This window comes from Leptodactylus fuscus, chromosome 2, assembly GCF_031893055.1.
Source record: "Leptodactylus fuscus isolate aLepFus1 chromosome 2, aLepFus1.hap2, whole genome shotgun sequence".
Taxonomy (NCBI): domain Eukaryota; kingdom Metazoa; phylum Chordata; class Amphibia; order Anura; family Leptodactylidae; genus Leptodactylus; species Leptodactylus fuscus.
In genome coordinates this window covers 62844954-63133311 of record NC_134266.1, presented here as the reverse complement: position 1 = coordinate 63133311, position 288358 = coordinate 62844954, and the positions used below count along the sequence as shown (strand labels likewise).

The 288358-nt window shown below is 40.5% G+C and overlaps 1 protein-coding gene across 2 annotated transcripts; it reads right to left on the bottom strand.

Annotated features, from left to right (window-relative positions):
* Positions 1 to 72866: 72866 nt before the first annotated feature.
* On the bottom strand, positions 72867 to 242675 carry WSCD1 (WSC domain containing 1). Of its 2 annotated transcripts, none has more exons than XM_075263845.1 (9): positions 242420 to 242675; positions 186237 to 186933; positions 168478 to 168592; positions 157883 to 158085; positions 139424 to 139539; positions 86085 to 86262; positions 76301 to 76465; positions 75720 to 75920; positions 72867 to 73573 (listed from the first exon to the last, which is right to left on the bottom strand). In XM_075263845.1, the coding sequence occupies exons 2-9, from the start codon at positions 186664 to 186666 to the stop codon at positions 73221 to 73223; spliced, it is 1761 nt and encodes a 586-aa protein (XP_075119946.1). In that variant the 5' UTR covers positions 186667 to 186933; positions 242420 to 242675; the 3' UTR covers positions 72867 to 73220. The 2 variants fall into 2 exon arrangements, with proteins under 2 accessions (XP_075119946.1, XP_075119947.1); XM_075263846.1 differs by having other exon boundaries at positions 186237 to 186930.
* Between the last annotated feature and the right edge of the window lie 45683 nt (positions 242676 to 288358).

Genomic DNA, 288358 nt, shown 5'->3' with positions numbered 1-288358 from the left:
ACGTACATCAACAAAAAGCAAGATAGGAGACCAAGGCACGTCCAAACTTCTATAAAATGTAACTTTTAATCCATAGTCATTAAAATGCAAAGAACACGAAGTGAAAAAAGTCAGAAAAACACACACATAGTGTATAAAAATTTATACACTATGTGTGTGTTTTTCTGACTTTTTTCTATCTTGCTTTTTGTTGATGGGGAATTTATGTTGTTTTGATCACCCTTTATTTCATTGTTTTAGGGAGGTAATTTGGTGAAAAAACTCCAAATCAGCCATTTTGATTCTTTTTCCTGCTACGCTGTTTACAGTATGGGATATATGTTTCTATATTTTAATGATTTGGGTGTTTTCGGTCTTGGGATGCCTAATGTGTTAATGTTTACTTTTTATTTAAAATTATATGTGATCTAGGGAAAGGGAGTGATTTAAACTTTTTAAAAAAATATTTTTAAAATCTTTTTTCTTTTTTAAAAATTTTGTGACCCCTTAGGGGGCTTGAACATGTGATCTTTAGATCACCTGTGCCATAGACTGCGATAGTACTGTATCACAATCTATGGCAGATTTGCTATGTAACTATTGCAACTTGCTACACACAGGCTTCAGTAGATACAATATTATGGCAGTGCTGAGAGCCTTCAGAGGGCTCCAGGCTGTCATAGTAAGAGGGCACCTACTGCTATCGCGCTGCGGGGGGCCGTCCCATTACATACAAGTGGTTAAATGTATCTCTGATCACGAGCAATGCTGCAGGGTCCCCGATCTATGAAACCTAGCAGACACGGCAGCTAGTGAGGACGCTCTGTTTCAGAGCGGCCGCCATGTTTTTTCAGATGTAACTGTACGTCCTGGTATGCATAAGGGTTAAAGAGGGAGAGAAGGGGTAGATATGAAGACAGGTAATGCTGGGAATGCCTTGTATAACAAATCGATGGACTATTATTGCTTAGTAATTTAGGTGTTGTATGGTGGCTAAAAACTGTGCCAAAATGTGGTTATTCTATTCATTGTTAATGGTTGCAGTTTGGGTTTTGGCCACATCAAATTCACCTGTCGGACATTGACATGCAGCCAGATCGTAATTCATCATGATGTTTACTGTAGTTGAAAAATTTGACAAAGTCAAGTTTCTTTGCAATTTTTAGATGAGTCCCCCTTCCTTTAGTAGTTAGAACTGATCATTGAAACTTTGACTGCTCAATAACAAAATCAGACATTTTCCTTATAGGGACAGAAAGTCCATAGAAGAAAACTCTACAAAAAGGCAATGAAAAATTGTGCTGATGCATTTCTGCCTTGGTATTTTCTGCAGCATTTTGCTGCATTTCCCTACATGGGACCTTGTGCAGATTTCTGCAGTTCTTTCTTACATCTTACTGAAGTTAGTAAAAATCCTTGCACACACTGCAGAAACAATCCTATACACTTACATGGAATGGATTTTCAGTAACACAAATCTGCCATATGTGACCATAACCCAGACTTCACAAACTAATGGGTTTGAGCCATTCAATATGTTCTCAGCCCTTATATTGACGGCTTCGCATCATGCTGAGATAACTGCATTAGAAATTGTAGTACATTTAGCCCAGTGTTATACACCATCTACCAATAAGTATTTGGACACCTGAATAGAAAAACAACATTTCTTCATATTGAATAGTTGGTAGACCCCAGCAGATGCTTCCTTACGGATGGTATTGATGACACAATACTCCCGGATGTCTGGTGAAGCTCCTGGTGTATGTGAGCCATCGGTTGGGTGCGGTTTCTCTGGCCAGCACTCGTCAGTCTCTATCTCCCAGTTTCGGGGGTCTGCCGACTCGGGGCACATTCCGACAATCACCGTTCCCCTTCCACTTCATAATCACATAGGCCACTGTCGATTTTGGGTAATTCAGTTTGCTTTCTATGTCACTTAAGGATCGACCATTTCTGTGGTACCCGTTTCTCGAAATTGGACAACTTTGCACTTTGTAGCATCTTGCATGCGACTTATGCCAATGCACTAATGCCAATGCTGTTTCCTATATAACGGCAGAAGGTGTGACGTACATCACGACCGCAGATATCTTCATTTGCATGGGTGTCCAAATACTTATTAGTAGACAGTGTAGAGCAGTATCAGAATACTATGAAGGTTGGGACTTGTCTGTGTATTGAGATTTGGCGTACATAAAAGGTTTTCCTCTGGAGGAAAAAACTATTTTTGAAGGGCCACTTTATGGTAAAAAAAAGATTGGGGCACACTGGCAGAAATAAAAGATATGTGAAAATATAATTTTTCCATTTTTATTTAGCATGTAGACTTTATACTCTTGTATAATCCATTTTCCAATATCGCCAGCGCTGTTTAACAGATGACAACCGTCCAAAAGTGGAAAGTGTTCATTCAATCCCATTAATGTTCCAAATCATTTCAGATTTTAAAAGACTTGAGAAGCTTCCGGACCCATCCCTATGTTGTTCAATAATAGAACATGGTGTTAATATTAGAGGTTTTTGCTCTTTATTTGAAGGCTGCCATTTATATTGCATATATTCAAGTAATGAACAATTACAGACATGTAAGGTTTTATAACAGCTCAATTGCATTTCCTTTATGCTTCACTGACCTTGCTATGGAAATGCCACAGTAACTTAATCTCTGTTCTGCTGAAGTCCAATTTCATTCTAGTATAACCGTAATCAACAATTCTTGGTTTCCTCAGCAGTGCTTGGAAGATTCCCACTTGAACATTTCTGTTTTTATACAATAACATTCAATAGACTGCCTATTGTCCTTCAGGGGACACCATAAAGAAGCTATGTAAAAAGAAATGCTCATCTTTATTTATTACGAGAGGCTTCATTCTTAATGAAACAAAAATAGGAAGTGTATTTGTCTATTTCGCTGCCTGCAAAGAAAATGTATCTTACATGTTACCATATTCTCATGACATAATGGAAGCTGCCATGCCAGGATAAGGACTGGGTTGTAAATCACAGCCATTGTCTAACCTAAGTATTCACAGTATAAAATATTGGATACAGCATACAGTGATAAAGTTATTGGAGATAAAAAGCCACAGGTCAACAGAATAACAGTGCATGTAGTACAAGACAATAGCAGTACAAGTAGCATGGGTAGATAAACGTACAGTATATGTGCTCAGGTAGATAAACATACATTATATGTTACACGGATAAAGTACAGTACATAGAGCACAGATAAAGAAAAGTTCAGTACCTATAGATGTAACAGTAGCCAAAAGAACATTTGCTTGATTTGTGTTTTCTTTGTTACTCATTTTGACACAATGTGCAGTCGGAGTAGGTGCAAAATGAATGTGAACAGGCAAATAAAAGTATAGTAGATGTAGCACAGGAAGAGAATAAGTAGTATATGTGTAATATAGGCATATAACTCTAGTACAGTACAGCAATACAGTACTGCACATATAGTATAGGTATATAAAACTACAGCACATGTAGCACAGAGAAAGAAAAATGTCGTGCAGACATATTAACTAGAGATAAGCGAGTAGTACTCGATCGAGTAGGTATTTGATCGAATACTACGGTATTTGAAATACTCGTACTCGATCGAGTACTACTAGCTGTTTGAAGTTAAGATTCGATGCAGAACCAGCGTTGATTGGCAGCATGCTATACATTGCCAATCAACGCTGGTTCTTCTCTTACCTTTAGAAGTCTTCTCCCTGCGCAGCGTTCCCGCGGCGTCTTCCGGCTCTGAATTCACTCTGCCAGGCATCGGGCCTGGGCAGAGCCGACTGCGCATGTCTGCTTGTAGTGCAGGCATGTGCAGTCGGCTCTTCCCAGGCCCGATGTCTAGCAGAGTGAATTCAAGGCTGGAAGAGGACGCGGGGACGCTGCGCAGGGAGAAGAATCCAGCCCGACCCTCACTCATGGACTTGGTAAGTAGAATTTGATCGAATGTTGCCTACCCCTGAAACGAGCATTTCCCCCATAGACTATAATGGGGTTCGAAACCCGTTCGAACAGTCGAACAGTGTGCGGCTGTTCGAATCGGATTTCGAACCCCGAACATTTTAGTGTTCGCTCATCTCTAATATTAACCCTTTCATGCACCAACCAAGTTTCGCTTTTGCACTTCCGTTTTTTCCTCTCCCCATTCTAAGAGCCATGATTTTTTTCACTTTTCAGTTCACAGAGACACATGATATCATATTGCTTGCAAAACAAACTGTACTTTGCAATGGCGCCATCCAATACCCTGTACAATGTACAGGGAAATGGGGAAAAAATTCAGAATGAGGTGGAATTGGGGGAAAAAAACGTATTCTTATGGGTTTCATTTTTACAGCATTCACTATGTGTTAAAAATGACATGTTATTTGTATTCTGTGAGTCAGTACTATCACCAAAATTATATAGTATTTGTAATGTTTTGATACCATTAAAAGAATGTAAAACTTTGCAAAATAGAAACAATTTTATGCGGAACAAGATGGTGTTTTTATTGATACCATTTGGGGAAAGTTCTGATGATTTCATCTCTTTTTATTCCATTTTTTTAGGAGGCAAAGTGTTGAAAAAATAGCCATTTGGCCATCCATATGGGCTAAATATTTTTATACTTTATATTTTCCCAAATTACATTTAGTACAAGAATAGAAACAGTATGAAACATATATAACTGATAGATAACATACAGTATATCTTACATGTTAGAGAGCAGTACTGTACCTGTATAATATACATCAGCTTTTCCAACAGTGGATGTCTAATAAACAATTGTCTCTGAACTCTTCTCAACATTGAAATTGCATCTGTAAGCAGGAAATGTCTTGAAATTATGGAAACCACTGGAGCAATAGACATGTTAATGATATGTAAATGATAACAAATGGAAATAAAATATTCAAAACATTTCCATTTTTTCAGTATCGAGTATGAAATATTTGCATGCTATCAGTGAGGCTATTAATGGTTGTCTAGGAAATGTTACGCCACTTTTAATGCCCTTGGGCAAGTGAATCATCAAGACTGACTGCTGGCGGAATCCCTTGCCATTGCCAACAAATACCTATGGCACCCAAATGAGCTCAGTAAGTCTGGAGATGGTCCAGGCAATGGTAGTACATTCAGACTTTGCAGACGGCTTATTGTAGCATGAGAAATATGCAGTCTAGTACTGTCCCGTTGAAAATTGGCTCCTGGGACACTTTGGAGAAATGGTTGAACCACTGGTTCCATGATCAAATCAATCCAATGTTAAGTGTACCTGAAATGAAGACTAGAGGGGTACAACTGACACTCCACAACATAATCCTAGATGTAGGACCAGTGTGATGTTCCCTTGTAGAGTCCTCTTCATGGCATCACATATATAAAATTCAAACCATCTTCTGGTTATCATTGTATCTCAAACAAAAGTGGGACACATTACTTAAGACAGACCTCCATTCCTCCATTACTAAAGATAGACTTCCATTCCAGTCTCCATTGTGTCTTGTGTTTTAAAAGTCCTTGAGAGTGGTGGCGTGAGATCAATGGAACACTTGTACCTGGATGTTTAGTTTTTAGCCCACTGTCATGCATATGCCTTCTAATGGCTTGTGTTAACACTCTTAGCCACAATCATAGCCCATCACTTAATCTGATGTTTGAGGTTTCACGTTGCTAAAAATGATTTTTTTTTTGCTTTTGGTCTGCCACAGACTGAAGTTAGGGGCTTGAAAATGTGATCATTTGCAGATCTTAGCAAAACCTGCTACTTCCCAGATTTGTATAACCTTACACCTTGTCCTTCTCAGGGGTACAAGACAGATGAGAGAGATAGATAGATAGATAGATAGATAGATAGATAGATAGATAGATAGATAGATAGATAGATACTGCAGATAGATGATAAATAGATAGATAGATAGATAGATAGATAGATAGATAGATAGATAGATAGATAGATAGATAGGAGATAGATAGATAGATAGATAGATAGATAGGAGATAGATAGATAGATAGATAGATAGATAGATAGATAGAAGATAGATAGATAGATAGATAGATAGATAGATAGATAGATAGATAGATAGTCAGAAGTCTCTAGTTCACCTGAGCAGAAAGCTACAAAAGAATAGCACAGATTTATGAAATCATCCAAAATACAAACTGTCTTTCTTGCCCATAGCAACAAATTATAGTATAGATTTTATTTCTGAAGTGTGCTATTAGAAGTGAAAGGTGTGCTGTCATTGTTTTCTAAGTCATTTCTTTATATTTTCTCTCCTGTTGAAGCTAATCTTACGTTTGGCTCAAACAAACAGCAAAATATGCAAAAAAAGCAGCTTTTCCGTTACATGTGGCCTCAGCCTTATACAGTTTCATAAATCTTCCCCAAGTGTGTCACTCTCTAGAGGATCCAGCATGTTTAATGCTCTACATGGACAGTTCAGATGATTTAGTTTGATATTCTGTATTCTCTGTAGTAAGGTCACAAGGAGGTTAACCATTTCATGATGGGAAGTATTTTGGACCTTGATGTTCAGAGCAGAATTTTAGCTTTTGAATTGCAACATTTGAAACAAAATCTGCAAAAATGTTTTTGCAGTGTACGGCCTAAGCCTGAAAGACAAATTTGTTTCTGCATTTTTTTTTTTTACATATGGGGCTTTATCTGCAATTGCAGCTGATATTGTTTGATTTTTTTATTTCTTCCATATGAAAAATGGTCAAAATATATATATTTTGCAAGACACTCTGACTCCGGCGTTTGAACCACTTGGATGCAGTGATCAATAGCGATCACAGTCTCCACAGGGTATGGGGGCAAGACTGCCCCCCTTAGGGTCCATGGGGTTGACATAACGGCTAGGAGGCCAAGCAATAGCCAGGGGCCTTACCATTAGAGAAATACTCTAGGATGTCCTTGAGCTCCTTGTGTGGGATTGGGGCATTAAAGGAGTCAAGTGCCAAAGATAGGAGTTTGGGGGGGGGGGGGGTTAAACGTATCCAGGTCGGCTTGCAGATCCCGAGTTGCTGAGTTAAGACTGGGCCATTCTTGCAAGGGGAGATTATATAGTTTAGTGTAGTAGTTCTGAAACACAGCAGCCGAAGGGTTAGGGTGGTGTTAAAGGGTACCATTAGGGTCCCAGACTGTATGAAGGGGTAGAAGAGGTCTGATAAGTCCGCAAAGTTTTAGAAAGGAGAGTGTGAGCTTTATTGCACTTTTCATAATAGCATTGTCAGCTATAGAGAAGGAGGCATCAAGTGGCTTGTATAGCGAGTTTGTGCAGGTCAGCACGAGTTGCAATTAATTGAAATGGTAGTGAGGGATGAGCCACCAAATGGTCTTTGAGGATTCATATTTTAGCAGTGAGAGTAACCTCTCTTTCTTTTCTTCCTTTTTTAAGCTATGTAGCCTGGGCAATACAATGACCTCGGTGGACTGCTTTATGAGTGTCCCATAGGACCAGTGGCGGATCCAGGGTTTGCGGGGCCCTGGGCAATTGAGTTTGGCGGGGCCCTACGCGCAGCGTGCCGCAGCAAATTAGGCCCCGCCCACTTTTATGTTGACTCCGCCCATTCTCATTCATTTTTCATGTGATTCCACACAGTATAATCCTCCTACAGTCACCCGTAAATTATATGTCCCCCCTCCATCTCTCCCCATTTTCATATACACCCTTCATCTACCCCTAGTTTCATGTCCCCCCCTCTATCTCTGTCCCCAGTTTCATGCCATTCTCCCCCTTTATCTGCCCACAGTTTCATGTCCCTCCCCCGTCTCTGCCCCAGTGTCATGCCGTTCTCCCCCTTCATCTGCCCCAATGTCATGCCATTCTCCCCCTTCATCTGCCTCAGTGTCATGCCATTCTCTCCCCCTTCATTTGCCCCAGTGTCATGCCGTTCTCGCCCCTTCATCTGCCCCAGTGTCATGCTGTTCTCCCCCCTCCATCCACCCCAGTGTCATGCTATTCTCCCCCCTTCATCTGCCTCAGTGTCATGCCGTTCTCCCCCCCTTCATTTGCCTCAGTGTCATGCTGTTCTCCCCCCTTCATTTGCCACAGTGTCATGCCGTTCTCCCCCCTTCATCTGCCCCAGTGTCATGCTGTTCTCCCCCTCCATCTGCCCCAGTGTCATGCCGTTCTCCCCCCTCCATCTGCCCCAGTGTCATATTGTCCCCCCCTTCATCTGCCTCAGTGTCATGCCGTTCTCCCCCCTTCATTTGCCACAGTGTCATGCTATTCTCCCCCCTTCATCTGCCTCAGTGTCATGCCGTTCTCCCCCCTTCATCTGCCCCAGTGTCATGCTGTTCTCCCCCCTCCATCTGTCCCAGTGTCGTGCTGTTCTCCCCCCCTCCATCTGCCCCAGTGTCATGCCGTTCTCCCCCCTCCATCTGCCCCAGTGCCATGCTGTTCTCCCCCCTCCATCTGCCCCAGTGTCATGCCATTCCCCCCCTCCATCTGCCCCAGTGTCATGCCGTTCTCCCCCCTCCATCTGCCCCAGTGTCATGCCGTTCTCCCCCCCTCCATCTGCCCCAGTGTCATGCCATTCTCCCCCCTCCATCTGCCCCAGTGTCATGCCGTTCCCCCCTCCCCTTCATTTGCCCCCCAGTTTCTTTGGGCCCCCTCCATCTTTGGCCCCAGTTTCATGCCGTGCTCTCCCCACCCCCTTCATCTTCCCCAGTGTCATGCCGTTCTCCCCCCTCCATCTGCCCCAGTGTCATGCCGTTCTCCCCCCTCCATCTGCCCCAGTGTCATGCCGTTCCCCCCCTCCCCTTCATTTTCCCCCCAGTTTCTTTGGGCCCCCTCCATTTTTGTCCCCAGTTTCATGCCGTTCTCTCCCCACCCCCTTCATCTTCCCCAGTGTCATGCCGTTCCCCCCCCTCCCCTTCATTTGCCCCCCAGTTTCATGGGCCCCCTTCATTATGTTCCACCTTAATATTTAATAAAAAACAAACACTTACACTCACCTTCCATCACTCACCTTCCATCGTTCCCCCGACGCTCCTCTCTCCTCTCTCCCACTCCAGTCACATACGCGATGCAGGAGCTGTGACCTCAGCTCCTGCTTAGCTGCGGCCCGGCTTGCGTGTGTAAACGTGATGTAATGACGTCATCGTGCCTACACACGCAAGCCGGGCTGGAGATTTAAAGCAGGAGCTGATCTCACGAATGTATTCAGCTCATCGGCGGATGGACGCCGATGAGCTGAAATCGTGACAGGCAAGTGCCGGGGGGCCCCCAGAGGCTCTGTGGGCCCCAGCACTTGCCCGACTATGCCAAGGCTGACCGGAACAATTTTATTAGGGCCGGGCTCGCCCGGCCCTGGATCCGCCCCTGCATAGGACAGAACTAGAGCAAAACAGGTTTTCATTATTTCTAACATATTCAAATAAATGAGTACGTAGGGTATCACACGTGGTCTGGAAGTGTAGGAGAGATTCATTGAGAGGCCAATGACAGCGTCTAGTTAGGATTGGAGAAGAGGACTGGGAAACCATTATGGGGGCATGATCTGACCATGCGATAGGCCCAATATCTGCATCAGCAAGAAAGTGGAGGGCAAGGGTATTACCAAAGAAATAATTATTTATTTTATTTATAAATATAATTGATCTTAAACTGTGTATTGTGGGGATGGGAAAAAAATTGTATAGATACGGGCACTACAGGGTTCACCATATTTTTATAATCTTGTAGTTTATATTTGAGGACCCTTCTCACAAATAGGGATTACTAAAAGTAGACATCCACTTTAATGAATAAGTTGTAAAATGTATTAGGTTCAGATTTCATTATGATATACATTACCTACTTTTATAAATCAAATATGTTAACTCTTCTTCAGCCTTGGTTCTTCTTCAATAGCACTTGTATCTGATCCTGTCAAGCCGACAAGTGATGACAACCTTCACAAACTGGAAAAACAGTTTGCAATTTAAAACTAAAATGTTCCTTTTATTATACAGCTTGAACAGGCAGAATCAACAATTTGTTCACATTATGCCTGGAGGTGCAGCGCAGAGCAAGCCTGGCATTCTATTAACACGGACAGCTTTTTTCCATTCAACAAAGAGAATGTTGAGACATAAAATTGAATCATCAATATCATCGCTGGAACACTGCGGATCTCCATTACATAAATTCACTATAGAAAATATAGAACATGGGAAGTTTACTGATAAACCTTTAACTCTGCAATATACTGTTATAGTGTGATTTTATTTCTTATTCTATACAATATATTTTGGATATCACTTCTAAATCCCATCAAATCATGCACCAGTTCTAACTGTGAACGTCTTTCAATACCAATACATTCGACATGTTTGTTAATAAAAATTCTGAAAGTCACCTGATGTGTTTCTTATGTACATAGTGGAACGGATTGGGAAAAAAGTAGATTGCAGATTTACACTTTAATCTAATGCCAAATACTGGGTTCTGCACAATTTAAATACCCTCACCCAAAATTGTTCTCTCAGAGAGTATTAGTGAATTGTAATGCCAATACATTAAAATATATGTATTGTAGAATGTGTAATGATATAGGGAGGGGGGTATAAGAATATTTTGGCTCCTTGTTCTGCAGAGATGTAATAGGACTTACATTACAATGAATGAATCGGAAAAGATATGGATAAAGGGAAATATTAGGGGTAAAGTTTAGTACTTTGTTTTCCCATAATGAGGCAAAATATCAAGTCACTTCCAGTATTTGCCCCATACTTCAGAAATTATTAATTGCATAATGAAGACAACTGAAAACAGAATTCTGCTTCTGGTCTACTGAGACTTATAAGGCTTCTAGCAAGAAGAAGATATATTCATCATGCATAGGGGTCTCACTAGACAAGAAGCTCACCATAATAATAAGAGGCTCACATCCTTTTTAATACAATAATAAATTTTGTTTTTAATCATCTTTAATTAAGCAACATATTGACTCTTAATGATCTAAATGAAGGATAAAAAAACCCAAAACCTAGGAATGACTAAGCCAAGCTATCTTAAAGTGGATTTTTTTTTCCTAATTCCAAGTGGCGATCAAAATTGATGAAGATTCTAAGAATTCTATACATAGGCATTGATACGGATTTAAGCCTTTTTTTATCCATCCACTGTTACAGCATCTGAGGTGACTTTTGTATAGATTTACAGCTCTTATCACCTCTGGACATTAAAGGATTAGTGACAGCCTAGTGTTGTGACTATATGGTCTCACTGACATGAATGGAGCAGTGCCTGATGTCCATCCAGACTCTTCATTCAAAACTTGATTCAAAGTACTTGTGATCAGTAAGAATCCTAGTGGCAAGACCCAATTCCAGATAGAAAATTACCCCCTATACACTTGCTGTGACTAGAATACCCTTTTAAAACCTAGTTTTCTTCAGAAAGAGTGAGCGCCCCTTTATCTTGGATTTTAAATGGAATGACTTTCCACCATCATTTTTTGGACAATCCATTTATATGGTTTGTTTACCCACCTATATCATGCCCTATTCCATTGTTTTCATGTATACTTTCCTACTGTTTTAGATATGGTAATAGGGGGAAATAATGCAGATTATCTGCTCTATTGGAGCCAATAATTTGACTTGGAAAATCCACAAAAATCTCTGACTGCCTCAATGTAGGAGATATGCGAAAAGATCAATAGGACATATAGTTTTGGGGGTGACAGGAATATTCCCAGATACAGGGTCGTGGTCAACCAGTGTCCAACAGATTAGGAAAATAATAATATTAATTAGGAAACAATTCCGGGATTCACGCTCCTCACAGAAACACTGGGTATACTGCAATATGGAGTAAAAACTGTATCTTGAATTAAGCTGTTTTTACTCCATATTGCGGTATACCCAGTTTTTCTGTGAAGAGCGCAGGTCCTGGTCTGGTTTCTTAAAACTCGCAGTAGTTTCATTTATCCTTACTACTGTTTGGTATCACTTTCTGGTTTTGGCTAAATACAATGAAGTATTTCAAAATCTACAATATGCCACCTATCAGTCTACCAAGTCTACCAGTCTATAACCAAGTTTACAGTATACAATGCCAAAACAGCACTATACTGTACAAGTCATGTTCAGAGTTAAAATACAAAAGGGAAACTTTAACCAAGGCCCAAGAAATGCTGATATAATTTGGAATGATACAAAACTGTGGAAATCAGAATGAGATCGGATTGCAATTAGGGTTGAGCCAATCTCGAAATTTCAGGATTGTTTTTAAAATCCGATTTCTGATAATGTTCCATTAGAACCCGATCCCGATCCCAATTCCGATCCCAATGCAAGTCAATGGGATTTTTTTTAATAATCGAAGATCAGATTTTAAAAACGATCCTATTCACTACACAGCATGTAGTCCAAAAATTGTTTACATTTTTGGACTCCACGCTGTGTGGTGATTAAAAAAAAAAATCCCCCGGATACTTAGCCCCCCTGGTGTCCACTTACCTGCACAGATCTGCTGCCGCTGTCGCTCCAAGTTCTTCTCGGTCTGGTCCTCTCTGATTGACATGCCTTAAGAGTGCCGTGCATGCACTCAAAGTGGGACTTTGAGTATACAGTTGAGTATATGGTAAAACAGGGATGAAGCATAAGAGTGGCAGGCTGTGGTAAATCCATAGGAATAAATGGATGAGGCGGCATGCAGGGAGTTAAGCGGCTGGACGCCGGCAAACTCTGTATGTCGGCCACTTCCATTCATTCCTATAGGTGCATGCTATTCAAAACGGGAGTTTCAAATAGTACTCACTCATCTGATACTATAGCTTTTCCCACAATGATTGGCCAGTAGCCAAGCATTGTGAGAAATAACCTCCGACCTCGATCCCGCTGTGAAAGATCGGGATCGGAATTCCAATGGCGATCGTGAAATTTACTCGATCGCCAATCGGAATCCGAGCATTTCCGATTCTGATCGCTGAACCTTAATTACAATTGTTCGGTGGTCCTATAGCAATTGCATGGTCTAGCTCCATGATCTATTTGTTCTCTATGATCTGTATAACAAATAAGATACTCTATGAGTGTTGTCATTATGGCATTACAGGTGGCATTTTGTTAGGACCCCAAACTCACTGATGGGCTGCTAACCACTAGTTGCCATAGAGAAACTATAAAGTTTCATAGATGGTACTAGTTCTCAACAAGGTGTCCTTCATTCCACATAAATACAATGTTAATTCATATACTTTTAGAATTTCTTCCCCTCTAACAGACCAATAAATACGAGGACTGGACTGTGGACCTGAAAGGTTCATACTAGTCCTCCTGGTTTTAAAATTATTAGCACACTGTGCTAGAGAAGTACATCTGTCAGTACATGTGTAAGGCCCTTGGGATATGCACAAAGGAGTTCAAGATGGAGGTTGTTGAATCTAATAAATTAAAAGAGCCACAATTATTTGCCCGTATTGGTACCCAGATATTTTTATGGATGCCCTGGTATGCTAAGTACCATTTTTTATATATTTCAATAAATAAATATATAAAGCAAGCAAAGAATACTGCAAGAAAGAAGCATGTGAACATAGCCTAACAGAATGTATTATTTACATGATTTTCATATTCAGCTAAATATTTATGGACACTAAATTTGTAATTTAGAAAATGTACAGATTTGTAGATTTGCAATATACTTTAGACATACTGAAATGAAAGCTTTGGATGCTGGTTGTTAATTCTTGTATGGTTAATTATTCTTAGGGCTCAAAATCAATATTTCATTCTAAAGGAAGAAAGCAGTTACAGAAGCCATCATTGCGTATTTTCTGCTCTATTTGATGCCTATGACAAGTAACAAATTAACCTGTGTATTTAGCGTCATGCCACTTCGTTTGTCACAAGACTGTGTTCTTCAGTAATAGGGCAGTACGACAATATAAGTAAACATTTTAATTAGTGTACAATTTTTGTCTACAGAATGATAATTAAATGGTCTTACACTTCTAGATATCTTTTACTGTGCCCTGAGCATCTCACTTGGGGAAATTTATTAAAGCGCGGTGTTCTATATGTCAGTCTCAATCAAGTCTCCAACTGCCGCGGGATGGACCTCAATTATTAAATGGCTCCTGCCTCTTACTAATTCAGATGCAGTCCCATGTGCCAAAGTTTAAGTCTATGCAAGTTAGCAACTTACATAGTGTTCAGGTATAACTCACTCCAGCTTTCTAGAGTGAGTTACAATACCTTTGTTGGGCCAATCCTAGTCATCCTTGGACTGTGTCCCGCACCATCCACTTTCGTAAAAAGTAGGGTGCAGAAGAAACATTGTGGAACATCTTTGGCACAAGAAAAGGCCATGCACCAAAGATGTGCTACATTTATACCCATCTATGCCAAAAAACTAGATAGGGTAGTAAATTCCTCCCGATGTATTTAGTTTTCAAATGCTGTTCAACTACTTACAAGGTTAGTAGTACTAAAGGTGGGGATAGGACACATGGATAACAGTAACTTCATATTAGAGAGTTGTTCTGAGATATGTTCTCCGAGTTATGATTGACAGTTAAAGGGTTATGTCTATCTTGCCAAGTGATGGGAAATTACTAGGATTTGGTGTGTTGAAAAATAGTCTGAAAACTGGATACAGACTCCAGAACCTTGCTTTCGAAGGGACTCTTCCAATCCAATAGGCTGTAATAGAAGCAGAAACATTCCTTTGCAGTCACAAGTCAATGAAGCACAGGAGAGATAAATCCTCTTTTGTAAACATATGCAGAAATATCAAACTGCAAGTACTGCAGGGGCAGGCCTTATTCATGACGTTTTCCTATAGACAGCCTTAAGTGTTCCAGCTTTGCTATGGGACTGCCTAACACTGCTCCTTTATACATGATTGACTTTTTCTTTTTTTTTACCTTTCTTCTGCCTCACGGTTGTCTGTAGGTATATCTGGTAAGTACAGCTAAGTTATCTGTAACCAGTGGAGTTTTACTAATTTCTAAAAGTTATAGATACAGTAAGTATAGATTTGAATCTGAATAAAAATTGTCCTGCACCATGAAGCCTAATGTCAACTGCAATGTCAATGTAGAGATCTGTAAAGAATGTTCTCCACTTCTCCCTATCGTCTCCAATGATTTCTTATTTCGTATCTGTTGAATCTTACATTTCTGAATTACTTCTCATTCGATACCAGCTTAAAAACTTAACATATAATAGTTTTTTTTGCAGTCCTACTCTAAATCAGAGTTTTGCCCATTATAGGTCTCATCATGAATCACTTCTAGGCCAATTCTTCTGGGACTATCCTGACATTCACCACTATTTCAGTTCATCTGGAAATATTGTTTCTCAGTGGACTTCGATGGAATACCAGAGCTTTAGATATACTTAATTTCCATTTTTCAAGCAATTTTTTTGGTTATAGCCTAGTATTCTAGTAAAAATGTTGTTTGACCACTACTCTCTCATTGTAATATTGAATTTAGCGTGAGGATTACATCAAAAAGAAATGTGAGACATTAGATTACAGCATGTGCTTGGGTGTTAGACTGCACATAGCCAGCAAAGGAGTATGGAATATGTCCTTCTTGTTGGAAAAAAGACAACTTGCTCTAGCACCACCTTTTTGGAGTGTAGCTTCCTATGGACCAATACCTGGTATCCTGAAATCCAGCAGCATGATCTGGAACTTAAAGCTGAACCAAAATATCTCCTAAAGATGAAAACCACTTCCACAGACATCTCTTTCAGGGTACAGGCTGGATGACTGAGAGGTCATAGACATTGGTCGCAAGGGATACTATGTCTCCTTAAGGATACTGCCTTTTCAGTACAACTTTTTGTGTGAAGCATTTCATAAACTGCATATGCCATGCTTAGGATTCTGTGAAAGAAATATACAAATACTGTATGTCCTCAATGTTAGAAAAACGAGAACTTTTTATAGAGCCACTTTTTGGAAAGTGTTCCTGAAACCTAGTTCCATGATCTGGGATTAAACCAGAATATATCCTCCAAACACTAGAGCAAATTTATCTTTTTCTAACAAGGAGGACATATTTGCATATGGAAGGTGTTATGCATTGTATTTGACTATATTGCACTGTATGATATTATTTAATCCACAGAAATTTGGCATTGCCCAGTATATGAAGTTGTTGGTGAACCATTTTATCAATGGTATGAGCATAACCATTAAGCTGTGTGACTATAATTGACAGTAACCACTAAGCTTGAAGTGACTCTCTGTTACATCCTCTCTATTTGCATCATTTGTTCTTGCACTTAGAGTGTGCAACATTTCAGATAGGAGCAGTATAAGATAACCCTTCCTACTAGTCTGCTGCCTAGATCTTGGCTTAGATTTGGGTCTCTTTAGCTCTGTGAGTTAAATAATTGGTGATCAGAACCCCACAGTGACAGTAGGCGGATGGGGCCCAGGATAGTGGATGACCTTCATCTGTGCCAAGATATTACCTCAGCCGCCTAATGCATCTATATATAATTAACTCGGTAGTTTGTTAAATCTTCTACTTATTATTATATATTATTATACGGTCTCACATGACATGCTGTACCACTGTATATACTGCAATGAGTGTAGGGGCCCAGTTGTGGATTCAACCTCTCCCTCATGGTTAGTCTGAGTTTAGGATACAGGGCAGTAGTAGTGAGCAAATAATGGCTAGTGGTGAAATATCTTGGGATATTTGTGAGAGGTCACATCCTTTTTCACAGACTATTTGGTCTTCTTTCTTTTCTCCATGCTCAATGTGGTACACACAAGGAAACAGGACAGAGCTTGAGTCAACTTTAATCCATTTCAACTGGCTGCAAGTGTGATTTAGTTATTGCCACCACCTGTTAGGTGCCTCAGGTAAGTAACAGGTGCTGTTAATTACACAAATTAGAGAAGCATCACATGATTTTTCAAACAGATTTACAGTAGAAGCTCCATCCAAAAAAGTTCTCCCTCATGGAAAAAGTAAAAGTTTTCTCAGAAACCATGCAACATAGTTTGAGATTAAAAACAAACCAGAACATCTCTTTATAAAGGAAAAGAAAGTCATCTGCAGACGGCTGGCTTAGGGTTATTGCCTGTCATCAGTGCGAAGCAGACTATGGGCTTTCCTGGCTGAGAGGTCATTGATGTGGGTCAGAAGGGGAACTATATCCCATAAATGCTCTATTAGAAGCTTCAGTGTAACATTCTTCCCCATTCAGGCTTCGACACCAACTTCTGGCTGCATACTACGACACAGGAACCATGTCCAGCTATGATTCCTTGTTTTAGGTTCTTCTTGTACTGTCTGAACACTGTCCTATTCCCTCATCTCTGTAACTGATTTTTCATCACACCTATCTCTTTCACCTTGGATTGTCTCTGCTCCTCTGATTGTTAATCTTTGTCTTACCTGTGTGATTGACAGACTATCTTCCTATCAAGTCTGGGGTGGGTTTTTCCTTCCTATTGTTTCCTCACATTCACCTTAGCGCTTGCCTTTTTTACATGGTGGTTTTCTCTATACATACTGTATGTCTTACCTTTGGCTTTTCTTGTGACTATTCTCTCGGATTTTGATTTTGTACTGTGCTGCTCGACTGGTCTGACCTGGCTATCTGACCCCCTTTTTGTTGTTGTTTGCCTTGTGTGCGTTCTGTTTCATCACTTATATCTTAAGAAGGGACTATCACCCAGTTGTCTTCTCTTGCCTAGGGCAGTAGTGAGGCAAGTAGGTAGGGACAGGGGAGGGTTCAGCTTAGGACTCACTGTTTTGTCGTGCCCCTCCTACCAAAAGCTACTGGGGAATTGATCATCTAGCAATTCCCTTATATACATATAGAATTTTGGTACCTTTATAATTACGATTGCAACTACTGTAAAGCATGATTCTTCAACTCAAGTTCTTTATCTTGTCACAGTTGCATAAACATAAAAGATAGCTATAATCTTTACTTTAGTCTCTTTTTATGGACTAAATAAAAAGTCACCAGATAGAATTCAGATTAAAAACACATGGAGAGGTTTGTAAAAATGCACATGCTGCAAAAACACCAAAATTTACATATATAAGACAGAAGCTCCATGGGAAAGTGTCTTTACAGAACATCATTCAGGGATAACCGATACTCACCCAATTTCTTCCAAAATAATGGTTTCGGTTCAACTAGAAGTGACCTTGGCAACTGATTCGGAATTATCTTGAATATCTGAGAGCACTATTACAAGTCACTGTCAAATGCCACTTCCATTAACTAGTTCATGATCTTTCTCTACCAGTAGTTTACATAGAACAAAGTTTTAATGAGAAATGTTATGCGCAGCAGCCTGGGGGTTGGCTGCTAGTTTCTATCACATCAGGCACAAGCGTTGCCTGGCTTTGCTCACAATCCTACTCCTATAGAGAACTGTATGCAGCTGACATTTGAAGCTAACAAAAATTGATAGAAACAAAAAAAAATGTCTTTAAAAATCAGGCTTATCTTCAATTCTGTCTTCCTGATTTGGGAGTCGAATATGCTTTATAATAATGTATTTCTCCTACTAACATTCATAGTTAAAAGGTCACTGATATTAAAGTACAGTTCAAAAATTATCTGCAACTATTTTAAATATATAAATCCACAAAATTAGGGCACAACATTTTCTACAGGTCGGACACCCATCTATCAAGCTAAGTGTTGGCTTTTAATCTTGCTCTAATATTCTAAAAAATAATAAAAATCACAAATACAGCATGAGATTTTGCTTTTCATTAAATGGACTGTTCTGGAATTTAACCCCTTCGTGCCACTAAAATTTTTTCAATTTTTGTTTTGACTTCCTGCCTTCCAAAAGCCATATTTTTTTATTTTCCTTTTATATTTTCCAGTTGTAGGTGGCTTAATTTTCTTTGTAGGACAAATTTTTTGTCATAGTGGTACCATTTAATATTCTGTACAATGTACTGGGAAGCTGGAAAAAATTTCAGAAAGGGGTGGAATTAGAGAAAAGCTTTATTTGCTGAACTTTTTATGGGTTTTGTTTTTACAGCGTTCACTGGGCAGCCAAAAATTACATGTCACCTGCATTCTATACATCAGTACGATTAGAGGGATATCCAATTTAAAAACGTGTACAAAAAAAATATAATAAATCATGGAATTGCCACATTCTGACCCTTGTAACTTCGTTTTACAGATCCAGATGTACTTTGATTTATAGCAATTTGGGGAATATCTATTGCTTTGATCTATTTTTATCCAAATTTTAATGAAAGGCAAAACAGTAAAATAAAAAAAGGAATATCTAATGTGTAGGTGTTTCAGTTTACTTATTTACTTGTACTTCATACTTTATTTACTTTATTTACTATATGTATTCTAGGAAAACAGGGGGGTGATTAGAATTTTTTTAAAAAAATTTTTTTTAGACCCCCCCTCCCCCTGGAAGTCTTGAACCCCAGAGGTTTGCATTACTAATACAATACATTGTAAAATCATGGCACTTCTATTGCAGACTGTATGAAGCAACTTGAAATAGAAATGTATGACAGACAAACCTGGATGCTTTTAATAGGCTCCCAGAGACCAAAATTCTTCATCAAAATGATGGCATCCAACAAGAGTGCATGAGTGTTCAAAACGAATAGGGATCAATACAGCAGAAGCATTTGTGATAAAGATTCTATGAAGTCTCAGGGAGGAAGGGCATTCTAAGATGAAGGAGGTAAATAGACAGTAAGTCTGTAGGGAACTCAGAGACTCCAGTTCTTGTCAAAATGAACATTCAAAAACTCCATGGGAGAGTGTCTTCTCATAATGGAATGTTTGGTACACATGTCCATTAGCGTGGAGAGTGGTGGTATGTTAGGAAATTTCCATAGATGGAGAAGAGCCAGAGTGGCTGACTGCAGCGTGTGACAAATGAGGGCCCTAAAGACCAAAGGGTAAATACAAATTTTCAAGAAGAGTAGCATCAATTCCAGAGATGGTAGGATCGTGAAACCAATGGCAGCCGAAAGCCATGAGAAAACATCTCTCCACCACTCGCAACAGCTAGTGCAGGATCTGGATGTTGCATTCCACCTAACAGAAAGGACAATTAAAGGCTGGACAACCCCTTTAATCAGACCCTGATAACTAGATCTGTCAATGACTCTTCTCAGTATGTTGCTCAGATGTTTCTGTTCACTGGCAGCAAACAATCTAGAAAATGGTGAGAAGTTGAACACAAAGTACAGTATGCTAGGAAGTTGCTGGACTTTTCATTATTGAATTATTTCGCAATAAGTGGCAATAACGGTAAAAAAAAACAATTGTACAGCATGATATGCTGTTCTATAAAAGGCAATGGAAGTGTGAACAGTGTCTAATGAAGACCGATGCATTAATGTACTTTGGCATCAATTTGAGTCTCATAGAATTGAATAAGATCCATCTACAAACCCATCATGATCTTTTCAACAAAGAGTCTGAAAAATAATTATAGTAAATAAAGAAATATTTTTAATTGCTTTCACAAAATATTCATGTACAGTAATTTTATGAAATATTTATTAAAACGTGTTTCTATTAATTATGTCTAAGAAAACATGGGTTGCATTACATCTGATATCTGGCACTTTGCAATAAATGACCTTGGGCTTGTCCGGCAACATCCTTATTAAAACAGGATCGCTTTGTGGATTCTGCCAGTACGTATTATAAATGTGTCTTATTTTTGAGGCTTCATTATTAAGCTGAATAATGAATAGAATAATTTCCTTTTACTCTTACATCCCTTCCTGAAAATTAAATTGTAATACACCAACCTGTTAACTTTTGCAAGAGCATTTTTCCACTACATGTATTTCACACATTTAACTGTCTACGGAGTCAAAAAGGCTCTCTATATGCAACCAGAAATGTGACTTGTGATAAAATATATTAGAAAATTGAAAGTGTGATTTTCAGAATCTATGAATTAATGCAAAGTGATTTTTTTTTTTTTTTTTACAAAAATGTGTCTGTAGCCATCAGTAATAATCTTCACATTCCACCAAGTGGAAAAAGGGAAAGAACAGTCTGTGAAAAAATATAGAGATAGTTAGATAGATAGTTAGATAGATAGTTAGATAGTTAGATAGATAGTTAGATAGATAGATAGATAGATAGATAGATAGATACGATATAGATAGATAGATAGATAGATAGATAGATAGATAGTAGAGATGAGCGAGTAGTATTCGATCGAGTAGGTATTTGATCGAATATTACGGTATTCAAAATACTCGTACTCGATCGAGTACCACTTGCTATTCGAATGGAAAAGAATGCTATACAGTCGGCCAATCAACGCTGGTTCTTCTCCTACCTTTAGAAGTCTTCTCCGTGCAGCTTCCCTGCGGCGTCTTCTGGCTCTGAATTCACTCTGCCAGGCATGCGCATGCCCGCACTACATTTTCTTGTAGTGCGGGCATGCGCAGTCGGCTCTGCCCAGGCCCGATGCCTGGCAGAGTGAATTCAGAGCCGGAAGATGCTGTGGGGACGCAGCACGGAGAAGACTTCTCGGAGGATCCAGCCCGACCCTCACTCGTGGACTTGGTAAGTGTAATTTGATCGAATGTTGCCTACCCCTGAAACGAGCATTTTCCCCCCATAGACTATAATAGGGTTCGATATTCGATTTGAGTAGTCGAATATTGAGCGGCTACTCTAAATGAATATCGAATATCGAACATTTTACTGTTCGCTCATCTCTAATAGATAGATAGATAGAACAGTCTGTGAAAAATATAGAGATAGATGGATGGATAGATGGATGGATAGATGGATGGATGGATAGATGGATGGATAGATGGATGGATAGATAGATAGATAGATAGATAGATAGATAGATAGATAGATAGATAGATAGATAGATAGATAGATAGATAGATAGATGCATATACAGTATCAAGTATAATACAGATAGACACAATCTAAAAGAATTACATATATACAGTTGTAATGTTCATGTCTTGAGAACTTTAAGGACACTTACAAATCTTTTCTTTTGAACTTTCAGAAGACCTCAGAAGACTTGTTATAGAATGATGTTTCCTAACCTTTTCAGACTTATGGCTCCCCTGGAAAAAAATTCTTCAGAGAACTCCTACCGAATAATTTCAGTGTCAAAAGTATGAACTTTATTTCAAGTAGAAAACAAGTCGCATTGTACAAGCTAAAATATCACATAATTTTCAGAAACACAGTTAAGATTTTAGAATGAGGTATATAGAAAGTCTCTGGGCAGGGTAAAATGAAATCCTTTAGGAGCAAATAATGCATATAAAAAAAGCAAAGAATAAGACATTACTATAATGCAATATAGAATCCAGAATCTGGGGAACAGGAGGAGGATATCCATGGCTGCCAGACCCAATGGAAATGGTTCTATGTTGTCTGTACTAAGCACAGAAGAGTTGATTTTATAGAGAACCATAGAAAGAAGGAAAACTTTCACCACCTTGGTGCTAGGAGAATATGTTGTGCCAATCTAAATTAACTATTCAGCATGCACCTCAATTTATCTCTGAGTAGGCAAATAGTTGGTGTTTTAGAACAGTGCTGACCTTATATCTGTGCATAATACTGTTGATTTGAGTCTATAGTAGGACACCTCAGGACAGGCTACGATTCATATCAAAAGACAGATTGTAAAAAAATATCTGTGTGCTGCCCACCTTATAACGATAACAAAACCAGCAATGGTCAAAGGAGGTGAGATTGACATTACCCAACAAAATGACTACTAATGACATTTGCAAAACTGTAAGAACACCATTAGTCTAAGGGCCCACGTTGTGGAAAAGCAGCTTTTTTTGTTGCAGATTTTGCTGCAGTTTTTTGAACCAAGGCCAAAAATGCCATAAAGGAATGACAAATATATAGGACGTTCTTATACCTCTACCTTCTGCTTAGTCCACTCTTTGCTTTGGCTCAAAAAACTGCAGCAAAATCTGCAACAAAAAAATATGTGCTTCCGCAACGTTGGGCCTTAGCCTAATAGTGTATACTGAAGAACACCACAAGGAAAGATAAAAGTGGAGCCTATTAACACAAATGTGCAACACTATGTTTGACAAAAAAAGAACATAGCACATCAAGAAGGCTAAATGAGAGACACAACTGGTTGTTAATATCCAGGGTTAAAATCTATTTAAAACAGTGTGAATAGAAGGTGTTTTTCAATATGTACGTAATTGTCTTAAAGTAAGTATTAAAGATAGTGTGTTATATGAACCAAGTAAGGCAGCAGAGTCAGTATGGGTGTTTCTTCAGATGGGAATAGACAACAGATGAGTTGTCTAAGGATGCATTGCACAGGAAAATGGAACAAGCTTCATAAAAGTGAAGGATAATCAAATTAGGGGATTTTTAGAGTACTTGAGTTTCATGAAAAGTTCAAATATGTACTTAGTCTAGCTGGCAAGTCTGTTATTTGGCTGCATAAGCCTTCATACATTGCATCCTATCACTTTTTCTACTGCTAATAAACACATTATAGCTGCAGCATGTATTACGTTTGTCTCTTAGGTTGGGGCATGTACAATAAGGAGCAATCTGCCCGCAATTGTATCCATTTTTACTACTAATGTATTTACATCTAATGCTCACAGTAGTAAGGTAACCATAGCCCAAGTGACCATAATATAGGATGTCTAGAGACTTTGGAATGCAAATACAGATCACAATGCTGCTAAAAAGAGCCCCGACAAAGGAAAAAGAGAAATTGATGAGCATAGTCAAGAAAGCTGCTTACTGTCTACAGGATCAGCATGAAAAAGATCAGAAACTGGATTTTGAAATCTCAAGATCAGCTCAACCCTAAAAGTGACTTTTCCCATAGAGAAGCATTGACTAGGGTTGACTAGGGATCGGAAAAGATCGGATTCCGATTGGCGATCGAGCAAATTTCACAATCGGGATCAGCTAGAAAATGATCGGAAATCGGATTTTAAAATTGATCCTGAAATCTCAAGATAGGCTCAACCCTAATTTGAAGTATTTGGTAGAGGATCTAGTTAGAAATGGGATTTTGTTAGCTGTTATATTAACTAACATTGCAGATTATATTTCTTATGTGGAGAACAGATTGGGACTATACATTCATCACTTTTGATGTCAGATGCCAGAAGGAACAACTTATAGGTAAAATGAAATAATTTCATTTTAAAGAGGAAACTTTTCCTAAGCTTAGAGCAATTCCCCCGTCTTTAGACTAGGACTTTGTGTTCTTAAACACAGACATGGAGGAAAAATGTGAGCTGTTGAATGGTTCAATGGGATAAACTCTTTGTGGCTTTCAAGTAAGGTATAAAGAGAAACATAAAAAGGATTTTAAAATATAAGTCCTAAGGTACAGAATGTGCTCTAATGGACTATAAGCTAGCCAATAAAAGCCCCAGGAAGGTAATCAGACTACAGTAGTTAAAGTAGAAAAATGAGCAGCAAATTGTTGAGGAAAGTAAAACAAATAGCCAAAAAAATTCTCAAATAAATTAATAGCAAAAAAAAAGAAGAAAAAGCTACTAATGAAAATATTGGTCCCATTACTAATGGAGTAATGTTGTCACTGGTGCCGTTGTAAAGGCATATATATTAAATGCAACCTACCTAGGGCATGTTCCGTTACATTGCTGATGACATCATTACTAATAACTTGCTCTGGTTGATTGAAGTAATGATAAGGGTTGTTAAAAATGTCCTAGGTAATAAAAGGAGGCGTACACCCAAAATCCACTCCGCCAAAGTATGAAACTTGTACCAGAAAAGTTGGAGAAGGGAATAAGACCAGAAAAAAATGGAAAATATAGGTTGGATGGGAACCGCAACACCAGTAATTACCCGGTAAATTCAGGTCAAAGGAGTGGAGAAAAGCTGGTAATACCAGTGAATCAACATTTTGTAAAAGTTCTCTCAATGTATGACACGTCTAGAGGTCTTAGGCACCCATCCCCAAATAAGCAACCAGTCGGTACTCAAGATGCACAAAACCAAAGAAAAATATGCAGGTCTCCAAAGGACATACAGCCCAAATAGTGAAAAAAAAGTAAATCTTTATTGAGCATGTATTTGAAAAATGTAAAAACATTTTAAAACAAGTAAAGGAGCACATGTTAGGGTACTCAAGATAGCTACACCCAGGTAGCCTTCCCAATTAGACATATAACCATGTGTAGGCAAAACATATGTGGTGTGGTCTGAGAGGAGCTGATATATAGCAGAAATAAGACCAGCATTAGTAACACTGAATTTAAAATATCCTTTCAAAGAATGTGGGCATTGGGGCCTTAGGTCCATGGAAAATAGAGCATGCTAAAGAGGAGATTTGGATATATGAGAACTCACTAGACTGGGGAAGACCAAACTTGGATTGGAGGACAGTGAATGGAAGGAGAGTGCATATCCTATAATCCTTAACATCAGCAAACATGTTAGCACATAACCAAGGGTCAGCTACTGATATAGCGAGTCTCAGGGGTTAATTATGGTGGAGGAGAAATGCTGTCATGCAGGGGTGTTTAGAGGATAATGGAAAGCAAGCCATTTGGGTGCACCAGACATTGCTTGTAAATGCCATAGGGCCCAGGAGATCATTCCCAGGTGGAGAATGAAGACTGGACCAGAGCAGGGAATTAGGATGTTGGGAATCAAGCCACAGCTTCTCTATCTACATCCATTTTGAGTAGGCTTGGAGAATAGACTAAGCTGGTAAACTGGTATCTGGCATAGCTGAGCCGCCCAATAATCTAAGATAAGATAAGAGAAGAAAGAGCCATCATGAGTTGACTGGAAAGTTTGTGTCTCCCTTAGGCTCAGACAAACTACAAGATTGAGCCCTGAATTGCACAAAGATCCTAAAGGGGACTCACTATTGGTAGGGTCTCAAAGAGGTAAAGTAGCTTAGACAAGATAGTCATCTTTACCACGCTTAACCCGGCCAAAGATGGAAGGAGGGAATACTAGCCATTTGATAAGCAGGGCTAGAATGTGCCTGAAAGGGGAGGGAAATTTGAGGGCTGCCACTAATACTGAAAAAAATCCAGATGGCCAGCCAAACTAGAGAGGGGGAATTTGGATAGGTAGGGCTTCTATTTTGGATGTATTAACCTTGAAGCCTGAGAGTCGGCCAAAATGAGATAGGATAGCATGAAGCTTGGAAATGAAGAGGTGGAGATTGGTAAGGGTCAGAAGAATATCATCAGCAAAAAAGGGTAAGCTTAAATTCATGACTACATATCTTAAAGCCAGACATATCAGGGTTCAAGCAAATTTCCACGGCTCAAGGTTCAATGCAGAGAACAAAGAGAAGAGTGAAGAACAGTGACAGCCACAGTAATGTGCCCCTATAGTGTGAGAAGCGAGGCTGTGGAAGCCCACCAGGTGGAAAAAAAAGAACCAAGTAGGACATGAAAGAACCAAGTAGGACTGAAAGACTGTGATTTTCGGATACAATTAATTATTCCACATATTGTCACTAGTCAACACAGTCTAACAATTACATTCAATAATATCAGTGAGCTAGAACATAAATTGAAAACATAACAAAGGTTAACTTTACCATTAATATATAGTACAGGATACAGTACAGATACATACAGTTTTCTCAGAGCATTACCATCATTATAAAGATTGTTACTTGCCTTCTTCTGGATCAACATGGGATTGTAAATAGGAACCTTGAATTTAATCGACCTAGGTTTACCCACCATGCAACTATGTAGCACCAAAGCGTCATCTCTAAATGTGTGGGAGGGGATGAGTAACAATTCTATGGCGTATCACAATAACATACAGGAGATGACGATCTATGATAAATTCAGTGATGTAACAAAATAAATATCAAATATACACTGACATATTGAATAAAGAATAGCTGAACAATAAAATGTGTTTTGTAATGACCGATCACATTTTATTAGTAATCAATGCAGAAATTCAGGTAATTCCAAAGAGTTCACTTACTTTTTCCAATAACTAATAGCTAAACAGATCCATTCTTTACTATTCACCTCCAAATTGATAGTTTGTTATAGCATATTGTATTATTTCATATATCTGCCACGGTGTTATCCCACTGTACACTTTGCAATAACCATTTGCAGTGATCGCAGTTTTGCAGCCATCGGTCTTTGAAAATATTCATGGGAGACCTCAAATAACAATTTCTGATGTCCTTCACAGAGGGGAGAAGAGTCCCTGGGGATTTTTTCCCTTTCCTTGCAGTGAAGCTTATCCCACAAGGGCTTAGTATGATGCATGAAATGACCTTTACTTCCTAGAACAGCGATACACTGACCTGTTCCTTGAGAAAAGATCTTTATTTTTTTCTCAACCAATTATCATTTTTCCATTGCTGTGGCATCAGAAATGCACTGCAGCCCCATACATTACCCGAATGTAACCCATAGAGGGAATGAGTTTGATTTTAGACTAATTGTTATTTATGTAAATGGCCGCTGCCTATTGTGGCTTATTTTAATGGTCACCGCCGTTTCGACTAAATCACTTTATTTAAAATGATGCATTTGTGCAGAAAATTGCTCCAAAGTGTCTGACACTATGTTTCTCCCTTCCTTCTATCTTGCTGTCCGCTGTAAAATCTATTCCTAACATCAAAGACACTGAAACAGATTACAGAAAGTAGGATGAGGCTTTGCTTTCATGGTCACAAGGACTGCGCTCCTCTCCTCTCATCAGTATTGCCTCAAATATTATATTCACTCCCTCTCGTCTCCCATTTGAAGCCAGACACACCTATCCTATGTTCCCTAGACATGCAAATCACATTTTAACTTTTTACTATTACTACTACTTATTATTATTAATAATAATAATCTTATATAGTGCCAACATATTCTGCAGCACTTTACAAATCAGAGGATAGATGAACAGACAATATTAGACATTACAGTGTGCCAAAGGAATTAAAATATCAAGCAATAGTATTAAGGGCTCTGATCACAAGAGTTTACGATTAAGGTTGAGCGATCGTGTTCGGAAAAGATTGGATTCCGATCGGCGATCGAGAAAATTTCACGATCGCCATTGGAATTCCGAACACGATCTTTTTATGTGTGATCGAGATTGGTGATTTTTCCCACAATGCATTGCTTAGCCTTCACACTGAGTATACGATGTATATTCAGTGTGAAGGCTCCGCTGCAGTTCCATAGGAATGAATGGAAGCAGCCGACACACAGCCTTAACCCCCTGCGCGCCGGCTGCCTCCATTCATTTGAATGGAAGGCTAAACTAAATCTCTAGCAGCTATTTACCTCTAGAGATGGCTGCTCCAGTGCCCTCCTTCTTTTTGCCTCGCTGCCCCGCCTCCCAGGTTAGTGTTTAAAGCGCTAGGTAGGCGGGGCCTGTGGCTTAGAGTGTGGGCGGGTACAGGGCGGGGAGTTCCAGCGTGTGGGGACGTTGCACAACAGCCAGTGTTCAGGCAGATGTAGGCATTGCTGGAGTTGTTTTAGGCTAGCAGCGGCTACTGTAGACTTGCGAAAGTGGCCGCACAATCGCCGTACTTTCATCAGTAGCTCATGCACATTTGGGTATGTCTTTAAAAAACGTTGCACCACTAGCTTAAAGATGTGAGCCAGGCATGGAACACGTTGGAGGCTGGCAAGCTCCAGAGCTGCTACCAGGTTCCTGCCGTTATCAGACACGACCATGCCTGGGCCCAGGTGCAGCAACTCAAACCATATTGCTGTCTCATCGAGGAGGGCATCCCTCACCTCGGAGACAGTGTGCTGTCTGTCCCCCAAGCTGATAAGCTTCAGCACGGCCTGCCGACGTCTACCCACGCCAGTGCTGCAATGTTTCCAGCTCATAGCTGGAGTCAATTTAACAGCGGCGGAGGAGGAGCAGGAGGAGGAGGGTGGTGATGTTTCAGATCCCCTGCCAGGAATGTTAGGCGGGGAGACGAGGTACACCGGTCAGTTTGTGACCCAATCCCAGCCTCAACTACATTCACCCAGTGTGGCATCAGTGAAATGTAGCATCCCTGTCCGCATGCACTTGTCCACGCATCTGTGGTCAAGTGGACCTTTGTGCAAAGCGTGGAACTTAGGGCCTGCCTGATGTTGAGTGACACATGCTGGTGCAAGGCGGAGACGGCACACCGGGAGAAGTAGTGATGGCTAGGGACGGCATAGCGAGGTGCCACAGTTGCCATCAGGTCCAGGAAGGCAGGAGTTTCAACAAGCTGGAACACCAACATCTCCTGGGCCAGCAGTTTAGCAATGTTGGCGTTCAAGGCTTGCGCGTGTGGGTGGTTAGCGGTGTATTTCTGCCGCCGCTCCAATGTCTGAGAGATGGTGGGTTGTTGTAAAGAAGCGCCTGATGGTGCCTTTGATGGTGCAGGAGAAGGAGATAAGACAGGAACAGGGGAGGATGAGGAAGAAGTCAACAAAGTCCTTATGATTAAGATTAATAGGGGTGCCCAAACTTTTTCATAGGACTGTATAGCCTGAGAATTAGAATGTACTGTTACTTGATTAGATATTTTTGTCAATATTTGATACATGTATCCTTATGAGGATTATTTGTTTGTATAGATATATTCTCCATCAACTGTAGTGCCGATACAGAACTGTCACCATCTATATTTCAGCGCCCCATGCGTTTAACTATAATATGGCTTATTACTTACCTATTCACGATACATTTTTTTCATCTCTGTGTCTCTTTGATATAACTTTATTGAACTGGGTGGAAGCGGTGACGTCATCGCATTACGTATGTGCGATGGCGTCGCTGGTGAGTCACATTATGTTCTGAGTGCTGCCGGCACATTTACGCATGCGCACCGTGCAGCTTCTCATTCAACTTTATTTAGATATGGACACAGTCTGGTGACGTCATCGCGTTACGCGTGCACGATGACGTCACCAGGAAGTAAGCTGCCGTTGATTTGTGTGGGTTTGGGGCGCTGTTAGGCACCAGGTGCAGGTAGTTTTTGTAATTTTTTTGTACTTTACCAGTCCATATATATCGCGCCATTACAGGCGTTTCATTCTTAGTCTCACCTTTGGTGGGCAGAATTATCCCCTGACTGGTGACCATTTATGTCCTGAACATGTCTTTGGGTATGTGCTATTGATGTATTATTCATTTCATTCATGAAACATGTATTTTTTATATATACATATTATATTATAGCATTTCCCCTAGAGGGATTCTTGTTTTGTCCATTTCATCTGTGAGAGGATTCTGGCATTTGTTCACCACTGCGTGGTGAACTGTCTTTTCCTTTTCCCCTTGTCATATATATGTGTTTTATGGTTATTTAATAAATATTTATATTTTTAGTAGTACATTTTGTAGTGTATCTATGTTTTTTGGAGTGTTGAAGTGTATATAGCTTGAGAATTAAAATGTATATCCCACTGATTTTTTGGGGAGTACACACCGTGACAACCTGGATGAAGCGTATATAGTGTATATGGGCAGAGAATTTAAGTGTATACCCCTTAGCTTAATCCCCACCGCGGAAAGCTGGGTTGCGCAGATACAGCCTGGCTTAATTGCTGTGAATCCCACTTTAGCATTTGTGGGTAGACACTGTGCCAAGCTTGTTTTAGCTGCTCCCTTTAGTGTTGCTATTAAAATAGCTGTTGTGGTTCTTCTTCTTTGATATTCCTGCCTAGCAGAATCTAAAACCTAACTAGCCTTCAGCAGATGTCTCTCTCTAACTAAGTGCAAGCACAGAATGAATTGGAGCTGATGCCACCTGTTCGTTTGAATCTGAGGTCACATGTCCTCGGCAGCCAATGGCTTTTTGCTAGTTTTTTCAATGCCTCCGTTGTCATAGTTCCTGTCCCACCTCCCGTGCGCTGTTATTGGTGCAGAAAAAGCGCCAGGGAAGGTGGGAGGGGAATCGAACTGTAAGTGCATTTTCAACGCAGTGTTCGTATGGAATAGAACATGGCGAACAGCGTGATGTCTGATCGAACATGTACTCGATCGAACGCTGTTCACTCATCTCTAATGTTAACTAGTGATATCTCCATTTTTATAGCCAGAACAGAATCTCAGCTTTCATATACAGTAACAGCAGAACTCTTTTTCTAGGTCATATAGAAATAAAGATATAGATATTTGAAGTGAATAATCCGGCAATACAAACATGTTACTAATACAACTTAAAGTGCTGATAATGAGAATGTTAGATCATGTTTTCTATTAAAAGGAAGTAACCTAGGTTAATAAAGTATATTGCAAAATGGTCCCCAAACAGCCCCCTACATTATATTAGAAAAAAAATAAAATAAAATGGCACTTAAACTTGGAATGTCAGTAATATTTCATAAATGATTCTCAACTGCAATATCTTCTTGTGGCACGGTCTCCTGTAGGTCACTTTAAATACATAGTTTCCTCTTTCTTCCTTCTGGATCAATATATAAGCAAATTTTTACAAAATGCTCCTCTGCCACTTAAAATAAGACCTTTCGCAAGGCAAGCCATTAAGAAATTAAACTGGTAGAGAATCAATAAACGTAAGTAGTGTGTATAAAATTCTTCTAGACACTAACATGCAGACACATACACGGCTTGATACATGGCTGCATTGAATGCATTGTAAGTACCTGTTTACAGTCATATTCTTAATATATTTTACATTTAGAATGGATATGGCTGTGTTATAGCATATAGTAGGGTCAATAAAGAACGGCTTTTAATTTAACCTGCGCACAGATATAACAGGGTTGAGTATGTTTACAGAAAAGCTAAACTAATCATAGTACAGTACCAAATGGCTAACCATCTCCATAGTTACATATTTCATTATCATATATATATATATATATATATATATATATATATATATATATATATTGGTTTCTGTCTGTCTATCTGTCCTCTATGCACGACCAAACCACTGGACTGATCTTCACTAGAGATGAGCGAACACTAAAATGTTCGAGGTTCGAAATTCGATTCGAACAGCCGCTCACTGTTCGAGTGTTCGAATGGGTTTCGAACCCCATTATAGTCTATGGGGAACATAAACTCGTTAAGGGGGAAACCCAAATTCGTGTCTGGAGGGTCACCAAGTCCACTATGACACCCCAGGAAATGATACCAACACCCTGGAATGACACTGGGACAGCAGGGGAAGCATGTCTGGGGGCATAAAAGTCACTTTATTTCATGGAAATCCCTGTCAGTTTGCGATTTTCGCAAGCTAACTTTTCCCCATAGAAATGCATTGGCCAGTGCTGATTGGCCAGAGTACGGAACTCGACCAATCAGCGCTGGCTCTGCTGGAGGAGGCGGAGTCTAAGATCGCTCCACACCAGTCTTCATTCAGGTCCGACCTTAGACTCCGCCTCCTCCGGCAGAGCCAGCGCTGATTGGCCGAAGGCTGGCCAATGCATTCCTATGCGAATGCAGAGACTTAGCAGTGCTGAGTCAGTTTTGCTCAACTACACATCTGATGCACACTCGGCACTGCTACATCAGATGTAGCAATCTGATGTAGCAGAGCCGAGGGTGCACTAGAACCCCTGTGCAAACTCAGTTCACGCTAATAGAATGCATTGGCCAGCGCTGATTGGCCAATGCATTCTATTAGCCCGATGAAGTAGAGCTGAATGTGTGTGCTAAGCACACTCATTCAGCACTGCTTCATCACGCCAATACAATGCATTAGCCAGTGCTGATTGGCCAGAGTACGGAATTCGGCCAATCAGCGCTGGCCAATGCATTCTATTAGCCCGATGAAGTAGAGCTGAATGTGTGTGCTAAGCACACACATTCAGCACTGCTTCATCACGCCAATAGAATGCATTAGCCAGTGCTGATTGGCCAGAGTACGGAATTCGGCCAATCAGCGCTGGCCAATGCATTCTATTAGCCCGATGAAGTAGAGCTGAATGTGTGTGCTAAGCACACACATTCAGCACTGCTTCATCACGCCAATACAATGCATTAGCCAGTGCTGATTGGCCAGAGTACGGAATTCGGCCAATCAGCGCTGGCTCTGCTGGAGGAGGCGGAGTCTAAGATCGCTCCACACCAGTCTCCATTCAGGTCCGACCTTAGACTCCGCCTCCTCCAGCAGAGCCAGCGCTGATTGGCCGAATTCCGTACTCTGGCCAATCAGCACTGGCTAATGCATTGTATTGGCGTGATGAAGCAGTGCTGAATGTGTGTGCTTAGCACACACATTCAGCTCTACTTCATCGGGCTAATAGAATGCATTGGCCAATCAGCGCTGGCCAATGCATTCTATTAGCGTGAACTGAGTTTGCACAGGGGTTCTAGTGCACCCTCGGCTCTGCTACATCAGATTGCTACATCTGATGTAGCAGTGCCGAGTGTGCATCAGATGTGTAGTTGAGCAAAACTGACTCAGCACTGCTAAGTCTCTGCATTCACATAGGAATGCATTGGCCAGCCTTCGGCCAATCAGCGCTGGCTCTGCCGGAGGAGGCGGAGTCTAAGGTCGGACCTGAATGGAGACTGGTGTGGAGCGATCTTAGACTCCGCCTCCTCCAGCAGAGCCAGCGCTGATTGGTCGAGTTCCGTACTCTGGCCAATCAGCGCTGGCCAATGCATTCTATTAGCCCGATGAAGTAGAGCTGAATGTGTGTGCTTAGCACACACATTCAGCTCTACTTCATCAGGCTAATAGAATACATTGGCCAATCAGCGCTGGCCAATGCATTCTATTAGCTTGATGAAGCAGAGTGTGCACAAGGGTTCAAGCGCACCCTCGGCTCTGATGTAGCAGAGCTGAGGGTGCACAAGGGTTCAAGCGCACCCTCGGCTCTCCTACATCAGAGCCGAGGGTGCGCTTGAACCCTTGTGCAGCCTCGGCTCTGCTACATCAGAGCCGAGGGTGCGCTTGAACCCTTGTGCACACTCTGCTTCATCAAGCTAATAGAATGCATTGGCCAGCACTGATTGGCCAGAGTACGGAATTCGGCCAATCAGCGCTGGCCAATGCATCCCTATGGGAAAAAGTTTATCTCACAAAAATCACAATTACACACCCGATAGAGCCCCAAAAAGTTATTTTTAATAACATTCCCCCCTAAATAAAGGTTATCCCTAGCTATCCCTGCCTGTACAGCTATCCCTGTCTCATAGTCACAAAGTTCACATTCTCATATGACCCGGATTTGAAATCCACTTTTCGTCTAAAATGGAGGTCACCTGATTTCGGCAGCCAATGACTTTTTACAATTTTTTTCAATGCCCCCGGTGTTGTAGTTCCTGTCCCACCTCCCCTGCGCTGTTATTGGTGCAAAAAAGGCGCCAGGGAAGGTGGGAGGGGAATCGAATTTTGGCGCACTTTACCACGCGGTGTTCGATTCAATTCGAACATGGCGAACACCCTGATATCCGATCGAACATGTGTTCGATAGAACACTGTTCGCTCATCTCTAATCTTCACCAAATTTGACAACAGATACATTAGCTGTCCAGGAAGCTTTGAGGTCTCAACTCTCTCGGACGTTCAGTATTCTCAAAACAGTATTCCCAAAACAATGACCTGCAGTTGAAAATAAAAACCTGTAAGTCTTTTACTAATGTTCCAACTGCCATACAGTCACCCCACATGTACACAGTATTACTCTATGTGTATCCAACAGATACACAGCTCAGCACACACCAACACACAACATAGGATTAGATACGCAACTCATCACAGTATCACACATCAGAAAATTAGTTACACCGTTCAGCATACACTATCACACATCAGAGGATTAGATACATAGGACGGCACACATCACAGGATTAGATACACAGCTCAGCACACAGTATCACACATCAGAGGATTACATACACAAGTTTGCATTCACACATCTTTACACCAGGTATCCATAACAACCGATCGCAGGTTTTTCACTGATATCCAAACTGAGATAACACATAATCACATGACACACACACAAATGTCATACAAAATACACCAGTGCAAAACTGGGCAATTTTTATGGGGCCACTACACAAATAAAAAATTAAATATACCTGTGCAAATCCGGGTCCTCCTGCTAGTATACTATATATAGTGGAGGGGGGACCTAAGGTGGGTCAGGTGCGATGTTGCTGCACTTTATTCATCTATCCCACATGAGATAGCGGTCAGTGCACTATCCTACTATCTATATACATATTCCAGCTATGAAACTGATTTCAATGAATACATCATAGAAGTTGTTGAGTTATTACACCACAACTTTTTTATGTTTAAAAACCAATACTTCTTGCAAATAAAAGGGGAACCACTGGGTGCATGCTTCTCTTCCCTTCGCTAGCTAATATCGTAATGGCGTAGAGGGAGGAGAAGCATCTGTATGATGCCATCACCCCTATAGAAGCAAGATTTATTGGTATGGTCTTATATTGACGATTGTTTATTAATATGCAAAGGAGAGGAAGAAGACATACAGAAGTTTGTGGAGTACATTAATGACAACCCATACAACCTGACGTTTACACACTGTGTTGGCACCAATGTTATAAATTTCCTGGATATCACCTTGATAGGAGATACGAACAGTGGTAAAGTTTTGACTGAGAACTACCGCAAGAAAGAGAGCAGCAATACTTTATTGCACGCATCAAGCTTTCATCCAAGCATACAAAAAAATCCTTATTGGTAGGAGAATTTTTAAGAGTGAGGAGAAACAGTACTACTAGGGAAGCTTTTAATAAGGAGGCAAAAATTACAGTTAATAGACTTAAAGAGGACCTTTCATCAGATCGGGCACAGGCAGTTTTACAGTCCTATGAAAAAGTTTGGGCACCCCTATTAATCTTAATCATTTTTTGTTCTAAATATTTTGGTGTTTGCAACAGCCATTTCAGTTTGATATATCTAATAACTGATGGACACAGTAATATTTCAGGATTGAAATGAGGTTTATTGTACTAACAGAAAATGTGCAATATGCATTAAACCAAAATTTGACCGGTGCAAAAGTATGGGCACCCTTATCATTTTATTGATTTGAATTCCCCTAACTACTTTTTACTGACTTACTGAAGCACAAAATTGGTTTTGTAACCTCAGTGAGCTTTGAACTTCATAGCCAGATGTATCCAATCATAAGAAAAGGTATTTAAGGTGGCCAATTGCAAGTTGATCTCCTATTTGAATCTCCTCTGAAGAGTGGCATCATGGGATACTCAAAACAACTCTCAAATGATCTGAAAACAAAGATTGTTCAACATAGTTGTTCAGGGGAAGGATACAAAAAGTTGTCTCAGAGATTTAACCTGTCAGTTTCCACTGTGAGGAACATAGTAAGGAAATGGAAGACCACAGGGACAGTTCTTGTTAAGCCCAGAAGTGGCAGGCCAAGAAAAATATCAGAAAGGCAGAGAAGAAGAATGGTGAGAACAGTCAAGGACAATCCACAGACCACCTCCAAAGAGCTGCAGCATCATCTTGCTGCAGATGGTGTCACTGTGCATCGGTCAACTATACAGCGCACTTTGCACAAATAGAAGCTGTATGGGAGAGTGATGAGAAAGAAGCCGTTTCTGCACGTACGCCACAAATAGAGTTGCCTGAGGTATGAAAAAGCACATTTGGACAAGGCAGCTTCATTTTGGAAACAAAAATTGAGTTGTTTGGTTATAAAAAAAGGCGTTATGCATGGCGTCCAAAAAGAAACAGCATTCCAAGAAAAACACATGCTACCCACTGTAAAATTTGGTGGAGGTTCCATCATGCTTTGGGGCTGTGTGGCCAATGCCGGCATCGGGAATCTTGTTAAAGTTGAGAGTCGCATGGATTCCACTCAGTATCAGCAGATTCTTGAGAATAATGTTCAAGAATCAGTGACGAAGTTGAAGTTACGCCGGGGATGGATATTTCAGCAAGACAATGATCCAAAACACCGCTCCAAATCCTCAGGCATTCATGCAGAGGAACAATTACAATGTTCTGGAATGGCCATCCCAGTCCCCAGGCCTGAATATCATTGAACATCTGTGGGATGATTTGAAGCGGGCTGTCCATGCTCGGCGACCATCTAACTTAACTGAACTTGAATTGTTTGTCCAAAATACCTTTATCCAGGATCCAGGAACTGATTAAAAGCTACAGGAAGCGACTAGAGGCTGTTATCTTTGCAAAAGGAGGATCTACTAAATATTAATGTCACTTTTCTGTTGAGGTGCCCATACTTTTGCACCGGTCATATTTTGGTTTAATGCATATTGCACATTTTCTGTTAGTACAATAAACCTCATTTCAATCCTGAAATATTACTGTGTCCATCAGTTATTAGATATATCAAACTGAAATGGCTGCTGCAAACACCAAAATATTTAGCACTAAAAATTATTAAGATTAATAGGGGTGCCCAAACTTTTTCATAGGACTGTATATACTGCTGGAAAGCTGACAGTGCGCTGAATTCACTATCGGCTTTCCCAATCTGTGCCCGGTGTAAAGCGCTATCGGTCCCGGTACCGTAGGGCTTTAGTGTCAGAAGGGCGATTCTGACACTTATTCAGGGACGCCCTTCTGCCTAGCAGCACCTATCGCGCTGTACTGTGGAGCGGGGAGGAACGCCCCCTCCCTCTACTCACACAGCTTGTCCATAGACGAGTATTATCAGAAGCGGGAGGGGGGAGTTCCTCCCCGCTCCACAGTACAGCGCGATAGGCGTTGCTGGGCAGAAGGGCGTCCCTGGCTAAGTGTCAGAAACGCCCTTCTGACACTAAAGCCCTACGGTCCCGGGACCGATAGCGCTTTACACCGGGCACAGATCGGGAAAGCTGGTAGTGCGCTGAATTCAGTGCACTGTCAGCTTTCCAGCAGTATATAAAACTGCCTGTGCCCAATCTGATGAAAGGTCCTCTTTAAACAAAGAGGTTACCCAAAATGGGCTATTAACAGAGCACGTGAACTAGCCTCTAATACAGACAGACAGGATTTGCTATACAAGTCACAGACGGGCAAACAGGACAATAGAAAAATCGGAAGTACATTTCACCACCAGATTTAGTCTTGAGTATAGGGATATACTTAGAATTATAAATAACAATCTGCCTATCCTTAATCAGGATCCGGTACTGGAAAACATCATTGCGCAGGGATGTAATTTTTCATCAAAGAGAGGAAAAACCCTGGGAAACTATATATCCCCCAGCTTGTTTTGTGATGGTGAAAATATTAAATCTGAAACATGGTTAAACACATTTGGTTTTTTCAAATGTGGATACAATCAATGCGGGGTATGCAAACTGGCCACAACAACCAATAATTTCAATAGTACTGACATGAAACAAAAATATACAATCAAGATGCACTATATTGGAAGTACGACAAGATCCCTAAAGATCTCTAAAGACTTATATCTGAGAACATATACAGAGCATTGGCAAAAAGGATAGTCCTAAAAGTACAGGGGTGTCTAAACATTTTGATTATAAGCATGCTGGAGATGCCACACACTTTAGATTCAAGGGGATAGAGAGAGTTAAACTCCCTATTAGAGGAGGGAACTGGGAGCAAAAGCTCCAAAGCCGAGAAGTATTTTGAATTTTGAAACTTAGGACTAGGTTCCCGGAATGAATGAACTATAGAAATGACGTTTCATATATCTATCACACATAGGATTCTTTTTCAATAATAGATATTTTTGTAGATGGGGGTGCCATATGTATATTATGCAACAACATCAATGTCATTTGTGTAGTGGGTAATAACAATAATGTCATCATGTCATGTTACTTGCAGTAAGTATATATATATATATATATATATATATATATATACAGTCCTATGAAAAAGTTTGGGCACCCCTATTAATCTTAATCATTTTTAGTTCTAAATATTTTGGTGTTTGCAACAGCCATTTCAGTTTGATATATCTAATAACTGATGGACACAGTAATATTTCAGGATTGAAATGAGGTTTATTGTACTAACAGAAAATTTGACCGGTGCAAAAGTATGGGCACCTCAACAGAAAAGTGACATTAATATTTAGTAGATCCTCCTTTTGCAAAGATAACAGCCTCTAGTCGCTTCCTGTAGCTTTTAATCAGTTCCTGGATCCTGGATAAAGGTATTTTGGACAAACAATTCAAGTTCAGTTAAGTTAGATGGTCGCCGAGCATGGACAGCCCGCTTCAAATCATCCCACAGATGTTCAATGATATTCAGGTCTGGGGACTGGGATGGCCATTCCAGAACATTGTAATTGTTCCTCTGCATGAATGCCTGAGGATTTGGAGCGGTGTTTTGGATCATTGTCTTGCTGAAATATCCATCCCCGACGTAACTTCAACTTCGTCACTGATTCTTGAACATTATTCTCAAGAATCTGCTGATACTGAGTGGAATCCATGCGACCCTCAACTTTAACAAGATTCCCGGTGCCGGCATTGGCCACACAGCCCCAAAGCATGATGGAACCTCCACCAAATTTTACAGTGGGTAGCAAGTGTTTTTCTTGGAATGCTGTTTCTTTTTGGACACCATGCATAACGCCTTTTTTTATAACCAAACAACTCAATCTTTGTTTCCAAAATGAAGTTGGCTTCTCCAAATGTGCTTTTGCATACCTCAGGCAACTCTATTTGTGGCGTACGTGCAGAAACGGCTTCTTTCTCATCACTCTCCCTGACAGCTTCTCCTTGTGCAAAGTGCGCTGTATTGTTACCGATGCACAGTGACATCATCTGCAGCAAGATGATGCTGCAGCTCTTTGGAGGTGGTCTGTGGATTGTCCTTGACTGTTCTCACCGTTCTTCTTCTCTGCCTTTATGATATTTTTCTTGGCCTGCCACTTCTGGGCTTAACAAGAACTGTCCCTGTGGTCTTCCATTTCCTTACTATGTTCCTCACAGTGGAAACTGACAGGTTAAATCTCTGAGACAACTTTTTGTATCCTTCCCCTGAACAACTATGTTGAACAATCTTTGTTTTCAGATCATTTGAGAGCGGGCTGTCCATGTTCGGCGACCATCAAACTTACCTGAACTTGAATTGTTTTGTAGAAAGAAATGGTCCAAAATACCTTCATCCAGGATCCAGGAACTGATTAAAAGCTACAGGAAGCAACTAGAGGCTGTTATCTCTGCAAAAGGAGGATCTACTAAATATTAATGTCACTTTTCTGTTGAGGTGCCCATACTTTTGCACCGGTCAAATTTTGGTTTAATGCATATTGCGCATTTTCTGTTAGTACAATAAACCTCATTTCAATCCTGAAATATTACTGTGTCCATCAGTTATTAGATATATCAAACTGAAATGGCTGCTGCAAACACCAAAATATTTAGAACTAAAAATGATTAAGATTAATAGGGGTGCCCAAACTTTTTCATAGGACTGTATATATATATTTGTTAATACAAAACAATTTGGACATAGTCCATTTTTTGATAAACAGCTGAAGTGAATGCCTTTCTCTGCCATTATTAAGTGTTTTTTGCACTTTTTATTCCTTGCTTGACAAGGGGAAGTGATTTAGATGGGAAGGATGTGTGGCCTATGGCAAAACAATGTGTGACTAAATTCTAGCGTAAGTCAACTAACACATACCTCCCAACCGTCCCGATTTCCGCGGGACAGTCACGATTTGGGTGACATGTCCCGCGGTCCCGGTTGGAGGGAGGTATGTCCCGATTTCAACTCAGATCTGCGTCCAGAGGACGCAGATCTGAGTTGAACACATATGCGGCTGAAGCAAGGAGCTGACACAGGTCAGCTCCTCGCTTCGCCACTGCCCACCTCTCTCCCTGACACATGCGGCTGAAGCTGCTCGCGTGCTCGCTTCGCCGCTGCGTCTCTCTCTCGCTGACACATGCGGCTGAAGCGAGGAGCTGACCTGTGTCAGCTCCTCGCTTCAACGCTGCCGCCGGCTCCTGGCTTGTAGACGCGATGTACAAGACAGGAGCCGGCGGCAGCGTTGAAGCGAGGAGCTGACACAGGTCAGCTCCTCGCTTCAGCCGCATGTGTCAGCGAGAGAGAGACGCAGCGGCGAAGCGAGCACGCGAGCAGCTTCAGCCGCATGTGTCAGAGAGAGAGGCGGGCAGCGGCGAAGCGAGGAACTGACCTGTGTCAGCTCCTTCCTTCAGCCGCATGTGCCAGCGAGAGAGGCGGGCAGAGAGCGGTGAGGGAGCGGAGGAGAAGGTAAGTTTAATGTGGAATTGGAACGTGAATCTGGGGGCAGATGAAGGAGAGGACGGCATGACACTGGGGGCAGAGATGGAGAGGACGACATGACACTGGGGGCGGAGATGGAGAGGACATGAATCTGGGGGCAGAGATGTGGGACATGAATCTGGGGGCAGAGATGTGGGGACATGAATCTGGGGGCAGAGATGTGGGGACATGAATCTGGGGGCAGAGATGTGGGGACATGAATCTGGGGGCAGAGATGTGGGGACATGAATCTGGGGGCAGAGATATGGGGACATGAATCTGGGGGCAGATATGGAGGGACATGAATCTGGGGGCAGAGATGGAGTGGACATGAAACTGGGGGCAGAGATGTGGGGACATGAATCTGGGGGCAGAGATGGAGAGGACATGAAACTGAGGGCAGAGATGGGGGACATGAATCTGGGGGCAGAGATGGAGGGACATGAATCTGGGGGCAGAGATGGAGTGGACATGAAACTGGGGCAGAGATGGAGGACATGAATCTGGGGGCAGAGATGGAGAGGACATGAATCTGGGGGCAGAGATGGAGGGACATGAATCTGGGGGCAGAGATGGAGGGACATGAATCTGGGGGCAGAGATGTGGGACATGAATCTGGGGGCAGAGATGTGGGACATGAATCTGGGGGCAGAGATGTGGGACATGAATCTGGGGGCAGAGATGTGGGGACATGAATCTGGGGGCAGAGATGGAGAGGACATGAATCTGGGGGCAGAGATGGAAGAGGGACATGAAACTGGGGGCAGATGAAGGGTGTATATGAAACTGGGGGAGAGATAGAGGGGGGACATATAATTTACGGGTGACTGTAGGAGGATTATACTGTGTGTGGGCACATGAAAAATTAACGAGTGGGCGGAGTCAACACAAAAGTGGGCGGGGCTAAACTTACCGCGGCGCGCATAGCTCGCCGCACATTTTGTCCCTCTTTCGGTTCTTCAAAAGTTGGGAGGTATGCTAACAGGTGGTACAAATTTAGATCAACTGTTTTAGTGTCATAAGGATACAAATAGAGCTGAATACAACAGTAATGAAGGGAGTCTTCAGCATCCTGCTGCACATTTCATTCTGTAACTAATACTGACTGTGGGTCAGCACAGGTCCAACGCAGTGAGGAGAGGTAGAAATATCTCTGTGGCTAAGGGGCATGGCAAGTATTTTTTATTTCTGTTACACTGCATGGGGGCAACTATGGGTGCCACAAGGGAACATTATACTGTGTGGGGACCAATGGGGAGTATTTTCCTGTACGGTACAACTATCGGCTCGTTCACATCAGCGTTCTCCTCTCCGTAGTTCAGGTTTCCGTTTCCTGCCTAAAACAGAGGCAGGAGACGGAAACCTGCAGGAGACTTTCTCACCCATTCATTTGAATGGGTGAGAAAGCTGTCCAGCTGTGAACGGCGGTGAGCGTTTTGCGCTCTCCGCCGCGAAACCGAGTTTTTTAATCCGGACACAGAGTCAGACATGCAGTAGCCTGTGTCCAGATTAAAAAATCCGTTTTCGCGGCGGAGAGCATAAAACGCTCACCGCCGCTCACGGCCGGACCCAGTCTGAGCTTTCCGACTTCTGGCATGCAGAAGACGGAAACCACAGAATGGACAGGTGAACGCTAGTGTGAACCTAGCATATGTGTGCGTTATACTGATTGGGGCCACTGGGAAGCACTATAGTGTCTGGTGCCATTATAGAGGTATTGTACTGTGTTAGTACCACAAAGGAGGCATTATACTGTGTGGGGGAAATTAAAGGAGCATAATACTGTTTGGGGGACACAAAGGGTCATTATACTTTGTTGCGACCAATGAGGGGGATACTAAGAGAACATTATACTTTATCAGGGACACTACATGAGCATTATTCAACATTTGGGACTAATGAGAGGGCATTATTCTGTATGAGGAATACTAAGGGTGAATAGTCATGTGAATTGTCCAGTGGCTGGGTGAAAGAAAATTTACTGTGTATGTTGGGTGAAATGGAATGGAAGCCTATGGGTCTTTTTAAAGTATCCACCTGAAGCTTTCTCACTGCATGGTCAACCTACTCTACAGATGCAGTGAGGAAAGACCCTGTCATGGTCTGGCAGCTGATCTCATGGGTCGAGGGCAGGACTCACATATCATTGTGACAGATATATCGATCACAGTGTGATAATCAGCCTTCTCTTGGGACTGACACTGATCATAAAGGGTTTATATACAGCACTTGGGGGAAAAAATAGCTTTTTTATAGCATTGACTATACATGATTTCTTGTCCAAAATCGCTGCTCCATAGTCTTAGAAAGCTCAGGACTAGACATTTATATATACATTTGTTCAGTTTTTGATCTATTGCAAATGAGAGGTAATGATGAAGGCGATCCATAAGCAATTATATACTGAGCATAGACAAATCTGACATTCTTATTGACTGTAGAAAGAGAAATTCCCTTGCAGCAGCCTTTCCCCATTGTACTTACATTTTACCCACTCTAACATTGTAGGCAATATGTGCGTATTTAAAGGGATTGTCCATACCAATATTGAGAGACAAATGTTTATATTATGAAAAGTTGTACAATTTTCCAATATTCTTTCTCTACCAATTCCTCGCAGTTTTCTAGATCTCAGCTTGTTGTCATTCAGTCTGTCTCTTCTAGTGGATACAATTATGACCATGGTCATGTGATATATAGTCCATGGTCATGTGATGAGCACACAGGTGTACAGCTCATTATTGTCACAGCACAGTAATCAGACATCTGCCTGGTAATGAGCTGTGCACCTCATGTGTGTGTACATCACATGACCATGGACCGTAAATCACATGACCATGGTCAGAATTTTATCTACTAGAAGTAACAAAATGAATGACACAGATCTAGAAACCCATGAGGAATTGATACAGAAAGTATATTGGAAAATTGTATAACTTTTCATTATACAAGCAACAACATTTGTCTTTCAGTATTGGTCTGAAACTGGACAACTCCTTTAAAAGGGTTGGCCATTTTCTGACCAATATTAACAAACAAATGTACTATAAAAAGATATAAAATTTTCCAATATACTTTCTGTATCAATTTCTTACAGTTTTCTAGATCTCTGCTTGCTGTCATTCATTCTGTTACTTCTAGAGGATAAAACTCTGACCATGGTCATGTGATTTACGGTCCATGGTCATGTGATGTACACAGATGCACAGCTGATTACCAGGCAGCTGTCTGAATATTGTGCGACTCTAACAAGTGGCACCTGTGTGCTCATCACATGACCATAGACCATAAATCACATTTGGTCAGAGTTTTATCCTCTAGAAGTAACAGAATGAACGACAACAAGTCGAAATCTAGAAAACCGTGAGGAATTGATACAGAAAGTATATTGGAGAATTTTATATCTTTTTATTGTACATTTGTCTTTCAGTATTGGTCTGAAACTGGACAACTCCTTTAAGGATTGCCAAAAAGAATCATTCATGAGCCTTTTGGACTTCACAAAAGGAACGACACAATGCACTTTAGCAGTTTTAGCAAAGTGTTTCTGTAATTTTATAGATTTAGGTTTCATGAACTTTTTAGCCTTTTATCATTCTGTATGTACTGTATATGTCCCTATGTATTGGTAGTTATATCGTTATTGATGATAAATTGGAAAAAGTGAACCTTGTGGGATTCATTTTGAGAAAACAACAACATTTTGATACACCACCATTCCGTAGGAATCCCGTTTTTCGTCGGTATGCAAATGAGTTCTCTAGCAGCACTGGGGGTGGGCCCCAGCACTCAAACAGCACTGGGGGCATCCCCAATGCCGCGAGAGGACTCTCTCCGGCGCCTCCTCCATCTTTGTCAGCAACAGCCTCTTCATCCTCTTCTTCCGACGCAGGTTTCAGATTTCTAGGCCTTGGGCACAGCAGACTGCGCATGCCCACAGGCCACGAGAAAATGGCCGCTTACAATACTGTGTAATCCATGGAAAGTTACCTAAACAAGGTCTAGCATATGCTGGTGAAAGGTAGCATGTCCATGACAGTGGTGATCTAGCAGACACTGATCTAGTTAAAAGTTAAGCAGGTATTAATGGAAGTTCTGTGGTGGGCCCCACTGAGTCAGTGGGCTCAGGGCAGCCACCCCTTCTGTCCCACCCGGTAGCTATGCCACTGCACCTAGTAACTAATACATTCCCATCCATTACTGCGCATCTGCTTGCTGTGGCAAAGTATTACAGAAGATGAACCCTAACAGGCAGCACACAGATCCAATATAGTGAATAGAGTCAATCACTCCATGCACTGAAAAAATGGACAGCACGCATATTATACGTGTAGTTTCCATGTTTAATTTTGTTCCCCCAGATTCATTGTAATGTGATGCCGAAAAAGAGACAGCATCCTTTTTATTTTCACATCCACAAAAAAGAAACAAATCAATGACAATCAGATTGGACATGAATCAAAAAAGCTAATTCACTAGAATGTACCATGTTCCTTGTGTTTTATAGTCCTTAACATGGATCTTTCATGTGAAAGCGGCCTAAGTGTAATCTGATGCTTATTTTTCCTTCTTGAACAAAGCAACCTTGTATTACTGAGCCTCAGAGCTAATGAATGGACAGCAGCGCATTTCAGCAGGTTCAATATTAAGTTAGGAGGTATATTGGTAATCTGCCTGCATCTGGTACACATTTTTATCTTCAGCTCATTTGCATTAGCTGGCACTCTCCGTGTGTTGATAAAGTGTTATTTAGTAAGCTACAATAACCATTAGCCAATGTTCAATTGCTTATTCATCACGTAAATGTCTGTAAGCTACGGCGGATGCTATTGCATTGAAATTTTAGTGAAGAACCATTGTGCACAATATCAATATATGACTTTCCCTGAGCTTCTCTCTCCTAATGTATTTCCATAAAGGACAAGAGAAACACAGCTAAAATTGACACAAAAGCCAATAAGAAAACATTCATGTTTCAATGTTGCCTTGCACGGCTCAATAAATTGCAATGTTACAATTGATCTATTGCAGCATTATCATGGATTAGAACAGGAGCTTGTTCTAGATATATGGCTTAATACAGAAATCCATGGAAAGTTACCTAAACAAGGTCTAGCATATGCTGGTCAAAGGTAGCGTGCCCATGACAGTGGTGATCTAGCAGTCTCAAACTGATAAGGACGAGGGCCAAATTGAAAGGCAGATTGCACTAACACCATGATTGTCACACTGTGATCTCGCTACCTCTAGAGGCAAAGATCCCAAGTGCTGGAATATGTATTCTAACACCTGTTTTACTCCAACTTGTCTGATCGCATTAGTGTCTATCTGATGAAGCGTGATGAACCGCTGCAGTGGAAAAGTGTTACCTGCTGAAAATAAAATTACCTCTCAGCTGTTTTACTTGTTAACACTTTGCTGGTCACACCTCTGGAATGACACAGTAAACATGTTTATATAGATATTCTTATATCAAGTAAGGATGCATACATCAAACTGATAATTTATTACACCTATAAAGAGCAACTATATCACAATTTATGTATAAAAATAAAGTAATTACTGGCATGGATGTAGAGTATACTTGATTCCTTCCCTGCCAAAAATGAGCACAGGGATCTTTTCATTCAGAACACTTATGGAGATTCAGGTGACAAAGCACTAGCCATGTGAACTGTTGATTGTTAGGGAAGTGCAGACAGCAGTTCCCCAGTGCGTAGGTGACAGTTCCCCAGTAGCTTCTGGAGAACCCTGGGGGAAGGGGCACAAGAGACAGTGAGCCCTAAGCTGAAGCTCTCCACTGTCCCTTCCTCTTGCCAGGCCCTATCCTATGTAATAGGCGGCAACTAGAAGGCGATCCCTTCCTATATATGTGACACACAAAACGCAGACAAGACAAACAACAACAAAGGGAGGTCAGCTAGCCGGGGTTCGGTAACAGTAGAGCAATGCAGTGCCAAATCAGAGTCCAAAGGAATAGTCAATAGGGAAAGCCAGAGGTCAAGGATGAGAATACAAGTAATGATAGCAAGAGAAAAATGCCAGCAAGCGTGAGGCAATAGCAAGCAACAATGTGAATGCGAACCAAGAATAAATAGGGAGGAAGAACCCGCCCTGAACCTGATAGGAAGGCAGGCTGTCAATCACAGGGCAAAACAAAACTTAACTCTTAGAGGAGCAGAGGGTTTGAAGGTGAAGGAGACGGGTGTGGTGGAAAATTAATTAACAAGGTGAAGGAATAGGACAGTGTTCAGACAATGCAACCAAAAACTCTAAGCAAGTTGCGAACCTCAGAAGATTTATGGCAATGAATATTCTTGAGGTTTGGCCCACATCTAGGATGAATAAGTGCTATTATAATACATTGTGGTCTCCTCACAACCCTAAGGATAATAAGTGGAGGCCCAAGGGAAATAAGTAAAAATACCAGACAGTTATACTCACCTTGCCTTATGTCTCCTGACTTTGCTCTATAGGGGCCTTACATACAAGTGCCTTTAATTTTAATGTGTGCCTACTGTTAAATAAAAAACCCCAAACTTAAAATGTCTTATAGGCACCTTAGATGTAGTGCAGTCGGATATGTGTTTAAGTAGCATTTGTTTTTGTTCTTCCTTCTGTAACTTTCTGCAAATCTACAATTCCCCTCTATATGCATGCTGTGTAAGTAAGCTCTTCCCGTAGTGATGTAAGATTTGTGCTGTGTAGTCTGACCAATAAGATGTCTCTCCATACTTCTTCCCCTGCTACGTCTCTCTCATGCTTGAATAAATTGCAGCTGTATACATGCAGCTTATACTGAATGTTTTACGAGATGGATTTTTTATTCACCAATTATGTTTCTGAACAATTATGAAGAGTCTGCAAACAAACTAAAGAGTAAGAAAATAACCCATAACCCACATACTGTATACAATGTTTCATTTTCTTATTATAACTTCATAGAGTATGCTGAATATATTGTTAAGCTGTTTCACAGTAACATGTTCACGCTTAACTTATCTCCAATCTGGTTATCCATTCCAAGATAGTTGGTTTATTTCATTGTGAAACTTGTCACAAAACTATGTTGTGTTCAGAAAAGCTGCTCGACTTGTGGTACAAATATCAGATTTTTTCATCCAACAGGACTAGTAAAGGGACAGTACACTTACAGTACTTGGCATCCCATACCACCACTACAGTGACAATATAAACCACCCCTTTCTAGTATTCCTTTATCACTATGTCCCTTTATTTTATGGAAAAACATGGGGGAAAAAATCACTAATCCTGCTTTAAAAAAGCATAAGCTGACAAGACAATCTAAAGACACACCAAATTTAGTGGGTTTTCCCGGATTATAAATTTGGTGCGTGCTAGACTCTTTTGACATGGGGACCTTTTTTAATATAACTTTAGTTTTTTGATACCAACCCTGTGGCACCAACAGTGTGGTATAGTGGATTGTGATGGATCAAGCCATAGGACACGTCTGGCTGAATGGTAGTAGTGGTAACATTAGTGGCAGTACGGCAGGTGACAATATGATGGACCAGGCTACAGGACATATCTGTGTGGGTGTGCAGCATGCCGCTCACAGAAAAAAGCAGCCGGGTGGTCTCCATAGACCACCATTGTGCAGGGGCGGACTATGATGTGGATTACAGGTCATAATCCGCCCCCTCTGTGCCTGTGTGAACGGGCCCTTAGGCTGAGTTCTCATGGAGTTTTTTGGTCAGGAATTTGGTCAGGAATCCGCCTCAAAATCAGCCTCCAAAAAAAGCCTCTATTGGGACCAAATTCCTGACCAAAAAACTCCATATGAACTTAGACTAAGGTCTCCACACTTATTACTGACTTAGAGGCTGTCCGGTGATGCTAGAAAGAAAGCCAATTTCACACATACAGTACGTGACTCCTCTGTGATTTTACCACCCAATGCATATGGCAGTGGCCAGTTTACTTTTCTCAAAGAATTTGGTTTTGTTAAAAACATGTTGTAATTATTTGAAATATTCTTATTCATGCTACAAATGGTTCTATTCATCGGAGCACCCCTTTAAATATCAGCAATATTTGTTGAGATTCTCTTCAGGGTTCTCTCTACTATACTTTCACCAGGGAATATAACATTTCCAAACTTTACAACTAGCCAAGCTAATACCCTTTAGAGATTCTATCCCATTTACAGATATCAAAAGCATTTATCACATTTTCGAGAACTGTTTATGAACTTGGATGCATCACACCGTAGCTGACAGTCGGCTGGAACACTTTACTTCACACCATTCTTCCAATTTTACTTTAATATTGCGTGAAGCATTACGGTTTTAAGCCATATAGACATGATCACAAGTCTTGCAGCTACTAATAGTCTTAATAGTATTCAGGTCATCTGGATTACAGCCTCATCATGGATTCAAGAGACAAGTGCAAACAGGGCGATCTGAATCTTTTATATCACACAGAGCACACTTCAAGACATTCCATTAGCATGGGAGTTAATCATCCACCAGTGACAGTCTCATTTCCAGGCTTGACATCAGATTTTACAGTCCTTTTACCTTGTGGCGGAGAACGAGTTAAACTTTATTCCTAGCTACAGTACACTTGAATATTATTACAAAAAAAAAAAAAAAAGGAAGACAAAAATTTTCTCCACTGGGAAAGGTGTTTCGCATTAACCTTCTGTAAACTATATTTACATGTTTTAGTATAATGAATAATGGATCAGGCCGAGACTATAAGGTTATTTGGAAAGTTTCGCTGGGAGAGGAGTTGCAGTAAACTCTAAATTTATGCTTCCCCTGAGTGCCTGTAATGTGTAGCATTAATCTTTTGAGAGATGGATGGGGACAAGAGCACTTGGAATAGTCTGAAACTTGAAATTGGTATGAAATTGCACAGTCCTTAATTCAACACAGTGTCCTCCTACATGCGGAAAAGGAGTAGCAAAGCGTGTGACAATATTAATGCCCATTAAAACAGTTGTGGCTTAACAGTGTCACTCTTAAGCATATGTGAATTACAAGGGTTATCATTACTTCTGCATTTAATGTATCAGATGGCAGAATTTTATAAATGTGTATTAATATTACATTCCAGACAATGAATGCCGCTCACTCCCTTCCACTATAGCAACCATTAGACAAGTTATTTGGCCTTCACTCCGCATTCTTCTTTGGTATGTGTATGATTTGATACGTGGCAGGATTTCATGTCTCACTGCTGTGTTGTGTTTTCTTTCTAATAGATCTAAGGCAAAAACAAACCCCTTCCTTTTCCCAAATTTTAAAAAGGACTACAATTTCTAGAAATACAAATTTAATACAATCTTGAGACATGCTAGCATAACTTTCCATATATTAGGCGGTCACACATAGACACATATGAAATAAATAGAGATGACCGGACACTAAAATGTTCGAGGTTCGAAATCTGATTCGAACAGCCGCACACTGTTCGACTGTTCGACGGGTTTCGAACCCCATTATAGTCTATGGGGGGAAATGCTTGTTTCAGGGGTATGCAACATTCGATCAAATTCTACTTACCAAGTCCATGAGTGGGGGTCGGGCTGGATTCTTCTCTCTGCACAGCAACCCCGTGTCCTCTTCCGGCCTTGGATTCACTCTGCTAGGCATCGGGCCTAGGCAGAGCAGACTGCGCAGTCGGCTCTGCCCAGGCCCGATGCCTAAGCAGAGTGAATTCAGAGCCGGAAGAGGATGCGGGAATGCTGCGCAGGGAGAAGACTTCTAAAGGTAAGAGAAGAACCAGCGTTGATTGGCAATGTATAGCATTCTGAAAATCAACGCTGGTTCTGCATCGAATCCTAACTTCGAACAGCTAGTAGTGTTCGATCGAGTACGAGTATTTCCTACTTGATCGAATACTACTCATCTCTAGAAATAAACAGTGAGATTTGCAAAATCATGTTATTGTTTAAAGTTGGTCAACTTAGGCCACTTATCTTGGGAAGTGTCAAGTCAAGAGGAAGTGAGAGATACGGAAGATCATAGCTGTGCATTGGCTGGCAGAATATATTTAATATATTTATGTCTGAATATTATGTTTCAAGGCACACAGAAAGTAACTACAACACAGTAGTTATCAGTTATCTTAGGTAGTAACCATTCAAAAGAATGGAACAGTAGTACACATTTCCAATTTGATACTCGATTCACACAGGGGTGCAAAACACCCCAGTTAACATGGTTGGTGGGGGTCTCAGTGGTTGGGCCTCCAGCTATCAGCAAGTTATTCCATATAATGTGGACAGATTAAATTATGACCAAAATACCTAGGTAAGGAATTTTATTGGGTGCCAAAGGTGGGGATCAGGAGAGACGTAGATCAGGGCTTGAGACAAACATTTGGAACAAGAAAGGGCCTGGCACCAAATGGGTCCCTTAATGATAAAGTTTCACCATAACCTTCTACAACTGAATCCCCCACACAAACTTATTATTATACTAGTGCTTCCATTTCTGAGATATCACCCCTTTTTCCAATATGCAAATTATTTTTTTTTTAGAACAACAGAGGTGTTGCCTTGCTCCCAAGAGCTCATTCTTGTTTTGACCAAAAAATCCATATTTCAGCAATGCAGGCAGTGACTGACAAAGGCAAACATGATTCATGTGACCCTAACATATCTGTCTGAGGGGCTGGGTTGATATGCTGGGTTCTGGTGGAAGACTCCTTATAACCCTTTCCCGACATCTGCCATAATAGTATTGCGGATGTCAGGTATTTTAATGCAGGTGCTATGAAGCTCATATGGTACCCGCACTGATAATGGGCATTAACTCCTGGTGCCTTAGTCAAAACTGACCAAGAACTCATTTTGGGGTGGATCGCTGGCCCCCAGAATTAGCTCTGAGGGCAGTGATCCATTGCTATGACAGTCAGGAGCCTATTGAAGGCTCTCCAGCTTGTCTGGCATACACCTCTATTACAGGCTGCTCTATGTAAAGTTTTAGGGATTTTTTTTAAAGATTTAGGTTGCGCAGTAAATGTCATAGTAACAAAGCCTGTAAGAAAGCCGTGCAGACAGTTTTTCTCAAATTCCACCCCATTCTGAATTTTTTTTTACAGCTTCTTACTACATTGCTCAGAATATTTGATGGTACTACTAAGAAATACATTTGTCCGGCAAAAATTAAGCCCTTATACAGCTCTTTGAATCGAAAATTTTTAAAAAGTTATGAGTTTTGGAAGGCAGCGAGTCGAAAACGAAAATCTAAAATTGAAAAATGTCTGTGACAGGGAGGGGTTAAACTACTAAACAAATTTCCATCTCAGTGACTACTGACAATTAGTGAGAAATGACTGCATACATTGCTATGTATAGCATATTTTGCTCATATTATTTCTTACGCCTTCATATTACTGTAGGTTAAAGATTAACTAAATAAAACCAGTTTGAAATATCTTTAATAATGCTAAATAAGTGGGAAGATATCAATAAAATGGCATTGTATTTGTGCATTATATACACACACACAAAGATTTACGACATATATGACATCCTAATTGCTTGAGGATATTGATTGCTGTGTTCAACATAATCAAGTGCCGAGGATTGTAAACCAGGCCTAAGCATTACATGTGAACCACTGAGATTAAAAGCAACTGGAATCCAGTCATTATTTTTACTGGGAAATCTTTGCACAGTATGGGTGTAGAAGTATCTGGTTGCACAATGTACAGTTTATTTTATCCATAACACTTTTTTAAAGCAGCATAACAGCAACTAACAAGACTGCAACATAATTGTTTAGTAAAAAAAATAATATAATTTTTTTTTTCTTGGCTGAATTTAAAGGGATTCTACCACTAAACTAACATTTTTTCTAACGACCATGTCGGAATAGCCTTAAGAAACAGCTGGAAACAGCTCTCGGGCAGCAATGGGGACGCGCTCACCAGAGTTTCAGCGCTGGGGCCCGCCCTCATTGCTGTGGAGAGCTCATTTGCATACCGGTTAAAACTGGTATTTCTACGGAACGACGCGGCAGAGACCACATCTGAAGGTAGGAGACGAATAGCCTTTCTTAAGGCTATTCCGACGTGGTCATTAGAAAAAATGTTAGTTTAGTGGTAGAATCCCTTTAAGTGAAACTGGTAAAGGTCATGTTATACAAGGAGTTTTGCCAGAAATAGTAGAATGACATCAAATGTGAAAAAAAAAATGAATTTTGCTTCTTTTACCTAAAACAAAATTTTATATACAGTCCTATGAAAAAGTTTGGGCACCCCTATTAATCTTAATCATTTTTAGTTCTAAATATTTTGGTATTTGCAACAGCCATTTCAGTTTGATATATCTAATAACTGATGGACACAGTAATATTTCAGGATTGAAATGAGGTTTATTGTACTAACAGAAAATGTGCAATATGCATTAAACCAAAATTTGACCGGTGCAAAAGTATGGGCACCTCAACAGAAAAGTGACATTAATATTTAGTAGATCCTCCTTTTGCAAAGATAACAGCCTCTAGTCGCTTCCTGTAGCTTTTAATCAGTTCCTGGATCCTGGATAAAGGTATTTTGGACAAACAATTCAAGTTCAGTTAAGTTAGATGGTCGCCGAGCATGGACAGCCCGCTTCAAATCATCCCACAGATGTTCAATGATATTCAGGTCTGGGGACTGGGATGGCCATTCCAGAACATTGTAATTGTTCCTCTGCATGAATGCCTGAGTTGATTTGGAGCAGTGTTTTGGATCATTGTCTTGCTGAAATATCCATCCCCGGCGTAACTTCAACTTCGTCACTGATTCTTGAACATTATTCTCAAGAATCTGCTGATACTGAGTGGAATCCATGCGACCCTCAACTTTAACAAGATTCCCGGTGCCGGCATTGGCCACACAGCCCCAAAGCATGATGGAACCTCCACCAAATTTTACAGTGGGTAGCAAGTGTTTTTCTTGGAATGCTGTTTCTTTTTGGACGCCATGCATAACGCCTTTTTTTTATAACCAAACAACTCAATCTTTGTTTCCAAAATGAAGTTGGCTTCTCCAAATGTGCTTTTGCATACCTCAGGTGACTCTGTTTGTGGCGTACGTGCAGAAACGGCTTCTTTCTCATCACTCTCCCATACAGCTTCTCCTTGTGCAAAGTGCGCTGTATTGCTGACTGATGCACAGTGACACCATCTGCAGCAAGATGATGCTGAAGCTCTTTGGAGGTGGTCTGTGGATTGTCCTTGACTGTTCTCACCATTCTTCTTCTCTGCCTTTCTGATATTTTTCTTGGCCTGCCACTTCTGGGCTTAACAAGAACTGTCCCTGTGGTCTTCCATTTCCTTACTATGTTCCTCACAGTGGAAACTGACAGGTTAAATCTCTGAGACAACGTTTTGTATCCTTCCCCTGAACAACTATGTTGAACAATCTTTGTTTTCAGATCATTTGAGAGCGGGCTGTCCATGTTCGGCGACCATCAAACTTACCTGAACTTGAATTGTTTTGTAGAAAGAAATGGTCCAAAATACCGTCATCCAGGATCCAGGAACTGATTAAAAGCTACAGGAAGCAACTAGAGGCTGTTATCTTTGCAAAAGGAGGACGTACTAAATATTAATGTCACTTTTCTGTTGAGGTTCCCATATTTTTGCACCGGTCAAATTTTGGTTTAATGCATATTGCGCATTTTCTGTTAGTACAATAAACCTCATTTCAATCCTGAAATATTACTGTGTCCATCAGTTATTAGATATATCAAACTGAAATGGCTGTTGCAAACACCAAAATATTTAGAACTAAAAATGATTAAGATTAATAGGGGTGCCCAAACTTTTTCATAGGACTGTATACTATTGCACATAAACAAATTAAAATTTGCTTTTCTAGTTCTTCTGATCACAAGGGCTACACATTTATATAGTTTTTCAACAAAAAAAAAATAGGTTTTATATGGTTTTACATTCAGCATGGCTAATTTTCTGCACCCCTGGTCCATGTGTAAATTACCCAGTAGTTTCGTATAGTAGAGGGCTGTAAACTGCTGGTGTTATCTCTAACTAGACTTCCTGCAGACTACCTGCAGAGAGAAAGAAAACATCCAGGAAGTAGGTGATGGTGGGGGCTGGCCGAGGAGCGAGTTCTTCTAGCACAAGGTAAATGAGAAGCAGTTTCACTTTACTATCATTACTATAAAGAATAAAATTTTGTTAAAAGTGATGATAAAAGTCCTAAAAGCTTCCTTTATCACAGTGTATATCCCAAACAGTAACTTCAGTATGGAGATGCTGGCACTTATTCTACAGGAACAGTTATAAATCACAGGTATTTGATGTTAATTAACGTGACTTCAGTACTGGGCATCAGAAAGAGTGCAATTAATAGCCAGATTATCGACATCTAGGGGTTAATAGAAAGTTTTTATAAGAAGATTTTTAAATATTCACTTAAAACTAGATTTGATAGTATTTAAAGAGGTCCACCTCCACCAACTCCAACTCTTTGTATCCTTCAATAGAAGCTCCTCCACTGTTTCCAGAACAGTTGGAATTTTTTCTCTAGCCCTTACTACTCCTGAGCAATCAGTGAAGTTAGTTTTGGTTCCTGATAACCTAATTGGCCTCCTTAGTGTAAAACGGATGGTCCTTGTCCCAGTTCTGGACCACACACCTGATAATAGAGATCTTAATTAGCATATTGAGTGATTAATCTAGCAGCACTGATTGCTCAGGAACTGTAGGGGCTAGAGAGAAAAATCCAACTGTGCTGAAATAAGTGATATCTTTTCAATGATGCAAAGGGCTGAAGTTGGCAGAGGTTGTGAAACATCCTCTTTAAGTAATTTTCTTATGCACTTCCAAGGGGGTAATAAAAGTGAGATATTATTTTGTTTAAGTGATTGCATTCGTTGTCTTTGTTTAGGAAATTATTTATATACTGAAAAATGTTGCACTATGTTTATATACATATTAACTCACTTTATTGGGCAACAGATGAACATATGGAAAGGCTAGGCAGAGACAAACAATATGACATATTTTTGAAAACACCATTCGCCTTGCAACAACTAGACCTCTCTTTCAGGCCTTTCTCATGTATATTTAAGGACATCTGTTGTAACACATTTTGGATCTGGAATGCACATTATTTAATGTCACAGACACCACAAGTTCCTTTAAGATCATCTGCACTATACAAACAACACTACTGATAAAATAAGATACTGATGAATACCGATATTGTTACAGGATATTCTGTGGAATTGGTGGCAAAACACCAATGTTATCGTGTGTGTCATCTGAAAAGTTGGCATTGTGCATTTTGATGATGTGTTCTGTTGGTATAACGGATAGCACCGATTCATCAGAACTAGAAATGAGTGAACAGTAAAATGTTCGAGGTTCGATATTCGTTTCGAGTAGCCCCTCAATATTCGACTACTCGAATCGAATATCGAACCCTATTATAGTCTATGGGGGGAAAATGCTCGTTTCAGGGGTAGGCAACGTTTGATCAAATTATACTTACCAAGTCCACAAGTGAGGGTCGGGCTGGATCCTCCGTGCAGTCTTCTCCGTGCAGCTTCCCCGCGGCATCTTCCGGCTCTGAATTAACTCTGCCAGGCATCGGGCCTGGGCAGAGCTGACTGCGCATGCCCGCACTACAAGCGGACATGTGCAGTCGGCTCTGCCCAGGCCCGATGCCTGGCAGAGTGAATGAAGAGCCAGAAGACGCAGCGGGGAAGCTGCACGGAGAAGACTTCTAAAGGTAGAAGAAGAACCAGCATTGATTGGCCGACTGTATAGCATTCGGCCAATCAATGCTGGTTCTGCATCAAACTTTTACATTCAAACAGCGAGTGGTACTCGATCGAGTACGATTATTTCGAATACCGTAGTATTTGATCGAATACCTACTCGATCGAGTACTACTCGCTCATCTCTAATCAGAACCACTATTATTGGAAAGATCTGTAGCTAATTCTGATATACTTGTTCACTTTGCTAGTTATTGGCTTGTAGTTTTATCCTGTTTAATAATTTAACAAAGACCAAAGAAAGAATTACAGTATTTTCCACATATAACACTTTGGCAGAAGTGGCCATACCATTACCAATCTAGCATAAACTCTGCTTAATTCCTATTGTCTTCTGTAAATAGCAGAAAATAGCTTAGATTCTCGCAATTCTTTGCACAGCTCCTCCCTCCACCTTTTCAAATCCCAAAAGAGTTTAGATTATTTGTCCATAAGTAGCAATACATAATTCTGTACAGTACATTTCTTTAGACTCACGCATTTCCATGTCTAATTTGGGCTAGCTAGGGACTTCATTAGGAACTAGATATAATTATGGAGCTTTTCAACACCATTGTTTTTGTATCTCATTTATACACTGCTAAATGCTGCTCCCCCAATCTAATTACACAGGATGAATTCTGCAAATTGATCCGCGTATGTTTTTCAGGAGATTCTGTCATAATTATAATTATGCGGAAACTTTGTTTTGTTCAGCTGCTCTGCGGGGGTATCTCATATGCATTGTACAGCCGTAGTCTATGCATATGATAATATCATTAAATGTTTACTTTTTTATTAGTACAACAAAGTAAACCAATAGAAAATCATTACTTAGAACTTCTCTTCAGTCTCGGGATAGTTTGCCTGTTGTCATATAATCTGGTGTTTCCAATGTAGCATTCTCACTTCTACACTAAGATCATGTTTTAAAGAAACAAAACTGTGGTACCGGACCATTATATGTAGAGATGAGCCAACCAGTTCATAATGAGCCAGGTTCATAAAAATTTTCCAAATATTATGGGTTCTGCCAAACCTGAAATTTTTGGGGTTTGTCCAAAGTTCTCCTGGGCCTTCTCTTATGGTAGTTTGGAGATGTTTTTGGTGATAATGTACTGGGCCCCATTTTCAAGAATCAAACACAATGTATCAGTACAAATATTTGTGCTTGGTTTGCAGTCACAGGATCTAAGCACCTTGAAATCATTGAACTGACCAGGAACTCGGTATAGCAAAGTAAACTAGAGCCAAATGTGAGACCATCCAAAGGTTTAGCACAACGTTGGTCAAACACACCCAAGTAGGCAGCAAACCTAAGAATACCAATATTACCATTATACAGGGAACATATAGTGGTGGATACCAGCTCTATACAGGGCTCTACAGACAGACCATTTATGTGAATACAGTGTAGGAAAAATATAGTTACTTATAGGTGATTATTCACATTCCCATCTTTTCCAACTGGACCACGATAACCACTTTACCCAACTGTGCTTTCTTTGGCTCCTCACTTTTCCAAGAACCCATCTCACAGTGTCCTCTCCTACACAAAGTCTCCTTCCGCTACTCCAAATATAAAATATCTAATATAAATACCCTCTTATCAAAGTTTTCTCTGGTGCTCCAGGCACCTGCATTGTCCTTCAGTGAAACTAGAGATGTACGTCCGACTTCATTGCGCATGTATCCGAGGTGTGGCACCTGGCACATGACTATAAAAATGGCCTAGTAGAGCCATGTGGCTAACCCCCAACCTACCTTACCTCTAACTACCCCATTAAAGACACAGGGACCAGAGGTTGGAAGAGAGAGGCCACAGCGGCATTTTACTAAATTACACCTTAAATAACCATAAATTATCATATCCAATAATTAACATAAATAACATATCAACATAATGACATTTACATATCATTTACATACCCTTTAAATTATCCATTTCAATAACTCTCCAATCCCAGCTAATATGAGTACAGGAATTGCTTTCCCTCCTAAAAGGAGGGGCCTCTGAAGGCATCAACCCCAAGAGACAGCCACAACCTCCGATTATTACCCCTGGCTGTAATCCACCTAGCCCAGGGGCAAAACCATCGGAGGGCAATTCCATCCTGGATACCCTGATCACAGGACTTGTTAACCAAATTAGTTCCCCAACCAGTATCCATCCTATCGAGTGGGTGGAGATGACCCCTTAATCCTCCACTCCGGTTGTGCCTCCAAAGACCCCTCCTGTGCATACCGCCATGTCAAGAACCACTAACCATCTTAAGAGAGGGTGGGCGGGACAAACTACTGCTTCAGCCTCCTGTGGCAAACTGCCTGAACCGTCCCTGCACTTTTATTTATTAAACTAAGGTGAAAACCCCTCTTACTGCCCCTTCCCTGACCCTCACTGAACTCTAGACAACCTGTCTGCTCCTACATCCCATTTTAAGTCATGGGCCCCTTCCACTACCACGTTGGGTTCACTATGTGGGGCTATCTTGTGCTCTACAGCTAAGGTGTACTACTTTGGATACATTGAAGAACTGCCGGGCACGGGCAGTCCGTAATTGCTGTGGATTGTTTAGTGTCTCAAACTACACTGATAGGTTCCCTTTTAATTAGTACTACCACCTGTGTACCTGCCTAAAGAAGATCTTTACCATCTCCACCAATTCTAGTTCTTAGTATCTGTTAGTACATACCACACAACTGATTCCTGTTCAGATGGATTTTTTTCTTTAGCCCTCATTGTTCCTGAACAATAAATAAAGCCCAGGTGTACCTCCTAAAAAATGTTTTAACTAATAAAGTCCTTGTGGGCTCCCTCAATTAATAATGCCTCCAATGTGGCCTCTAAAATGACTAGTGACTTTAAATTGAATATACTCCATTTGCCCACTAATAATGTCCATTTATCACCTTAAATTAATACTGCCTAACTCCACAGAGGTAACTACGCCCTAATGCCTCTTATGTATTTATACTTACTTGCAATCTTCTTTCCATTCCTGCACTGGCTGTCTCTTCTGCTGATATGTATGTATATAAGGCAGCTGCAGCTCTGACATCACCTTGAAGGGAACACCTTAGTCTTTCACTGTTCTGATTGGCTGTAGCAATACTGCCGATGTTACGTCACTGTTGCCCTCACAGAGCAGTGGAGGAGAGAGGCAGCCCAGACCAGAAATAGAGGGAAGGATGCCTGCATACATTTTTTTTTTAAAATCACAATTCCTCCCAATGCCCCCATTATAAAAGATTCCACTTTAAATGTCCCTTTATATCAATTAGGCCCCCTAAATCAATATTGTCCACTTTATAAATGGGAACTTCTTAAATTAATACTGCCCTTGCAAAATATGTCGATGAAGGTAGGGAAATTTTTATTTATTTTTTATTTTACTTTTTGTCTTTTTATTTATTTATTATACATTCTGCCCCTTTCACCATCAGTTTATAATAGACCTTTTTAGGATTTTCACTTTATTTTATTACTTATTTATTTTTTGCTGATTTCTCGTGTAACTGTTGCCGATGTATGTATTCATAGTCTATCAGATATCCAATCCCTGCTCTCTTATTTTCTCTCTACCACCGGTTTTTAATGAGTACTGAGAAGCACAGATTGCACATTCTTGTTATTATTGGGGGATCAAGTGGTCAGACTATTTTATGACGGAAATACTTTTTCACGTATCTCTTCATACTTAATGTATCAGCTCAATACTATATAAATAGGCTGTTCACGGAGAAACCAAAATAATTAAATTGTAAATCCACAAACCAATGTGAGTCCTCAAACCTTGTTAAATACAGCATGAAGAATTTACCACTAATGAGGGGAAGTATTTTAATTTTTTTTTTTTTTTTTAGACATTACAAATGTTTACCATGACACAAGAATAGATTCCGAACATTCAATGTCACAGGGAAAGTGCATTAGACATGCAGAGTTATCCTGTCAATGGAAAGTTACCTGGAGATTGAATGATTATAAAATGTTCTCATATCTTGTAGATCACTCAAGGACACGAATACAATTTTTCAAAAGCCTACAGTGATTCAACCGAGGATAAAGCTTTGACATCAGAATTACTTTGCTCTTGTTACAAGGAAATAATCCATAGTACAAAGGAGACTGTAGCCTGAACTTTAGTGACCCATAATCACAAGTATGTGTCATACTGACAGAATGATGTCACAAACCAGGGCAGAGGCTCTTTTGCAGGATATTATGTCCATTAGGTCTTGGGAGAATACCATACACCTGTATAAAACGTATTGTAAATTGAATGTGGATTATTAAAGGTGCATTACATTAGGACAATCCATTCCAGACCTTCCAGACCATAACAATTAGAAAACTTTAACTATTAGAAACCAAGGATAAGGTTATTTATGGTGCATATCTCAATATCTGGCACAGACAGGACTAAACCATCAGTGAGGCAAGGACTGCAGGGGTTGGAGTTAAGCTCTGCACTCTAGTACAGCCCTGTACACATACGTGCATGTAGGGAAAACTATATGTAAGTGTAATGTGTGCAGGAGCCGCCTGGCTGTGGTCATCTGTCTACTGTGACTATAGGTCCTTCGCAAACACATTATGTGATGACCTCACAAGAACAAAAGGTCCTAGATTCAAAGGAACAACAAGACTGCAGACATGAAGAGAAGAAGGGTAAGTGTAAATGTGCCTAAAACTGAACATATACATTAGATCATAAACTCACCGGCCACTTTATTAGGTACACCATGCTAGTAACGGGTTGGACCCCCTTTTGCCTTCAGAACTGCCTCAATTCTTCATGGCATAGATTCAACAAGGTGCTGGAAGCATTCCTCAGAGATTTTGGTCCATATTGACATGATGGCATCACACAGTTGCCGCAGATTTGTCGGCTGCACATCCATGATGCGAATCTCCCGTTCCACCACATCCCAAAGATGCTCTATTGGATTGAGATCTGGTGACTGTGGAGGCCATTGGAGTACAGTGAACTCATTATCATGTTCAAGAAACCAGTCTGAGATGATTCCAGCTTTATGACATGGCGCATTATCCTGCTGAAAGTAGCCATCAGATGTTGGGTACATTGTGGTCATAAAGAGATGGACATGGTCAGCAACAATACTCAGGTAGGCTTTGGCGTTGCAACGATGCTCAATTGGTACCAAGGGGCCCAAAGAGTGCCAAGAAAATATTCCCCACACCATGACACCACCACCACCAGCCTGAACCGTTGATACAAGGCAGGATGGATCCATGCTTTCATGTTTTTGACGCCAAATTCTGACCCTACCATCCGAATGTCGCAGCAGAAATCGAGACTCATCAGACCAGGCAACGTTTTTCCAATCTTCAATTGTCCAATTTCGATGAGCTTGTGCAAATTGTAGCCTCAGTTTCCTGTTCTTAGCTGAAAGGAGTGGCACCCGGTGTGGTCTTCTGCTGCTGTAGCCCATCTGCCTCAAAGTTCGATGTACTGTGCGTTCAGAGATGCTCTTCTGGCTACCTTGGTTGTAACGGGTGGCTATTTGAGTTACTGTTGCCTTTCTATCAGCTCGAACCAGTCTGGCCATTCTCCTCTGACCTCTGGCATCAACAACGCATTTTCGCCCACAGAACTGCCGCTCACTGGATGTTTTTTCTTTTTCGGACCATTCTCTGTAAACCCTAGAGATGGTTGTGCGTGAAAATCCCAGTAGATCAGCAGTTTCTGAAATACTCAGACCGGCCCTTCTGGCACCAACAACCATGAAACGTTCAAAGGCACTCAAATCACCTTTCTTCCCCATACTGATGCTCGGTTTTAACTGCAGGAGATTGTCTTGACCATGTCTACATGCCTAAATGCACTGAGTTGCCGCCATGTGATTGGCTGATTAGAAATTAAGTGTTAACGAGCAGTTGGACAGGTGTACCTAATAAAGTGGCCGGTGAGTGTAGATCATACAAGATGGCGCCACAATGTGTGGCTGCCTGTGTTACAGCTGCTACAAACTAAGCTGATCTTTCTCTCTCCTGTCCTTTCTTACACTTCTTTTCTATCACTATAGGGAACATTAGTGTGAAAACTCACCGTGGACTAGAATTGATGCAGAAACACTTTCAAAGAAATCCGTTTTGAGCCTTTTGTCCGAAGTATGCCTCCACACATACAAGGAAGACTTGTGTACACAAAGGAGACACTGTTACAGCTTATGTCTGCAGGAAGCATGCTATAGGACAAGCATGCTCTCACCATCCCCCACGAACTAATAAGAAAACTTTAAAAACTTAGAAAACGTGGAAAAAGAGCCGGTATACTGAAACGTGAAGGAAAAAAAAATGCAAAAAGCACGTGATGTTGGCCATCATTATGGGGAATATGAGATCAATTGTGAATAAGATGGATGAACTGACAGCACTGACTAGGCATCAACAGGAGTTTTGTGAGTGCAGTATGATGCTGTTTACAGAGACTTGGCTTACTGAAATCACTCCGGACACACTTGCCTCCGTGGAGGGCTTCAAACTTCTTCGTGTCGACAGGCCACTGGAGAGCGGTAAGCGCAAAGGAGGAGGGCTTGCAATATTTGTGAATGAGAGATGGTGTAATCCAGGACATATTGTAGTTAAGAAACAATCGTGTGGAAAGGATATTGAACTGCTAGCCATGAGCATGAGACCTTATTACCTGCCAAGGGAACTATCACATGTTATCGTACTAGCTGCATATGTCCCCCCTCTGCTAAAGCTGATGCTGCCTGTGAAGTCCTCCATGCTGCTGTGAGCGAGCTGCAATCATCTCACCCCCATGCCCTGCTCCTAGTGTTGGGAGATTTCAACTATGTCTCTCCAGCATCCACTCTACCAGGCCTTACTCAGTACGTAACCTGCCATACAAGAGACAACAAAACACTGGATTTGCTCTTTTCAAATGTAAGGGATGCATATAACGCATCTGCCCTACCGCCCCTAGACAGATCAGATCACAACCTGGTACATCTGCGACCCACTTACATTCCACTGGTGCGCAGAGAACCGGCGGTTACCCATACAGTGAAAATTTGGTCAGAGGAAAGTGTCGAGTCTCTAAGGGTATGTTTAAATATAACATTATGGGAAGTATTTCAAGAATCATTTCCAGACGACATTGAGGGACTCACACACTGCATAACAGACTACATACATTTCTGCGTGGACAGCACGGTACCAACTAGAAAGGTGAGGTGTTTCTCCAATAACAAACCATGGATCAACTTTGAGATTAAAACTCTTCTCAAGAAGAAAAAGCTAATTTTTAGGTCTGGGGACAAAAATAGCCTGGGGGCGGTGCAGAAAGAGCTGAGACGACTGATCAGAGAGGGGAAAGCCAACTACAGGCGGAAGATGGAACTACAGATGGGGGAGGGTAGAATCTCGAAGGTGTGGGATAGTCTTAAGGCTATATCTGGGCACAAACAAAAGGCAGCTCACCAGATAGAAGGAGACAGGAAGTGGCTTAACAAGCTTAATCTATTCTTCAATAGATTTGACTCAAAGCCAATGCTCCCTTCACCAGCATGTCAGACAACCCCCCTCTCCTCACACACCAAGACCCAACCCCCACTGACCTGCAGTCAACTGTAATCTGACTATCTGATCCTCCAGGAGCATCAGGTGTGTAGGGAAATCAAAAAGATTAAACCAGACAAGGCCGGAGGACCTGATGGAATAAGCGCAAGAGTTCTTAAAATGTGCAGTGACCAGCTATGTGGTATTATTACGCACATGTACAATATGAGTCTAAAGCTGGGAGTGGTACCTCAACTGTGGAAAACATCTTGCGTGGTACCAGTTCCAAAGAAACCCAACCCGTTGGGCTACAATGACTACCGACCTGTAGCACTGACATCACACCTGATGAAGGTCCTAGAGAGACTGGTCCTGACACACCTACGCCCCCTAGTGAGCTCCACTCTGGACCCCCTCCAGTTTGCCTATCGGCCGGGCATTGGGGTAGATGACACCATCATCCACCTTCTTCATAGAGCTCTCTCTCACCTAGAGAAACCCGGGAACACTGTGAGAATAATGTTCTTTGACTTCTCCAGTGCGTTCAACACCATTCAGCCAGGGCTACTAAGGGAAAAGCTGAACCTTGATGGTGTGGACCATCACCTGTCCAACTGGATCCTAGACTACCTGACAAACCGCCCTCAGTATGTGAGAGCCCAGGACTGTGTGTCTGACACTGTAATCTGTAGTAAGGGGGCACCACAAGGTACAGTTCTTGCCCCATTTCTCTTCACACTGTACACTGCTGACTTTAGGCACAACTCCTCCAGCTGTTACTTACAGAAGTACTCCGATGACTCTGCTATAGTAGGCCTTATCACTGATGGCGAGGATAGGGAATACAGAGACTTAAACCGGGATTTCATTAAATGGTGCCAGCGGAACCAGCTCAGGATTAATGCTGGGAAGACCAAGGAGATGGTAGTGGACTTTAGTAAACGGAGAGGTGCTCCGACCCCGGTGGAGATCCAAGGAACATGTATTGAGATAGTCAGGACCTATAAGTACCTGGGTGTGCTCCTCAATAATAAACTAGACTGGGCTGATCACCTGGAGGCGCTTCACAGAAAGGGCCATAGCAGACTCTACCTGCTCAGGAGGCTGAGGGCCTTTGGAGTCCAGGGGACACTTCTTAGGGCCTTCTTCAACTCTGTGGTTGCTTCAGACATCTTTTTTGGTGTGGCCTGCTGGGGGAGCAGTATATCAACCAGGGACAGAAATAGACTTGACAGGCTGATCAGGAGGGCCAGCTCTGCCCTGGGGAGCCCCCTGGACCCAGTACAGGTGGTGGGTGACAGAAGGATACTGTCTGTGGTGACCTCCATGCGGGAGAACAAATCCCACCCCATGTATGGGACCTTGATGGGACTTGGCAGCACTGTAAGTGACCATCTGCTTCACCCCAAGTGTGAGAAGGAGCGCTATTGCAGGTCCTTCCTTCCTTCCAACCAACTGCAACCAGGCTGTATAATCTACATCAAACCAAGCGAAGATCACTCCACACAGAGAACTAATGATTATGACCATGACTATGAAGTCTTCCTTCTTTCTCTTCCGTTCCTTAACTGCTATGGACTCCTAGTATATCTTCTCTTCTCAGCATATGTGTGTCTACGTCTGTATTATATTACTGTGTATTATCCTGTACCTATATTACTATGCTGCTGTAACATGCTGAAATTTCCCCACTGTGGGACTATTAAAGGATTATCTTATCTTATCTTAGATTAAAATGGTGAAGTGGAAGATTTTGGACTGTCTGTTGTTGGTTGGTCGTACATAAACCTATGACAGTCTGTCCCATACAGCCAACCAATAACTAAAGTTGGTGAGAACCAAAATCTGTTGTGCCATTTGTTTGTGATATGTTGTGTATGGGCTAGATGGACAGTCCTCTGGGAAATGTTTCCATAGTGGGCATGTGTTTGTACTAACCCACCCACAAAGTGTCTATCATTTCCTCTTTCTAACACTTCATTAGCACTGAATGACTTTCATCTTTTATTTTCCAGGTATTTGGGATAGTCAAACACTTATTAAAAGGGTTGTGGCCGTTCATGTGTTTGGGACAATTGGCTATATGACCGAATAACTACAGTTCTTTTCAGACAAGCAATGGCATGTCCAATGTATGTCCAATGAGTGTATGTGATCTGTATATATGTGTGCTGTGTGCCTGAGGACAGGTTCACACCTGCACCCGGTCTCCGCTTTGTGGGTTTCCGTCTTCTATCAACAGAAGATGGAAACCCGGCAGTCAGTGTCCGCCCGTGATCGCACGTGAGAGTCTTCTGGTCTCCGTGGCAAAAACTTTTTTTTTTTTTTTAACTGGACACAAAGTCTTGCATATCCGACTTTGTGTCTGGTTAAAAAAAAAAACAGTTTCGCCGCGGAGAGGCAGAAGATGCTCACGGGCGCTCACTGGTGGACACTTTGCAAACCCATTCAAATGAATGGGTTTGAAAACTGACTACCAGTTTCCATCTCCTGTTCAGTTTCTCAGACAGAAGACGGAAACCTGAAAGCAGAGACTGTGCGCAACTGTGAATCCACCCTTAAGTGTATATATGCGTTGTGAGTGTTCACAGTTGGTTCACTCTCCACCATTTAAACACTGCACAGTATCACTTCTCTTGTCCAGTATTCTCGGTTTAATTCTCAATATCTGTTCTTATTCAAGAGGGGTTTAATATTGGGATGTTATTTCACTTTTCACCTCAGATAGAAGAAAAGGTAGGTACAGCCCAGAGCACAGACATAAGGTGCAAATGGTTGTTATTGTATAATGAAAAGTTATATCTGTATCACTTCCTCTTGGTTTTCTAGATCCTCTTCCTCGTCCTCTGTCATACACTGTTTATTTCCAGTGGATCAAAATCAGTCCAATGGTCATGTGATGTACACAGGTGCACAGCTTGTTACAGTCACAGCACAGTAATCAGACATCTGCCTGGTAACGAGCTGTGCACCCGTGTGCTCATCACATGACCATGGACTGTATATCACATGACCATGGACAGATGTTGATCCACTGGAAATAAACAATGTATGACTGCAAGAAGAGGATCTAGGGGCTGTTACCCACCAAACAACTCAAGAAATTGCCTGGGGTTGCAGAGATCAAGGGGGGCCCCACTGACCATATACTTACTGGCAATCACACTGAAAAGGCTGTATACTGTGTATGGAGCACCAAGAGACAGTAATCGGGGGCCCTAAGAAATGCCAAATCCATTGCTGCATGTAGCATCTTCTTTCCTGCTGTCTACCCTTAGATACAGCATCACTCATTGCATCTATCAAGCTCCTTGTACACTGCAGCAATGCATGGTCACCTTCTATACATTATAGGCGTGTACTGTATGAAACCAACTATGAAACCATCGTCTTCAGAAGAGAAAATGAACAATGAGAAAAGCATCACAGAACCCAGCAGTGAAAACCATGAATGCAAACTGCAAACTAAAGAATTTTGCAAGTTTGCTATGGAGTAGGATATATTTAAGGTGGATATACTAAAAGGCAATCTCATTTTCATCTTTATGCAGTATCTTCGCCTTTAAGAATCTTCTTTGTGTAGAATATATCAATGTAATCCGTCTTTGCAGACGCACAGAACATAATATCCTTTATTAAGTCTGCAGCAATATCTAATAAAATGAACTGGAACAATAACAGAAAGCAATTAGACATCAGAAACGATACAATCAGTTTTCACAGTATTTTGCATGAATTACGTATTATGTTCTTGTATTGTGGTGTATGTTATGGAGTGCCTATAGAGTAACACCCAGGTGGATTTCTATAGAGCAACATGGTTATCTGTAATTTGATTGTCACAGGCACTTAGATTGTATACAACACTTCTCAGCGATCATTAAGTATTGTGGGATAGTTCAGAGTGGAATGGTATACAGCAGCACGGTATACTCATATACACTACATACATCTCAAGCACATGCTGTCAAATAAAGATAAGTGAGCTTTTAGAAGCTAGGAATTGTGAAAAATTGCACATCTATTGCATTAACCTCATAACCTGTTGTGATGTTTTATGTTTCATTAATGAATAAATCTGCACACATTTAAATAGATTATACTGTGATTAAACAACTGTATACAGCATTACTCTTGAGGAGAAATTATACTTACATGACGCACAATGTATAATGCATTATTTATGTAGTGCCAACATATTGTACAGAGCTCTGCAGAGAATGATCCAAGATATAGCATGCCCTGCTCCAGATGAATCTTAGTCTTGCCAAATTCATTCAAAAATACCAGGCAAGAGCATTGCCAACTTTTGTTAAATACTAGGGAAGGTCCAAAATGAATGTCTATAGAGACAATTCATTTTCCTGGCTGTGTATTTAACATATCTCCAACTGTGCATTTTTCATTTAAATTTTCAGTCCATTTTGCAGTTTTTGCTATAGTTAGAACTGCAATCTTCATAGAATATGACGGCTCTCCATAATGTAGCACCTTCCTACATTTCCTCCTTCATTTTTGTCTATCGCCCAACCCGTGCTCTCCATTCACTCAATGACCTAAGACTTACATCCTCTATAAGACTTCTCTTGAGTTGCACTACTTCTCTGGAATGCTCCATTCCGGACAATCAGATTAACTCCCAATTTCTAAAGCTTCAAACCTAAACTAAAGACACAGCTTTTCAGACAGACTAATCACAATTCCTAATGTAAACCCTTACGTACCATCATTAGAATATCTAAAACAAACCCTCCTCTGTTCATGCTATCACATTACCCCACACGATGTAATGCCATTTTAGACTAACTTTATATGTCCAGGCAAAATTTGCAGGTTAAAGGATATGACTGGTGATAGCTCATGCAGTTTTGTTTGTGTAATGACAGTAACCTCTATTACAAAATTGTCTGACCATTGTATAAGCAATGCTACCTGAGATGCCACCCCTGCTACCTCTTGTGTCATCCCCACTACCTCATAGATTGTAAGCTCCTACGAGCAGGGCTCTCAGTCACATTGTGTGAAGTGACTAATTCTTTGTAATGTTTCTTTATGTCTGTACTTAAACCTGACATTGTACAGTGCTGCGGAATATGTTGGCGCTATATACAGTGTTGGCCAAAAGTATTGGCAGCCCTGCAATTCTGTCAGATAATGCTCATTTTCTTCCAGAAAATGATTGCAATCACAAATTCTTTGGTATTATTAGCTTCATTTAATTTGTCTTCAATGGAAAACCACAAAAAGCCAAATTGGATATAATTCCACACCAAACATAAAAAAGGGGGGTTGACAAAAGTATTGGCACTGTTTGAAAAATCATGTGATGCTTCTCTAATTTGTGTAATTAACAGCACCTGTTACTTACCTGAGGCACCTAACAGATGGTGGCAATAACTAAATCACACTTGCAGTCAGTTGAAATGGATTAAAGTTGACTCAACCTCTGTCCTGTGTCCTTGTGTGTACCATATTGAGCACAGAGAAAAGAAAGAAGACCAAACTGTCTAAGGACTTTAGAAGCAAAATTGTGAGGAAGCATGAGCAATCGCAAGGCTACAAGTCCATCTCTAAAGACCTGATTGTTCCTTTTTTTTTTAATGTAAATTGTGAGCCCCACATAGAGCTCACAATGTACATTATTCCCTATCAGTATGTCTTTTTTTGGAATATGGGATGGAAATCCATGTGAACACACAAACTCCTTGCAGATGTTTTTTTGCCCATGGCGAGACTTGAACACCAGGACTCCAGTGCTGCAAGGCTGCAGTGCTAACCACTGAGCCACCGCGTGGCCCCCTAAAAGACCTGAATGTTCCTGTGTCTACTGTGCGTAGTGTCATCAAGAAGTTTAAAGCCCATGGCACTGTGGCTAACCTTACTAGATGTGGATGGAAAGGAAAAATTGACGAGAGATTTCAATGCAAGATTGTGCGGATGGTGGATAAAGAACCTCGACTAACATCCAAACAAGTTCAATCTGCCCTGCAGTCCGAGGGTACAACAGTGTCAACCCATACTATCCGTCGGCGTCTGAATGAAAAGGGACTGTATGGTAGGATACCCAGGAAGATCCCACTTCTTACCCAGAGACATAAAAAAGCCAGGTTGGAGTTTGCCAAAGCTTACCTAAGAAAGCCAAAAAACGTTTTGGAAGAATGTTCTCTGGTCAGATGAGACAAAAGTAGAGCTTTTTGGGAAAAGGCATCAACATAGAGTTTACAGGAGAAAAAAAAAGAGGCCTTCAAAGAAAAGAACACGGTCCCTACAGTCAAACATGGCAGAGGTTCCCTGATGTTTTGGGGTTGCTTTGCTGCCTCTGGCACTGGACTGCTTGACCATGTGCATGGCATAATGAAGTCTGAAGACTACCAACAAATTTTGCAGCATAATGTAGGGCCCAGTGTGAGAAAGCTGGGTCTCCCTCAGAGGTCATGGGTCTTCCAGCAGGACAATGACCCAAAACACACTTCAAAAAGCACTAGATAATGGTTTGAGAGAAAGCACTGGAGACTTCTAAAGTGGCCAGCAATGAGTCCAGACCTGAATCCCATAGAACACCTGTGGAGAGATCTCTTGATGGCAGTTTGGAGAAGGCCCCCTTCAAATCTCAGGGACCTGGAGCAATTTGCCAAAGAGGAATGGTCTAAAATTCCAGCAGAGCATTGTAAGAAACTCATTGGCTCTTGTTCTATATTTTACAGCCATACAGGGTTTCTTTATGCACATGGGCCCTTAAAAGGATTCTACCATTAAAAACATTTTTTTCTAGTTGACACATCGGAATAGCCTTAAGAAAGGCTAATCAACTCCTGCCTTTAGATGTCTTCTTCGCCCCGCCATTTGGTTAAAATTATGTTTTTTGTTGGTATGCAAATTTTCTCCTGCAGCACTGGGGGCGAGCCACAGCACTCAAACAGCTGAACTGGAGAACTCTCCAGCGACGCCTCCATCTTCATCAGCAACGGCCTCTTCATGCATCTTCTTCCGGCGCAGGTGGTGAAACTTGTAGGCCTTGGGCAGAGCCGACTGTGCATGCCCACAGCCACAAGAAAATTGGCTGCTTACTTACTGTGTAAGCAGCCATTTTTCTTGTGGCCACAGGCATGTACAGTCGGCTTTGCCTGAGGCTCAAGGCCTACAAGTTTCACCGCCTATGCCGGGAAGAAGACACCTGAAGAGGACGTTCCAGATGAAGATGGAGGCGGTGCTGGAGAGAGTTCTCTCACAACATTGGGGACTCCCCCAGTGCTGTTTGAGCGCTGGGGCCTGCCCCCAGAGCTGTGAGTGAACTCATTTGCATACCGACGGAAAACGTAATTTTAGCCGAATGGCGGGGCGAAGAAGACATCTAAAGGTAAGAGAATTATAGCCTTTCATAAGGCTATTCTTATGTGTCAACCAGAAAAAAAATGTTTTTAATGGTAGAATCTAGAGATGAGCGAACACTAAAATGTTCAAGGTTCGAAATCCGACTCAAACAGCCGCTCACTGTTCGACTGTTCGAACAGGTTTCGAACCCCATTATAGTGTATGGAGGGAAATGCTTGTTTCAGGGGTATGCAACATTCGATCAAATTCTACATACCAAGTCCATGAGTGAGGGTCGGGCTGGATTCTTCTCCCTACGCAGCGTCCCCGCGTCTTCTTCCAGCCTTGAATTCATTCTGCTAGGCATCAGGCCTAGGCAGAGTGAATGCAGAGTCGGAAGAGGACGCGGGACGCTGCGCAGGGAGAAGACTTCTAAAGGTAAGAGAAGAACCAGCGTTGATTGGCAATGTATAGCATTCTGCCAATCAACGCTGGTTCTGCATTGAATCTTAACTTCGAACAGCTAGTAGTACTCGATCGAGTACGAGTATTTCGAATACCGTAGTATTTGATCGAACACCTACTCGATCGAGTACTACTCGCTCATCTCTAGTAGAATCCCTTTAAGCTGTCCGTCCCTTTTATTTAGCAGGTCGCTTATATTGAGCTTTTTAGCTAAAGTAAGTACTGAAAGAACAGAATAGAACAGAAGATGTTCGGTTATTAATCGACAACAACCATTTTATTAAATCAGCATCATCGAAGAAAACCAATGTCCTCTGCTTTATCCCATCTTTTCTATGCATCATCCTACCAAGATGTTTAATTCATATTACCATCTTTCCTCCATCTGCTTCTTATCACCTAAGTTTTTTTTTTAAACACTTGTTCTGCGGTCGACAACATTGCTTTCTTAGTTCCTGCATGCAATCTATCTCTATGTATGCCCTTTTATTTGGGGCTTGTATAAATAATTTATAGTTATAGTTCTTGTTTTCCAGTTTTTTCAGGCTCTGTATTATTTGTCGGTTTCTTTTGCCTTACACCGCTGCAAAACATATATCAGCTTAACTCTCTGCTGATCGGGAATATATAGAATGTTGCTCAACCTCTCAACTGTGACCCCAACTCAATTTTCTGTGCCTTAGAAAAAAAACACATAAGCCATGTTTTAATGAAAATATGCCCTTTTCTGCTCCCAACCTTTATTTCTATTTTTTTTTTCGTACAGAAGGAAATTCTGACACATTGCAGGTTTTGGCTCTGCAACATTTGAAACTACTCCTGAAAGGTATTGCTAAAAGGCAGCACACATCAACAAAGGAACTGGGTCCAGAAAACACAGTGTACATCTCCCAGCCATCAGTACAGTGGAGGAACATACATAGAAAGATGCTAATAGCTTCAGCCTTGGTGTACAGCCGGCTCTCTACTATTCTGTACTCTTTTTCTATTTCATCACTGGGTTTCTCAGAAGCGCATAGAACAGTGGAGAGGTTTCGCAGCTGTCAGTAGTGTATAAAGTCTTAAACTCGAAAGACTGCTTGTTTTCCAGATATCATCTTGGCATATATTCCTCTGGTAAGCCTGTAAAGTTTCTGGCCTTAAGTACTTTATCTACCGTCCTGATATAGCCATCTATTGTATTCTTCATGTCTTGAGTGAATGGATCCATGACTGTCTGGCTGGAGCCTACTCTCTTAAAATTCCCATCTTTGTTGTTCTCCATACAAAGGAGACGATCTTCATTTACCGGTATGTTGAGAAAGGACACCATTTCTTTAAGCTTTGCAATAAGGTCGTTCTTTAAGTCTTCATAGTGAACAACGAGTAATTTCTTGCCGTACTGGAGCCAATCCAGGGCATGTGAAGCCCACCATGATGCATAGCTATTAACAAATTCTGGCCATTCTGAAAAGAAAGAGATTAGGATTAGATGATTAGCTGATCACAGCTTTTTGTACATTACTATAGAAATTACTATATGCAGAAGACGGAAACCATAGAACGGAGACCCCAAACGCAGGTGTGAACCCAGCGTCATTTTGTTTTCTAGATGCTGCCGACAAGCAACTGATTGTTCTGTGGCCATTGCAACAAATGTAACATGGGTTCTCTAGAACAGAACTTGCTCCAGCAGAGCAGCCCCCTTTTCTGGCTCATAGAGGGAGTCTCTAATAGGGCATATGGATAAAGAATCTCTCCATTAGACAACCACTTTAAGTTCATCTTGTTAATTTAAGTCAACAGTAAATTATACGCTAAAGTACACCGGCTTCGCTGTAGATGTACAAAGTACCAGATGGGAAAATGCTCATAAATATTGTGGTTAAGCTGAAAAGGAGTGGTAATATTCATCATCCGCTATATATAGTGGCACATTTAACCTGACAAGCTTTTACGGGCTACAACTGTTAGAAGATTGATTTCTTATAATGTATGAAACAAGGAAAGATATTTTAGACAACTTCCTTGATGGAAAACAAGGTATGAGCCCTTGCTTCTACATGTAATTTGTGACTACTTTGTGGTGTCTACGTGAATTCTTCTGCATGCAACAATTTGCATAAAGTCACGTGATTCAAGTATGTTACTAATTTCTAAGTATTATACATATTACTTTATCCACGCAGTACTTGGGCACATTTCTGATAAAATTCTCTTATTTGCTGTAATTAGTTAAATGGGCACACAATGCAGCACCCTACTTAGTAAATCTAAGATATATATATTTTATCTAAAATTCATATCCACTAATGTGCACATTGATATGCAGTAGCTACATACAGTAGTATATTGGTAAGTTGTTTTTATTATTGTCACTACTCCCATAACAATCCATAGAATAACATAACTAAAATATTGTATGACTAAATTAAATTCAATGTGTATTATACCCCTTCAAACATTTATAATTGCTAAAATAAAAAAAGAGGAATTTCTGCTTCTTGTTTTGTTTCTACAGTTGAAATGAAGTCCTATGGACCCCAAATGTATATTCAGTAGTCTTAGCAAAATCTAGGGGATGAATAGTAGGGAAACAAAAACATCAGACTACCGTATATACTCAAGTATAAGCCGACTTTTTCAGCACATTTTTCATGCTGAAAAAGCTCTCCTCGGCTTATACACGAGTCAGGGTCCACGGAGCACAGAGAACTGGAAGAACCTGTAAGGGGGAGGTCCTTTAGTTCTACTGCTCTGTGATTGGCTTGTCATGTAAGGTCATGTGTGATGTCATCAAAGGTCCTGTAGCCACTGGTATGTAACATCTGCAGATAAGGTTGAGTCTAAATCCTAGTAGCTCCGCCCACACCAGAGTCTGATCACATGGTCATGACATCATCAGAGGTCCTTTAGCACACTAGGATTTAGCATCTACCCTGCAGATGAGTGGCCAGGATTCATTGTGTCTTATGGAAGATGTCTGTTGTATGGAGGAGAGGAAGCTGCAGTAACGTGACACACACAGGTCCCTTCCTTTAGTTACTCTGCCTATTAATGTCAGGCATTTGGGGTTATTAATTTAGTTTCAGTAACTTCATGTGCCTCACATTAATAACAGTTAACCCCATCATGTCCCTCATATTAACCCCTGTGTGCCCCATATAAGGGTTACTAATATGTGAGACACATGAGGGTACTAATGAAGGACTTAATTATGAAGATACCTAATTATTACCTCCATATGTCCCACATATCAGTAACTATTATGTAAGGCACATGAAGGGGTTAACTGCTATTATTCTGATCCCCATGCAGTTACTAAACTGCAATGCACATGACCAGACTTTTTATCTGCAATGGTGGATTTCCCCCCCCTCGTCTTATACTTGAGTCAATAAGTTTTCCCAGTTTTTTTGTGGTAAAATTAGGGGCCTCGGCTTATATTCAGGTTGGCTTATACTCAAGTATATACGGTACACAAAGTTAGCTAGTAGTCTGTTACCATGGAGACGCAGAAATAAATACAAACTATGGAGATACAATTTTATGAATTTTGTTATTGAAACATTTTGCCAATGTATCCTGTGTCCAAACTGGTTATGTATCTCACCTTTACTTTTCCAGTGCCTCTCTGTTGCATATCCTAGGTGTCCCGCACACTTCCTGTTAAACTCTGCCATCAAGGCTTTGTAAGGGTTACGAATCAGTAGAATAGCAGAATCATACATTTCAATCTCTCTCTTGCCACTTTCATGAGTCTTCACACATATTGTTCGACCGCTCCTCCAGTGATCTTTTTCACCTTTAAAGCCTGGGAAAATGAACAGAATTTGAAATTGCAGCCATTTATTGGTGACTGCCACATTTATAGTGGATTTACATGCAGCATACAGTAAAAGTTGCATAGATTTCTCAAACTCTTCCATGCATGTGAATGTGACTGTCTCTGTAAACGCATTTTCTAACCCAAATTAAATTTTCATTCTCATGAGCTATCTACAGGTCAGCAGTATGTGATCTCTCAGGTTCAACACCCAAACACAGAGATCTGCTATAACAAAGGATCTGTGTGGAGTCCAGGTGTGAGACCCCAACAAATCACATATTGATGACCTATCCTTCAGAAATTTGATTTGGGACTAGAAAAGTCCTTCAGTAGCTTAGCCACTTAGGTCTATATGTAGCACATACCTTTATTGTACAAGGTTCCATCAAAGTAGTAGCTTCCAGTGTAGTATCCTGTGGCGTGCTCTATGAGATGCCTTACCCAAGTATTTCCTGCTCCAGGAAAGCTCGACAAAGCGATAAACACTTTGGACTTTGTAGGTAGGAATCTTCTTGTTGTACAGCGGGTATCTTAAAAGAAATAACAATAATGATAAAGATGCAAAACACCAGATAGGGAAAAGCCATAAATAATGAGTAAAGTGTAAAGAAATCATAACATTCATAATCTGCTATATACAGCATAGCGGGACATTTAACTTGACAAGCTTTTATGGGTTACAAACTGTTACAAAGCGAGGAAACATATTTTAGTCTACTTCCTAGATGGCAACCAAAATGTTAGACCTTGATTCTGTATTACATATGTGACTACATGAATTTATTCTGCATGCAATAAACTGCATAAAGTCATGGTTTCAGGTAATTTATTAATTTTCAGGTGCCATATATTACTATATAAACTTAGCATTTAAGGTAATTTTGGCACAATACAAAGGGGTACCCAAAAGTTTCCAGAAAAGTTGTTTTTGAAGCGTGTATTTTTTTGTACAACATTCCTTCAATCTCCTTCAAAAGTACTCTCTTTTAGCGACAATACGCTTGTCAAATCTCATCTACCATTGTTCAAAACATTTTTTAAACTCATCTACTTTGATGTGTGCAAGTGCCTCAATCGTTTTCCTCTTCACCTCCTCCACGTTGGGGAAACTCTTCCCCTTGAGGTTCCTCTTCATTCGTGGGAATAAAAAAAAGTCACCGGGAGCCATATTGGGTGAATAGGGTGGGTGGGGCAAGACAGCCATGCCATTTCTTTCTATGAAAGTGGTCACCGAGATGGCAGTGTGGGCTGGGGCATTGTTGTGGTGGAAAAACCAATCACCATATTTCGGGCTTTTTTTGCCGCACACTGTTGCGCAACCTCTTGAGAACCCCCAAGTAGAAAACCTGGTTGATGGTCTGATCTGTTGGAATTCTGAGTGCACAATCCCTTTTGCATCGAAAAAACAATTGACCATAGATGAGCCTTTTTGGCGTGGGGGGGGGTGGCGTCTTCCAGTGGCTTGATTGTTGTTTGGTTTCCGGGTTGTAAGCATAGCACCAAGACTCATCTCCAGTAAAACCTTTAGAAAAAAATTCTGAGTTGGTTTTGGCATGTTTTTTCATGGCACGACATGTTTCGATGCAACACTCTTTCTGTTGATCAGTCAAGAGCCACGGCACAAACTTTTTAGCGACCCATGACATGCCCAAATCGAGCTCCAACTCACTTCAGACAACTCTTCGAGTTCCTCAATGGTTCGTTGTTGATCTTTACGCACGAGCTCGTTGATTTTTTTGGACATTCGTCCGTTCGGGAAGTTGACGGATGTCCAGAACGTAGTTGATCATCAATTGACATTTCACCATTTTTAAAGCGGGTGAACCACGAGTAAACTTGAGCTTGACACATAGCGTCATCCTTGTAAGCGGTCTTCAACATTTGAACTATTTCCAATGCTTTTTTCCCGAGCAGAAAGCAAAAATTCACAGCCGTGTGCTGCTCATAAAACTTCTCCATGAAGAAAAACGACAACTGGACAAAACAGCTCTTGCAAGAAAATTCACTGCGGGTAGATGAAACCTTCCGCATCAACGCCGCTTGGCACACTGACTGAGAAGGCGTGGTTGAACAAATAACTAGCTGCAGCATCGTGTACTACGAAAACTTTGCGCGCAGCAGCCTCATTCTGGAAACTTTTGGGTCCCCCCTGGTATATTTGATATGTACATTCCCAACAACAGAGTTGTAGTGTATATTATACAGGTCTGCTTTCTGGATACATCTCAAGATTGCTCTTATCACGTTATACAAGTGGTTTTAGCATTAAGTATTCTTTAAAATTACTTAACCGTAAAGAAGGGTACTATTATTATATAAAATAAATTTAGGACTGCACTGTTCACATATGAAGACTGGTTTAGGTAGAGGTCACAAGTTGCATCTTATGTTGCAGATTTTGATAGGGTTTTTTGTAGCCAAAGACAACAGTGACGTCAAAAGAAATGGGAACTATAAAGAAAACTTACACTTTTCCATCCGAAATCCACTCTTCCTTAGGCTCAACCCCCCCCCCCCCAAGAAAAAAAAAAAAAAAGCAAAATTTACAACAATAAATGCGGATTTTATGAGTGTGTGGCCTTAGTTTTAAGGTGCTCAAATACATTAGATCAACATCAACAGAACCAACCAATGTCAGTGGGACAGGCTGACAACAGGATGTGTATTTGGGTGCTCCAACTCTACAACATGGATGAATAAATAAATTATTGGACACCTTGAAATGCATGTTTAGCTGCCGAACGATTCTCAGTGCATATAAGCCGCCACCACCAGGCTTTGGGATGTCATGAAAGGGAAATCATCCACTTGGAACCATAATCTGTACTTGATTTTTATATTCACTGTCTAATACAGGATATATTTTTTCTTAATCATAGTGGAGAAAAACTAAGCAAGATTATCTTCAAGTTTAGTGAACCTGCTCCTATTATTTATTCACATGAATGACCACCATATAATTCTATTTTACATTTAATGGCTTCCATTGGCAACAACAGCTTATTTCTCAATGTCTCGGAAATGGACATGTAGCATGCAGTGGATCTCCTGCCATGATCACAAAAACGTGACTGTCACCATGGGACGATTCTGTGAAATTGTGCTACTGCCAAGCATAATACTACAGTGCTATCTGTAGTGTCAAGAGCCAGTATATCAGTCAAGCCCTGGAAATATGGATTTAAGACTCCGGTCAGCTAATGAGATGGTTCTCATTCTGGCTATAAGATCATCATGACATCCCCAGTGCCCATAATACTTTGATGAATTGTAGCCTGGTTCTAAGTGTACAGTACTGCTATGGTAACCCTGATAACAATGTATATCAGACGACAGTAACTTCATTAAATGTAGAAAACCTAAATAATTGATCTTTTGCATTCCAACTTTTCCAACTCAAGAATTGGATAAGAAATTAGATAGAACAGGTGGAGGAAAAAAAATCAATCCTGGATTCTTGAGTCTGGTCTTTTACTTAAAAAGCTAATGAATGAGTCATTTCCAATGTATGTTGCAGGCTTTAGATTTACGAGAAGCAAGAACTTCACATTTTACACACAGCTGACTTCTTCTTTCAAGCTACTATAAATAACAAGCAGCATCAGACTCGTGTTTGTGTGGTCTGATACAGTCTTATATCTTAGAGTAAGGCAGTAATATACCAAGCATTGATTCTTAAGAGATGCAGCCTATCCCTGGTAAGTAATCGTGTCTGAAAATACAAGGAGCCTTTGATCTGCATGTGACTTACAAGCCACTGGTTAGGGAACATGGCTCTAAATGTGTCCTAATTTCTGTTAGGTCCACAAGTCCTAAACTAAGGCACATCTGGAAGTGATACCTTAAGATTCTATTTCTTACTTTTACAATTTCAAAGCTTATTTAGTCATATAAACAATAATCTTATCTCTTATATACAAGTTTCTTCCTTCCATAGACTTCTCTAAGCTGTTTATTCACAACCAGTAGTTTCTTTCTGGTTAAAAAATAGGTCACAAAACAAACACACAATGGTGGAGACACCCAGCGTGCAAGAGATTTACGAAAAGGTCAGAAAGAGAAGTAACGGAACAACTCGATAATAGACACGCACATAGGTCAGTGACGCAGAAGTTTCACAAATAAGTGTTTGACCTGAATGCCATATTTTTCACGGTATTCACAGCAGAAAAATACTATAAATACATTAATAAATATCACTGTTATATTCAAAGATACAGAATACCAGAGAAAGAGAAATAAGATGTAACATGTATTGGGAGGTGCTAAGACTGTAATAACCTATAGGTGGCACTATAGAGGCAATTTCCCTCCTTTTGGAGGAGAGCTACATATTTTATAGCTAGCACAAGTCTAACTTTGAAGGGAATATGTCAAAATAATTTGATGCAGGGGAACTACAGGCAACACCCATTAGTCAATATGAAAGGAGAGGAACTATTGATGAAAAGGCCTGGTTTGGCTACACCCAAGCACAGAACACAGAATTCATTTTCTTTGTTATAGTACAACATAAATGGTCATAAAGGAATGTTTATCCTATCAGGTTTATTTAGGACACTAAACCACCCACAGGTTCTTATGGACCAGGAGGTTTAGTGTCCCAAATGTCCTTGTTTTAAAGCCATGAAAAAAACTTTATACTTACCTAGAGATGGTTCTTATCTATAGTGTTCCTGGATCCTTTTCAGTTCTTAAGTTAAAACGGTAATGTAAATCTGGCTTTACTGCGCATGCACACTGAAGTCGAGGTGTATTCTTCTAGCTTCAATGAAGAACTGCAACATCTTGGTGAGTATAGTGGCAGGTGAGTATAAAGTTTTTTTTTTATTTTTAGTGAGGGCACGTATGACTGTACAACAGGCCGATTTAGGTCATTAGACTCCTGCTCCATAAAGACCTCAGGGAAGTTTGGTGTAACAGTGTTAGTGACTTGTGCATTTAAAGGGACAGCCTGTTTTGAGCAGTTCATGGAGATTATGAGATTACCTGTTGTCAAACTCAAGCTCTTTAGATATCTATTGATTTCAATAGACCCTGGTAGTCTTCTTTAATAAGGAAATGCAATAGACAGATTCGGCTGGAAAGAAGTGGGACTATTTTAAATGCTTAGACACTATAAAGAAGCCACAACATTAATGCTAATAGAAAAATATTAATGTGCAAATGTACAAACAACTTCTTTAGATATTTTCCAATAAATCAAATCACATCCATTAAATGATATGATGTCTTATATCTTATGTCAGACATATCAATTTTACTTTAATACACTTAGACAAGTTTTACAGAAAAATCATGTACATACTGACAATGAAAGAAAACTGGAAAACGGATTAAAGAAGATGCCAGAAAACCTAATACTGTTTTTATTTCATTTGTCTTTCTAGTTTCTTTCTGCACTTTCCCTGGAGCAAGACAGCAATTATATAACATGTTAAACTTGACGGACCTGTGCTTTTCCTTTAACCTTGTTAAAATATAAATTTAATTTATATATTTAATAGCAAGGTAGCAGATAGACTGTGTGGTAGACTCAACATCTTAGCCATGAAGTATCTGCTGGATCCTATACATGCTTCTTCTTCAGGTAGATTTCAATAGGGACTTGCATTGGGTCCCATTTAAATCAGTGACAACTGGCTGTCTCAGATTGAAGGGATTAGATTATTTGGACAACAGAGACACCCTAGCATCTAGCTTATCATAAAGATGAAACTTGAGTTGGGTGCCTCCTATATTCATAAGCTCTATTAACACATATGGACATTAGTTATGTAAGGGAATTGCTAGAGGAACAATTCCCCAGTAGCTGTTGGTGAACCCTGGGGGGAGGTGCACAACAAGACAGTGAGCCCTAAGATGACCCCCCCCCCCCCTCATGTCCCTGCCTACTTGCCTGAACTGTCCTAGGTGACAAATGACAACTGGGCGGCAGTCCTTTCTTAGATATAACTGAAGACACAGAATGCAGACAAGACAAAAAAATAAAAAAGGGAGGTCAGATAGCCAAGGGTTGGTAACAGTCGAGCAACACAGTACAGAATTAAAATCCGAGAAAATAGTCAAAGGTAGGCCAGAGGGCAGGAATATGAATACAGGCAACAAAACAGCAAGAGTAAACAGCCAGCATGCATAGGATGTCAATCACATAGGTAAGGCTAAAATTAACTATTAGAACTAGTTTGAACGGGTGCAGACGTAACAAGTTATCCTGATAGTACAAGCACTCTAAAGTAGGTTTCCCACAAACAACACTCGGCCACTTGGACCCCTGCAACATAATGATGGGGGGGTCACTAAGTCAACAATTATGCATCTATGACCACTGCCTCATTTACTTCTATGGGACTGATGGAGGTACAAATCTCTATCAGTCCTACAAAAGTAAATGTATTGATTGTCAAGCATAGACACTATTTCCCATTTTAGTTATCAGTGTGGGGTCCAGGTAGTGTGACCTCTGGTAAATAGGAGGTAATTGTTCATACAAAAACTGCTTTCAGTGACATCACTCCAACTGTTAGCTGTTGTCACCTTGAATGTTCAGTTGAATAGCCATCAGATAGACATACATAGATAGAAGATAGGTAGAAAGATAGGCAGAGACTCAAGTTACAAACTTGACCCTTGATATTCCAAATATGATCCGGCATGGAAATTCCAAATAACATTATCTTAAAAACCGTCAGGCACTTTATTGGCCTTGCACATGGAGGACTAGCAGCCCTTTTATAGTAAGATAAATGAAGAGCCAAGTAAATGCCGTCAGAATTCCTCCAGTTATTTCCCTGCATAATGATAAATCACACTATTGATCAAACCATGAGCGTGCATCTCCAATTGCATTGTCTGTTCAGACTTTAATATTTGTTCATTGATATTTTTGGGCACATGTAGTTTTTTCATCCTGAAATGGAAAGCAAATTAAATATTTGCTTTCAATTATGACTTTAATCTAGTTAGCCCTTCGCTTGAGACAAATGTTCAGCCTGAGCTGAAATTAACGGCAGGCACCTGTTACACGTGCGCTGTCCACACCACTTACTCCTCGGTATTTTGTAGTCTGTGGAGAGGTTTATATTCAGAGGATTGACTGCTTCATTAGGGTCATCAACACATCATTTCTACACACCAAGCACATTTTTATGTTTCGATGTGTTAGAATAACAAGAGACCTGGTGACCCATTCCGATTGTTTATTAGCAAATTCATTCTTTTTCCCAGCAGGACCAGAAATCCAGCTCAGGCTCAGCTGAACTCATATGATAATTCAGAGAACAAGCAGCTATGCCTAAGGATGCATGAATTATTAAATACTGGAGCTTCACTGGGGACGCTCTGACTTGTGTCAGTGCATGAGTATTTCATCTGCAGAAAACATGGAGGTGATAATGTGTCATCTAGCCATTAGTTAACAAATCAATACTTTTGATGTGAGGACGAAAGCCAAGCTGTTTTCCCAATACTGTGGAGTACTCTCGTATGGACGAACCACCATAGTCTGCGTTATCTAACTATAACAAAGGTCATAGTAGCATGGTGTACTCCACTTACCACAACTTCTAGGATAAATTCTATTAACCTATTGATACAGTGGATTTCTCATAGCCCCAACATACGTTTTATAACAAAAATGACATCCTTCATTAGCCAACACATTCAACCTTCAATTTAATCTTTTGCACCAGCAAAAGGCCAATAATAATCATTACTATAGTACAAAATAAAATTTATATTTTTATATTTTCAGTATTATGCAGTATTGCAATGCCTGACCCCTTCTATTTTTTTTTTTTCAAGCCATGATATTATGAATTATTTTGCTAATTTATCTAGCTGTATGAGGACTTATTTTTTGCAGGACAAGTTGTGTTCACAATCTAAATCTGACACTTCCCTGATGTCCCTTACACTAGTATAACTTATATTCCTATGCAGGGACCTCAATGCAGATCTCAAAATTTACTAACAAAGGAAGTCTTTTCTGTCGATCTTTACAAATTCCTATTCTGAGTAATGCAAAGTATACAGCAGACACCTGGCAACAATGACTTCCGCATGGTGAGATTGCAGGTGCCATTTAATGCTATGGCAGCCAGACCTGCTATTGCAAAATGGCAGGCTTCAGTAGTTATGCAGAGATTTTACCATAATCAATAGCATTGTAGTCTATAATACTGACTGCAATTTCAAGCCCTCTAGAAAAAAAAGTAAAAATAAACAAAAACACACTGGGCATCCCTGCATCACAAATGCCCAGACTATAAATACTGATGAACGCCATATCAGAAAGAAAAAAAATCGTGAAAAATTGTGAATTTATTGCTCTTTCACCTTTCAGAAAGATTAGTCTAAAAAGTGATCTAAAAACATTATAAATGCCCCCAAAATAATATCCAAATATAAACTGGTTCTTGCCATTCAAAAAACACACCTTACACAGATCCATACAGAGAAATATAAAAGGTATTAAAATATGAAAAAATTTGAAATAAATCCCCATGATTGTAGTAATTTGCCGAATATAAGAAATACATCATTTTTACATTTTTTATTTATCTCCAATTCCATTGTATTCTGATTTTTTCCAGCTTCCCAGTACATTGCACAAGGTATCTAATGGCTTTATGATAAAGTACAAGTTGTGTCACAAAAAATAAGCCTAAGGGTGAATTCACACTGAGTAAACGCTAGCTTATTCTGAACGTAAAACACGTTCAGAATAAGCGGCGTCTAAAGCAGCTCCATTCATTTCTATGGGAGCGGGGATACGAGCGCTCCCCATAGAAATGAATGGGCTGCTTCTTTCACTCCGTGCAGTCCCATTGAAGTGAATGGGGAGTGCCGGCGTATACGGCAAGCTCTGCTCATGCCGGAGCGTACACGCCGGCACTCCCCATTCACTTCAATGGGACTGCACGGAGTGAAAGAAGCAGCCCATTCATTTCTATGGGGAGCGCTCGTATCCCTGCTCCCATAGAAATGAATGGAGCTGCTTTAGACGCCGCTTATTCTGAACGTGTTTTACGTTCAGAATAAGCTAGCGTTTACTCAGTGTGAATTCACCCTAAGGGTAAGTTCACACGTGAGTTTTTAGGACCGGAACTTGATGGAATCCGCGTCAGAGTCTGGCTTAAAAAACCTCCTCCGATTGAAATCAATTGGAGTCGGTCATTTCCGCTTACGGAAAAAAGAAGCGACCTGCCCTTTCTTCATGCGGATTCCGTGGCTGATTCACAACACCTCCCTCCCGACTAGGCCCATTCCGGAGCGGAGAAGAACGCAGTGACTGGATGCACTGCACTGCCGTTTTTTGGACTGGAATCTGACGCAGCCTCCGTGTCAAATTCTGGTCTAAACAACTCACGTGTGAACTTACCCTAATATGGCTCTTGTGGAGAGAAAAAACGAAAGTAAAAAAAATTTAAAATTCCAGCTGGTGAAGGATTTAATTTCTTAGTTCTCTTAATATAACAAGTCTACAGCATCCTGTCTTATTGCTCTGTGTTGTGTTGTTCCTCCTTTATTACCATTCTCCATCTCATGTATTGATTGGAAACTCTAGGAGCGTGCAGGGACCTACCATCCTCCAATAAGGACTAGTGGACATTTTATGCATACAATACCTTTCTAAGAAAAAAAATACCAGGAGAATAAACTATAAGACAAGTTTCCGGAATACAATTATTTACTAAATCAAACAGGTCAGGAGAGGTGAAAGGTTGTCTGTAATAGTAACTCAATGGAATGTGTCGAAAGGCTTTGTTTTTGTAATTGCAAAATATAAAAATGGACATCAATTCCTTCTGTCACTGAACACATTTTTATTCCTAATGAGGCCATTGGGACATGAAATTTTCCTATGCAAGGTCGGAAGGAGATACTAAATTTAGTTACAAGAGACTAGTGAAAATAAATCAAATGTTCAATTACTATCCTTCAGCTGTGTCATCTTTATTACTAGATTTTATGGCAAAGTTGAAGTTTTATGATCAAGTTAATGTTTGCATTAACCTTTTGGCCAGAATTTCTAAACATTTCATAGCCCGAGCACACAAAAGCTGATTTAATAAAATAAGTAACCTTATGTTATTCCAATGTTTGCTTCTTGTTACACTGATCATCACTACAATTTTGTATCCTTACCTTGCATGGGGGTTTGGTAAACTGAATAATAATTCTCATCCCTTAGGACTTCTGATCCACTACTGTCATTCAGGGACCCAGAACAAAGAGAGTCATCCAGGCGTTCATAGAGGTTAAACTGAACTGTAGGAAATCCACAGAAGCATTCCGGCCATTGGGTAATGACTAACGGGTATTCCTATGAGGAGACAGAACAATTGTACATGGTTAGACAAGAAAATGTCAGCTTAAAATTAGCAGGTGGAATTTTACAATGGCTACATGACTAAAGGATTGGAAGATCTAAGACTGTTTATATTGATGCATTGATATTTAAGGAATATAAACACACACAAAATCCCAGCGCTTTCTCCCTGCATCGCTTCCTTTCCCTCTTATTTTGTTACATTACAATTACACCTGTGAAATATATAAAAAAAATCTCTGACTCAGGAGCTCAACCATGCTCCTTCCTCCTTCTTACTATCCTATGGAAGGCTGCAAGACAACTAGCTGACGTAAGAGACTACCTGCTGTGCCCTGTCTGCAGTACCATAAAAATATTGTTTAGGCTGAGGCCACACGTTGAGGAAATGCAGCACTTTTTGTTGCTGCGGTTTTTTGAGCCAAAGCCAGAAGTGGATTTAGCAGAATGTAGAAGTGTACAAACTTTCCATTTCTTTTGTAGCCAATCTTTGTTTTGGTTCTAAAAACCACAGCAAAATCTGCAACAAAAAGAGCTGCGTTTCTGCAACATGAGGCCCCAGCCTAAAGGTTTTTGCAGAATTAGGAAAACATGTTTGCATTCTTCCAGAAACAGTTGCAAACATGTTTATGGGTACCTGGTATAATAGGTCAGCTCCTACTAAACAATGAGGCTGAGATGATATACTGCACACAACCTCTAGACAGGCGTGGTGTTTCTGGTAGAAAGCAGCCATGTGTTGCTAACTCTAGATGACACCCATGCCCTGGCTAAGGACTGGTTCACATCTGCGTTTGGTATTCCATTCAGGGAGTCCGCTTAGGGACCCCCAAATGGAAACCTATATGCATTAAAAAGTGGTTAGCAAATAAACCACACAGACCCCTTAGACTATAGTGGTTTCCCCAGCAGCACTTTTCTCTCCGCATATTTTGGGCAGACACCGAGCAGAAACATGGAAAATGGTGAGGAATTTGGTGTGGAATTTCAGTGCTGAAAAAAAAAAGCCTCCCATTGACTTCAATGGGTTCCTTTTTCTGCTAGCGGAACCCATTGAAGTCAATGGGAGGCTTTTTTTTCAGGGCTGAAATTCCACACCAAATTCCTTACCATTTATCTCCTTGTGAATGGACCCTAAGAGTCTGTGGGGTCTGTGTGGTTTCTTTTCTAACTGCTTTTTAATGCGTATAGGTATCTGTTTGTGAGGTCCCCAAGCGGACTCCCCGAACAGCATACCAAACGCAGATGTGAACCATGCCTTACTCTCAGCTTCTCCGCAGGCTCCCAACTAAAGATGGTACTGATAAGCAGAAGATTAACACTTTAACACTATTCATCATGGCTTGTATATTGTTTTATTGGCATACTTTACAATTTCTATTACATGGCCATATTCACACCAAAAAATTGTGATTTTTTTTTTCCCCCCACAGTTGCTACATGCACATTTGCTGGAGTGTGAATCCCCCTCTTCACTCACTTTTAAAATCATTTGCTCCTGAAAACTGGGGCAAATAATAGCTAAAGCCAGCTCGTACCTGGTGTAGCTTTCTATCTGTGGTGCACAAACCACAGTCATTCATTAAGACTGTCTTAATATTCACCAGCCTTAATAAATCAGCCCTTAGTCCTATGCAGGATTTCTACAAGACTGTGTTTCATGAACATGCAGAAAAGGCTGCTGACTGACAGACCATGGGGGCAACAATATTTCCAGCTTATTTGGGAGGAATATGCAAATCTGTCTCCCAAGATGTAAATGGGTGCTGCCCTCTATGGGAAGCACCCTGAACATCATAGCCGACTTTCCCAGAAGTCTTTACTGCATAAAGTAGGGTTATAACCAAATCACTTTCTCAGCTATGGATGGCACCGTTTCTGTATGGTTGGACTTTATCAGCGCAAGCCTAGAGAGAATTGATTTGGTAGAAGTGAGAGGCTGAGAGACCAGATTATGGGGATAACGTTCATCCTTAAGGAGAGACCACCTTTTCAGGTGTGTGAAGACTTATACAGCCATAGTTGATCCACTGCAAGGGAACATGGGGGGAATATGCAAATCTGTCTCCCAAGATGTAAACAGGGAGACACCTGAAAAGGTGGTCTCTCCCTAAGGTTGGACATTATCCCCATAATCTGGTCTCTCAGCCTCTTACTTCTACCAAATCAATTCTCTCTAGACTGCGCTGAAGAAGTCCAGCCAGACAGAAACCGTGCCGTCCGTAGCTGAGAAATTGATTTGGTTATAACCCCACATTATGCAGTAAAGACTTCTGGGAAAGTAGGGCATAATGTTCAGGGTGCTTACCATAGAGGGCAGCATAACAGAGGCACTGTCTCCCTGTTTACATCTTGGAAGACAGATTTGCATATTCCTCCCATGTTCCCTTGCAGTGGAGCAACTATGGCTGTATAAGTCTCCACACACCTGAAAAGGTGGTCTCTCCCTAAGGATGGACGTTATCCCCATAATCTGCTTGCTTGGAGCATTTAAGGCATTTCTAGGTTTAGTGTTCCTTTAAGCAAAACACATTGCTTATTTTAAACCTTACTGTAAGATCAGATGAGCCGTTTGCATACATACATGTTTTATTTATGACACCAGCAAGAGGTAAGACAAATGATGGACTGTGAAGACGCAGGATATTGAGAATATGTTTGTAAGACTACAGAAAGCTGCGCAAAGAATTGGTGAGAGATCCTGCAGAGTGAGATGATGGATCTCCGTGACTTGTACATTTTTCATACACTCACACAGAGCTGTTAATAGGCAGAATATTGTTTGCTGCACATTAATATGCAGAAATTTCTTCCACTATCTCTCCATGGTATCCTCTTCTAATCGTGTGACCTTCTCTTCCTTAAACTTCACAGTAAGAAAGTAGAGGTGTGTAAATGATTCTTCGGAGACTAAGATCTGAGCAAGTTCAGACCCGTTTCCGACTAAAATGAAATTAGACGTTTTACTTCAATTACCCTTCAAATGGAATCTGACAAGAAGAAGAAGAAGAAATTCATCCTTATGCAGTAGAGGCTCATTTTCACCCAAACTTATGAAGGCATTTATCATTTCGTGTCGATTTTTTCATATGTCCACATACATAATTGATATGAACATCGATCAAATTTCTAATTTCATTCTTCTTAATTCTTAACCTTATCTTTCATTATTATTTTCTAATCTTACAGTACTGTGCCAATGTTGTAGTCAGGTGTAGAAAAATGCTACAAAGTAGCAAAAATAGAAGTGTTAATAGTTTATTTTTTGTCAATTAAAATTAAATGAATGAAGAAAAGAGAACTCTAAATCCCATCAATATTTGATGTGATCTCTCTTTGCTTAAAGGGGCTCTATCATTAGATTTTCTCGTTTTTAGATAAACATATGCCTGAATAGCCTTTAACCCCTTCCCGCCGATGGCATTTTTTGATTTTCGTTTTTCATTTTTGACTCCCCTCCTTCTAAACCCCATAACTTTTTTATTTCTCCGCTCCCAGAGCCATATGAGGTCTTAATTTTTGCGGGACAAATTTTTCTTGATGATGCTACCATTAATTATTCTATATAATGTACTGGGAAGCAGGAAAAAAATTCAGAATGGGGTGGATTTGAAGAAAAAATGCATTTCGGGCTTTGGTTTGACGGCGTTCACTGTGCAGCCAAAATGACATGTCCCCTATATTCTGTGTTTCGGTACAGTTCCAGGGATACCAAATTTATATGGTTTTATTTACATTTTGACCCCTAAAAAAAATTCCAAAACTGTGTTGAAATTTTTTTTTTCTAAAAGTCGCCATATTCCGACGGCCGTAACTTTTTTATACGTAGGTGTACGGGGATGCGTAGGGCGTCTTTTTTTGCGGGGCCGGGTGTACTTTTTAGTTCTACAATTTTCGGGAAATGTTATTGCTTTGATCACTTTTTATTCAAATTTTTATCAGAATCAAAACAGTGAAAAAACGGCGGTTTGGCACTTTTGACTATTTTTCCCGCTACGGCGTTTACCGAACAGGAAAAATATTTTTATAGATTTGTAGAGCGGGCGATTTCGGACGCGAGGATACCTAACATGTATATGTTTCACAGTTTTTAACTACTTTTATATGTGTTCTAGGGAAAGGGGGGTGATTTGAACTTTTAATTCTTTTTATATTTTTTTATATTTTTTTTAACTGTTTTTTTTTTTTTTTGCATTTATTAGACCCCCTAGGGGTGTTGATCACAGACCAGGGGGTCTGATCACTAATGCAATGCATTACAATGCTAATGCATTGCAATGCATTGCAAAAAATCATCATCTCTTTTGCAGGCTGCATAGACCAGCCTGCAAAAGAGAGAATTTGCAGACCGGCTGGGAGCCTTTAACAAGGCTCCCGGCTGTCATGGTAACATGACGTCGGCTCTGTAGCATGCTCCAGGAGCCGGCAATCCCTGACAAAATGGCGGCGCCCATGCGCCGCCGGGAAAATGGCGCCTCCGGCGCCTTTGACCGCAGCGCCGGAGGGGTTAATGCCTCCGATCGGTCCGGGGACTGATCGGAGGCATTAGAGCCGGTTGTCTACTGCTTAAAGCAGTAGACACCCGGCGGCTATGGCGGCCGCCCGGCTCCCGGGCGGTCGCCATAGTTACAGACCCGACATGCGCCGTACTATTACGGCGCATTTCGGGAAGGGGTTAAAAAGGCTATTCAGGTGTTGCTAATCGTTTTTTAACCCCCCATTTTTCTGAATTACCGTTAAAAAGTATATGTCAATTAGTCCTACCATGCACAGTGGGAGTTCTGTGCACCACCTCCCACGCATAGCTTATTCACGCCTGGGCACGCTCCAGCACCATTTTCCTCTAGAGAACATTGTGACCGTACTGCGCATGTGCAGCATGCTCGCATAGTTCTCAGGGGAACTGAGCAGTTCTTGTCACAAAAATGGTGCGGGAGCAAGCTATGATGCGGGGGTGGGAGGGGTACACAACGCCCTAATACGACTAATTTACATATACTTTTTAACGGTAATTCAGAAAAACAGGGCGGGGGTTAAAAACAAATATCAGCACCTGAATAGCCTTTAAATGGTTTTTTGAAGTGGTTTTTTGAGTGGTTTTTGAGGCTTTTTTAGTTTTTGGTTGTTTTTTTTTCCACCAGCACAATGTATGGACCTTGAAAACAAGTGTTCCCACACAGCTTTTGCCAAATCCGTGACGTGAATTTTCAGCCTCCCATTGACTTCGTTGGTTTTTGCAGGCGGAATCCACCTGAAGGAAGCTTTTTCTCCCACTAGCGGAAAATTCCGCGAGTGGAAAAATAAAGTGAGCAGAACCCATAGAACTCTATGAGGAGATGTTTTTTCCATGTGGATTCTGACGCGGATTCAACGTCAAAATCAGCGCCCAAAAACTCAGTGTGAATGGACCCTAAGACAACTAAACACAGATCATATTTAGAGGTAGGCCTGCTCAAATCCTTCTATCTCTTCATGTAATCCCAGACAGACTGGATGGTGTTGAGATTAGTGTTCTGTGGATGTGATAATATGGCTCACACAGGGCACTAATCTCATCACATCCAGTCTGTCTGGGATTATATAGAGAGACAGAAAGATTTGAGGAAGCCTATATCCACAGAAGATCTGTGCTTAGTTCTCCAACCTGTCTACTGAGTTCCTTCAAAAACTGTCTGCAAGTGTACCTAGAAGAATTGATGCTGTTTTGAGGACAAAGAATGGTGACACCAAATATTGTATTAATTAATGGAAAAAATGGATATATATATATATATATATATATATATATATATATATATATATAGTTTAAAGTGTAGCATTCCTGCCTAATGCAACAATAAAGTAGCGTCTGAGATTAGCCTGATGCTGTTCACGATAATCATTATCTGTCAAACATACCAGTTCAGAAAAGCACTTTCAGAACTTTAATGGCAAGCAGTATATATTCATTAAGTGCCTGTAATTTATACTCCTAATTGTCCAATAAAGGTACAATAGATAAAAAGACTGCAAGCTCAATTACCAAAAATCCCACAAGAGAAACATAACAATGTTTCAAATCACCTAGTTTCACATTGATAACTTCTTTTCATTGAAGTAGGCATTAGAGACTTTCTGCCGGTACAGTGCAGAGAGAAAGACAACATTGCTTAATTTGATTTTAACAAGGTATCAATGCAATGCGGAATACACAAAAGAAGGTCGGTGACCACTATCCTTCCAGTCATTTTGAAAAATTATTTTAATAACATTTTTGATCCGTGATGCTTTTGTTGGCCAAGACAGAGATTATGTTTGTGCTTGTAGTTTCTAGGGAAATGTTGAAAGCGAAAAGCCATGCAGTTGTTGTCTGATAACTAATAAAGATTGCCCTAATTCTTTCACTACAGAATGAATCAGGTTTTACTATAATTTAGTAATTGCATACGCAAAATTACTACATGAAGATGATAGCCAACGATGAGAAAAATGTGATTTTAATTTTTTTAAATTCTCTCCCAGGCGTTTTTTATGCTACATGTATATGTATGGAGGAAGAAAAGTCTAACTGGACAATGAGGCATGGTAAATTATGACATATGGGCCCAATCTGTAAAGGACACAATTAGAATACTACTCCAATGTGTATGTAAAGGAATTGCTAATTATTCAATTGCTTAGTGCCACTGCTGAAACCAGGAAGAAGGGAAGACAGAGACAATGAGTCCTAAACTTGTCCCAGCCCCTATCCCTACCCACTTGTCACACTGTCCTAATGACGGAAGCAACTTGGCGACGGTCCCTTCTCTAAAAAGGTGACACATTGAACAAGAGAGGACAAAACAACACAGAAGCGAAGTCAGCAAGCCAAGGGTCAAAGTCAGAGAAGCAAAGCAGTACAAAATCGCAATCCAAAGAGTAGTCACAAGGGAATCCAAAGTCAGAGGTCAGTAATACAATAGAATGAGAAGTTGGAAGCTAGCGAGGACAAAGTCACAGGACAGAGTCACAATAGCCAGCAAACCTGTGTGGGCTGATGACCTGTATATAGGAAGAGCATGACCTGCTCCAGACTTGATTGGTAGAAAGGCTGTCAATCACACAGGAAAGGCTAAGTTTAACTATTAGATAGACAGAGGGAAACCAAGGTGCGGGAGATGGGTGTGGTGGAAATTCAATTACAGAGGGGAGGAAATAGAGCAATATTCACACAGAGCAACTAAAAACTCTAAGCAAAGAATCAAACTGAACACGCCTTCATATGCTGTAGCGTGTGAGCGGTGGATGGCACAGAGACCCAAACAGGTGGAGACGTTACAGTGTATCTGAATGTAGATATAGCCTCATTCAATGTTGGAGCCAATGGTGCTTTCATCTCTAAGTATGCAAAACACTGAATTCTATCTCATTAGTGGCCACTCAGTAATAATGTAACCGCAGAAGCTTATACATCGCCGAACAATATCATTTCCAGTGCTCAAGGCTTAGGAGGAACAGGGAACAGTATGTATAATTGTCTAGTCTTTCTATATGAGCCATTATATCTGTATACAATGAAGTAGAAATAAGATAATACTACCCAGCTGAATATCCTTATTAGATTTATCGCTGATGGTATGAACCTGTAGCAAATTTCTGAAATCCTAGAATGAATTACACACTAAGGATATTGATGCTTTTCTTTTTTCCAAATAAGATTGGTGATTGTCCTGGGGAGGACATCTCTAAACCAGCGTGACTATTTACCCTGCTCCTAATAAGTGTATCATTATTCAACGGCATCTGCACCAGGTAATCTGACTTTCATGTTCCAAAGTGCTGTGATCAAATGTGCACCACAGAAATCCCACTGACACACGAATCAGGCTGATCCGCTGAGGATAAACTGGATAATTCTCACATCTCCGGTGACAACCTTGAGATTTCAATTAGACTTTCGAGATTTGCTGGTCTATCTTAAAAAAGAGAGAGGCACACTGTCTGAAACCTCGGTGCAAAAGGTCTAGCAAATTTATGTCTTTCATAATGTTCCATTAAAAGGAATAGCAAATTTATGAGTGACAGTCACTATGTTTAGATACCGTTCACATTACTTCTGTAAGAGTCATTTTCCTAAATTCTGTGTAGTATGACTTAGTATGCCAGTAGTATACGGAAGATTAATATGTTTTTTATGTGCAATACTTGTACGTGAAATTAATATAGGTTATTTTTAGTGAGGTGAGAACATTTTTCCTACAAGCAAGGATGTTATTTAACAGCATTCTGAGAAGTAATAAATTGTATCCTGTAGTTATGTTCCTGATCACATGGTATATAAAGGAAAACTTATACCTGTAAGGTCACTTTTATTATGGTGTACGTTACAGGGGTTGTACAGTTTCAGCAAATACATGTTATTTGTGTGAATGAAAAGTTCTACCATTTTTTTAGATACTTTCTGTATCAACTCCTCAATAGAGATGAGTGAGTAGTACTCGATCGAGTAGGTATTCGAAATACTCATACTCGATTGAGTACCACTCGCTATTTGAATGGAAAAGTTTGATGCAGAACCAGCATTGATTAGCCGAATGCTATACAGTCGGCCAATCAACGCTGGTTCTTCTCCTACCTTTGAAGTGTTCTCTGTGCAGCTTCCCCGCGGCGTCTTCCGGCTCTGAATTCACTCTGCCAGGCATCGGGCCTGGGCAGAGCCGACTGCGCATGTCCGCTTGTAGTGCGGGCGTGCGCAGACGGCTCTGCCCAGGGCCGATGCTTGGCAGAGTGAATTCATAGCCGGAAGATGCCGCGGGGACGCTGCACGGAGAAGACTGCACGGAGGATCCAGTATGACCCTCACTCGTGGACTTGGTAAGTATAATTTGATCGAATGTTGCCTACCCCTGAAACGAGCATTTCCCCCCATAGACTATAATAGGGTTCGATATTCGATTCGAGCAGTTGCATATTGAGGGGCTACTCGAAAAAAATATCGAACCTCGAACATTTTACTGTTCGCTCAGCTCTACTCCTCTAAGCTTTCTAGATTTCTGCTTGCTGTCATTCATAAAAATCAGTCCATAGTCATGTGATGGACAGTCCATGGTCATGTGATGGACAGTCCATGGTCATGTGATGTGCAGTCCATGGTCATGTGATATACACTCCATGGTCATGTGATGGACAGTCCATGGTCATGTGATGGACAGTCCATGGTCATGTGATGGACACACAGGTGCATGGTTCTCTACAGTCACAACTCAGTAGTTAGAGATCTGTCATGTAATGACTCGCGCATCTGCGTGTCCATCACATGGACATGGACTGATTTTTATCTACTGGATGTAAACAATGAATCAACACAGACAGAGATCTGGAAAACCATTAGGAATTGATCCAAAAATTATATTCTAAAATTGTATAACTTTTCATTATACAAACGTTAACATTTATATGCTGAAACTGGAACATTAAGAACATTTTCCTTGGAGTACCTATGGAGTATTACCAGGGCTCTTCCCATCTTCTACATGTATGGTATATCCACATGATTAATGATTGAATGTTACAGGTTCCATTACTTAGACTGGAATGTATCTCAATAATGAAAGTCCAACAACTTTGTCTCTTACTCTTTGTAAGAAGTGAGGTGTAAGAAGTGTGTATGGAGTTCCAAAAATTGACAAACAACTTGCATAGCCTTTTCAGATATGCCAATAGGAGTAAATGGAGAGACTTATGAATGTATGACCACTTGTCCAAACCTATAGATATACCATAAATGATTAAATGTTGTCCATGTTATTGGGGTGCCCGGGTGGACTCTGATGCTTTTTTTTTTTTTAATAGGCTGTTACGTGCTGGAGTAACCTCAGCAGGTAATGGGCCCTATTTACTTAACAATCCCCACTCCTGCTCATGGCATCCTTTGCCTCCCCTTCTGCCCTCCAGGGAGCCCAAGCGACATAATATGGGGCCTATTAAAAGTCTATTAAAAGGGGCTATTGTAGTCTCCTCAGGGTCCAGGGCCTGGTAGTGAGTGCCACCTCTACCCCCTATGGCTCCTGTTGAAATGAATGAACTCTCTGATCAGTTTGGGTCTGCAAGATATCCCCTATGCTACAGATAGCGAGTAATGTTCTAAGATGGGAAATCTCCTTTAAGCAGCAACATCCTCTTTACTCCAAAGACATATACTGTACATGTAAATGCAATATATTGCTACCGATTAATAAAGGGAAAGTGTTGTTTGACTCAAGTGAGTCTAACTTATCTATCTGCGGGGCTGGGTTATTATGCTGGTGACAGACTCCCCTTAAGGTACTGGCTTACCTTTGTGATAGAAGAGTAAGGGTAAGTTCATACAGCGGAAACCTTTTCTACCGTGTGACTTTTCCACGTGGCTAGCAGTGCATTGGCATCCCGTTGCGGCATCCAGCTCCTGTTTAGTCCCATGTGAATGAGCCTAATCAGGAGGGAGTTTCGAGCCGTGGTCCCGATGGCTGACTCAGCCACGGAATCCAAGGAAAAATAAGGCATGCTACTTCTTTTTCCCACTAGTTGAAAAAAATTGCTAAAAAAAGTGAGGGGCTCCTATTGATATGAATGGGAAACGTTTCTGCAGGCAGATTTTGAGGAGTATTCCGCCTGCAAAATACTTTGTGTGAACATACCCTAATAAGACTTCAGTAGCATACAGATACAATCTCTTAAAGGGAGTGATCTCATAATAACATTATTCTGATTCACATCCTGGTGTAAACAGCAAACATAGGCAGTTTGTACTCTGCTGACGGATTCTCGACCATGAGAGGTTTCATTGTACCCCAGCTGTTTTATTACTGGATTACTCTCACTCATAAATGGAGTCATTCACATAAGGCCGCAAAATAGCGCCACGTATACGGTACCAGCTCCCATTGAAAACAATGGAAGCGTATACGGCCCGCAAAAGCTCCCGCGGCGTCTACGTACCAAATCAAGAGCCAAAATACTCCGTGTGAACAGAACAATATTGCATTTGCTGTTAGTTTTCGGCATATATCACATCTATTTCACAGTCAATCTTTATTATTTGATATTAGAGCAAACTGCCTAGGTGACGTACTGCACCATAGACCATCCTTTCAGAGACAGGTTGTTCAACCATCACTTTGACTAGCTCCAAAGAAGAAATAAGTCACACCAACTCGCTGCATGATTTTTCCTATGAAACTTTCATGTTATTTTCTATGGAAGATCCCTAATACTGAATACCGAGACATATTACCATTCCGACACAACAACTTCAGCCGCCATAAAACAGTGCGGGAGTCATGTTGCTCTAACCTTACACAGAATGCATTAAAACATAGACCCTGCATGCATAAAATATAGAATAGCTCTGCCTATAGGACTTTGTGTGCAGATGCATCTATGACAACAGAATCGTCAATCATATCCTTAATTCGGGGGTAATAAACGCCTGTTTCCAGACATCTGACGTTCAGTACTTAAGAAACATCCTGGCATTTTGCAGTTTGTTTTTAGGAACTGGAAAAAAAAAAAAAAAAAAAACCTGTCAGTTTAGATGAGGAACACTTCCTTGGTTCAGGTTCCTGAATCATCTATCAAAAGCCGCTCCTCTCCTTCCCTTACTGCAGACGTTCCGTTATAAAAAACAAGAGCTGCAAAGAGTTAAGGTTTTTTCCTCCCCATCTGTTTTTAGAAGCTTGACAGCCACGTACAGTTGCCAGCGAGGCCTGTAAACAAGTAAAAAACTGTCAAGGCAGTCAATTACCATATATCAAAAACGACTCCCCCCAACAACAAAAGCTGTCAGCCTCCTTACTGACATTGAGGACTTGTTTTAGTTCTTAATTTAGAAGCATGGCATGTTGCATTTATTATTCCAAGTATCATTTCGCCGCACCTTTAGCAAAGGTGAATATCTGGAGCGAGACTTCTAACAAGATTTTTTTTTTGCTTTTTTTTTACTTTGTCTGGAGCATTACTGCCACTACCTGATAATGTAGCAAATGTCTAATAAGATGTTTCTTTCACAAAAGGACAAGGTTATTATTAAAGCTTTGGGAATATGGTCTGATACCGTAGTTGCCATCTCTCACCCCCGACTCCTATGACGTTTATGGCTGTGAGGATTTTTGTTTCTTTAATAAAATAGGCATTATAATAGCTTTTCATGTACTCAGCATTGAGCACTTGAAAGCAATTGTCAGAGCGACTTCATTTTAATGCACAACAAAATACCGCATTTAACGGCAAATATATTTATTATGCTTTCAATAACGGCCTAAAAATGTCATATCAGAGAAATAGTTGAGGTTTTCATCATATAATCTTTGTTTATCTCTGAGGATCTTGTGATTGAAAGCATGCTTTATGTTACTTTTCCAATCTATTTCTTCTTTACGGTGTCTACAGTATGCGTAGTTGGAAGAAAATGATGTAGAGAAAATGCATAGGATTCTGTCCTGGGTCAAGACACATTCATATATTGGAGAAGGAATGGAGCCCTGATTTTTCTGTCATCCTTTCACGTTCACATAAATCAAATATAGTGTAAGGTAATCCTAAAACGCTCTACATTTCTATGTTTAGGGGTTTCCAGGGTTATTAGTGGATGACCCTATGTTTTGAAGAGGTGGCAGAATTCAGATGAGCACTGGCTCTTCACTACATACCAACCACAGTATCCTGCATTTGTATAGAGTGTGTATAGCAGTTCACATGAATGGGACTGAACTGTGAACAAAAATACGGCGCCATACACATGTGAAATGAAATGTGTGGTTGAGGCTACATTGCATAATTATAGCATCATTAGAAGAGATGAGCGAGTAGTACTCGATCGAGTAGGTATTCGATCGAATACTACGGTATTCGAAATACTCGTACTCGATCGAGTACCACTCGCTATTCGAATGGAAAAGTTTGATGCAGAACCAGCAATGAGTGGACGAATGCTATACAGTCAGCCAATCAACGGGCATGCGCAGTCGGCTCTGCCCAGGCCCAATGCCTGGCAGAGTGAATTCAGAGCCGGAAGACACTGCAGGAACGCTACATGGAGAAGACTTCTCGGAGGATCCAGCCCAACCCTCAGTCGTGGACTTGGTAAGTGTAATTTGATTGAACGTTGCCGCCTACCCCTGAAATGAGCATTTTCCCCCCATAGACTATAATAGGATTTGATATTCGATTCGAGTAGTCGAATATTGAGGGGCTACTTGAAACGAATATCGAATATCGAATATCGAACATTTTACTGTTCGCTCATCTCTAATCATTAGTACTGAGTATATCTCAAGTCTTTCCTGGTTGCCATCTTTGACTGGGTGAAAGAAAACTCCATCATGGTTGTCTTATAACCAAGGATCGTAGAAGAAATGTCTTTGAATTTATTAAACTTATTTAAACTTTACGTATAAATGTAAAATGATAATACCTTGCAGAATATTTTCAAAACCCATACTAAAGTAGACTTAAAGCTCCTAAGCCTCAAGGCACTTAATATGCACTATCTATAATAAATAATGTCTTCTTATGTTGTAGAGCAGTGGTCCCCAACCTTTTTTCCACCAGGGACCAGTTTCAGCAAGACAATTTTTCTTTGGCCCGGTGGGAGCGGGAAGGGGTGTGGTTAAGGGAGGGGTTAGGCATGGGGGTGTAGATTAGAATCATGTACATATGAAAACGGAAGAGAAAGTGCAAACTGACGGACACTGCAGGTTATGAAAATGGCTACTGATTACAGACACTGTTATGAAGATGGATACTGATGATGGATACCACTCCTAATGCTGCTATTAACTTCACTACAGCCTCACTACAGCTACATTACATGTCACAGGGACAAGTGGCGTGTAATGCAGTTGCCCAAAGTTTGGTAGGCGAGTGCAGGGTGGAGCCAAGACCCGCTGCATATCCTGCATAGTACTAGAATCCCGGACATACAACAGGTCCCGGCTCAACCTCGCACTTTGCTCACCTTATCCCGATGAGCAACAACCAAGCGTCAGTGTTGTGGAGCCGGCGAGTGCCCGGAGTTGAGCCAGGACCCGAGATAAGGTGAGCAAAGTGTGGGGTTGAGCCAGGACCCGGAGGCTCGTCTGTGAGGAGGTGGAGTCTATGGTCGGACCCCAGCAGTGGGGTCCGACCTTAGACTCTGCCTCCTCACAGACGAGCCTCTGGCAGAACCAGCATTGATTGGCCGAATGCTGTACACTGGCCAATCAACGCTGGTCAGTTAATTCCTATGAGAAACAGTAAGCTCACTCGTAACAGCAAGCTGCCAGCTCTCCTAACTAGCAAGGACAAGCCTGCTGCAGAACCAGAATTGATTTGCCACAGGCTCATCCTTGCTAGTCAGGAGAGCTGGCAGCTTGCTGTTACAAGGGAACTGACTGCTCCTAGCAAGGACGAGCCTGCTGTAGAACCAACGTTGATTTGCCGAATGCTATAAATGTATAAATGTATAGCATTTGGCCAATCAACGCTGGTTCTGAATCGAATATTTACTGCGAATAGCTAGTAGTATTCGATCAAGTATGAATATTTTGAATACCGTAGTATTCGATTGAATACCTACTCGATCGAATACTACTTGCTCATCTCTAGTTACTTGTGATAAACTACATGATCTAAACCAGATATTGACATATGTCACTCCCTGGCTTAGAGGTTAGTCTTCGTCAATGACCAAAAGTTCAAAGATGGATGGCTATAGTAATTTACTAGTTAAATAGCTATTTATATTTATTTATTATTACTTTTGTCAGAGTCACGTTATTTCTGTGTTTATTGTGGGTTTTTCTTTCATTAAACGAAGGCGACCAACAATTTTGTCCACATTTGTACATCTGTTTAGGGACAATTGTTTTTTCCTCCACAGGGCGAGTTGGTATTTGATCATGTATTTCTTCTATAAATTAAATGATAATTTAAGAATTTTACTTCTATTTTAATTGAGTTTATCAATATCTTACATGTCATCTATCCATTTATGCTATATTTTGTGCAAACATCGAAAACCAATGCACAAAAAGAGATGAAATTGGAATGGAGGACAATTTTTTTTTCTCTGCAATGTATATAGCACCTATGAGTATAGAGAGGCTGGATACATGTATCAGAGTTCTTGTACACCATGCATTAGTCTGCAGGAGTCTATTTTCATGCTGAACCACATTCAGTATTCAGCTGGGTTTTCCATAAGTGTGAGTGACCTTCCTACTAGTTCAATGTCTATAGAGTAGATGTTCTGCAGACGCACATACTAGAAGGTACAGTCTATTTACTGCAGGATTTATAGGAATTATACTAAAGTGTTGGTGACTGTAAAATACCGATACCCTACAGACCGATGCACCCTGCTCCAATTATTTCTTAAAAAGGCTACAAAACATTGAAGATCTACAGACTTTTCAGCTATGTCAAAAAGGGCAAACCATAGTCTAGTAATGTAAACAGCTTATTCTACTCGAACTTACAACTATTTTTATTCTGAAATGTTCTCAATATGGATTTAACTGTTTGTAAAGACCCCGCTGCTGTATAGTAGGTTGGAAACACTTGTCCTCACAAAACCTTCTATTACCGCTACCCATGAAGCCTTGGCTAACAGGTAAAATAAAATACTCTAAGAGGTGACACAACCTTCAAGTACTTCAGATAATACCTCTTTATTGTATTTCATATGTATTCAACTAGTACTGTGTGCTCCGAAAGCTGACCTAAAATTAGTCTCTGTATAAGTCATGGCCAGCTATATAAAGAGCATTGTAGTATTGGCCCCTCCTGTCCTCACAGGTATTAATATAATAGTAGATTATATAACAGAGCTAGAAATATCTCAATGACTGTGCTGGTGGAAGACATTAGACATGTTTGGCCTTTCAGTTTTAGTACATAGTGTATTGTAATGGTGCTATATTCGGTACAATAACAAAGCGTGGAAATATAATAAATCAGTAAATTAACTGAGATCTATAACTAGGTAAAATAATAACTGAAACAACAATATAGTGAAAATTATTTTTTTCTTTTTTTTTTTCAATATTTTTTAACCGAGTTCAAGTTGCCTTAAAGGAGGGGTGTAGCATTGTAGAGGATACGTAAGTCTCTCTGTACACAGTTACCCAGAGACATTGCTCACATGATAATCAAATGCTATACACCATCATCCCTATTAGATCCAAATGGGGCAATTACAATGTGGAATGGACCAGCATATACTCATAAATGATGGTCCGCGGACAAATCAGTGTAGTCCGGACCCTAACATATACTGTATATCTACTCCAAAAAGTAATTGCTGCTACAAAAAATGTGAGGGAGTGTCTACAAATATAGATACACTGTCACAATAATAGGGAGAGTGCTTCAGAAATAACTAACTCCCATTAATTGTTTCCACTATGACTTACTCCATCTCATTATAACTCTCTTAACTTGGGGAGATAAATAATGAAGGTTTCACAGGGATCAATCCCCTTAGTACGGTAAATACTAGAGCTATAAGCCCACTGCTACTTTCTCCCCTACTCAAATAGTCTCTCTCAATGAGTTTCCCTAATCACAGTTCATCAGGAGAGTGATAAATATGTTAGAATAATGATAGATGTGATGCAGCAAAGAAATTTGCGGTTAAAATCATAGTTCCTGGTGGTGGATGCCAGTACTCAGGATTTTAAAGAGGACCTTTTATCAGATTGGGCACAGGCAGTTCTATATACTGCTGGAAAGCTGACAGTGCGCTGAATTCAGCACACTGTCTGCTTTCCTGATCTGTTCCCCAGGTAAAGCGTTATCGGTCCTGGTACCGTAGCTCTTTACAGTCAGAAGGGCGTTTCTGACAGTTAGCCAGAGACGCCCTTCTGCCCATCAGCGCCTATCGCGTTGTACTGTGGAGCGGGGAGGAACTCCCCCCTCCCTCTCCTGATAACACTCGTCTATGGGCGAGTTGTGTGAGCAGAGGGGGGGGGGCGTTCCTCCTCGCTGACACACTCTACAGCGCGATAGGCGCTGCTGGGCAGAAGGACATTCCTTGCTAACTGTCAGAAACGCCCTTCTGACTGTAAAGAGCTACGGTACCGGGACCGATAGCGCTTTACCCGGGGCACAGATCAGGAAAGCAGACAGTGCACTGAATTCAGCGCACTGTCAGCTTTCCAGCAGTATATAGAACTGCCTGTGCCCAATCTGATGAAAGGTCCGCTTTAAGGCCAAATAATGTACACAGAGATGTCACAGTACCAGGATAATGTACACAGTGATGTCATAGTACCGGGATAGTGTACACAGTGATGTCACAGTACAGGAATAATGTACACAGTGATGTTACAGTACAGGGATAATACACACAGTGATGTCACAGTACCAGAATAATGTACACAGTGATGTCACAGTACAGGGATAATGTACACAATGACGTCACAGTACCAGGATAATATACACAGTGATGTCACAGTACAGGGATAATATACACAGTGATGTCACACTACAGGGATAATGTACACAGTGATGTCACAGTACAGGGATAATATACACAGTGATGTCACACTACAGGGATAATGTACACAGTGATGTCACAGAACAGGGATAATGTACACAGTGATGTCACAGTACAGGGATAATGTACACAGTGATGTCACAGTACAGGGATAATGTACACAGTGATGTCACACTACAGGGATAATGTACACAGTGATGTCACAGTACCAGGATAATATACACAGTGATGTCACAGTACAGGGATAATGTACACAGTGATGTCACATTACAGAGATAATACACACAGTGATGTCACAGTATAGGGATAATGTACACAGTGATGTCACAGTATAGGGATAATAAACACACAAATTATAATGATGTAACATGCATGCATTGTCCCAATAAAGTAAGGGAGGAGCATTTGGTTCTTTCCATTCTCCTCCATCATCCATAGTAATTGTAGCCTAGGAATCAATGGGAAAGTGTTGTCATAGTTGTTGAGCCCATTAGCAGTTGCTAAGACTTATAGCACCAAGCTGTTTATTGAAACATGAAAAATCTTTTTTAAGTTCCCAGTAATAAAGTTGATTTTGGAGAGCTCCAAATAATGTTCTGCCCTAGGCATAGGTTACTGACTGGGACATCCATATCTATAAGGTTGGCATGTGAAATTCCTAGGGGCTAATAATGGCTGTTCACTTTATCAGAGCTATCTTGATGACACACACTATCAAACTGACTCAATGTACAACCAAAATGGAAAACTAATTATGTTACTCCAGCAATCACTGCACTCAATCACGTATAATGATAGCACCGAGGATAGAAATCTGCATAAATCAAACACACACAAAAGCCATTTACAAGAGCAATGTAAATGCACTATGCTATAGCCCGCTCTTAACACATACATAGTGCTGCTGTGTGGCAAGTCATTACAAAACACATTTCCTCACTTGGTAGGAAAACAATTTGTTTACAACATCTCAAAATATCTATTGCTGCCATTTTTCAGTATGGTTTGTTTTATGATATATTCCAGTATCAAAAAAATGCTGCTTGTATAGTCAAACTGAGTAACCATGTGTAGCAATGTCTAGATGACTCAATGTATCATAGAATAGTAGCCAGAATTGTATTCTTATTGAAGTTGGGAATAACAGGATTGTTTTATTGCTAGTGGTAAAAATAACAACAACAGCAAATAATAAAAATATTAGTAATAATAATAATAATAATAATAATAATAAATAAATAAATAATAATAAATGTATCTTAAATGGTATAAGCATAAACATTAATAATAATAAAAACATATTTTATATATATATATATATATATATATATACTGTATATATATATATATATATATATATATATATATATGTATGTTATACATAATAATAATAATAATATTAACAACAACAACAACATATTTATCATACATGTTATAAACATAAATAATAATAATAATTATAATAATAATAGTGACTCCATGGTTTATGTGGAATTTCACGCGGAGGTTCCTAATTCCAATCTTTATCAGTACTTTTCCTCTATGTGTACTGGTAAAGGAAGGCAAAAAGGTCATACCCATGAAATTCCTATTTGTAGAAAGCTCCTTCGACCAGATATCTCTCCTCAGCTAAGCTGAGCGAGATTATGTTCTGAATGGGGAGGGGAGAGAAAGCTGCTGCCAAATTCAACTGGCAGTGGCTCGTCTCTCGAAGAATAAAAATATTGGGCTATTTCATTCTTCTCTCTCACAACATCTGCCCTTGGGATAAATTCAGGAAGCCCAATACAATGTAGATGGTCATCTTGTCCTACTCAAATAGGTCTGATCGATTAACATTATATCTAATGTTTATGGTCAGCTTAAGCAAGTCAAGAAAGGGCTTGTCCAACTTACTTTTTATGATGTAATAGGGCTGCTAATGAGGCCAATAACATAAAACATGGCTGGCCTCTCTCTAGTTCTGAATTCCAGCAGTAGTAGGTCCAGTCTGGAGATACTTTGGAAAGGTCACCACTGATGACTGTGACTGGCTGCAGTGGTCACCTAGCACATACAGGGTGTCTCTACTGATGACCAGACCACATCACTGGAACAGAGTACTGGGGAGGACAAGGTAAGTCATTGGCTTATGTTATTGGCCACATTAACAGCTGTATAACAACATAAACAAAGTCAGAAGACCTCTTTAAATACACAGCTATGTATGTCTTTTCACACACAATTGTCAGACATAGAGACAAAGAGCAAAAGGAAGAAGGATCAATAGATAGCAGGGAAATGTCTGTGTATGAGCAGATAGCACCCCGTTCATTTGTTGGTGGCATGATGTCCATGGCTAATGAACTTTTTTTTTTGCCAGATTTGAGATGTATGTCTCTGAGTGAAAAACCGATGAAACAAGGATGCATCAGCAATTATGAAAAAAGACTTGCTTCCACAGTTTTTTTATGTGAACCTGATTAGAAAAAAGTCAACGACAACTGAACACATTGACATGGATGGTTATGTATGGTATCCATGAAAAATAGGGACGCCATATACATGTGAAATGCAAAATGTGGATGAGACTTTATTGCATTTAACACGTCTTTCCAAGTCAAATATATAAAACAGGGCTTTGCTTTCCAAGCAAAATATATAACAGGTATAACAGGGCCCCACTTAATGTGGACTATCTATAATAAATTATGCCTTCTTATGTTATAGAGAGACCCTGAGCCCCCTGAAACTCCAGGGCTGGTAACTAATGCTACCTCTGTACCCCATTTAGCTATGACCAGGCACCCCCTGTGAACATATGATTTACATTTCAGCTTAATGTTATTATACCCATTATTTCATGATTAAATGATGTAATATGATTGAATAAAAACAATAAAAATTGTTCCCAGTATCAAGTGATTGAATGCAATGGGCCCTGAGTGGGGTTGTCTTCTGCTGGACCATTGGGGCCTGTTATTGTTTCGACCACTGGAGGATCTTTTGATGAAATGGCGGGCAAGTCTTACCCAGATCAATGTATGGACTCACCGAAAAATCATCTGACAAAATGCTTGGCCAAGCCCTATCTATACAGAGAAATAGTAATAGCATACCAGTAGTAGAGTTATAGCGTATAACATAGACATTATTTAGTGAATCACATAGAATCCATATGGTACCTCCAATAATTGACGATGCATTCATTTGTATAATGTTTCAGGGTAAAGAGATCAGGGCAGGACTCTGTTAGGCTCGATATTGCAGGGGGGTCTGCGGCTGATCCCACAGCTAAAAGTTATGGTGGAATGTAGCGATTCAACTTCATTTTGTGAAATCTGAATGTGTCCTAAGTAGGGTCGAGTGATCGGAATCAGAGAAGATCAGATCCCGATCGAGTAAATTTCACAATCGCGATCGGGTTCCGATCCTGGAACGAATTCTGATCCCAATCACTTAACCCTAGTTACCTGCACAGAATCGCTGCTGCCCTATACCTGCCCACATTCTCCTAAGCCAAAACAAGCCCCGCCTACTCTGCCAGCATCTGAATGAGAGAAGATAGGACAGAGAACTACGGACCGGAGCTCCAGGGAGCGGCAACGGTTCTGTGCAGGTAACCGGACAGCAGGGGGGACTAAGTAGCTGGCAGATTTTTTAATCACTACACAGCGTGGAGTCCAAAAGTTGAAGCCTTCAATTTTTGGACTTCACGCTGTATAGTGAATAGGATCGTTTTTAAAATCTGATTTTCGATCATTAAAAAATCCCATTGACTTGCATTAGGATCGGAATTGGGATCAGGATTGGGTTCGGATGGGAAATGATCGGAAATCAGATTTTAAAAACGATTCTAAAATCTCAAGATCAGCTCAACCCTAGTCCTAAGTATTGTCTGATCTCCAGTTTATAACCTGTCTGTAGATCACATATACAGAGATGTAGCCAAGGTTAAAATGATTTTAAAGACGGTAAGTAAACAGTTGCTAACCACGATAACTTAACCTTTTTTACTTTTTAATAGCTATTGTAATGTGTTATCTGTGCGTTAGTCTAGGTAGACATTCTTATCACTATAGTGCGGTCTGTGCATATAATGACTAGTATTCCAATGTCACCGATGACCACCATACACTCTATGTATGGCAGATGAGAGGCACATCAACACTGAAACATTTCTTATCATACCCAGAAGACAAAAACTGCACACCATGAAACCACATTCTACTTCATTACTACTCAAAAACAAAAATGAAATGTGACCCATTGCTGGTTGTTTATAATGAACAGAATTAGACGAGATGATTCCAGACCCAGCAAATAGATTGGAGTACAAGGGGAGTTACTTTGTTTAGAAATGTATTCAAGGACATCCTAATCAATGCTCCGCAGGGTCACCTTGGACTAATTTGCTGGGACTAATTAATAAAACGGGCAAGAAATATAGAAATGCTCATTAAATATTGGGCTGTGTAGAGATAATAATTAAGCATTCTAACACATTGGTATGAAGGCATAGGGGTCTGGTAATAAATGTCAGTGCTTAGAAGCCACGGCTGCTGGTGGAGTTACCGAGCTCATTAAAAGTTAGACGGTAGTTGATGTCACCTCGCTGGGCACCCTAATGAGCCACGTGTGGCAATGTGTGTGAAAGGTAAGGAACACAAGCGAATCTGCAATTACTGCCTCTTACTCGTACCTTTTGAGTAAAATAAACACACACACAACTATAAATTTTGATCCATATTTCAAAAAATATCCAATTTGTCTTTGGTAGGTTATGTATTGTGATATGTTTTTTAAACTGCAAACTTTATTTTTGTAAAAAAATAATAAAGTAACAAAGAGTAAGAGGAAAAAGCTATGAGAAAAGGTAAACATTAAAGAGGTATTCCAAAATCACAATGATCTATCCTTAAAGGGTTTGTCCAGACAAAAATAGACAACCCCTTTAATTTTTAAATTAGCCAGGGGCACTGAAAAAAAAAAATCATACTCACCTTTACACCATGCTCCAGTACGGTGCTCCGGTGCCTTCCATCATGGTCTGGTCTTCTCGGTCCAGTGTTGACATGTGGTGGAAGTGCCAGCCACACGTGACCACTGAGGTCAATCAGCGGTCTCAGAAAAGGTCATGACATGGCACTAGCTGTTACATAACAGGTCTCTTAGGGGGCGTTCACACTACTGTTGGAGTCTGCTCAGCAGTGTCCGTGGCTATTGTCTGTAAAATATTTTAGCAATGGACACTAGCTGGTTCGTTTGCAATTTCCATTCACTTCAATTGGATTTTATCTTGTGTCAGTTTGTGTCCTTTAGTGTCCATTTGTGTCCTTTAGTGTCCGTTTACAACCATGTATGTTTTTTCAAGCGGACAAAAAAAAAACCTACATGCAGGACTTTTACTGTCCTTATGAAAAAATGGACAGTCAAGAGGCCGTTATTTTTTTAATCTTGAGGTCTATGTGCAATGGACATATAACGGACAGTAAGTGATAGCCATCAGTTACTGTCCATTTGTGTCTGTTATGAAAGGTTTTTTTAAACGGACTCCTTCTGAGCGGACACCAATGGTAGTGTGATCCCTACCTTACTGAGATCTGCTGAGGCTGCTGATTGGCCTATAAAAAAAAGAGGACAATCTCTTTAAGGCAAGCCTTCAGTATCAAATGGTTGTGGCAAGTTGATCAGCTGTGTGAATATGATGAATAAGATAAAGCTGAAAAACACAGAACAGCCACTAATAGACCTACAAAGAGGGCACAGCTCTCAGTGCAGCCCCTTCAAAGCCGATTTGTGGTGTTGTTGAGAGTTGAAAGCTCATGCATGATTCTGCATGTCCATAGTGATACCAGCTGACTGGTTTAAGCTATTTTACCCATGGCAAGAGTTCTGACCCCTAAGATAAAACACTAGATATAATTCAAAAACTGGAGAGTCTTCAGTAGTTGATACCTATTTTAATGGCTAACTAATAATGATGACAGATTACAAGCTTTCAAGGCTCTAGGCCTTTTCCTCATGTATAGCTCATAGAGTCTAGAGCCTCAAAAGCTTGTAATCTGTCATAATTATTAGTTAGTCATTAAAAAAGGTATCAACTACTGCAGACTCTCAAGTTTTTGTTTTATATTTCATATCCACTGGCTAACACAGTACTAAAATATTTTTTCCTTATACTTATAGATATAATTCATAAAAATAATGGGTGGAGGAAAGATGGTAAAGACATCTATATAGGAAAGTACACTTTACAGTAACAGTATGGAATGTCCTACCCCAAGACATGTGTATAGGAAAGTACTCTTTACAGTAACAGTATGGAATGGCCTACCCCAAGACATCTATATAGGAAAGTACTCTTTACAGTAACAGTATGGAATATCCTACCCCAATACATCTATATAAGAAAGTACTCTTTACAGTAACAGTATGGAATATCCTACCCCAAGACATCTATATAAGAAAGTACTCTTTACAGTAACAGTATGGAATATCCTACCCCAAGACATCTATATAAGAAAGTACTCTTTACAGTAACAGTATGGAATATCCTACTCCAAGACATCTATATAAGAAAGTACTCTTTATAGTAACAGTATGGAATGTTCTACCCCAAGACATCTATATAAGAAAGTACTCTTTATAGTAACAGTATGGAATGTTCTACCCCAAGACATCTATATAAGAAAGTACTCTTTACAGTAACAGTATGGAATATCCTACTCCAAGACATCTATATAAGAAAGTACTCTTTACAGTAACAGTATGGAATATCCTACCCCAAGACATCTATATAAGAAAGTACTCTTTATAGTAACAGTATGGAATGTTCTACCCCAAGACATCTATATAAGAAAGTACTCTTTATAGTAACAGTATGGAATGTTCTACCCCAAGACATCTATATAAGAAAGTACTCTTTATAGTAACAGTATGGAATGTTCTACCCCAAGACATCTATATAAGAAAGTACTCTTTATAGTAACAGTATGGAATGTTCTACCCCAAGACATCTATATAAGAAAGTACTCTTTACAGTAACAGTATGGAATATCCTACTCCAAGACATCTATATAAGAAAGTACTCTTTATAGTAACAGTATGGAATGTCCTACCCCAAGACATCTATATAGGAAAGTACTCTTTACAGTAACAGTATGGAATATCCTACCCCAAGACATCTATATAAGAAAGTACTCTTTACAGTAACAGTATGGAATGTTCTACCCCAAGACATCTATATAAGAAAGTACTCTTTACAGTAACAGTATGGAATGTCCTACTCCAAGACATCTATATAAGAAAGTACTCTTTATAGTAACAGTATGGAATGTTCTACCCCAAGACATCTATATAAGAAAGTACTCTTTATAGTAACAGTATGGAATGTTCTACCCCAAGACATCTATATAGGAAAGTACTCTTTACAGTAACAGTATGAAATGTCCTACCCCAAGAGGTACAGTTGAATGGCATATACTGTGTCACCATTTAAAAGAGGTCTGAATGATTATCTAATGACAATTGACATTGCGGGTAATAATCAATATAAGAATCAATGAATGGAGAAAGGTTGAACATGATAGTCCTGTCTCTTTTTTCAACCTATATAGCGATGTAAATAGCTGTGTAACTATAAGAGCTAAAATATACGTCTTATCGAATGAAAAGATACTTTGTCTTTTAAATTCAATTGCCTATATTCTATTCCTTCATTTCTAATTAATATACCTGTACTTTGGATACAATATACTATGTAAGCCTAGGAATCGCACAGAACATAATCTAGAGCTGAACATAACCCTTGTGTCTGGATCACAGCAACTACAGCGATCAATTAATGAGAATGTCCTTGGCTGTCACTATAATGTATGATCAAGAGTTAAAACAGGCGTTCACACTGAGCCTTTCTGAGAGCCTGTCTTTTACATTTTACAGCTTGCAGAATTGTGGGAGAGAGGTGCAGTGCACTTTGGTGCTAAGGAACAAGTTGGCTGTGGTCCTAAGATGTGATTAAGGAAATCATGGGGACTTCATTGGATGAGATAATGTATATGGTATTAATAGAAAGCTTTTGCTAATGGAAGATTTATTCTATAATTACTAATGTATCTCTTCTTTCAAGCAGAAATTAAAGGCAACAAATCAAAGGAATACAATAGTTTTGTGAAATGTCTTCTACAGACCTCTTCAGATCCTAGTTTTATATGGAAGAATGAACACCTATAGATATGTCTATTCTTTCCTGCACCAATGTACAATATGAAATTTGTAAGGAATAAAGAATGTGGCGTCGCCGTGAAATTACAGCTCTGTTCCCTTTCTTTTCAATATGGTTTCTGGCCATATACACTGTATACACCTTCTGACAGCTGAATCAGTTAACCGTTGTGGGGTACACATGTCATCCCCCCATTGATCAGATACTGATAGCCTACCAGGTCATTACTATCCAAACACAGAGGTCTTGGACAACCTTTTTAAGGGGTTCACCCACCAGAGAGCTGCAGGCATCCATAGGCACATGTAGTAGTCCACAGGGCCTATTGGAACCACACAGGGTCCCTCTCTGTACAAGCTACAGTTGGGGTTGAGCCGATCTTGATATTTCAGGAACGTTTTTAAAATCCAATTTCCGATCATTTTCCATTTGAACCCGATTCCATTTCCGATCCTATTGCAAGTCAATGTTTTCTTTTTTTTTAATGACCAAAGATCGGATTTTAAAAACAATCCTATTCACTACACAGCATGGAGTCCAAAAATGTAACACTTCAATTCTTGAACTCCACGCTGTGTAGTGATTAAAAAAAATCCACCAGCTACTTAGATGCTGGGAGTAGGCGGGGCTTGTTTTGGCTTAGGAGACTGTGGGCAGGTACAGCACCCGCCCACATTCTCCTAAGCCACAAGCCCTGCCTTCTTTAGCCTGGGAGGCGGAGGCGGGCACGGCGCTATAAAGGCATGTGAATGAGAGAGAAGAGGAGCGAGAACAATAGGAGGGCAGCAGCAGCAGCAGAACTGTGCAGGTAAGCGGACAGCAGGGGGGACTAAGTAGCCGGCGGATTTTTTTTTAATCACTACACAGAGTGGAGTTCAAGAATTGAAGTGTGAGAGGAGTGAGAAGAATGGGGAGTGGCAGCAGCAGTGCATGTGAGCAGGTAAGTTGAGTGATTGGGATTACAATTCTGTTCCCAATCTTTTTTAGGTGGGATCAGTACCTGATCGCGATCGAGTAATCTATCCGATCTTTTCCAATCCCGATCGCTCAACCCTAGCTACAGTACGTTTTTATAGCAGCATTCCAAAGCAGTGGATCCCAATGCATGCCCTAATGGTGCAAGAGGAAAAGGGATGTTCTAATTAGGCAACTTCTTTAACAATATACTTTCTGGAATTCCCTTTAAGAATTCTCTAGCATATTACGCTTTTAAGCCATCACATTACCATATTAACACCATACATGACACAATTCTAATTATAATATGTAAAATATGCAAACAAGAAACAACACTGAATCGAATTTTGTGTATTAATTAATGCAAGTCCTGAAATGAATGATGTTATCACCAAGTGAATCTTCGTTTTCTTTATCATAGTCATTTATGAGTACATTAAGTATTCAGTGGTCGGCATTTGATGGGAGATATTTTAAGATATCTTTTATATGGAATCTGTCAATCTGTGAATTGCAGACGAGCACAAACATATAGAATCCATGAAGTGAACCCCTAGGGAGCGACAGTTTACGAGTTTCGCTTATGACTAAAGACCAGTAGGTCTGAGATGACCTCCAGGAGGGCACTGGATTCTATGTATTTTGTGCTACTCTGCTTGTGTACATGTTTTTTAATGGATTATTCATTAAGTGATGGACTTTTAATGAAGTGTTGGATCGCTGCTGTGTTTGGACTGAGCATTAGAGGTTGGATCAAGTGCACTCTTTTAGGTGACTGCTACTTTGCTTCCCTTATTGTATATGGCCTATTCTTAGGACAGTTAATGAATATAAGATACGTGGGAGTTCTGGTACCCCAATGATCAGCTGTTGTGGTGTGGATCTGCAGAGTTGGAAACAGAGCTTTACTATAGCTAAACAGGTTGTCCAGGTCCAACACACATACTATACACAACAGAGGGCCAGAAGAAGTTGGCTCCATACCTTGCATAGTGGCTGGGTGATGGAACTGCAGCTTAGCTCCTGTTGAAGTCAGTTATACTAGAACCATAACTATCTGCTTCTGATTCAGTAGAGAAGTCTCTTGAAGTACATGGGCTCCATTATAGAATATTTAATGGGGCGCCCCCTAACATGTACTATTTATAACACTGATTTTGCTTTATGCAGTGCTATCTCTGCACCCTCTATAGCTATGTCCCCGTGTGGTGTATAGTATGGGTATCAAAAGCAGTTCCATACAATTGGTTATGGTGGTGGTGGGGAACAGACCTATCCAAGTAGGCCCCAAACCTAGGTATACTGATATTACCACTTTACTGTGACCATATAATGGTAGATATCGGCTTTACACAGGGCTATGCAGATTCTAAGTAAATACAGTAGTGGATATATTTAATGACTTTTAGCTGACATCTCTGATTGTAATTGCTCATATTTGTCATCTCTTCCATCTGGACCGCCATGACCAAATCTTCCAGCTGTGACCTGTTTCTCTAAATTTTGGAACACAAACATCTTTGGCTCCTCACCTTTCTAGACATCTGACACACATTTTCCTTGCCTACTTAAAGTCCAAATGATAAAATATATAGTATAAAAATCCCCTGGAAATGAATAATTACATTAACTTTGCCCCCTTAATTAATAACACCTCCTGTGTGCCCCTTTAAAGGAGTTGTTTGGGATTATAATTATTAATATATGTAACAGGGAAGGGTTACAAAATAAATATGCACTGACACTTACCTGCATCCTCCCCTCTGTCCATATTTGTATATGGAGCAGCTGCAGCAGTGATGTACAGTATAGCAGTATACAGTGTTTGGCAGCCATGGTTCTACTAATTCCTACATGAGCTCTGTATACATAGGTTGCAGCCATCCCAGCGCAGATAAAGGAGGGAATATACATAACTGCCCTGCTGCCTACAGTTTAAAAGGCGCTGTCATCATGGGACTTGTGTCCCAGTTCAGGAGACACTACGCAGTAATGTCATTGTAGTAATGTCATTGCACCCACCTTCTCCAGAACATTACAAGATGGCTGCCTACAAAATAGAATATTTAAACTGCATCAGGGTCCTATAAACGCCAATATAGTTGGCGGCTCCAGAGTGGTTAAAGTAAGAAGACCCAGAGCTGCCGATCCTCCCTTACTAACCCCTCTCTCCCGCATCACTAGCTACACCTCTGATCCTAAGGATTGGACATAAAATCCTAATGCTGGACAATCACTTTTAGCTTGCTCTGCTGTTATCTGTCCTTTATATTATGCCTGCCTGCTAAGATGTTGTTATAATATATTATTTGAAAGAAGGTCACTTATAATAATAAGCTTTTCGCCTGCAGATACCAAATATCTATTCAACTAAAATACAATTATCTGATTTTCCTTCCAGATTTCTTACACTTTGTATAAATATTCTTCAGATGTTTTATAATTACAGAATAGAAGCAAATAATATATGTTATAAATGGCGAGGTTTTATATGCTTTTTTAGCTCCTCTTTGATATACTGTATGTATTACATGTGACAATTAGTGGGTATCGGGGTCTCTAATTAAGCTTCGTCAGTGCATAAAATCCTGCTTGTGCAAGCACCAATCAATGAAAATATATCTGCAGATGTAGTAGCTATGGCCATTATTCTACAGCTATTAATAACCCACAAAACTCTAAGCCCTTATAGAGTATTTCAGGAACTGTCTGATTATGGCCTGTGGACAGAAAACCAAATCTCCCCTTATGGGCCAATTTTAAGGAGTTGACTGACAAAAACCATCAATCAGCTATTAACAGGATAGGTGACAAATGTCTGATTGTTGAGGGTCCAAACACTAGGAGCCCCAGTGAATACATGAACGGGGGTTTCTATGTGCCCTGTTTTCTTATCCTGTTTAAATGGTATGGTGGTCACTCATGCACACTATCATTCAAGTTCTATGGGATTATAGCACTTGGGTATCTTTTATGTATCAATAACATACAGAATAATCATTTTGCTTTTTCACATACATGACTATACTTCATTCAAAGGAGGAACATGGGACCCCCCCATTTTGTGATCATTTGGGGTCCAAGAGGTCTGACCCCTAGCAATTATACAATTAATGGGAGGTTCACATTAGCATTTGGGTTTCCGTCTGTTGAGTCTACATGGAAACTCTATCCGCTTGAAAAGCATTTATATATGGAAACCCAGTTACTCCATAGACTATAATTGCAGGACTTTTCTCTCTGCTGGTTCTAAGCAAAATCTGGGACGGAGTCTTGTAAGGAGACTCAAATGTTAGTGTAAACCTAGTGTAAAGATGATAAGTACTGTGGTCTCTTCACCAATTTCCGAGCACAGAGCCATGCATTGTACTGTGCTTGATATGGCAGCACAGCCTGTTCACTTGAACGGAGCAAAGCTGTATACAGGCCAAGTCACCATAGAAAGTGACCTCACATGGTCTGTAAAGTGGAAGTAGTGCTCACTAGACCACTGCAATCAACTAATATGCAACATTCCTCAGAATTAGACCCCATCAATCTAAGGGTATGTACACATATGCGCTTGGAAAGCACTCAAAAATTCCATTCCCCACACTGCTTTAAAAATGCCTCAGAGTTTTTTCACATTTTCTGGGTAGAAAACAGGCAGAAACCAAGTGGACCCCATTATAGTCTATAAGGTCCAAGGGTGTCCACGGGTAACCGCTTTTTAAGTGGATTAGGTTTCCGTTTCTCGGGTGCCCAAGCGGACCTGAGGAACAGAAAGGTTGAACACAGGTGTGAACCTAGAGTATTACTTGTAAACTATCCTAAGAACAAATCAGTAATATTATAGTCTCAGAAAATCCCTTTAACACCTGGATTATCACATTTGGCCAACCAGAGCTCCCCCTGACAGCTGATTATAAGGGATTTTTAAAGCCAGATCAACTGATTATTGTCCCAACTTCAGTATAATAGGGGTTGTCATAATGACACAATCACTTTTAAATAAATGAATAATGTACATAACGATAACATTAGAACATTAATAGAAAATTAAATGTATGAAGAAGGGAGCATTGCAAGTCTAATTCTAACAAGATAAGATAAGATAAGATATTCCTTTAATAGTCCCACAATGGGGAAAACCCCAAAATATCATAAAACTTGGTGAGTATTTATGTAGACTATCTACTAGTTGGCGGCAGTCCTTGAATACTCGCCAAGGTTCATGGAGACGCTAATTAGATAACCCATATAATCTGAAGAAGATCTTCAATACATGAACTGTTACCGGCATGAGGAGTACTGGAGTTGAGAAACACTGCTGTGGTCTTCCTCCTTCGAAACCTACGTGGATTATCGAGTAAAAAAAACATTACTTATATAATTCTGCAAAAGTTAATCATTCAGATTTTCTGTTTCTGCACGATTGCCGAGTCACATATTCACACTTGACTTTTTCTCCATTTTTTTTCTTAATCAAAAATTTAATTTGCTGAGATTAGTAATGACACTAGTGGGAAGGCCAAATAAGGTTCAGGGCAACAAAGGAAAAAATGCAGATTCTTCAAAGATGGTGGTAAATAGATCATTAGATCATGCGTTTGCTATGATCTCAAATGAGCTCTCCATATTAATAATTAGCATTTTCAGCTTTCATCCTTCGGAACAAAACAACTCGGCTGTAGAGCATGCATGCTGATACAAATTACAGACTGGGAAGTTTTTATGCAATGCAAAAATAACAGTGAAAAAAGCACAATAACAAAAAAAATAAAATAAAAAAACATAAAAGCAACCTACTCGTGTTTTCAGCAGTAAGTGCCTGTAGAATCCAAAGGGACATCAATTACACTTCTACAATATATCAAACTCTAATGGACGATGATATTCTTGTTTAATGGGGTAGAATGTGATTGTATTCTTAGAAACAATGTGTCTTTATTTTGAATGGAGACTAATGGGAAGAGAATAGGCATACTTAAAATTACTCTGCTCCTCTTCGAAGAGGTCATGCTCGAAAGTGTCAGTATCATTGCACAGACCCTAAGGTTAAAAAATGATTTACTGACGGAGACATACTGTATAATTTAATCATTAATATGTGCGTGTGTGAATGTTTCATCTTCAATTTTGCATTGATAGTAAAGCTAGCCATTGTAATAGTTCCAATGCTATCCATATAAGCAGAGAAATAATCCTTATAGAAAACGTGGAACTAGTGCCCACTCCACCCAAACACCATTGGCACAAAATAATTTTAGTGTATGTAAGGCTTGCCACTCAGCTCAGTGTATTTTCCATGGACTCCATAAGATTTATCTTCAAGTTTCCATTACACTCTTCCACCACCACTTGTATAATTTACACAGTAACTTGACCCTGGAATTGTGCTGGGACAGTTATGTCTGCTAATATGCTACTTACTGTATATAATATGGACAACCTTCAGCTTGATAGGAGCTTTGTAGAGTAATATCTTTCATGTGTTCATTCATTTTCCAATACATCAATGTCAAATTTATGCAGCTTTGAAGCCCTTGATCAAGGAATCCAGGAGTCTTGAGTAACAAAAGGTAGGAATGATCTCATTGCGTGGTATGTATGGTGAGAAAGTCCTAACTGCAGGGATTGGCCACAAGTAAAGGAGGGCACATAAAATTGATTGGAGAACTTTAGGAATAATTTACTATTTAGTATATGCCAGTTTTTTATCATTAAAAATTTAAATTTTTGGGGTGCACCACTTATATGACTTTGCACTCTGTGCTTCACTTTAGGTTTGTAGAAGGGATGTTGTCTTCCACAGCCTAAGGGTAAGTTCACACAGGGTTTTTTGGTCAGGATTTTGAGGCCGTATCCGCCTCAAAATCCTGACCAAAAAGATGGCTCCCATTGAAATCAATGGGAGCCAGTCAATTCTTTTTTCCAGGAGCAGTTTGTTCCGGCTTTCGGAAAAAGAAGAGAGATGCTCATTCTTTCAGGCGGATTTGCCTCGCGACAACCGCCTGAAGACACTCTCTCCTCCCGACTAGGCCCATTCATTTGGGCCTAATCCAGAGCAGAGTGCACGACTGGATGCTGGTACAGTGCACCAGAATCCAATTGCAGCGACCTGTATTTTGGTTCCAGTCCAAAAAACCTTGTGTGAACGTACCCTTAGGCTTCATTCACATGTCTACAATTTACATACGTATACTAGCTGCATTCATAAGGTATCCATATATTTCAATGTATTTATTCAAAGGTATGAGTCAAATCAATGCAGGCCTATGGGTCTATGAAATATATTGAACGGTATCCATTTATCACAGACCCAGAGACATTGAAAAATGTGGGAAATACAAAAAAAAAAAGTTGATCTGTTTTTCACATACATGAAAAAGGGATCAACTATGGACAGGACACAACCTGTAAAGAAACAGAGTTGAGTGCTGTCCATGATTATCACAGGCAAGGGACCATGGGAAGAATATGCAAATCTGTCTTCCATGATGAAATTAGGAAGTCAGCTGCTGCCTCAGTGTTGCAAACCAATAGAGGGCGCTCACTGGAATGCGCAAGCCTGTCTTCCCTGATGTAGTTAGGAAGACAGAATTTCAGTGAAATAATCCAATAAAGGTATAGCTATAAAGGTAAAGCTATAGTCCTCTCTACATCGAACTGACGAGATCAGTACATCGAAACGGCCGTCCTCAGTTGAGAGACTATACCTAGTAATAATCCCAGTGTCATTGCAAAACAAAGGCCTCTTGGAAGGTCGAGTATGATGCTAAAGGGAGAAAACCTTTATTGGGTTATTTCACTGGAATTCTGTCTTCCTAACTACATCAGGGAAGACAGGCTTGCACATTCCAGTGAGCGCCCTCTATTGGTTTGCAACACTGAGGCAGCAGCTGACTTCCTAATTACATCATGGAAGACAGATTTGCATATTCTTCCCATGGTCCCTTGCAAAGTGGAGTGCTAAAGGCTTAATAAGTCTCCACACACCTATATGGTGGTCTCTCCCCAAGGAGTGACAATATCCCCTTAACCCTATCACAGGCAATACATGCCCGTAAAATGCAGGCGTGTGAATATGGCCTAGCATTAGTGCTATAACTTACTCCAAAACCTGGTGTAAATTATAGAGCAAATAAATTATAAATAGGGCAAATACATTATAGGGCAAATATACTATACTATAGCTGGCGTAGATTTCCATTTCTGGAAATTGAAATTTGATACATTGACTACTATAGACTAAGACAATTGCCTGAAACTCCTGTTTACGTCTAATAGTTCTAGAAATGGTCAGCTCTAGATAAAGGAGTAAGAACGTATGATACATTGTTGAGATGCACAAGGTATCCTGCACTTGTTTACTCTGGGAAAAATATCAATCATAGCAGTAAATTACATTTTGAGCTATTTCCATCACCCCCAGTGGCAAATATTACCATGAAGTTTATCTGATGCAATGTATATGCAAGAAAATGGATTGCCTCTAGCACAGACTTAATCTATCTTCATTTCTCTTCGGTCTGACTTCATTGTAAGCTAATTCAAAGACTTCAACACAATGTTCAGGATGAGAGACAATACAGCGATGAACACACCGGTAATTCAGCTCCATAGCCTCTTAAATAATTGATATCAAAACTTATGTTGTGGGTTTTTCTATTCACATCTCTCCAGGTGAGAAAACTACTTTACAGCTTTCATTTTGTTACACAGTTTGAAGCTACGTCCCTGTACAGAATCGCCACTGACCTGCTCAAGAGACTTTACTGGATCAGGAAATATCACTTTTTAAATTTCCTGTAATCCAGATGATATAGGTTTTCTCAGCTAGTAAAATGCGCGCCTGGTGTCGGACCATACATTGTTTTCGCTTTTCAAATTTCCTGTGTCTTGGAGAACTCAGTGGAATAACATAACACGCACAATTACAAAGAAGGAATACAAAGGATAAAATAAGACACAGCGAATGCATACTAAAAATTATTGTCTAATATAAGATAAGATAATCCTTTAATAGTCCCACAGTGGGGAAATTTCAGCATGTTACAGCAGCATAGTAATACAGATACAGGATAATACATAGTAATATATTACAGACGTAGACACACATATGCTGAGAAGAGAAGATATACTAGGAGTCCATAGCAGTTAAGGAACAGAAGAGAAAGAAGGAAGACTTCATAATCATAATCATTTAGTTTTCTGCGGAGTGATCTTCACTTGGTCTGATGTAGATTATACAGCCTGATCGCGGTTGGAAGGAAGGACTTGTGATAGCGCTCCTTCTCACACTTGGGGTGGAGCAGACGGTCACTTACAGTGCTGCCAAGTCCCATCAAGGTCCCATACATGGGGTGGAATTTGTTCTCCCTCATGGAGGTCATCATGGACAGTATCCTTCTGTCACCCACCACCTGTACTGGGTCCAGGGGGCTCCCCAGGACAGAGCTGGCCCTCCTGATCAGCCTGTCAAGTCTATTTCTGTCCCTGGTTGATATACTGCTCCCCCAGCAGGCCAAACCGAAAAGGATGGCTGAAGCAATCACAGAGTTGAAGAAGACCCTAAGAAGTGGCCCCTGGACTCTGAAGGCCCTCAGCCTATATAGTAATATATAGAGATGGGCAAACCTTGCAAGATTTATTTAGAAAATATTTGTAAGGATTGGCCCTCCAGGCTGAACCTCAAACACCAAAGTATAATAGGTGGAGGCCGAGGGGAGGTGAGTAAACATAAAAATTATACTCACTTTGCCTCAACTCTAAGGGGCATTTTGAATGCAACCAGCAGAAATAGGAACCCATTGAAGTCAATGGGAATTTTTTTATTCAGCACTGAAATTCCACGACAAATTCCTCACCATTTTCTCCATGTGAATGGACCCTTATAGATATCTCATGGTAGGTGCGATCCATTACATATTTTATAATGGGGTCCAGGAGTTTTAATAACCTGCTGCTATTATGCCCAGAGTGACCTCAGCGAAGAGATGATTGGATTTAGAAAACAAAAATTAAACTGACAAGAGAAAGCAATAAAATAAAAAAATGTACTTTTCCCTAATTTTAAACCTAGAATTTTATCAATAGGCTACTAAACAGTAAAGGCGTTGTCTTATACCGTATTAAAAAAAGGGCACCATGTACATTTTTACCTAGAAGTAATATTTCAGTAGTATTACTTGGATGGACGCTGATGGTTTGCTTTAAAAACCCATTCAAATGAAATGAAAACTGACCGCCGGCAAGCAGTCACCTGTCCAGTTATGCCGGGGATTAGGACGGAAACACGGTGGACTGACACAGGGCACACAGGGGTGCAGATGTGATCGCCCCCATGCCGAGCATGTGGCACATATTACCAAGTGTAAAGTCCAGTAGCATTAAACACTAACCATGGGTGCCACTTATAAAATATGGCACACTGACCAAAAGCAATCTTCTAATGGAAATAAAACTAAAATAAAAAATAAATCAATAATTTCACTCTGGACATTTGACAAAAGCATGATTTAAAAAAAAAAATATAATCTGGATTCATCCAAAAACATAAACATATATTGAAAGAGCAAAATTAAAGAGGACCTTTCATCAGATCGGGCACATGCAGTTTTATATACTGCTGGAAAGCTGACAGTGCGCTGAATTCAGCGCACTATCGGCTTTCCCGATCTGTGCCCGGTGTAAAGCGCTATTGGTCCCGGTACCGTAGCGCTTTACAGTCAGAAGGGCGTTTCTGACACTTAGCCAGGGACGCCCTTCTGCCCAGCAGCGCCTATCGCGCTGTGCTCTAAGACTGGGGAGGAACTCCCCCTCCCTCTCCTGATAATACTCGTCTATGGACGAGTTGTGTGAGCAGAGGGAGGGGGAGTTCCTCCTCGCTCACACTCTACAGCGCGATAGGCGCTGCTGGGCAGAAGGACGTTCCTGGCTAAGTCTCAGAAACGCCATTCTGACTGTAAAGCCCTACAGTACCGGGACCGATAGCGCTTTACACCGGGCACAGATCGGGAAAGCCGATAGTGCGCTGAATTCAGCGCACTGTCAGCTTTCCAGCAGTATATAAAACTGCATGTGCCCGATCTGATGAAAGGTCCTCTTTAAGAAACCTGCGATAATCCCGCAGCCTGCCAGTCTTATTATTGTCAGGTTAATGGAATCCCACTGTACACAGAGAGCACAACCCTAGTGTGATGTGACCACTTCTACGTCTACCAGCTATCTGCTAAGTGGGGCTTAATCCTTGCTTGAAGGGGAGCACCATTCCCTCTGCCTTCATATATCATATGCAGAAGCTTTCTCCCAGCTCCAAGTATGTTCTTCTTCACAGATGGATGCACAAAGCTGCCGTCCTCATGAGATAATAGACAAGCCTATAAATCTAGAAATGTCAATCATTATGACACTAAAGGCTTGAGGGAATAATTTCAGAGGCCCTTTACATAAATCTCAATTCATCTATAACAATGGTTCATCAAAGGGAGGAAAAACATCATTTTTCAACTCATTTTGACTATTTTTGTGATCATTAATTTGTAGTTCTCACTTTCTTTATAGCCTTGTGTATCCCGTATGGTGAAATGTTCTCCTTTCATCATTGCATATGCTAATCTAAAGGGGATTACGCAGCGGCTTTCACTGCAGCATTTCTGCTGTGGCCAAATCGTGGCATTTATGGTATTTGTGGGGCTCCAGCCTAAGGGTGCATTCACACTGAGTATACGCCAGCTTATTCTGAACATAAAACACGTTCAGAATCAGCGGCGTATAAAGCAGTTTCCATTCATTTCTATGGGAGCCGGCATACGAGCGCTCCTCATAGAAATGAATGGGCTGCTTTTTTCACTACGAGCACTCCCATTGAAGTGAATGGGGAGTGCCGGCGTGTACGACTCGGCATGAGCAGAGCTAGCCGTACACGCGAGCACTTTCCATTCACTTCAATGGGAGTTCTCATAGTGAAAAAAGCAGCCCATTCATTTCTATGGGGAGCGCTCGTATGCCGGCTCCCATAGAAATGAATAGGAACTGCTTTATACGCCACTGATTCTGAACGTGTTTTACGTTCATAATAAGCTGGCGTATACTCAGTGTGAACTCACCCTAACACCCATTGAAAGTAATAGGAAAGTTGAGAGGCATTTTTTAGCCAAATTTTTAGGCAGATTCTTCCTCAAAAATCCTCCTGAAAAAAATGTGTGAGCTTACCCTTAGGGTCAATACACAGATATTTTTTTGTCGTGGAATTTGGAGAGGAAAAAATCTGCTTCAGGAATTAGAAAAAAAATTTTTGTAGTGGTTTTTGGAGCATTTTTTGAGGTGTTTTTAGTTTAGTTTTTGTTTTTTTGTTTTCCATCCAGCACGGTGTATGGACCTTGAAAAAAACTGCTAAACCACTAAAGGTTTTTCTGTCTCCCATTGACTCCCATTGGTTTTTTCAGGCGGAATCCGACTGAAGAAAGGTCATGTTTAGAGATGAGCGAACACTAAAATGTTCGAGGTTCGAAATTCGATTCGAACAGCCGCTCACTGTTCGAGTGTTCGAACGGGTTTCGAACCCCATTATAGTCTATGGGGAACATATACTCGTTAAGGGGGAAACCCAAATCCGTCTCTGGAGGGTCACCAAGTCCACTATGACACCCCAGGAAATGATACCAACACCCTGGAATGACACTGGGACAGCAGGGGAAGCATGTCTGGGAGCATAAAAGTCACTTTATTTCATGGAAATCCCTGTCAGCTTGCGATTTTCGCAAGCTAACTTTTCCCCATAGGAATGCATTGGACAGCGCTGATTGGCTAGAGTACGGAATTCGACCAATCAGCGCTGGCTCTGCTGGAGGAGGCGGAGTCTAAGATCGCTCCACACCAGTCTCCATTCAGGTCCGACCTTAGACTCCGCCTCCTCCGGCGAGCCAACGCTGATTGGCCGAAGGCTGGCCAATGCATTCCTATGGGAATGCAGAGACTTAGCAGTGCTGAGACAGTTCTGCTCAACTACACCGTGTGCCGGTCAGCCCATCAGATGTAACAGAGCCAAGTGTGCACTAGAACCCTTATGCACACTCGGCTCTGCTACATCAGATGTAGTAGAGCCGAGGGTGCACTGGAACCCCTGTGCAAACTCAGCTCACGCTAATAGAATGCATTGGCCAGCGCTGATTGGCCAATGCATTCTATTAGCCCGATGAAGTAGAGCTGAATGTGTGTGCTTAGCTGAACTACTCCACCGGCGTAGTTGAGCTAAGCACACACATTCAGCTCTACTTCATCGGGCTAATAGAATGCATTGGCTAGCGCTGATTGGCCAGAGTACGGAATTTGACCAATCAGCGCTGGCTCTGCTGGAGGAGGTGGAGTCTAAGATCGCTCCACACCAGTCTCCATTCAGGTCCGACCTTAGACTCCGCCTCCTCCGGCAGAGGCAGCGCTGATTGGCCGAAGGCTGGCCAATGCATTCCTATGGGAATGCAGAGACTTAGCAGTGCTGAGCCAGTTCTGCTCAACTACACCGTGTGACGGTCAGCCCATCAGATGTAGCAGAGCCGAGGGTGCACTAGAACCCTTATGCACACTCGTCTCTGCTACATCTGATGTATCAGAGCCGAGTGTGCATAAGGGTTCTAGTGCACCCTCGGCTCTGCTACATCTGATGTAGCAGAGCCGAGTGTGCACACTCGGCTCTGCTATATCAAATGGGCTGACCGTCACACGGTGTAGTTGAGCAGAACTGGCTCAGCACTGCTAAGTCTCTGCATTCCCATAGGAATGCATTGGCCAGCCTTCGGCCAATCAGCGCTGGCTCTGCCGGAGGAGGCGGAGTCTAAGGTCGGACCTGAATGGAGACTGGTGTGGAGCGATCTTAGACTCCACCTCCTCCAGCAGAGCCAGCGCTGATTGGTCGAATTCCGTACTCTGGCCAATCAGCGCTGTCCAATGCATTCCTATGGGAAAAAGTTTATGTCACAAAAATCACAATTACACACCCGATAGAGCCCCAAAAAGTTACTTTTAATAACATTCCTACCTAAATAAAGGTTATCCCTAGCTATCCCTGCCTGTACAGCTATCCCTGTCTCTTAGTCACAAAGTTCACATTCTCATATGACCCGGATTTGAAATCCACTATTCGTCTAACATGGAGGTCACCTGATTTCGGCAGCCAATGACTTTTTCCGATTTTTTTCGATGCCTCCGGTGTCGTAGTTCCTGTCCCACCTCCCCTGCGCTGTTATTGGTGCAAAAAAAGCGCCAGGGAAGGTGGGAGGGGAATCAAATTTTTTTGGAGATTGCCACGTGATGTTCAATTCGAATTGAACACATCGAACAGCCTGATATCCGATCGAACATGTGTTTGATAGAACACTGTTCGCTCATCTCTAGTCATGTTGCTTTTTTATTTCCACTAGAAGAAAAAATCTGCTAGCGGAAAAAAGAAACTAGCGGAATACATAGGGTTATACATAAAACTATTGGGAGGCTGTTTTTGGAGGCTAATTTTGAGGTGGATTCAGTGTCAAAATCAGAACCAAAAAACTCTGTGTGCATTGACCCTAAGAGCTAGTTCACACAGGGTTCCGTGTAAACATTCCGTCGCGGCTGCCACGACGGGATGCCGGTGCAGTGCACTGACATCTCGTCGCGGCATTCTGCGATGGATTATGCCCAAATGAATGGGCGCAGACACCGCGGCTGAATCAGCCATGGAATCCGTGGCAAGATAGGGCAGCTCGCTGACCAAACATTGCAGTGTGAATGCAGCCTAAGTCGATGATAGCAGTTTAAGTCTAAAAAATACAGTGATTTGACTGTTAGAATTATTGCTGTGTTTTTAAATGGGTTGACCAGGAAAAAATATAAATTAACCCCTAAACTAAACCTGCTCCCCATGCCTAACTTCTAATTTACTTGTATTAAAATTTTTTTATAATTACCCATATCACTGGGGCGAAACACTTTCTAATAATCCAGTGATGTTCCGTTTCACCACTTCCGAAACGGAATGTCAACTATACTCTCACCCCAAAACCCCATCAATACTTAACAGCCTTCCTGTCTAGGAACTGCTCCTCCCCTTTTCCTCTCTTCAAACACTTGCACAGTCTGGAGTTGGCTATGAGACATGTACAGTAGAGATGGAAATCCATCTCCACTGGCAGGCCTCACAGGTTCTTCCGGTCAACGCACAGCAACTTCAGCTTGCGCACAGTGAAGGAAAAATCAGGAGCCATCTCATAGAGTGGAAGATAGGTAAGTATCATACGATGGGGCTGGGGGGCGGAGGGAATTCTTAGTAGTGGGCAGGATAGCTTATCTAGGGAGACAAGAGGGGCGGGCGCTAGTAGTGGGTGGGATAGCTTAGCTAGGGACACAGGGAGGGGGGTGTAGCATAGTGAAAGGAGGGTAGGAACAGTGACAGCAGGTAATGTGGAAAGTAAGCAGGAAGCTACATAGCAAGAAGCTGACATCATGTAAACAAATGCAGCAGATGCCAGGAGCTCCCTATGAAACCCAGAAATCACTCAAAACACTGCATAAAAGTATATTGGAGCACTTTTAACCATTAATAGCACAAACAGACCTTTTTAAAAAAAAAAAAAAAAATGCCTGGAAAACCCCTTCAAGAAATGAACACCAGTGTGTTTTCCCTAGTGTTTTTTTATGCCATGTGTGTATGAGGTTAAATGAAATCTCAATCACTTTGCTTAGTTTATAAAAAAAAACTGCATTTTCACACTTGTGTTTCGCAGTGACCAAAAAGCCTAAGGCTTAGGCCCTACATTACAGAAAAACAGCTTTTTTGTTGCAGATTTTGCTGCAGTTTTTTAAGCCAAAATCAGGAGTGGATTTAACAGAAGGGAAATGTCTAAGATCTTTCTTTATGTGTTCTATTCCTTTTCAAGCTACTTCTTACTTTGCTAAAAAAAAATAAAAATAAATAAAAATTCTGCAACGTGGGGCTTTAGCCTATGAGTGCCACATCTTACCATTCTGCCATAAAAACCTAAAATAGACTCACTATATGACCACAGAACAGAATCTTAAACCTATATAGACTGGTAAAAACAAAAAAAAAAGCCAGTGTGAATACAGTCTTAAATAAATAATTCTATTCTACAAAATTTGGGTGTGAAATAAAACCCCAAATATTACAGTGTAACTATAGTGAAGAAGTGATCATTTGCATTTTTCCTTGAAGCAGGAATGAGCAAATGTGATGGATTTTCTTTCTTTTAATGAATGTCTGTATATCAGTTAACCATATTATGCATTGTCCAAGGGCGATTTCTAAAATGAATTCACATGCGCAATTACATGTGACTCACAAGGGAATGAAATAAGGAAATTGTATATCAAAGCCTTTGTTATGGTTTTAACGTCACACACATTTTCTTTTCCGAGTTAATGATTTACCAGTGATATACAATTAATGAACTCTTTATTGTGTCTCGGTGATTCTAAAACCATATTGGACATGACACTACATTTCTAATACCCAAGTTACCGCTATGTCGGAAGGACTCAATAAGCTAATTTAGTACAGTATACATAAATGGCGTCCATTGAATGATATCCGAATATTTAAGTTGATATAAAAATTGTGCAATAAATAGAGATTTATCAAAATTATTGCAATGGATGGTCTGATTCCAACTAATTCCACTTTTTGGTTAGGTAGGTTAGCTAGCCATACTGTTCCTTTGGAAGACCCGTTGTCCATTATTCTCTTAGGCTCATCACTGCCCCCTACTAACAAGACTGGAATACTGCTTCAAAAAGAATTACCTTTCTAGAGCAGGGGTCAGCAACCTTCTGCACTTCAGCTGCTGTGAAACTACAACTCCCATCATGCTCCATTCACTTCCATGAAAGTTCCAAGAACAGCAGAGCAAGTAACCATGCTGGGAGTTGTAGTTTTACAACAGTTGGAGAGCCGAAGGTTGCTTATCCCTGTTCTAAAGGATTCAGGAATAGGTAACATTTTTTTTAAACAGATGCTATGTAATACCACATTGTTTCTGCAGGGGTTGTTACAGGGATGACGTTCTGTATTATGGCGCACTGTTTAAGCAGTACGATGCTCAACCGATCTCTAGTGCATCTGCGAATTGTTGTCCAAATGGGATGACACCTTTAGCAACAACCGTAAAGTATATGAACACCCTTTAGTACAAATATAATATAAACAATACATCTATAATACGCCTCATGCAGTCCTCCTAAAAATGGGGGAAAAAATGATAACTAGGCATCACCTTTATCCTTATCATAGGGGTGTGTTCCTAAATCATCCCACCATCATCACCCTCTTAAGCATACATTCCAGCATTTAAAGGGCATATTTAGCAGGCACTGTTTGCCCTCTTTGACCCCTGCCCATTCCTACCAGTCCTTTTGTGCCCCTGTAGTGTAATAATGCCTCTCTTCAAATAACAGAGATCCCTCAAAACAGTATGATGCTCCTAAGCGTCCTCACACAGTATAATGCCACCTTTGTGTTCCTCATACAATATAAGGGTGCGTTCACACGATGTAACGTGCCGCGTGATATGGCACGTATACGGCATATGAGAGTTTGCGTGCCGTAAACGCTCCCATTGATTTCAATGGGAGTTAGGATCGTATACGCCGCGTTATTTTGAGGCCGTGATTTTGCAAACTCTCACACGCCGTATACATGCCAGATCATGCGGCACGTTACATCGTGTGAACTCCCCCTAATACCGTTTAGTGGTTCTCGCATAGTATCATACCCCTAAGTGTCCTCGCACAGTATAATGCCCTTTAGTGGTCCTCGCATAGTATGATGCCCCTAAATGTCCTCACACAGTATAATGCCGCCTTTGTGTTCCTCATACAATATAATGGCCCTTAGTATTATGCCCCTACAGTAGCCCTCTCAGTATAATGAAATCATCTTATTGTGTCATCTGAATTATGCTGCAGGCAGTAGGGATCACATGGTAAATGCTGAAACTGACAGCTTTCTCCTTCTTCATTTTATTCAACCCTATCTGTGTCCTGGGGTGCAAATAGAGTTGAAATTTTAACATGCCCCTGGACAATGGGACTACACCCAAAATTGGGACAGTTTTGCTAATAGGGGCCACCTACTACCATTTTACGTAACATTAAAGCAGCACTGTATTCTGCATAGTCAGCACTAATTTGATAGTAAGATAATGCAGAGACCCCCCTCTGATAACAATATAATGCTCTTTACTTACATTAACACCCGACTGTCAATGTAGTCATACATTTATAGTAGGAACAACAAAGAAACAGCACAAAGTTCTAAGAACAATAAGTGCTCCTGAATGGTTATACTATGGGGAATGTAAATATTAATAAAAACAGACTTGTCCAGAGATCTGATAGTTCTTTTTAACCACATCCTCACAGCAGCACAGAGTTTCTTTTGTGAAAAGTAGACGTTGTGACTGAATCTCACATTTATGTTTGACAGTATATATACACCAAAGATCACACAGTTAACTAGGAAATATAAATGTCGCCTTGTTACAATATAGCCCACCTTGCAACAAACAAGATCTTAAGAAGGATGAGGATAGGAAATCCTGTGTGTTAGTAGAGACCATCCAGGCTTCCGACCTCACACACAAGTTTCCTACTCTAAAGTTTGTACAAGGACAGTTAGTGAGGAATACAGTTACTAGACATCCCTACTTCCCAGAAAAGGAAATATTTTTTGTAAATCAGGAAGATGTGTAATAAAGGCAGCAGAACAATACGGAAAACACAATGGTGACAATAACAGCATCGGGAAAAAACAAGGACGACTCTGTATAGCACTGGATGCACGACAAAGGGAAGAAGAGAGCGTCAAATAAGAGTTTGTCTCTCTTGTGTATAGTATGCTTCATTATGTATTTCTCATCTTTCTTAATATACTTAATATATCTATTGTATTGTGAAATACTAAGGCATGTAAGTATATACTATGATAATGTATTTTGTAATATACAATAAACAATATACAAGAATGGATTATTTCTATAGATTTGTATGCAAATGATAAACATATAAAAGGGGAGCTCAGACTAAAGTTGATCAAGATAGATGTCCATCGAGCCCAACCAAGGCAAACCTGACCCCAACCGAACACCCCCCCATGCATATTACTACTATGCCCCATACTGGCATCTACACACACTACTATACCCCATAGTGGCCCCTGAGCACATAAAAAAAAACAATGTTACTTATCTCTCCTGGGCTCCATCACACTCCCCGCTGATTTTGGGGAGTTGGTACAGACATCACGTGAGCCAGGTCTGCATCGCGACGCATAATGACGCAGGCCGGGCCCATGTGACATCTGGGATGTCAGCAAACAGGCCTGAAACTTGCTGGAACCCTTGAGAGATAAGTAACAGTGTTTTCAGGTTCCCTCCCCCGGGCCTCCCATCATAATACTCAGGGGTTTGAAAAGACTCCAGCATATAATGATAGCAGTGTTTGTTGGGGTTCGCGGGCCCGTGGCCTCACTTACCGATCTCCGCTCCTGCACATAGCCACATCTTCAGAGGGGGAAGCACAGGCAGCCGGGAGCAGGAGCGGGGAATTGGTAAGTAAATAGGGCCCATTACCTACAGGTGTTACACTAGCAGCTAATGGCCTATTAAAAAAAATAAAAAATCAGGGGCTCTCTGGGGCCCCTAATGTTTTGGGCCTTGTGGCAGCTGCTACCACTGCTACCCTGGTAGTAACACCCCTGATGTTGATCCAGAAGAAGGCAAAATACACTCATGAGGCAAAAGTCAACTGCTCCATATTAGGTGAAAAAATTCCTTTCCTACTGCATTATGGCAATAAGAATAAATCCCTACATCAGCATCCCATCTCCAAAAATTTAGTACCCAAACCTCCAAATATGTTTACTTTTAATAAAGGCATCCAGGCACCTCTAGAATTTACATAATAAACCATCACAGTATTATGTGACTGAATTTCCATATCTTACTACAAATTTATGGAACTCAGTCATAATAATACCTATAATATAATAATTCACACCAAGAATATTGAAGACTGAAGAAACTTTACTAGAGATGAGCGAACACTAAAATGTTCGAGGTTCGAAATTCGATTCGAACAGCCGCTCACTGTTCGAGTGTTCGAATGGGTTTCGAACCCCATTATAGTCTATGGGGAACATAAACTCGTTAAGGGGGAAACCCAAATTCGTGTCTGGAGGGTCACCAAGTCCACTATGACACCCCAGGAAATGATACCAACACCCTGGAATGACACTGGGACAGCAGGGGAAGCATGTCTGGGGGCATAAAAGTCACTTTATTTCATGGAAATCCCTGTCAGTTTGCGATTTTCGCAAGCTAACTTTTCCCCATAGAAATGCATTGGCCAGTGCTGATTGGCCAGAGTACGGAACTCGACCAATCAGCGCTGGCTCTGCTGGAGGAGGCGGAGTCTAAGATAGCTCCACACCAGTCTCCATTCAGGTCCGACCTTAGACTCCGCCTCCTCCGGCAGAGCCAGCGCTGATTGGCCGAAGGCTGGCCAATGCATTCCTATGCGAATGCAGACTTAGCAGTGCTGAGTCAGTTTTGCTCAACTACACATCTGATGCACACTCGGCACTGCTACATCAGATGTAGCAATCTGATGTAGCAGAGCCGAGGGTGCACTAGAACCCCTGTGCAAACTCAGTTCACGCTAATAGAATGCATTGGCCAGCGCTGATTGGCCAATGCATTCTATTAGCCCGATGAAGTAGAGCTGAATGTGTGTGCTAAGCACACACATTCAGCACTGCTTCATCAAGCCAATACAATGCATTAGCCAGTGCTGATTGGCCAGAGTACGGAATTCGGCCAATCAGCGCTGGCCAATGCATTCTATTAGCCCGATGAAGTAGAGCTGAATGTGTGTGCTAAGCACACACATTCAACACTGCTTCATCAAGCCAATACAATGCATTAGCCAGTGCTGATTGGCCAGAGTACGGAATTCGGCCAATCAGCGCTGGCTCTGCTGGAGGAGGCGGAGTCTAAGATCGCTCCACACCAGTCTCCATTCAGGTCCGACCTTAGACTCCGCCTCCTCCGGCAGAGCCAGCGCTGATTGGCCGAAGGCTGGCCAATGCATTCCTATGCGAATGCAGACTTAGCAGTGCTGAGTCAGTTTTACTCAACTATACATCTGATGCACACTCGGCACTGCTACATCAGATGTAGCAATCTGATGTAGCAGAGCCGAGGGTGCACTAGAACCCCTGTGCAAACTCAGTTCACGCTAATAGAATGCATTGGCCAGCGCTGATTGGCCAATGCATTCTATTAGCCCGATGAAGTAAAGCTGAATGTGTGTGCTAAGCACACTCATTCAGCACTGCTTCATCACGCCAATACAATGCATTAGCCAGTGCTGATTGGCCAGAGTACGGAATTCGGCCAATCAGCGCTGGCCAATGCATTCTATTAGCCCGATGAAGTAGAGCTGAATGTGTGTGCTAAGCACACACATTCAGCACTGCTTCATCAAGCCAATACAATGCATTAGCCAGTGCTGATTGGCCAGAGTACGGAATTCGGCCAATCAGCGCTGGCTCTGCTGGAGGAGGCGGAGTCTAAGATCGCTCCACACCAGTCTCCATTCAGGTCCGACCTTAAACTCCGCCTCCTCCGGCAGAGCCAGCGCTGATTGGCCGAAGGCTGGCCAATGCATTCCTATGCGAATGCAGACTTAGCAGTGCTGAGTCAGTTTTGCTCAACTACACATCTGATGCACACTCGGCACTGCTACATCAGATGTAGCAATCTGATGTAGCAGAGCCGAGGGTGCACTAGAACCCCTGTGCAAACTCAGTTCACGCTAATAGAATGCATTGGCCAGCGCTGATTGGCCAATGCATTCTATTAGCCCGATGAAGTAGAGCTGAATGTGTGTGCTAAGCACACACATTCAGCACTGCTTCATCAAGCCAATACAATGCATTAGCCAGTGCTGATTGGCCAGAGTACGGAATTCGGCCAATCAGCGCTGGCCAATGCATTCTATTAGCCCGATGAAGTAGAGCTGAATGTGTGTGCTAAGCACACACATTCAGCACTGCTTCATCAAGCCAATACAATGCATTAGCCAGTGCTGATTGGCCAGAGTACGGAATTCGGCCAATCAGCGCTGGCTCTGCTGGAGGAGGCGGAGTCTAAGGTCGGACCTGAATGGAGACTGGTGTGGAGCGATCTTAGACTCCGCCTCCTCCAGCAGAGCCAGCGCTGATTGGCCGAATTCCGTACTCTGGCCAATCAGCACTGGCTAATGCATTGTATTGGCGTGATGAAGCAGTGCTGAATGTGTGTGCTTAGCACACACATTCAGCTCTACTTCATCGGGCTAATAGAATGCATTGGCCAATCAGCGCTGGCCAATGCATTCTATTAGCGTGAACTGAGTTTGCACAGGGGTTCTAGTGCACCCTCGGCTCTGCTACATCAGATTGCTACATCTGATGTAGCAGTGCCGAGTGTGCATCAGATGTGTAGTTGAGCAAAACTGACTCAGCACTGCTAAGTCTCTGCATTCGCATAGGAATGCATTGGCCAGCCTTCGGCCAATCAGCGCTGGCTCTGCCGGAGGAGGCGGAGTCTAAGGTCGGACCTGAATGGAGACTGGTGTGGAGCGATCTTAGACTCCGCCTCCTCCAGCAGAGCCAGCGCTGATTGGTCGAGTTCCGTACTCTGGCCAATCAGCGCTGGCCAATGCATTCTATTAGCCCGATGAAGTAGAGCTGAATGTGTGTGCTTAGCACACACATTCAGCTCTACTTCATCAGGCTAATAGAATACATTGGCCAATCAGCGCTGGCCAATGCATTCTATTAGCTTGATGAAGCAGAGTGTGCACAAGGGTTCAAGCGCACCCTCGGCTCTGATGTAGCAGAGCTGAGGGTGCACAAGGGTTCAAGTGCACCCTCGGCTCTCCTACATCAGAGCCGAGGGTGCGCTTGAACCCTTGTGCACACTCTGCTTCATCAAGCTAATAGAATGCATTGGCCAGCACTGATTGGCCAGAGTACGGAATTCGGCCAATCAGCGCTGGCCAATGCATCCCTATGGGAAAAAGTTTATCTCACAAAAATCACAATTACACACCCGATAGAGCCCCAAAAAGTTATTTTTAATAACATTCCCCCCTAAATAAAGGTTATCCCTAGCTATCCCTGCCTGTACAGCTATCCCTGTCTCATAGTCACAAAGTTCACATTCTCATATGACCCGGATTTGAAATCCACTATTCGTCTAAAATGGAGGTCACCTGATTTCGGCAGCCAATGACTTTTTCCAATTTTTTTCAATGCCCCCAGTGTCGTAGTTCCTGTCCCACCTCCCCTGCGCTGTTATTGGTGCAAAAAAGGCGCCAGGGAAGGTGGGAGGGGAATCGAATTTTGGCGCACTTTACCACGTGGTGTTCGATTCGATTCGAACATGGCGAACACCCTGATATCCGATCGAACATGTGTTCGATAGAACACTGTTCGCTCATCTCTAAACTTTACTTCTGATGGTAAAATGTAACAACAAGGTCTTATCCAGGATCCTGCCAGCAATGATAGATCGGGATCACTTTGTACCATTTATATTACTACCACTGGTCCTCAATCTGCTTGTAAGCCTCCATGATTACATTCTGGTCCTGCATTGAAGATGATAATATTCCCTCCACTCACTGTATAAATTTTACACATGTATATTATGTGGCAAAACTCATATTTCTATTATTTGCTGTGCCTATTCCAATCCTCCATATATTTACACTTTGAGCATCCAGTGCAAATATACTTTGCATATGAATATTTTTATTTTTTGTAAAAATATGCTATGCAAATAGATAGGAAATGAAATGCAAAACTATACTTTGATATGCAGCTCCATCACCAGAGAATGCTGCATGATTAGCAGATGGTGATATGCATCTTAATAAGAAAGCCACTGAGTGCATCAAACGCCTGGGAAAAAAACTTGTTATAAAACTGGTTATACGAACATATCGGGACCGGGTAGGGGAAAAAATATAGTCTACTTTGCATGAAATGACTTTAAATGTTTTGCTCTCACAGAGGATCCTGCACATGTGGGGTAAAGCAGAAGGGCCTGATATCAAATTGAGATTTTTTTTATTATTATTATTATTTTTTTTATATATATAAACATTGCATCAAATTATAAATGAACAGCACAGGACAGCAGATTGCTCAACAACCGGTCATATCATATTCCATACGAATACATGGCATCCCCATAATGTGACAGATTGTTCTGTTAATAGCATTCAGGGCCATTGGGAATTTCATATATTTTCCCACCCTGCAAATAATCTATATCATCAAATTGTTGATGGGGAGACAGGAAAGCCTAATGGAATATAATATAGTTGTGTCTACAGAATACTGTATACTGTCCTATTCAAGGGAAGCTTGCTAAAACATAGACATGGCTAGTGGTTTCACCATATGGCTCATAAAATATAGCTAGCTAAGAATACAGAGTGGACGATTTACTAAGCAAAATGTGTCAGAATTCTAGCAAAGTTTGTTCCCAAAATTGTCTGTAGCCATGTTTATCAAGTGTTTTAGACACTTTTATAAGGTTTCATAGGAAAGGGACGTCGCGTCACTGGGGATGGTCTAAGTGACACCATGTGACAAATATGTGACTAAATGTTGCTGTTTTTTCTTGCATAAAATTGTATTGATGGTTAATGCCGAGTGAGTGCAAAGAAGTAAAATTGAGGATGGGACTGGATCAAGCACACAGGAGGTGAGGTATGATTTGGGGATATGGAGTAGTAGGGACAAATATGGCTGTTTCCTTACAAAACTAGCTATGCACCACTAAAAAAAAGTTGTTACTGGTGTTGCAACTCAGTCTTATTGACTTTAATAAAGCTCAGTTACTATACCAGTCACAACAGTTGTATTGGTGAGCCCCATATTGGGCTCACAATGTACATTTTTCCCTATCAGTATGTCTTTGGAATACGGGAGGAAATCCACGCAGACATGGGGAGCACTTACAAACTCCTTGCAGATGTTGTCCTTGGCAGGATTCGAACCCAGGACTCCAAGGCTGCAATGCTAACCACTGAGCCCCCATGTTGCCCCAAAAAGTCCATATTTTTACAATGATGGAGAACCCCTTTAATTTTCCCATTGGTTACTATAAAATATAAATGTTGGACATTTCATAGTGAGTGTTTTTGATATTTTTGTAAACCTGTAATTCCCTAGTTTGCTATCGTAGGGAAACCTGTACACTATAAATCTGCACCCCATACTACTACTGATTGTGTCTGGTTTCCATTCAACAACTGCAAGCAGAGATCTAAAAGACTGAAGCATTTATATACAAACTTTACTGCAAAACTAATGATACAAGTAAAAAAAAACTTTTTTGCTGAAATTTTAATATCCCTTTAACTCTGGTTTAGTAAGGAATACATGCTTAATAATTTGATCATTTATTTCAGTCCAAATGATTAACTGATATTTTGTTCCTTAGGTTCGGGGGCAAGCAATTAAAAAGAGATATCTCATTGGTATTCTAATTACGTATAGGAGAAAGCACAGCCCTGCTGCTCGTGATGTAAAGGACGAGCTAAATTACTGTCCGCCTCTGCTAGCAAAACATTTGTTATAGTTGCCAGTTTTTTGTTATCGTATATATCTTTATTATTTTATATACAGTACAATGTGCTGTAGAACAACCTCATAATATGACCTCTATGAAAAATACTGACTTCTCGGCTGACCTAATGGGTGAACTATAGTGTCTATACTAGGTAAATATCCTGTGTCAGCGGACAACCCTAATTAACACATGTCAGATTTACAGTACATGACGGAGACTTATGGATGCGGATACCATTAACTAACTGTATCCTATAAATAATCCACAGAGCAAAGATGATCATTCCTCGTTCCAAGAAAATAGCACGGCATCGCTGGCTGGGAGAAAGCTATGCTTTAAAGGTCCAAAATACCTCCCAAACCAATGATGGTGCCATGTAGGGGCCTTTAGCCCTTTAAGAACGCAGTGTAGTTTATATGTTAATGCTCAGCAACTCTTTTCATAATTTCCCTCCGTCTTCCAAAATTCATAGCTTTTTTATTTATCTGCCTACATAGCTATGTGAGGGCTTATTTTTTGCGGGACAAGTTGTACTTTCATTTGCCACCATTTTAGGGTACATATAATAACTTTTTATTTACATGTGAGATAATACACAAGTCTATCATACTTTTTTGCATTTTGTTTTTATGGCGTTCACTCTCCATTAAAAATGACATGGCAGCTTTGTACGATGAGTCATTTAGATTACGGCTATACCATATCAATATTTTAGTTTTTATTATATTTTACTGCTTTTACAAATAAAACGTTAATTCAATAGAGGTATCACTAAATCCTCCAGCCTCTGTTTAATCTGTCCTGGTCTACACAGCAAAGATGAGCAGCTGACACCCAGACATATCAAGTCATTGAGACTGCTTTAGAAACCAATCTCAAAACAGAAATATTTCATGATTTTTATGAGGGTAGTCACTAGAGATGAGCGAGTAGTACTCGATCGAGTAGGTGTTTGATCGAATACTACGGTATTCGAAATACTCATACTCGATCGAGTACCACTCGCTGTTCGAATGTAAAAGTTTGATGCAGAACCAGTATTGATTGGCCGAATGCTATACAGTCGGCCAATCAATGCTGGTTCTTCTCCTACCTTTAGAAGTCTTCTCCGTGCAGCTTACCTGCCGCGTCTTCCAGCTCTGAATTCACTCTGCCCAGGCCCGATGCCTGGCAGAGTGAATTCAGAGCCGGAAGATGCCGCGGGGACGCTGCAAGGAGAAGACTGCTCGGAGGATCCAGCACGACCATCACTCGTGGACTTGGTAAGTATAATTTGATTGAATGATGCCTACCCCTGAAACGAGCATTTCCCCCCCATAGACTAGAATAGGGTTCGATATTCGATTCGAGTAGTCGAATATTGAGGGGCTACTCGAAACGAATACCGAACCTCGAACATTTTACTGTTCGCTCATCTCTAGTAGTCACATAAAAAATGGAAAAAAAATCAATAAAAATGAAAAATGTTAATTAAAAAAATCAATAAAAATGTAAGTTTAATAATATTTTCTTCTGTCATATTCAATTTCATGGTATGATACATATCCTTGACGATCTATTCCAATGTATAAATCTGGGAAGGTGATATGTTCAGATCTAGTTTTAAAACTAAAAGGAATTGTACAAATGAGGGAAGTCTCTGACCTACTTTCTTCTAATACAGAAGTGATCAACACCATAAAATTTAGTTCTTACTTACAGTGAATACTTTTAATGTGATGGAATTGTCATTAAATCATATATCATAGTTTGAGCACTTGTATATCAGTAGGTATGAAATTGTATATATATATATATATATATATATATATATATATATATATATATATATATATATAATATGAAAAATTCACTTACTTTTGCAGAACAGAAATCAAAGCACATATCAGTGGAGAGGTTGAGAAATGACGCAGGGAATAGATACGTTCCATTTTCTGGGGCTCTAAAGCATCCTCGGTAGGTAGAATTCTGTTCTGTAAGAGAGATGAGAATGAGAACTTGATAAATCAGTGTTAAGGTGTTCAGCCCATGTAAAGGAGTTGGCAAGGAATTTTTTATTTATGGCTATTTTTAGGATATATTTAGACCAGAAAATGTGGAAAATGCTTTTAAAACTTAACTTTTAATGAATACATCTAAAACAGGCCAATATTACGCAACACTAATAAAAAAAAACCCATCCAATACACTAAAACACGAGATACGTCCCATAACAATGTCTGCAAAAAGAGGGACTGTCAATCCCCAATTACTTAACATGCCCCCCCCCCCCCTTCATTACCGTCTAACAAAATTAAGTGGGAGAAGGGCATACGATGCAGATACTAGCTACAGCTCTACGGCACACCTTTCCATGAAATGCTAGCACCAGTGGAGGGACACATTGGATGGATGGACTTAGCTCAAATAGCTGGTTATATTTAATAATCTCAAGTCCTAAGAACACACACAGTTAAGCACCAAGTATACAAGACATAGTTATACTTTAATAAATCCATTCATATAGATTATTTAATGTCCATACTAGGCTACAACCAAGCCCATAACTGCAGTATATATATGATGCAAGCAGACAGAAACATCTTAAAGATCAGAAGGACATCATTGGAAGATCATAAGAACATCCTTAGGACACTACTAGGGATGAGCGAACACTGAAATGTCCGAGGTTCGAAATCCGATTCGAACAGCCGCACACTGTTTGACTGTTCGAACAGATTTTGAACGCCATTATAGTCTATGGGGGGAAATGCTCCTTTCAGGAGTACGCAAAATTCGTTAAAATTATACTTACCAAGTCCACGAGTGACGGTCGGGCTGGATTCTGCTTGAAGTCTTCTCCCGGTGCAGGGTCCCCGCGTCTTCTTCCAGGTGGAATTCACTCTGCCTAGGCATCCGGCCTAGGCAGAGTCGACTGCACATGCGCGGGCATAGGACCGATGCCTGAGCAGAGCCGAATGTGCATGCACGTGTATGCGCGTGAATGCCCGCACATGCGCAGTCAGCTCTGCCTAGACCGGATGCCTAGGCAGAGTGAATTCCACCCAGAAGAAGACGCGGGGACGCAGCGCAGAGAAGACTTCGGAAAGGTAAGAGAAGAACCAGTGTTGACTGGCAGAATGTATAGCATTCTGCCAATCAATGCTGGTTCTGCATCGAACCTTAAACTTCGAACAGCTAGTAGTGTTCGATCGAGTACAAGTATTTCGAATACCGTAGTATTCGATCGAACATCTACTCGATCGAACACTACTCGCTCATCTCTAGACATTACACATCATTTTCACTATCCCTAAGGAAATATGGTATAATCCTGCCACATCCATAATCCCATCCATACTTTAGATCACAATAAACCTTAGTTCTAGGTTGAGATTGGTATTACTGCATTATTTATATGAACCATTAGACACATCAGGGTGTGAAAGGAAGGGAGCCAGATACACAAGGCAATCCTCTAAGTAATGAAATAACTGTCAACTAAGATAGACTTTGCACAAAATAACCAAAATTTAGCTCAATATGGTCCACTGTGTCTTCCTCTGTAATAATAGTCAATTCTAGTCCCCCCATCCATGAAGTTAGAACTACAATTATCCCATTAAACGTCACAGCTCCACTCACTCCATTGTGTTGGGTATTTGTATAACATGCCAGAGCCATGTCCACATTGTACTATGCTCAATCTAAACTGCAGTTTGAAGGTGACAACAAAATCCCTATTAAACAAGTTCTCCAGTATGGACATTCCATATTTGTTAGAAAGCTCCATTAACAATAAGCAAATCGTAATGTGTCCTTCTGTCTGTTCTAAACTGTGTGGGTCAGATCTCAGTAAGTGTCCTATTTCAATGCAGTGCCACTACAGGGGAAACTCAATATTACACAGTGCCCAACCACATCAATGGCTTTTCAGTGTAATAGTGGACAGGATAGGTCCGACGGAGTGATGGACACCCTTTGTAAGCACTGTAAACTTTGGCCAAGAGATGAGAATCCTGAATAGAGGACCCTTCTATAATTTCAGAATTCCCTAGTAAAGTAAATGGAAATGAGATTTTTACACTACCCCTTTAATCTTCAAATAAATCATAATTTATGATGAATTTTTAGCAAAAGTCATCCTACTGAAACAATTGCATATTTGTGTACAGCATAGTTTTTACACTTCCCCAACATTCCTAGAATTAACATAGGGGCATCTGCCTAGCACTGCAAGACTTCATCTCCAGTACTTATCCTGACCATCTAAGCACCCACCCATCCAAGTCGAGTAAGTGACCGAATAACTTCTTTACCCATTTGTGCTAGGACATCTTCAGTGTTTTCTCCTAGCTGGTGTATGCTTTCACCAGGTACCTGAGCTCTCTATATTTGAGGTCACTTCAGATATAGTTTACTGGTTAGTTTAGAGGTTAGTCTGCAATAGTGCAAGCATTTTAAGCAGGGAGAGGATTGACAGGGCATTGGGAAAAGGGACTTACCCTGCCTATATGGGCTGATCTTCTTCATGCCATTAGTGCAGAGAAGGCAGATGTAATATGAGTTTTTGTCTAATCATACGTATGCTTAATAGATTAACAAACCCCTTTTTCCATAAAATGGGGAGCTGTATGACAATCCTGATACTTGTAATCTGGGGATATGTATCCAAGGGAAATGATATTCACTGATCATTTGTAAGAAACCTCAGCTCTGTGTCGTGAGACGATGTGAAGACGTCAGAGAGAGAGATTCAGGAGCTTCCTACATGTTTTCATCCTGATAACAATGTCCTTAGGGAAACATATGATATTTAAAAAAAATAAAATAAAATAAGAAATTGCGGTTCAGCTGCAATATAGCTCACCTTTATTCTTCTCTCAGGTGAAGGGCCAGTCTGATTAGCAATTACAACAAGCCTGATATTGTGAGATTTCATTACAGGTTCAAATGTCATCCGCTAACAAAATAAGCAGAAAAATAAATGCTGATTCCCTTCACTCTAACATTTCGATCGATTTTTCTTCTGATCTGCATTGAAGCAGAAAAATTGCTACTTGGAGGAGAGGATTAACCATTTCACTACCCAGTTGGTGCTTCTGCAAGTATTCATATATACAGTAGTATGGTGAAAAAAGACCCTGGGTGTTAGCAAATTGCAAGAAGAGCAATTCCCCAGTAGCTGCTGAACCCTGGAGGAAGGGGCACAAGAGACAATGAGCCCTGGTCTGAAACCCCCCACTGTCCCTTCCTGCTTGCCGGTCCTATCCTAAGTGATAGACGAAAACTTGGAGACCATCCCTTCCTAAATACGTGAAACACAAAATGCAGACAAGACAAACAACAACAAGGAAGGTCAATTTTCTTTGGTTTTTCATTTATTTTGTTCGTCGTTTCTTTATTTTGTTTATTGCATTTTTGAATCTTACACTGTATTATTTTGTATTTACGTAGAGTCTGAGGAAGGTCTTTTGAAGACCGAAAACGTTTACTCATTCTTTACTGAATAAAATGGTGATTGGTTAATGCATACCCAAGTGTGAAGTTCATCCTTATCTACTACTAAAAGGGGTGGGACCCTAACTTCACCCAAACGGGGACGGCACCTGTATCCCTATTGATACTATAAACAAAGTAAATATCCAGCATGGAGCTGGGGTAAAGATATTCCTAGTTTTCTTTTTTTTCTTTTATTTCTCTTTATGCACTGATAATGTCAGTTTAAGGGAATTTCTTCTTGACCAATTTCCCAATGCTGTTGCTGAAACCATGGGAGGAAGGGAAAGACAGACAGTGAGTCCTAACTCAACTCAGCCCATGTTCCTACCTACTTGTCACAACTGTCCTAATGACAGGGACAACAAGGCGACAGTCCCTTCTCTGAATTAGTGTTACACAGGACAAGACAAAACAACACAGAAGCAGAGTCAGCGAGCCAAAGTCAAATCAGGGAGAAAAACAGTACCAAATCACAATCCGAAAGAGTAGAAACAAGGAAAGCCAAAAGTCAGAAGTCAGTAAATAATACAATAGAAAGAGAAGCGCTTATCAAGGACAGAGTCTCAATAGCCTGCAAACTGTGTGGGTTGATGAACCACCCTAGACTTGATTGGTAGATAGGCTGTCAATCACGCAGGTAAGGCGAAGATTAACTATTAGAGGAGAAGAAGGAAACCAAAGTGAAGGAGGTGGGTGTCATGAAAAATCAATTACAGAGGTGAGGGAATAGGGTAGTGTTCACAAAATACAAGAATAATAGCAAGGAATAATAACTTGCTACGCCTCTTGCACTGCAGCATGTGAGCAGAGAGCGGTACAGAGGCCTGAGCAGGCAGAGACATTAGAGTCAGATTTTGGATGTCTTTATAGTCTGCATATCCTTTCTATTCCTTATTATTGACATGAAAATCTTATTATAGCGGAATCTGTCCAAAAGACCACTTCTTTAAGAAGAGCAACCTCCAGTAAAGTAGATGATCTCTCCAACCTCCTATGTACAGGAATGATGTGAAACCTAACAATTATGGTGCCACACTCTTAATATAGTGCATCTAGTGCATCAATTTGCATAGTGTAGCCATTATGCACTTTGTTTTGCAGTGGTCATGCTAACAAATGGCATAATTTCACATGGTATGCTACATTTCAGCAAAGTGGACCAAAGTGCAGCATGTTACTATTAATGTACACATGCTGTTTTGTTGCTCTGCAAGGATGTACCTGTACATCTTTGCAGAGTTCAAAAGAAGAGAGCTGGATGTTGGAGAGCTAAACTGCTAAACATCACTGAAAGAAGGATTTTTTACCATTGAATATACAGATATGGGAGCTGCCATATAGTAGATCCCCATGCGACCCAGTGATGATCTGATCTGCAGGATATTGGGAACTACAGGACCTTCAGCTCTGCACTGTACAAGAGGAGACTGTATCAGCTCCAGTTACAGGGAAAATCAGCAAAAAAAAAAAAAAAAAAAAATGTTGAAAAGTCTATTATGACCAAATTGGGGGTTCCAATGTATATAAAAAAAATAGATAAACAAAACAAAAAAAAAGTAAAAAAATAAAATAAAAAAAAATACCATGTCCAACTCACAGATTCTAGTTCTGCCCATGGTTTTACACCACCCGGGGTGGAATTTATTTAGACTGATATGTCGTATATCAATCTATATCTATCTATATCTCTATCTATCTATCTATCTATCTATCTATCTATCTATCTATCTATCTGTGGCTAGATAGATAAAGATGCAATGTATGCTTCAACACAAACAATATTATATTTATTATATTAATTGTATTAAATGTGATAGAAATATGGAAATGCAGAGTTGTAGATGTATAGAATGAACAAGTCCTATAGTCAGCAGTGTTGCTTCTAGAATGCACAGAACCCAATGACCTATAGCCGACTCCCTTCAATGAATAAATCAGTCTTTTTCCTTGACTTCCTGCTCTGTTTGCTTATTTTGAAACTTGCTGACTTGCCCTCGTAGCCTTGCCTGATGTTTTCTTATCCTTTTGACTCATTACCAACAAGAATAGCGAAAGAGCTTATTTCCCTAAATGAATAGGCAGATTACTGACACATAGATGAGCTATCATTGTAATTAATGTCTGAAAACATAAAATAATGCTGCACATGTCAAATAGATAATATAAAGCATTTGATGCACCTAATCCCTTGTGTTACTGCAGTACCATTAACACAATGGATTTTATGAATATATTATATATGGAAATGGAGCAGATTTGTTAGATCAAACAAGAGCTTGTTACAGAAAATTACACAGAAATAATATATACACAACAATTATATGAAATGCAGCCTTTAGGAAACACCCGCAGCTAGGTTACTCATTCTGAAAAGCTCCTCCAATATGTGCATTTTTGCGCCTTATTTATAAGAGATTTAGAATTTAATATAATGATGTAGCAAATCTAGCTCAATCTTTCTCTAGTCTAGATATGTAATCTACAGAAAGGTGGAAAAAAAATACACCCATAAAAAAAATTCTGGATCCTGTGTAGTAGTCAGAAATTTCCCATAGGGAGCTCTGCTCATTCAGAACGTAAAACTCGTTCAGAATAAGCGCGTAATAACCAGCTCCCATTGATTTCTATGGGTGCCGGCATATGTGCGCTCCCCATTGAAATCAATGGGAGGCTTTTCTCCTATCGCTTTCAATGTGATACGTGAGGAAAAAGCTAGCGGAACCCATCGAAATCAATGGGAGGCTTTTTTTTCAGCATGGAAAATTCAGCGCCAAGTAAAGGGCCATTTTCCTCTGTGTGAATGTACCCTAATAATAGCTTTAATGACATCTATCAGGTCTGAAATGCTTTCCAAACCAATAAGGCTAAGCCCCACATTGTGGAAACGCAGCATTTTTTTATTGCAGATTCTGTTGCGTTTTTTTTTTTTTTTTTAGCCAAAGCCAGGAATGGAGAGAGCAAAACATAGCAGTATACGAGCTTCCTATACATTTTTTATAGCCTATTGTAACCACTCTTGGCTTTGGCTCAAAAAAACAAAACAAAAAACACAACAAAATCTGTATAAGGCCAGGGTTTTTGTTGCGTTTTTTTGAGCTAAAAGCAGGACTAGATTGAGCAGAAGTTAGAAGTATAAAGACATCCTATATATTTCCAATTCCATTTGTATCCATTCTTGGCTTTGGCTCAAAAAAACGCAACAAAATCTGCAATAAAAAAGCTGCATTTCTGCAATGTGGGGCCTCAGCCTAAGGCCTGGGCCCCACGGGCTGGAAACCCTGCGGGAAAATTCGCAACTTTTTACAGCACTTGCAAAGTGGATGCGAATCCTATGGCCACCTTGCAGTAAAGACCACAGCGTGGACATGCTGCGATTTCCAAAACTGACGTGGTTAATTTTTTTCACTGCCCCCAGCTGATTTAAAAGTTAAAGGGGTTGTCTAATTTTGTCTTGACAACCCCTTTAACTCTTCACCAGCTGACAACGACTGCAGAAGGGCCTGGAGGAGTCATCTAGCACTGTGAGAGCTGTTTCCGGTAACTACTACTTGTCTCTGGGTTCTCTCCAATGGGTTGCTGCATAGATTACCTTATATGAGAGAACGATGTGATAAAGGAAGGGAAAGAAGCTGGGCTCTGTGATAGATTGGTTTTTATGATTTAGAGCAAATTTTTTTTGTAAAAAACACAGTGAGGCTGCACATTACTTAAACATTGCATTTCAGCTGTAGGAAAAACGCATTGGAAACAAGGCCGCATTTTACATTTCCAGCAAAGTGAGATTTCATTTCATTCACATGCAAGGAAAAAATTGCTGCAGAAAGGCTATGTCAGGATACGGAGTCGCCGCGGTCTCCTTGCTGCGCAGCGTCTCCCTGGGAGACGTGTTAGGAGTTCTATTGGGTGTGCTTAGGTCATTAAGGGTTAATCTTTTCCTTGCCTTCAGTCTCCATGTCATTAGCCATCAGGTATGTTTTTCTGCTGCTATTTAATCCCCACCCAGGCATGGATCCTTGCCAGCCATTCACTTTGTGTTTCCTGGTCCCCCTGCTCAGTCTGATTCCCTGTCTGTTTGTATTCCATATGTTTCTTGGTTTTTAGACCCGGCTTGTATTTTTGACTATCCCTTGTCTTTTGATTTGGTACCTTTTATTATATCTCCTGGCTTGACCTCTTGCTCGTCTGACCTCGCCTTCTCTTCTGTGTCTTGCTGGGACTTGTGGTCCTCTCTGGTTCCATGCTGTTTAGTCTTTTGTTTTGCATTGCATTTACACTGTGCTTTCTGTTTAGGTGTGACCCCGTGACTCCAGTCCCTAGAACTTTCAGGGCAACTTCTATCCTAGCCACCGGATAGAAGGTTAGGAGTCGTGGTAGGCGCACTTCAATTAGGAAGTGCATTGGTCTGCCTCATCTCAGATATTACAGCATAGTTATAGCTGCAGGGCCTGCAACCCCTTTTGTCATTAGTTGCACAGTGTTGCTTTCCCAGCTGTGTCACTTTGCACTGCCTGACCCTGACTCCAATCCTTACAGGCTATTGATTAAAATGTGGACATTTTTTTTACAAACACACATGTTAATTTTACCCACAGAAATAATGTCTTCTCCCTATAGACTTATATGGAGTGGGACAGCAAAAAATTTTTGGTTTAAAAAAAAAATGCAACAAAAAAAATGGCTGCGTGTCCACAACATGGGGCCTTAGCCTTACTAAAGCTTTTGGAGCCCAATGTGTACTCTGGTATTTGTCTACATAGTACAAATATTGTAGGACTAGTTTTTCCAAGATTTGTCAATCAGCGGAGAAGATCTTTTCTAAAGACTCATCTATTTGCTCTATTATTGCACTATATCTTGCAATCATAGCATGAGATTCATTAAAGCCTGCACACGCCGAGGGCTTCCTTTAGTTTCATGACAATGTTTGGAGTTTTGTCATTGCAAACTTTTAAAGGGTAGTGGAATTGGGCGATGCGACATGCTGCTATAATATGAATAAAAACTATATCAAGAAAAACTCTGAAAAACATTTACCCTTTGATAATCACTAATGGTGCCGGTGAATGCCAGACCAGTGATTTTCCTTTAGCAATACTCTTTTAGTCTCTGCTGAGAGTGATTTAGCCCAGTAGGTTGGAAACCATCAAAAATACAGATCTATGGGAGTAAATAGTATCTGACGACTACCTGGACTACCAAACATAATAGCGCTTGAAAGTAGGAATTTTCAAAAAATGCTTTTTTCTTTTTTTGCCTTGAACTACAAAACATTATTTCTCTGCAATTTCTCTTCAAAAACATCATTGAGGGAAAGCAAATACAAATAAACCCACTAATAACAGAATGCGCCCATATGTAATCATTTCTTGAGTGTTCATTACAGTACAGAAATAAATAGGACCTGTCGGCTCCCCTGAGAAATCTATTTTCGGGAATACTTGCATTCTTAATAAAAATAAAAAAATAATACAATATTTTCTTAGGGCTCTGCCTTGTGCCGTTTCTATTATTCACCCTGGAAATGTACAAATAAATTGAAAATTTTATGTGCTGTATATCCTACTGTAATGAAATACCCAAAATGTTCATATCTGACAGCGGAATTTTATTGTTGATTTGTTTGTATTTGTATTAAAGGAGTTTACTAGACTAAAAATATTGGGGTGGGTCAGAAGTATCACAATAGTGATGATCCAACATGACCCCCTGACTCAACTGTTCTCAGCAGCTTATACACAGAGAATTGAACAGGAAGCAGACAGCTCCAATCTGTGTAGTGGCTAGACCAGGGTATTGCAGATCAGCACCCATTCACTTCAACAGGTGTTGGACCCTCACTTAGAGAAATAGATAGGTAATCAATATTTTTAGCCTGGAAATCCTGTTAGGCTGAGAAGAGAGAGTGGCTTTTAAAACCTAGGTCAGGCTTGTACAAACTTCAAGATGCTGAACTGGTTAACCAAACTTGATTGTTTTTTTCCGTTTCAGACTAATTTTATATGGCACCCTTCTGCACGTGACCTGTGATGGCTCTTACAGTTTTATCCTTGTGTAATGACAGTAACCTCTATTACAAAATTATCTCACCGTCACCATTGTATAAGCAATACTACCTCCCATGCCGCCCCTGTTACCTCTTGTGTTACCCCCTCTACTTCATAGATTGTAAGCTCTTGTGAGCAGGGCCCTCAGTCTCATTGTGTGAAGTGACTATTTCTTTGTAATGTATCTTTTTGCCTATTATTTTTTTTTTGTAAGCACTGAATCCTTTTATATGAAACTCTTTACTCAAATGTTTGTCCCTGTATGCTCTACAGACCCATTGCCTTGTAAAGTATGGTTTGCCATTTGACTGCTGTAGAGCAGTGAACGCATTAGAGTTACCTCCTGACTCGGAATCAGAAGTTGATGGTGTATCTGGGGTACATGAACTGAGGTGTGTACAGTGTTGGCCAAAAGTATTGGCACCCCTGCAATTCTGTTGGCTGTTATCAATGCTGACGAGGACAAAGCATACTCCAGTTTTAGAAAGAAACAATAGAAATTACACCTCTGATAATGTGTCCAATAGTAAAGGGACATTGAAACTGGTCAGGTAACAGATTGAGGTGGTAGATGGACAAGATAAGAGATAAGTGTCTAGCTTGCCCTATTGTTAGTTCAATAATTCCCTGATAGGTGTGAGTCAGTAAACTTCTCCCTACTCAGCTATACAAACAAGTTATGGCAGTGCACTATTAGCATGAGAAAAGGGTTAATATAATAGTGGTTAAGAAGGAGGAATTAGCTATCAGAAAGCAAAGATTAGCCTAGCAGTACATGGATACCAGTGAACAGCCAAGTGTTAATGATATGGACACAAGTGCAGTCTTAGGAGTGTTGTGAGATTCCATACAAGTAAATCAGATTGCTCACTGTGGTTCTCTAGTAACTGCTAGTTGTGAATGCTGTACAATTGACATAGCAATTTCAGAGACACGCTACTCTGTCTGTTCTCCTTTCCTTTCTTTTTTAATAGGGAAATTTTTGTTTGTTTGTTTAATTTATCTTCAATGGAAAACCACAAAAAGAATTGTCAAAAAGCCAAATTGGATATAATTCAACACCAAACATAAAAAAGGGGGTGGACAAAAGTATTGGCACTGTTTAAAAAAAATCATGTGATGCTTCTCTAATTTGTGTAATTAACAGCACCTGTTACTTACCTGAGGCTCCTAACATGTGGTGGCAATAACTAAATCACACTTGCAGCCAGTTGAAATGGATTAAAGTTGACTCAACCTCTGTCCTGTGTCCTTGTGTGTACCACATTGAGCATGGAGAAAAGAAAGAAGACCAAAGCACTGTCTGAGGACTTGAGAAGCAAAATTGTGAGAAAGCATGAGCAATCTCAAGGCTACAAGTCCATCTCCAAAGACCTGAATGTTCCTGTGTCTACCGTGCGCAGTGTCATCAAGAAGTTTAAAGCCCATGGCACTGTGGCTAACCTCCCTAGATGTGGATGGAAAAGAAAAATTGACGAGAGATTTCAATGCAAGATTGTGCGGATGGTGAATAAAGAACTTCGACTAACATCCAAACAAGTTCAAGCTGCCCTGCAGTCCGAGAGTACAACAGTGTCAACCCATACTATCCGTCGGCGTCTGAATGAAAAGGGACTGTATGGTAGGATACCCAGGAAGACCGTACTTCTTACCCAGAGACATAAAAAAGTCAGGCTGGAGTTTACCAAAATTTACCTGAGAAAGCCAAAAACGTCTTGGAAGAATGTTCTCAGATGGTCAGATGAGACAAAAGTAGAGCTTTTTGGGAAAAGGCATCAACATAGAGTTTACAGGGGAAAAAAAAGAGACCTTCAATGAAAAGAACATGGTTCCTACAGTCAAACATGGCGGAGGTTCCCTGATGTTTTGGGATTGTTTTGCTGCCTCTGGCTCTGGACTGCTTGACCGTGTGCATGGCATTATGAAGTCTGAAGACTACCAACAAATTTTGCAGCATAATGTAGGGCCCAGTGTGAGAAAGCTGGGTCTCCTTCAGAGGTCATGGGTCTTCCAGCAGGACAATGACCCAAAACACACTTCAAAAAGTACTAGAAAATGGTTTGAGAGAAAGCACTGGAGACTTCTAAAGTGGCCAGCAATGAGTCCAGACCTGAATCCCATAGAACACCTGTGGAGAGATCTCAAAATGGCAGTTTGGAGAAGGCCCCCTTCACATCTCAGGGACCTGGAGCAGTTTGCCAAAGACGAATGGTCTAAAATTCCAGCAGAGCATTGTAAGAAACTCATTGATGGTTACTAGAGATGAGCGAACAGTGTTCTATCGAACACATGTTCGATCGGATATCAGGGTGTTCGCCATGTTCGAATCGAACGTGGTAAAGTGCGCCAAAATTCGATTCCCCTCCCACCTTCCCTGGCGCCTTTTTTGCACCAATAACAGCGCAGGGGAGGTGGGACAGGAACTACGACACCGGGGGCATTGAAAAAAATTGGAAAAAGTCATTGGCTGCCGAAATCAGGTGACCTCCATTTTAGACGAATAGTGGATTTCAAATCCGGGTCATATGAGAATGTGAACTTTGTGACTATGAGACAGGGATAGCTGTACAGGCAGGGATAGCTAGGGATAACCTTTATTTAGGGGGGAATGTTATTAAAAATAACTTTTTGGGGCTCTATCGGGTGTGTAATTGTGATTTTTGTGAGATAAACTTTTTCCCATAGGGATGCATTGGCCAGCGCTGATTGGCCGAATTCCGTACTCTGGCCAATCAGCGCTGGCCAATGCATTCTATTAGCTTGATGAAGCAGAGTGTGCACAAGGGTTCAAGCGCACCCTCGGCTCTGATGTAGCAGAGCCGAGGCTGCACAAGGGTTCAAGCGCACCCTTGGCTCTGATGTAGGAGAGCCGAGGGTGCACTTGAACCCTTGTGCACCCTCAGCTCTGCTACATCAGAGCCGAGGGTGCGCTTGAACCCTTGTGCACACTCTGCTTCATCAAGCTAATAGAATGCATTGGCCAGCGCTGATTGGCCAATGTATTCTATTAGCCTGATGAAGTAGAGCTGAATGTGTGTGCTAAGCACACACATTCAGCTCTACTTCATCGGGCTAATAGAATGCATTGGCCAGCGCTGATTGGCCAGAGTACGGAACTTGACCAATCAGCGCTGGCTCTGCTGGAGGAGGCGGAGTCTAAGATCGCTCCACACCAGTCTCCATTCAGGTCCGACCTTAGACTCCGCCTCCTCCGGCAGAGCCAGCGCTGATTGGCCGAAGGCTGGCCAATGCATTCCTATGCGAATGCAGAGACTTAGCAGTGCTGAGTCAGTTTTGCTCAACTACACATCTGATGCACACTCGGCACTGCTACATCAGATGTAGCAATCTGATGTAGCAGAGCCGAGGGTGCACTAGAACCCCTATGCAAACTCAGTTCACGCTAATAGAATGCATTGGCCAGCGCTGATTGGCCAATGCATTCTATTAGCCCGATGAAGTAGAGCTGAATGTGTGTGCTAAGCACACACATTCAGCACTGCTTCATCACGCCAATACAATGCATTAGCCAGTGCTGATTGGCCAGAGTACGGAATTCGGCCAATCAGCGCTGGCTCTGCTGGAGGAGGCGGAGTCTAAGGTCGGACCTGAATGGAGACTGGTGTGGAGCGATCTTAGACTCCGCCTCCTCCAGCAGAGCCAGCGCTGATTGGTCGAGTTCCGTACTCTGGCCAATCAGCGCTGGCCAATGCATTCTATTAGCCCGATGAAGTAGAGCTGAATGTGTGTGCTTAGCACACACATTCAGCTCTACTTCATCAGGCTAATAGAATACATTGGCCAATCAGCGCTGGCCAATGCATTCTATTAGCTTGATGAAGCAGAGTGTGCACAAGGGTTCAAGCGCACCCTCGGCTCTGATGTAGCAGAGCTGAGGGTGCACAAGGGTTCAAGTGCACCCTCGGCTCTCCTACATCAGAGCCGAGGGTGCGCTTGAACCCTTGTGCAGCCTCGGCTCTGCTACATCAGAGCCGAGGGTGCGCTTGAACCCTTGTACACACTCTGCTTCATCAAGCTAATAGAATGCATTGGCCAGCACTGATTGGCCAGAGTACGGAATTCGGCCAATCAGCGCTGGCCAATGCATTCTATTAGCCCGATGAAGTAGAGCTGAATGTGTGTGCTAAGCACACACATTCAGCACTGCTTCATCACGCCAATACAATGCATTAGCCAGTGCTGATTGGCCAGAGTACGGAATTCGGCCAATCAGCGCTGGCTCTGCTGGAGGAGGCGGAGTCTAAGATCGCTCCACACCAGTCTCCATTCAGGTCCGACCTTAGACTCCGCCTCCTCCAGCAGAGCCAGCGCTGATTGGCCGAATTCCGTACTCTGGCCAATCAGCACTGGCTAATGCATTGTATTGGCGTGATGAAGCAGTGCTGAATGAGTGTGCTTAGCACACACATTCAGCTCTACTTCATCGGGCTAATAGAATGCATTGGCCAATCAGCGCTGGCCAATGCATTCTATTAGCGTGAACTGAGTTTGCACAGGGGTTCTAGTGCACCCTCGGCTCTGCTACATCAGATTGCTACATCTGATGTAGCAGTGCCGAGTGTGCATCAGATGTGTAGTTGAGCAAAACTGACTCAGCACTGCTAAGTCTGCATTCGCATAGGAATGCATTGGCCAGCCTTCGGCCAATCAGCGCTGGCTCTGCCGGAGGAGGCGGAGTCTAAGGTCGGACCTGAATGGAGACTGGTGTGGAGCGATCTTAGACTCCGCCTCCTCCAGCAGAGCCAGCGCTGATTGGTCGAGTTCCGTACTCTGGCCAATCAGCACTGGCCAATGCATTTCTATGGGGAAAAGTTAGCTTGCGAAAATCGCAAACTGACAGGGATTTCCATGAAATAAAGTGACTTTTATGCCCCCAGACATTTTTCCCCTGCTGTCCCAGTGTCATTCCAGGGTGTTGGTATCATTTCCTGGGGTGTCATAGTGGACTTGGTGACCCTCCAGACACGAATTTGGGTTTCCCCCTTAACGAGTTTATGTTCCCCATAGACTATAATGGGGTTCGAAACCCATTCGAACACTCGAACAGTGAGCGGCTGTTCGAATCGAATTTCGAACCTCGAACATTTTAGTGTTCGCTCATCTCTAATGGTTACCGGAAGCGGTTGTTCGCAGTTATTTTGTCTAAAGGTTGTGCTACCAAGTATTAGGCTGAGGGTGCCAATACTTTTGTCCGGCCCATTTTTGGAGTTGTGTAAAATGATCAATGATTTGACTTTTTTTTTCATTCTCTTTTGTGTTTTTTTCATTGCAAGCAAAATAAATGAAGATATTAATACCAAAGAGTTTGTGCTTGCAATCATTTTCTGGAAGAAACTGAGTATTACCTGACAGAATTGCAGGGGTGCCAATAGTTATGGCCAACACTGTATTTTATGGACACCCTTAAAGGTCTTGGAGTGGTTCATTGCTTGATAAACCTGGTACGTCTTTGGGCTGCTTGTTTAAAATGTTATACTATCTATTGGTTGGTCTATTTTGTGCCAAATTTTGTGTCTAAATTTTGTGGACTTTTTTTTATGCTTAAGACATGCGCCTTCCCCCTAAGCTACCCCCATTTTGAGCAAAAAATGTAGTCTAGAAGTGGTGCCAAATTACAGCAAGTTTTGGTGATTTTACATTCAAATCAAATCCACAATAGAAAATCTGACCCACAGCAGCTAGTAAGGAAAATTTTTTGGTGCATTAAGAAACCGGTGTAATAATATCACTCCTGCCATAGTTCCTAGGTTTGTGGAAACTCAGCTTTCGAAAAATCTCCCAACATTTATGACAGCTCCAATCTCGCTGGCTATATGATTAAATTACTGTGGTTTGCTTTTCATTTAGAAAAATCTTATATGGCACTTGAGCTATTTCCACAGATATAAGAAGTAATTTACTCGCATAGCTGTCAGTGGGGAGTATGGGAAATAAATTGTCAAAAAAGTACCAGAGCTTCAATCACAGAGTCGGGAACCTCTAATCAGGTAAAAATTTATTGGAAGCAGAAATAGCTCCTGGAAGTAATTTATGGCCGAGAACTCAACTGTAAAGGAGAAATTTGCTATAAATAATATAATGACTGTATCAACATATGATGCAATATATCTGAAATATATCTGAAAATTACACAGAGAGTGTATAGTGAATCAGGAGGGCGTGATATACTGTTGAAGAGGGATTACAGCAATTTAGACTCATAATAAATGCTCACGATGTTTTGCGTGATATGTGGGATTTCTTATATCTTTATAAGTCGTATAGATTCAATAGGACAATGACATTTGTTAATCATCCACCAGTTTTCCAATCATGCTCAAAGGGTGAATGGTATTTGCTTACCTATAATTATTAAGACTCCCCTGCAAAAAAGTAGTACCATTGGTAAAAAATATGCACATTCGAAATAATAGCTCTTTTTTTTTGGAGTCTTTTTTTATTTATAGGCTAAAAAAAAAGCAAATACTGACCTTAATACAGGTCTGACCTGACATTTTCCCATACAGGTCCATTCACACTGAGTTTTTTGGCAAGGAAAAAATCCACTTCAGGAATTAGGAAATGGTTTTTCCCTCCAGCACAGTGTATGGACCTTGAAAAAAAAATTGCTAGCAGTTTTTCCATGTGGTTTTTGCCAATTCCATTTGGATTTTCCAGCTTTCATTGATTGCGTTGGTTTTTGCAGGTGGAATCCGTATGAAGGGAGCTTTTTTTCCACTAGCGGCATAAAAAAGCTAGCGGAACCTATAGAATTCTATGGAGAGGCGTTTTTTCCACATGGATTCTGACACGGATTCAGTCCTTGCCTAAAAACTCTGTGTAAATGGACCCTAAATGTTGTTTAGCCCACTCACCCTGAGATGGGAAAGGAAGGTCTATGGAAATACTGTGTCTGTAATGCCCCACTGCTTTACCACTCCTCTTATCTCTAGCACCTCCACATATAGGTGTGTACCTCCTTAACTTATTACTTTATTTCTCCATTTTACTACTCACTATAACATAGACATTGAATACACCCAATACAAAACAATGTAGGCTAAGATGTAGATCCACACCAGCAATTTTCCTATCTTAATATGCCCTGTAGAAACCCTGGGAATGTATATGACCACCTACTCAATGAGCGCTGTGTATACAGCTATGGAAATTGCCAGGTTTTTGCTTTCTCCCAGCCTGGTGATCATGTAATGACAGGGTACTAGATCAGCTCTGCAGTATATATTGGGAGACTATATTCCTCCTGTAACTAAGGTTAATATGTAAGCCACAGTCACAATGGAAAACAAAAATAATAATAATAAAAAAAAAAAAGTTAAAATGCTCTCCTATCATGACAAAAAACAAAACAAAAAACCCAAACAAACTGATATTTGATTAATCCAAACTAAAAAGAAATGTTATAGCTTTCAAAACTGAATATACCTACTAAACAAAAAAATGTATCTGGTTATGAGACAGGAAAAATAGTCTGGTTAAGTAGCTGACCATTTCCAGTGACCTATGGGAAACCTGTCTTGTTGAACATAAGCTGAGCAAACTGGAGTATTGTTTTCTGGGGAAAAAAATTCAGCTTGACTTATATTTTATTCATTTAAAACTTGCTCCTTCTAGATATAGGAGTCTAGTGAGTGGTCCTACTAGTAATTGTTTCTGTACAGGAGCCATAAAGGAAAACCTGTCAGTCACTGCATAGGAATGCTCACTGGACTCCTAAGCATAGTTATGGCCTTAAAGGGATTGTCCAGGCAAAAATGCACAACTTCTTTAATGTTCAAATCTGTTAGGGCAGTGAAAAAAAAAAAAAAAAGCAAAAAAAACATGCTCACCTCTACCCGATGCTCTGGGGTTTTCCTGTACTTTCTGATTCTTCTGCTCTGGCAACAACTCCTGAGTCCTCTTCCAGATTTGTTCTGAAGCTGCTAATTGGTCTCAGTGGTGACATGACCGCTGAGGCCAATCAGCGGTCTCAGGAAGAGGTATTCATGGTGTCACAGGTAGTGGTTGGCCTCAGTGGTCACGTGACTACTGGGGCTAATCAGCTGCTTTAGCATAATTCTGGAAGACACTACCGGTACAGAAGAACCAGGAGGTGCGGAAGGATATCGGAGCAACTGCCCCCAGCATATTTAAACGTTAAAATGGTTGTCTATTTTTGCCTGGACAACTCTTTTAAGGATTATTATACTTAAGGACTGAAGTTTAAATGAATAAAATACAAGCATTTAACCACAAACTAGACAGTAAAAAGCTGACCTGCTGGACGCCTGTGCAACTTCACAGGTTACACCAATGGGACATTCTCCTCAGAATTTACCAGTGTCTATAGCTTTTCTTGAAAGAGTTAAGAAAGATAAATAGCACAAATCCTGAACCCTCTTAGTAATGCTCAATCAATATTGGAAGAAGGATACAAGTGCCTAAAAGTAAATCTATATTTCATTGCATTTTAACTTCCTTATACAGTATTTATGTATTTTTGTATATTCTGTACTAAACACATACAAGTATTTACAGTATGATTTCTGAGAGGTGCCAAGGACTCCATGTCAGCCTCTGCCTACAGCAACGAATGGCTCAGGACAAGCACTCATATCAGCTTTAACACTTCTTCTAATCTGAGACTGAGAACATTTAGCCTTCTTAAATGGTACATTTTCCCGTTAATGGTAATTGAAACTGACTCATCTCTTAAGTGTAATGCTGTGAAGTGGTTCATGGCTAGGTCAGTAAACTCACACGGCATGTATTTACAAGTTTAGCAACTTACTCTGCTTGACCATGGTCTGTAGTCTCTCTATGGTGTGTAGTCTCTCTAGCTGGAAGACCGAGAGACGGTTTACACCGCCGCAGACGGAACCTTTCTCCCCTTTGCACTCATTGTTGCATTCTTCTTCTTTGGCTCGGTTTGGGGGCAGAGTGTTGCCACAGTAACATTCAGATCCATAGGATAAACCTGCATACATATATGTTCTAAAATATAGAAAAAAAGCTGAATAAATATATGTATCCCATTCTCAAAAAAAAAAACCCAAAAAAAACAGTGAAACATCAGTAGACATATTACTCAACAAATATGTGAATGTGATATCTTGCAAACCTGTACTGTATATCCCTTATTGGATCGAGCAGATAAAGCAACTTGCCCTCTGTAGGACAAAGATGTGTTCCCTCTTAAAGGGAAACCGTCAGGGCTATTTGGAACATTTAACCACCCAGAGGTCATTATGGACCAATGGTTTAGTATACTATATAGTCGTAAAGCTGTCGTAAAAACAACCTACGTACTTACCTAAAGATGAGTCTCAGCTCACCCATTTTTAGTGCTCCAGACACCTGCGATGTTGTTCAGTGAAACTGGGGACATCAACCCTGTCTTCACTACACATGCACCTAAAGTATGGTGCATGCATCCGCCTTCACTGAAGAACTGAATGGGCATCGGGAGTACAGCCACTGGATGAATATAGAGATTTTTTACTTTTTAATAGGGTCATGGATAGTTTTACAACAGGGCTATTTGGGACACTAAATCATCAGTCCATAAGTACCAGTGGGTGGTTTAATGTCTCAAAACATTGCTTTAACTTGAATTTGGTTAAGGAATCCAGTTTGTCCTGAATTCAATTTAATACATTATTATGACAACAAAACCTTTGATGTGACACAGCAATCTCCAAACCACTACACCACCACTGGGTGGCCCCACATAGACACAAGTAGGATATTCCCTGATGTCTGTAATTGATTTTCACCACACCCATCTCTTACACCTTTGTTTCCCTCTGCTCTGCAAATAGTTAATCTCAGCCTTACTTGGGTAATTGACAGTTTCCTTCCAATCTAATCAGTTCTTTCTTCCTATATATTGTTTTTGCACCTTCATCTTTGTGTTTGCTATTTTCCTTTCTGTGCATGCTGGCTCTATACTATTACTGTTTGTATTTACATTTCAGACCTTTGGCTTTTCTTGTGACTATCCTCTTGGATTTTGATTCTGTACTGCACTGCTTGACTGGTTCCAACCCCTTGGCTAGCTGACCTCCTGTTTGTTGTTGTTTGCCTTGTCTTCGTTCTGTGTTATCACCTATAACAAGAAGGGACCGTCACTCAGTTGTCCTCTGCCTCCTAGGTCAGTAAGGCAAGTAGACAAGGACAGGGGAGGGTTCAGCTTAGGGCTCACTGTCTTATCGTTCCCTCCCAGGGTTCACCATCAGCTATTGGGAAATTGCTCTTCCAGCAATTTCCTTACAATATCAGCTTGTGACACAATATAATAAAAAAAAATATTGTCTTGAGAAACTCATCTATAGTTTTTTTTTCAGTGGTTGTATTGTATTGCTAAAAAAGTGACAACTTTAGATTCTCTTATGCCAGCAATAAAACTTAAAGGGGTTGTCCAATTTCAGCACATAATTGGTATTGTTTTGTTTAATGAAAAGTTGTACAATTTTCCAATATACTTTCTTCATCAATTCCTCACGGTTTTCCAGATTTCTGCTTGTTGTAATCCATGTTGCTCACTTTCAGATTAGTAAAATCAGCCCATGGTCATATGATATACAGTCCATGATGGACACAGAGGCACTTGTTTCCGTGATAAGATAAGAGAAGCTAATTTGGGGTCCACTGATATGTGTTAGAGCTTGTTTAGATTAGACTCCCCCTATATTATAAATCATATTTTCATCTCTATACTATATTTTATACAGATACATTTTTACCTTTCCTTTTAGCTGGTCATGTCTAGATACAGTCCTATGAAAAAGTTTGGGCACCCCTATTAATCTTAATCATTTTTAGTTCTAAATATTTTGGTGTTTGCAACAGCCATTTCAGTTTGATATATCTAATAACTGATGGACACAGTAATATTTCAGGATTGAAATGAGGTTTATTGTACTAACAGAAAATGTGCAATATGCATTAAACCAAAATTTGACCGATGCAAAAGTATGGGCACCTCAACAGAAAAGTGACATTAATATTTAGTAGATCCTCCTGTTGCAAAGATAACAGCCTCTAGTCGCTTCCTGTAGCTCTTAATCAGTTCCTGGATCCTGGATGAAGGGATTTTGGACCATTCCTCTTTACAAAACAATTCAAGTTCAGTTAAGTTCGATGTTCGCCGAGCATGGACAGCCCGCTCTCAAATCATCCCACAGATGTTCAATGATATTCAGGTCTGGGGACTGGGATGGCCATTCCAGAACATTGTAATTGTTCCTCTGCATGAATGCCTGAGTCGATTTGGAGCGGTGTTTTGGATCATTGTCTTGCTGAAATATCCATCCCCGGCGTAACTCCAACTTCATCACTGATTCTTGAACATTATTCTCAAGAATCTGCTGATACTGAGTGGAATCCATGCGACCCTCAACTTTAACAAGATTCCTGGTGCCGGCATTGGCCACACAGCCCCAAAGTATGATGGAACCTCCACCAAATTTTACAGTGGGTAGCAAGTGTTTTTCGTGTAATGCTGTTTTTTTTGGATGCCATTCATAACGCCTTTTTGTATGACCAAACAACTCAATCTTTGTTTCATCAGTCCACAGGACCTTCTTCCAAAATGAAGCTGGCTTGTCCAAATGTGCATTTTCATACCTCAGGTGACTCTGTTTGTGGCGTGCTTGCAGAAACAGCTTCTTTCTCATCACTCTCTAATACAGCTTCTGATTGTGCAAAGTGCGCTCTATTGTTGACTGATGCACAGTGACACCATCTGCAGCAAGATGATGCTGCAGCTCTTTGGAGGTGGTCTGTGGATTGTCCTTGACTGTTCTCTCCATTCTTCTTCTCTGACTTTCTGATATTTTTCTTGGCCTGCCACTTCTGGGCTTAACAAGAACTGTCCCTGTGGTCTTCCATTTCCTTACTATGTTCCTCACAGTGGAAACTGACAGGTTAAATCTCTGAGACAACTTTTTGTATCCTTCCCCTGAACAACTATGTTGAACAATCTTTGTTTTCAGATCATTTGAGAGTTGTTTTGAGTAGCCCATGATGCCACTCTTCAGAGGAGATTCAAATAGGAGAACAACTTTCAATTGGCCACCTTAAATATCTTTTCTCATGATTGGATACACCTGGTTATGAAGTTCAAAGCTCAGTGAGGTTACAAAACCAATTTTGTGCTTCAGTAAGTCAGTAAAAAGTAGTTAGGAGTATTCAAATCAATAAAATGATAAGGGTGCCCATACTTTTGCACTAGTCAAATTTTGGTTTAATGCATATTGCACATTTTCTGTTAGTACAATAAACCTCATTTCAATCCTGAAATATTACTGTGTCCATCAGTTATTAGATACAGTCCTATGAAAAAGTTTGGGCACCCCTATTAATCTTAATCATTTTTAGTTCTAAATATTTTGGTGTTTGCAACAGCCATTTCAGTTTGATATATCTAATAACTGATGGACACAGTAATATTTCAGGATTGAAATGAGGTTTATTGTACTAACAGAAAATGCGCAATATGCATTAAACCAAAATTTGACCGGTGCAAAAGTATGGGCACCTCAACAGAAAAGTGACATTAATATTTAGTACATCCTCCTTTTGCAAAGATAACAGCCTCTAGTCGCTTCCTGTAGCTTTTAATCAGTTCCTGGATCCTGGATGAAGGTATTTTGGACCATTTCTTTCTACAAAACAATTCAGGTTCAGTTAAGTTTGATGGTCGCCGAACATGGACAGCCCACTCTCAAATGATCTGAAAACAAAGATTGTTCAACATAGTTGTTCAGGGAAAGGATACAAAACGTTGTCTCAGAGATTTAACCTGTCAGTTTCCACTGTGAGGAACATAGTAAGGAAATGGAAGACCACAGGGACAGTTCTTGTTAAGCCCAGAAGTGGCAGGCCAAGAAAAATATCAGAAAGGCAGAGAAGAAGAATGGTGAGAACAGTCAAGGACAATCCACAGACCACCTCCAAAGAGCTGCAGCATCATCTTGCTGCAGATGGTGTCACTGTGCATCGGTCAACTATACAGCGCACTTTGCACAAATAGAAGCTGTATGGGAGAGTGATGAGAAAGAAGCCGTTTCTGCACGTACGCCACAAATAGAGTTGCCTGAGGTATGAAAAAGCACATTTGGACAAGGCAGCTTCATTTTGGAAACAAAGATTGAGTTGTTTGGTTATAAAAAAAGGCGTTATGCATGGCGTCCAAAAAGAAACAGCATTCCAAGAAAAACACATGCTACCCACTGTAAAATTTGGTGGAGGTTCCATCATGCTTTGGGGCTGTGTGGCCAATGCCGGCATCGGGAATCTTGTTAAAGTTGAGGGTCGCATGGATTCCACTCAGTATCAGCAGATTCTTGAGAATAATGTTCAAGAGTCAGTGACGAAGTTGAAGTTACGCTGGGGATGGATATTTCAGCAAGACAATGATCCAAAACACCGCTCCAAATCGACTCAGGCATTCATGCAGAGGAACAATTACAATGTTCTGGAATGGCCATCCCAGTCCCCAGACCTGAATATCATTGAACATCTGTGGGATGATTGGAAGCGGGCTGTCCATGCTCGGCGACCATCAAACTTAACTGAACTTGAATTGTTTGTCCAAAATACCTTTATCCAGGATCCAGGAACTGATTAAAAGCTACAGGAAGCGACTAGAGGCTGTTATCTTTGCAAAAGGAGGATGTACTAAATATTAATGTCACTTTTCTGTTGAGGTGCCCATACTTTTGCACCGGTCAAATTTTGGTTTAATGCATATTGCGCATTTTCTGTTAGTACAATAAACCTCATTTCAATCCTGAAATATTACTGTGTCCATCAGTTATTAGATATATCAAACTGAAATGGCTGTTGCAAATACCAAAATATTTAGAACTAAAAATGATTAAGAATAATAGGGGTGCCAAAACTTTTTCATAGGACTGTATGTGTGTTACCAGATAAGCTTTTTCTCATAAAAATATGAATTCACAATACTCTGTTACAAGTCGCCTATCCCATATGTGTCTATGCACAGCCAACCAGTGGTATTGCAAGTATATTATGTTAAATAAGGTTATGATTATTTGTAGGAAATCTCAATATAAACATTACATATGGTGAAGTAAGGAAAATGGTCACAGTAACAAGGGGAAGTGTAATGTATATGAATCTGCTGACTACAATCCTACAGTAAGTATGTCCAATGACCTGGAAACAAGCTCAAGGTTATGAGTAAAAAGAAAATAAAACAGGCAGAAGAAATCTCAGATACTGTTTATTACATACGCCGAGGCAGAAACATACAATGAGAATTTTTTTTGTCATTTTAAATGTATACTATTATTAGAGCTTATGGTCTGCAAGGAAAGTAAGAATGTATCAATAATTTGTCTTAAAGTATAACTAAACTTTCAGACAACATTCAGTGAGAGACAGGAACAGATATCGATACAGAAGCAAGAGAAAGATTAAAGAGATGCAGGATTCACAGAAAGGAGACAACTCGTGTTAATAAGGTATATTGCAAACTTTATTATTGACACAAATGCTGCCAAAAAAAATCAAAGGTTGTCTGAAAGTTTACCCACGCTTTAAAGTCAATACATTAACTATACATGCATAATTTATTATTTTACTCTGCATTTATCAAGTACAGTATTATGTTCACTAGGTAAGCTGAGGTACCAGGTTGCGGAAAAGCAGTTTTTTGTAATTGCGTTATTTTTTTGAGCCAAAGCCAGGAATAGATTGATCATAAGATAGAAGGATAAGAACTTATATATTTTCCATTCCTTTTGTAGCCATTGTTGACTTTGGCTCAAAAAACCGCTACAAAATCAGCTGCGTTTCCACAATGTGTTGCCTTAGACTTAAGGGTTTCTGAGATTGTTATCTTGATGGTAGGATAGGTCTTCAGTATTAGATTGGTGGTGGCCTGACTGAGATATCTGTAGAGAAGGCAATGTTTTAGTGTGGCCCCTTCTTTGAATACCAAGCACAGTCCAGGACATTGTGTGGCTGCAGTGCTTGGCATTGTAGCTTAGCACAATTTACTTTACTGGGGCTGAGCTAAAAACAGGCCACACGATGAATGAATATGATATGTCTGACCAAGTGTCATTGCTGCTACAAACGTATCTAAGCATAGGTCATCAATATTTAACTCTCAGAAAAATCCATTTAAAGGGATTGTCTCACCAGCTGGCCACATCAAGCCAGCCATTTCCTCTCTACAGAGATATATTATATGGTGGTAATTCAGATGAATAATTATCTATGTACAGTAATACAATGGCAGCTTGAGTCCACCATATTGAATTCTGGCACATAGAGTGAGGTCCCACATATATGACTCCCTCTATCATTTCCATATCCCTTGATATGGAAAATGGATGGAGGTTGTCTTCATTACATAAAATGTTTAGAATTCTAGCCATATATTCTTAAAGGCATTATCCCATAAACATATCCATATTTAAATTTGTAAACAATTAAAACTTAACATTTTTTTGCAAATAGAAATGATAAGACTTTTGCAATTTTTTTTCTTTCATTGTCACGCAGCCATGAGTTATCTATATGTAGTTTCCCTGCCTATTAACTGTTCACAACAAGGAAATCATTCCTGTACTAATGGTCATATTCTTTGGCAATTGATCAAGACAACAGACTTTCACAACTAAGATGGTTACAAAAAATCTTAAAAACTTATTTCACAATATGCAAATGAGCAGTCTGGAGAAGCAAGTGTAGCCCTATTGCTCCAAACTGCTAAGCTGCACACTGCTCTAATACACCATCGTATTTGGGAAACACATGGCCAGGCGAGATTTCTGCATAGCTCACTGGCCGTGTCATTCAAAGAAGGGAGCAGTGTTAGGCGTAGCAGTTAGAGCAGAGGAGCCGTACTCCGTGTTCTCGACTGCTCATTTGCCTGTTGTGAAATAAATTAATATCGCAAACATTTTTATGGGAAAAAAAGCATTACATTCAGGTGTGCCTGACCTATCTAACTGTATTGATGATATATTATGCTTCTTCCTGGTGACAAAATCCCTTTAAAAAATCTCTACTGAGCTGAGATCTGAAAATCATCCCTGTATTAAGATAATGTGCCCATCCCAGAGGATAGTAGATGAGGTTTCATGAAGACATTAGTCCATCAAGTCCAACCTATAACCCTACAGTCCCCTACAGTGATGATCCAGAGGAAGACAAGCAACCCCCATGAAGCTCATGCCAATTGCCCCATTTCTGGGGAAAAAATTCCTTCCCGACTCCTGAACTGGCAGTCAGTATAAAACCCCGGATGAACGTGTCCTTAAGATCTAGAACCCATAAACCATATAGAGATACTGTAGAAAAGAATATGCAGATCTCCAGGGCAGATCATATTGTATGACAGGAGGCAAGGTGCTCTTCTTCAGGATGTTTTCATTTGCTCTATGTCTCATATACATTCTCTCTATTGATCCAAACAACTCAAGCTTAAAGTCATCCATTCATTACAGACTGTCCCAGTTACTATCATCAAATGTGCATCACTTTGCCCAGTTTAACCCTTTCTTTATCAGTTTCCAACACAGAATTATCTGGAAAATGGTACGCAAGACAAGACTATTTGAGTGTCATTTGCTCTTGTAAATGACACTTTATTTAATTGGCAACTAATTATACTATGAGCCTATAAAATGTACATTATTAAGCAGCAGGCACGAACCTTCTATCCACTTGTGTACAAATTTAATTTCCAATCTGATGCACCGAAAAACCTCATTTTAAAAACAAAAAAACACAAGATTAATATGAATATTAAATAAGCCATGTCATTTGGGTCATCTTTGTATCCTAAATCGGTCTTCTGACAATGCACTACATATTATTCTATTGAAGGATAGAACATGTATTGCTTTATGGACTTCAGCTGTGCTGTCACAACCACTAGACTTTCTCCAAACACCAATTAGCAATAGAATATTAATAACGAAGAGAGTTTGTCTATAGGACTGTGTGTAATGGCAGCTGAAAGTGGCTCCTGGCTGTCACACGTGACTAATAAATTATAAATCAGCCATTTTATTAATTTAATAGTAATGTGATGAAAAGGTTTTTCTCATACAGAAACATTTCATAGTGATTCCTGTGAACATCACTACTCTGCGTTTGCCAACATACTAGCTTTTCCAGCAGATCTAGATGCCTATTTACCTCTGAGTGTGCTATTGTTTCTTTAAGGATTAGAAGGATTAGTGTGATCACCTGCAAACTTCCTTCTGATATAGTCTATTGGTGTATATAAGGCCATGCGCTGACTGAGCAATGCCCATGTCTGCTATGTGCTCCTTTGTGCACACACTTCTTTATGTCGATATGTTGATGTAATATTGTAGTTTCTGTCTGTATTTGCCTGCTGTGTATTCTTGTTAAGACTCATATGCTCTTCTCGTATCATGTATCATTGACATTTATCCTGTTATGTATTATCGTGTGGATGTCTACATACTTATATAGCAGAAGTAAACACATCCATGATACATATTTTCATCTATGCTATCTATCTTAGTCTCTGCCTCTTCTGTCATGTATGCGTTTCTGCTATCTGTCTTTGTCTCCATGCCTTCTGCTATATATGTTTAGCCTCTTGACCTTCCACTGTATATGTCTCTTTATGAGTTTAGGTTTCTGTCCTTCTGTTTGAATGTCTGTTTGTTTGCATGTCCTTTTGACTGTATCTAAGTCTTCTATATGAGTGGTTATTGTAAGACCTAGTATTCCATCCCTTGGATTTGAGTCATGTTCCTTGTCTTTAGGCCTGGAGTTGGGGCTGTTCATTGAACCATGGAGTCTGTCATCCTTGGTCCCATGGCTGACTTGTTTTTTGTCATGTACTCGTGTACCTCTGCTGCCTGTCAAGACTCAGCCTCTGTTATCTGCTTGTCCTGGTCTGCTGTTTCGGTCCTTCTCTTACCAGTCTTATATAATGGTTTGTTTATTCTGTGCATGTATGCTGTCTGATCTGATTGTAGTCTACTTTGTATTATGCATTTCCTTACAGGGGTTAGATGGTGAATACCAAGGGTCACTTATCGTCCTTAGGAGTGGACCTTAGCCAAACCAGATAGATGACATACTGGGACCCTGACATACCCTATTCTCTACAATTCCACACTTCTGTAGACTAATAAATATCAAGGCCTCATTCACACCTCACAGATTTTTCACCATATGATCGCCATGTTTTCAACAGGCAGATCTTTGACCCATTAAATTACATAGATGTAATGAGACATCTTGAATACTTTTATCTGTTACAGACAGAACATGCTCATTCAACTAAATTGATCCTTGTAAAGTCCATCCATGTCTGTATTTCATGGACTGTTGCAAGAAATGCTCTTAAAATTGCATATGTGAAGCCATGTGACCTTAAGTGAGTGGAGAACAAAATTAATCTACTCTCAATTTTTTTTTAACAGAAGTAAAAAGGGATGACATATGGATGGGAAACCATAGACACACAAACAGCGAATTACAGTAAATCTCTTGGTCAGCAGAAGGCCCCGGCTAAATCCACCCACTTCGCCTGCCACTTTCAAAGAGTGAGAAGAGAAATGATAAGCGGTCAAAATTAGCAAATTTCATGCATATGAGACATGTGGCAAACATCGTGAATCTTGTATGCCAATGTTAGGCTGCCTTCACAAGGAGTAACGGCGGGCTCAATTTGAGCTTATTTTTACAGCCGCAAAATCACGGCCGCAAAATAGCTCCGTGTGAATGCACCCTTATAGTGTAAAGCGGATTTCCCTATAGAGTACTAGAGTATTAACCTGTTAGTGACTAGATGATATTTTTCTGTTTAGGATCCTCATCTATCAGCCAGTGCTCCCAATACTGTGTCTGTAGCACCCAAAGTGTCCATGTAACATACAGGCAGCCTATTCATTTTAAAGGGAACTGTGTAATGTATCATGTTTCCTGTGGTGGCGCTGTCTTAAAATTCATAACCTACTGTCAAAGTCTCATGTAAGCTATAGCTGATTATTGCAGGTTTCAGAATCTTTTCAGCAGGGTACTTTAATAAAAGGAATTGTCCAACCTCTTTAAATAATATGTACAATACACTATAGGTCACAGAAATCATACTCTGAAAAGTACAAGATAATGAATGAATATTAGAAATATCCCTCAATCACATTTTACCAGTATTGCTGCATTTATGGTGTCTTTTTTAATAAAATGTAGTATAGCCAAGTCCTGCCATGTGCCCTAGATAGTAATACGGTGAAGGTTTGGGATACAGTGTGCGGTTTTTCATGTCATCCTATCCCTACAGTTCATTAGTGCAGAATACTCAGTTAAGTGTGAAATTTACTCCCTACCCCAGTCTGTTAGCAGATACATTACCTTTCTGCACAGGCACTCTGACAATGACTTATAGTCATCTTCCTCAGATCATAGAATACTGTAGCCTTCAGAGTCCTATCTTCCACATTTTCCATGAAGCATCCAATGTATGTACCTGAAAAAAAAAAAAAAAAAAGATGAATGTTGAATGAATACACCATATGTCAAAGTCAGCACCTGTGTACTGTAGGATAGTGAAATAATAATGATGATTAATATACTCAGCCTTGGTAAATTTACACCAGTACCTCGCATATGTCTTTAATAATCAATAGCACGCAATCTCATAAAAACGGATTAATCACACATCTATCTCCACTGTCTGTACAGAAAACAAAACCTATCCCTATTAAATAAAATGATGTAAAGTTATAGAGAATATTACAGCTTACAGATGTATTGTGCACTTTTATTAAATATATTTTTGTGTGTTCTCCATTAGGCTAGCAGGTTTCAGTATAAGTGAGGCTGGTCTATTACAGAGGCCACATTTTCTACTGAAAGTGCAACTAAACTTTTTTTTCTCCTCATAAAATCCATAGTTCAGATCAAAATAACCAATTTTGCAATATACTTTATAAAAGAAAAGCGTCAGTTTCTTCAGTTATTTCTCTCTTTATATCAATGATCAAATCTGTGCAATAGACTTCTATGGAGAGGGGAGGAGGAGAGCGACGTCAACAATATATAGGGAAAATTATCTCTTACAATACAGCTGGGTTGTAAGGAATTGGTATCCAGCCTTTTCCTGATGGAAATAACTCATCTAATGCTTAAATGGCCTCATATCAGTCTTTCTCCTTGTATATTTATTTATTTGCTTACGTACATAGCGCCATCATATTCCAAAGCACTTTACAAGATATTGTCACTGTCCCAAGTAGGGCTCATAATCTAAGTTCCCTATCACTATGTCTTTGGAATGTGGGTAGAAACTGGAGGAGCCAGTAAAAACCCACACAAACACAAGGAGAACATACAAACTTCTTGCAGATCTTGCCCTTGGTTGGATTCAAACCAAGGACTCCAGTGCTGCAAGGTTACATTGGTTACCACTAAGTCACCTTTCTGTGGTCTCCTCTTTGCTCTTCTCCCCCTCTCCCCTCCATAGAGCCCATTATACACTGAGACTGCTTACAGCTTTTCCAAGCATTTGGTAGCATGTCATGATATTATATTTAATTGGTTTGAAGATGAGGTGGAATCCTTGACCAAATTGGAGATAAGTTAAGCGTAGACGCATCTGCAGATGTTCCTAGGGGAAGCTTTATACTTCAGTGATACCCAATCAAAGACTGTTATTAAAAATCTCATACAGTATTTTTTTATTTTTTAGTGGACAGTCGTACACAATACAGCATAAGGTACAACTCAGCTTTTCAGTACAGTTGGACCTTGACAAACAGATATGTCTTTCCTTACCTTCTTGTATCACGAGATAGTTTTTCGAAACAAAATTGCTATCAAACATGTGTCTATAGGTGGCCATTGATTGTTCCTCTACTGAATTTAAAGTTAAGGCTGGATCTATCTATTGATTTCTATGGGCACAGAAAGAATGGAGAGCATAGGGCAAACATAGTGGCTCAGTTGTTAGCACTGCAGCCTTGCAGCGCTGGAGACCTGGGTTCGAATACCACCAGGAACAACATCTGCAAGACGTTTGTATGTTCTCCCTGTGTTTGGGTGGACTTCCTCCCATTCCACATAGACATACTGATAGGGAAAAACAAGTACATTGTGATCCCTTTATGGGGTTCACAATCTACATTTAAAAGAAAAAAAAAAGAATGGAGAGTTTACTAGCATGCGCACCACAAACCTGTGTCAAGGACTAATTCAATTGCTTCAGTAGACAATCCAAATGCCCCACAATCTTCAGGCTCTGCTGAGTATAGGCACATTTAATTGAAGAGTTTGTTAAAGGAGTATAGTGTACGTTTCGAAGCCTTGTATGTTTCAAAAGTAGTCAAAGAGTTTGGAAGTATTAAAATTGCTTATCCTTTCTAAACGATATATGGAAAACGCCTTAAAAAGACCTTGTAGTTGAAGTAGGCACAGATAGGTGGCTCCTTACACCAATTAGCCATTCTCCATATTTATGGCAATCGTGGCTCATTAACAACATGGGTGTTGTAGGTTTTATAAAGAAGTATATATCGCTCTGATGCCTTGCAGGTCTAATGAGCCAAACTGACTTGTGCTTGTAAGGAACTGTTAGAGCGATGTTTGGAAGCTGAGCTGAGATCTGTTAGTCAGGACAATTATGTTTGTGAAGAAGATTTTACTCCTTCAATCAATTAAACTGTTTGTGGACATTTGTACCCGCTAAAGTGTCTGCTCCAAGAAACAAAAGTATCACCAAGCACCCTATACCGCCAAGATAACATCTATATGTGGTTCTAGTTACCTAGTCAGCATGGTGCAGGATGCTCATTACTATGAAACAAAGAATGAAGATTTCAGCCAATACTCCCTGTCTGGGAGTGACATACAGACAGCTCACCATCACAGGAAACAAACCTGTGTTCACATATTTTTGAACTTTAGATCTAATCTAATTTCAGGACCACTACACAATATACGTGGACATTACATTCTGCCAGGAAATTTTCTGTTTGTATCTGTCTTTGACTGCTATGTTAAAATAAAAGTGTGAAACTACTCTCAGAAATCTACTTCTTTGAACTCCATGTACATACACACTTGGCCTGGCTGAGTGTGCTTGTGTTCAATAGGAAGAGGTGTACACAGCCATCCACGCCCCTTTCCTAACCTCCTTCTACTGCTGCCATCAGGGTGCACTATAGCTCATGCCAAAGAACGTCAGCATTGTGATGTAAATGTACCACCACCTAGAGGAGACAGTGGAGGGCGACCTGGACAGGAGCATGGACAGGTGGATAAAATCACACTAAAAGCAGTGGCTGATTTAAAAAATACCGCCTCCCAGTTTATTCCATTCACGTAACCACTGAGGCCACTCAGCAGCTTCAACGGAACTCATGAAGACACCCGGGAGAAGCTGCTGGAACAGAAGAATCGGGATGTGCGGGAGACACTACTTTCTGCCACTAGAGAGGATTCAGGACTCTGTTATATACAATAAATGGTTAGGCAGGTCTTCAAAAATCAACATAATCTTTCTTTGATCTCAAGCTTGTCAGAAACACATCCATGATTTCCTTAATGCGGGCATTATGAGGTGGGGATGCTACAGGCATGAAGAAATAATCCAGACACAATAATGAAATCCAGACCATACAAAATTCCTGCACTCAAGATACAAGACTTTCACCACTAAAATAATTAGACAAAATATTTAAAACTATGAATTTTTTAAAAATACTTATATTTCCAAAAATGTTAAATTTTTAACTGTCTGCAAATTTAGTTTATGTCCATGGGGAAACCACTTTAACGGTACTGCCACAAATGTTGTAAAATATTTTTTTCTGACTCAATTCCTCATGGTTTTCTAGATCTCTGTTTGCTGTAATTTATGCAGCTTAATTCCAGTGGATACAAATCAGTCCATGGTCATGTGATGTACAGTTCGTGGTCATGTGATATATAGTCTATGGTCATGTGATGGACACACAGGTGCATAGCTTGTTATAGTCACAGTATAGTAATCAGACATCTGCCTGGTAACGAGCTGTGCACCTGTGTGTACTTAACATGACCACGGACTGTACATCACATGACCGTGGACTGTACATCACATGACCGTGGACTGATTTATATCCACTGGAGGGCAGCTATAGTGCCACATTTTATACAGCATGGCAACAACCTAAAGGAGTATTCTATATTAGTATGTATGCCTAATAAATGCAGGCCCCATTTTTGGCCAAACTTCTGTCATGATAATAAGACCTAGTCTGTCCCCAAAAGTGAACAGAGAGGGTAGCTCTTGCCTGGGTCTCTCAATTCAACTGAATGAGAGCTATGGAAATAGCCAAGCAGGCAGCTTATATGACAACTAAGTAAACAAAAAAAAGTTATATGTTATTATTATGACTTCCCTCAAAACAGTTAATTTAACCCTAAACTAAACACCTTCCCCCGCTTAACTTCTAACTAACTTACTTTATCAAAAATGCATATTTACTCATACTGCCCAAGGCACATTTTCTGATTATCTGGTGATGTTCCGTTTTCCCATTTCCAGAAACCGAACGACACCAATACTACCCCCACCAACCCAACCCTATCAGCCTGAAGTACACTCTAGTTCTATTGCGCAGACACTGGCAGACGAGAAGAGAAGAAGGACAGAAGATCCAGGCAAGGTAAATAGGGCTAGTTGTCTGTGGGCTAACTGGGGAAACAGGGAGGGGATGTGAGAGAGGGTGGGAAATAGAGGAGCATCTGAGTTGAGTGAAGAGCAATGCATCATGGTAGTTGTAGGATAAGGGAGCAGGAACCTAACCATATAAACAAATGCAGAGAATACCAGGAGCTCTCACTGCTAAAGCTATTTGGGTGAACTTATTAACCCATTAATGGCACTAACACACTTTAAAAAAAAAAAAAAAATGAACAGAAAACTACTTTAATACTGTCAAGAAACTACAGTACAGTACATCCTACTAATATTATAAATGTGAAAAGTTTGTGGGTTTGGATGTTTGTTACTCAATCACACACAAAAAATGGCTGAATGGCCAACAACACGCTCATTATATAGTGTCCCAGTCAGCTGCTGAGATGCCAGAACAATCACGGGCACGGTGTTAGGAATGAGTTCAACAGCAGGCCGAAGGACTGGAGCAGGCGGATCATCGACACCAACAACACGCTCATTATATGGCATCCCAGCCAGCTCCTGAGATGCCAGAACAATCACAGGCATGGTCGCGGGGAACAAGATCAGCAGCAGGACAGCTTGAGAACTACCAAAATGCCAGAACAGGTGCACCATCAATGGTAGCAATTTGCTGAATATAGATGGATCATCGACGCCAACAACACGCAGATGAAGTCGTGGGCAGAGGCTAGTAAAGTATAAATGACTAAGTGATGAACTAGAAGATCCGAATCACAGAAATCAAGGACAAAGCTCTTCATTGTAGCTCAGAATTACTATTATTATTATTATTCTGTATTGCTCAATTGTTACAGAAACTTGATGATAGGCTAAAAGGTCCTGTTAGCGATATTAAATGAGACATACTATACAGTACAAGCCAAAGGAAAAAAAAGGACACACATATCCTATAGCAAGGACCTGAAGATCAGTACAGTTTAAAGTATTTTGAATGCCTGCAAACAACACGAATTACATATCTGAAATCTCCATATTCAAACAAATGTATTAAGAATGGTGTTTGGTACTCCAGCCTACTAAAGACCCAACAGGTGAAAAATGTGACTGATTTATCAAGAGGTTCCAGCCTGAATAGAAATCCACTGAATGGACATAGAAACTAGAGTGTGTTATAACAAATATTTTCAATAAAAAATATTATATATATATATATATATATATATATATATATATATATATATATATAATATATATATATAAATAAAAAAAAATAAAAAAAAACAAATATGTACGGCAGAGATACTGTATACCATCCTGGCCCGCTTTCTGCCCCAACCCAATTCATTCTCCCCCACACTCAATCCCCATTCAATAAATGGGGCGCGCATGTGGCACATGAAAGGGTCTTATATCTTAGGTACACCACATTATCACCTATCTGCAGAAAAATGGTGTAGATGGGATAAAAAATCTCCCCATTATTTTTTGTAGTACTAATGAAACCGCAGCACTGGATAAACCAAAATAAACATGCAGTACAATATGATGGTTCAGTGTGAGGTCATTTCATTGTCCATGACATGGTTATTTCAATAAGTAACGTGACGTTTGCTATGACACATATTCATCCATTAGGGAAGTATATTGTTTATAATATATATATATATATATATATATATATATATATATATATATATATTATGGAAATTCTAGACATCTGTTCTCAGACATCGCAAATGATATTCAAACTATAATTGGTGCAATACTCTCAGACTTGCTATGTCCTATATATATATATATATATATATATATATATATATATATATATATATACATTCATGTGTGTATATATTTACTTATAAATATATGCAAATGTATGTGTATGTAAGAATATGCATATGTATCTGTATATATTAACTGAGAATGCCTGTGAAGCACAATCACTAATCTGGTCCCATAATACAATAATTCCCAGTAAGGCTGTCTTCACATGGTGCTTTTTTGTTTGTGTATTTTAATACCACATGCACTTTTAAAAACTAAACATAGTGCTCAAAAATGCATGTAGTTCTCTGATTTTTAGGTAAAAATGCACCATGTTAACTCAGCCTGAGCAGGATCTTTCAAACATATGTTGTTTGTCTCCTTTACTCTCTATATGCTTTTACTATGTTGCCGGCTCAACAGTGTCCATAAAACTCTCTCCCAACCCCCAGCTCATACCTCTACCCCTACACCAACAATGGTAATGGTAATGGTGGATACTAACCACCGCATACTTCGAACACCCCGCAAGACCTACCATTCAGTATAGGATTCATCCCAGTCTTTTAGATATCACAGTTTGACCTTCGACAATGTCAATGAGATCTTTGTGGCTATATCATCAATAAAAATAGTCTGGATAACCACTTTAAAAGTGCTGTGTACTTTAGACACAAGTGTTCAACAGCTCTATTAGGAACTCATACTCTGCCTTCAATATTTGTGTAAAATGTGGTATTTTGGGGGAAAAATTAATCTCAGCGAAATCTATTACTTACAACAGTCAATGTCTACTGAAAACTGAAGAGAGAGCAAACATTTCCCATTGTACATATTTCACTTTAGAAAGTTGGCTATGATACTATGACACTAACGTATAGTCAGATACATTCCTAACATTGACATAAAATTGTACTTGTCACTTCTGGTTCATATTTTTGTACCTTCGCTTATTTTTTTACATTCCTTCAAAGAAAACGTATTAATTGCTTTCAACATTCATATTCGCTGTGCCAAGAGCTTAAATACTATATTTTCTTCTGACACTTTGTTGAAAATATAACAGCCAATGTGCAATATGAATTATAAATATGCAAATTGCCTCCTTTACAAAGGTTTTGTGCCAATTTAAGATTTGATAAAAGATGTAGTAATATCTATGTAAAATGCATATACATATGTACAGGGCCGCCGATAGGGCAGTACTACTGGTACTGGCGTCAGGGGCCGGCCAAATTGAAAAATGGGGGGGGCCCGGTTTTGGCCCGCCACCGTGTGCCGGCCCCCTGGCGCCCGTAGCAGTCATTGTGTATGTCCTATTTCAAGAAAAAAGGTCACAGTCAATACACATTTACAGCTGCATTCACGCATACAAAATTGTTTAAGGTTAAGAAGTTATTTGGCAATTTCATATGAATAACCCGTTTTGTTTTTAGTCTGCCCGTTGTGTTTCGCTGCCAGAAAGAACATGAAAAGCATGAATTTTGATAATCCCGTATACCTTAAGACAACAGAAGAGGACCTCACAATAGATATTGGACGGCACAGCAGCAACATAGGACACACGTATCCAGCAATATCGGTTGTAAATACAGAGGATGACATGTCATGAGCCCGGCTATACATAGTTGGCATTCACCATCCTCCTTCAGTCTACACCGCTTCAACAGGACTCTTTTGGTTCTAGGTGGTAACCAGTCCAGAAGCTGAACGCATCCTGCCCCAATTATGGAAGTGACTATTTTGTATGTGTGACACAGCTGTTATGAATGAAACCTGCAATGGAAACCTTTTGTATATATTTCTTAATAAGCTTGTTCAGCTTTTGAAAAGGTTACCATTTCATCCATAGCCCCCATACCTCTTATTTATGATTTTCAGTATTAGCAATCCTTCAATCCCACACAGGCCAAGTACTGTATAAAGCACTTTCCATAAAAGCCATATCCCAGCAATGATACTCTGTGCTATATGTAGTGAATTCACCTGTACATAAATGTATAGGCAGTTGTACATATCTCTGAAAACACAATCACTATTCTGAAGCACTTTGAAGTCTTTATGTCCTATTTCAACTCAGATCTGCATCCAGAGGACGCAGATCTGAGTTGAAGACATACGCGGTTGAAGCAAGGAGCTGACCTGTGTCACCTCCTCGCTTCGCCACCGCCGCTGCTACTGGCTTGTAGACGCGATATGATCACATCGCGTCTAAAAGCCAGTAGCCGTGGGCAGCAGCGAAGCGAGGAGCTGACACAGGTCAGCTCCTCGCTTCAGCCATCGCGTCTACAAGCCAGTAGCTGGCGGCGAAGCGAGGAGCTGACACAGGTCAGCTCCTTGCTTCGGCGCTGTGCGCCTCTCTCGCTGTCACATATGCGGCTGAAGCGAGGAGCTGACCTGTGTCAGCTCCTCGCTTCGCCGCCTCCGCTACTGGCTTGTAGACGCGATGTGATTACGTCACATCGCGTCTATAACTGTGCGCCAGTGAGAGAGAGGCGCGCAGAGAGCTGCGAGAGAAGGTAAGTTAGTCAGTGTAATGTGGAACGTGAAACGGGGGGCAGAGAGAGGACGGCATGACACTGGGGGCAGAGATGGAGAGGACGGCATGACAATGGGGGCAGAGATGGAGGGACATGAATATGGGGGCAGAGATGGAGAGGACGGCATGACAATGGGGGCAGAGATGGAGGGACATGAATATGGGGGCAGAGATGGAGGGGACATGAATATGGGGGCAGAGATGGAGAGGACGGCATGACAATGGGGGCAGAGATGGAGGGACATGAATATGGGAGCAGAGATGGAGGGGACATGAATATGGGGGCAGAGATGGAGAGGACGGCATGACAATGGGGGCAGAGATGGAGGGACATGTATATGGGAGCAGAGATGGAGGGGACATGAATCTGGGGGCAGAGATGGAGGGGACATGAATATGGGGGCAGAGATAGAGGGGACATGAATATGGGGGCAGAGATGGAGGGGACATGAATATGGGGCAGAGATGGAGGGGACATGAATATGGGGGCAGAGATGGAGGGGACATGAATCTGGGGTCAGAGATGGAGGGGACATGAATCTGGGGGCAGAGATGGAGGGGACATGAATCTGGGGGCAGAGATGGAGGGGACATGAATATGGGGGCAGAGATGGAGGGGACATGAATATGGGGGCAGAGATGGAGGGGACATGAATATGGGGGCAGAGATGGAGGGGACATGAATATGGGGGCAGAGATGGAGGGACATGAATCTGGGGGGCAGAGATGGAGGGCATGAATCTGGGGGTAGAGATGGGGGACATGAAACAGGACAGAGATGGAGGGGACATGAAACTGGGGGCAGAGATGGAGGGGGGGACATGAAACTGGTGGCAGAAATGGATGGGCGGACATGAATCTGGGGGCAGAGATTGGGTGGGAGACATGAAACTGGGTGCAGATGAAGGGTGTATATGAAGCTGGGGGAGAGATAGAGGGGGGACATATAATGTACGGGTGACTGTAGGAGGATTATACTGTGTGTGGGCACATGAAAAATTAATGAGAATGGGTGGAGTCAACATAACAGTGGGTGGTGCTAAATTTGCCGCGGCGCGCAAAGCGCGCCGCACAATTTATCCCTCTTTTGGTTCTTCAAAAGTTGGGAGGTATGGGTACAGGGGGCAGTGGAAAGATGTTAGAAGGTGCACGGGGGGGGGGGGGGAGGGGGATTGTTGGGGCATCAGGTGTGCGGCACTGCGGAGAGGGAACTGGGGCAATAATATATAATATATAAGTTTTTAGCTGGAGAACTACAAAGCACACAATAGCTCCAAAGGTATGTGTGCTTTGTATTAATAATGATGTAGGCTGCTATGTTACTAGCATAGCAGCCTGTTTGGGGGTGGGACTTTCACTTTAAAGGAGTGTTTACATTGCGTTTTTGGCCTCCCTTGCCGGGATACGTTGGTAACCAGTCACAATCAGCTCCCCACTTATCCCTGCACAGAGAACTGCAGGCCCCCCTTTTTTTTAATGGCCAGTTCTTCGTGCAGGGATAAGTTGACAGCTGATTCTGACTGGTTACCAACGTATCCCGGCAAGGGAGGCCAAAAACGCAATGTGAATAAGCCCTGAGGATTTATTAGGAGGCTCTTATAGATGGTGTTGGCTCCCTATAGGCGCTGTCACACGTAGCAGATTATACCTGCAAATAGAATCTGATTAAGCCTTGTAAAGCTGCTAAATAAAGGGAAATGTAATACAGAATTGGTGTGTCGCAAATTAAAGTAGTTTTAAAATGGGGGGGGGGCAGACACTTAGGCTGTATGGGGCCCCAAAATTCCTGATGGCGGCCCTGCATATGTAGAATAAAATGCATATACAGAACAGTCACAAAAATCCAGTGATACAAATTGATGTTTATTTGATGACAATTGTGATATTCTGAAAGATGTAATCATGGCACTCCCAATCGGGTAGGGAATTGGTGCTCCAGATGGGTTTCACCCCAAAGCGCAGAAAGAATATAAACCAGACTCTCAGCAATGTAGGTATATGATGTATTTATTCAGTGAATATGAAATCCATGAATCAAGTTAATGTTTTTCGTCATGTAAGACCTTTATCAGATCTTGGATTGCCGCTGGAGAGTGGAAGACAGAAGTGGAGCATGGAGAAGATAAGCGATTAAATCGTGGTATTCTGAATTAATCTCATTTAGTAAGTGGGCACATTTCAATAGGCTCTATAGAATCATTGCGGCTGACCTGTCCTGATGACTGTTGTAACAATTTGCATTTGAAATGGAACAATAGGGAAAGCTTGGATGGGACCCTTGGGTGCTTAAAGCTGTGATCATGATTAGGGGGGCTATGGTGGCTCAGCTGGATGGTGGGGAGGATGATCCACTTTAGAGTCCAGATTTTGATACATTTTCAATATGTGCTTAGTATTTTCCCAGTTAACTCCCCTGGGAGTTTTGTCTGTTTCCTTTTGTTCACATGTATATTTGGTCAGCCCCTCTAACTAAAGGTTTGTAGACATTAATCTTTTCATAAGGTGGCTAATTCATTTGTACTGCATTAAGTTTGTATAGTTTGGGGCAGGAGAAGGATTGTTCAGCGTGAAACGGCCGGCGCCTGGACGCTTTGTTTGCTCCTCTCTACCTATGCTGCTTCTTTTATATATGTAACTAGAAAAATAGCAATACACTGCAATGCCAATGCATTGCAATGTCTTTAGAAATCCCTATACTTTTATCACATGCTGCCTTCAATAGGCTCCCAGCTGTCATAGAAATGGATCAATACCCCCAGATCTCAGCCAGGGGGCATTTAATCCCAAAATGGTGGTGTCCATGCACTGCTGGGAAAATGGCGTACTTATCAAGGGCATTGCCACGGGGTATCTGTTGTATAAACAGCAGAGCCCTGGCAGCAATGACAGCCACTCAGCTCCTTAGCAGCCACCATAGTTAAAGACTCAATATTTGCCATACTATTACAGAGAATGTCAGGAAAGAGTTAAAAAAAATCTACCCCGTTTTCACCATTTAGCGACTGTACGTCACTGTGCTCTGGACTTCACCAGAGAAAGACTGCCAGGTCACTACCTCATGGAATGGTGGCGGTGATGCTTGGCCTAATGCCACGAGGCACCAGTGCAGTGTAGCAAAGGACCAGACATGAGAGTGCTCAGGTACAAGCTGAAGTCAGCATTGGCTGAGTTTAGCAGAAGTCAGTAAATAGACAGCAGGTCAGGGCAGGCACCACAGGTTCAGAGGTCAGGAATGAACAGGAAATCAGTAGAATAAAGTCTGGTATCAGAAACAAAATCAGAAAACAGAACGGAAAAAAAATGTCATAGGAAATAGCACGCTAGGAGCTAAGATTGCTTAGGTGGAGGGCAAAGTAGACTTAAGGAGGACTACCTGGGAGTGGCTGGGGACTGATAACTACCATGCACACTGGACCTTTGCACAGCATTTTTGTTCCATATAATTACATCATATTAATGCACATTACAGTGGATTATATCAAAAGGGGTATTGTGGATGGGTCAAAGCAAATTTACTGGAGTATTTATTCAAGCTTTCATGCAGACTGAAGAGCCATTTATGTGAACCCTTTATATTGGCACATATATTCAATAATATAGACAAAGATGCGGCGTGCACCCTTACTTTTCTGTGGGTGCTTCATTAAAGCTTTGTAAACTTCTGAACTTCCATAGATTATTCATAAATGTGGAAAAAATGTGGGCTACAGGAATATCTAATATTACCGTAGTTTGACAAAATTTAGCAGGAGATAGCGAGTATCACATAGTGATCGAACGTCTCCAAAAATCACACATGGCAACAAAATCAATTCCCCTAGTACAAGAGAACAATTTATCTAACAATATACCCAGCAGAGCATTGAAACACCACTTTAACAAAAGGAATATTGCATAAATGTCGTTTTAACAAATATATCAAATGGACCATAGCAGTACTGCTTTAAAAAATAAATGGCGCTTAAATTGATATAAACTGATAACTGTTTTACAATCCATCTTTCTATTACACCCAATGGTTCACATAAAACTGTTACTGGTTGTAGATTTTGTGTATGAAAGAAAAACAGAATGTACTATAGCCTAAGCCAGTTCTGATTCAGAAAATACAGCATCATGACACAGGACTCCAAAGTGAAATTATATGAACTCTTTGGTCATCTGATTTTCAAAAACAAAATTCTGCAAAAACAAGGTCTGCTCTTTTACCATGGATTGGGAAAGGCAGATATCAATTGTGGTGTATACAGAAGTGTCCTTATTTACTTTTTTTTTAGCTCAAGATATCCCACAATAATACAATATGATCAGCTTTGAAAAAAATTGCCTTATTGAATTGCACATTATTTCTGCTATAGGTGTCAGTACAAGGTTGTATAATTTTTTTGAGAAATTAAGGGGATTCAATCATTGAAATGACATGTTTTCTTGATAAGACATAGGAATAGCCTTAAGAAAAGCTATTCTTCTCCTACCTTTAGATGTCTTCTCTGCTCCGCCGTTCAGTAGAAATCCTGGTTTTCTTTGGAATGCAAATGAGTTCTCTCACAGCACTGGGATGGTCCCCAGCACTCAAACAGCACTGGGGGTGTCCCCAATGCTGTGAGGGAACTCTCCAGCACTGCCTCTATCTTTGCCTGGAACGGCCTCTCCCTGCGTCTTCTTCCGGTGCTGGCATCAAACTTCTAGGCATGTGCAGTCGGCTCTGCTGTTGGGCCTCGGGCAAAGCAGACTGTGCATGCCCACAGAAATTTTCCTGTGTAAGCGGCCATTATCTTGTGGCTGCTTACACAGTAAGCTTGGGAAGCAGCCACAAGAAAATGGCCACGGGCATGTGCAGTCGGTTCTGCCCGAGGCCCGACGGCAGAGCCGACTGTGCATGCCTGGAAGTTTGAAGCCAGCACCGGAAGAAGATGCAGGGAGAGGCCGTTTCAGGCTAAGATAGAGGCAGTGCTGGAGATTTCTCTCACAGCATTGGGGACGCCCCCAGTGCGGTTTGAAGGCTGGGGACTGCCCCCAGTGCTGCAAGAGAACACATTTGCATACAGAAAAAGACTGGGATTTCTACTAAACGGCGGTGCGGAGAAGACTTCTATAGATAGGAGAAGAATAGCCTTTCTTAAAGCTATTCCTACGTATTATCAAGAAAAAAAATTAATGATTGAATCCCTTTAACACAACGTTATGGTTAGATAGATCTCTATCTAAATTAATCTAAAAGCACATCTTAAGTATGACAAGGCCAATCTCTTTTTACCTCTTGAGAAATTTAAGAAACATTCAGGCTATTATGTCCTTTACAAGAACCTCTATTCATGCTGGTGCATAAACTGCTACGATCCAAGGTATCTATTCCAAAATAAAATTGTTGCAACATTCTAAAATGGACTTTTACAATAGACTTTCACATTTTCCTCTTGGTACTATTCACAATTCATGTAATTGTTTGAAATTGCACATTTTAAATTGAATACAACAGAAAAATAAATGTGATTGTTCCAGAACAAAATGGAGAGAAAAACTTAACTGAAATTATTCTAAATTAAACCTTATCAAAGACATTACTCTGATAAACATTTACTGAAATTCTACTAATGCTTTTGTTGGATGAGTATTATAAACTAACAACTATCTCTTGTATTTTGAGAGGATTGGTTACTTGTCAAGAGATCTTCACAATAGAACTGTGAAAAGGAAAACAATCTGAGTGACGTTTTCATCTTCAGCTTATAAGCAGTAATGTAACTAGTGGGGTAGCCGCGGTAGCGGCTGCCACAGGGCACAAGTCATTAGGGGGCCCAGTGGGCCTCTGACATTTTTTTTTTTTTTTTAATAAGTATCTGCCTGTTGCAGTAACCCCAGCAGGTAAGGGGCCCTATTTACTTACCGATCCCTACTCCTACTCATGCAGAGGCAGTTCAGGAGCGGTGATCGGTAAGTGAGGCCATGGTCCCGTGAACCCCAAAATCACTGCTATCATTATACTCTGGGGTCTTCTTCATGCCCCAGAGTATAATGATCAGAGGCCCAGGGGAGGTACAGCCAGGTACATAAAAACACTGTTACTTAACTCTCTTGTGCTCGGACAGGCTTCAGGCCTATTTAGTGATGTCCCAGACGTCACATGGGCAAGGCCTGCATCATTCTGCAATGCAGGCCTGGCTCACGTGACATCTGTAACAACATTGAAGATGGCCGAACTCAGTTAGAAGTGCACTGGAATCAGGGAGAGGTAAGTAACTGTTTTTTTTTTATGATTGTGTCCTCCCCTGGATCTCCGATCATTATACTTTGGGGTCTGAAAAGTCCCCAGAGAATAGCAATTGTTCATGGGTGGTCAACAATGGGCCATGATACTGAATGAAGGTGTCCTTATGTGGCATAATAGTGCATGAAGGAGCTACTATGGAGCATACTAGTTTGCGAGGGGCCACTATAGGGCATAATAGTTTGTGCAGAGGCTACTATGGGGCATAATACTGTGTGCAGGGGCCCACTATGGAGCATAATAGTGTGTGCAGGGTCCACTATGGGGCATAATATTGTGTGTAGGAATGCGGTTTGTGCGGGAGGACGGAGCTTGGAGAGGGGGGGGGGGGGTGAGGCATGTCAAATGTTCGCCTTGGGGCCCAGCCATTCCTAGTTACACCACTGCTTATAAGCGTGGTTAAACTGTGTATTCGTGCAAGTGTTGCATATTTATTGCTGAAGATGGAATTGGATCCTGTCAAAGATATCAAGAAAAAAAAATTCCCAAAATCTTTCTTTGGAAAAGTCTTTCCTGTTCACCCAAAGCAGAATCACTAACATCCTTAGCACTAAATGTATGGCTATTGCACTTTTTTGGTCATATGTAAGGGCTGTTTCATTATAAAGTAGTACCTAAAACATAATTAGATGAATTCTCAACCATGTAATTGTCTAATTAAAAACTGCATATTATATGTATCAATTACCTGATAGTAAAATAACAACTGTTAAATTGGTTATGACAAAATTAGAACTTAGACAAGATAAGTTATATGTGCCAGTGGTCAGACCCATATTGCTTACAAGATGGGGGATTCCCTCTGAATAAAGCAGTGGTTGCATAGGCATGCTGCCACTTTATCCTACATTGCTAGAGATAGCAGATGTGTACTCTGCCTCTCTTTGGTACTGCCATGCAAGGGGTGTACTGTACTTTTATTTGGTGGTGCGATATAGATGAATTAATGGCCTATGAGACAACTGCTTAATTCAGATGTAATAGCTCAGTTATCTATGCTTTACAGGCAATAAGGAAACAAATGTCACTGGTCTTAAGAAGGGATTGCACTAATGATGCAAGGCAGAAACCGGTGGCTGCTATCCAGGTTACAATCCTTAAAATTCACAAAAATTTAAAAATTGCCACCAGCATCTCAATCCAATACAGCAAAATGAAAATTGGCATTCCACATATCAATCAATACAGACTCTTTGAGAAAGGCCTTTGAGTAGGTTATTTGTGGTGTCTTGGTGGTGGGGTTTTCCCATCTCAAGGATCCTATCTATACTGGTAGGTTATGTAAATTGAAGACATTTCCTAAATATATTGCTTTAGAAATTCTGCTTTGTTTGCCTGCTATGTGACCTTATTCCTCCCATTATTTACACAGCATTGCTATAACAATAGACCTATAGGACAAGTGACATTAGTCACTCACTGCTCTTGCTGGCAGAAAAATCATTCAGCTAATTGCAGTTTTCTGATAAAGCCGAGTCTGTTATCTTTCTATGTAAACACACAGATAACACTGAGTCCATTCTGTACAAGAATCTGCATATTATCTGATCTGCATTATTATGATACTTCAGTGTCCTGTTTAGCAAGAGGGAGGAAGAGGGGAGAGAAATACAGGAAGTGAGAAGAACAGACTGCAGGCAAAGTTGCTGAAACCTTGAGATGGCAAAATCCCTTTAATATTTGTTTTGTTTCAAAGCAGGATCCCATTAAATTGAGATTACTTTTTATTAATTTATTTTAGTCAAGAACATTGGATCAATGTTGTGCATTTATAAGATAAGTAATTTACGCTAAATATGAATCATCAAATAAAAGATCAGTGTATCAGCAAATAAATATCATCAATTTTACAATGAAAACTTATGCAATTTTCCAATATATTTTCTATATCAGTTCCTCTTGTTTTTCTAGATCTCTGCTTACTGTAATTCAATATTTACTTCCAAATGATAAAAGGGATACTATGTTTCATAAATCCCTGTTGCTTCTGAAGGAGTTATTCTGGCTTGACTATTACGCCCAGATTATGCTATAATTTTTTTTTCAACCATGCATCAATCTATATGGAGCTATCTTCTAAAATGTGGTGCTAGAGAAAGTTCCTATTTTCCAGCAGGGATGTCTTAGTTGCATATTCCTTCCAGAGGATAAAAATCAGTCTAAAGTCATGTGATATACAGTCCTTGGCCATATAATGGACACACAAGTGCACAGCTCATTACAGTCATATGTTTGACCATCACATTACCATGGACTGAGTTTAAGTCACCAAAATTGTATAACTTTTTGTTATACAAACAATGATTTATTTACAGAAACTTCACAACCTCTTTAAGGAGCACAAGAAAAACAATTTGAGGGGTTTCTCTTTTCTACCTCATAGTAAGCCGAAATGTCATATCTAAATACAGTATTACTCACATTAAGTCTCTTCCTTGATGCTTATAGTTGAAAAAGTCGGCTAAGGGCGGGTTCACACCAGTGCCCAGCCTCTGCTTTAGGCAATTTGGCGGGTTTCCGTCTTCTACCTGAGAAACTGGACAGGAGATGGAAACCCGGCAGTCAGTTTTCAAACACATTCACTTGAATAGGTTTGTAAAGTGGCCGCCCGTGAGCGCCTTCTGCCTCTCCCCGGCGAAACCATTTTTTTAACCGGATACAAAGTCAGACATGCAGGACTTTGTGTCCAGTTTTAAAAAACAAAAAAAACAAAAACCAGTTTCGCTGTGGAGAGGCAGAAGTCGCTCACATGTGCTCACTTTACAAACCTATTCAAGTGAATGGGTTTGAAAACTGACTGCTGGGTTTCCGTCTCCTGTCCAGTTTCTTGGGCAGAAGACGGAAACCTGCAAAGCGGAGACCAGGCGCTGGTGTTAATCCACCTTAACACATAAAAAAGAAGAAATTAGACGTACCTTTATTTACATTTGTGTGCTTCTGTAGTTTTGATGTTACACCCTGAGCAAGTTCTCGATCGTTCACAAAATTATGAAACCATCTTCTTCTCAGCTGTCTTAATTCTGAGTTTCGTGATATCAGCCAAAGTGGCTGGTCAAGTAAAGCATTAGTCTCCGATTTTCCTTGAATATTTCCACCCGCTAATCCTTTTGTATTCCAGTAAGAGGACCGAAACATTCTTTGTTCCAGATATTTATCAAGTGGCATCAAACCATCAATTACAGAGCCTTGTACATTAGAAGTTCCTCGGTTATTTTGCTGAAGCACCAGGTAAGACCTTTGTAAAAGCAGTAGACTTCCTGCCATTAAGTAGGCAATGGTGAGAAAGAAGAGAAAAAATTGAGCCCGCCTTAAAAATTTCTGTAGACTAAAAAAAGGTTTGGCCATGCCCTCACCAAAAAAACTAAGGTATAAAAAAAATAAACAAAATAAAAAGGAAATAAAAATGGGGGATGTGGTCCCCCCAATTGTTTGACTTAAATTGTATTAAATAATATAGTTCAGAAAATTCAATTTATGTCCATCCACAGTTCCCAGGAAACATGGCCACATTTTAGCTATGTATGGCAATGCCTTTCTAAATTCTCTTCAATGGTTTCAAAGGTTTGCTCCATAATCTTGGATTCTTTAGATGCTGGTCTTATTCCGCAGCTTCTGAAAAAAATGTTAAATGCAGTTATTATAGTTACACGATATAAGCTCTCATAGGCTACAGATAAGATATACATTGAAGTACAGTACACACTGATAAGTTACTGGATCTTAAAAACCTTTCTATTTCTCCCTATAACCTAGCATGTTTGGATGTCACATGGAGGAATAAACTGATTATCTTTTGTTTAGCTATATCTTTTGGATATATATATGGAACAGCTTTTACAATATTATCCTATACGTGCCTTTCAGTGTTCATGTTGTGGAGTATAGCTTTTAATGTTTTTTGCTACAATGGCACAATAATTTATTGAAATAGTTTCATGAGTCCTTAAAGGGAGTCTACCACCTCCCTCATGCATATTCAACTTCCTCCACCATATTACAGAGAACATCACACTAATAAACAACACACCTTTGTAATGTAAATCACTTATGTAGATTTGGAGAAAAACAACTTTGAAGTCTTATGCAAATGAAACAACTGGTGCACTTTGGATGGAAGTTCCGCTTTTAGAGTACTTCTCTTTCTGCTCTGATCCCTACTACACCTCTCCCCACAAATTCTTCAATAGCCACTTCTCTGTGCCATTCTCTTCACTGGCTACCCATTGCCCAGAGAATAGAGTTCAAAATACTAATACTGACATACAAAGCCATCCACAACCTGTCCCCTCCATATATCTCCGACCTAATCTCTGACTACCTGCCCGCACATAACCTCTAATCCTATAAAGACCTCCTACCCCCCTCTGTGCTTATTCACTCTTCACATAACCATCTCCAAGATTTCTCCCATGCATCCCCCATACTCTGGAACTCATTACCAAGACACATAAGACTGACCCCCACAATCACAGGCTTCAAAAGCTTCAAGAAGGCCCTGAAGACTCACCTATTCAGGAAGGCCTACAAACCCAAATAACACTACTGTCACCACACCACCATCTGAACAGTTTCTCCCCTCACCTTCTGTCTCTATTATTAATGTAATAATGTACAGCACCATGGAATTAATGCAATAATGTACAACACCATGCAATCCATGGTGCTATATAAATAAACAATAATAATAATAATAATAATAATAATAATAATAATAATAATAATAATAATAATATCTGAGCCACTGTGTGCAGGAAGATGCTATGACATCGCCCATCCTATTTGAGCAGTAAAAGCAGTGCTCCCAATATCCTTGGGGGAAGTGGTAGACTCCCTTTAAGTTAATTTGATCTAATGATGGTCACATCTGTATGGTCAGTCAATTTAGTGAACATGAATCCAAGCAGCATTCAGCACAAATTATACTTCTTTGCATAGATATATTAAAAAGAACTTTTCATATTACATAACACTGCAAAGCTGACCGTTTTACAAGTACTTCCCCTGTTGCAGAAATATTGGTGCCTTTAATCTCAGCTACTAAGATCACTGTACTGTGAGAGGGGTTTGGCCACATTGCTCACTATCAGCTCTGGGTAGTGAAGAAAGCCTCCCCTAAACAGTACAGTTTGATAGTTTCTTGCAGTGAAGGAGGCTCCTTATCACCCATTGATGACACAGCTGTAAGGTCGGCCCTTTTGACTGTGCAGTGATATTGGTACCTGAAACTAACAGTACCAATACCTCTGCAATGGGGCAATATATCAGTTAAACTGAAACCCCGCTGACTTCAGTGAACCATCAGCTTTGCAATGGTAAATATCAGGCACTATCTTAGAGGATGTGAAAGATCCTCTTTAAAACTGACAGAAATTACTTGCAGCAGAATAATATCACAGAACACAATAAAAGCCATTGAGAAAGTGAGAGCAACACTTTGTGCCAGAGTGTTGTTAATTGCATTCATTGTCCATTAAGCTTTGATACATTTGTATATTTTTCCATATTTTTATAGAGGAGAACTTCAACCATTGTGAAATCCCATTCTGTACGATGATTTGTTCAAGTTCATATAGATTTAGCAATATATCAAATTTCGAAGCAGAGACAACTCTTTGCTAACAATTATAGCTAGTGCCATTATGTTCAGCTCAGTGCGTAATAATTAGCTAATTAAATGATTGAACAGAAAGTGTAGGTTAGACCTGTTTTATGTAAATGAAATTGAAATACATGGAAATAAATGGAAACTTAGAACATTAAAAGTAGAAAAGCATATCTAAATAAATTAGTATGCTACAAATTTCTTTTCATTAGTTAAAGAGGTTATGCAAACTAGAAGATTTGCCTATAGGTGCCAGAGGCTGCGATGGAAACATAATTCAATCTGTAATATGGTATGATACAAAACCTATACTGTACAGTACACTATTGCACAGTAATATTTCACTTTATACCATGGAAAGCATTTGACAAATTGATCATAGGTAAGGTTGAGCCGATCTTGAGATTTCAGAACAGATTTCAAAATCCAATTTCCTATAATTTTCCAGCCGATCGCGATCGTGAAATTCGCTCAATCGCCGATCGGGATCCGATCTTTTCCGATCCCGATCCTCAACCCTAGTCAATGCTTCTCTATGGGAAAAGTCAGTTTGGGGTTTAGCCCATCTTGAAATAATCTCCGACCTCGATCCCGCTGGAAAAGATCGGGTCGGAATTCCGATTGCGATCGTAAAATTTACTCGATCGTCGATAGGGATCTGATCTTTTCCTATCCTGATCGCTCAACCCTAATCATAGGTCTTCACATTTATTCACTAATTATTTTTCTTGCAATTATAGCACCAACTTGGGAAGTGATGGATCCTGGAGGAGATACATGATGCTTCTGTGAATTGCAATTATCACTCAGACAAAATGGGATAACAAATTGTGGTGCGAGGAGAGATGCACAAAAGAGTGAAGATGACTCAAAATATAAGGAGGGAAGCTAATTTATGTAAGGGAGATTTACTTTGCAGAACTTAAAAGTCTGCTGAGCTTTATGAAGGATTTTGGGGCAGCCATGTTAAATCACCTATGGGATAAATGTAGTTTAGGACATTAATATTTTTTTTACTATGCTACATTCACAGATTTTGGCTCCTTTCTGTGAAATCCTGTGCTGACATCTACTATCTGTCCTTCATTTATTCCTTCCTGTGCTTCTCTATTGCCAGCAAAGAATTCTCTCTCTGCGAGAACAGATGGGTACACTCTTGTATAATATAGAGAAACTGAGGTTGGAAGGGGAGGGAGGTTCACTTCAAATAAATGTATCTCTGAGGCTAGGTTCACATCTGCATTCGGGTTTCTGTTTTGGGGGTCCACTTGGGAACCCCCCGAACAGAAACCTAATGCACATAAAAAAAGCTGTTACCTTAGGGAACCCGAAGAACCCATAGACTATAATGGGGTCCATGTGGTTTCCGCTCGGTTTCCATGCAAAAAAAATGCAGCACTTTTGTCTCCACATTTTTCATGCGGAGAGGGGAATGTACTTGCCGAACGCAGACGTGAACCGGGCCTTACATGATAAAACCAGTTACCATATCCTGACTGTGTTTTTAACTGGTGATAACGCCAGAAATAAATTTTGGTAGAACTAGTGGTTTATAAAAGTTGACAATCTCATATTTTAAAAAAACACCAGCACCACTGTTCTAGGTTTTATAATGCCTAATGGTCAGTGCACCCACAGTTTTTTAATGCTGATTTTGATGCTGAATCCGCCTCAAAATCAGCCTCCAAAAAAAACCTCTCAATAGAACTCTATGGGGTAAATGAGGTAATGGGGTAAATAAAAAATAAAAAAACAATAAAGGAAGGAAAGTGGACTTCAACACAGGATTGGAGCCAAAATTAATTAGTTGAATGATATAGAATTTATTAAAGTCAAAAAAGTTAGCAGGAAATCAAAAAAGTTATTTGAAAGTTTAGGTATGCTTTAAGGCCATTGAGACAGTAGTGGCTCCTCTACATGTCACTCGAAGTATTTTTACATCCTTTGAATGGAGAACTCAAACATTTCAGCAGTAACTAGTCAGCAGAACACAAAGCTTTTTCCCGCGGTTAATCATTATAAGTGTATTAACAGAAGCTTAGCTACTGAATTCCAAAGAAGTGTTCTTTCAATCACGTAATGGAAATCTCTAGCTACATTCGGGGAAGAAAACACAGCTGTAAACATTGATGTTTTGAAACGAGAGGAAAACTTCGATGAATCCGCTCTGGATGTGTATGCATCTGTCTTCATCAGTAAATCTAAAGCTTATTTTAAATGATTTGGACTGGCTAATGTTTTCTTTTCAAGTTTGCTTTGCCGAGACTGTTAGCATATCTGTTCCTCACAGGGATAGAATTGTCCAAGCAAAAAAGAGCTTCTTTGTGCTTGGGGGGACCTTTCACCTCTTGTTGCAAATAAAAGCCGGCATCATGCCCGGGGTGACTGGGTCCCCTCCCTACGTCCAACTCAATTCCCTTTCTGTGAAACTGTGAAAGCTTAGAGGGAGATTTTTCAACATAAATGCAGTGAAGAAAATGGCTCCAGCTTTTGTGTAGCTCATAGAGGGCTCCTGTGTCTGTAGGCTGCAAAGAGGCTATTCATTTCATCCAGAACAAGAGCACCACAGATAACGAAAGGCTGCTTTTTTGGGCTTTAAAGCAAGGTGTATTTGTTCATGGCTGTGATAGGATATTTAATGTGGAATATCTCCAACCTCTCACAGCTGAGACATTGAAAAAAGAATGCATTGTGAACCGGAGCAATGTAACACCGCTGGCATGGGAGGACGGTAAATAAAAGCTACTTTTATACAGATTCAATGAAAAATTCAAGGTGGTAAAATAAAAAAATAAAAATGGTAATAAAAGTAATAGTTCTATAAATCATGCAATTTTCATCACACTTTTTTTTTTCAAGTAAAGGACAATGACCAATAACATACAATAGGCACAGGGTATATAAATCTGTTTCCAGTGTCCCTGAGAGTCTATTATAATATTAGATATAGATATTCAATTTTATTTTTTTACTTTTTTTCAGAATAATAAAGTCTGTACACTAAATTTTTGGTTTGTTATTTAAACTTGGTCATTTGATGGGGAGAATTGAAAGGAATGGGGGATCGGCAAGAGATTATATTTTTTTGATGGTCAAGGTTTTTTTTTCTTTGAATGGGTTTTTCTGGATTACAAAATTGGGCCGTTTTCTTCGATAATAGATTCACATCTTTTTGGGGGGTTGATCTTGGCATTGCACTTGCTTGGTGCAAAGAAATAAAAACACATACTCAAACAGATTTCCTAATATGTCTAATACTTATGTCTAATAAATAATATGCCTAATACAAATTTTGCAAAGTGGCTAATGTTGGGTAATAAATTTGCTGAATTTCTAGACATTTGTATTGTATAACTTTACATCACCTGCTTGCTTTGAAACAAAATTTTGCACTCTATCTCAATTCACTTTTTGGGGCATCTTATGCTATACTCCTTTTCCTTTACACTTTTTTGTAGGTCACATTCCCTTATTAAACCATGCATTAATGAACATTTTTGATGAAAATTAAGACAAATTCTGTTACATTAAGCTTAGTAAATCTTCCTTTCTTCCACTTTTTCTAATTTTCTAATCTTGGGTAATCCATTGAATGAACTCCAAAAATAAAACTACCACAGAGAAATAAAAAATAAAAAAAATCTTACTTATTAGCCAATCGGGGTACCTGAATAACTTCTTGAAATTTGCCAAAAAAGATCTCAAAAAGGTTACATGTACACAGGTGCATCTACAGGTCCACAGGAAAACAGAATAGATGGCACATGGATAATATCCATGTGCTGTCCTTGCCCTTCATGGACCCATTCATTTCATCTAATGAGTGTGGCAAGAACCTGAAAAGAAACGGTCTTGAGTTTTTCCCCGGGCTCACGGCTCCCTACATGGACCAGTGACATTACATGGGTATGTTTTTGGGGCCAAAACAAATTAACAGGCCAGTGTGCTAGCACACTGACAAAACACAGGTCCATGTGCATGGAGTCTTAGACTAAGACAACACATTTCAGCAAAGCAGAAGTTTTTGTCCTTTTCTATCTTAAACCAAAGCCAAATGTAGTATAAAAAGGGAATGTGTAAGGAAGCACTTATATGTTTGGCTCTGGCTTAAAAAAACAAACAAAAAAACCCCGTAAAATCTGCAACAAAAAACGTAGCTTTCTCCACCACTTGTAGCCTTAGTCTTAAACTGGCAGACTTACTCAGAAATTCCCAGAGTGCTTTAATGTGTTTCTCGACCTAAACTCCCCCTTTGTGTGCGGTTGAGACACATAGATTCATTTATTATACAGTTCATTGCAATTGGGTTATCTCAGATAGAAAATTGTATGAGGTTACAAAAAAAAAAAAAGAATACATATTAAACAGCTTCTTCGTTCACTCCTAATGCACAACAGACTGCAACGCTCTCTATGCACCGGCAGCCCTGGACACTTGAGATTGCCGCTTGAGCATCACGATTGATTTAGTTCAGCAACTGCTGAAGCCCTAAATATTTCCCGCCTCTGCTCTAGAGTAAAGGATAAACTTTGAACATCAATGATGATAACATTTTTTTCTAAGTCATTGCTCACAACTAGGGTAGTGGAGCCAGCAGGAGATCTTAGGAGATTTGATTTACACTCCTAAAACTCATTGTAGCTGACAGAAACAAGCCACATTTCTGATGGGCCACAAGGAACAAGAAAATAACATTTGGCAGCAGCATCAGTGAGCTGAGCAGAGGAAAAAAAAGGGGGAGATATCTTTCCCTCTTGGCTGAGACAGTAGTTGTGAAACCTCTGGCTATTACATTAATGTTGCTTTGTGAAGCTTAAGAGATAAATAAAAAGACGGCAAGGCTGTGACTGACAGAGCGGTATTCTTTACACTTACTCTGCGTCTCATGATAAGCTCCTTGCCACAACGTCTGATCTAGATGTTCTTTAATGCTACCTGTGACAAGTGGCCGTCATGATGTAATGATCGTGTTCTGGCATCACTCAGTATATTTAGAATCTCCCAATGGGCTCTGCGGCCATTGTCAAATGTGACATGGCTGAACCGCTATTAAAAAGCACTTGAGGCGACATTTTGAGGTTTCCAGTCAAGGTAGGTAAAAGAAGTAAAAACAGACCAAAAATAGCTAAGATCACGTGAGGAATAATATAGTAAAAAATAACTGAGCTTACAACAGATGGTTTGTTCTGTAGCATAAAGAGAATTGCACTAAAACAATTTTCCTGGCCTGGAATACTGGTAGCCATAATATCTGTGGGGTCACTACTAGTGAGCTGATGGAGGTGACAGCGGTGCTCCTGCATATTAAGTACCATGTCTCCTTCATTGTCCACCCCAGGTCCAGACTGTGCAGTTATTTGGGGCTGTGCCTCGTACTGTGCCCAGTTCCACTGTATTTACTCAAATGGGACCAATATAAGCTGTAGCACCTGTCTAAACAATGAAGTGGTCTTAGTTCTAAAAAACAAGATCACACATTCATTCAAATGATCAGTAGGGGTGCTATGAGTTGGGCAGTTAAAGGGGTTATTCAGGATAAACAGATAAGTAACCCCTAAACTAAACTCCCTCCCCCCACCTACGTTCTAAATTACATCAATTAAAACAAATCTATAATTAACCATATCCCTGGAACAGTCACTATTTAGAATAGGTATGTTTTATATAGCAGGACCCTTGAGCTTCAACCCCCAGGTTCCAGGGCTTGATAACACTTGTTGTCTCTGCATCCCCTATAGCTACGCCTTTGTTTTTTCTGCTTTAGTAATGTATCAGTCACAATTCAGTCATGCCATACTACTGGGTAATGACACGAGCTGATAAACAGACATGAAAGAGCAAGGTAATAAGAATTCTTGGTATTATAAGGCACCTAGAAACTGGGTAAACGTGGCCCTCCACTCGGGACATTTTGGTGCACAATGACATATCTCCCGCTCACAACTTTTTTTTAGACATTGGGTGTAGTGCGTTAGGAATCTATGTAGGGTGGGCGCCTGGTCGCTCACATTTATTATAACTTATTATAGGACACTGACAAGGGTTATACCACAGATGCACCTACATGTTTTGGAGTATAACAAAAAACTAAGTTCCATACATAGGCTGCCCATAGTCAGATTGGAACTCCACCAAATAGTAGTACTAACCAACATGGCCGCTATCTCTACTGTAACAGTACTACAGAAAATATGTTCATGATAAATGTTAGCTTATAGGGTGCACTGTATCCTAAAAAAAAAACAGTCTTGTTTTAATTGAGGATGATGACCAAATGTCAGATATCTGCAGAAACATTTGTAAGGAAAAACCATTTCAAGTGCCATTGTTTATCTGCCCTGTCAATACAGGACAGAGCCGGAGCTATAAAGAAATTGAATTGCTGAGCTATTAATGTTGTGTATTGATTAAAGTCTACGATAGATGAACCAAATACTTTGTATTCTTCTGTCCCATTTTACCATTCAGACTAATGATAAATAATCTGCAATGTTAGCGAATCCATCACCCGCCTCGACCATACATACTCTCATCTACAAGAATCTCTCTTACAAATATTTTGCTGGTACTTAAACGCAGGCACCTGGATCTTCTTTATCAGATTTTAGGTTTCTAAATGATATCTTCAGAAATGTGTCCAGCCTCACATCACTGCATTGTGTTCGGTTCTTCCTCTCTACAAAGCCTGTGGGGTCTAGTCATCAAAGTCATGAACGCATGAGAGGGAAATTTACATAATCATTTCCATTCCGTTCACATTCAGGGGTTCTTTTCTAACTTCTTTTCACTATGAAGTGCACTGAGAAAATGTGAATATACGGCGACTGGAGAAAGCTCTCCTGCAAGTACTTGTCCCAATGTTCTTGATGTAGAAAGAGCATCCAGTAAAGCTAAAGTGATGGAAAGCTTTTCTAACAATAGCATATCAAGACGCTGTAGCTTTCAGACAGATTCAGTACTTAACTAAGTTATACAAGTACTAGATGGTATACAATTATATAGACAGTATAGAAAAATGTATATCACCTGAATAATGATGTTTCATCATGCCTTCAAGGGTATGTCTGATGAAAGTTTATCACGTGTATCCAGAGGTAAATTCATTAAACTCACTAGTATACTTCAATTGTGAAATATTTGCAAAAATTCTAATTTTACTCTTGGTCTTAGAAGTGAAGCTCTGGCATTCATATGTCTAGGCCAGAAACAGATGTCTGGTCATGTTCACAAATACCTGTTACAAGTTAAAAGGAGTATGTCACAGGACCTCCTACTGAATTGGTGCATCCAACTGTGGCCCCAAGCCACCCAACCATCTCCCCACCCCTACTTCCCATGTTGCCATTTGTCAATATGAAAATTATCTCTTTGCAGCAATGAGGGTGTTGTCTCTTATCTTTTCAGAGTAATGGCACTGCCTTTGTTGCTCCCAAGAACTCACTATTTATTGACAAAAAAGGCAATGGAGACACCAATTCTCAATGGAGAAAACACTGTTTGATTCAGGTGACCCTAGCCTATCCATTTGCAGGCCTGGGCTGAAATGTTGTATTGTGGTGATAGACTCCCTTTAAGAAGCTTCTCTCAAAGCAACATGATCGACTGATAAGGTATCATAAAGGGATATGCTAATGATCCTATATATGGCTGTGTGTGACCACTCTTTTATGGGTGAAAGTAGTGTGTAAATTGTAGCCTTAAAAGGTTTTTGTCAGCATGGTGTGATATTGTGATGAATTTGTTCCATGAGAAATTACATTAGGTAAACTCCAGATCAGTTACGCCTGGTCACATCCATACCTTTCTCTGCTATGCATCAGCTCTGATGGAGAAGGGATTGGCTTAGTTAATGAAGTGAGCCAGACAGCCCGACTCCTTCATTAAGTCATCTGAAAGACGGATCTAGGGGTCATGATATCAGTCAGCTTCAAAATGAGTGCACGGTATGAGCAGGTGACTGGAATCCTCAGTTATATAGCTATAGGTTTATACAGAAGAAAGAAAGAAAGAGATTGCAATCCCACTATATAGCATGTATCTGGAATACTATGTCCAGTTCTAGAGACCTCACCTACAAAAAGATATACATGAAATGGAAAAGGTGTAAAAGAACTACAAAAATGGTGGAGGGTCTAAAAAATAAAACCTAACAAAAGAACCAACAACCACCTCCGTAAGTGCCACCTAAGACCTCCTCTCCCCAGGTTGCCATGATAAAGTGCTCCTGCTCAATGTAATCCTCCCAACTTTTTGGACTGTCAGAGAAGAACACTTATTGTAAAACATTTGTTCTCTTATACATATGCTTTAAAATGTTCTTTAATGAAACAGCACAAACTAGATCTTAATATAGACATTTAGAGGTGACCTATTACATATAAATATACCATTTGGAACCAGATAGATGGTTTCTGAAACAATTCATTAAAGTCTATTGATGCATACAGTGTTGGCCAAAAGTATTGGCACCCCTGCAATTCTGTCAGATAATACTCAGTTTCTTCCAGAAAATGATTGCAAGCACAAACTCTTTGGTATTAATATCTTCATTTCTTTTGCTTGCAATGAAAAAACACAAAAGAGAATGAAAAAAAGTCAAATCATTGATCATTTTACACAAAACTCCAAAAATGGGCTGGACAAAAGTATTGGCACCCTTAGCCTAATACTTGGTAGCACAACCTTTAGACAAAATACCGCAACTGCGAACAACCGCTTCCGGTAACCATCAATGAGTTTCTTACAATGCTCTGCTTGAATTTTAGACCATTCCTCTTTAGAAAACTGCTCCAGGTCCCTGAGATTTGAAGGGGGCCTTCTCCAAACTGCCATTTTGAGATCGCTCCACAGGTGTTCTATGGGATTCAGGTCTGGACTCATTGCTGGCCACTTTAGAAGTCTCCAGTGCTTTCTCTCAAACCATTTTCTAGTGCTTTTTGAAGTGTGTTTTGGGTCATTGTCCTGCTGGAAGACCCATTACCTCTGAGGGAGACCCAGCTTTCTCACACTGGGCCCTACATTATGCTGCAAAATGTGTTGGTAGTCTTCAGACTTCATAATGCCATGCACATGGTCAAGCAGTCCAGTGCCAGAGGCAGCAAAGCAACCCCAAAACATCAGGGAACCTCCGCTATGTTTGACTGTAGGGACCATGTTCTTTTCTTTGAAGGCCTCTTTTTTTTCTTTTTTGTAAACTCTATGTTGATGCCTTTTCCCAAAACGCTCTACTTTTGTCTCATCTGACCAGAGAACATTCCTGAAAAACGTTTTTGGCTTTTTCAGGTAAGTTTTGGCAAGCTCCAGCCTAGCTTTTTTATGTCTCTGGGTAAGAAGTGGGGTCTTCCTGGGTATCCTACCATACAGTCCCTTCTCATTCAGACGCCGACGAATAGTATGGGTTGACACTGTTGTACCCTCGGACTGCAGGGCAGCTTGAACTTGTTTGGATGTTAGTCGAGGTTCTTTATCCACCATCCACACAATCTTGCGTTGAAATCTCTCGTCAATTTTTCTTTTCCATCCACATCTACGGAAGTTAGCCACAGTGCCATGGGCTTTAAACTTCTTGATGACACTGCGCACAGTAGACACAGGAACATTCAGATCTTTGGAGATGGACTTGTAGCCTTGAGATTGCTCATGCTTCCTCACAATTTTGCTTCTCAAGTCCTCAGACAGTTCTTTCAGTCTTCTTTCTTTTCTCCATGCTCAATGTGGTAGACACAAGGACACAGGACAGAGGTTGAGTCAACTTTAATCAAATTCAACTGGCTGCAAGTGTGATTTAGTTATTGCCACCACCTGTTAGGTGCCTCAGGTAAGTAACAGATGCTGTTAATTACACAAATTAGAGAAGCATCACATGATTTTTCAAACAGTGCCAATACTTTTGTCCATCCCCATTTTTATGTTTGGTGTGGAATTATATCCAATTTGGCTTTTTGACAATTCTTTTTGTGGTTTTCCATTGAAGACAAATTAAATGAAGATAATAATACCAAAGAATTTGTGATTGCAATCATTTTCCGGAAGAAAATGAGTATTATCTGACAGAATTGCAGGGGTGTCAATACTTTTGGCCAACACTGTAACTAGGAGTAGAGAGGGACAGATACACATGGGCCAAAAATAGGAACTGTCCCTCCACATTCTGTTACATAATGGTTCCTTGCTAACCCCATAACCTACTGTATCCCCATAATCCCAGTCTGTCTAGATTTTTTTTTAAGAATATTCACAGTAGATTTGTGTTGCTTGTGTGTTATTATCTCTGCCTCTGTAAACTGACGTGACAAAATCTGTGACAGAACTAGTGCACAAAGCCTTCAATTTGCATTATGTTACTTATGGTGATGATGAAAATCATTTCTCAGAAGGTGTTGTCACTCAGAGACAGGACTGTAATTTCCTTGGAATTTTTCCAAAACTTATATGGAATCATAACTTGCACAAAACTTAGGGCTAGGATTCGTTTTACTAGTGGAATATTTGTAAAGATTTTTTGATTCACGCTTTACTAAGAAATCAGCATTAAAATGGAGGCTCTGAGTTAACAGTGTAAGGGCCCCTTCACACGGCGGATACGCTCACTGCTTTGGAGCGTGTAAACGTTCCGTAACAGCGGCGTCTAAAGCAGTTCCCATTGTTTTCTATGGGAGCTGGCATACATGCGCTCCCCATAGAAATGAATGGAAAAAGCAGCCCATTCATTTCTATGGCGAGCGCACGTCTGCCGGCTCCCATAGAAAACAATGCGATCTGCTTTTAGACGCCGCTGCTACGGAACGTTTACACGCTCCAAAGCAGTGAGCGTATCCGCCGTGTGAAGGGGCCCTAACACTACTCAGATCCCCTGATAAACACAAGTTTAGGCCCCAGAGCTGACATTTGCCCTGTGTAAGCTTCACCGCAACCAGGGGCATAACAATTGTGGCCACAGGGAGTGCGACTGTGATGGGCCCGGTGAGGTACTGAACTCACGGCCAGCTGCAGATGGCTGGAGCCTGGTACCACTATGACAGTGGTTGGGGAAAGCCTGATTCTCTGACCTGGCCACTTTTACGGTACCTTTTAACCCAGGGGAGGTGACTTAAAATAATAAATAGTTATTCTCACCTCTCCTGGGCTCTGTGTCCTCTCTGACATCTTAAGTCACTGAGTGACTGAGGCCTGTGATTAGGCCCCAGAGGTCACATGGGGTGCAGCAGCATAATGACATCAGTGTACCCTCATGTGATCACTGAGGACCAACACATCCCCTGAGACCCCAGAGTATAATAATAGCCCCGAAGCAGAGTGGGGCTCTTGGGAACATATAATACTATGGAGGGAACACTGCTAATACTGTGGGGGACACTACTGGGAATATAATACTGTGTAGGGGGTGAGGACACTGCTCTGCATATAATACTGGGGGGGGAGGGGAGACACTGCTGGGCATATAATACTGTGGGAGGAGGATCCTGCTGGGCATATGATAGTGTGGGGGTGGGGGACACTACTGAGCATATAATACTGTGTAGGGGGTTGAGGACACTGCTTGCATATAATACTATAGGGGGGCACTGCAGCGCATAGTATTATATGTCCGGCAGTGCCATCCGCAGTATTATATTTGGGGACCACCACTGGTGGGAGGGGGGTGCTGTGGGGGGAGGGGGCGCTGGACACTGCTGGGCATATAATACTGTGGGGAAGGACCCTGCTGGGCTTATAATACTCAGTGGGGGTGGACACTGCTAGGCATATAATATTATTTGGGGGTCACCACTGGGGGAGGGAGCGCTGTGGGGGGAGTGGGACACCTAGGTCCACAAGACACATGTTACGCCACTGACTGAAACTAAAGGTAATTTTAAGTGTCACATTGTGATATGTACATAAAACTCTTGACTACAACTAACTATAGGGTGAGCATTAGACATCAGCGAACAGTGAAATATTCGAGATTCGATATTAGTCTCGAGTAGAGCCTCAATATTCGACTACTCGATCGAATATCGAATCCCATTATAGTCTATGGGAAAAAATGCTCATTCAGGGAAAACCACTATTCGTCTAAAGGAGAGTCACCAAGTCCATGAATAGCAGGAGGAGCGCTGTGTAGTTAAAGCGCACGGACCCCATTATAGTCTGCTTTAACTGCACAGTGCACTGATAAAAAGTCAGCTGTCTAGTAACAGCAAGCTGCCAGGTCTCCTGACTAGCAAGGACGAGCCTGCTGCAGAACCAGCATTGATTTGCCGCAGGCTCGTTCTTGCTAGTCAGGAGAGCTGGCAGCTTGCTGTTATGAGCGAGCTTACTCAGCCTCCTCACAGACGAGCCTCCGGCAGGACCAGCGTTGATTGGCTGTATGCTGTACACTGGCCAATCAATGCTAGTCAATTCATTCCTATGAGAAAGAGTCAGCTCCCTCATAACCGCAAGCTGCCAGCTGCTAGCAAAGACGAGCCTGCGGCAAATCAACACTGGTTCTGCAGCAGACTCGTCCTTGCTAGTCAGGAGAGCTGGCAGCTTGCAGTTATGAGGGAGCTGACTCTCTTTCTCATAGGAATGAATTGACCAGCGTTGATTGACCAGTGTACAGCATTCGGCCAATCAACGCTGGTCCTGCCGTAGGCTCGTCTGCGAGGAGGCGGAGTCTAAAATCGGACGACAATGGAGACTGCTGTGGTCCGATCTTAGAATCCGCCTCCTCACAGATGAGCCTCCGGCAGAACCAGCATTGATTGGCCGATTGCTGCACACTGACCAATCAACGCTGGTCTATTCATTCCTATGAGAAAAAGTAAGCTCGCTCATAACAGCAAGCTGCCAGCTCTCCTGACTAGCAAGGACGAGCCTGCTGCAGAACGAGCGTTGATTTGCCGAATGCTATACACTATATAGCATTCGGCCAATCAACGCTGGCTCTGAATCAAATATTTACTGCGAATAGCTAGTAGTATTCAATCGAGTACGAATATTTTGAATACCGTAGTATTCGATCAAATACCTACTCGATCGAATACTACTCGCTCATCTCTAGTGAGCATCAGTATATTGTGAGAGCTACCTGTGATATAGTATATAGTGTATTTTTCAGAATGTAATATACACCTTATTAGGAAGTAAAGTTCGTTCTGAAAAAATCCCTATGTGTTATAGTCACACAACACATCAAAAAAGATGCATTATGCTATACTAGTCAATCACAACTCATTCCTCTACTTCCATGGACCACTAGGAAAGCTGTAACCTAGAAGCGTTGTATAGTCAATTCTGAAAAAAATGGAGGTAAACCTAAACCAATCTGTGTGCTGACTGCAGTCTCCATGTTCCTATAGCAGAGATCAGTGACTGCAATTTCTAGTCATTAGTTATTGAACATATCACATATGTTACCAATACTGTCAAACAGAACTGATTGGTTTGTGCCTTCTGAAAAAAATATGCATAGGAATATCATGTAGAATCATTGAGTAAAGAAACTAATATATATTCTGCCTTTCTTTCCGGATACAAGGACAATGTGGTGGTAATGTACAATAACCCATTCAGTGCTGATTCTTTTATTTCTAAACAATTTTGCTTGAATGAAACTAATTACAAAACTCTGACAAATAGGCGCGCCTACTATTCACTCAGCATGAGAAATTAATTATGGCTTAATAATTGCCATTGTTTTAGAGCTCATTACATTGGCATAATGCCATGCTTTAAGACCATGTGGCATTGAGTTTGTCACTTACCTAGTATAAAGACTGTTTCTAGCTACTATAAACCTTAAAGTGGATGTCTAGTTATGAATTAAAAATCAAATGCAAGTCAGTCAGCCTGAGCCATGTGGTTCCCCTGCTCACCCTATTATGGCCCAGTACACCCACTATACATTATACAGCCTCTCCACCAGGTTATACCTTGATATAATATACTAAGCAAATAATCACCAATCTTCTCACAGTGTCTTTCTGCTGCTCTGTGGGCTCATATCCCTGTTTCACATAGCTAAAAGTTCAAGAGCCAGGTGATAGGATAGGACCCCAGGCTAGAATACAATGAGAGGCAAGGGCTAGGTAGCAAGCCACTACTAAAAAAAAAAAAGATATGCTGGCAACATTTTAGGAATTTGCAAGCAAATTTCAGGTAATGCTTGCATGTAGTATGGGGAAGTTATCTTGGTAGAAGCGGTGGTGCGGACTAACAGTCAAGACAGGAACACAAAATATGCATAAAACCAATTTATTTAGAAAAAAACAGGAAAATAAATAAACCTTGCCTTCAGGCACAAAATGAGCAAAACAAAACACAGCCTTAACTTCAGATAAAAACAAAATAAAAACCTGCTCGTCTGAGCCACTAAGTGAGCGTTCACACTACCGTCGGTGCCCGACAGGTAGTGTCCGCTCCTAGTGTCCGCTCAAAATCTCTCACGGACATTAGCAGCGGACACTAGCTGTGTCCGTGACACCTGTCATTCACTTAAATGGGCATCAGGTGCGTTCTTTTGCACTCCGTGCCTGTCCTTCCCTGTCCTTCCCAGAAGAACCCTACATGTCGGGTTTTTCTGTCCGCTTGAGAAGTTGGACATCTTCACTTGCGGACAGGGAAGGAAGGGCATGGAGTGCAAAAGAAGGCACCCGATGCCCATTTAAGTGAATGACAGGTGTCACGGACACAGCTAGTGTCTGCTCTTAATGTCCGTGCCAGATTTTGAGCGGACACTACCTGTCGGAAACCGAAGGTAGTGTGAACGCCCCCTAAGTAAATAGAAATGATAGCTTAACTTAACATGTGACTTACTTCAAGCCACACGAGCAAAACAAACACAACTTCGTCTCACCGGACTCAGGGTTACAGGACAGAACCATACACCTCCTTTCACTCCATGGTACTGTACTGAAATGCAGGATATGCCGTTTTTTTCTGGCCCAGTAATCAACCAAGGATCTGCACCTGGGATAAGGCCTACTCCAGACCCGCCCTGGACCACACATATATCAGAAACCTGGGGCAGATATATCTGGACTCTAGGACTCAGCCTGTCACCTTCTCACTTTAGCTATATAGTGGGCTTCCAGAGTAGATTCTACTGAAGGGCCCTAGGCATCCAAGTCGGACACTCATTACCTATAGGCAAAGCTATGTATGTTCCTGAGGTCTTCTGCTTGGTAGGGATTTAAATCAGTTCTACTGGGTCAAAGCTGTGAATGCAACAACCTTGGGTTGCCTGTAAGCGCTGTAGCTAAACTGTAGTGATGAGTAGGTTTCCCAACTCCCAACAAGGAGCTCACTCCCATGCTCAGTTGACATAGAGCTGTCTTGTTTGTGACTGACACAGCCTCATGTCTCCTGATGGTTCACACTGCTGCTGTCTTCATTTATCTGCAGTTTTGTGTGCTCCAATTTGCTGCTTTGTATAAAAGCAAGTTCAGGATCCCTAGACATTTAGCAAACGGGGAGCTATTTTATAGTACAAAATGGACCAAAGATCATAAAGTACAGACTACTGGACCACCACCGAGGAAAGGGAATTAAAAGGGAAATTAACCAGTAATTGTCACATATATTGAGGCAAATTACCATTAGTAATGGGGAGTTCAATTGAAAATGTTCTCCTTCCTTCCCTGGAGAGTAATTTCAAAACACTTGTCCGATCTCCATTTACCTTCTTTCTCTCTTTCTAAGACACCTGCCAAGATGGTATACAGTATGTTAGGTAGTGAACAAGTTGGAGATTGGTTATAGAGATGGATCTGGCCAACTATGACAAGAGCCAAATTGTGGCTAGACAACTAAATCAACACATTCAAGAGAAGGATTTATGGAGGGGAGGAGGTCCCCATATGCAGTGGTCAGTATCTATTAATATGAAGGACAATTGATGAACTGGAGACATTTATGTATAATATAAAATATAAAAATATTATAAAATAAGAGGATAATGGAATGATATTCTTATCAAATCAAGAACCAGGTAAGCTAGGCAAAAGCCAATGTTATTGGTAAAGATGTGTAGCGGTAGGAGCCAAACCAAGTCCCTTGTACCTGGGTGAGAGCAAAGGCCTCTCTGCTACCTGAAGGTTTCCACTATGAATGTTTTCAAAGGATGAGAACATAAGACATTAATGGCAGCAGAGTGACTAAAACAGGAGGAGCCCCCTCCATCCAGTGCCATCTGCATTCACTCCATATAAAGAAGAAGCTTTATTCTGTCAGGTTTGTTAGTTTTGCAATGGAAGAAGAGTTGTATATTCAGGACTTGGTCCATTAAAAAAAGTAGACATAAGTAATCTTTCATCCTGTTTTTTGCGTTACAGTCAATAGGAATAGACATTCATAATGGTAATGGACATTTGTAATGGTAATGTGAACGTCCCCTTACAGATTCTGCATTGAAGCCTAAGAGCTTGAAGTCATATCTACGGCAGAAAATAATCAACTAAGAATTATTATGACAATCCAGAAAATGTTACATTCAGGTGCCTATCAGGTCAATCTAATGATAAATTAATGGAAATTTACTGTGCTCATAAATTCTGTACATTGTGTTCTTTACCATATATCACGTCTGCATTGTATAGTAAAAAAACACAGAAATATAAATGCAATAGGTACCAATGTGGAGAACACATTGTGCTCATTTTTTACATTTTATACATTTTTTTTTGTTTCATTGCATGCATTTTTTTATTTCTGCCACTCATAACAAAGTATGCCAAGAACGTTTGCCTACGAAGTATTTAGCATTATTGATGAGGGAACAGAATAGAATTACAGTCTGTTCAATACAATCAGAGAATGTATATTACCATCCCTGAAAGGAAGATATGGTTATAGTCTGTTAGACTAAAAGACTCCTTTACATTTTTTCCTTAAAGGGAACTTGTTAATCGGAGCTGCTGGCAGTATGTTATACAGCAATATGAGCTTTTTCTGTGCTTAAGAGTTCAATGGCTGGTCCTCATGAGTGACTGACCGCAATCCCTGTATGCATATGTGAGACCACCCAATGGATAGCAGAGATTTCAGTTATAAATTACACAGAATATTTTTCCAAAAAACTATATATGTAACAGCAAAAATAAATAAATCTTCATATCAAGCACAGAATAAGCAAAATAAAATACATCCTTAACTTCAGGCAAAATGTTAAACAAAATCCTGCTTGTCCGAGCACTAACTAAACAGTAATAACAAACTATACATGTGGATTACTACCAACCTCACAAACAAAGTAGCACAGTATCTTCTCACTAGACTCTCAGTGTGTCAGGATAGACCCAGGTTCCTTTTCTTGCTCCCAGGATCTGCCCTGAAGTGCAGACTCTGCAGCCTTTTATGGCCCAGTAATGAGTTCAAGACCTACACCGGGGGCTGAGACCTATTCAAGACCCGTACTGGACCACACATAAGTCAAAAACATGGGGCTGACATAACAGCACTCTACCTGTCTCCTTCTCACTATATATATATATATATATATATATATATATATATATATATATATCTTAATTCACTGAACTTAACCTACTCTAGAACACCATGTTCCCTTTAAACTACAGACAAGAAGACTTGCAACTGTACAAAACTAGGGATTCATCAAGACTGGTATTATAGTATGTCGGGTTTTGATGTCCACTGGTGCAGGGATCACTTAGTTCATGTTGAAGCTGTGCCTCATGACACCCTCTCACCTAATTACAAATCTTTTGTGGCATAAATGATGATGAATAGTTGCTCCTACCTTGCCCCATGTTGACAAAAGTGATGAGGTGGGTACCAAATGCCACTTGTCACTATTGTAATTCACAATTTGTTACTTTATGCCACGAGAGTGACGGAACCCTAATAATAAATTCCCTTCAATATCATAATTCTATAAAATAAATGACAGATCCCCTTTCTGCAAGCCACTTGTGGTGGAAGATCATAACAACAAGTAACTTCTATATATTACCACATGATGAGCCATCTCCAGAACCTAGTGAATGGAGAGGTAGTGCGCATATCTTTCTATGGTAACCTTTCACTCATGTCAACTGTTTCCATGATCCCCATAGAAGTGAATGTAGAGAGCTATGGTTATACGCAGCCACTTCTCCATTCATTTTCCATCTGGATGCAATGCTGGAGACAAAGGCCAAATTACCATACAAAATGGAGGGCAGGGAACCTGCATTTTAATGACAGATGCATTGCAGGCCTCAGAAGTGGACCTGAATCTATCAAACATTCATGGTACATATTACAGCTATGCCATACAAGATGGGAATACATTTTTAAAAAGATTTATAGTACTGAATTTCGATTGATGTACTTTTTTAATGTAGAAAAATTAATTTCTATGATTTCTCTACCTGTGTGAGGTTGCAGGAAAACCATTACAAACTTTTTGACGTGCTGGTACAAGACCCCAGAATGGTTACATGCATACAATCTAACAGATAATAGCTTATGCTGGCATTGTGGCCAAGGGGTAGGTTCCTTCTGTCATATCTGGTGGTTTTGCGCAGCTCTGAGCTCCTTCTGTAGAGCTGTAGAGGCCTCTATATAGGCCATTCTCAAGTCGAGTTTTCAGATTTCTCTGTCTTATATAGCATTGGATTTGCCTGACACTCACCTGATCCCCTCCAAACGTGACCTGACGACACAACTCCTCTCTTGAGCAAAGTTCCTCATTCCCCAAAAATGGCTACAGACTACTGCGCCCACCCACTCAGAGAGGATCGCTAGAGTCAATCAACTTTGCAGGTTTGAGGAGTTCTCTGGCCGGGTCTCAGGCAAGCGCAGTAACTATCTGAAGGTTTGGACTCGGTGGATTCAATTTGCTAAACTTAAATGATCCCTTCTACCTCTGACCCTATTTGCATCTTTTGGTAGTGGTTTCTCTCTTCCCCCTTAAATTGTGCTTAATTTGCTGTCTCTACTGCTCAGTGCTTGTCACATTTCATTCCATGGGACACTTGGTCTCTCTGTCCTTCCCCCCACCACTCACCCCGCCCCCTTCTGTTTTAAGCAAAAACTTATTTAAAAAAATTGATGGAATCCCTCTCTGCGTCATCGTCGTATGATATTGAATGTTTGCGCATTTTCATTCTGTAATACTGTTCTCTGTTCTTATTAAATAAAGAATTGATAAAAAAAGAAAAATTAATTTGTTCACAAAAATAAAATAATAATAATAATAATAATAATAATAATAATAATTACAAACATATATAGCACAAAGGATATTAAATATAGGTGGTCCAATTGGCATAAAAAGTGAGTTGGTAACAATTGCTGAGACTATGAACAGGGCACATGATGATTCACAGAACTTATGGCAAAGTGTATAATAGTGAGACTTTGCATATTTCTGGGGAGGCACAGCACAACTGGCACAGCAGGGGGTAAACCAATGTATGATCCAATTCTAATACAGCACTGACATACTACCACATTCCAAAAAATTAGCTTATTTCGGACAACTACGCACAATTCCAATATTACACAAACTAATTCTACAGAACAGACTCTGCAGAACGCTCAACTCTGAATTGACAGGATTACGGAATGTATTAGTTAACTGAGATCGGCACCATATGGACGAGGATGAACTGCAATGTAAATACTTTCAATCTCCAGGAATAAGTCAAAGATTACAAGCTGTCAACACAGGCTCCATTTCATTGGAATATACTGACACTGGCTTAATGTGATAACCAAGAAGTATTTGTGCACCTACTAAGATTGTCAGGTAAATTATAACCTGAGTCAAGAAAATATGTCATTGAAATACAAGAAAGTAACAGGGAGTCATGGAGATACTAAGGAGACAAATACTGTGATTCTGTTCTCCATATTACAGAATCGTGTGCACTGTTCAGGAGGATATAATAAAGAACAGATCTGGTGCAGTGCATTGGAAAATGTGGGAAACTGCTCTCTATACCATACTGTCGCAATGTCTCAGATCATCAGAAGCTCCCCTGGGTGTGGGAAGGAATCTCATTGAAGCAGCGGGTTCAAAACACAGCAGGGCCCGGAGATTCTTTAAGAAGCTTTACAATGTTGGAATAAGTCGTTTCTATATAAGGAGGCCTTTTTAGCTTTTATCCCACCATTAAGGAGAGGTAAAGCTTATCTACTTCAACAGAAGGGATTATCTAAAAGTTACACTTTAAAGAACATTTTCCACAAAAATCCAAAATACATCACCAATAATAAGTTCTATTGTGCTCTACTGGCTTGTGGTTAAAGAGGTTGTCTAGCCCATAGACACTCTTGCTAAAAGGTGACAATGGTATAACAAACTAAGTATTTACATTACTGATCCCCCACCACCCCACCCAGGTCCTTGGAGAAAACTGGAGCCTTCAGTGATGACTTATGAACATAGACAAGTAACCACAGAAGTCAATCACTGGTGGAAGAGGATGATATGTAGACACTACTACACCCAGCCTCAAAACATCATTGCCCGAGACTAGGATAACAAGATTTTAATAACCCCAAAAAGCAGAGGCACCGGAGTGGTAGCAGATCAGTGAGTATTACTTGGTTTGTCATTTTATATTATCACAATGTTTTGGAAATAATTTCAAAGTTGTTCGAAAAACAGTTTAGATATAATATTCCTCTGCCCCTAACCAGTAGGAAGCCATTATTATTAGAGATGAGCAAATACCGTTCAATTGAGTAGGTATTTGATCGAATATTACGGTATTCGACATATTCGATTTTGATTGAATACCACGCGGTAAACGCAGGAAAAATTCGTATACCCCTCGCACCTTCCCTGGTGCTTTTTTTGCACCAATAACTGTGCAGGGTAGGTGGGACAGGAAGCAGGAAAATGTAGGCATCGAAAACAAATAGGAAAATGTCATTTGCTGGCTAAATCAGGTGACCTCGGATTTATAAGAATAGTGGCAGCTATATTCGTGTCAGATGCGGTTTGGTGAGATAGGGAGAGACATCGTAGTGAGGGTCAGATAGCGATTAGCTTCTGCTAGGCAGGAAACCAGAAAACAAAAAGCTCTTTTCAGAGCTACACTGCAGAAGGAGTGTATATACTGAAGGGTATATACACTCAACCTGCCGAAACTTCACGAAAGCCCTTTTTAGGGCTCAAATTCATTACAAGTGGTATACATTCTAACTGTCCCATAGGGGTGAGAAGAAAGCTTATTACTGTCATCACCTGTACACATCTGAAAATGTGTCTGGGTAGCACAAAGGGATGGGGACAAGGACGGGGACGTGGAAATCCAGCTGCGTATCCAGACCACTGTCGAGCTACTATTGATCCAAAAGCTACTGGAGAGGGGCAGCCAGAAGTGGCCCTCGTCATTAGCACAAAGGGATGGGGACGAGGACGTGGGGTAGCCAGCAGTGCCACAGCGTCAAGCAGGGTGCAGGGTACCCCGCTGACAAGGCCCGAGCACCAGGAACCGATGTTACAGTGGATAGCAGATATTGCTTCCAGCAGCATTTGCACCAGACAGTCAGCCACTACCTAGAGGCATGTAGTAACACAACAGTCTGCCTCTTCTGGCAATGTAGTGGCTGTGGGCCCACAACTAGCATGTCCCATCAATAGTACTAATGACAAGACACAGATCCATGTTTCTGTGCTAGCTCACAAGTTCCTCGTCCTCCTCCTCCAACACCACCACCATCACCATTAAAAAATAATTAAAATAACCCCATTAAGGCTCACCCCAAGGGCCCGAAAAATAATTTTTTCGGGCTCACCCCAAGGGTCAAAAACGAAAACTCTGCTGGTTAAAGTCTCAATTCACCCAAAGGGCCTAAAACATTGCTGGTTAAAGGCTCAATTCACCCCAAAGGGCCAAAAACACTGCTGGTACAAGGCTCAACTCACTCCAAGGGCCAAAAACATTGGTGGTACAAGGCTCAACTCACCCCAAGGGCCAAAAACATTGCTAGTACAAGGCTTAGTTCACCCAAAGGGCCAATCCTATTAATATTATAAATGTGAAAGTTTGTGAGTTTGTGGGTTTGTGGGTTTGTGTGTTTGGATGTTTGCATGTTCGGATGTTTGTTCCTCAATCACGGAAAAACCGCTCCACCGATTTGGCTGAAATTTTCTACAAACATAGTTAATACACCCGATTAAACAATAGGCTACTTTTTGTCACAATAGCGCACATATGTTTTTCCCAGGACCCCCACAAAACCCAAACTCACATCACTATCTCTGCAATCTCACACACTTTGGACCCCGATTTGGCTGAAATTTTCCACAAACATAGTCCCAAAACTCGATGGCGCAATAGGCTACTTTTCGTCACAATAGCGCACATACGTTTTTCCCAGGACCCTTTGGAAGTTCGGATGTTTGGCGGTCAATCACGCAAAAACCGCTCCACCGATTTGGCTGAAATTTTCCACAAACATAGTCCCTACACTCGATTGCGCAATAGGCTACTTTTCGTCACAATAGCACACATACGTTTTTCCCAGGACCCTTTGGATGTTCGGATGTTTGGCGGTCAATCACGAAAAAACCGCTCCACCGATTTGGCTGAAATTTTCCACAAACATAGTCCCTACACTTGATTGCGCAATAGGCTACTTTTCGTCACAATAGCGCACATACGTTTTTCCCAGGACCCTTTGGATGTTCGGATCTTTGGCGGTCAATCACGCAAAAACCGCTCCACCGATTTGGCTGAAATTTTCCACAAACATAGTTATTACACTCGATTAAACAATAGGCTATTTTTCGTCACAATAGCGCACATACGTTTGTGCCAGGACCCCCACAAAACCCAAACTCACACCACCATCTCTGCAATCTCACACACTTTGGACCATAGCAAGCCACAAAATTCATATTGCCCTCTTCAGCCTCGCCCCTAACCCCACACAATCACATATACATATACTTTACCACTTTGCCCCTCACCTTAATGATTCTCTAGGAGGCGCTCTTTAACGCTCCGGAGCAGCCATGTTTGCTGACCCCCACCGCTCTGACAATCCGCGACACCGCCCACCCATGTCAATACCCCTAGGCGGTCTAATAAATGCAAAAAAAAAGTTTAAAAAAAGTAAAAAAAATATAAAAAAAATAAATAAAAAGGATTAAAAATTCAAATCACCCCCCTTTCCCTAGAACACATATAAAAGTAGTTAAAAACTGTGAAATACATACATGTTAGGTATCTGCGCGTCCTAAATCGCCCGCTCTACAAATTTATACAAATATTTTTCCTGTTCGGTAAACGCCGTAGCGGGAAAAATGATCAAAAGTGCCAAACTGCCATTTTTTCACTGTTTGGATTCTGCTAAAAATTTGAATAAAAAGTGATCAAAGCAATAACATTTCCCAAAAATGGTAGAACTACAAAGTACACCCGTTCCCGCAAAAAAAGACGCCCTATACATCCCCGTACACGCAAGTATAAAAAAGTTACGGCTGTCGGAATATGGCGACTTTTCAAAAAATAATTTTTTAACACAGTTTTGGATTTTTTTTAAGGGGTCAAAATGTAAATAAAACCATATAAATTTGGTATCCCCGGAATCGTAACGAAGCACAGAATACAAGGGACATGTCATTTTGGTTCCACAGTGAACGCCGTAAAACCAAAGCCCGTAAGAAAGTCGCAGGAATGCATTTTTTCTTCAAATCCACCCCATTCTGAATTTTTTCCCTGCTTCCTAGTACATTATATAGAATAAATAATGGTGGCATCATGAAGAAAAATTTGTCCCAGGAAAAATTAAGACCTCATATGGCTCTGGGAGCGGAGAAATAAAAAAGTTATGGGGTTTAGAAGGAGGGGAGTCAAAAACGAAAATCAAAAAATGCCATCGGCGGGAAAGGGTTAACTTCAAATACTTCTGTCCCAAAGTCACTATGTAAAGTTTCTCACAACACCGTATATATAGCAGCTCAAATACAAAGTAACTGCAACACAAAAGTCTCACGTATTCTCTGAATTACAGAAAAAACAAGATACAAACTTACATTTCATATCCCATACCTTATACACAGTACGAAAACCTTACCCACACCTGTATATACCCACTGCTACAATCACCGCAGACGAAGTCGCGGGTACCAGCTAGTAACTAATACTTTGCTGGTAAAAGGCTCAACTCACCCAAAGGGCCTGAAGCTAAGTTTGGGAGGGCTCAGCCCAAGGGCCTGAAAAGTAAATTTCTGTATGACTCAGCTTAAGGGCCTCTAACTTAATTTGGAAGGGCTCACGTGAAGCACCAGAAAAGTAATTTTTGGAGGTCTCACCACATCACACACACATAAACAATGACAGTTAAGGGTGGGGGCTGTTGGATTTCCCATTGCCTATGCCACCTGTGGTTGTCATGGGCAACGTGATTTAAAGGGGTGCATGTTAATGTTTCTTTAGCCTAAAATATGTGTTTCTGTCCATATTAATGTAGAGGAAAAAAAGTTTCCAAGTATTTTTCCACTTTCCATATTGAGTTTGGAGTGTCTAGTTGATAGGCTGTGATATTGGGGTAATACTGTGACTTGGGTGTGTTAGATGCCCCCAGACATGCTTCCCCTGCTGTCCCAGTTGCATTCCAGAGGTGTTGGCATCATTTCCTGGGCTGTCATTGTGGATTTGGTGACTCATTAGTCAAATAGTGATTTCCCCTGAAACGAGCATTTTTTCCCCATAGACTATAATGGGATTAGATATTCGGTCGAATAGTCGAATATTGAGGGGCTACTCGAAACGAATATTTCACTACTCTCTCATCTCTAATTATTATATATACCAGATAGACATAAAGATAGTAAATCTAGTGAGTGAAATGTTATATATGACCATACAAACACAGTCAAAAAGGCTCTCCAGGACAACCTTTACTTAGTAGAGGTCTTCAGTATGTGATAAGTAGGGGTATGACCTCCACTGACTAGCTGGTTGAAAAGGCTGTAGTCTTCATGTCAGCACTGCTGCCTCCTCACTGTATAACACGTACAGCATTATATAAATTGTAGGGACTGTGCTTAGTATTGAAGCTCAGCCCCAATCACATAAATGGGACTGAACTGTTGCTGCATCAGGTGACTTATGAATGATACATCATTGGCACTGGTTCATGAGCACCATGTGCTCAGTAAACAGCTGATCAGTGGGGGTCCCAATTAATAGACCCCCACACACACTGTTCACATAGTAATGACCTATCCTAAGAAAAGGTCATCAATATGGAAGTCCCAGAAGTCCATACCATAAAAGAAAAGGAATGTACTCTTAAGCTGGCTTTATCTTTAGATAGTGGGTTTGATCGACAATTACCTTACTTACCCTCTCTATACACACTTAGCTTGGCCAAACATGCAGATCTTTTACAAAGGGCGAGTTAACCAAGTCAGTGTCAGACACCTCCATTGGTGATTATTCTCCCCGAGAATAAATGGAGAACTCCAACTGCCCAAACTTTTTCTGCCCTAACACCTGGGATGGAAGTGATAATGGGATGAGATACAATGGCGTTGTGCTTGATATTCAGTGAGGATTCATAAGTGTTAAATCTAGACCAATTACATTTTAATGACATAATATCCTATATGGTCATTTTTGGTTGAAAAGACAAAGGATTCATTTTGTAAATGCCGGCGCCCACCAGTGTGATTTTTTTATTTTATTTTTTTAATCATACTCGTCTTTTCATGACCACAGTCTACCAGTTTTCGAGTTGTTTCTTAGAGCACATCACAAGCAGTACTGTATATCATCTTCAGCTCACCTCAGCTAACCTTGACAAAAGTTAGTGGTCCCCTATGGACTGCAGAGTCTGTTGAGCTCAATCCAATATAGTCTCTTTTGGACAGTATTTTAGTTTTTCAGTAATAATGTGAACTGACAAATCTGTAGCAAGAGCATGATGCTTTCTCGCAAGCATGCATTAAAATTTCCAAAGGGATCTTCCAGTGCCTTGTTGAATCAATGCTGTAAAGAATTCAGGCTGTTCTGTGGTGATCCCAACCCAATACTGGAAGGGGTGACTGATAAGTAATTTGTCATCCAGTTTATAGAGGTTCAGAAGAGAATTACAATAGTAGAGAATACTTATTGTAGTAACTAAAAACCTTATGAGTAATTTATGAAGAAAATATTACAATAATCCCTACTCTGCCGAAGGGTGCGCCTCATTGATGGTGAGACACATGCCTCTTTAGCAAAATGGCGAGGGTAGTGTGAAATTATCATTTGCAAAAATTTAACATTTTTGACTTTTTGCCATAAAAGGGGCAATGAATGTTAATAAATGTGCCCCTATATTCCTATGACCATAGCCACCAAAAGCAAAAAATAATGAATGACAAATATTCTCATATATATAAAGTAACTTTTTACCCATTAACTCTTAACAGTTGTTTCTTGTTGGTTTCTATTGAAATAAAATTCCCTTTAATAACATTCAGTGAATTCAGTACATTCTAATCACGGCCTATTCAGCAACCATAGTACATGGAGCTACATTATAACATAGGCAACAAATTTGTGCTATATTATTGCAGGAGGAGGCCACTTCAACCAAACATGTACAGCTTGCGGTTTTCTTAGATACAAAGCTCAAAATATGATTACCGTAAATGGAACATGTACAGTAGATTCTACAGTGGAATTTCCTTTCTCTAAGCCTACAAATACAGTAGGACATATGAGCCTGTATAGATTACTGTATACATCTCATTGTTCCTGTGACTATACTGACACAATATCATGGATCTTGTGGGTTGTGAATGTCCCACCATTTTTTGGAGTAAAACTAAGCTCTTATAATGTAACTACATGTATAAGTTAAAGGAGTATTCCACTTTGGGAGAGTACTACAATGGATCCATTGTACCAACATTCACTGCTCACTTTATGTATAGATATACAGTATATACTGTAGACATTGTGATACAGTTTAAATGTGTCCTACCTACCTTCCCTCTTGGCCGGAACGGTTTAGATTTGTTTATTACAGGTTAAGACTAGAGATGAGCGAGTAGTGTTCGATCGAGTAGGTATTCGATCAAATACTATGGTATTCGAAATACTCGTACTCAATCGAACACTACTAGCTGTTCGAAGTTAGGATTCGATGCAGAACCAGTGTTGATTGGCAGAATGCTATACATTGCCAATCAACGCTGGTTCTTCTCTTACCTTTAGAAGTCTTCTCCCTGCGCTGCGTTCCCGCATCCTCTTCCGGCTCTGAATTCACTCTGCTTAGGCATCGGGCCAGAAGAGGACACGGGGACGCAGCGCAGGGAGAAGAATCCAGCCCAACCCTCACTCATGGACTTGGTAAGTAGAATTTGAACGAATGTTGCGTACCCCTGAAATGAGCATTTCCCCCCATAGACTATAATGGGGTTCGAAACCCGTTCGAACAGTGTGCGGCTGTTCGAATCAGATTTTGAACCTCGAACATTTTAGCGTTCGCTCATCTCTAGTTAAGATGCTAAACTTAACATGGTTGTGTGATACGTTATCACAATGTGATATGCTAACTATCCTACTTGTGTCTATGTGTAAACAAGAATTATCGCGTTCCGTACACTTACTTAAAAACTAAAAAGCTAGAATACCACTAAAGGAAAAATTACAATAAACAGTATCCAAGGCTACACACAGGAGTACTCACCTCTCATCTTAAGTAAAGTTCTGAAGGTATTCTTACATTGTGGTATGTAAGGAGTGATGTCCCCATACCATAAATGGATAATACCGCTATTCAAGACATCTGCTGGTAAGAGATCTCAGTGTCTGGCTTACCGTGATATGGGGTGCACTGTGCGCTTGATGTTTCCCTTTTTTATGTATATATTGAACCCCACATAGAGTTCACACCTCCATGCAGATGTTTTTTTGCCCTTGGCAGGATTTGAACACCAGGACTCCAGCACTGCAAGACTGCAGTGCTAACCACTGAGGCACCATGTGGCCCTTGTGTGTTTGATGTTGCCCAACCCATATCACTCTGCCCAGCAGTGCAGCCAAGTCCATCCCCCCAATCTGGGGCTCTGGTGAACACCATTGTGGGGTTGGAGTGGGTAAGGCCCGGAGGCCTAATACTGGTTCTCACTTTGGCTCTGAACTGAATCTGCTATCTTAACACTCATACATGTGTTTCAGAAAAACAGTTCTAGCCTTCTTATGAGTGAAAATAGATTTTGCTGCACACACTGTTTTGTGATCAAAGGAATATAGAGATTTATTTTACAATATAGTTAACGCCTTTTGACACAATGCAAAATATTGGCATAGAAAGACAGGCTAGATCAATTGGATATGCCTTGACACTTATACTGATCCTGCTACCACACTAGATCGCGTCTGATGAAGGTCTAAGGACCGAAACGTCATATCCAATTGATCTAGCCTGTCTTTCTATGCCAATATTTTGCATTGTGTCAAAAGGCGTTAACTATATTGTAAAATAAATCTCTATATTCCTTTGATCACAAAACAGTGTGTGCAGCAAAATCTATTTTCACTAGTATATTTGGGTCGAAGGACCTTTTTTCACTAGCACCACATATAATTTTAGAGTGTGCGGTACCATTGACTTTTTTGCTAGCCTTCTTATGAGACCATAGGTAGAACTATTACAATGACTTAAGGACTTTTATCAAGGATCAGGTGAATGTATACTGTTGGGAGGCCCCAAGACTCAGCCTTGATTAACATTGCTCCACTACAGGTAACCTTCCTGCATCTTTAATGGGGATAGTCTTAAAAATCATATTCCAAACCATGCAGGATATGGGAAGAGATAAAAGACTACACTTTATTATGCATCTAAAGCACTCTTCTCTCGGATGTATAGACTTTGTACTGTAATGCCTCAGGATATGAAGACCTTTAGCTGATAAAGTAAATGACTTCTGCCATGTCTCCTGTTTCATGTTTTAATAAACTTGGCTCAGTTGCCTACACAATGGAGCAGATGTATAAAAAGTGCTAACAAAGGTCAATAAAAATAGCAAAAAAACTTCAGTGGTGAATGGCAAGATCACTGGATCACCGCTTTCAAAATATAGTGTATGCAAAATGAAGTCTAAACTGTATGTCTTAAAAATATGCACATATGTGACAATACACACGGTAACTATTATCCAAACATAGTTCACTGCATCTTATTTTAGTTTTCATAAGGGCTGCCACTTTGTTGGACAATCTGCGGAATAAATAACTTGTGGTCAATGCTTATAAAAGAAATAGATGGGGCTTTGTTGCTCATGCTTTCAGCAACTTTTGTACTTTTTATGTAAAAGACGCTTGAGCTAAAAAGCATGCATAATAAAAGGGGTAAGAAATGATTTGCTTTTTTAGGCTAAGGCCCCATGGGTTGGAAACGCCATGCTAAAGCGCTGTGGGTACAACCACAGCGTGAACGCATCACAGTACTTCCTGCAGCGATTTGAACAGAAAGTTCACAGAGTTTTCCTCTGCTGACTTTCTATGATGTCTCTATGATGTCTTTCTATGATGCGATTTTTTCCGCAAAGTGGGCATGGCATTCGCATGAATCCCATCCACTTTGCAAGTACTCTAAAATGCCGCGATTTTTCCCGCAGTGTTTCCGCGTCGGGAAAATTGTGGTGTTTCCGACCCGTGGGGCCCCGAGCACACTCTGAAAACCTTTTGTAGTTGTGGGTAGTCACTATATGTTAGGTTCTGTTCATACCAAAGGCTGGTTCACATTCGTTTAGGGACCCCCTGATTGAAAACCTATTTGCATGAAAAAGCGGCTAACTGAGAAAACCTGCAGACCCCTTAATCTATAATGAGGTCTATTGGTTTCCGCACGTTTTCCTCACAAAACACGCAGAGAGAAAAGTGCTGCATGCTGTGTAGTAGTCATTTTTTTTCTATAATGGGAGTCAAATGTAGAGGTATAGGTAAGGCTTTCAGTTGAATATATCAGTACTATACATTGTTTATACAGTACACTGGACATACAGTATCACCACAATCATGGTGTGAACACAGACTTATACCTTACTGACTCTTCTGTTCTCATATAGTTTCGTCTACCGCAGTCTGACATTATTGGCTTCTATATAACTTGTCACTTAATTTTCCCAAACTAACACATAAAAAGCATTGTGAAATAGATATAAAGACATTTATTTTCCATATATTTATACAATAAGTAAAATCTGTTTTCACAGACGATGTCCTATTTGTTGTGACGAATCCGGAAACAGGTCTAAAGGCACTCACGGAAATTCTTGAGAAATATATTGTAGTCTCCAGGTACAAGGCGAACCTCGATAAATCCGAAGTACTCAATGTGTCTATAGAAGACACATTGAAGGAGTTTCAAGGAGAGTTCTGGTTTCCTCATACCTCCAAAATGAGCCCAGGACTTGCGAACCCCTTCTCAAGGGAGCCATTGAAACATGGAAGGAACTTTGTCCTGACCTAGCACCAACTCCTTCCCCTTTACTACCAGTATCCCTTCTTCTGGCATGGCTCGGAAACAATAGGGTGATATTTGAGTCAGCTTGGCCTCCAAGCTTCAATAGCCGCCTTCAAGAAATTTGCGATGAGTCAGATAATTTACTACATATTGACCAGTCAGTGCACCCTCTTGGCCCACGAACTCCATTCCTGCACTTTTCTCATGTCCAGCATCATATATCTGAGTTCAACAAACTAGGACTCCCACGAAGAGCTTTGACAAATTTCGAGAAACTACAGTACTTCTCTCAAAAACTCCTATGCTGCAGAAAACATTAGCCCTCCTACACAGATTTATCTCTCCATCCACTCTGTATAAACCAGCTTATCTCACTAGTTGGGAAAAAGAATTGAATATTACCCTAAATGAGGATGACATTGATTTTGTCTTGAAAGCCTCTCATGGCTTTGCTACGTGTATACGCCTTCAGGAGGACAACTTCAAGCTCTTATCGAGATGGTACAGGACGCCAGAATGGACTTTCAACCAATGAGAGGTGTTTATCTTACCTTACCTTCATATCTGGTGGACATGCTCAAAGATTAAACCCTTCTGGAAGTAAGTGACAGACATCATCACAGAGATCAGAGGCAACCCCTTCACTCTCACACTAGAAACACTCTTCCTCTCACTACCGACTAAGTCTTACTCCCAGATCAAGAACCGACTGATCCACATGTTACTGGCGGCAGCCAAGCTCTTGATTCTGAGATTTTGGTTACAGGAGTCCCCGCCACCTATCCAACTCTGGGCACAAACAGTGCAGGACATTTCCAGACTTGAGGAACTTCTCAGCTGGTCCTACAGAACACACGACAATTACATAAACATTTGGGGCCCTTGGAATAAATACAGAGCCTCCAAGAATCTGTCATAACTTTTTACACCCAACTTCCTACACCGTAATAGCTTAATTATCGAGTGATACCTCCGGATCTACCCTCTTTCCCTGCTCTATTTTCCCCTCTCTCTACACTACCTATCCTTCTATACTCATCCGTTTCCTGCCCACATATGAGAAACGGATGTGCACGGGTCTACCCCTCACTCAGTTTCAACTGAATTGTGCATTCTGTCCTTTGTTTCCTTTATTTGTATTGTTATGACATTTTGTAAGAAGCTGTAGCTTTGGCATTAAACGGAGGGTGCCCCAAGCAACAGCCCCTCGTTCTTTGTAGAGATTAGCACTAAATTGTGATTAGTTCAACAATTTGTAACAAGCACTATTGTCATTTATTCTCTGTTTCTGTTTCCATTCTGTTTCTGTATACAAAAGACTCTTCAATAAAAAACCTGTTGAATTAAAAAAAATAAGTAAAATCTGCTGTTAGGAGTAGGAAGGTTAAAGGATAATATCTATGGAGCGTTACAGAAAAAAACAAGCACACTATACATGTTTAAGGATTGTGATATGATCATGATCTTCATCTTAGCAAGAGGTTCCCTGTAATCATGTTATGCAAATGTATATGTTTAAGTGAATTTCCGGAATTGAGCACTGCAAAGGTATTATAGCATAAACGTACAGAAATATGGCCATTTAAGATATGAATATATGATTTATGCCAAACACTAGCTCTATATTTGTGAAAATCCAACAGAAACAAAGCATTCTCCGCACACTTTAATTAACATCTACTTGGATTATACCCATCGTACTGCCATGACAACCATACTGTAAATAGAACAAGCGATATCTAATACTGAAATGTGACCCTGGAATGGATAGGAGTAGTAATGACAAAATACAAGAATTATGGGAACATTTTTGAAGAAACATTAGATCATTGGATTGTTGAAGAACAACAGTGTGCCTAGAGCCCAGTTTAATAAAGCATCTGACAAAAAAAAAATATATGGGAGCAATGCTGTGGCTCAGTAGCACTAGAGATGAGCGAGTAGTGTTCGATCGAGTAGGTGTTCGATCGAATACTACGGTATTCGAAATACTTGTACTCGATCGAACACTACTAGCTGTTCGAAGTTTAGGGTTCGATGCAGAACCAGCGTTGATTGGCAGAATGCTGTACATTCTGCCAATCAACGCTGGTTCTTCTCTTACCTTTAGAAGTCTTTGCGGCGTCTTCCGGCTGGAATTCACTCTGCCTAGGCATCCTGCCTAGGCATCCGGCCTAGGCAGAGCCGACTGCACATGCGCGGTCATGCCCTCGCATGCGCAGTCGGCTCTGCTCAGGCGTCGGGCCGGGCAGAGCCGACTGCGCATGCGCAGTCAGCTCTGCCTAGGCTCTGATGCCTAGGCAGAGTGAATTCCAGCCGGAAGACGTCACGGGGGCACTTCGCCGGGAGAAGACTTCAAGGGGAATCCAGCCCGACCGTCTCTCATGGACTTGGTAAGTATAATTTTATCGAATTTTGTGTATCCCTGAAATGAGCATTTCCCCCCATAGACTATAATGGGGTTCGAAATCCGTTCGAACAGCCGAACAGTGTGCGGCTGTTCGAATCAGATTTCGAACCTCGGACATTTTAGTGTTCGCTCATCTCTACTGTACACAGATAGGGCACCTTGGACTTACAGACCAATTTAGGGGTAATAATACAAAATCCAGTAATGTACCTTCAGGCAATGATAATATTATCTTTCAGTTTTTATATTGTAACCTAACTTATGACATATTGGAATAAACCTCTAAAAATGAATGGAAGGTAAAGTATAACTAAACGGATCGCTATAAAACAAATTTGCCTGTATTTCCCTTTTATTAGAGTGGCCAATATACAGGTAATAATAAATAACATATTAAAGGAATAAACTGTGAAAAAGTGAGCAGATGTAATAAAAATAAATAAATAAATCACTCCAGGGGGGATCCTACAAATTCCCAGCCGGTTTCCTCTCTGACTGTCTACAGCATACTGTAGATAAAACTCCAGCGTAGAGGACATGACACCAGCCCTTCACTTGTAATGAAGGTGACACAGCCAGATCTCCACAGGGGTTAGGAGACACAGTACAGCAAAGTCACCAGCTCCCTGCAGTGTGTATAGCTAAGGAACAGCACAAACATATTCAGGTCACTACGAAGCCACCACTGCCAGTAAGAAGTCATTTATTTAGGAATCAGAGGGAGTTCCTAATAAATAATTGATGTGGGAAACTCAGATTTCTGCCAGATATTTCCACTTAAATCCCAACATTATACAAGTGTGCAGTATGTAATAATCCAAAAATAGCCCCATGAGGTTTTCTAGCGCTTAACCAATATCGAGGATTTAAAAGAATCCAGTGAAAAGAATATTGAAGGGGCAGATATAACATACATAAGTCTGTAAAAATAGTCTAAAAAATGTCATTAATTTGGCAAAAAAAATGTAGGCAAAAATAATCCTCACGGACTCCCATTTATAATGATACCAAATACTTTATTGAACCTTCATGTTTACCATAATACTGTAGAGCAGGGGTGCCCAATATGTTGATCACGATCTACCGGTCAATCGCGAAGGAAGTATGGGTCGATCGCGTGACGCAGCGAGAAGTTGCATTGCAGGTGTGGTCTGCTGTGTGGGCGGGGCCTGGGCCGCAGCCTCGCCTAGTTTCTGTGTCAGACTGGAGAGCGGGGAGCGCATCATGCCCCGGAGCTGCTGCTGCTTCTGTCCCGTGTGTCTCAGCGGCAGAGCGGAGGGAAGACTTCCCTCTGCTCCACTGCCGAGACACACGGGACAGAAGTAGCAGCAGCTCCGGGGGATGACGCGCTCCCCGCTCTCCAGGCGGCCACGGGCAGGAGGCTTCCAGGCTGGGGGTCTGTTCTGTGGGCACCGGCATTACTGGCAGTGGTGTCGGCTCTATGCTGGGTGCCCGGGCAGTGCCATGTGAGCTCTAAGCCAATCAGAATGTCTGCATCAGAGCAGGCCCCACCCCTTAGACTTGTTAAGCCCCGCCCAGTCTTGTTAGACTTGTGGGCCCCACCCACACAGTAAATGATTTTGACTTTGTCAATTTATAAGTAGCTTATCCCCTGGACAAGTGTGAGCACCCCTGCTGTAGAGCAAAAGTTCCTCTTAGTAATATGTCCATTGCTGATGGACGCACATGCTCAGTAGGTCAGGTCCATCAGCAGGCTCGATTGAATGATTTCTGCTATATCGTAGGCTATCCATTTAGAAACACAGAAACACCTTAGTTGTTATTTCCAACAGCACTAAAAACATTAGGGAGAAATACATTAGGGAGAAGACACTAAGTGCTGTCTGATATGTAAAAGTAAAAGTGTAATCACAAGAGAATTTATAAAATGTTATACAGATTGTAAAATTGTTATTTATTATGAGCAATGGAAATGTTAGATTTGACTGTGGGACAAGCCTTTAAATCATCATAAAATCTGATGACAAGGCAAGACCAGAGAGACAACAATAGGTCATGCAGGAAGTACTAGAACACAATGACAAGGCACCAAACCAACACGTCTTTAATAAAAGTAAACAAAAGAAAAGTTTACCCTTGACATTTGTGTATAGGATCTCAAAAATTAGATCTTGCAGAGATGTCAGATGATTTCCCCAATTCCTTCCTTTTCCAACTCAAAAGGCAGAACTTAAAGAAGTTTTGCTTGGAATAAAATGTTAGGGCAAACTAAGAAAATGGGCTAAAGAAATAACAAGAAAAACTATTGTGTCACCAATCCCACAATGATGCCCTTTCAAGATTACAGAATTAGATCTCTGCTTAATATCAAAAGAAGAGAAGACATTGTGGAAGTAACTCTTGCAAATTTTTAATGTTAAGTTTTCTTAACATGTAGCTAACTTTTGTACAGGTGGATAGCCATAGACCAGTCGCAATAGTAATATTCCTATGACAAGCCTGGAAGCTTTCATAGGAAACAGGATGGCTCCTGCAATCTTGCTACGCAGGAGCCAGCTTGCAACAAGAAAGGAACCCACTGGGCCCGGGGAAAGTTTTAATACCTTTGGGAGGGCTTAAAGGTAGTAATGCCCATGGTCAGAGTGGACTATTATTGCGGGCATTAGCTCCGCGTATATGCTATACATTTTAGCAGAGACCCGGTAGCTATGGCAACATCATCTTTACAAACCCAATATCTGCCATAATTGCACGGCGGGATGTCAAGATGGGTTCACAACACCAGGACACCCTCTCGTCCAGGCCCAGTACCTGCATTATCTCCCAATTTCTGCCGCTGCAGGAAGCCCTGCTGCAGGAAGCCTGCATTAGGACTGCGACCCTGCTCCTCCACCCCCCATCACCCACATTCCACCCCAAAAGCACCCCCATTTTCTTCCCAAATTCAGGAGGGGGGGGAGCGGGGAGTGTGTCTTATAGTCCATAAAATATGGTATATGCAGCTGCTCCCAGTCTTGACTGTGTTCTCAACCAGTAATATCTCAGGAAATAAAAGAGGGAAAACTGAGATCTTGATGTCATACGAAAGCTGAGAATCTATTTCTAGGTTTATAGCTTTAGTTCTAAGTTTTAAATGGCCGCAATATCAGTTCGAAGTGACTCCTATCAGCCTCAGCTTCCCTGCAGTATACAGGAGCCTGTACACCTGTACTCCTAGAAGTGTACAGATTTATATTGGCAATAGTTAGGCAAAGTCACAAATGTGTACTGATATTGAGGTGGACATGTACATTTTCTCATTTAGTCTTTGGATTATCCTTATTTTGAGACAGTGCATTGTCTAATTCTCCATCAGAACCTCTTTAGAGAAACCCCTAATCCAGCAGATCATATATGATAACACTTAAATGAAAATTGTAATATCAATTGTATCCAACAGGCCGACGACAATGTATACAATGAAAACGTTTGATCCTAGAATTCCAAAGATCTATTAAAACTAAACAAATCTATCAATATGGAATGATCAATAAGAAGGCCACACTACGACAGCTGGTTAGATAAACAATTAATAATACCGCACGGCTTCTGTAAATTGTACCGACATCCCTGTCACTTATCAATAACTTATGATCGTTCTCTTTGTTATTTGTTATTCCCACATGTGGAATAGGAAGGAGGAATGTGCCCTCCTTTGTGTTTCCGCCCCATTAGGGCACAAAGGAAGTCAATTCAAATAATGTTTCCATGGTATTTCTCATCTTTTATTTAACACATTCCCCTCCTCTTCTTCTCAGTGCATTCAATATAACGTACTAATCACAATCAGTTTCCAGTTTAATGTGTAAGCCATTGGACCGTAGAAATTCCTACTGGCTTGTGTATCACGGTAATATATTGCTGACTATAGGAGAGAGTTCTTTTATTGAAAATGGAGTATTAGACTGTAGTTATCGCACTGTGTCTATTATGTATAAACTGATTTCATCTTACTCTTTTTTCTTTTATAGAAACAGAAGTTGATAGAAGAGGCATTACAATAAAAGATACACTTTCATACTTCTTACATGAGGACATTGGTAAACCACTTCTGCAATTTAGCAAGGAAGCAATGTAGATAGGTATAAGATAATGAACATCATTATAGTGGCAGATGATGGGGCAATCATAATGTACTTCAGCCTATGCAAATCAGTCATTGGAAAGTGAGAGGTTCACGTATCATCTCCAGTTTATAATATTGATTACTTGGTGCTTAATCCGTGGAAGGAAAGAAGATGACGCAATGGATTGAATTCAGGTGACTGGGTCCCAGACGTCTCGGTGCTACATTTGTAACTTTGCAAGATGCTTTTTAAAAAATCACCTTGTCACTATATGGGAAATGTGTTTGTAAATTGTGCCCGTTCAACCAAAAACAGGGACATAGCAGGAGAAATTTGGAAAGATACCAGGAGAGTCAACGCTGGAAATTAGGAAGTGAAAAGTATGGTAGAAGTTAACAAAAGCAACAAAGTTGTGTTTTCATTCACTATATCACCTTGAGTATAATAAGGAATATACACAGTCCAGTCACACCTGTCAAAATCCAGAATAACCACCTTTGGCAGAGCGGACCACTGGGAGACGTGCAGGAAGAGAGGGGATGTTGTGATGATGTTCACTGGGATGTTGAGCCATGCCAACTCCAGTGCCGTGGCCAACTGGTCTAGGTTACGCGGTTGAGCACCCATGGCGCAAACAACCTGATCGAGGTGGTCCGACAGATTCTTGATTGGGTTCAAGTCTGGGGAATTTGCTGGCCAAGGGAGTACGGTCAACTCATCCTGGTGCTCCTCGAACCACACACGTACACTGCGAGCTTTATGACACATTGCATTGTACTGCTGATAGATGCCATCATCCTGAGGAAAAACAATTCACACGTAGGGGTGAACATGGTCCGCAAGGATAGATGCATACTTGTGTTGATCCATCGTGCCTTCCACAATGATAAGTGCACCCAGATGGCTGATGACATGTGCATTCCGCCATTGGTTATTTAACGTTGACGTCAAAAGTAGGCAGTGGTCACATTAATATTAGAGATGAGCGAACACTAAAATGTTCGAGGTTCGAAATTCGATTCGAACAGCCGCTCACTGTTCGAGTGTTCGAATGGGTTTCGAACCCCATTATAGTCTATGGGGAACATAAACTCGTTAAGGGGGAAACCCAAATTCATGTCTGGAGGGTCACCAAGTCCACTATGACACCCCAGGAAATGATACCAACACCCTGGAATGACACTGGGACAGCAGGGGAAGCATGTCTGGGGGCATAAAAGTCACTTTATTTCATGGAAATCCCTGTCAGTTTGCGATTTTCGCAAGCTAACTTTTCCCCATAGAAATGCATTGGCCAGTGCTGATTGGCCAGAGTACGGAACTCGACCAATCAGCGCTGGCTCTGCTGGAGGAGGCGGAGTCTAAGATCGCTCCACACCAGTCTCCATTCAGGTCCGACCTTAGACTCCGCCTCCTCCGGCAGAGCCAGTGCTGATTGGCCGAAGGCTGGCCAATGCATTCCTATGCGAATGCAGACTTAGCAGTGCTGAGTCAGTTTTGCTCAACTACACATCTGATGCACACTCGGCACTGCTACATCAGATGTAGCAATCTGATGTAGCAGAGCCGAGGGTGCACTAGAACCCCTGTGCAAACTCAGTTCACGCTAATAGAATGCATTGGCCAGCGCTGATTGGCCAATGCATTCTATTAGCCCGATGAAGTAGAGCTGAATGTGTGTGCTAAGCACACACATTCAGCACTGCTTCATCACGCCAATACAATGCATTAGCCAGTGCTGATTGGCCAGAGTACGGAATTCGGCCAATCAGCGCTGGCCAATGCATTCTATTAGCCCGATGAAGTAGAGCTGAATGTGTGTGCTAAGCACACACATTCAGCACTGCTTCATCACGCCAATACAATGCATTAGCCAGTGCTGATTGGCCAGAGTACGGAATTCGGCCAATCAGCGCTGGCTCTGCTGGAGGAGGCGGAGTCTAAGGTCGGACCTGAATGGAGACTGGTGTGGAGCGATCTTAGACTCCGCCTCCTCCAGCAGAGCCAGCGCTGATTGGCCGAATTCCGTACTCTGGCCAATCAGCGCTGGCCAATGCATTCTATTAGCCCGATGAAGTAGAGCTGAATGTGTGTGCTAAGCACACACATTCAGCACTGCTTCATCACGCCAATACAATGCATTAGCCAGTGCTGATTGGCCAGAGTACGGAATTCGGCCAATCAGCGCTGGCTCTGCTGGAGGAGGCGGAGTCTAAGGTCGGACCTGAATGGAGACTGGTGTGGAGCGATCTTAGACTCCGCCTCCTCCAGCAGAGCCAGCGCTGATTGGCCGAATTCCGTACTCTGGCCAATCAGCACTGGCTAATGCATTGTATTGGCGTGATGAAGCAGTGCTGAATGTGTGTGCTTAGCACACACATTCAGCTCTACTTCATCGGGCTAATAGAATGCATTGGCCAATCAGCGCTGGCCAATGCATTCTATTAGCGTGAACTGAGTTTGCACAGGGGTTCTAGTGCACCCTCGGCTCTGCTACATCAGATTGCTACATCTGATGTAGCAGTGCCGAGTGTGCATCAGATGTGTAGTTGAGCAAAACTGACTCAGCACTGCTAAGTCTCTGCATTCGCATAGGAATGCATTGGCCAGCCTTCGGCCAATCAGCGCTGGCTCTGCCGGAGGAGGCGGAGTCTAAGGTCGGACCTGAATGGAGACTGGTGTGGAGCGATCTTAGACTCCGCCTCCTCCAGCAGAGCCAGCGCTGATTGGTCGAGTTCCGTACTCTGGCCAATCAGCGCTGGCCAATGCATTCTATTAGCCCGATGAAGTAGAGCTGAATGTGTGTGCTTAGCACACACATTCAGCTCTACTTCATCAGGCTAATAGAATACATTGGCCAATCAGCGCTGGCCAGTGCATTCTATTAGCTTGATGAAGCAGAGTGTGCACAAGGGTTCAAGCGCACCCTCGGCTCTGATGTAGCAGAGCTGAGGGTGCACAAGGGTTCAAGTGCACCCTCGGCTCTCCTACATCAGAGCCGAGGGTGCGCTTGAACCCTTGTGCAGCCTCGGCTCTGCTACATCAGAGCCGAGGGTGCGCTTGAACCCTTGTGCACACTCTGCTTCATCAAGCTAATAGAATGCATTGGCCAGCACTGATTGGCCAGAGTACGGAATTCGGCCAATCAGCGCTGGCCAATGCATCCCTATGGGAAAAAGTTTATCTCACAAAAATCACAATTACACACCCGATAGAGCCCCAAAAAGTTATTTTTAATAACATTCCCCCCTAAATAAAGGTTATCCCTAGCTATCCCTGCCTGTACAGCTATCCCTGTCTCATAGTCACAAAGTTCACATTCTCATATGACCCGGATTTGAAATCCACTATTCGTCTAAAATGGAGGTCACCTGTTTTCGGCAGCCAATTACTTTTTCCAATTTTTTTCAATGCCCCCGGTGTCGTAGTTCCTGTCCCACCTCCCCTGCGCTGTTATTGGTGCAAAAAAGGCGCCAGGGAAGGTGGGAGGGGAATCGAATTTTGGCGCACTTTACCACGTGGTGTTCGATTCGATTCGAACATGGCGAACACCCTGATATCCGATCGAACATGTGTTCGATAGAACACTGTTCGCTCATCTCTAATTAATATGACTGGACTTTGTATGACTTATTAAGAGATAAGTGGATCAGTTTTAGGCATTTATTTTAATATTTTTTCAGTTACTCTTGACCTTAGTGGGCCTTCAGCTTTTATGATCCAACAGTGCGTCACCTACATCTAGAGATGGGCAAACCTCTGAAGGTTCATTTTGTTTTGGGTGGTTCAGTCCCAAGATTTGTTTAGGGTCAAATAAGTTCTCTACAGACCCTAGAGTATAATAAGTGGAGGCCTAAGATAGGTGAACAAACATAATCGTTATACTGACCTTCCCTCAGCATATGGTATTAGCACTCTGACTTCATATTTGCCATATATTAACACCACCTCACAGGGAAAGGGAGGAGATTGTAATCTAAATTATAGCTTGATATTACTTCCATTATATTAGTCACAGTTGCAGTTTACTGTCAATCAAGTGAACGCTACATGACTTAGACATGACAGCTTCCACCCACCCACATGACCCTTTATAGATAGCATGTGCTATTATAGCAGTGTTTGGGGTATAGTAAATATGATGATAGGGTCCCTTTAAATGGAACCTACCATATCCCCAAGCATTTTTAACTGATAACACTGCATTATAGAGCACATTAAAGTGATAAACATATTGTAGTTATGTATGTCACTTTGTAGATTTGTGTAAAAGTAATTATATGGTAAGTTCACACAGAGTTTTTTGGTCAGGATTTTGAGGCCATATTTGCCTCAAAATCCTGACCAAAAATACAGCTCCTGTTGAAATCAATGGGAGCCGCTCAGGAGCTTTTTCCGTGAGCCGGCTTGTGCCGACTCCCGGAAAAAGAAGGGAAGTGCTCATTCTTCAGGCCATCTCACCTCGCGATTCGGCCTGAAGACGCTCCCTCCTGCAGACTAGGCCCATTCATTGGGCCTAATCCGGAACAGAGTGCGTGGCTGGATGTCGGTGCAGTGCATCGGCTTTCAGTCATGGCTACCCGGCTTTTGGATTCGGGCCTCCGGCCTCTGCCTCAGGTTCAGATCCAAAAAACCCTGTGTGAACTTACCCTTAAAATCTTATGTAAATGAGACAGTTGGTGCACTGGTGGTGGGCCTTCATCCCTGGGAGCACTGCTCTTGCTACTGAAGTAGGATAGGTGATGTTATATCAGCGGAAGGATCAAAATTCACTGTATGGGATTGCACATGCAGAAAAGGAGTCTAAGTGGCAAAAGCAGTACTCCAGAGAGCTGAAGGCCTGTCCCCAGTGCTCCATTTGCCTAACCTTTCAAAGTTGGTCTTGACTACAAAAATGGTGTATGTTATTTATCATTATAATGTGCTTGGGGGAAGTGGTAGACTCCCTTTAAAAATTCACCATGGTAAGAGGGTATTAGGTCTGAGGCTACATTCACCATGTTTTTGTCAGATGTGTCCCTTCTAGAAAGTGTTTTTTTTTTTTCTTTATTATTTTCGGGGAGAAAAATTGCAGACTGCAAAAAAAAAAAAAATGGTATAAAGGAACCCATCCTCTATTTTTTCTTCTGTCTTTTTTTTTTTTCTTTTTTTTCTTTTAAAAATTGAAGTCAATTATGGTGGATACCAAAGTCTTCCATGTGTATCCTTTTTAAAGAATTCATGTTGTCAATTTTTCCGATACTTGGACAGATCCGAACAACAGAAAGGACGGCAGTATGAACATGGCCTGAGTCAAGCTTTGCAGAATACTATCCAATTTCACAAGCTGACATGATACAACATCCTCTTTGTATTTTAGCATTATAATGCTGTCTGTAGCGAAATCACAAAGATTAACATAAACCATAACAAACTATGCAGTCTGGACAGCTACGTAGCCTGACAAGCCGACATCATGTTATTGGAGCTGTAACGGAGCAAATACATTTTTTGGTGGTGAATAATTTAAATAACAGTCAACATAAATCTCTTGCAACCTCCATCAAGTTCTCCACTAAACAACTTTATCTTTCTTTGCAACAGCAAGACAGCAGTTGAAGCCATAATGACTTTTACCATAGAGATCCAAGATAACATGGCTTAAATCACTGCAATGAATCCTGGAGGAACAGGCTAAAATAGTCTCACCCTCCAACCTCCTCACTTTTAATGACGGCACCTCATATGTCGCCACGTCTACTTGGGAATTTTTTTGTAGATGTGGACAAAGAACTGGTTAAACAAAGACGTGCCTAGACTTAAGATGTGAAATCTCTGCGAAATAACTCAATTTCAGCTCAAAGTAGATTTTGTAAGCAATTGTTTCTCTATGAAGGTCTTAATTTAATTTGTGTAATTTGTTTGGGCATTCTGAAAGGCAAATCAATTACAATTGGTTTGTCCTTTGGTAGATGTGCCAGCCATAACCACATCTGTGTATTCAAACAGCATGAAAAAGTAGGGAAGAAGAAGAAGAAGATTCAAGAGTCTGAAGCAGAGGAGTTACTTTCCATTATCTAGCCGGCTTTTTTGCATCTCATATTGCCGTGTTTTGCATCTTGTACATAAATATATATTTTGTACTGAAATATATATATTATGTTGTCATGACTGCTTTCACTAGGGAGTTGTCGTAATTGGCATACATTATACTTCATACTTTCTTGGCGCCTCAAACCTTGAACCTGCTCTTATGAAATGATTCCACAAAGTCCTATAAGTTAATGGCATTTAAAAGCAGAATTCCATATCTTTGCATCCATTATATATTACTTCACACGTGACTACATCCTTGTATACATGGGTATTTTATCCTCAACCGCAGTCACATGTGCCATAATGAAACACTTCTATACAATCTCACAGAAAAGCTGATTCTATGATGATGGTATCAGTTAAAGTGGACTCTGAGTATATTTGGCTGGTTGGGCAGATGCCCCTGGTGGTTGGTGTCCAGTATCATCAACAAGGCAACCTTTTTAAGGCTAAGGCCCTACGTGGCATCCTGCAGCAAAAAAGTGCCACGGTTTTGGAAATCGGTGGGTCCACAGCACTGTTTTTACCGCAAAGTAAGCATGGGATTTACTATAACCTCATACACTTTGCTCTGACTGTAAAACGATGCTTTTTGGGTTTTTTTCTGTAGATTGTGAGCCCCATATAGGAACCGCAACGGACATTTTTTTTTCCTATCAGTATGTCTTTGTAGAATAGGAGGCATTTCACACAAACACGGGGAGAACATACAAACTCCTTGCCGTTGTGCCTGGCGGGATTCAATCTCAGGACTCCAGTGTTGCAAAGCTACAGTGCTAACCGCTGGGCTACCACGTTGCCCTGATGCAATTTCTTCCGTGGCATTTCTGCTGTGGGCAAATTGCGATGTTTACGCCACATGGGACCCCAGCCTGAAGCGGTGTTCCAAGTCCTTTTTTTTTAGTAACTTTACATACTTACCTCTGTTTTCAGCTGGGGATCTAGCACATACCCTCCATTTGGCTCTCTGGTGTTAGGGTAGGTTTAGACTACCGTTATTAATGTTCATTGCTGTCATCCATCATAGAATGAGAGTAATGGATATTAACAATAGTAGAGTGACTCAATCCATCTGGTTTCTGTCAGCATTCACTCATATAATAAAATATGACATACGTTGTTTTTTTGTTTTTTGTTTTTTTTTTACTTTTATAATAGAAGAGCAAGACATGCATGAAGGACTTTTAATTCCATTACAAAAATGTATAAACATGATAAAAGAAAGCTTGTGTCATGTTTTTCATTAAAGTCAATGGGAATGGAAACTGATGATGAGGGTTCAATCTGCATCCGTCACTATACTACTGTTAATGTCTGTTGCTCTAATATTATGATGGATGAGTGCAATGGACATTGATAATGGTAGTGTGCAAAACCCCTTCATTACTTTTGGCTGTATCGCTCATGTACAGGTCAAAGGTCTGGAACACTGGGGACTCAAAGAGAGATGAATATGCAGAGCTTAAAAACTTGTTACCACCTCCAACAATTTCAGTTCTTTATATCATTTACTAGTTGCTGCTCCATCGATTCCAGCATAGTTGAAATTTTATCTCTAGATCCCACCATTCCTGAGCAATCAATGCTGTTAGTTTTGGTATCTGATATGCTATTTAGTCTCTGTACTGTCAGGAAGGTGGTGTCACGCATGTCCCGACATGGGGCGTGACTCTGAGCTCTGACACTGGCTGACTCTGATTGGAGCTCTGAATCACACACCCTGCCTGACACCGCCCTTCTGACATTACAGGGCTTAAATAGTACATCAGACATCAAAACTCTGAAACAGTGGGGGTTATAGAGAGAAAGTTCTAACTGTGCTGGAGTTAGTAGAGCAGATTTGCAACACACCTTTAAGTCAAGGGATACAGCTACAAGGGTATAGCATAAAACTCATCCTTTGCCCTGGTTGAAGAATCTCTGCTATGACCCTGGCTAAAACGTTTGAAAAACAGCTCTATTCTCACATTTCATTGCCTTTGTTATATTGTAAAAATATATATTTGTTTACCAGGGAAGAGGCAGAAACACATGATTTATTAGTGATGTTTCCACACTGACAAAATTTTGTAATCCGCAAGAACAATTGCCAATACTGAAGAACAATTGAGTGAAGAAGATACAAAATAGCAACTAAGAACAATAAGTGTTTACAAATAACAGCTAATGAAATGCCAGACGCTGGAAAAACAATGTATGAATACATCTTATTCAAAGCCAGGGATGATGGAGAGTCCTTCCATTGATCTAGCCTTGTGATTGATCTATAGAAAAGTAAATTATGAGCACATGTTTATTTTCTCTGCATGTTTACTTAGTATGGGGACTGCTACAGATTTCACTTTCCCTATACTTTGCTTTTTACGATCTAGTATATCAATTATAATTATTATATTATGCTTTAGTCCAACAGGCTTACAATGTATAGAAAAAAGTATTGGGGTATCCGCACATTACTCCATGACTTTATGGACCTTGCTTTGTGCAGTGGGGAACAGTCAAGCTTTAATGGAAAAAGGCCTTCCCAAACTGTTCCCACAAAGTTGAAAGTTTACAGTTGTCCAAAATGTCTGTGTGCTGAAACATTATGATTTCCCTTTAATGAAACTAAGGGGCCTAGGCCAACCCCTGAAAAGCAAACCCAAAACATTATCTGTCCTCTACCACACTTCCCAGTTGACCTAATACAGTCAAACAGGTAATCTCTTGGCATTCACCAAACCTAGATTCATCCATCAAACTGCCGGACATAAAAGTGTGAAGCATCATCCCACAGATCACATTTCTACTACTCCAGAATCCAGTGGCAACACTGTGCTCTACACCATTGTATTTGATACCTGCCATTGTGCTTGATAATATAAGTATTGCATACAGCTGCTTGGCCATGGAAACCAATACCATGAAGCTTCTGTTGTACAGAAGAGGTTTGACATTCTGTAGTAATGTCAACAGAGTGTTGGAGACTTCTATGCACGATGTGCCTCAGCACTAGAGATGGGTCAACTGACTCATACTGAGCCGGGTCCAACCCGATGATAGTGGTCAGTGTTTTACCATCTGCTATATATATTGTTAATGGAAAGGGGCCCGGCCCAAGGGAGGTGTATAAAAATAAAAAAATTCTTATACTCACCTGTCCTTAGCTTAGCATCTGCTCCGGGGCTCTTCCTGCTAGTAACTGAGGTCATGCCAGCGGTCACATGAGGCGCGCCAGAGTAATAATTTCACCGCTTCAGCGCAAGACTTCAGTCTTAAGGCAGAAGAGGATGCCGCAGACAGCAGGATGGAGTGAGGATTCCCCGGACAGATGAGTATGAAGTGTTTCTTATTTTTAATCTCTTCTCCTGAGCATCTACCTTTTATACTATCCGGTCTGAGGAGACCCCAGAATATAATAGCATCAGCTCTAGGTGGGGGGCTCTTGGGAGCACATAATACTGTGGGGGGGCCACTCTGAGCACATAATACTATGTGGAGGCCACTGTGGGGAGCATATAATACTGTGCGGGGGACACTGTGAACATATAATACTATGTGGAGGCCACTGTGGGGAGCATATAATACTGTGCGGGGGACACTGTGAACATATAATATTATGTGGGGGCCACTATGGGGAGCATATAATACTGTACAGTGGCCACTGCAGAGTACGTAATAATGTGTGGGGGGTACAGTGGAGCAAATAATACTGTGTGGGTGCCACAGAGGAGCATGTAATACTGTCCCAGTATGGTTTCCATGACGTATTCTTGATGACTGCAGTTGTGGGTACTAAAGATGTACCCCTTTCAAGTATCTAAGATATAGCTTCAGCACACATAACCACCACTATCAAGAATTCGCTCTAGGAAGGGGGTAGGGAGCCACGGACAAAGGTTTCCCCCAGGGCCCACAAGACTTTAGTTATGGAACTGCTTATAACTAAAACATTTTGTGTGTTCCTAACATGTATAAATGTGTGCGTGTTCCTTTTTCTTCTATTAGAGTTGTAGCAATTTTAGTGCACCCGGCTATCTTTAGGCCGTCCAATCTGTACACAACTGTGTATGTGTTCTATGCAGGTCAGCTACTCTATTAGGACCATGGGAGATCATGCTTAATACATGAAACACTATCCTCTAAGAACACATGACAAATGCTCAGTATTAGTGCATAAAATGTTTTTCTTTTAAATAAACCAAAACATTTGTGTGAGGTGCGCCATAAATATCAGATACAGCTCTGCTATATAGGTAGTAGTGCACATCTTTAAGAGCGCCATTATGTGCCTATATCAGTGATTTTCTTCATCAATTCTCAAGTGTGAACCAAACACTTCTTTTGGTACAATCCACTAATGTTGAAGAAAAGAGTAAGAATCTGTCTCCATGACAACAGAATATTTACTCTGAGTAGATATGTAATAAAATGTATCAACTATTTCCATACTCTATAACTGTTGCAGTTTAGGCAATATTATAGACTAATAGACTATACCCTGTAACAAAGTCTATGAGTTTGTGAACAATCTATTCATTATGCATGGTATACTGGATGGTATATGCAGATTATTATCCTGTAAAGAAAGTCTCCTTGTGGTCCCAGTGGATCCCAAAATTTGTGGGTAATTGCATCTCATCTTCTCAAGTGGGCCGGGGCCAGAAAGAGTGACCCTGACTCTGGATTTCTACTGCTAGTATTAAAGCAGTACATCTAGAGTACAGGCATCCATTATAGACATCCAGACTCCCTTTTAAGGGAACAGTACTGTCAACCATCCAATTGGCATTCTGGAGGACTGTTAAAGGGGTTATGACTTTTTACAAAAAGTATTTATCCTTTATCATAGAAAACAGAATAAATACCTAATAAGTTGGGGTCTGACCGATGAGAACTTTGTGATCCTGTTTCTGGGTGTTTTCCCAGAAACATATCATAGGGTCAGCACATGGTACTAAAGTTTAGCAAAGTATAGTGGTATTATGTAGCTAAAATACATGTAGTATTACTCTTCATTGTACCTACATGGTTTCCCATAGATCTCCAAAGACCTTGAACCATCGCTGATAGGTTACTTTTAAAGACAGCCTGTCACTAGGAAACTCAATATCAAACCAGCCGCAGTGCATTATAGGGTATATAATATGTTGAACACCATCATATCTTAAGATAGTCCATTAGATGCAGCATTTCCTTGAAAAAAGCTATTTTTAGAAATATTCAAATAAGGACTCTTTCAGATGACCATGGACATGGTCAGTGTGTTATCTGTGTATTCCATGGATGGCACACTGATCCATTCTTTTCTATGGGCCCAAACACATAACCATAAATTTCACGGTACTATGTGCTGGCCGACAGTCCAGGCCGCAAAATATAGAACAAATCGTATTCCTGTCCTATTTTGTGGCCCGTGCTTCCGTGGCTCCTATTCATTTAATGAAAGGGACCACAGAAGCATGGCCCATGTCTGCAACCGGCCTAAGGCTCAAGTGTCTCCAATAACTATGTATGTAGGGTTGAAAATCTGAGACTGATGCACCCTACTGTACTACTATTCATTTGCATATTTCTAAAATAGCTTTTTTTTTTAAAGGAAATGGTGCATCTATATCAGTTGGTATGCAAAATGAGAATGTTGTGACTGGGGGAAAACATATGCATTTGGGTTAGCAACTGGCTCACTGATAGGAAACAGAGGGTACTTGTTAATGGTAAATATTCAGACTGGGCCACAGTCACCAGTGGGGTGCCGCAAGGGTCAGTATTAGGTCCTCTCTTGTTTAATATCTTTATTAATGACCTGGTAGAGGGTTTACAAAGCAGGGTGTCCATATTTGCAGATGATACTAAACTTTGTAGGGTAATTAATAATGAGGAGGATAGTAGGATATTACAAGGGCATCTAAGGAAACTGGAAGCATGGGCGGAGACATGGCAAATGAAGTTTAATGTGGGCAAATGTAAGGTAATGCACTTTGGTCGATGTAATAAAATGTATGATTATGTGCTTAATAGTAAATTACTGGGTAAGACTGTCAATGAAAAAGACTTAGGGATTTTGGTGGACAGCAAGCTTACCTTTAGTGACCAGTGCCAGGCAGCTGCTGCCAAGGCAAATAAAATTATGGGATGCATCAAATGAGGTCTAGATTCTCATGACAAGGACATAGTTATGCCTCTATACAAATCACTGTTACAGCCACACTTAGAATATTGTGCGCAATTTTGGGCCCCGATATACAAGAAAGTCATAAGTGAACTTGAAAAGGTGCAAAGACGGGCAACCAAAATGATTAGGGGAATGGGTGGACTGGAGTACAACGATAGATTAACAAACTTGGGGTTATTCAGTTTAGAGAAAAGACGTCTACGGGGAGATCTAATAACAATGTACAAATACATGAAGGGACAATACAAAGAACTTTCTAAGGATCTTTTTACTCCTAGGCCAATGGCAGTGACAAGAGGACATCCTCTACGTCTGGAGGAGAGAAGGTTTCACCAGAAACATAGAAGGGGATTCTTCACAGTAAGAACAGCAAGGCTCTGGAACTCTCTGCCCCAGGAAGTGGTGATGGCGGATTCACTGAACAAGTTCAAAGAGGGCTTGGATGCTTTTCTTGAAGAGAAAAGTATAACAGGTTATGGACTCCTGATTTTAAGGAGGGTTTTATACTGACTGCCAGATTTGGAGTCGGGAAGGAATTTTTTCCCCTGAAATAGGACAATTGACATGAGCCTCATGGGTTTTTTTGCCTCAACACTGTAGGGATTGTAGGGTTATAGGTTGGACTTGATGGACTAATGTCTTTATCCAACCTCATCAACTATGTAACTATATCAAAAGGTATGGTGGTGGTCAGTATAGTGTCCCCTATAATGACTGTATCAGGCTAGATATTGCTTTTGTCGGGGACAGACTCCCCTTAAGGGGACCTGTCACCATTTATTTTATTTCTGGCTAAGCCAGCCAGGTACAGAACTAGTCTATTTTTGTTCCATAGAGACTGAATGGAGTACAGCACAAGTCTGATTCTTGCCCACCCTATAGATAGATGATAATGTGTGATTCTGGGCAACCCATTTAAAAACACATCTTCAAGACCGCTATAAGAAATCAAAGCTATAGTTGAACAAAATAAGAGTCTTTCTTTTAGACAGTTTATAAATCTCTTCCACAGCTACTGAAATATGCACAAACAAGACAAAAGTGACACCTCCTCTATAAGCCTTTAGCTAGAATATTCATTCACATACCGAGAAAAGAATTCTCATGCGATGTGTGAACACCGGCCTGAAAGCATAGCAGAAAAATCAATTAAGTAAGAAAATAAGGAAATCGGATGCGGAATGTAAACCTTGTTCTAAACAATGTAACAAATACAATTCTATTAATGTAACTCAGAGTAATGTAAAGTGACTCCACTAAACGACCGCCTGTATCAATGCTTTCAGTAGCTCATGGGCTGCCATCTACCATTGGACTGAGGGTGTTACACTGAGACTCTGATTGATCTTTCCAGACAATAAGCCTACTATGTAAAAGCTGGTAAAGAAGCTTAGAACAAAACAAAGCAATGAAAAGCTAGGCTGGGATGAAGAGGATCCGAGGAATCCAGGAAGCTTTATAGATCCTGACACTAGATATGTTGTAAGAAGACAGTAGAGTTCTACCCAGGTGAATTATAGGAGCCTTAAAGGGCACCGGTCGCCTCACCTGATATTTCTGTTTTACTGAATACTTATATGATATATATATATATATATATATATATATATATATATATATATATATAAATGTAGATTGTGAGCCCCACATGGAGCTCACAATGTACATTTTTTCCTATCAGTATGTCTTTTTTGGAATATGGGATGGAAATCCATGCAAACACAGGGAGAACATACAAACTCCTGAGCCACCGTGTGGCCCCATACTTATATGAAATAATTTAGTGACATCTTTTTTATACTGTAACTTTATGTTGTGCTGTTCCTAGAAATGTATCAAAATCTTGACAAATAAGTATTATCTTTTTTCTAAGTCAAAGTGGTGTGTCCCTACAAAGACTAGCGCTATCTGCCCTGATTGGACAGTGTCAGACTATGCAATGGTATCCCCCAATGGGTAACACCCAGTTGTCCATTTAGTAATAACTGTCTAGGGAGAAGAAAAGAAGAAAAACACAACACAGAGATCTAAGAAAATATATTCTAGAATTGTTATTCTGTAAAGAATACAAGTATTACAGACATGTCAGGAGCGGTGACACATCAGCTTTCATTTAAAGGGGAAGTCATACAATAGATGTAGGAACACAAGGACTTAGATGAAGTACTTGCTTAGCTATACCGTGTTTGTTTATAACCCAGTTTCCGCAGCCTTAAAGTTCAGGTTACATAAGGACAGAGTTAGCAGAGCTGAATTTGTGATTTAACTCTTTTTGACTTTGTTAATTTTGCAACGACTTAGATAAGCTAATGTAGTTTATCTCTATCAAGTTTCATATAAATACGTAATATATATATATATATATATATATATATATATATATATATATATATATATATTTATTTATTTGGAGAAACTTATACATAGTCAATATCAGGTAAAACAAACTTGTTTGAGGATCAGAAGCCCCAGAGTAATAAACAATCATTACATAATGTCAAAAGAATAAGTTTATTCAGGAAAAAAGAGCAGTTTCCCAGAATACTAGTCATGTTCTTTGTCACTGTCGCACCATAATATTCTGTTTTCTCAGGGCAAGAAGCAAATTAATGCATATTATTATCATTTCTCATTTTAGAACTTTCCGTAAGGCAATTTCAGACTGGCACTTTGAGCTCATTATATATTGGTAATATATTTTTTTGTGCTATAATTCACATTGCCGGATCATTTTTTACATATACTGTTTAAGAAGGTTAATTTACAGTCTTGCCCAGAAACACTAAATCAAAATCTACACGTAATGGAGGGATTAAATATGATTTAGAACAATGACTTAATGGATGCCCTCTCTGCTAGTCAATGTTTTCTTAAGCAATTTCGTAAGTTATGGATTTTCCTATGCATGTGTAGCACAGAAGTCTACTTGGGTATAGATGATATATTACATTGTCTTGATTATTTGTCATTGACTAAACCTCAGTCAAATACAGAAAACTTTGGGTACTCTGTAATGTGCTACAATGCATAAAATGATGCATAAAACCACTTCTCGTTGGGATCAATCTTAGTACTGAAGGACTTGCAGAGGGTTGGCATCTCTAGTTCGCACATAATGGGTTAAATGCCCATTCACATGCATTATTGCAGCCTGAGCATCTTAAAGAAACAGAGTTCCCACCATGCAAGTGATAAAAGAAAAAAAAGGCAAATGGTCCCCCACGAAGCATAAAAATAACTGCATTTAAGCCATTTCTTTTCCCAAGCTGTAGTTTTATTCCTGGTGCGCTCATGATCTGCAATTACCATTGGCATGCTATTTATATAGTGTCAGCCATGTACTGTATATAGCCTTTAGCATAATCAACAGTCACACATTGGAAACCTGGGAAAGACTATGGGGAGGTAATGAGGGCAAAACATGGCAGTGGTAAGTATAAGGAGGCACTGAGCGGGCGCAATCTGCATACTCTGTGACGGAGAGGAGTTACTTAACACTTAAAATGTGTCATTAGATGATTCAACAGGAAAAACACAGAAGTAAACCATCTTTAGGGCATATTCACACATTCAGGTTTTTTTTTATCAGGTTTTAATCAAGTCTTTAAAGCTAAAATAAGATGTGGATCATAAAGTAGACAAACCATCAAGGGTTGGCATTACTTCTCCTCTTTTTTTAACTCCTCTCCTGGTTTTGCTTCCAAAACCACACCTGTACAAAACCTGAATATGTGAATATACCCTTATTGACAGGGACAGATCCAAAACTTCAATATTGGCTCGATATACAGAACAACATATTGATGCTCAATACAATAGCACCAGATCAGATTTTCCAATCCCATTCTGCCTGGGTATAAAAAGTGGAGGGAAGAATTGGAGTTGAGTTTTTAGGATTCTCTCCCATCCTATAATGCAGTTTGAGACTTTTTGATGTGGTTTGGGACACATGTCTATAACTATTTAAGGTGGCGCCTACATACAAGTATCTCAAAGACATGACAGTAAGTTACTGATTTAGTGGTCTCGTGTGGGACGGATTCCTCATACAGTAGAAGACATATTCTAATATTCTTGTATAATACTCCATCCATAAGATGATTCAGAGACATCTGGATACTATAGACAATATAGATACATAAAGCAATATTGTTGCAATGTGAGATGAATGAAGATGCCATCTACTGCTGTGGTATAGGTACATGATCATGACAAATTCTGGAACCAGGAGACAACCCTTGCAGTCCAGGATAAGTGACATGTTGTGCTACAAGACTGGAGAATGAGATCTCAAGTGCAACAGTCAATGCATTCAAGGCAAGTTCACAGAGTGGAGTCTGCCCCTGTCCACAGATGTACAAGACGCAGGAATGGAACCAGACAAAACTTACCTGTGACATATAGGAGGAGGAAAAAGTAACACTCCAATAGGCTACGCAGAATGAGAGGATAAATCCAGCTCCCTGTGGCATGCCAGCCTGTCGTGCCCATACACAGGGTGAGATCCAGTCAGTAGTCAGTCAGTGCTCTGTGCCTGCATGCATTGTGTGTGCTCCACTACCTCCAGCTGTTTATATCAGTAACTAACCGAGCAGCAAGCTAGAAGCCTCAGTCCCCGCATGCTCAGTGCAGCCCTTCACTGCTGCTGCTGCCTGCCATCTACTCCAGACATCTGCAGGGTCCTAGCGACTACTGCTGACCACAGCGCACACACATGCTGGCGTCTTAGGCATCCACTTCTTTATTCAGGGCTGAAGTAGCTGTCTTATTCAAAGCTACTTATTTATGCGAGATGTAATTTAGTCTTTTTCTTATTTTTTTTATATTAATAATATATATTAACCCTGCTTGAGGATGAAAACAGCCTGAAACTGAAAATTGTACGAAAAGCGGCATAAAAAATGTAGATTGTGAGCCCTATATGGGACAGGGACCGTCAATGTATGTAAAGCACTGCGGAATATGATGGCGCTATATAAGTAAGCATAATAATAATCACCATCACCATCATCATCATTATTATTATTATTATTATTATTATTAATAATAATAATAATAATAATAATAATAATAATAATAATAATAATAATAATAATAATAATAATATAGGAACCAAAAAGTGTCTTTTAAATGGTTAAATTATTTTAGATAACATACTGGTAATAATAATAATAATAATAATAATAATAATAATAATAATAATAATAATAATAATAATAATAATAATAATATAGAAACCCAAAATGTAATTTAAAGGTTTAAAAGATTTTAGATAACAGATCTCATACTGGCATTAACGTGGGCAGATGGACTCTTTTTACTGATTCAAATAAGCAGCTTGTGTCTTTATAGGGTTAAATGACATCTGACCAATGTCCTCTCGCTGCCAACATACAGAGGCTGATGCCCTGCATCAAGTACAGTTGACTTCATCCTGGATTAATCACGTTATGGGCATAAGGACTGGCATCAGAGTGGGCAGATGGACAGTTTTTACAGATCTGAGTAAATAACTGGCCTTTTTAAAGGGTTAAATGACTTTTAGGGCACTGATCTCAGACTGTCAACATACAGAGGGTGATGTCTTGCATCAAAATCAGTTGCGCTCAGCCTGGCATGAACAAGTTGTGGGCGTAAGGACTGGCATCAAATCAGGCAGACACTTTTTACTGATATGAATAAGTAGCAGGTGCTTTAAAGGGTTAAATGGCTTTTTCACCACTGATCAGAGACTACCAACATACAGAGGGTGATGCTCTGCATCAAATTCAGTCTTTTAAGCCTGGATTAATAAGGTTCTGGGTATAAGAACTGGTATTAAAGTGGGCAGATGAACTGTTTTTTACTGATTTGAATAAGTAACTGGTATTTTTAAACGGTTAAATGGCTTTTGGGCTGCTGATCTTAGACTGACAACATGCAAATGGTGATGCCTTGCATCAAAATCAGTTATGCTCAGTCTGCCACAAACAGGTTGTAGGCATAAGAACTGGCATAAATTTGGGCAAACAGACACTTTTTTACTGATATGAATAAGTAACAGGTGTTTTAAAGGGTTAAATGACTTTGGGATGTTACACTTAAACTGGCAAAAAAAACCCCAAAAACTGTCTATAAAATTCAGTTGTGATCAGCCTCACTCAAACAGGTGCCAGGCATAGAAATTGGCATGGAAATGGACAAACTCGTGTTACTGATGTGAATATATATCTGGTGTTTTTAAAGGGTTAAATAAGTTCGGGTCTCTGATCTGACACACAGACAATAATGCCATATAACAAATTTGGTTAGTGTCAGACATATTTGAACAGGTTTTGGGCTTAAAAGCAGACCTCCCAGATGGACCCATTGATATATTTTCGAGGGTTAAAAGACTTTGGGCCACTGATCTCATACTGATGACACTCAGAAAGTGATGACTCTGCCAAAGTCAGATTATTTCAGCATGGCCGTAGCTGGACATTAGAACTGGAATCAAAGTGGGCAGACAGATATTTTTAAAGGGTTAACTAAGTTTGGGCCACTGGTTTCACACTGAAAGCATGGAAAGGATGGGGTTTTAAAGAGCTAAATGCGTGACTGATCTCACATCACATATATAGAAGGTGACACCCTGCATCCAAATAAGTTGAGCTCAGTCTGGATCAAACAGGTTCAGGGCATAAAAAATGGCACCAATGTGGGTAGATGGACACTTTTTAATGATTTAAGTAAGTAAATAATATTTTTGAGTCTGGTGCATCCTCTGTTGGCTCTGGCGATAGTAAGACTGTTCATAAATCTTCCCCACTGTCTTTATGTAGAAGTCCCAACACTCCTTGGGTAACTTTGGGAAATCAAACCTTTGTTGAGTCTGGATATTGTCCTGCAGATGGGGATCAGGGACACCCTGCATTGGCTATGGCCTTATACCTGTTCTGTATAGTGGGCGCACGTGCTTTATATTAGGTCCCAAAGTACAAAAAGAATTAGAGCTACAAACCCTCAACATTTTGCTCCAGTGTTTTGTACAGTTCTTCTCACAACTCTATGGGACGATCATATGTAGTGAAAGGCAAATCTTGTGAGTAATCTTGCAACGTCAACCAAACTGAACGTGTTTGGTCCAAAACAAGAGACTCCAGAACACAATAATTGAAGGCCAGGAATGGTGGGGAAATATAGCACCAAGAAGTCGATGCAAGAGTTGAAGAGCAAGCCAGCTGACCCTTGATTGATGGATAAAGAATATGATCCTTGACTAGTTTTCTCTAGAAGGTCTACCTTTTCCTATAAGTCTCAGAGCCCATTCTATTAGAGATGAGCGAACAGTGTTCTATCGAACACATGTTCGATCGGATATCAGGGTGTTCGCCATGTTCGAATCGAATCGAACACCACGTGGTAAAGTGCGCCAAAATTCGATTCCCCTCCCACCTTCCCTGGCGCCTTTTTTGCACCAATAACAGCGCAGGGGAGGTGGGACAGGAACTACGACACTGGGGGCATTGAAAAAAATTGGAAAAAGTCATTGGCTGCCGAAATCAGGTGACCTCCATTTTAGACGAATAGTGGATTTCAAATCCGGGTCATATGAGAATGTGAACTTTGTGACTATGAGACAGGGATAGCTGTACAGGCAGGGATAGCTAGGGATAACCTTTATTTAGGGGGGAATGTTATTAAAAATAACTTTTTGGGGCTCTATCGGGTGTGTAATTGTGATTTTTGTGAGATAAACTTTTTCCCATAGGGATGCATTGGCCAGCGCTGATTGGCCGAATTCCGTACTCTGGCCAATCAGTGCTGGCCAATGCATTCTATTAGCTTGATGAAGCAGAGTGTGCACAAGGGTTCAAGCGCACCCTCGGCTCTGATGTAGCAGAGCCGAGGCTGCACAAGGGTTCAAGCGCACCCTCGGCTCTGATGTAGGAGAGCCGAGGGTGCACTTGAACCCTTGTGCACCCTCAGCTCTGCTACATCAGAGCCGAGGGTGCGCTTGAACCCTTGTGCACACTCTGCTTCATCAAGCTAATAGAATGCATTGGCCAGCGCTGATTGGCCAATGTATTCTATTAGCCTGATGAAGTAGAGCTGAATGTGTGTGCTAAGCACACACATTCAGCTCTACTTCATCGGGCTAATAGAATGCATTGGCCAGCGCTGATTGGCCAGAGTACGGAACTCGACCAATCAGCGCTGGCTCTGCTGGAGGAGGCGGAGTCTAAGATCGCTCCACACCAGTCTCCATTCAGGTCCGACCTTAGACTCCGCCTCCTCCGGCAGAGCCAGCGCTGATTGGCCGAATTCCGTACTCTGGCCAATCAGCACTGGCTAATGCATTGTATTGGCTTGATGAAGCAGTGCTGAATGTGTGTGCTTAGCACACACATTCAGCTCTACTTCATCGGGCTAATAGAATGCATTGGCCAGCGCTGATTGGCCGAATTCCGTACTCTGGCCAATCAGCACTGGCTAATGCATTGTATTGGCTTGATGAAGCAGTGCTGAATGTGTGTGCTTAGCACACACATTCAGCTCTACTTCATCGGGCTAATAGAATGCATTGGCCAATCAGCGCTGGCCAATGCATTCTATTAGCGTGAACTGAGTTTGCACAGGGGTTCTAGTGCACCCTCGGCTCTGCTACATCAGATTGCTACATCTGATGTAGCAGTGCCGAGTGTGCATCAGATGTGTAGTTGAGCAAAACTGACTCAGCACTGCTAAGTCTGCATTCGCATAGGAATGCATTGGCCAGCCTTCGGCCAATCAGCGCTGGCTCTGCCGGAGGAGGCGGAGTCTAAGGTCGGACCTGAATGGAGACTGGTGTGGAGCGATCTTAGACTCCGCCTCCTCCAGCAGAGCCAGCGCTGATTGGCCGAATTCCGTACTCTGGCCAATCAGCACTGGCTAATGCATTGTATTGGCTTGATGAAGCAGTGCTGAATGTGTGTGCTTAGCACACACATTCAGCTCTACTTCATCGGGCTAATAGAATGCATTGGCCAATCAGCGCTGGCCAATGCATTCTATTAGCGTGAACTGAGTTTGCACAGGGGTTCTAGTGCACCCTCGGCTCTGCTACATCAGATTGCTACATCTGATGTAGCAGTGCCGAGTGTGCATCAGATGTGTAGTTGAGCAAAACTGACTCAGCACTGCTAAGTCTGCATTCGCATAGGAATGCATTGGCCAGCCTTCGGCCAATCAGCGCTGGCTCTGCCGGAGGAGGCGGAGTCTAAGGTCGGACCTGAATGGAGACTGGTGTGGAGCGATCTTAGACTCCGCCTCCTCCAGCAGAGCCAGCGCTGATTGGCCGAATTCCGTACTCTGGCCAATCAGCACTGGCCAATGCATTTCTATGGGGAAAAGTTAGCTTGCGAAAATCGCAAACTGACAGGGATTTCCATGAAATAAAGTGACTTTTATGCCCCCAGACATGCTTCCGCTGCTGTCCCAGTGTCATTCCAGGGTGTTGGTATCATTTCCTGGGGTGTCATAGTGGACTTGGTGACCCTCCAGACACGAATTTGGGTTTCCCCCTTAACGAGTTTATGTTCCCCATAGACTATAATGGGGTTCGAAACCCATTCGAACACTCGAACAGTGAGCGGCTGTTCGAATCGAATTTCGAACCTCGAACATTTTAGTGTTCGCTCATCTCTACATTCTATCTGTCCCACAATAACCTCATAGTCACAGAAAAACTTTGTCTGCTTCTACATAGCTGATACATGAAAATGATTCTACTTTTGCTAACCATTAGGCCGGTTGCAGACGACCATGATGTGGGTCAGTGTGCTATCTGTGTATTTCACGTATAGCACACTGACCCATTCTATTCTTTGGGCCCGTACACACGACTGTGATTTTCACAATCCCATGTGTGGGATGACAGTCTGAGCCACATCACATATGACATATCCCATTCCTGTTCTATTTTGCAACCCTTGCTTTCGTGGCTTCTATTCATTTAAGGAAAGGGGACGCATGAGCACAGCCCATGCACGGACGGCACACGGGGACATACATGTTTCCTCATGTGCAACCCCTGCTTTTAAATCATGGCTGGCCAGTTGTAACACGGTCATCTGCAACCACCCTTACAGTCTAGACACTGCCTAGAGGAACTCAGATTTTGTCAGACAGGTGCTGAAGCACTCCTTCGGTAATCCCACCCTTTAATTCCCTATTGCTTTTCAATCCCATATGTTGTGCTGCCAAGCGTCATAAGGAAAGTAGAATTTTCGGTTCTTTGAATCTGGAGGTAGAACCAGCTTTTCACCCTAATAGTTTAATGCTATCTCAGAGATGTATTCTAGGAAGACTCCTTGCTGGTTAAAAGTTTTACTATAATTGCTAATTAACCTCTTTTGTTCTTCTGTCATAATAGATGGGGGGGGGTGTAAAATAATCCTTATATATGATGTCTTATATATGGTGCCACTCGGTAAGACTACTTTATCGGTCTGTTGGCAGTGTAAGATCAATGTAGATCATTTAACCCTTTAAAAATACCATTTGTTCAAATCAGTAAAAAGAAAAAATCTGTGCAAAAGTCTGTCTTCTAGCAATTAATTGAAAAATAACTGAAACTAGACATTAACCAGGTCAGGTCAGTTATTTTGGTTCAGTTATTACAATATTTTGTTCAAACTGAAACTTCTATTATTATATTCTGGGGTTACTGCTCCGGTGTGACTCCCTGCTGTCTTCGGCACCTCTTGCATGTATGTGTTATAATGCCATGTGACTGTGATCGCGGCCCCTGACGTCAATCAGAAGTGTCAACAGATTGCAAGGAGTCCCACTGGAGCCCAGGCGAGGTGAGTAACACTGTTTGTTAGGTTTGATCACCTCCCCCGGGTCTCCATTTATTATACTCTGAGATCTGAAGAGACCCCAGAATATAATAGCAGTTTCAGTTTGGCCGTGTTTGGTCTGAATTAAACCACTGTGCGCACCTTGTAAGACAAATCTTCTGAGGTTTGGACAACACTTAGAAAGGGCGGATTGACACCTGCGCCTGATCTCTGCTATAGACAATCTTGAGGGTTTCCGTCTTCTGCCCCGAGAAACAGACAGGCGGTCAGTTTTCAAACCCGTTCACTTGAATGGGATTGCAAAGTGACCACCTGTGTGCGTCTTTTGACTCTCCGTGGTGAAACCGTTTTCTTTTAACCGGACACAAAGTCCTGCATGTCCAAATTTGTGTCCAATTAACAAAACTGGTTTCGCTGCGGAGAGGCAAAAGATGCACACGGGCGGTCACTTTGTAAACTCATTCCAGTGAATGGGTTTGAAAACTGACTGCCAGGTTTCCATCCCCTGTCCAGTTTCTCGGGGAAGAACATGGAAACCCGCTGGATTGGCTAAAGTGGAGACTGGGTGCAGGTGTGTACCCGCTCTCAGACTATTAAAGGGATGTGGCTTAAAGTAACTGCCATTAATTGTAATCATGGTAAAATGCCCGATCGTGACTTCGGTCATAATAGTTTCACCCTACTGTCTGCCAAATTTGAGGTAAGTTCAAGACAGGGTAAACTTAAATTAATTTGTGTGAGCTAATTTGCCCAGAGTCATTTAACCCTTTTAATACACCAGTTACTTATTTAGATCGGCTAAAACAATCTGTATGCCCACTTAATTCCAGTTCTAATGCTAAGAAGCTGTCCAAGTCAGTGTGAATATGATAAAGGGCATCTTCCTCTGTAGGGTGGCAGTCTAAGATCAGTGGCCTGAAGTTAATTAACTCTTTAAAAACATTAGTTCCTTGTTCAACCGTACAGGTCAGGCTGAGCTCATCCGATATAGAACATAACCCTGTGTCCATTGACTGTGTGAGGCTAGTGACCAAGAAGTTGTTTTACGCTTCACATTCTCACTGCACACTTGGATGCTCAGTTTTGTGAAAGTTATTTCCATTTTCAGGCTGGATTCACCTACTTTCATTTCAGAGCTGTTCTGCCCATTTTATTGTTAAGATATATTCTTTGGATAATTAATTAAGAAAAAAAATGTAGAAACTATTGAACAAAACACCATCTTAAGCACTAAATAAGAAGTATCCTAATATATAGGATACATGGAGATGGCACCGACTGCCACACAGCTGCACTCCAGCTGCAACCCTGGGTACACCTGTGCTCCTCCTGGGACACTGCGAGTCTCCTGACCTGCAATTTACTGCTATACATAATGCTATATATTTACAGTTTAGTTATCGCTGGCTGAATAGAACAGATCATATAGAACATAGGGTAACAAAGTGAGATGTTTACGTGGCTAATAGATGCAGACAGGTACATAATTAGGTAATTAGCAGGAAATTATTGTGATTACTATTATTATTTTGTTTGCTATTTACCAATGATTACATTGTTACTATCATTATTGTTACTATTATTATTGGCATCTTCATTACTATTGTTACACCTAAAGACTAGCTAATGGTAACAGGGACAAAGGTATGTTATTATGCAGTGTTATTATTACAATAAGTAATGTGAGCAACAATATTAAAAATAATTAAAATTGATAATAATAATAATAATAATAATAATAATAATAATTATTAATATTTTTTACAATTTATTAAATTTTGCTTTTAATGTCAAGGGACTATTATTTGCTTGCAAAATTAAAAATAAATTCAAATATTGTAATTTTTGTCATATAATGATAATAATGTCTATGTCATTAACATATTATTAATAATACTAATAATACTAATAATAATAATAATAGTACACCTCACCTGTCTGTGAGACAAGACCCTCAGTAGTAGTGGTGGTCCTCATGCCTTATAAAGCACTTTAATGATAAGAAATTCAGATGTTAGCCACCAGGCTAAGGAGATAGGAGATCTTACAGGAGATCTCCAATTAATCCTATTTTGGTTTACATACATGTACTTCTGTAATCTTTCATTTTTATACACAGGACCTGCTTTAGACAAAATGTGGCCCTCTCCCTGCTAGTGGCCTCCCGGGTAGGGAGGCACAGGGGTCGCAATGCAGTGACATCAGCATGCCCTTTCTTCCACATATAGTTATTTATTTATTTTAAAATTTGGGTTGTGAGCCCCACATAGAGCTCACAATTTACATTTTTTCCCTATCAGTATGTCTTTGGAATATGGGATGGAAATCCATGCAAACACAGAGAGAACATACAAGGCCCTTGCAGATAGTTTTTTGCCCTTAGTGGGATTTGAACACCAGGACTCCAGCGCTGCAAGGCTGCACTGCTAACCACTGAGCCACCGTGTGGCCCCTCTGTATATAGTCATATATGTCTGAGGAGGGACTTTATAGCTCCCTGCTCTAGCATTGATGTTTATAGTATTAGGGAGCCCTTGGCATTTGTCCAGCCCCCCCCCCCCCCCCCCTAACACGGGCCCTGTATACACATACTCACTTGCTGGAGTAAAGATATCTGGCCAGTAGCCTTAATTGTAAAAGGGGGAATTATTTATTTTAATTTTACTCGACAATAGCTTCTAGGCCATGTTCACACAGCTCTTTTTAAGACAGTTTGTGATGGACGTTTTCATTTCATTGATCAGAAACCTTAATTAAAATGAAGTTTTCTATTGATTTCGGACTTGATATTGTTTTACTCAAACATTACGTCCAGCAATGAATGACTGGAAATTTTGTTTCTCAAGGGCAGTACTTTGGCTTCCTCCTTTTTCATTGTGCAGTTTTTGCATAGCTTACAAGTATGCTTTGGATCATTATCCCTCTGTAAACTTTCTGATTCATTATCCCTTGCATCTCCATACGATTAGATTTCTTTTGCTATGCTTGACAGAAGACATCAAGTTCTCCTCCAGCATCCTTTCTACTTCATCCTTTTATTATATCTATATATCTACATTTTTATTTTCTACTGTTGATCTGAACATCTCTATCTGGAAGTTATGGATTCATAGTCCTCTTATTAGTACTTTGCTGATCTATGCCTCTATTATTTTACCAATTTTATCCTTTTTTTTTTCTACTACATTAGTTTCAAATATATTTTGTTCTTTTCTACTTTATTTAGGATCTTCATTAGCTACAATGTTCAGCTCCCGGTCTTCAGGACCTGGCATATCCTACATTACATAGACAGCCCATTGATTTTAGAACTTATTAATGCTTAAGAAATAGCTCAGACTATGATGTTTTTTTTTTATATAACTGTAATTTTTATTGAAAGTTTTTCATTGAACAACAAACATGAACAGAGAATTACAGAGAGTATTTCCCCAAAAAAGTGAACCAATCATCCAGCAATTGGAAAGTTACAAATAATTGATCAGACAACAGACAGACATATGGGGATGACAAAGGGGAGGTTGGATGTAAAGTTGTAGTAACATCAAAGGCTATTCAAAATACAGTAAGTGTCCCAAAGGGCTCAGATAGTGTCAAAAGCTGGGATGGTGTTCTTCAGGGAGGCTGTCAAGCTCTACAGGTTCTAGACATCCTTAACCTTAGCAAGAAAATCGGTGTGCATTGGGGGGGGGGGAGTGGATTTCTATTGCAATACAATTAGGTTTTGACCACCTTCTTACCCAACTGTTTGAGGGGTAGTGTGAGCAAGTAGACCAGGGACTCAAGAGGAACTCCTTGTATAAACAGACTATATGTAACTCCCTTAAAGATGTTGTTCAAGTAAATTGTTTATATTTTATATAATTCCAGGAGGAGGTGAAAAAAATAATAAAAATCACACTCATCTGTCCCCAATGCTCCGGTTTCCTTTCAGTCCAGTCCGGTCCTGCTGCTTCTGTGTCTTCTCAAAGTGAAACTGCTTGCCAGTTGTTACATCTCAGATCCCTCCCGTTGAAGACGCTGTTTGACCGATAGGGCCAGACCATGCTGGGAGGCACTGGAGCACCATGGAAAGGTGGGTATGCATTTTTTTCATTTTTTTCACTGCCCCCGGCTGATTCAAAAAATAAAAATGTTGTCCTTTTTTGTCTGGACAACCCTTTTAGCTCCTCTCCAAAATCTCATATCAGCAAGCCGGTCCATATCATATATATGATAACACATACCAATTGCAGAGACACATCTCCAGCATACTAGAGGAATTGTGGGATTCAGGGAGTGCAGCAAAGCCAGTGTATGATACCAATGCATGAGAAGCTTGTACTGCATCTCCCTGAATGTCACGCAGGTAGAAGATTTGGCTGCACATGACCAAACAATTAGCCATTGAGCAAAAGAAATAGGACGGCCAAGGTCTTCCTCCAATCTAGACATACAGTATATCTGTGTGTTGGAGGGGTTGCTCCCTCTGGACTAGCAAGAAATTGATAACTAGTGGTTATGAGGCTCTTTTTGGAGGTACCTTTCTTGCACAATCTCTCTACAACCGTAGGGAAGAAACTCTCAGGGAGCCAAACAGATTCTCCCTAAGGAGTGACAATATCCCCTGAACCCTGTCTAAGTCTCTCACCTCTACCAGGTTATAGTCCTCTCTACATCGGGCTGAGGAGATGCAAGTACATCGAAACGGCCATCCTCGATTGAGAGACTATACCTGGTAATAATCCCAGCGTCATTGCAAAACAAAGGCCTCTTGGAAGGTCGGGCATGATGCAAAAGGGAACAGCCTTTATTGGGTTGGTTCACTGAAATTCGGTCTTCCTAACTACATCAGGGAAGACAGGCTTGCACATTCCAGTGAGCGCCCTCAATTGGTTTGCAATACTGAGGCAGCAACTGACTTCTTAATTACATCATGGAAGGCAGATTTGCATATTCTTCCCATAGTTCCTTGCAAAGTGGAGTGCTAAAGGCTTAATAAGTCTCCACACACCTATATGGTGGTCTCTCCCTAAGGAGTGACAATATCCCCGGAACCAAACAGCGTGAATGTAAAGTGAGTGTTTTGACAATAATGTAACCACTCAGTCCAGGGAACATCTATTTCCCCTGAGAGGTAGTCAAAAGGCCTGAGCTCCAATGTCTGCAGATCCATTATATTGTCTAAGCGAAAAAGACCCGCCCTCGAACAAAGATGAATCATAGAAGAGGACAGATCCTCCAGGAGGAGCGGATTGTATAGGAGAGAAATCATGGAGATATTCTGGGATGCAAGAGGTAAGAGTCTAGAGCAGGTATCCCTAGTAAATTGGATAGGCTCAAGAGTGAGGGAAACCGGGACCACAAGACAGGATTAGGGTGCACTGGAGGAAGCCACAGTTTTTCAATATCCACCCATTTAATGCAAGCTTGCAGAGCAGCTCAAAATGGAATGCAGTGGAAATGAGTGGCCAAGTAATAGTGGAGTAGGTGAGAGATCGATAATCCACCAACCCCTCTCCCCGCCAGCATGACTGTTTGTGGAATACGATGATGCTTACCATTCTAAATAAAGTGGAAGATGGCCCGCTGGAGACCATGAAAATCGCAGCATGGCAGCACCCCTGAGAGAGTTTCAAAAAAAGTAAAGTAGCTTTGGAACGTATGTCAGCAAGGAGATACGGCTTATCCAGGAATTATCTAAGATTGCAAAACAATTTAGATAAATTTTCTGAGTACAAAGTAGCATAGGTTGAGGACAGGTGAATACCCACATATATAAGGGATTGTTCCTACCAACAAAAGTCAAAATTGGTACGAAGAAGTTGGATCTGAGCCCTGGGAATGTTCAGGGGGAGGGCCTCAGTTTTGGAGGAATTGACCTTATAGCCTGATAGACCACTGTAGTCGTGGAGAACCCCCATGAGATTGGGAAGTGAAATGTGCAAATTAGTAAGGGTAAAGACGACATTGTCCACAAAAAAGCTAATCTTAAAGTCTCAGTCTCTGTGTGTTTATAGACATGCCTCGATTTGGTAACAGACAGACAGGGCTGCTTTAACCATAGGGCTAACGGTGAATCCACCCTGCTCCCTATGATATCAGGGGCCTCCTCAAATTTTCTGGATGGAGCGGGACAGTCCCACATTTCAGTCCGTTCCGGACGGTAAGACACTGCTATCAAATCTATCTGTGTCCTTAGTTCACAAATAGAGGTTAAATACAAAATTGGAGCACAGAGCTATCAGCTCTCAGCTGGTGTTGTCTGTGACAGGGAAGCGCAATGAGTATTCTTTAGGTTTTTTGTAACATGTGTGATTAAGGGGGTAGGGGGCCTTATGTGGAGTTTGGGCAAAGGAAATTAAGTTATTTGGAGGGACCCACTTACAAAAAGATTGAACAGAGTCCCCTAATGTCTTAAAATGGCTCTTGACACACCTGTCGTACATTTCCAGAATATAGAGTCAAAGGTGCTTCTTTTTTGCTGTTTATGTAGGATAATTTTGATCAGCATGTGCTATAACTGTGTATGTGCATATAGCATGACCTATTCTGGTAATGAAACCTTGTGCGTCAGATTTTTCCTTCTTCCGTAATAATTTGAATTACATCGAGTACAGAGGGAGTATTAATATGACATTGACTGTGCTTTCGTGATCCATACTAACCATTAAAATGCAGCCCGTCCATATGAGAGGCGAGATTTTATAGCTCCCAGAATGTTTTTCATTATGTTGGAAAGTATGCGGGTAAAATACATTTCAAAACATGAGGTAGTTGGCTGTATTATCGCCTGTAATACCGTTCAGCGGATAAACATAATAGTTCATTATAAATGAAATCCTGAAAGTGTATGAAAAAACCAATCCACTATGTTTGATGAGAAAATATGTTTTCCCCTTTACTGTTATGGAGACCATCTGTTGCTGTCTCTATTGGTACGGCTCCTTTCAAATTGCCTTTTTACTTTGGATTTTACATGTGCAATCCCTTTACAAAACCTTATCTTTTGGATGTCACCGTTCTCTGATTTTGCTCGCATTTTTAAAGACACCATGCAATTCTTTAGTTAAACTGGTCTGATGTGAAACTGCCACTCAAATGCAGGTAACTGTACAATATATAAAGATTCAGGCCTAAGGAATAGAAATGATCTTAAAGAATAGTAAAACTAGAGATAAACTTTTATTCCAGCCGCAATGTGGATTTAAAAAGAACCTTCACCACCACTATCCATTCTGAGTCTTTGCATCCTGTGCAATTGGAATTTTTTTCTCTAGCTCAAACCATTCCTGAACAATAAATGCTATTATTTTCAGCACTCAATAAGCTTCATATACTCTCTATCAGTGTTTTGGACATATAACATATAGGGGTATCGTAGGTGGGGGTATTATTATACTACTCACCTACAGGTTCTAGTCATCATTGACCATTTGATTATATGTGTCACTCTTGCATGATTGTGCAACAAATATTAGAATTTATTTGGGATTCTATTAATGGAATTAATAAAGAATAGAGTTTTAATACGTCCTTGGGGTTAGGTTGACTCACCTAATTTTTTTCTTGGTTTCAGTTATAAGGCACATAATACCTTCTAACACCTTCATGTTCACATTAGAATTTTTTGTTTTTCTATTCTGAGTCTACCTAATGATGGCAGGTTTCCTTGCTACTAGTCTTACCACTGATAGATGGCTAACAGACACTAGAGAAGCTTTTTCAGATTTAACAGTCCAGGCTCTAAATCTATCCATCCAGCGTTATTCCATAAACTCACTCGAACCTTTGAGAATCATCTTAGGTCCTTTTGGGAAGTGCAGTCCCTGGATTCATTCATTAAGAACAATATTTTCCCAAGAGGACTTAATATTATAATATTCTCCAAGCCCCATACTTGAGATCACAAGTATTTCTTGATAAGTGGGAAAACAAATCTATAGAATCGGCACTCCATTTAATGACAATTTTATTGGAGGAAGAAAAAATGGTGTCACGTAAAACAAGTCAGGATATTAAGAGATCAAATCAACAAAAAAAATTTCAAGTAGCACAAATTTTGTATGTAGGGAGAGTACCCTACAACAAACAGTGCAGAGCTTTTTATATATATATATATATATATATATATATATATATATATATATATATATAACAGATATTGAGGACTTTAGGAAGGGGAGAATATTTGATTTTTCTAAGGGGACTAACTCCAGATGTGAGGTTGAAACTGGACCCTCATCGTCAGAGTATAAGGGATCCGACAGTGAGACTTCAGGTTCTAGGAATAGACGGGAGAGGGGTAATTTCTCTAATAGAGGAGGATTTGTTAATATACAAGACAATCGGAAATATGTGTTTTCTCATGATCTTAGGTCATGACCCACAGATTGAGAACCACTGTGTTAATTGCTCCTGCAAATTCAACGTACCTTAAATCTGCTAAATTATGTTAGGTTAAAGCTCCAGGTTGCTGAAATGCACTGTTTTTGTTGAGGATTTTGCAGCGTTTTTTGGAGCCAATCAGGAGCAGCTGAAATGCACGTAGCATGAAGTGCTGTGGACCTAGAGAGAAGTTGAGATAGGTGAGTAAAATACATATAATGTAAGATACCTAATTTTGTTGATCTTGGAAGCAGACACATGAACCTAGATGCTACTGGTGATTGCTTTCAGCCAGAATTCTTAAGACTAGATTCATATTCATGGTGAAGGGTGTTGTTCTGATCCATCAGTTGATCAGAACAACGGACTTGAAAGTTTCCCTTAAACTCTTGTTTTATTTTGTCCGCTCTCATTTACTTACATGATAAAATAAAAATGGAAGGTCTCATTGGCCATTTTCGTCTTTTTAAAGAAAAATAACAAAGCAGAAGGCAAACTGAAGGGATCTTTTGTTTTTATTCAAACATTGAAGTGAATGAGAACAGACACAAACAAAATGTTTTCTGTTGTATATGTCACTAGGATTTTACTGCACATTATTCTGATCCTCTGGTGGGAGAACAATGGGCATTCAAGGCTAGTCTCTTTTTCTGTGCCAATTTTACACTGTTTTCCCATTTAATAATATTGTAATATTAGCAATGATTCCTTTCTCTAGTGGTATTAAATGGCCTTAATGGTATTAAATTTAATTTGTCACTTTTTTGACAAACCCTTACATTTTTTAAACTTGATTTACAGCAGAGTACTTAGCTTCTTTGTGCTAGTATTATCATAATTTAGTATTTCTGCAAAAATATAGATTTAATATAACCACTGAACTGGACTCTTGGGTACCTAAATACTACATGACATCAGAGACAATGCTGGGAGGACATGGCGACAGCAGTCATTGGATAGATTTATTATTCCTTGTATGCCAGTCACAAGGAATAATATAAAAAAAATTCTCTGATTTATTATGATTTACATCAGAAATTATGCCTGATGATGCCTGAAAACTACCCCAGGTATAACCCGGGTAGCTTTCATTATACGAGGCTCAATCGAGGGTTTACATGAGCTATAAAGAGATGTACACATCATCATAATTGAGACGCTCCCTCTGCCATTGTCCATCTTCATAAATTTCCTCATTGGGTCTAAATTAGTCTGAATACTGTAGCAACGATATTAGTTATTCTTACATGCCAGAGCTAAAGCTTGGCTTTAATAAACATTAATGACCTAAGTTACAGCAGTAATTCCAATGTCTATATTTAGCCACTTCACTAGCCTTCACTATTGTAAAGTAGCTCCATAGCTACATAGTTAGAGGTTTGAAAAAAGACCTGGATCCATCAAGTTCAACCAATTATACTTATAGAACATCAAAAAGGAATACTGAGGAACATAAGGTTATATCATTATCAGTGGATACATCTGATTGGTTGTTCAATATAATTAACAGAATAAAGAAGTAATTTTACCTTATAGCAAATACCGCAGACTTCCTTCTTTGATGCACTATTGGGTTATCTGATTATTGAATGCCGTGCACCACTATTACCATTCTCTATTGGCAAGGTCGGACTGGGATGTCTGGGGCCCACCAGAAGGAATTGTTTCTAGGAGCCCACCTGATCAATGCAGCTGTACTTAAACAGGGTAACTAAAGGTAATAATATATCCTGTTCCCTGGTTCCGTTGGCCAGTGTCCATTCAGTCTTGTGCTGGCGCCATCTTGCTTGGAGTCCTGCACCTCATGTGAACTCTGAGGCCAATTAGGTACAATATTTCAAGAAATGAGGCAATGCCATAAGACCGAACAGACACAGGTAGGGGACAGCGGGGTGCTGGGAACAGGTGAGTATGCTTCTTTTTTTTTCTTTTTAATTTTTACACCTCCCTGGTGGTCACAGTGGTTGCCCCAGTTTATAAACAACCTCTTTAAAAGGTTGTTTATAAATTTTGTATGGCCTCTTTACTGGTCCCCATACAGTGGCCTCTTCACTGGTCCCCCATACTGTGCAGGGAACAGTGATGGAGCTATTATATTGTGTGGCAGCAGTGATGGGGGCTAAAATCCTGTGTGGCGGGGGGACATTAAACTGTGTGGGGCATATTAAAGGGGTTATCCAGGGTTATTTTTTTATTTTGTTAATATTTATAAGTAATTTCGACTTTGAGGTTACTTAGTTGGAACTTTCTTCACTGAGGTACTTCAGTTGAAAAGGTGATCTGAGCCATGGACATGTATATTTTGACTTAATATCGGGATTTGTTTTGTGATGTTTTTCACTGGCGGTAAGCTAGAACATAATATAGCAAGGGGCACAATTCTTTTATGTGAAATAAAAATTGTAGATCAATTTGGCTTTGAAAAATTTATTATTTATCTATTATGCGTACTTGTATAGCGCCATCATATTCCGCAGCGCTTTACAGACATTGACAGTCACTGTCCCATATAGGGCCCACAATCTACAGTCCCTATCAGTATGTCTTTGGCATGTGGGAGGGAACCCACGCAAACACGGGGAGAACATACAAACGCCTTTCAGATGTTGTCCTTGGCAGGATTTGGACCCAGGACTCCAGCGCTGCAAGGCCGTAGTACTAACCACTGAGTCACCGTGGCTGAATATATATGATAAATTCTTTCATTCTGATTTTCATTTCATTTTCACAAGTTTTTATTGTATTTGATTAAGTATTTAGAAACTGCATTGCCAGCTGCAAAATACTTAAATCTAGAATGTATCCAATATTGGTTCATTATTATTTTCTTTTCCATAAATATTACAGTAGTTTGCATTGTAGAGTGTTTTTTTTTTATAGTAAAAGCATGATTATATTCTTCTTTGCTTTTGTCACATTAGAAAAACTGTTAAAAATATCTTTCTGGCTGTTAACAGTAATCAGAAAAAAAATTCATATACTTGGAATATTATTTTTGTGAACATAAGCATATTTCTACTTTTTTGCACATACAACTATAGCTATCAGCTGGATGCACATTTGAACACCAGGTATTCCTCTGACTCCCCTTTACACATAGTTTCTTGGTTCAGCCAAATGTGGATTTGCTGTCACTGGGGGAAGGAGTGTAAGTGGCTGCAGCTCTGGTGAACACTAATTTTCTTAAAGAATGGAAGATTGGTTATGACAAAATTCAAGATCCTTTCATCCTCAAACATCATTGACCAGGGAAAAAATGGGAAGTACATATATAAATTATGGGGAAGGTAGCTCGGGAGCAGCAGTGATGTAGACCCAACCAGTCAGAGACAGGGTCATAAAATATGCAAGAAATAGGTTTATTTAGAAAAAGAAAACAGGAAAATAAATAAACCTTGACTTCAAGCAAAAAATGAACAAAATAAAATACAGCCTTAACTTTAGACAAAACGAAAAGAAACAAAATCCTTCTCGTCTGAGCAAATAACTAAACAGTAATACTAAGCTATATCTGTGGCTAACAGACACATGAACAAACCACTAAGCATGATACCAAACTCAGACAACAGGTCATACTCAGACACCTCCTCTCACTCCCTGAATCTGCACTGAAATGCAGGTTCTATAGGCTTTTATGGTCCAGTAATGAGTACAGGACCAACACTTGGGACTGAGGCCTATTCCAGATCTGCCCTGGATCACATACAGTGACTAGAGGCTGTTATCTTTGCAAAAGGAGGATCTACTAAATATTAATGTCACTTTTCTGTTGAGGTGCCCATACTTTTGCACCGGTTAAATTTTGGTGTAATGCATATTGCACATTTTCAATAAACCTCATTTCAATCCTGAAATATTACTGTGTCCATCAGTTATTAGATATATCAAACTGAAATGGCTGTTGCAAACACCAAAATATTTAGAACTAAAAATTATTAAGATTAATAGGGGTGCCCAAACTTTTTCATAGGACTGTATATATCAGTAACCTGGAGCTGATATAGTGGGACTCCAGCACTTTGCCTGTCAACTTCTCACAAAGTTTAAAAAAAGATCTGACTGGCTGTATTCTTATGTGTGATGACCTCAGTCATTAGCAGATCCATGACAGTATTTCCATTGGAAATGGATCCTTACAATAGGCCCAGCAGGTTCTTTGGCTCATCAGGTTCTTTCAGGTTTTTGTTTTTCGTATAATAAGTACAGAGCTGCTATCAAAAAGTAATGAAATCCTGATGGAATAGGGACAGTATGAGCAGTTTCTAAATAAGAAATTATGCAGTAATTCTTATCCCTGGTAATTCTCTGAGTTCCTATTGTGTTACCACTGGTACTTACCAATAAAGACCATTTTTGGAAACACATTAACTTTGTACGTGAATTTGACCTTAATGTTATTCCTATCTGACATTACAACATCTTGAGGCTTCTTAGGCTGAATTTGCATCGTGCTTGCCGAGTACATCAGAGTACGTGATTGTCAATATCACCTGGTGTATAAGCTTCCACTTTTTTAAAGCATTGTATACTACATGATATAGATAGATAGATAGATAGATAGATAGATAGATATACATTTACATGTAGCAGTCTGAAAGATGTCACTCTTTTGGCCTCCATCAAGTGAGGAAGGCTTCTGGCTACCCTTGACATCAGGAGTGTGATTGTACCCTTAGTCATGACTATTAAGCGAATGGTTTTTTTGTGACATTTCAATACATCACTTCACAATAGGCAACTATCTCAGAATCTATTGACCTTGCACAATACCTTATCCACCCATTTAACCCACCATTCATTGCAGGCTATTCAGTACAATTCAATCCAAAAGAAAGGGTCAGAGAAGTGGGTGATTTATATTTTCTGGTTCTATTACCAAAAAAGTCTTTTCAGATCTCAGATTTCAGTTTTCAACCTGTCTAATAGTGTGTTCCCCTAATGGATAGAGTCTAAACCTACCACTCCTCCTCTCTCCAGGCACTTCATTCCCAAGGAAGTTTAGTGCTCTTTAAGCTGACAGAAGAAGTGCTCACTACCCCTCTGATACTAATATGCTATTACACTGAAAAGGTAACAATCAATAAGTGGACCAGACAGAGAAATAGCCTGTCTGGAAAAATGCTAGGTGACGGAGACTAAAAATTAAATGGAGTGTTTGGAAAGGTGGCTGAAGGGATGGAAAAAAAGCTATAATGGACTTGAAGTGGAGTGAAGGGACACTAGAGGTCTTATTAAGTGCATGGTAGTGATCTACTATTTAATATCAACTTATGTACAACAATAATTTTATTATACTTCAATTCACGACCCTAAAAATTCTATTTCAGTCTGAAATCTTAGTTATTATTAGCTAAGTCTAATGTACTATTAGATAACATGGCATATAAGCATTGTTGGTCACATTATTGCTAGGTATCATGTATGAGATATTATTTCAAACTTTACATAATTCATAGATTCATAGAACTCTAGTGAGTGAGTGCTGCAGTCCTCTGATAATGGTGTATGTCATTGAGGCTATCAACAGTGAAGGATCTGAGAGATTCTAGTGGCTAACATGGGCCATGATAATAGCTGACAACAGAGAACACTAGTGAGTGAGTGCCGAACTCTACTGATAATAGTGTATGTCAGTGAGGCTATCAACAGTGAAGGACCTGCAAGATTCTAGTGGCTAATATGGGCCATGATAATAGCTGATAGCAGAGTACTCTAGTGAGTGAGTGCTGCAATCCTCTGATAATGGTGTATGTCAGTGAGGCTATCAACAGTGAAGGATCTGCGAGATTCTAGTGGCTAATAGGGGCCATGATAATAGCTGATAGCAGAGAACACTAGTGGGTGAGTGCTGCAGTCCTCTGATAATGGTTTATGTCAGTGAGGCTATCAAAAGTGAAGGATCTGTGAGATTCTAGTGGCTAACATGGGCCATGATAATAGCTGATAACAGAGAACACTAGTGAGTGAGTGCCAAGCTCTTCTGATAATAGTATATGTCAGTGAGGCTATCAACAGTGAAGGACCTGCGAGATTCTAGTGGCTAATATGGGTTATGATAATAGCTGAAATAGCTGATAATGGAGAACACTAGTGAGCGGGTGCTGCAATCCTCTCATAATAGAATATGTTGGAGGAGACAAATTAAATGTATTGCGGAACAACCATACGCTATTAAAACAAATATTTATGAAATAAAAAAAATAAATTTATATATATATATATATATATATATAGAGAGAGAGAGAGAGAGAGAGAGAGAGAGAGAGAGAGAGAGAGAAACATTAATTAACAAATATAACCTCAACTCCTAGTTCCTTAGCAGGCAGTGCACTGCATAGAAGCAGTTAATTTATTTCTTATTCAGATATTAAAGGCAGAGCTGTGCTCCATACAGACAGATACAACATTTATATCTTTTTTTTCTATTTCTTGCACCAGTGGACAAGGTGGCATAACTCGTCTTATTCTTCCTGCTGGCTGCCATGTCACAGTGTGTACACTCACTGGTGCAAATCAAGAGATCACAGACCACCACAGTGCTCTGTCATTGTGTGTCTGCATTCGTAAGCAGTTTGGAAAGCTGCCATCCAACCTTAACAGTTACTAGATAGGGCTACAATTCAGCATATGTCAACTTTTTAAAGTAATACTCAGTTCTCAGCATGCAGGTAGATGGATAGATTATATGCCCACTAGAAAGAGTATACTTCAGTCCATCCTTTGTTACAACAAGGTTAACCGAAGTTAGTTTTTTGTATGCATTTGTTTAATATGTATAACATTATAAGGATGACAGTTGTATTTACACAATATAAAATATTTTTGCATGAAAAATATATACAACATAATTCCTAAGCATATATTGTTGGTCACTATCAGCAGTATCTACAATATAATGTGGGTATAAATATCTGTTAGTATGGTAAAGTAATGCTGGCCATACACATTAACTCATCTGAACACTCTTATGGCTGACATCTATCCCACCCACCGCAAATACATCCTATGCATATGCATGCTCAGCTTTGACAAACCAGCATATGTTATCAAAAAGAAGAAGTAAGTTCCTGCCAGACTCCTTTAGTGGAAACTTATGTCCACAGATCAAAAGAAAAGGGCATCTTGAAATCCACCTGCCTGAATTTTCTGCCTGAATTTTTCCCCTGACATCTGCTGTTGCAGAACAGTTGGGTGGTCTCTATACACATTGGATCGGCAACCTGTCACATGGAAAATGCTGTTCAATCTTCCGGCAGTATGTTATAGAGCAGGAGGAGCTGAGCAAATTGACATATAGTTTTCTATGATAAAAAACTACTATCAATACAATGTGATATTATAATAATAAAGGTATAATAATGACCATGTCAAACATGGTGTTGTACCAATGATAATACCACATTGTGTTGATAGTATACTATTTTTACTACACGGAGGAGCTACAGTTGTACTAGAAACCTGGGCTCCGCACCTCTAGTCTACTTGCTATTGTATTTGGAATGTCGCCTCAATTCCTCTGAGGGATTTCATTTTACGTCATTATGCATAATTGTGTTTTATTACTGCTATCTCCCATATCCTAATATGATATTATCATTGGTACATCATCATATTTGACATGGTTACTATTGTTAACATATGTCATATGCCAACATTCTGCACACTTGGCTATTTATACTACAATTGCCATCATACTACTGTATTTTAATCATAATTATATGGATTGTATATATATATATATATATATATATATATATATATATATATATATATATAATTCACAGATATCTGATGAAAGTCTGTTATGCCTGGAGTGTCTTAATTTTTGGACTAATAAAACTTGGAGTTTATTTCACATCTAATATGAATATGTGATTTTGTAACATCCTTGCCCGTTCGGACTCCTGCACTATCCTCCAACCACACAGCACAGTGCAAGGGCATGTCCACATATGATCCCTTGCTCCTGAGCCTCTTGTTGAATTCTGTGTTAGCACAGCTGAGAGTTTGTTTCAATGTATCAGTCCAGCCAATACTCTGAGTTCCCCCTGGTTTGCTAAGAGTTAATGTTAGTTGCTCCATGATTGACAGCACACTTTCCAATCACGTCTGGGACGGATTCCGGGCTTTCCATATACTTCCCATTAATCCACACATGGGTGCTTGCTATTAGTCTCTTAGAATGTGCTAGCGTATTACTTTCTTCTCCGATTACACTGGTCCACAACCTAATTCGTTCAGACATGAAAACAGTTGATCCCAACTAATTTTGGGGAGCTAAGATCGAAAATGATGCTCAGATATTGAAATTAGCTCTAATTTTCATGATACAGAGATGCTTTTTATATTTCTTTAATGCAATACTGGGAAAAGTTTGCATCAACAGCATTGCATCATCTACTGGAATTGCATCATCTCAGAATGACCACTAGAAAGATGTCAATAAAGTCCAGGTGATACAATCCTAAATAAATTTGTATCACCCAACTTTATATATTCTCCCTCTATCAGCCATCCAGTACTTGTTACGCTAGGTTCACACCTGCGTTAAGGGTTTCCGTTCTATGGTTTCCGTCTTCTGCATGCCAGAAGACGGAAACCATAGACCGGGTCCGGCTGTGAGCAGCGGTGAGCGTTTTATGCTCTCTGCCGCGAAACCGTTTTTTTTACTGCATGTCCGAATCTGTGTCCGGATTATAAAACCCGGTTTCGCGGCGGAGAGCCTAAAACGCTCACTGCCGCTCATGGCCGGACAGCTTTCTCACCCATTCAAATGAATGGGTGAGAAAGCCTCCTGCAGGTTTCCGCCTCCTGCCTCTGTTTTAGGCAGGAAACGGAAACCTGAAGTACGGACACCTGGGCGCAGATGTGAACGAGCCCTGACAGATCGGCTTACATCATTTGGTCTATATACATTCAGCGATGCCTCGGACTTGCATTAATAAAAGAAAATACTTTCTGCTATATATGTGGCAAAGTGACTCCTATGGTTAGGAAAACTTACCATCTATATTTTAAATACAGCTAAGTTTCCTCAGAATATATTTATTAACTTTACGAACAATAAACTTGCACCTATATGATAGCAGAAGTCACAATTATATATTATAATCTATACAATTTACATAGTTATAAAATGAGAATTCTTCGAAATCAGAGAAACTAGAGACAATATACTTCAGATATTTTAATTCAGCACATGAAAATCATTAAGAAATGGCTCATTTTATTTCTGAACCAAACAACTTTTGAAAATGTGTATACTTGTGTTATCTGTAGTTTGACCTTTGCTTTGACCTTTCGACTATTCTTCTTGATTCCAATTTTGTACCTAGTTGCCTGTCTGGTTCCAACCCCTGGGCTTGTTTGACATTCTGTTCTTGTTGTTCAGCTCGTCTGTGTTTAATTTTTCACTTATAATAGGAAGGGTCTTTCGCCTAGTTGTTCTCTACTGTTTAGGGTAGTTGAGGCAAGTAGGTAGGGACTTTGTGTGTCAGGTTCCAATGACAGTTACTGAAGAATTGCTTAAAGGGCAATTCCCTAACAGATTTATTGAAGATTTTTTGAAATCATAGATCTACCTTAGACAAAAGAAGGAGTTGCAACTTTTTGACCTCATTTATACCAAAACATTTCACAATTTTTACACCACTCACTCCACTTCACTTGTGAAAAGTGGGTTGAAAAGTGAACATGGTTGGTTAGTCTGTCTAGCTGTCTGTACACCAGATTTATCAACTGTAACTTTTTAAAAAGTTGCAAAAAATGCCTCAATCTAACTACAGTAAGCAAGAGGCATAGAAAATTGAGTAAAATCTCAGGAGAGACCTAAAGTGGTTGTCTGAGCAAAAATGTAATTTTGTAAATAGGCTGGAGAGATGGAAAAAAAAAAAAACATACTCACCTTTCCCGGATGCTCCAGTGCATCCCAACGCAGTTCGGTCCTGCCAGTCCCTTGTTGTCTTGTGGAAGTCCCCGCAACACGTGACTACTGATGTCACTCAGGAGCCTCAGCGGAAGGGATTCGGGATGTCACAGCTGGCTAAGAATTCAAGGAGACACCAGAGCTTCAGTACCGGACCACGCTGGGAGGATACTAAAGCACCTGGGACAGGTGAATATAATTTTTTTAAAACATTTTTTCACCCTATTTTTAAATCATTTTTTTCAGCCTATTTAAAAAAAAAAAAAAAAAAAAAATTTGCCCAGACAATCTCTTTAATAAAGAACAAAAAGTAGACACCGAGCACACTCATAGTGCAGATAATCATAAATATTCTGTGGCAATTTGAAAAACCCACAAGTGACAAATAGACCTGATTGGCCTCTCACCTAATGTGACTGTGATCCCGTTCACAGTTACGTTTAGAAGATTAATGACTAGGTGGAGGGAGCAGCACGTCACAGGAACACCAATAGGAAAGGACCAGGTGTGAAAGAAATGTAAAAAACCAAAAGGACCGCGCTCACAGGTCAATAGATTTATTGGGAAAAAACTGGAGTGCACAACACAGACTCACCGTGTTTCGGGCCTAAATGCCCTTTATCAAGTACATAAACTGTTTAAAAACACAAGACATGGAAAATATAAAACAGAAATATCACACAAAAATAACATAAAAATATAATAAAAACCAAGCCAGTAAAAAAACAAGCCAGTACAAGACCATATTTAAAATAATAGCAATGATCAAATCTAGAGATAGACTTAGTACACAATATGTGTTAACAGTAGATTAAAATAAAAAAGGAATAAAAGACAAAACATCTTTCCTGAAACACCATGTTACAAGGTTTTCACAATAGCCGCAACCTGCTGCAACTCCCTGCAGCAAGACTACGCCCGAGAAACTAAATCTTAAAAGAAAAGAACAGACAAGGAGCTGAGATTAGCCTCTTACCTTTACGCTGGGTAGCTCAAACATAGTGGTTGAGGGGCTGAACCGTCCTATTTAAAGTAACGTGCCCTGTCTGTGCATAAAACCCGGCTCTCAACTCCACTTCCTGTTTGGAAGACGGTGGGCCGGAAGTACGTCATATGCGTTTCACCGTGGAACGCATAGAAGATCTTACACATGCGCAGTGCACCTTTAACCCACGGGAATGAATGATATATGTTCTCAGCGTGTAAATTAGGTATTAAAAAAAAAAAAACCCTTAAGGTAAAAATGATAATATTTAGAGATGACTAATAGTGCAACAGAAAAAAGGTATTAATATAAATATAGACAAGGTATTTAAATACACAAGATAAAACTAGACTTTGAACCAGAAGATATACACACTCTGAATGGCTGGCATAGTTTACCTATTTATTCACGTCTTCTGACGCTATATTTAGTCCAGCTGGATGCATTGTGTTCAATTTAAAGAGCCAAAACATTTCCCTTTTATTCAGCGTTCCTAACCTGTCAGTAGTTTCAGGTGGAACCCAATCAATTGGTATAACCGAAAAACCACTAAAGTCCTTATCGTGAAATTTGGCAGCATGGCGAGAGACACTGTGGTTCATAAACCCATTTATAGTATTGGAGCGATGTTTGCTCAGGCGCTCACTTAATTGACGGGTGGTCCTGCCAATGTATTGGAGGCCACATGGGCACTCCAAAAGATAAATCACAAATGTGGAAGCACAGTCTAATCGATGTTTCAATTTATAAGTATCATTGGTAGTGAAACTAACTATTTCAGATGTTCGGTGTTTGATGTTACTACAACATTTACATCTATTACGACCACATATGAAACTCCCTTTAGGGAGCTCAGATATTGTTTTCTTAGCTGGCTTAATTGGACGTAAATTGCTCGGAGCTACCAAACTTTTAAGAGTCCTTGCTCTTCTAAATGTAAAATTGGGTCTTTTCGGAAGAGTTTTCGTAAGAAAAGGATCATTTAGTAATACCGACCAGTGTTTATTGATTATTTTCCTTATGTAATTGTGTGAAGAGCTATAGGCTGTAATAAAATTAAGATTAAAATTAGCTGTAGTTGTGGAGTGTTTAGGCACTAGACACTCCGTCTGGCTCATGCCATTGGCTCTTTGACATGCCGCTGAAATGATTCGGCGTGGATAACCTTTTGCACGAAATCTGTTGGACATGATCTCACTCTGTATTCTGTAATCTACATCCCTGGTACAGTTACGTCTGAGTCGACGGAACTGTCCAAAAGGTACGTTACATTTCCACTTTTTGTAGTGGAGGCTGTTAAAGTCTAAAAGACTATTACAATCAACGGATTTAAAAAAGGTCTTAGTATATATTTTATCATCCTCACTGATCAGGATGAGATCCAAATAGTCTATTTTATTAGGGTCTGATTTCCCAGACAAATGAATACCAAAATTATTGGAGTTTAAATGTTCGGTAAAGACCTTAAAGGAGGCCTCTGACCCATCCCAAACAAAAAACAAGTCGTCTATATAACGTCTATAATATATCAAATTATTACACCATTGATGTTCGCCATAGATCCACAGTTTTTCGAAATGCCCCATGAACAGATTGGCGTAACTAGGCGCCATTCTCGTACCCATGGCCGTACCTTTGTTTTGTATGTATAGCTCTCCATTGAACTGGAATATATTTCTTTTCAAAATAAATTCGATGCTATTTATAATGAAGTCTCTCTGTACTCCTGGGATTGTACTGTCTGAATCTAAGATGGACCTGATCGCCATCAGACCAAGCTCATGCGAGATATTGCTATACAAACTAGTTACATCCAAGGTTGCCCATCTATATGTGTTTTTCCATCTAAATGGCAACATTTCTTGGATGAGTGTGGCGGAGTCTTTGAGAAAAGAGGGTAATTTGACCACATAGCGTTGTAAAAGAATGTCAACATATTCTGAAAGATTATGGGTTAAGGAGTTGAGACCCGAAATGATGGGTCTACCCGGTGGGTTTAAGGCATCTTTATGCACCTTAGGAAGGTGGTAGAACAGTGCTACCGTTGATGTTTTAATATCAAGAAAAGCTTTCTCCTTATCTGTCAGGATTCCCTGCCTATGGGCCCTGTTGATCAGAGATTGGTATTCTGCTATATGTATCTCTGTGGGGTCTGAAGGGAGTGGTGAATAGTATTCAAAATCGGAGAGGATACGTTCAGCCTCCCTCATATAAACGTCCCTATCCTGAATCACTATCCCCCCTCCCTTGTCTGCTGATCTTATAACAATATTGGTGTTATTACTTAAAGATTTCACAGCTTGTCTTTCAGCAAGAGTGAGATTGTTATGAATAATTCGTTCATTCTTTTTTAAGGCCCTAAGGTCAGCCGCAACTAAAGAATAAAAAGTCTCTATGTTATTTCCACGGTGATGAATTGGATGAAACCTAGATTTCGGTCTTAATTTAGTATGAATAATTTGAGGTTCCAAAGGTACATTATCATTAGATACAGACGTACTTGGACCATTGTCCGTGTCTCCATGGGTTATAATCTGATTTTCATTCTTCCCCATGTTTACTATTGCAAAATGTCGTTTGAGGGTCAACTTTCTAGTAAAGGCATTCAAATCTAGAACAAGTTCGACCTCATTTGCACTCTGTGTGGGGCAAAATGATAAGCCCTTTGATAAGAGGCTTGTTTCTGCCTCACTCAGGGTGTACTTGGAGAGGTTAAATACACATTTGGGGGGCCCTTGGTCTTTTTCCTGTTTGGGCTGGCTTGTTTTACTCCCGGACTTATGGCTCCCCCTTGTACCACGCCTACTTCTCTTTCTTTTGGTGGAGAGTGACTGTTGTCCCTCAACTTCCTTTTCTGTTGTATTGATGTGAAATAATCTGATATTTTCGTTAGGAGAGGTTCTTCCCGTGCATGAAGCGTGGTTCGTGCCGGAAGTTCTTGGGGAAGGGCTAAAAAAGATACCTTGGTGATGGTATTGTTTTGAAGGAGTGTAGTGTCATTGATTGGACTTTCAGAGGTGGTAAAATTGATTGGAACTGATGTATTAGGTATTGGACTATTATGAGTGGTGAACAAGGAGTCCTCTAGTTCAGTGGGTGTGGAGTGGTTACTGATATCAAGAGGCGAGACCGCTGTAAGTAACGGAGTGGGCGAATTATGTGAGGCTGAAAAAATGCTTGAAGGAAGGAATTCGGCTGGTGTATGAAAAGCAATAGGTGAAGATGGATTATGTTTAGGTGATTGGAATGTAGTAGCAGGAAAGGATAGGGAAGTTGATTCTTTGGCTCCTGGGAACTTAGTTTTAATTATATCCTTGAAATTGGTCTTATTAGGCATGAGTTTCAAGGGAGGAGGTATCTTTTTAGATTTAGTTGTGTCCATTCTTCCAGGTTTAATGGAAAGGGTATGTGAATCTGTAAAACCCTTTAATGACTTATTTGGGAAATTCAAACTGTGTTTATTTGCTCTATTATTTTTGACAGATGTCAATTGAACACCTGTGTTTTGAAGTGTACTAGGTATTTTGCTTTGTTCCAGAACAGAGGGTTTTCTCTGAATTTTGACATTAGGATTGGTACTATTGAAAAAGGTCCACCTCTGGGGTTTGGAAGTGGAGAGCTTATATTGATTTGGAGTTTTTGGGGTCTTAGGAGTTTTTGGTTTTTTGGATGGATAGACACTTTGATCTCGTGATCCCCTCGTCTTTGTGGGTTTATTACCCCAAGACCAAATGTTATTACTCTTAAAATCTTCCCTATCCCTTTCTAATTTACCTGTCTTGTATTCCAGAATCTCTCTTTCAACATTGAGAGATCTGGTACACAAAACTTGGTTCATTTTCGTGAAGCTAGGATGATTATGATGGATTTCTATTTCTGATGTTAAAGCAGCTATCTCCTGACTCAAAACATTCGTCAGGTTTAGACGTTTCTGAGAAAGCCGTTCTAAAAGACCCCTACTACATTCTTTCAAAAAATCATTCCATTCCTCAGTGAAACTTACATCGTTAGGAAATGGAGAGTCTATTTTCAATCTAAGACCCCGAGGTATTAGAGACTCCTCTAAATATATGAGGAGAAATTGATGATCTAGTGAATGGCGTGCTTCATCTAGCAGAAGTTTCTCCAAAGTCCAAAACTTTAAGCTTAATTCATCATGCGAGATTGAATCTTTTTTCAAATCAATACCGCTTGTTCCCTGAGGAGTATCATTATTGCATTTTGGAGCAGGTTTAGTATAGCGGCTTACCAAAACCTCTCTTTTTACAATCCTTGATTTGATATAGTCCATCTTGTTACTCGTCCAGAAGTTGATCAAGGAGGGAGGTGCTCTAGGTGTTCAGATGAGGAGTGTGTGAAACAAATCCCCAGGCCTCTAATGCAAACTGTGGTCCACAGACTGCAGAGCTGGAACTAGAACAAAAAGTAGACACCGAGCACACTCATAGTGCAGATAATCATAAATATTCTGTGGCAATTTGAAAAACCCACAAGTGACAAATAGACCTGATTGGCCTCTCACCTAATGTGACTGTGATCCCGTTCACAGTTACGTTTAGAAGATTAATGACTAGGTGGAGGGAGCAGCACGTCACAGGAACACCAATAGGAAAGGACCAGGTGTGAAAGAAATGTAAAAAACCAAAAGGACCGCGCTCACAGGTCAATAGATTTATTGGGAAAAAACTGGAGTGCACAACACAGACTCACCGTGTTTCGGGCCTAAATGCCCTTTATCAAGTGCATAAACTGTTTAAAAACACAAGACATGGAAAATATAAAACAGAAATATCACACAAAAATAACATAAAAATATAATAAAAACCAAGCCAGTAAAAAAACAAGCCAGTACAAGACCATATTTAAAATAATAGCAATGATCAAATCTAGAGATAGACTTAGTACACAATATGTGTTAACAGTAGATTAAAATAAAAAAGGAATAAAAGACAAAACATCTTTTACACTTTTTGTAGTGGAGGCTGTTAAAGTCTAAAAGACTATTACAATCAACGGATTTAAAAAAGGTCTTAGTATATATTTTATCATCCTCACTGATCAGGATGAGATCCAAATAGTCTATTTTATTAGGGTCTGATTTCCCAGACAAATGAATACCAAAATTATTGGAGTTTAAATGTTCGGTAAAGACCTTAAAGGAGGCCTCTGACCCATCCCAAACAAAAAACAAGTCGTCTATATAACGTCTATAATATATCAAATTATTACACCATTGATGTTCGCCATAGATCCACAGTTTTTCGAAATGCCCCATGAACAGATTGGCGTAACTAGGCGCCATTCTTGTACCCATGGCCGTACCTTTGTTTTGTATGTATAGCTCTCCATTGAACTGGAATATATTTCTTTTCAAAATAAATTCGATGCTATTTATAATGAAGTCTCTCTGTACTCCTGGGATTGTACTGTCTGAATCTAAGATGGACCTGACCTGTTACTTTAAATAGGACGGTTCAGCCCCTCAACCACTATGTTTGAGCTACCCAGCGTAAAGGTAAGAGGCTAATCTCAGCTCCTTGTCTGTTCTTTTCTTTTAAGATTTAGTTTCTCGGGCGTAGTCTTGCTGCAGGGAGTTGCAGCAGGTTGCGGCTATTGTGAAAACCTTGTAACATGGTGTTTCAGGAAAGATGTTTTGTCTTTTATTCCTTTTTTATTTTAATCTACTGTTAACACATATTGTGTACTAAGTCTATCTCTAGATTTGATCATTGCTATTATTTTAAATATGGTCTTGTACTGGCTTGTTTTTTTACTGGCTTGGTTTTTATTATATTTTTATGTTATTTTTGTGTGATATTTCTGTTTTATATTTTCCATGTCTTGTGTTTTTAAACAGTTTATGCACTTGATAAAGGGCATTTAGGCCCGAAACACGGTGAGTCTGTGTTGTGCACTCCAGTTTTTTCCCAATAAATCTATTGACCTGTGAGCGCAGTCCTTTTGGTTTTTTACAATCTCTTTAATAAAAGACTTTATTATTGTAAATCTGATGCAGATTATTCCAAAAATTCCCCTCATGATAAATCTCCTCCATGGTGATCTTGGTATACCGAATATTAGCCTCTCAGTCTCTGTATTCTCTGCAACTTAATTGTCTGAGGAAAGTTCATTGCTGTTATGTCATGTTCACATTGGTCCCATACGTAAAATGTATCTGAGGACAGTTCATTGCAGGTATGTGATGTTCATATGGGTCCTATACGTAAAATGTGTCAAAGGAAAGTTCATTGCAGGTATGTCATGTTCATACGGGTCCCACACGTAAAATATGTCTCCCAGGTTTTGAAGATATTAGTCCAATTACATTGTGATCTGCACTGGGGATTGGAACTGATGTGAATGATGTAAGAAATGTAATGTAAGTATGACACAATACTTTCGCAAGGTCGATACTCTGTTTCTTTCTGATATATCGCCAGAACCTGATTCTTCCTCTTACACAATGACATGGTTACTACCTATATAAATCTAGACATAACAGCGAGCAGTTCATTTCTATAATTTCTTTGATTTCTATAAATTGGTGGAGGAACAGGCCAGCTCCTTACATCAATATATAGAATTCTGCAAGCAATACAGAATCTTGAATACTGAGATTTACTTTACACTAACCAATCCACAGACACGATATATCAGTCCATATGGGATCTCTGTATCAAATACTGACTGCTGAAATGAACCAAAAGTAGAGACATGAAAGCACTGGGAGAAAGAGCTACAACCTCAGTTGCAGTATTGATTATGTGGGATTCAGTATTTAATAAAGATCCGACCTGCACAAAAAAGTCAAGTATGTTCAATGACTCACATCACTCAAGACTCTGTGTGCGGTGTTGTTTTTGTAAATGTAAATCTGCATGGATCTCCCCTAATAATGACTGGAGGCAGGAAAAATATATATCTGTTTATGGATTCAGGTGTAGTGGCGTAACTAAAGTCTTGTGGGCCCCGGTGCAATCTTTTGTCCAGGGCCTTCTACCTCATTCCTATTGTGTATTTTTTTTTTTTTAATGTAGATTCTGAGCCCCACATAGAGCTCACAATGCACATTTTTCCCTATCAGTATGTCTTTGGAATATGGGATGGAAATCCATGCAAAAACGGGGAGAACATATATATTCCTTGCAGATAGTTTTATGCCCTTGGCAGGATTTGAACACTAGGACTCCAGTGCTGCAAGGCTAACCACTGAGCCACCGTGTGGCCCCTCCTATTGTGTATTCTTGAAAGTGATTGCTACAGGTACTAAGAAGTTTAATCCACCTTAGTGAGGTTAGGGGTAATCTGTGGGTCTCCTTGACTTATGGGCCAGATGGAAGCTGCAATCTCAATGCTGATGCCAGTGCTTATGGGCCCCCTAAGGCTCCTGGGCCTCAGTGTGACTGCACCCTCTGCACCCTATCAAGTTATGCCCCTGGTCAGGTGACTAACAGCACCGAAAGAGTAATAATTGTGCAGGGCCCTTGAAGACTTTATTAAAGGCTTTGCTTGAGCCCCCTGTACAACTACACCCCACACCAATTGACTATGTCTCATGGGTACATTTTGGCAGCAATTACAATTCCCATTCTTTCTCTATCTAGGTTCAGACTGCCTTGAAGATTTGTTCACAACATTTCTGTGTACATAAACTTCCCATCATTCTCAACCGCTGTCAGTGCCCAATGTTTTCCATGGTCTCTGACCAGTATCATAAATTTTCTCTTTCCAGCTCCCCAAAAGCCAGAGGGAATAAATTGATCCTGGGAAGACTAGCAGCCATCAAATAAAGGAGACCAAAGAGTTAAACCATCCCTAATGTGGTAAGAGGGACCTTTGGACCCACTTGGCTTCTGGAACCAGGCACAGCTGTGCCACCTATAGTTAGGCCAGTGGCTACACCAGCAATGTCCTATTGGTGGTTCTCATCACATGTAAACTATTAAAAGAGTTTCCAGATTTTTTTTATGTTGCTGACCTGCTCTATCCTCATCAATATCAGATTCAGTGGTTGTCCAACACCTGGCACATTCACCAATCATATATATAGATGCAGTGCAGTACATAGATGTAATAAAACTACAAGGTACATAGATGTGTGTAAAACAGCCATAATAATGTGATACAATTAATATATACATGATTAGATAAAACCTCTCATGTGCAGAATGACCAGATTAGATGAATGCAAGACACAGACAAGACTCGGGAGAAGACATGTTGCAGTCTTTGCTTCCATCCCAGCTCTGACCTCTGGGTAGTTTCAGCCCCAGCAGCTGCTGTGAAGGGCTGAAGAGATGTTTGATGCCAAATCTCCTCTTATCTGATATCGATAACCTATCCTGGGAATAGTAGAAGCTTAGCTAACCAGTTTCTCATCACTGATGCAATAAACTGTAGTTCATAGAGGTTATTATGCTGTAGTCAGATGAGCACTCTGGAAAGGTGCCATGTTTAGGGGTAAACGGGCATCTATCTACCTTTATCTACCTATCCATAAGGAGGTGAAGGGTTGACCTCATAAGAAAGGCAGAAGTTACATCTGTGTTAGAGTCTCTGTACGAGATTCTGCTGTAAATTCCATTTTAAATCGGCATGTAGTAAAGTCGTTCAAGTGGGACTTTCAGTATAAAACTGAGGAAAATGGGCAGCAACCCAACGGACCTCATTATAGTTTATGGGGTCCGTGAGTTTCTGCGGGTAACCGTTTTTTTTTAAGTGGACAGCGTCTCTGTCTATTGGGTCGCCATGTGGACCCGAGTGACAGAGACCAGAACACTAGTATGAACCTAGCGTAAGCAACCCTAGGTGGGGATCTGTAAGTGACTATATGTAGAGTCCCTATCTATCTATCTATCTATCTATCTATCTATCTATCTATCTATCTATCATCTATCTAATCTATCTATCTATCTATCTATCTATCTATCTATCTATCTATCTATCTATCTATCTATCTAGCCAGCCACAGTATCTATCTATCTATCTATCTATCTATCTATCTATCTATCTATCTATCATCTATCTATCTATAATCTATCTATCTATCTATCTATCTATCTATCTATCTATCTATCTATCTATCTATCTATCTATCCATCCATCCATCCATCCATCCATCCATCCATCCATCCATCCATCCATCCATCTATCTATCTATCTATCTATCTATCTATCTATCTATCTATCTATCTATCTATCTATCTATCTAGCCAGTCACAGTATCTATCTATCTATCTATCTATCTATCTATCTATCTATCTATCTATCTATCTATCTATCTATCTATCTACCTTTCTATCTAAAATGTAAAAAGAAGACAGCAGCACCAAATGAAACCAAAGGCTGGGTGCAGGTCACACAGTCTAGAGCCAAAGACTGTTCAGCAAAAATCCCCCAAAATAGACAGCATTCCAATATAAAAAAGAAAGAGAATTTTATTAACCCAGTGTAACCCAGTGTAACGTTTCAGTCCTTAATGGACCCTTTTCAGACAGTGGACTGAATGTGACAGTACAGGGTATGTATAGTACATCATAGGAAAATACATAATTGTCAATCACATGTGCAGAATTACCACATTAGATCCATGCATGACACAGACAAGACTAATGATAGATTTAATCTATTATTAATCATAAATCTTTACCGTTCCTTATGTAATATACTTTACAGTGTGGAATGGAGGAACGAAAGCCTAGAATTGTGAGCTGGCTGTATGTAATTGTTAATCAGGTAGATACATCATATGTGTTGGTCTCTATGCTCTTGATTTCTCTATTTTTGTGACAATATTAAACCTCTAGGGAGATCAAAATCTAACTAGATATCATTAGGTATTTTGTTGTATCTTTCAGATTCCATTATGTGCATTTTAACATTCTTTCAGTTCTCTGAACACAAGCTTTACCCTGCAAATTCATTTCCAGTGGGAGTAAGAGGCTGACACATTTCGACTTTACACAAACTAATGTGCAATAGCAATTTTTTAACCTACATTCGTTTGGAAATCATCAGCAATGAGACATGACTGTATAGGGAGCCGGGCTTTTTCCACCCTTCTGGGAAATCTCTCTCTGAGTGCTAAAGTTAGGTTTACGCTTATTCAAACTCCCACTGCAGTCGGATATGGTGCTCAGAGATCTTAAAAGCTAACCTAGAATAACACGCCAGTACTGTAACTTATGTAAGGGTACCTATTTTGTCCTAGTTTCCAAAAGAGTCATTGATAAATATTTCCCTACTGGAGTCTCTCATTAAATTTCTTGAGAGGTAAAGGAAAAATCAAAAACTCCAAATCTAATTGGTCCCAAAGGTTCCTCCTATTTTTGTTTTACTCCAAAGCAAATTGACTGTATTGTATATAGAGAGTTCACAAATAGGAGTCATACGGGTAAGTAATATAAATCATACGAATTATCTCAAAGTCTTCTCAAAAGTATAATAATTCATCAACACAAGATATAAATAGCAGTCACAGTAGTATATCGATAGAAAAATCTAGGAATAGCAGGATCAATATTACAGCTTGCACAGGAGATCACCCTGGGATCACATCACCAGCTTTACACATTCCCCAATATTATTATATCTCCTGTAGATTATAGATTACATTTCAGCATGTAATGTCAGTCAGCTGCTTCTAAGGCCAGCAGGATATCGTATTGTATTAAAAGGGATATGGACTTAAAGAATAGGGATATAATATTACCACTATAAGTCATTGGTGCGGCCCTATCTGCATTATACAGTTCAGTTCTGGGCACCAGTCCATAGAAAGGATGTCCTAGAGTCGGGAAAGGTTCAACAAAGGGCCTCAAAACTGATAAGGGGCATGGAGGACCTCAGCTATGAGGAGGGGCTAAAGGAGTTACAGTTAGTCTGGAGAAAAAGCATTTAAGGGGAGACGTGATAAATCTAGATAAATGGCCCATACAAGAAATATAGGGAAAGACTGTTCTAAGTAAAATCCCCTCAAAAGAGTAAAAAAGGTTTCATCTCAAGAGCTGACAAGGCTTCTTCACTGTAAAGACTGTAAATCTGTGGAATAGCCTACCCCGGAGGTTGTTACAGCTTCTAAAAAAGGATTTGATGACTTTTTAGAGCAAAATAGCAAGGATGGTTATGGAAATGTATAGACTGGAATGACGTTTCCCACCCCCTGGTTTGACTTGATTGACATATGTTTTTTTTCAACCAACTATGCAACTATGTAACGTGACAAATTTGCTTTTTCTAGAAAAGTTGGTTTATAATCTGAAAAGCAGTTGGCACTTTCAGATATCATTTCAGAAATTTCCGTGTTCATGTGTGCACTCTGAAAGTGAGCGTTCTTCCTTGTAAGCAATGTATCCAGTAAGTATCCACATACTGATCAATATTTTTAAAAACTCCCTCTTTTTGAAAGATATGACCCCAGGATATGTAAATAAGCTCTTATTTACCAAGTGTTTATAGGAAAAACAGAAGGTTACCGATCGTCATTTGAATGGGCAATGGTGCTCTTTATTCCTGTTATGTCGAACCAGTTTAAAGACCATGTAACGCCACATTAATTCATCACATGGCCTATGAGCAGATTAGTCTCATTGAAATGATTGGGATTAAGCTGCAAAACCAAACTCAGTAACTATTCAATATATGGCACTGTGCTTGGTTTTCAATGACGACACCTGAACATTGTGGTCTGTTCAAAGAGCTGACTGGCCAGGGTCACAGGGCGAACCTCATGAGATTTGTCTTGAATACTTGTGAGGCTGTCTGGGTTGTTTCATGCTGAAATCGTACGGGATGAACTAAATGTGCTTTTTTTGATACTCTTGTCTTCTTCAGACCTCATACTATAATAAGTGGAGGTGTGGAAACATAACAAACAGTCATTCTCACCTTGCCTCACTTCTCCTAGGCGTCAGTGCAGTTTCTAGTTGTTCTTTGATGTCCACCTTCTTCATCTGGCACCTAGAGGTCTAAATTGTCATGACGTTTCCACATCCCACATGACCACTGAGACACAACAACAAGTCTTAGGAGTGGGTTCTGTTATGTCAGACAAAAGCTGTAAGAGGATGCTAAAGCACTATCATATGCAGGTAACCCCTTGTTCACATCTGCATTTGATAATCCTTTCAGGGAGTTCACATGGGCCCCCCGAAAGGACTACTGAACACACTGGCAAGTGGTGTGCAGTGAAAGTACAGGGACCCCATAGACTATAATGGGCTTTCCACATGCTGTCCGCATGAATCATGCAGACAGGAAAGTAGATAACAAAGTATTTTTCTGTCTGCATGTTCCGTGCGAACATCACACGGAGAACACATGGACCCCATTATAGTCTATGGGGTCCATGTGCTTTCCCTGCACACCGCTTGGCAATGCATTTGGTACTCCGTTTGGGGAGATCCCCATGCAGACTTCCCGAACAGATTACCAAATGCAGATGTGAACAAGGGGTAAGGGTCACCAGGGGAGATGAGGCAAGATGAGTGTAACTGTTTATGTTGGCACATATCCCCTGGGCCTCCATTTGTTAAAATTTTGGGTCTGAAGAAGTCGCGCAGTATAATAGTGGTTCAAGAGTGACAAACTTCAAAAGTTTTGGGTTTGGGTTGAGCCCAAAACTTGTAAAAAGTCTGTGTCAAACTCTAGTTGCAGGTGTCCCCACCTTGCCATACTATTACATCAAGATCCTGGAAGGGTTTACAGACAGTATACTGAGGAAACATTTGCAATGGATTTGTCTTTATTTTGGCAGCCATCCAAGGATGGCATCATTGATAGATTTTAGAGCCTAATTCAGATAAAAGGCGAATGATCATTGAAACGTTGAGAATAAATATGCATTCTAAAAGTGTGCAGTCTTCGTAGCCTCGTGTCTCACAGTGCCAAAACATTGTATTAAGCAGTAATTACTTTGTAGGAGTGCACCTGTGCATATTCTTCCTTCCTGTATTCCCACTGTCTTATAAACTATGAGAAAAGGAACCTATGGTTTTTCAGTGAAGATCACATTGATATATTGTTTTCCTAATTTTTTATTTTTTAGACCATTCATTCAGCTGACAATATAATGTAGATTAGTGGAAAAGATGAGATAAAAAAGAAATAGACAAAGATGGTTAAAGGGATTCAATCATTAAAATGCATTTTTTTCTCCCTAACACGTAGGAATAGCCTTAAGAAAGGCTATTCTTCTCCTACCTTTAGATGTCTTCTCTGCGCCGCCATTCGGTAGAAATCATGGTTTTCTTCTGTATGCCAATGAGTTCTCTCGCAGCACTGGGGGCGGTCCCAGGTGCTAAAACAGTACTGTGCTACAAGAGAACTCTCCAGCGCCACCTCTATTTTCGCCTGGAACAGCCTCTCCCTGCGTCTTCTTCTGGCGCTGTTTTTTTTTTTTTTTTTTTTTTGAAATGTAGATTGTGAGCACCATATAGGGATCACAATGTATATATATATTTTTTCCTATCATTATGTCTTCGTAGAATGGGAGGAAATCCACGCAAACACGGGGAGAACATACAAACTCTTTGCAGATGTTGTTCCTGGTGAGAGTCGAACCCAGGACTCCAGCACTACAAGGTTGCAGTGCTAACCACTGAGCCACCGTGTTAGCCCCTCCTGTGGCATTTTCTTGTGGGCACTTACCAAAGCTTACTGTGTAAGAGGCCACAGGAAAATGTAGCCTTTGGGTGCATTCACACGGAGTAAAATGGAGTGTAATTTGGAGTGTAATTTTTACAAGTGTAAAAAATGTACACGTGTATTTTGGAGCGTTTTTTTTACATGTGGCGTTTACGCTCCAAAAAACGCTCCGTAAATGCTCCATAAACGTAATTTACACTCCAAATTACACTCCATTTTACTCCGTGTGAATGCACCCTTTCCGTTGCGGCTTTTTGTCTGCAATGTATGGATGGGATTAGCTGGAAAGTTTCCTTCCCTACAGTCATGGCCAAATGTTTTGAGAATGACACAAATATTATATTGTGACATGATCTGCTGCCCTCTGGTTTTTATGTGTGTTTGTCAGATGTTTTTATCACATACAGAAATATAATTGTAATCATATTATGAGTAACAAAAGCTTATATTGACAGTTAGAATGAGTTAATGCAGCAAGTCAATATTTGCAGTGTTGACCCTTCTTCTTCAGGACCTCTACAATTCTCCCTGGCATGCTCTCAGTCAACTTCTGGACCAAATCCTGACTGATAGCAGTCCATTCTTGCACAATCAATGCTTGCATTTTGTCAGAATTAGTAGGTTTTTGTTTGTCCACCCGTCTCTTGATGATTGACCACAAGTTCTCAATGGTATTAAGATCTGGGGAGTTTCCAGGCCATGGACCCAAAATCTCTATGTTTTGTTCCCTGAGCCATTTAGTTCTCACCTTTGCTTTATGGCAAGGTGCTCCATCATGCTGGAAAAGGCACTGTTGCTCGCCAAACTGCTCTTGGACGGTTGGAAGAAGTTGATCTTGGAGGACATTCTGGTACCATTCTTTATTCATGGCTGTGTTTTTAGGCAAGACTGTTAGAGAGCTGATTCCCTTGGCTGAGAAGCAACCCCACACATGAATGGTTTCAGGATGTTTTACAGTTGGCATGAGACAAGACTGGTGGTAGCGCTCACCTCGTCTTCTCCGAATAAGCTGTTTTCCAGATGTCCCAAACAATCGAAAAGGGGATTCATCAGAGAAAATGACTTTACCCAAGTCCTCAGCAGTCCCTGATGTTTTTTTTCTGGAGAGAAGTGGCTTCTTTGCTGCCTTCCTTGAGACCAGGCCTTGCTCCAAGAGTCTCCGCCTCACAGTGCGTGCAGATGCACTCACACCTGCCTGCTGCCATTCCTGAGCAAGCTCTGCACTGTTGGTAGCCCGATCCCACAGCTGAAACACTTTTAAGAGACGGTCCTGGCGCTTGCTGGTCTTTCTTGGGCACCCTGGAGCCTTTTTGCCAACAATGGAACCTCTCTCTTTGAAGTTCTTGAGGATGCGATAGATTGTTGACTGAGGTGCAATCTTTCTAGCTGCAATACTCTTCCCTGTTAGGCCATTTTTGTGCAGTGCAATGATGACTGCATGTGTTTCTTTAGAGATAACCATGGTTAACAGAAGAGAAACAATGATGCCAAGCACCAGCCTCCTTTTAAAGTGTCCAGTGGTGTCATTCTTACTTAATCATGACAGATTGATCTCCAGCCCTGTCCTCATCAACACCCACACCTGTGTTAATGGAGCAATCACTAAAACGATGTTAGCTGGTCCTTTTAAGGCAGGTCTGCAATGATGTTGAAATGTGTTTTGGGGGATAAAGTTCATTTTCTAGGCAAATATTGACTTTGCAAGTAATTGCTGTTAAGCTGATCACTCTTTATAATATTCTGGAGTATATGCAAATTGCCATTAGAAAAACTGAAGCAGTAGACTTTGTAAAAATTAATATTTGTATCATTCGCAAAACTTTTGGTCATGACTGTACAACCCTTGGCTGTACCTCATAGCCAGTTCTGCTTGTCTACAGTACTGACCCTGTGATCACATTCAGTGCTCAAGCTTTTGCAGAGAATTGTAAAATGGCCATGCACATGGGGCTTTGCTGACTTGAACAGATGACTGCCAGTTTGTTAACTTTTTTCACTTTCAAAAACTGGGCAGGAGATGGAAACTTGCCGGCATCTTTCAAATTCATTCATTTGAATGGGTTTGAAAAGTGTCCGGCCGTGAGCGCCAGTGAGCGTTTTACGCTCACCGCGGCGAAACCATTTTTTTAAAATCAGACAGAGTTGGACATTCAGTACTCTGTGTCCGGTTTAAAAAAATGGTTTCGACTTAGAGAGCATAAAACACTCACTGGCGCTCACGGCCGACTTGGCATGACAGGTTTCTTCTGTATGCAGAAGACGGAAACTTGATAACGGAGTCCTGATGCCAGTGTGAACCCAGCGTTAACAGTATTTTTTAAGATACTGATACATTTACTTAGATGTACAGGGGTTTGAAGAAGTATTCCTACCCCTTGACTTTATCATTTTGTCACTTTACAACCATAAACTTAAATGTATTTTTATTGAGATTTTAAGTGACAACACAAAGTAGCAGATAATTGTGAAGTGGAAGGGAAATGATACAGAATTTTCACAATTTTAATGAAATGAAAATCTGAAAAATGAAATGAATACTTATATAATCCATTGTATTGGACACAGGGAAAAACTAATTCAAACTTATCTACTGATCTATCTAGTATTTGTTACCTCTGCAGTGAACTAAGTTTCAGTTTCCTTAAGACAAAACTATAGATGCAATTTTCCAGCCAAACTCTAACATAATTAAATTCTCCTTACAAGGCTATTTGTTTGCCGGAAAGCCCTCACACTGTGTAAAGACCTACACTTTGCTCTATTAATTGCAACAGAAGCCAGACAGAGGGGAGGTTTTATGATAGCAGCCTATTTTCATAATGGAACTAGACATTTATTATTGATGTGCTATAGTGGAAGCAAGTGCTGAGCCTGGAAGTGGAGAGAATAACCCTTACTGTGCTGGAAGACTGTCCATAGGCAATAGGAAAAGAACAGCAAACTATTCCGGCTGAATTATTAATCCCGTCTACAGTGTGAACTGTCTTAAAAGGGTTTTTTCCAGGTCCCACTAATTAGGATAGGTCACCAATAAAGGATTAGTAGGAGTTCATACTCTGTTTAAGAGACTGCAGCGTTCAATCGAGTGTACAATGGCTGTGCTTGGTATTGTAGCTCAACCCATTCACTTCATGACATCACATGGCCTTGGAAGCAAAAATGGCTCTTAGGGAACGTCACTGCCACTTAAATCAGCTGCTCCATAGGGTTCTGTGTGTCAGATCCACCAGATCTTGAGGATAGGTCACCAATTTAAAGGTCCTGGAAAACCCCATTAAAATGAACCAGATTTATGACAGTGACTGACACTTTATGATACATTTAGTGCATCTCTAGCTTTTCAGTCTACGTTTTTGCTACCTTTTACTATTTACTTATTTTTTGCCTTCATTGCGTGCCAAAATTTTGGTTCAAATTTGAAAAACATTTACAAGAAAAAAATGAAAATTCATCACAATAGCTAATGCAGAATGATACATTTGGTACATCTATAGACTTAGTCTGAGTTTATACCACCTACTGCTTGCTGATACAAAATTGTATGTCATTTAAGCTATACACTCTTTTCAACTAAAACACTCCGACTTGTTGAGCTACAAAAAAGTGCCCTAAATCTATGTGTGATGTTGTAAAGACATTGTATATTGTAACATTGTAAAACTATGGAAGAGTACTGTCACAGAGGAGCTTGTCATTGCCCAGCCATGATGCTGAGCTGTAAGCCTGGCCCCTCTTCAAGGATATTAATGCTGAATATATCTGAATATATCTGAATATATACTGATATATCTGCAACTGGGGCACCTACAAGCACGGCTACCAGTGTGTTGAATTCAGCATATGTTCTGCTTTCTAGTGGTATATAACACATGAAAAATCTTCTGTAAGTCTTCCCAGCAAACCATGCCCCTTTTCCATTATGTCATGCCCCTTTACTTGATGGGGCAAAACAAGTGTGTAAGGCTGAAGCCCCACATTGCTGAAACGCAGGTGTTTTTGTTGCAGGTTTTTGAGCCAAAGCCAGGAGCGCATTAAGCAGAAGGTAGAAGTATAAGAGTTTCCTATATATTTCCTATTCCTTTTGTAGTCATTCTTGGATTTGGCTAAAAAAAATCGCAACAAAACCTCCAACAAAAAAGCTGCATTTCCGCAAACATGGGACCTTAGCCAGTAAATGTGGAGCCAATAAAAGAATTATGGCATATTTAGCTTAGTGCAATTGTTTTCTAGACTGTTCCTTAAATATGCTCATTAGAGATGATCGAATAGTATTCAATTGAATACTACTATTTGACCGAATAGTAGTATGTGATCAAATACCTCCATTTGAATAGTTATTGGTGTACTCAGTCGAATACCACGCGGAAAGGCAGTAAATATTTGTTTCTCCTCCAACCTCCCCTGGCGCCTTTTTTTTTTTTACACCAATGTCTATGGAGGGGAAGTATTCGATCAAATATACTCGCTCATCTCTAATGCTCATGAATAGTCTTCCCATTCTTTAAAATGGTTTGTAGAATACACAGAGGTCCGGGAAGCTCAGTTATGAGAAAATGGGATAGTCAAGGTGGTGACCAGTTAATTTTCCCGTTGACTCTTAATCCTACAAGAGCACTATCTGGTTGGAGAATTCGAGTTGACCACTGGGTATTAGTATTTCCATTAGTAATAGGGTTCTTTCCTACACATTCCGACACTATCAACACTGACTGTGTTGAATTGTGTAGGGACAAGTCTAATTTATTCCTATGGTACATTTCCAGGATGAAAAACATAGGAATAGCATAATACAGTGTCTAAAGAAAAAAAAAAATCCATCATTACCTTTTTATGGAGAATGTTTCTAGTATAACAGATATGTTAAGAGTGCTAATGAGTTTTCTTTAAGGGCAAGAAGCAGATTGTACTTTACTTAAGTAAAATCTGACATTTTTGGCTTTGGGTGAAAATATGTTGAAAATTTTGTATCCTGGGGCTGTTCTAACTTGAGAGACCGCTGTACTATAATTACAGTCTCTTTTTGAAGCAGTTTATACATTCTGATCTATTTCTAATACATCTGTTTCTTCTCAACAGGTGTACATATATATTTAATCAATTAGATGCCAAGCAGCCATTTCCTTGATACAAACTATACAGCGCCATATGCTCAACTGCCTGTTTCATGGAAAATAAAATCACTTTCCAAATAAAGCGTAATTTTTTCAATCTGTTGGATAAAACCTGAACCAAAATATTGTAAGAATAATAATGCTACCTGTTCAGCCCTACATGCGCCATGGTCATTTCGGTAATTCTTTCATCATTTTTCTCCATCAAGTTAATATCAGATAAAAGATTTATTATATTTCAATCAGCAGAGAAGTTTTGCGGAAGAAAATAAAAGTATGTGCATCTTCTAAGAAATAAAGATTTCAAAGTGCTTGAGTTTTACCCAGTGGGCTTATTTATTCCAAAAATGCACACATCAGCCAGTGAATCACACTGAGAATCCCTGGAATAGCACTCGCCATTAAGGTCAATATCTATCTGAGTTGTAGCTATACAGGGCAATGTACGAACCAAATAACTGAATAATTTACACAGAAAAACACTAAAGCAAATGTATTTCCCGCTTTGTTATTTTCAGGATAATGTTCAAGTACAGTATCCTAAATTCCAAAGCTGAATGCAATGTACATTTGTAGATACAGACTTTACTCTGATGTGAATGATGCAGTTTCTATTATTTATTCTATATACTGTTGCCTATTTAGCGCCAACTTATTCGAAGGTGTTGTAAAGAAAAACATACTAGTCACTAATACGTGTATTAGAATGTTAGTGAATAGAGATGAGCAAGTAGTACTCGATCTAGTAGGTATTCGATTGAATACTATGGTAATCAAAATACTCGTACTCGATCGAGTACCACTCGCTGTTCGAATGTAAAAGTTTGATGCAGAACCAGCATTGATTGGCTGAATGCTATACAGTCGGCCAATCAATGCTGGTTCTTCTCCTACCTTTAGAAGTCTTCTCCGTGCAGCTTCCCCGCTGCGTCTTCCGGCTTTTCATTCACTCTGCCAGGTATCAGGCCTGGGCAGAGCTGACTGCGCATGTCCGCTTGTAGTGCGCGCATGCGCAGTCGGCTCTGCCCAGGCCCGATGCCTGGCAGAGTGAATTCAGAGTCGGAAGATGCCGCGGGGACGCTGCACGGAGAAGACTTCTCGGAGGATCCAGCCCGACCCTCACTCGTGGACTTGGTAAGTATAGTTTGATCGAACGTTGCCTACCCCTGAAACAAGCATTTTCCCTCCATAGAGTATAATAGGGTTCGATATTCGATTCGAGTAGTCGAATATTGAGGGGCTACTCGAAACGAATATCAAACCTCAAACATTTTACTGTTCGCTCATCTCTATTAGTGAATTATAGGAGGAAACCAGAGTACTCATAGAAATGTATACAAACATAGGGAGAACATAACAACTACACATACTATACATGGTGTCTTTGGTTAGAATCCTGACCCCTTCCCGTAAGCTAAAAATGAACAACTATAATGCATATTAAAGTCAAGTCAATCCTACCTGGACATTTATTTGAATTATCTTTATCTTTT

Excerpts from the sequence above, each read along its gene's own strand:
- WSCD1 (XM_075263845.1), bottom strand. The coding sequence starts at position 186,666 with ATGGCCAAACCTTTTTTTAGTCTACAGAAATTTTTAAGGCGGGCTCAA. Across the intron at positions 168,593-186,236 it reads GCACACAAATGTAAATAAAG|GTACATACATTGGATGCTTC; the intron begins GTACGTCTAATT and ends TTTTTTTTTCAG. Across the intron at positions 139,540-157,882 it reads ACAGACCATGGTCAAGCAGA|AACAGAATTCTACCTACCGA; the intron begins GTAAGTTGCTAA and ends TCTCTCTTACAG.